Here is a 288358-nt window from a genome sequence, read left to right as displayed (position 1 = left end):
GAACAAGATTCATCCGTTCAAGTAAAGATTTATCTTTCATTAGCCGATTTCAGCGCAGCTGACAAATAGCGATTACCTGGGAGATTTTGCCCTGTTTTCAAGTCGGTGACACGCTGGCTCAGAGAGGACAATTCCCTCAGCCGGGGCGCCCCCAGCAAGGTAATTACTGAGCCAGAAACACCACCCAAGCCTCCTGACTTTGCCGTGGCTTGAATCGGGGATGAAGTACACGCCCAGCTGAGGGGAAGCCGGGGGCATGGAACAGAGGAGCAAGCGAGACGGTAAAGCCTTGGCTTCCGGGACGGGGCCTTTGGACGTGGCCCTGCCACTAGGGACTTGCCCAGGGTCACCTGGCTGGGTGGACTGGGGGTCGCTGCTTGCCTGCGTTTCCGGAAGAAGCAGAAGCGAGAGCGGCTGCAGCCACGTGAATCAGCGCCCGGTCGAGCTCCGTGTCTGCAGCCGGTTCGGGCCGCAGTGCCTCTGGGGGGTGAGCAGGGAGTAGGAGCGGCCGGCCAGATGCGGCAGATGAGGCAGGAAATCTGTTCCTGGGTGGCTCCTGGCAAGCCGGCGGGGTGCTGGCGGAACCGGGGCGAGAGAGGACGGCGAGGGAGGGGCAGAATGCCTCTTTTTCATTTTTGATTTTGCAGGGCCTTCTGAACGAGAATCTTTACTGCCTGCCTGTCTTTGGGAAACGGCGGCTAAAATACAAACGAAGGGAAGAGGGGGCGCTGCTGAAGTCGGAAAAGTGGAATTTTCTGGAATTCAGTGGATTAAAATGATTTCAGACGGAATTCAGTGGTCAGTCTTAATGTCTCATGCTGTCGGCTTGTCTCTGAGAGCCCGGGGATCTAACTCCTAAAAAATAAAAGCAAGCAGGGTTTTTTTTTTCCTCATTAAAAAGTTTACAACTTGTGATCCCTGACGGTAGCTCGTGAGCATTTACCCCGGTACCGGGAGTCTATCCGGGACGTGACTCCCACCACTCAGCCAAATTCACGGGCTGCAAATGAGCCGGGGAGCAAGCTTGCTCCGCTAAAAGGGGCTCTGGCTGCGCCCCAGGGACGAGGCATGACTGGGGCCCGGCTCCGCTGAGCAGCTGCGCGGGGCGGGGGAGGGGGGGATGTCAGCCGGGCTTGCAGAACCTTCTTCTCCTTCCTTGAGCACAGCCATCCGCCTTTGCCTGCGCTCCACTTCACCGGCACTCAGCAGGATAAACGGAGCTCTTAAATAAACGGGAAGCAAGCGGACACTGTCCGGAGGGCAAGATTTATTTTTATTTAGAAAGGTTGAAGAGGAAAAATTTCAATCCGATTTAAATATTTACTCAAAGAGGAGATCCACAGACGGCTGCAACAGTCTAACCCAGACTCCGGACAAGAACCTGAACACCGCTTTTCTGAAGTCAGCCACGGGCACGGGAGAAAGCCCTTGGCTGAACGAAAGCGGCCTGAAGAGTCAGGAGATTCATGGAATGCCCTTAAGGTCACAGATGGTGCAGCCCAGCTCCTCGTCGCCCAGACGCCCGAATGCATTTGCTGGGAGACCGGGCACATGGCTGAGATGCTGTCAGCCTTCTTGTTCTCATCTGTGACAGGGGGGTGGGGAGAAGGGATCTCATGGAATTCTTATGAGATTAAAAAAACAAGGACTGAAAAGTGTTGGCACAGAGGAAGTGCTTAATAAAAGCAAGTTGGACTATGGAAGGACAGTAGGCCTCCTAACCCAGCAGATTCCTGGACCCTCTTACATCAGGACTCCGTGCGTCTGAGATCAGGCCCAGGAGTCTGTATTGCTAACATGCCCCCCAGAGTTTTCTACTGGACCACTAGGTTTGGGAACCAGGGTCCCAGGAGCAGAGCCAAACAGAAGTGGGGTAGGGGGCGGGGGGGAAGCATTCAGATTTAGTCCCTTGGTTTCAAAAGCCAGCAAATGCTTAACACGCATATTAAACTCAGGCTACTACTCCTGCCCGGCCTCACCCTCCCCACATCTTCTGGCGGCATCAGCATCTTACGCCCCCAGAGGCTCAGGCTGCAAGCTGGGATTTCTCTCCCCCCGTCACGGCCATCAGCGGTCCTGTCAACAGCAAGCCAAACCCAGCCCTTCCTCCTGACCTCTGCCCTTACCTGAGCCAGCTTCCCACCCTGCCCTACTGGGGACCGTTTTCCAGGAACAGCCAAAGAGACTGTTATAAAGACTAAGTCAGGGCCCCCCTCCATCTGGGCTCACCTGGCTCCTCACCGCCTTCGCTCTGCCTCAGCCGCCACCGCCTCCGCCCTCCCTCCCTCTCACACATGCTAAGCTTGTGCCTGACTCACGGCCTTGGCACCGGCTCTTCCCTCTGCCTGGAACATTTGCTCGCCCCATCTGCCCTCCAGCCTTCCCATAGCTCCCGCTTTCTCCTCCAAGCCTCTGCCTGCACGCCAGCTCCTCAGGGAGGCGTGCCCTGGCTTCCAGAGCCTGGGGAGTCAGCTCCGTGACCTAAAGCAGCTTACTGGGCTTTTCTGGAGCTCACTTTCCCCGTCTCTAAAATGGAGACTCACCTTGCAGTGCTCTTTAGTGAGTACTAAGATAGTAGTACTCACCTCTTAGGCTTTCTAGGATGATGAGATGAGCTTAAATGCACTTTTTAAAATATTTTAAAAATATTTTTCCAGTTTTATTAAGCTATCATTGACGTACAACGTTGTGTTAAAGCCGTGCACCGTAATGAGTTATGTATGTATTGCAAAGTGATGACCACGGTAGGTTTAGTTAACATCCATCCCCTCACATAACTACCAATTTTTTTCTTATGATTAGAATTTTTAAGATTTATTCTTAGCAACCTTCAAATATACAACACAGTGTTCTTAGCAGTGGCCATCCTGCTGTATGTTACATCCCCAGGACTTACGTATCTCACAAATGGAAGTGTATACCTTTTGACCCCCTTCGCCTATTTCCCCCATCCCCAACCACCTGCCTGTGAAAAACTCAAATTTGTTCTATTTCTGAATTTTTTTTAAGATTCCACATATAAGTGAGGTCATACAGTGTCTGGCCTTCCCCGTCTGACTTATTTCACATAGCATAATGCCCTCAAGTTCCATCCATGTTGTCGCAAATGGCAGGATTTCCTTCTTTTTTATGGCTGACTAATGTTTCCTGGCATGTAAATCCCACATTTTCTCTAGTCATTCATTCATTGATAGAAAATGGACATTGTGCTAGGCCCTTAGTAAGTGCTCAATAAATGTGAACCATTAGCTCATATTCAGGTCAGGGCTTTACAATAATTTCCTTATGTGTCTCCCTCTTCTGCAGACTGTGACATTTGGGGGGGGGGGGCTTACTCATGTTTATATCCAGGCCAACTGGCAGAGTATCTGGCATAAAGAAGACACCTAAACTGGGTTGAACAGTGGCTCCCCCAAATTCGTAGGCACACGGAACCTCAGAATGGGATCTTACTTGGAAGTGGAGTCTTTGCAGTTGCAACTAGTGCAGGTGAGATCGTACTGGGTTAGGACGGGCCCTACATCCGATGACTGGTGTCCTTTAAGAGGCCGCATGAAGATACAGACAGGACACAGAGGGAAGGAGGCTATGGGGTGACAGAGGCAGCGATGGCACAAATACATCTACCACCCAAGGGATGCAGAGACTGCCAGCAAGTGCCCCAAGCTGGGAGAAGCAACCGACGATGGTCCCCTAGAGCTTCCGGAGAGAGCATGGCCCTGCCAGCACCCTGACCTGAGACTTCCAGAACTGTGGGAGAATAAATTCCTGTTGTTCAAGCCACCAGCTTGTACTGTGGTAGGGCAGCCCTGGGAAATAACACGACACCCAGTGACTGGTGGGTGGGTGAGTGAGTGAATAATTCAGACACCTCCTTCCCCCAGACTCTGCCTCCCACGAGAAGGCAACAGCTTCCCTTCTTTCCCCTGTGACGTTGCAGGAGGTTCTTAGCGGCTTCGGCAAACAGCCCCTCCCTTGGGGGGCGCAGCAGGGACCCCGAGCCCTTCCCCCTCTCGCGAAGAGGTGGAAGGCCGGGTAACTGCCCTGCTCAGCCGAGGTCAGCCCAACATAGATGGAGCCCCGCTGTCATCAAGACAATGGCCTCGGTCCAGGAAGGAGGAAGTCATTCAGACCCTCGGTTGGTGGACGATCCTGACCGGGTGGAGGTGCGGGCCGGCTCTGAGCTCCTGCAACCACTGCTCTGCCCTCTCCTGGGAAACCTCTCACTTCCTCTCTCACATCCTGGCTATTTTTAGAGATCGAGCTGCCTCATTTTCCCAAGGGGGTCATTTGGGAAAGATAAAAATGCTTCGGAGAAACCACAGACCAAAATACGTTTCTGATGCGACCCGCCCACCCCTCAACGTGCCACCGGCTCGGCGGGTTCATCGACTCCCACCCGCAGGGAACACCGGGCATTTGTCCGGGACACGAAAGCACCCAGCCCCCATGGGTCTCTCTCCGGGTCCTGGATTCCTGGCCTTTCCAGGTCCAGCCCTACACTCTCTAGGACAGGTCATGGGTGGAAGACATCCTCACCGCTGACCTTCCTGAGGGCTTATTCTGCACCAGGCACCCTGAGCTTCACTTAACGTTCGTTACAGCCCTAGGGGTAAGGATTATTACTGACCCTACTTTGGTGGTGGGGAAACTGAGGCAGCAGGAGCTTGGATAATTCACCTAAGGTTACACAGGGAATAAAGGACCAATGACAAACCGCAGTGGGACGGTGGCAATCTGGTTCCAGAGCCCAGGCTCCCAGCCACAGCTGACGGCGCAGCTCAAGGACACGTCTCTGCAAGAGATAGATCGTGTGTCACTGAGGATCCGGAAAACGATTCCTTACCTTTATTGTGTTTCTAAAAATAGCATTGATTTTCTTAGCCATAATCCACTGGCCGCCTTTACTGAAGCCCAGAAGAATATGGAATTTGGAGTCAACGGGACATAGATGCCATTCCTGGATCTGCCCTACTGGGTGTGTGACCTTGAAGAAGTCCCTCAGCCTCTCTGGGCTGTGGTTTCTCCATCTGTAAGGCGATGGCATTTACAAGTTGTCTGGCACCCAGTAGGCGCTTAGCAAGTTTAGTTCTGTCAGCCTCCCTCGGCCTAAGTAGATTTTCCGTGAAATTCCACAGTTAAAGAGATACCCTGTACCCTCCTACCTTAGCCCCCCTGGGCCGCCATAACAGAATACCACAGCTCAGGGGGCTTATTAACAACAGAAGTGTATCTCTCACAGCTCTGGAGGCTGGGGAGTCCAAGACCAAGGCGCCGGCAGATTCCATGTCCGGTGAGAGCCCACTTCCTCGTTCACGGATGCCTGTCTGCGCCCCGTGTCCTTGGGTGGTGGAAGGGAAAACTCGAGTCTCTGCAGCCCCTTATAAGGGCACTAATCCCACGCTTGAGGGCTCCACCCTCATGACGTAACCCCTCCTAACACTGTCACACTGGAGGTTAGGGTTTCGGTACATGAATTCCAGGGGAAGGGGGCACAAAGGTTCCATCTGTAGCACCGCCTAGGTCATGACTAATTTAAGTCAGATCGTTATCAAACCAAGAAATTGGATGCTGGCCTTCAGAAATTGAGAAGTTCGGTTACGGACTCTGAGCACTGACTGAGCAATTACAAAAGTGTATGGTAAACACTCAGAACGTGGTCCTTGCTGAGCACCGACGACCTTGACTCCCGGGAGGGCATAGCGTACTGGCACGAATGCTGGACTTTGAAGCTGAAGATAAGATCTGGACTCCTGGATCAACAGGGAGTGGTACTAACACCTGCTCTGTCCAGCTGACCGGGCTATTTTGAGGCAAAAGAAGTAGGGGGTCCATGAAATGTAATTGAGATACTGCATGATAATATAAGGAGTTGAGGAGCACAAGGCGGGGTCGGATAAAGCCGCGTTTGCCAGGAAATGAGGGTTTTGGCAGCAGAAACGCCAGTCTGAATCGTGCAGGGTAACGGCTCCACGCGGGTGTGAGACATGAGTTGGGTATTCTTGAGCGGCCCTCCCCACTCGGCGCCCTGGGAGGTGCTGCTCTTGGAATACAGCACATCGCAGGTGCTCCCTGTCCTCCGGCTGGGGCCCCGGCGGGAGAAGGGACGCGGTGCTTTTGCCCTCAGCTTCTCGTCTAACAAGCTGTCCCTGGGCAGGGCTGCAATTCTCTCCCTGAGACCACACTCCCATTGGGTAACCTCTTTTCCTCCATCCCAGCTCTCACCATCTCCCACCAAGAAGGTTAACTGGGTTGGACCTGTTTAGGAGAGTAGGGAAATGGGCCGGGAAAAGGGAGGAGGCCAATACGGGGAGCACCCACGGGGCGTACAGTGAACATGGGGCTCAGACCTCCGGAAAACAATGCTGTAGAACAAGCCTCAGGGCTGTCCCGTCTGAGGGGTGAGAAGGCTGGGGTCTCCCCTTCAGGCTGGGACTCCTGGCACTCGCCTTTCCTTGTGGCTGCCTCGCCTGCCCACACCTCGTCCACTCTGCCTTCACCTGACAGCTCTCTTGTCTTCCCCTTGTGTGAGCCATCTCTTTCCTGCCCTGACTCCCAGACCCACCATGTTTGTCCAGACTCTTCCATCTGGATAACCAGACGTATAGAGGACTCAAGCTGTCTGCACCAGGGGCTTCCTCTTCAAGCGCCTGTGGGTTCTCTCTTCCCACCTCCCTGGGCCCCTAACTGTCCTCGGATCACCTCCCAATTAACCTGCTTGCACTTGAATCTTTGTCTCAGAATCTGCTTCTCTGGGAACTCAACCCGAGACACCAGATAATCGTACCTCGATCTGTGACTTCATGGGGTGGCTTATCGGTCCAGGCCACTCAGAAGCCACCACGGACTAACCTGAATCCCACAGCAGGGTTGATAAGACCCTTCAGCATCAGGCCGCCGCTCACTGCTAGCCTCACTCTCCCCAGGACGGTCTCCACCGCACCCTCCCGCCTGACTTCTGTGTACCAGTTATGCTCGGTGACTTGCAGTTCTTGGAATGTATTTCAATCCTCAGGCCTCTGGCGCCGGGCCATGTTCTCTCTGTGCCAGCAACACCCTTCCCCTCCATTCACTGGTCTACCTCCCACCTGCCTTCGAGGCTTCAACCTTCCTTGACCGCCCCCCCACAAGCATGCACCGCAGCTGCGTCCCTCTTACGTGCTCCCAGACAGCTCTGCTCTCATATGGCCCACCTTCTCCCACCGCACTGTAAGCTCTGTGATGCGGGAAGCCTAGCTTCCTTAACTTCAAAGCCTGAAGCCCAGTCCCCTAGCTACACAGTTTTGAGTAAATGCTTGATGAATTAATGGGAAAAAAGTAGTAAGCGGACAAACCTTTTAATTTTGGAAATGGACTAAAACAATTCCTCTAACACAAAGTAAAATGGACTGAGCATCGTGGGAAAAGTCGAAACCACTCTGCAGGCTTCCAGAATGGAGAGAAGACAGCCATTCCTTCCCGTCCATGAGGTGAGCTTGGGCTCTGAAGGTCATGAAGGACGGTAATAGCTGGGCAGTGGACTAGGGGAGGATGAGATGCAGGGAGAGAAGGTGGCCCAGAGCGTAATATCCTAGGGCCGGACATGTGTGAGTCAGCCTGGGAAATGGGGAATGATCTGGGCCAGCAGAGTGCAGGGGACCTAGAAGAGTGTTGGGGGGCAGCAAGGAAGGCATGGATGGGGGTGCTTCCTCTGACCATGTAGACACAGTCCCAAGGCATGTGACTTTGCTTATTGTTTGCTATTCCGCCCCTCCCCCAGCACTGCCATCTTTCCTTCCTTCCTCAGCTTCCTCTGTTCATGGGTGAGGCTTCCTGTTAAGTCGTTCTGAGAACCTTGTCTTTCAGAGCTTCAGAGACCAGGAATGCCTGCCAACAAAATTACCACTAAAGATCCCCACCGAATTCCCTGAAACCATTCCTCGTGCGGCTAACGTGGGCATTCTAGGGCATTCCAGAGCACGCAAGCGGCCAAGGGGATAGAGGGTGGGAGATGTGCTCTTCACTTTCAGGGGCCCATCCTTGACATAGTACACAATGCCACTCAGAAAAAGAAGTGTGTCACTCCACTTTGTGTCGGCAGAGCCAAATTGTAACGACTGGGGTGCTAGCTGTTTAACGTTGAATCCTGCTGTGAATCATTTCCAGGACAGAGACTCTTCTGCAAAGTGGATTGCCATGTTTTTTTTATTTTTAAATTAATATTTTTTTAAAAGCCTATATGAGGTAAACTTGCATTTTTCTCTAGAATCCAGAAAAATACATATACATAACTAGGTATTGGAAGAAAGACGATCAGCATTCATAATAATGACAACAAAATGCCACAAAATCCTAGGGTGCTTTCTGAACATTAAACTGCTGACAATAATCCATTGTCTGCAATTCCAAAATTCATTTGGTAGCAAAAATTAACCCGCAGTAAGGAGAAGTTGTTTATATTCATTTATCTTACTTACAGCAAATAGTCATACCTTTGGCTGCAGGCATGTGAGTGTGCTTTACGACAGCCTGCTGCCCTAGATTCTGTTTGGGGGGCATTATATGATATATAGTTTATTATTATTTGTCTAGAATACAAAATATTTTGAATTCCAGAATGCATCTGAACCAAAGAGCTTCAGGTAAGGGATTATGGGCCTAAGACTATATAAATTATGTTCAACCTTATTTTACTGGAGGCATTTTGTTTAGGGTATTCCTTTATGAAGTTGGTGTGCTGGCTTTTCCCTTTTCATTGCCTGCCTCCTTCCTGTCCCCTCCTGGATCCATACTCCACCTTCCTGCCCTCTGCCCAGGGAGGCCACTTAAGTAGATGACCTCATTCTGGCTGACTCACTTGATGGCCAGTGCAGGGACTGGCTGGAGAACTGAAGGCCGGGGGAGGGAGGCTGGAGTGTTTCTTCCCACCGCCTCTGGCCTTAGTGTCCGTCACTGGCCCTTCCTGCCCGGCATTCCAATTCACATCCACAGCTCCAACACTACGAACTGGGGAAGACTATATCCTCCCCTTCTCCTTCAGCTCCCCACTCCTGCAGACCCCTGGATGCACTCACTTCATGCTTGTTCTCTGTACCTTGCCCACACCTTGAAGCTCTCCGTTTCAACCATCGGGAGTGAACACTTGCTTCCTACTGCACAGCGACCGATACGTTGACAATCACAGTCCTCGCAGCGCCCTGGAAAATGCACTGATCTGAACTCAAGAGGCCCTAGTTTATGGATTGGCTAATTTAGGGCACTCCCTTCACTTAGTTTTCCCATCTGTAAAAAAAGGCTGATAATGGCAATTTCAGGGTGTGCTGTGATAATAAAGCCAGTCACTGTATGTGAAAAATTCTAGGAAACTCTAAAGAAATACAAAGAGGTCAAGAATTCTTAAGAAACTAGAATATTCAGTTATTCCAAATATTCTAACCACCCCCCCCAACTCTTGTGGATAAAAGAGTGTTTGCTTGGGGCGCCTGGGTGGCTCAGTCGTTAAGCATCTGCCTTCTGCTCAGGGCGTGATCCCAGCGTTCTGGGATTGAGCCCCGCATCAGGCTCCACCGCTAGGAGCTGCTTCTTCCTCTCCCACTCCCCCTGCTTATATTCCCTCTCTCGCTGGCTGTTTCTCTCTCTCTCTGTCAAATAAATAAATAAATTCTTAAAAAAAAAAGAAGTGTTTGCTTTGTCTCTCTGCTCAGGCTGCCATAACAAAAATCCCACAGACTGAATGGCTTAAACCACATTGATTTCTCCCAGTTCTAGAGGCTGTGAAGTTCAAGAGCAAGGTGTCGACAGATTCAGTATCTGGTGAGAGCCCACTTCTTCTTTTTTTTTTTTTTAATAATGATTTTTTATTATATTATGTTAGTCACCATACAGTACATCCCCGGTTTCCGATGTAAGGCTTGATGATTCATTAGTTGTGTATAACACCCAGTGCACCATGCAATATGTGCCCTCCTTACTACCCATCACCGGTCTATCCCATTCCCCCACCCCCCTCCCCTCTGTAGCCCTCAGTTTGTTTCTCATAGTCCATAGTGAGAGCCCACTTCTTTGTTAGCAAATGACCCTCATCTTCTCCTTGCATCCTCACATGGCCCAGCGAGCGAGATCCTGTGTCTCTTCCTCTTTTTATAAAGCCTTTAGTCCCATCAAGAGGGCCCCACCATCAAACCTTATCTAACCTCCCAAAGGCCCCCCTCCTACTACCATCCCATCGGGAGTTAGGGTCTCAACATGCACATATGAATGGGGGGGAGGGGAAGCAAACATGCAATCCATAACAATTTGTTTAAAGCAAAGGATACCTATGCTCTGTTCTGAGACCAGAGGTGGTCACAGGTGACTTGAAAAAGGAAAGCCCACGTCTTCCCCCTCTCTCCCTCCTAGATGTCTATTTCAGGACTCAGCTGTCCTTTGCTGCCCGAGTTTAATTTCTATCATCCGCTTCAGTAAGTGTCTTCTGCAGAAGCTCGTGTGCTTTCATCTTACACTAATCAATCCACGTTTCCTTTCCTATCTTTTGCCGTTTTGTAATTATTGGGGGCTTTAATTTTTATGTTCTTCTATGTCTTCGACATCCTGTCCAGTTTGGGGGCTGCTTTATCTGCTTTAAAGTCACATGCTTCCCTAGAGCATAAAGTAATCATCTTTAGTAAGAACTCTATCAGTCATGAAAATTCTTTTTTTTTTTTTTTTAGATTTTATCTCTACACCCTGCATGGGGTTCAAACTCAGAACCCCGAGACCAAGAGTCACATGCTCTACCAACTGAGCCAGACAGGTGCCCCTAAAATTCTCTTTGCTACCTTATCCCAACACTTTCTCAAGCAAGAATCTTCTATGGATGGTTTTCACCAATAAGAAACTGTTGCTTTGGCTTTAGAAAAATCTAGATCGATGTGTGTGTGTGTGTGTGTGTGTGTGTGTTTAGACAAAATTCACCAGAAAGATATGTAACTCTCTAATCATACAGGCTTGGCCTAAAAATCTGATCTTTTCCTGGAGCTGGTCTTTCCGGCACTGCATGGGTGTTCCCCATAAAAGGGAACAATCAACAAGATTAAGTTACTTTGAGTTCTTAATTGATTTTCCAGAACTTCCTCTTCCTATCACAAAACAGAGCCTTCTGAGCAACACATTCAATTTAGCTTAATCTTGCCTGGAGCTTTAGTAAACAAGATACATTCTGGAAATAAAAGTGATTTCACATGTAAATGACTAATTGATACTTTCCACCTCCCAGTAACCCTTATTATTTATCTTTACCGAATCTAGTGCCAAAACAGATTCTGTCTTCATGTTACACCCTTCTTTTTTTAAAGATTTATTTATTTGAGAGAGAGAGAGAGAGAGAGAGCATGGAGTGGGGGGAGGGACTGAGGGAAAGGGAGAGAAAGAATCTCAGGCAGACTCCCCGCTGAGCACCAACCCTGACTCAGGGCTCCATCTCCTGACCCTGAGATCATGACCCGAGCTGAAATCAGGGGTCTGTCACTTAACCAGCTGAGCCACCCAGGTGCCCCTTATGTTATACACTTTGAGAGTTGTTCAAATTCTTTTAATCCCTGGAGTTCTGTTGTACCAAAGATTTGCTAGAAGTGAAGAGGACATTCTTATACGATTTGGCAATACTATGATATGCAAAGATTTGGGTCAGGCTAATCGTAGTAATTGTATTTAATCACTATGTCTTGGTGTAATTTTCCTTCTTGTTAATTTATAGTTATACTTTAAAAGAAAAACAGTTGATCTCTTTTAAGTAAGACATGGCATGACACCTCTGTAGTATGCGTGGTAACCCACGTGTGGAAGCCTGACACATTACCAGGTTCTAGCGCCGGACCGTCTACTACTTGCTGTTACCCGCGCCTCAGGGCTTCCAGAGCAGATGAATGCTCCCTACGCCTGAGTTAAACAGAACTGAGATTCAATTCAGAGGAAGTCTCCCCCTTTTATCAGGGTCAGCAAACATTTTCTATAAGAACCAGGTAGTAAATATGTTAGGCTTTTCAAGCCACATAGTCTCTGTTACAGCCTCTCAATTGAACCATTGTAGTGTGAAAGTAGTCCTAGACAATAGGGAAGCAGATGGGCATGGCTGTGTTCCAATAAAACTTTATTTACAAAATTGGTGGTGGGCTGGCATTTACCCAGGGGCTTATAGCTTGCCATCCCCTGCTCCACTGTACTGTAATCATCTCTAACTTGTCTCCTCCATAAACCCACGCACTTCTTCCAATGAAGATTCTCCACTGTTGAAATATTCAAAAATAAAGTTCAGTCAGTAGGCAACCATCAAAAATAATTGATGCAGGCAAGAATCATCAATGAATATTAAAGCAAATGGGAGCACCTGATGAGAAACAAGATACTTACATAGTCTCCAAATCTCTCCCTACAACCTACTTATTAACTGCAAAGAGGAAAATAGTGACTTTACAGGTGAGAAACCTGGCAGAAACTCCCCCCCATCAACTGATCAAAGTTAATATACGGGCTGCTGGGATAAATCAACACCAGACGCCTCACTTCTGTGGAATTCCTGCCAAAGTCACATAACCTGAATTTAATTGTGTGAAAACACCAAACAAACCCATGTTGAGGACATTCTAAATAATGTTTGGCCTATACTCTTCACAAATACTAGTGTCACAAAAGACAAAGACTGAGGAACTGGTCCAGACGAAGGAACAGGAAAGAAACATGACAACGAATGCAATGCATGATCTGGGATTTTCTCTTTTACAAAAGACACAACTGGAAAGATTGGCAAAATCTGAAAACTTTATAGTCTGTAGATTGGAGAGGTTTTTGTATCAAAGTTCATTTCCAGGTTTCGATAACCGTACAATAGTAATGTCCTTGTTTTTAGTACATACACGCTTAAGTATTTCCAGGTAAGTGGGCATCATGGCTGTAGTTAGGGTGACCAGTTGTCTCAGTTTGCTTGGGCCTGAAGGAGGCAGGATTTTTAATGTTAAAATCAGGAAGGTCCCAGGCAAAATAGGAGGAGCTGGTCACGCTCACTGCAACGGACTCTCAAAAAGTTCAGGTAAAAATGTGTGTGGGTGGATAAAACAAATGTAGTCAATGTTGACATTGGGGGGATATGCGTGACAAATCTTTGTCATAGTCTCACAATTTTTCTGTGTCTGAAATTATAGGAAAATAAAAAGTTGAAAGGAATAAAAGCCCAACACGGTTTGAAGAAACGCCCTCGAAAGCAGATTCAGATGTGCTCTGTGGGTCACGGCAGTGAGTGGCCTGGTACAGAAGCCACACTGATCAGAGTCTCGGGGTTGTCCAGTGTTCCTCAGATAACCCGCTTATGTCCCTCAGCTTAACCCGCAGCCAGGCAGCCTCCCAGCTGGAACCCTGGGCGCCCGCTGCTGGAAGCAAGGACAAAACAAATCCCCAGCGACTAACTGGTTCCTAAAACAAAAGAAGGGCTGGAATTTTTTCTTTAGTGTTTGTGAGCACCTTGCTCTGACCTTGGGCATCCGTCTCCTCTCCCAGGACAGAGGCCTGGGAAGGTTCTGGGGACCAGAGATGGTGTGCAGACGGCAAGGATGAAATCCCTGTCGTCGAAGATGACTGAATGGCGTGCCGATTCTTCTGGGGTGCTAGAGCACCTGTCCCCCTCTGTTTTGCTTCTGTGTGCCCTGAACAGAGTGGAGGATGGTGGAGCGAGGAGGGAAGTGTCTACACAGAAAAAAAAGGGTAAGAACTGAAAGTCTAACTGGGCCCAGCCTCTTAGCAGTCCTCCTCATCTGTGTCCCATGCTCACACTGGTCCAAGCTGCCCGTGTCTTTCACCTCGCTGACTACAGTAGTGCTAGCCATGTCATAGCGATAGCAGACACTGTGATGGCCTTGCTTCTGCTCTTGTCACTTTCATCTGGGCCAACACGGTAGCCAGGTCGTCTTGTTAATATTTAGATCAGACCGTGCCACACTGTTGCCTCCAACAGCTTCCCATCTCACTCACCCCTAACGATGGCTCCTGAGGCCCTACCCGGTGTGGTTCTCAGCCACCTCTCTGACCTTATCCAATACTAGTCCCAGCCTTGATTTCCTCCTCTATAACTGTTGGTCCCTTGCTCTTTCTCAGGCTCCCCAAACATTTCATGCCTCTGGGTACCTGTACTTGCCTTTCCCTCTGCCAAGAATGCTTTTCCCTCACATAGCAGCCTGACTTTCTTTCTCACCAATTTCAGTTCTCTGCTCAAATAACCCCTTCTCCATGAAGTCTTCTTCTCTTGCCGCTATGTCTAAAACTGCAAACTTCGTATGCTTTCTCTGCTTTACCCTTCTTCTTATCACCACCACCTCACATAGTATACATTTAACTTATCTGGTGAAAGTCCTTGGTCCCATTTGACTGAGAGCTCCAACAGCGCAGAGATTTCCTTGTTTTCGTGGCTGAATTCTTAGTCCCCAGAACACTTCCTGGAATGTACCAGGCGCATAAATATCTGTTGACTGGTTACTAAATGAATGGGAATGTCTCTGCTCAGGTTTCTGCATGCCCTGAGCCCCGTGCTGTTGCATCGGTGTAGGGATGCGTGGGTTCTAATGTGATTCACGGCTGAGAGCATCTTTGGACCTCAGCACGCATGTGCGTGCGCACTCAGCCCGTTCCAGACTCTTGCAAGGGCCTTTGAGTCAAAACTCTCCTTTCTCTTCACCTTACATCCTAGCAAATTAAATGCACCTATCTTCCATTTTTAAAAATAATTTTAGCTGACAATTTTTTAAAGGACTATTACACTTTTGCTTTTGAAATCCTTTGGTTACGAATCGCTCGGCGAATTTACAATCGGCTCTGAATTTCAACAGGTCATCGTGTACACGTAGTAGTTCTTTTGAAGTGACAGCAAATCTACCCTTAAAACGGTTTTCAAGTGCAATGCCAAAACCAATTCAGCAATTAATAAAATCGGGATAATTCTATGCTCCATGGGCATGTATGTGAGCATCGCAGAATTCAGATTTCGAAACGCTCCTTACAAACATTAGAGCTGGTAACTGTTTCCTTGGGGGACTCAGCCATGTTTATGGGCCCCTGGAATCTCATAGGACCCAAGTCTTGGACCCAGAAAATCCAACAGATCAAGCGGTCTTGGCAAGAATCCGGGATTAGAAAAAGGAAGTCTCCCCCTTCGCTGCCTGAGACTGTGGGTCCTTGGTGAGTGGTCCATGCTCCGTGGGCGTGGCTGGAGCCAGGAAGCCGGGGCAGGGCACCCCGCGCTCGTGTCCAACTCTCTGTCCCCGCCTGCCGTTGTGCACCAGCCAGCGGAGGAGCCATCCTTCACGTGTGGCAGACCTCCGGTGGCCAGCACGCCCCTCCCCTTGGTGACCGCCTCTCCCCACTTCCATCATCTGGGCCCTGGTGGCAGGTATGTTTGCACTGACATTTTATGACACTTTTGCAGAATTCCGTTGACTCATGCGAGACAAGATGGGGGATTTTTCTGCAGCAGTTGCCACGTGGGAAAACAGATCAGTGAGTCACATCATATGCCAATCCCTGCTGTTGTCTGCGCAGAGCATTTTTAATCGTGTAACCTTCAAAGCTGTCCCTCATTTGTAATGACATTAGCCTTGGTGATTTCTCTCTCTCTCTCTCTCTCTCTCAAGCTGTCAGTTGCTGAGGTCTTCTTGTTGCTTTCTCTGGCAGAGGCACATTTATTTATCACAGGAGAGGTTGGCCCTGAAAGGATTCATGCAAACTTTCTTCTGGAGATGAAAACATGTCATCCCTCGCCTGTGCCATCTACTGAAAACCCTTCCAAACCAAAAGCTAGTGACCGTCCTGGTGGACAGATGTCATCCCAAGCAGGCATGGATCATTGTGTTTGTTTTTCTTGCTAACCCTGCACGACTTTGAACCCACTCTGTAAATAAAAGAGACAGGAGCACAAAACTCTTTACACTTCCTGCCTTCCTTCCAGTGTGCTGACATTTCAAAGCCCCATATGTTTCCCTCAACAGAATTTCATGAAAATACATATTAAAAATAAAAACAATTTTTTGGTTATTTCAACCCAAGAGAAGAAAGGCTGCCTGGGGCTGTGAGGGGCAGTTTACAGGATGATGTGATCGTCTCTCCCCCTTTTAATGTCAGCAGGCACATCTGAAAGGCTTAAAATGGAGATGTGCTTGAAGATGTGCGACCAGTGTATGCTTCTTCACTTAGCCATGCACGTTAGAAATATTCTGCACGAAGCCACAAGCAGGATATAGTTTTAATGAATATTTCCCATTGAAAAATGAAAACTGGATAGAGTTTAAAACACCTCAGACTCCTTAAGAGTTGGAATAGACATTTGCTCATTACCTCCCCCGCATGGATTCTTCCTCTCCCCACTTTGATTTTTCTTGGGGATACACCCCTCTTCCATTCTCACTCGTGCTCAAGATGGGATTGATCTGGCCCCCAGCTCCAGGAATGGACTATAACTGGCTCAAGCCGATCATGGATCCCATGCCTCAGGCCACAGAGTTTGGTCAGGAATGAGCTCGTGATCCAATTTGGGCCAATGATTAATAGCGATAAACGCCTACATTTGGAAAAAAAGCTCAAATACACGACCTAACTTTACACCTCTAGGAACTAGAAGAAGAAGAAAGGAAGCCCAAAGTCAGCAGAAGGAAGGAAATAACGAAGATCAGAATGGAAATTATAAATGAAGTAGAGTTTAAAAAGACAATAGGGGGAAAAAATCAGTGAAAGGAAGAGCTGCTCTTTGAAAAGATAAGCCAAATCGACAAAACTTTAGCTCGACTTACCAAGAAAAAAAGAAAGGACTCAAAAAAATAAAATCAGAAATGAAACAGGAGACATTACAAATAATACCACAGAAATACAAAGAATCATAAGAGACTAACCAATTGTATGCCAGCAAATTAGACAATCTTGAAGAAATGCACAAATACCTGAAAGCATACGACCAGCCAAGACGGAATCATGAAGAAACAGAAAATCTGAACAGATCTATTGCTAGTAAAGAGATTGAATTAGTAATCAAAAATCTACCAACAAAGAAAAGTCCAGGACAAGGAGGCTTCACTGGTGAATTCTACCAAACATTCGAAGAATTAATACCAAGCCTTCTCACACCCTTCCAATTTGCTCCAGTGACAGAGGTGACAATCACCGGACCTGTATGGAAAGTTCTACAGCTTCTCTGTCCCTGGATCACGCCCATTGTGGGGTGAGGATGTGAGGTGAGGAACAGCCAGGGCAATTTGCTCCCCTGGGGGGAGAGACCCCAGAGTTCCCAGGAGCTTTTGTGTGGAATCTGGGGAGAAAACTGCCACCACTTTGAAAACTGGAGAGACTGTAAGAGCCAGATCTGCAGGTGGCTTAGACTCACCTGAACCAGCCCTACGTCTGGACTTTTCATTTATATAAGTCAGTGACTTCTCTTTGTTGCTTAAGCCAGGTCTAATTGGATTCTCCGTCGTGTGCCAACACAAGAGACCTACATGATTCAAGGCTGCTAACGCTATTCCTGCCCACGCATCGCCAGCATCTAAAGAAACTGAAATCTCGTGGTGAATGTGTTTTTGTTTCTTTGGTACTGTGGTTTCAGTTCAACAGCATCCTCCACTCTTCCTTTTCTACGTGGAACTCCACGGTCTCTTAGGAAACCACCCTTCCCCCACTCTCACTCCCGGACACCCTAGCTGACCCCACCTCCTGGCTCCAGCAGTGGACATGTGACCCGGGCATAACCAATCAGGGCATTCCATTCATGGGCCTGCTTGATTGGATCAGAGATAAGTAAATTACCCCAAGATGGCCAATGAAAATAAGAGCCAGGACTTCTAACTCGCATGAAAAAGGCAGTTGAAGCATTTGCAGAGGGAAGAGGAGATAAACATCTTGGTGGGCATGTTTGCACCACCATATTTGCACCGTGAATGTTTATGGAGAGAGCATTCCTGAAAATGAAGCAATAAAGAAAAGAGAAAGAGATTAAGAGACGGGAGAGAAGGACCAAGTCCTAACAACTTTGAGGCCTGGATTGGGCTATGCCTGAAGCATGAAAAGCAGTAACTTCCTTCTTGACAAGGCAGTTTGATCTGGATTTTCTGTCACTTGTAGTTTAGAATCTTGTATATTTTTTTCACACTGAAATAAATATTTATTTCCATTTATTATAATATTCCTATTTCCCCCTAGCACGGAAGTACAGAAGTACTTAATGCAGAAAGTCTGGAAAACACAGAGAAAATAAAGCAAAATTCACTTTTAGTACTACAACTCTGAAATTATGACTGCTAACCTTTGAGTCTTTTCATATGCATATTTATGGACCTCTGTAACATAATTTCCAAATCATGTAGGCGCTTTGTGACTTAATTCCTTCTTTTTAACAGCTGAAGTCATTTTTTCCCTTTCTTTCTTCTTTCTTTTTTAAATTTACTATTTACTATCATGAACATCTATAATATTGATTGATAAATCTTTGCACCGCGGCCATTTCCTTAGAATAAATTTACATGGCCATATGTATAATAAATTCCTCTTTAGGTTGTTTCCAAATTTTTATTGTAAGTAATGTTTAAATGAACACATTTTTGCATTTCTTTATATGAAATAAGCTCCTAGAAGTGGAATTGCTGGGTAGGGGATATGCTTACTTAAGGCTTTTGCTACACGTCGCCCAACTGCCCCGCAGAAGGCTGTTTGCGTGGGTACCTCTGCTGTTCTGCCCCACGATCACACGCACTGGAAATTACTATTGTCTCAATTACAATCAAAAGGAACATTTTTTTCATATGTTGGTTAGCTATTTGTATTGATATCTTCTTTTTAAAAAATCTGACCTTATGTATTTTTTGAAAATTTCAGTAGAGTTGACACACAACGTTACATTAGTTTCAGGTGTGCACATTAGTAATTTGACGAGTTTATACATTATGGTATATTCACCACAAGTGTAGCTACCATCTGTCCCATTACATCACTACTACAGAATCATTGACTGTTTTCCTTGTACTCTGCCTTTTATCCCATGACTTACTCAGTTCCACTACTGGAGGCCTGTATCTCCCTCTCCCCTTCACCCATTTTGCCCATCCCCCTACTCCCCTCTCCTCTGGCAGCCATCAATTTGTTCTCTGTATTTTAGTTCTGATTCTGCTTTTTGTTTATTCTTTTTTTTTTTAGATTCCTTTTATGAGTGGAATCATATGGTATTTGCTTTTCTCAGTCTGACTTATTTCAGTTAGCAGAATACCCTCAAGTTGCATCCACGTTGTCTCGAATGGAGTGATCTCATCCGTTTTGTGACCGTGTAACATTCCTGTGTGTGTGTGTGCGCACGGACCACATTTTCCGTATGCATTTGTCTATCGATGGACGCTTTGGTTGGCTATTGTCAACGATGCTGCAATAAACATAGGGGTGCATGTATCTTTTCAAGTCAGTGTTTTCATTTTCTCTGGGTGAGCACCCAATAGTGTAATTATTGGCTCATAGGGTAATTCTGTTTTTAATTTTTTGAGGAACCTCCATACTGTTTTCCACAGCGGCTGCACCGATGTACGTTCCCACCAACAGTGCATGAGGGACCCTTTTTCTCCACATCCTCGCCAGCACTTGTTTCTCGTCTCTTTGATTTTAGCCATTTAACAGATGTGAGGTGGTAGCTCATTGTGGTTTCCCTTTGCATGTCCCTGACGATGAGTGATGTTGAGCGTCTTTTCATGTGTCTGCTGGCCGTCTGGATGTCCTCTTGGAAAAAATGACTCTTCAGTTCCTCTTCCTATTTTTTGATTGGACTGGTTTTTTGCTTTTGGTGTGGAGTTGTACAAGTTCTTTATATATTTTTGGTATTAACCCCTTAATGGATATATCATTTGCAAATATGTATTGATACTTTCTTGATTTGCTTCTTCACATCTTTAAGTTTGGACTTCTTTTTCTTTTCTTTCAGGTGTAACTGGATAGATAAAGTAATGCCTCATTATCAGACATTTTAGTTATTTTTCCAATGACATTTCCTATATGTGCAAAAACATCCAGGCCCTAGTGGATGCATTTTGGTTGGAAACACCCATTGCCCATTGCTTTGAATTTTCCCAACAATTTTCTGTATCACTGACCAGCCATAAATTAACTAGAATGACTTAAGAGGTACCATTGGGTAGTTATACTAGTTAATTAAAATGGATTTGGGGTTAGGCTTTCTGGAGTCAAAACCCAGTCTTACCACTTAACAGTGGTATGATATTGGATAAACTGCTGAAAATCTCTGTGCATTTTCCTCATCTGCAAAATGGAGATAATAGTACCTATTTTATAAGGTTCTTACAATATCATTAAGATAAGATGGACCTTCTCATACAAGTTAAGCCCTTAATAAACATTAACGATTAGTAACAGGATATAATAATAACTAAGCCATACAGAATGTTTACTGAGTTACAAAGGATATAAACACCCATGTGATCTTCACCAACTCTCTGAAGCAACTTCTTTTGTTATGTCCATTTTATAAATGAAGAAACTCAGATGCAGAGAGATTAAATAAGTTAGCCATAGTCTCCTTGTTCATGTATGGAACTGGGACTCACACCCATCTGTATTGCCTCTGAGAGAATACAGAGGACAGATTCTTTGCATTCTTTAAAAGACTTTTATTTGAAGACCATATATTTGTCATATAAGGAAAATGTCATTCCCGCTGCAGGTAGAATTTCACATTCTGCCTGTTCAGCACTTAAATCTTTTTTTTTTTTTTAAGATTTTATTTATTTATTTGACAGAGAGAGAGAAGCAGCGTGAGAGAGGGAACACAAGCAGGGGGAGTGGGAGAGGGAGAAGCAGGCTTCCCGCTGAGCAGGGAGCCCCATACTGGGGCTGGATCCCAGAACGCTGGGATTATGACCTGAGCCAAAGGCAGATGCTTAACGACTGCGCCACCCAGTCGCCCTAGCCGTGGCACTTAAATCCTATATTAAAGCAATTTTGTCCAGCAACCTAAGACATAGTTAATGATGACAATAATAATGAAAAGCAGGATATTTAAAACAATTTAAAGCTTATATATATCAGTGCCCTTACTCTCGGCTTATAGTACTTACAGCTAATTTAGAGAAAAAAAACCATGAACGGCATTACTACTGTGTTTTTAATTCTAAATCAGACTATTAAGGTAATAGGCTATTGCAATCATAGGTACTTCCTAATGCTCTTCAATATACCTCACAAAACGCTCACTGTGGAAGTCATTGTTCTAGTTTACGTCCCATGGATTTTGTTAGATAGGGTTCAGCTGGATATTCAACCACCCTAACAACAACATCCAGTAAAGCTTGGCTTAATGACGTTTCAAGGTTTATAACCCCGTTGGTAGGCAAAGAAGACAGTGCTGTTTCTACTTACTGAAGATTAGTGCCGGGTGTTGGGGAGATGTTTATAATGGCTCTAGGTGTGGGTGGGGACGTAGATGGAGAGGACAGAGCGGCGAAAGCAGCTCAGAGAGAAATGTTATTAGCGATAAAAGATAAGCCCTTCGGAGAAATAATACTAGCTATGAAATAGGAATGACCCTCCCGGTCACGCAGTTTGGCCCCCTCCTGAGATGGGGGGTGAGGAAGTCTCCCTCCACCCCAAACTGGTTACGTAATATTTTTTTTTCCTAGAAGGTTTCACAACCTCTTTTATAAACTGTTAATGTGCTTATTCAATCGTATCATGGGGAACGGTAACTAATTTTTAACTTTAACCAGGGTAGCTTGACCTTGCCATCATAGCTCTGGAGAACCAGGACAGACTAAGGCTCGTAAGCATTCTTTCCCCACCACACATTGTCACAATACGTGACCAACAGAAAAACTGGAAACACTTTATTTGTACTTTGGCTTGATTAAAATACTCAGCATTAAATGTACCACTATTCAAAAGATCTCTCATCTTAGTCACCAAATCCACTGTTGGGGTCAAAAACATGAGGCTGGCACCCACCTGCTCACGGCTACATCCGAGCCCGTGTTTTTGAGGCTGGGACCGTTCCCCTGGGCTTGGAGATGGACAGAAGCTACTTAACACATATCTGCAGATTCCTGAAGGGAAGAACTTTGCAACCATTCCTCCCGGATCTGGTTTGGCAGCTACTTTGACGTCTGCGGGTTTAAGGGGTAGGCTGGAAACTGTCCCGTGCTGCAAGTCGGAGTTCCTCAGTCCCCGTTCTCACCAGGTGGGTGGTGCCCCGGAGAATTAGCAAGCACTCCGAGGCTCAGTTTCCTCTTCCGTAAACTGGGCAAAGAGGATCAGCGGTCTACGTGTGTGAATACAAGCGGTGCCCATTATGATCACTGCTCCCAAACTGACTTCATGTGCACCAACCAACGACATTAATTTTAGCCTCCTAAGCTGTAGCCTCGTCTGCCTTAAAGGGAGGCAGCCTGATTTGTGAACTCTGGCTGGGTCTAAAGCACTCTTCTGGCCATTTCTCCAAAAATTCACTATGGGATGAAAAAAGAGCACAGAAACATCCGTGGCTGTTCCACACAATTTTGTGGCTGTTGCTTTTTGGCTGAAATCATTGGAATCAAGTGGGAATCATTTTGTCGTTCCACGTCATCTCTAGATTGACCTTTGCTTAGACAGTGAAATACTTGATGGAACGACATTTTAAAAACTCCTCTTATAAAACATTGTTTCTCGAATCCATAATGCCCAAGTATAAAGCACCAGGGTCAAGTGGTTAAGAGGGTAGATTCTGGAGCCTGACCACCTTCAGATCCTGCTTTTGCCACTTATTAGCTGTGTGACCTTGGACAAGTTACTTAACCTCCCTGTGCTTCAGTTTCCTCATTGGTAAATAGGATAATAAAAATTCCCACCTTATAGGATTGTAGGGAGAATTTGCTTAATTAACAAATGGAAAGGACTTAGAATTTTGTAAGTGCTGTGTTTGGAGTTAGCCCTTAGAACTGTGTTTGGCAATGAGGCACTGAGCAAATCTTAGCTTTTACATCACCGTTTTAAAGATTTTGTTTATTTATTTGAGAGAGTGCATGAGGGAGCACAAGTTGGGATGGGGGGATAGGGAGAAGCAGACAAGCAGACTCCCCGCTCGGCGGGGAGCTTGATTCAGGGCTTGATCCCAGGACCTGGAGACCATGACCTGAGCTGAAGGCAGACACTTAACTGACTGAGCCACCCAGGCGCCCCTACATTACCGTTTCATATGGTGGAGGCTGTGATGCGGGAGAGTGGGAAGAAAGAACAAGACCGGAAGGGAGAATAGGACAAATCCACTTAGTTTATACCCTTTAGTCATTGTACCTACCACTTTTATCAAACCAATTATCTTTAGTCATTGTACCTACCACTTTTGTCAAACCAATTGTCTTTCTGCAGAACTCCGAACATTGCCTGGGCATCTGCAAATGCCCAGAAGTCAAGATTGGAAGGAAACACAAAGCTCAAATAACAGGTAATTAGAAGGAGCTCACTTTGAAGAATATGTTTGCTTTTTAATGGAGCTTTAACTGAGCTCCGGGGAAGGTTATTATAAAGTACGTGCCTGCACCAAATGCTTTAATGGGAAAAGCCTTATTGGGATTCAGTTGTTTAAATAATACGCAGGCCATGTCCCTCCTGAGACTCAGGTCCCGCTGTAGGAGTTAAAGTTCTTTTGAATGTCCCAAGGTATTCCCAAACTTCACACAATCACATTTTAGAGCTGGAAGTTTCTTTAGAAATCATCCCTTCCTAAGTCATCTTTTTATGGCTGAAGAAACAAGCCCAAGAGGAGTTAAAGGATTTGCATGAGGGCACTCAGCAACCTGGGGCTAAAATCAACACGCACTTTCTTAACTTATCAGGTAACGCATTTGCAATCTCACAGAGAGAGGAAGTTGGGGGGTGCTACGTGCAGTTGGGAAATTCTCCAATTTTCCCCGTCCCTCACACAGAAAAAAGGATAAGCTGATCACTTGCCTGAAGAAACAATTATTATTTAGCAGAGAAATTATCTAGGCTCAGCAGTGACTCACCAAACGTTCAAGATAAAGGTTTATTAGAGGCAGGTACGATTTTCTGTTTGTTTATTTTTACGTCATCAGGACTAAAACCTGTTGCTGTGTTGGGTCCAGGCAGCGCATGGTGATGCCTGTGGGCAAAGAAGTGGCTGACTACCCAGTAGGTGGGGTTTCGCGCTCCGGGAATTATTCTAGCCAGTGAGGGAGTCTGACACAGGGCCCGCCCAGGGTTTTCTGTTGTGGCGGGATCTCAGCATGCCTATCGGTGGCTTATCTTTTGGCAATTCCTTCTGCACTCCTTCCACACTCATCAACACTACAGGAAGCATCCAGGAGCTGGACTCGAGGAACAGGGCTTCCGTGATTTGGGGCTCTGTTATGGCTCCCCCCCCAACCCCCACCCCCACCGTGGCCGTGGCCGTGGCCATGAGATTTCTGTAAGAAGCTGACCCTACCAGAGGAGCACTTAATCTCCCATTTGAATTTGGAGGGAAGATTACATAACTGTTTACTCAGCTTGGCAAGTGCTTGCAAATCCTCCAGTCTGTTCCATCTACGAATAAACAGTACTCATATGCAAATGCTAAACTCCCGGGTTTGGCCAGCACTTGGAAGCGCTGCGGGTCAGCAGGCCGGTGGACACTTGGCCGGAGAGTTCTCGGCTCCCGTCTTTAACTTGGCCGGGTTATCCTGTAGTCACTTCGGTTATAGGAAGTGCATGTGACATCTGCCGCGGCAGCACAGATGTTTCTGTAAAACCAACTTCCACTGCGCACTAACGGGTAGACGACACGGAGAGATAAGAGAGAGGTCCTTGCCATGAAGTGTGGGGCCCTCATGGAACTCTCTGAGCTGTGCAGTGTTTGCATATCCCTGGGACGTTCATCCCCTCTGACCTCGGCCGTTGTCTTCTATTCCTGGAGATCCCCTAACCACCAGATGACAGCTTCTGCGAGTCAGACACTGACTCAAGTTCTTGTTTGTATCTGCGACCACAGAGAACCAGGACGCGAATCTGTAGCCTAAACACCCTGTAAGACTTCAGTTTTGAAAAACAAAGTGACTGCCTGTGAGGTGTGATTTCTCACAGCTGCTGGGATCGCCCCGATCCCCTCCACAGCCCCGTCCTCAAAATGCCTGGTGCCTGGAGTTCTGCCTGTAGAGACTCGTCCTTCCAGAAAGAAGTAATTCACCTGGACTGTCCGAGGAGGCTTTAGACCTCGCTGAACTCTTGAAATTACACCCAGGGTGTGGGTATTTGTACATCTGACCATTGCTAACTGTGAAGAAAGGACCTGCAGATGTTTACTGGTACCCCAAAATGTCAATAACCCACCAAGAGCGTAAGAGAGATTGCTTTTTCTGCTAAGATGTTGGAAGTTATTTACCATCAGAGGTGCACGAAAACACATAGACGCACGGGCATAAATTGTATATATCACAAAGGCCAACTGAAAACCTTGCCTAAGATATTTTCTAAGGGAAAAAACCCCAATAATTCAATTAACTTTTCCCCTAGTTTTCATTCAAAATAAAATATCTGTACTAGTGAGAGAGATTATCACAACACAGATGCTACCTTTCCATTCTTAACTTCAAAAATAAGGTCTGAGCACAGGACTGATGAGGATTCTGAAACTGATTCTGGGAAATGCCGTCTCTTAGAGCAGGAGTGGTCGAAATTCTGTAAAGGGTCAGATAGTAAATATTTTTGGCTTTTCAGGCCACGTGATCTCTGCCAAACTATGCAACTCTGCCCTTGTGTGGAAAGCAGCCATAAACAATATGTAAACAAATGGGAATGGTGGTGTTTCAATAAAACTTTATTTACAAAAACAGGTGGCGGGCTAGATTTGGCCCATGGCAGCAGGTTGCTGATGCCTGTCTTCAAGTTTCAAGATGCTATTGAACGAAAATGATAAGGCTCACATATCCCCGGTTTATAATGTATATCAATTTCAAGCTACTTAGCAAAAACAAAATGCCTGATCTTGTTATTCTGTTAGTCGTTGTATTGGAATGCAAGTAATTTCAACAAGTATTTCTACATGCTGGGCAAGCCATGGGTGATGTTAAACACCTAACAGTTAAAATCAAGAATTCCACGTGTCAGATTTTTCCAGGGCATAAGACAAAAATAAAACTGCATTATTTAGAATGTGATTTCTGTTTCTGTGCAACTCAAGGAAATCAGATTTTTGGCAAATGACAATGGTAAATTAATCCTTTTACCCCTAGGGCCTCGCTCTGGGTGGGAAATCCCTCCCTGATCCTCCAAAGGTAGCCTTCTGTTTCTTCTAGAAACCTGATATCTTTTAGAATCACAGGCTTCTGACATTGCAAACACATGCTGGCAGTGGCTGCCAGGCTTCAGGCTGCTGCTTGTCCAACTGGGGAGAATGCTCCAGAAGTTGTCGATTGCCTTCATTTCTCAGGCAAAATGGTGGAAACGCTGCTCCTCTTTTTACTTTCCGCATGTGAAACAATGAGTCATTTTATCTTCTTGTTTGATACCTAGTCGTGCGTGCGTGCTGCCTGGTTAGAACCTTTCGTATCAGTACAGTTGCACATAGGCAGACTTGAGCAAATGAACTAAGAGGAAAGGAAAGGGTGGGAATGGGCGCGGGAGAAGCCAGAGGAAGTCAGTCCAAAGGCTATGGATGAAACCATCAAAACTGAAATCACTTCTCTCTGGCTTGAAATATACTCCCTCAAAATTAGTGAGTGCTACTGCAGGAAAAACAATCAAAATGTAAGGAAGTTCTGCCCGTCCTCCCCGAGGAGCTGAATCATGGTGGCACACACACAGAGACAAGCAAGGGGAGATTTTACTTGCTGGTGAACAGATAGATTTTTTAAATTTTTTAAAATTTAATTTAATTTTATTTAACTTCAATTAATTAACATATAGTGTATTATCAGTTTCAGAGGTAGAGTTCAGTGATTCATCAGTTGCCTATAACACCCAGTGCTCATCACATCACGTGCCCTCCTTAATGCCCATCACTCAGTTACCCCATCCCCCCCCCCGCCCAGCAACCCTCAGTTTGTTTACTATTTGTATGTGGCTTTTGTGATATTGAGGAACATACCTCAATACCATAAAAATCATATATGAAAAGGAGACAGCAAATATCATTCTCAACAGGGAAAAACTGAGAGCTTTTCCCCTCTCAGGCCGGGAACACAGCAGGGATGTCCACTATCACCATTGTAGTTCAACATAGTACTAGAAGTCCTAGCCTCAGCAGTCAGATAACAAAAAGGAATAAAAGGCATCCAAATCATCAAAGAAGATCTCAACTCTCACTCTTCGCAGATGACATGATACTCTATGTGGAAAACCCGAAAGACTCCACCCCCCAAATTGCTAGAACTCATACAGAAATCCAGCAAAGTGGCAGGATATAAAATCAATGCACAGAAATCAGTTGCATTTCTATACACTCACAATGAGACAGAAGAAAGAGAAATTAAGGAACAGACAGATTTAAATTGACACCAGTAATCAATAAGAGTTCCTGGATGGCTCAGTGGGTTAAGCGTCTGACTCTTGATTTTGGCTCAGGTCATGATCTCAGGGCTGTGAGATGGAGCCCCGCACTGGCCTCTGTGCTGGGCATGAAGTCTGCTTCAGATTCTCTCTCACCCTGAGAGAAAGAAAGAAAGAAAGAAAGAAAGAAAGAAAGAAAGAAAGAAAGAAAGAAAGAAAGAAAAGAAAGAAAGAAAAAGGAAGAAAATGAAAGAAAGAAAGAAAGAAAGAAAGAAAGAAAGAAAGAAAAGAAAGAGAAAGAACGAAAGGAAGGAAGAAAAGGAAAGAAAGAGAAAGGAAAGGAAAGGAAAGGAAAAATTGACACCAGTAATCAGACTTCCCAAATGCCGAGGTAGGAGGTGTTGCAGCAGAGAAATCAGGGATGCAGTGCCTGTGCGAGATTCAGTGGGAAGGAAAGATACTCTCTTTTCTTTTAAAGTCAGGCTTTTGAAGCATAATTTACAAGCAGGAAAATCTCCCTTGTCAGTGCAGAGTTCCATGAGTTTTGACACATACAGTCATGAAACACCATTTCCATTGCCACCCAAAACTCCCGGGTGCCCCTTTGTGCTCCACTTCTGTGGCCACTCCCAGCCCCTGGCACCCGCCAACGTGCTTTCTGTCCCTCTAGTTTTGCCTTCTTCAGCATGGCGGATAAGTGAAATCAGACAGTGGGTGGCAGAAAAAAAAATAAGATTTTAATCTCAAGAAAGAGGAGCTTTTCGGAGATCAAATGTCTCCAAAGCCCCTTGAGACAGATGAGGCGGTTGGTAAAGGGAGCTGGTGCTGTGACGGCTTCCACGGACCTTGGACCTTTGGCTGGTAGGTTATTTCCACACAACTTTCCTGAAAGAGTACCTGATCGTGTCGCATCCTTACTGGAAACCTTCAGTGGCTTCCCTGAAGTCCAAACTCTTCCATATGGCTTTCCAGGCCTTGCAGGATGTGACAGCCATTGCCTCCTCCAGCCCCGTCTCTCCCCATCATCTTCATTTCCATTCTCCACTTCTAAATCTGTGTGTTGGCTACCCTGCACTGTCTCACCACCGGGCCTTTGCATATGCTTTTCCATCAAGATCATTTTCCCTTGACCCCTACCTCTTTGGCTTCAGACTGGCTTCCTCTGGAAGCATTTCCTGGCCCTCCCAGTTGGTTTAAATGCCATTCTTGTGGGCTCCGACTCTTGGACCCCCTCGTCTTGGTGCTTAGCAAACGACATTGTAATTGCGTGTTTCATTGTGCGTCTCTCTAGCTAGACTTTAAACTCCGCGAAGCTTTAGGGTGAACAGAAGCCAAGTCCGTCTTACTCACGGTTGTATTTTCAGCACATAGCATAGTGCCTGGGATACGGTGGTTCCTCCATGAATATGCTTTCAATTGAGCCAAAGAGACCAATACAATTCAGACGGAATTTCGAAAAGGGAGAGATTTCTTTTAGCTGTGGGTGGGGTGGGGGAGCCAGGGAAGAGGTGAAAAGAGCAAAGTCAAGAAATACTTTGGGAAACACTTGGCATTGGCATTGGGCCCTCTTCCAGGTTCTCACCTGTTGCTTCGCTGTTCCACCTGCCCTTCCATATTGTGCTTCGGAGAGGCAGGGCCAGGTGTGAGAAAATGACATTTCCAGACTCTCGGGCCATCTGAGTGCAGAGGGGAACCCACAGGCAGTGGGAGAGTCCTGCTTTGGCTCTGGGAGTGAGATGGCTGCTGGAGTCACAACCGCGGAGGGGGGATTCCAGCAGAGGCAGCCCCGGCAAAGCAGCCCCATTTCAGCTGCCGCAGCCGGTCCGGGCAGCAGCCCTCTGGCATATCCAGAACCACAAGCAGCACAAGTGGCAGGTGTGGATTTAGGAGTTTTAGACCAAGGGTGCTTAGCTGTGGCTTCTTTTATGCTCTTTCAGCCCCCTTCCTCCTCCCTTTTGCTCTTCCAACCCTTCCAGCATGGGAGGGTTGAAACAGATTCCCTGTATGGAATTCCCTGTATTTGAAACACTTTGAGTGGTTTCTTTCTTTCTTTCTTTCTTTCTTTCTTTCTTTCTTTCTTTCTTTCTTTCTTTCTTTCTTTCTTTCTTTCTTTCTTTCTTTTCTTTCCAGCTTTTATCCACTTATTTGAGAGAGAGAGACAGAGAGAGCAGGAATGAGGAGAGGGGCAGAGGGAGAGGAAGGCAAGCAGACTCCTTGCTGAGCTCAGAGCGCGACATGGGACTCAATCCCAGGACCCTGAGATCACGACCTGAGCTGAAGTCAGATGTTTAACCGACCGAGCCACCCAGATGTCCCCTTAGAGTGGATTCTATTCTCCCGTCCAAATGCAGGCCAATATTGCCTTGAAGTCAGGAGAAGGGGTAAAGACAGAAAGGCATTCTGTAGGGGAGAACGGCCAGGAGCAGAAGTCCAGAGATAGGAGGGTTTGTCGGGGTATTTGGAGAAATCGTCCAATTTGGCTGGGGCACGGTGATCAAACAGGAGAGGGGTGAGAAGAAAAGCCACGAAGGCATAGCAGGTGTATGTCGTGCAGAAACTCAAATACTGGGGACAGCGTCTGCCCTGGTTTTGATGAACAGAGGAGATTCACTGAGGCCTGCAGTCAGGTGCTGTGACCGGAGCTGTGCATGAGATCGTTCTGTTCAGTGGTCAGTGTGATGAGTTGGAAGGAGGGGAAGGATCCAAACCCTCACAGAAATACAGTATTTAGAGGCTGGGCAGCTGGGTTGGATGAGGTGATTGAGAGAGGAAAAATCAAAGATTGCACCACAATTCCCCCCCCCCCACCGTTTCACTGAGAGAAAGGTGGGGGCATTAGAAATTGGGGAGACAATTAAAGTGGCTTGGAAGCGGTGGGAGCCGAAAAGAATCGGCCTCTACAGCACTCTGACTCTTCACCTGCCATCTCATTTGATTTCAATTCCAATTTTCTATCTCTTCCCACTACACTGCTCATTGGCATTGGTCTACGACTTGGCAAAGATGCTGGGTTTATATAACATGATTTGGTAGTCATCTGCATAGAGGAGAGAACCAAAAACATAATACTGGATGAGATCACTAAGGGTGAGAGGAAGGGAAGCCAGGCCCCCAAGGATGCCTGTGGGCAGGTGGGTAGGAGGACGGAGTGTTGGAGGTGAGAGAAAGGAGGAAGAGAAGTAGCAGGCAAGTAGGCAGCAGGAAGACCAAGACCGTTCTGAGCCTTGGAGGTGCAGGGAGAAGAAGACATCATGAAAAATGGGGCTTGCCACGACAGTCACCTCCTGCAAGGTGTGAAGGAGAATAAATGTTCAAGAAAATTCCATGGGGTTTGCAGACATCAGTTTCAATGATAGAGCAGGGACAGAATCTCAGTTTCTAAGGGCTAAAGAGTAGTTGAGGAATGAGGAAGTGAGAAAGTGAGAATGACCTATTTTTCCATCCTCCTGGCCCTGTTGGCATCCATTTCCTGTGCCTACCGCAGAACTCTTCCCTCCCCACACCCTCAGGGATGCGCCCGTGAGCTCCCCATACCTCTTCATCCAAGTCGGGTCGGAGCAGCTGTTGGCGCTGTGGGTACAAAGCTAGCTCACTGACTTGCAAGCCTGCATTTCCTGCAGACGGTATCGGCTCTCGTACAGGCTAAAGTCACTTATCAGCATCAGAGAGTGATGCTCAAAGTTGTAGAGTAAGGGGGTTTACTGTCAGGCTAGGGGTTTTTCTTAACGATATCAGCAATTGATTACATAAAGTCTAGATACCTTCCATAACTTCATTAAAAACAAATAGAGAGGAATTATACAATCCCCCCTTGGATTTTTTTTTTTAAATAAGTGTAGCCTGTCTCATGTACTTGACATTCACTCAAAGTCACCAAATCACATCAACGCACACAATTAAGCATTGAACGCTGCATCTCTCACATGACCCCGATGAACTCAGCAGACCACGCTCTCAGTCATTGGCAAGAGTAGGCCACGGAGGGAGCCACAGGCTTCCTGTGCTTCGGCGGGCTAGCGGAAGCCACGGTGAAAATCTGATTAGTTTGCAAGGGTTCCAAACCTTGACCTAAATCGCCTTGCAGAAATCCTTTAACAAATCAGAACAGAGCATCTCTCGTAGCACCAAGCACGAGGTGCTCAGCTTTCAAAATTCTGGGAAGTCCCACTTTGGGGATGGGTAGACTTGCCCAGGTTAGACCTTTCATAAACTTCGGAGCCTGCTGTATCTACACCTGACTGTGCTCATGGTAAAATATCAGCTTCTCAATTACATTCTGTATGAACAAGCAAGCCCGTAAAACATCCAGACAGCGGTGCCGTAGGTGGAAACAGATGTCATCGTTTATTTTAAGATTAGTTTATTCAACAGTTGAAAAGAGGAATGTTGCTTATTCTACACAACAGCTTAGGATCTGAATAGTTTACTTGTTATTTAAAAAAATATAGGGCTGTCAAATTAGTTTTTTCGATTTTTAAAGAAGCGCCTCAATGTGTAATTCTGTGTTGTCCTGCCTCACAAACATATCGGGTTTTCCCTGAAACTTGCTGTGAAAAATTATGGTGCCCTAAGATAGAATATTTTGAGTAGCCTAAAAAATAAAACAAAAAAGGGGCGCCTGGGTGGCTCAGTCAGTTAAGCGACTGCCTTCGGCTCAGGTCATGATCCCAGAGTGCTGGGATCGAGCCCCGCATCGCATCGGGCTCCCAGCTCAGTGGGAAGCCAGCTTCTCCCTCTCCCTCTGCCACCACCCCTGCTTGTGCTCTTGCTCTCTCTCTCTTTTTCTCAAATAAATAAATAAAATCTTTAAAAATAAAATTAAAAAAATAACAAAAAAAAACCCTTTGAATTAGTCTGAAACAGCCAAATTTTATTTTTCCTAACCACCAATGCAGACAGCAATAAATACTCATGATTGGGATCTTGGAGTATGACATCCTAACAGGGGACACTAAAATCCCAGTTAATTTCCACTGCTGGTCTTGAACTGGGTTTTTGTTGTTGTTGTTGTTGTTGTTTTCCAGAATGTAAAATTTTCAACAGAGATCTTCCGTCAAGTCCTGTTGCTTTACTTCTTTCTTCTTTTATAAAGCGTGTGGGCAGGAGGATGCGGGAGGAACACGGATGGCGAGGTGGGTTCTAACTGCTTCTCCATCACCCTCCTTTAGGACAAAATAAATCTGAGAAAAATGAGCCTCTCCCCTTGCCGGCTGCACTTCATCACCTCCCATTCACGTCCCAGCCCACTGCCATCTGGCTTGCACGCCAGCTCTCCATTCAGACTGCTCCGATTCAGATGTTACCCATGTTCTCCTCCTTGCCAAATCCAGTAACCTATTTTTAGGCCCCTCTTCCTTGACCTTTCTGCGGCATTGGACACAGCAGCGCAGACCCAGGTTTCTCGACTCGTGTGCCTACGGTAATGGGCAAAACTGGGTCCCGTGAAGGTGCACGTGTAGACCCCTGTCCCATGGGGGGCACGCGCCCCATCTAGGGGACCAGCGCCTGACCATCTCTGGTTCCATTTTGGCCACGGAGACCTGTAGGTCCAGCATTGTTAAATCTCTTGATTTTTTTTTTTTTTTAAAGCTTGGTGTTTGTAGGAATGTTTCCAATTTTTAGATATTGGCTCAGATTTTTGAGATGCTTGTGGGACCAGGAAACATCTCTGTAGGCCTGCCTTCTGGCAGAGGGTCCTCTCGTTCTGTTGGCTTCTTGGCCTCTCTCTCTCTCTCTTCTGCTTATTCATCTCTGCCTTGCTTTTTCTTCCCCCCCCCCACCAACCCCTCTCAACTGGGGCTCCCTAGTCTTCGTCCTTGGCCCTCTGCTATTTTCTCATCCTCTTGTGCGACGTCATGAGCCTAGGGCTGGCACCATGGCTTTGCAACCAGTGCGGTCGCACAGGAGCCCACACGCAGAAAGCCTCCGTGCTAGGGTTTTCATGCCGTGCAGCTGCCGTCTTGACGTGCTTAAAATATCCTTGAGTGTGTGTCTTGTGGGTGAAGTCTGATGGGACAGCAGAGCATGTCCCGGAAGCTTGGCATCTCAGTTCTGTGCTATCTCTCCTCCCTCTGCCTCCCCTGGAAGGGTTCTTGGTCTCCTTCCCTTTGACCTTTGCACCCCTGGGTCCTGCCTGCTCCCCTCGTGCCTCTCCCACCCCTGCCCAGACTGCTGCTCTTCATCCTGGAAGGGATCTGAGCGCAGGTGCGAGGAGAGTTGAGGTCACCCCTGGTGGCATCTTGGGGGGAGGCTGTCCCCCACCCCCAGCTGGTTGCCAGCAGCACCCCTCATTCAGTGGGCCGGTTGGCCAAGGCCAGCCCCTCATCACCCTTGATCCAAATACCTAGCACGTCCTGACACAGAGGTTGTGATACTGTTGGGGTCGCCCATCTGCTGTGGTTTGGGACAGCTGGCCTGTATAAAGGGGAGATGCCTGATTTGACTTCCTGGCTCCCTGCTGAGGTGTGGTACATTGGCCTGGGCGCTAGTGGGAGGGGGAACATGGCAGCTGTCCGGTCCAACTGCAAGAGGATTTACCAGTCCTGGGCTGGAACCCCTGGCTCCTGCAAGGCCCTCAATTCACCCGGCAAGTATCCCCAAATCCTTTGGGCCCACACTGTGCCCCAGGGGAACCTCTTCTTCCTCCTTCTAACTTCCCTGAGTCTGGCTTGTGTTCATTTCTTCTGACCAGCTTGAGTCACCTTCCAGGGTCAAGCCAAGAAATACGTTGCGTAATTTTAGTCATTCCAAATTAAATGTTCTGATGTTTACATTGAGAACCGGCCTTGCACACTATAAAGATTCATGGTAAAATTCATGCCAATAATTTTAAATTTTTATTTATTTAAAACAACGTTAAACAGCAAATAAAAACCTCCATGACATGTTGAGAGACCGTAGAAGAAAGGAAAACACTCTTGTATTTCAGTGCCTTAAGTACATTCCGTGACTTCAATGGCATCTTCTCCTGCTGTTTGAACAAGGGGGCCCACATCTTTATTTTTCATCGGCTCCACAAATTGTGTGTCTGGGCCTGTCCGGGTCCTCCTTTGCTGATGGCTCCTCCCCGTCATCGTCAGCCGGGACCTGCTCCTCCTCTCAACAGCCACGTTACTGAGGGCACGACGGGCCGGCAGAGCTGGAGGCTTCGCAGGAGATGGGCAGTCAACATGTTCACATCTGATCTCATCCCCCAGATCAGCTTCTCTCCTTTTCACCTTATGAAATTTCACCTAGTCACTCTCTTGTCACAGAGTAGGTGCCATATTGAATGAATGAATGAAATTTCGGAAACAGTTTCAATTCTCTCCCTTCCCTCAATTCCCCATGTCCAATGGGTCACCAGATTCCTTCTGTTCTACCAAACGTTCCATGCCCTGCCTTCTCCCCAAGCCCACATAGGGTACGTGCGGCCCGAACTACCTGTTTCATACCTGTTCAAAACCCAGATCATATGTTACCCCCTCCAGGAAGCCTTTTTGTGATTGGCCAGGCAGAATTAGTCACTCTTTCATCCGTGACCCAACAACCTGTTTTTTACAATATTTATTATGCTGTGCTATAATTATTCGCTTGTATGTCTGTTTTCCCCCACTAGGCTGTGAGCAAATCGAAGATAGGGGGGTATATTTACTTATCTGCATATTTTTATGTCTAGAGTAGTATGTTAGAGACTCTCAGTAAATGAATAAATGGTGCAGGAAAAATAAAAAAACTCTTTGCCACTGGCAGAAACATGATATAAAAGAAATAACCGAGTTATAAAATAATTCTTGTATTTAAAAAATTTTTTTGGAAAGTGTTTACATGACCCTTTTCATTTTTAAAAATGTTTCGGCATACAAATAGCTGTACAGGATTAATACATACACCTTGGTGGGCTTGGAAATAAGTATATACCCACGGAAGCATTACCATCACCTATGCTGTGAACTTCTCCATCACCTCCAAAAGTTTGCTCCTGCCCTTTTATGATAATGATGATGATGATGTGATAAAAACACTTAACATAAGGTCTACCTTCTTAGCAAGGCTCTAAGTATATAATACCGTATTGTCAACCACAGCTGCTGTGCTGTACGGGAGATCTCTAGGACTTACTCATCTTGTACAACTGAAAACTTCATATCCTTTGACTAACACCTCCTTGCTTCCCCCTCCCCCAGGCCCTGGCAACCACCATTCTACTCTACTCTCTGCTTCTAAGAGTTTGACTATTTTATATTTATCATGTAAGTGGTATCATGACACTTTTTAAAGTTTCATGCTTATTTAAAAAAATATCAATGCCATGTCCAAGTAGATTCCTGTCTCCCCAAACTTCTTACTCATACATTTGGTTGAAACTCCCCTATATTCATTAACATGTTTTTCCCGGTGTCTTACGAATAACCCACCCTCCATCCAGGTACCAGATGTAGGATTAAATATCTTGAGGAGTTAGAGAATGGTGGTGTGGTGCCGAAACACTCTGGTGAAAAAAAAAAGAAAAAATGTTGTACTGACACCAGAGACCCTTAATAGCATAGATTACATTGTTATCAACATTAAATATGAAATCTGGGATAAGGTCTATTGTCAACCCAAACTTTAAATATTAGTAATAGCAGAGAAGGAGTTCTTTAAGGTTAAAAATGGAATCATAAAAAAATTCACTAAAGTCAGGGCAAGTATGGTCCACAACTCCCTTGAAAATGCAGCAGGTTATTTTAGGTAGGTTAGTACTCTGTTTTAATTTAAGAAGTGAGGCTATCTACTTTTTTTTTTTAAGATTTTATTCATTTATTTGACACAGAGAGAAAGCACAAGAAGGGGGAGGGCCAGGTATAGGGAGAGGAAGAAGCAGGCTCCCCTCTGAACAGGGAGCCCACACTGAGGCTTGATCCCAGGACCCTGGCATCATGACCCAAGCTGAAGGCAGATGTTTAACCGACAGAGCCACCCAGGCGCCCTGAGACTATCTGCCTCTTTTTTGGGCAGAGTAATGCATTGATATGGTCTGAGCTGGAGGCTTGGAACTCTCTAGCAATTCCTAAATTAAGTCTTTGTAGCTTGATTCCACTGTTTTGGAATGTCTGGATCAAGTCATCTGGGGTGTCTGTTAAAAATGCCACTACTTAAGCCCCATTCCAGACCCACTAAAATGGAATCTTTAGAGGAAGGGCAGAGGAAACTACATTTTTAACAAGCCCTCCATCCCATCCCAAGTGATCATTAGGTCTTCCAGATTGTAGGAAAACCCAATTTGCTACATAAATACGATAATTTTAGATTGTCAAATAAAACAACTTTTCATCTCCCTTTAACAACATTAGGAAAATGAGGAGTTCTATCTAAGTGAGTTTTCTAGAAGAATTTCATTTCAGTATACCCCCATAAGTCCTGGAGCTTTTAAATGTTTTAAACATTTTAATGAAAATCCTTCCAAACTGTGTTACATAATGCACCATCCCTTCAATCAGAATACATTGCACAAATGGGGCCTCATTATTGGTGACTCAGGATCATTATTACAAATATCCATTATTATAAGAAGAGCTTAAAAAGTTATAAGCCTGTAAAACTGTCTAATCCTCCACTAAATGGTCTAGCCAGCTGTGTTTTTATGGTACTGCAATAGCTTTTTTGTGTTTTGTTTAAATAATTTTCCTGTTTTCTTCCTTGCTGTCAGGTAACTTTTATTAATTGTACCATTACTTTTTTTACTTTCTGCATTTGTCTTTAATAAGCTCTGGGAAAGCATGAGGAACACTTTATGAGTGAAGTTTTTGTGTGGGTGCAAGGATTAGTTGGGATGCTTTCAGGTGCAATAAAAAGCCACAATTCAGACTGGCTTAAACAATGAGGGAATTCATTATCTCCCATAAAAAGCATCCTTGCTTTACATAGTTGAAATCAAGCTGTATATACAAGTTTTATCCTGCTTTTTAAACTTATTATATCAAGCCACTTCCTATGTCTTGAAACCCTTTATAAATACTCTTACACATAACATTTCACCATATTAATTAATTCAACAGCTATCCATGGGGTATTTTCTCTGTGCCAAGCACAGGAAGGTGATGGAGATGAAGCGGGGAGCAAGAACAGACTGGTACCCAGTATCTGGGAGTTTCTAGTTTAGTAGACATTTGCCATCATTTATTTAACCATTATTCTATTTCCAAAGAGTTGTTTTGCAATGACAAATAACATTCTGATAAACATGTTGCTTAATTTTGGGTTTATTTCCACAGGGATAATTTCTTATTTATTTATTTATTTATTTAGAGCGAGAACAGGGGGAGGAGCAGAGGGAGAGAGAAAGAATCTCCAGCAGACTCCCCACTGAGCAGGGAGGCAGATGCAGGCCTCGATCCCACGACCTCGAGATCATGACCCGAGCTGAAATCAGGAGTCGGATGCCCAACCGACCGAGCTACCCAGGCACCCTACCACAAGAGTAATTTCTGAAAGTGGATTATTGGGTCACTTTAAGGCTCTTGTTATATATATTTTTTGAGGGTTTTTCTTTGTGTGTGGTAAAATACACACAAATTAAATTTACCATTTTAACTGTTTTAAAGTTTATAATTCAGTGGCATTAGATACACTCACAATGTTGTGCAACCATCATCACTAACCCTCTCTGGAGCTTTTCATCATCCCAGATGGAATTTTTACCCAGGAAACAATACCTTCCCACTTCTGCCTCTCCAGACCTTGCCAACTACCGTTCTACTTTCTTCCTCTATGAATTTAATTTTTCTAGATACATCGCGTAAATGGAGTTATACAGCATTTGTCCTTTGTGTCTAGCCTATTTCATGTAGCAAAATGATTTACAGTTTCATCAGGTTGTAGCATGTGTCAAATTTCATTCCTTTTTAAAGCTGAATAATATTCCTTTTACATACATTCCACATGTTTTTTAATCCCTTCCTCTGTTAATGGACATTTGGATTGTTTCTACCTTTTAGCTAATTGTGACTTACTCTAATTTTTCTACTTTATTTATCTTATTTATTTTTCTTTTCTTTTTTTTTAAGATTTTATTTATTTATTTATTTGACAGAGACAGAGACAGCCAGCGAGAGAGGGAACACAAGCAGGGGGAGTGGGAGAGGAAGAAGCAGGCTCCAGCGGAGCAGGGAGCCCAATGTGGGACTCGATCCCAGGACCCCGGGATCACACCCTGAGCCGAAGGCAGATGCTTAATGACTGAGCCACCCAGGTGCCCTATCTTATTTATTTTTCAAGATTTTATTTATTTATTTGAGAGAGAGAGGGAGAAGCAGACTCTCAGTTGAGCAGAGAGCCTTACATAGGGCTCGATCCCAGGACCCCAAGATCATGACCTGAGCCTAAGGCAGACACTTAACTGACTGAGCCACTCAGGTGCCCCATGTTTTTATTTTTTTTTTAAAGATTTTATCTACTTATTTTAGAGAGAGAGAATGGTAGGAGGGAGGAGCAGAGGGAGAGGGTCCAGCCAACTCCACACTGAGCACAGAGCCTGATGGGGAAGTCAACCTCACGGCCCTGAGATAAAGATCTGACCAGAAATCAAAAGTTGGACTCTTGGGATGCTTGGGTGGCTCAGTCGGTTAAGCATCTGCCTTTGGCTCAGGTCATGATCTCAGGGTCTGGGATCGAGTCCCGCATCGGGCTTCCTGCTCAGCAGTGACCCTGCTTCTCCCTCTGCTCCTTGTCCCCTGCTTGTGCTCTCTCTCTCTCTGACAAATAAATAAATAAAATCTTAAAAAAAAAAAAAACGAGTTGGACTCTTAGCTGACTGAGCCACGCAGTCACCCCTTATTGTATTTTTAAATAGATTTCTGAAATGGACTATACCTGGTTAGGTCTACTGACGGTATTTAAGAAATTGTTTTTCACAGTTTACTTGACATATTATATTTTTAAACTGTGTTAATAGTAGGGGGAAAAAATCTCAGCATTGTTTTAACTGGTATTTCTTCTTTTATTAGTCATGTATACCATTTCCAACTGTTTATATTTCCATTTTTACGAAATGTCTGTTCATATTTTCACCCTTTTATATATTAGAATCTGAAGATTTTTCTTACAGTATGAGTTTTTTTTAATAGAAGTAATTTTCCTCTTGTCAAATTTCCTGCACATATGTTCTGCCAGTTTACTTTAGCCTCTTCATTTTGGTTTGGCTTCTTTTTGGATTTAAAGAACATCTTAGATTTAAATAGAGACAAATTTATCAGTGAGTATGTTTGTAAATTATATCATTTATTTTAAGCTTAGAGAATTCTTTCCTCTTAAGAGCATATTTCTTTGCTGATGTTTTGTATTCAACACTTAATTTGTCTGGAGTTAGGTATACGGTGTAAGATGACCAGCAGTTTATTTCCTTCTAAATAGCTAAGCAATTTCTGTGGACGCTTTTTATTGCTAGTCTTGCTTCACCTTTCTGCTATATTTGACAATGCTAACCACTCCTTTTGAAAGTTCGTCTGCCTTTTTTGTTGTTCACTCTCTCCTGGTTCTCCTTGTACATATTTGTTATTGGTTTTCAGGCCCTTTCATTCCACCACCTCTTTCTCTACCTGTTCCTACCAATCTTAAGATTGGTTTCAACTTTTTATCCTTTTCATGTTGCACATTCTCTCTGAATAATCCACCTCTTGGATCTATATGCAAATGAGATCCCGCCATTTAAAAAAAATCTTTGGCAGAAACTCCTACCTGGGTTCTAGATTTATGCGTTCAGTCCCTGAGTCATTCGATATTCACCAAATAGTAATTGAACGTCTGTTCTACCAGGCACTTTTCTGGGCTCAGAAGATAAAATGCCTGCTCTCATGGAACTTACATTCTTGTGGGTGAGACTGGCAATATGGCAAGCATATACGATACATATTTCTTTTTTAGGTAAGATAAGAGCTGTGAGGCAGACGAAAGCAGGCAAGGAAGTTAAAAACTCTGTGGGTGGAGGTGGGGGTTGCAGTTTTAAACTGAGAGGTCAGGGAAAGCCCCACTGAGGCGGGGACATTTATGCAAAGAGCTGAAGGAGACAGATGAGGGAGGAAACATGTGGTTATCTGTCTGAAGAACATTTCAGAAGGAGAAGCAAATGCAAAAGTCTTGAAGTGTTGTTGCATCTGGTTTGTTCCAGGAGTGAGGAGACGCCAGGGCTCCCCCAGATTAAAAGAGAAAGAGAGCAATAAGTTATGAGGTCAGAGATGTAATTGGAGCCCGATAACACAGGACCCTGTCACCATTTTATGGCTTTTACACCAAGAAAGATGGGCTGTTTGAGAAATACCATGGTCTCTGGCAGGTGTGTTGAGAATAGAATTTGGAGGACTTGGACAGAATAGGGAAGCCAGTTGGAGGCAACTGCAATAACCCAGGCAACTCAATTTACTTGGACCAGAGCAGTAGCTGTAGAGGTGGTCAGATTATTTTTCTATTTCAAAGGTAAGGTTAATAGGATTTGCTGGGTGACTTGATGTGGGGATGAGAGGAAAGGTCTCAGTCATTGACTGTGATGGGGACTGTAAAGAGAAGCCGGTTTTGGAGAAAATATCAGGAGCATGGTTTTTGGACATGTGAATTTGAGATGTTAGTTAGATATTCAAGTGGAGATGTCAATATGAGTCCAGAGTTTACAAGATAATTCTGAGCTGGAGAAATGAGTTTTGGAATCATCAAAAGATTATGGCATTGAAGCCATGAGAACAGACGAAATTACCAGAGAATCAGTGTAGGTAGCGATGAGGTCTACACCCTGTTCTCTGGGAGCTCTGTCATAGATTGAAATTATTACTGTATTTTTGCACCTGCATGTACCAAAGACATTTCAAACTAACTCTGTCTCAAATTCAATGGTCTCTACCCTTTCGTTCTCCAGTTCTATGTAGAGAACCACCATTTGGATGGAACAGAAGAATTTGAAAAAGGAGAGGAGAGTAAGCTGTTCTACAGGTTTAAGTCCCCATATAATTATTAAAATCTCACAGCAAATTTCACTTTGAGCTTTCTGGCAACCAAAGAATGAATACCACTTATCAAATTCTCAGAAGCCTTGTTGCCATTGTTACTTCTTTCTCTTACTTGTAGATAATAAGCCACTAGCTTTTCTAAAGATCCCTTCCCACCCATTTTGCTCCTGTATGTGTACACCACTATGGCTTTCTTCCGTCTGTCCAACCACATTGCTCATTAGGTAGAAATCTGCTTTTAGCTTTAGATCTTTCAAATTATAATAGGGTACACTAAGAACTCTTGAAGTGGTTTGATATTAAAATGCACACACACACACACACACACACACCATGAGTTCAATGCCATACAATGCCAAGCTCTATTATTCAATTATTTACATGCTATTGTTGAGCGAAATATGGTTGTTCTTCAAAGAGTTCATGTTTACTCTTCTTTAAGAAAGGTTTTACTTTATCCGTTTAATAAAAGTTCAGAAGATATTATTTCAAGTAGAATGCTTTCTCTTCCTCTTTGTCTAGTCTTTTTTAAGAAAAATTTATTTATTTATTTATTTTAGAGAGAGAGAGAGCACGTGCACAAGCCAGGGGGAGGGACAGAAGGAGAAGCACACTTCCCACTGAGCAGGGAGTCAAACATGGGGCTTAATCCCAGGACCCTGGGATCATGACCTGAGCTGAAGGCAGACACTTAACTGACTGAGCCACCCAGGTGCCCCCCTAGTTAGCCTTTGATTTGGTAACAGCTTCTTCTTCCTTCAAAGCCATTTCAATTATCATTCCTCTAAGGAGTCTTCCCTAGCTCCCTGGCAGGTTCTAGTTAAGGAGCATTCTATTTTCACCTGTATCATCATATTTTTTCTATAAATCTTAATTCATATGTCTCCATCATTAGACAGAAAGCTGCTTGGGAGCAGGCACTCTCTCTTTTTTAACCTTTGATGTCCAGCAAGTAGCACAGTAACCGGCATTAGTAATCAATTAGTAACTGTGATTGATCAGTTGATTGATTAGTAATCACTTAATAATTGTGTTATTGGTAATGCAAAGTGTGTAAACCTTAGCAACTGAATTAATGTCCTCCGCAAACTTTAAATAGCACACGGAATTATTAAGGCTCTTTTTGTTGGATGGACCTCTGAATCTGTATCATGTCAACTCTAAAACCTGGAAATTGATTTAAATCATGTTCCATGTTTTAGGGTCACCCGACACACTTATATCTGCAACCTTTGGTTGGCTCTGAGGGTAAGTCACATATTTCATTATTTTTATAGCCAGTTCATGTCTGGTATCATGTTAATGGAAGGTTCTTTTTGGGATTGTACTCAGATCACTACTGCTTTTTAAACTATATTTTCTGCCACTTTACATTTGATTGCTTATTAGGTGCCGGGACTGTCTCAGATAATGTACTTACTCATTGAAGCTGCAAGAGAATCTTGAAATTTAGCTTTATTATTTTAATAGGCCTTGTCATGGGCTGAAATTGTGCCCCCACCCCCCATTCATAGGTTGAAGTCCTAACCCCCAGTACTCCAGAATGTGATCTTCTTTGGAGATAATCAAGTCAAAGTTTTCAAGAGTGAGGTTGTTCAATATGACTAGTGTCCTTAAAAAATGGGGAAATTTGGAGACAGACATGCATAGAGGGAAGACAATGTGAAGAGACATAGGGAGAAGATATCCATCTACAAGCCGAGGGGAGAGACAGGGAACAAAGCCTTCTTTCACAGCCCTCAGAAAAAACCAACCCTACTTGACATCTTGATCTTGGACTTCTAGCTTCAGAATCGTATGACAAATTTTGTTGTTTAAGCCACCTTGTCTGTCGTACGTTGTTACGGCAGCCCTAGCAAACTGAGATGGGCATATTTGGTTTCTCAATGGCAAAAAAGGTAGACTGATACCAGGGCTGACGGCTTCCAAAGACTTTTGTTTTTATTTTGAAGTACACTCTTTGACATCTCAAGCTTTGGGTGAGGGGTGCAAAGTGTGTAAACCTGAACTACCAAATTTCCCTTAATAAAGTCACTTTGGGTCACGTGATCATCAGTTAAACTAAATTCCTTCTTTGCAGTTGTTCAAATATTTATTTTGTACTACTGCTATGGGTAGTGAAGTCTATACATTTGTTCCTTGCTGTGGTAAGTACTCTTCTTTTATTTGCATCTGTTTAGTGCATGAAGAACAATATAGGAAGGGTACGTTTAGAGAACATGTGAATCATCTAGTGGCCTTAAATGCAATCTATACACTGATGGCTCCTAAATTGAAGTCTCCAGTGTGGGTTTTTCCTCTGGACTCCAGGATCATATATCACACTGCTCACCAATATTTTCACCTGGATGTCTAATGGCATCCCCAGTTGAAACTATCCCCAAATGAGCTTCTAGACCTCTACCACCACCACCACTTGCCTCCAAACCAGTCTCCTCACAGCCTTCCCCATGGGAGGCACCTCTATTCTTCCAGGTGCTTCTGGCAAAAATTTCAGCCTTATCCTTCATTTTGCTCTCAACATTGTACAGCATTGTATTTTGTTGGTCTATGAAGCCTGTTGATTCTTCCTTTAAGATTTACCAAGAATTCAACCACTTTTAACCATCACTTCTGCCACTATTCTGACCCAAACTTCCATCATCTCTTGTCTGGACTGTTGCAGGAGGCTCCTAACTCTTGTTCCTGTTCCTGCTAGGAAGAATCTAGAGTGATGCTGTAACAAAGTATGCCGTGGAGGGGGGTGGGATGGGCTAAATAGGTAATGGGGATCAAGGAGGGCACTTGTGATGAGCACTGGGTGTTGTACGGAAGTGTTGAATCACTATATCGTATACCTGAAACTAATGTTACACTGTATGTGAACTAACTGGAATTTAAATAAGAAGTAAAAAAAAAAAAAAAGAAAGTATGTCCGATGGCATTAACGCTACTCAAATCTTCCACTGGTTTCTGAACTCATTCAGAGGAAAAAGCTAAAGTTCTTCCCATGACCTATAACACCTTGCATTTTCTGGCCCCCATGACTTCTCTTACAGCTTCTACTATTCTCTTCCTTGGTCTACTCTGGCCATGCTTACCTTCTTGCTATTCCTGGAACAAGCCACAAACACCATTGCCCCAAAACCTTTCTGCTTGCAGGGATCCTTTCTCCCCAGATACCTGTAGAACTATTTGACTTTGTTCAAGTCTTTACTCGAAAGTCACCTCCACCCTCCTTGCCTTCTTAACCCCTTTCACACCTCTCAATATTTAACACATGACGTATTTTACTTATTTATCTCACATATCATCCATCAGCTTCTCCAGTGAGAATGTAATAGCATGGGATGTATTTCCTTTTTTTTTTTTTTTAATTGTGGCATGTAGTAAAGGGCCCAATCAATTTTGCCTAAATAGCACAAATTTGTACCAGTTAGAGAGACAACTTCAAAATCTCATCATCTTCTTCCTTCTGGATTGGCAATAATGCTCTGAGAACGTGCTCCTCCATGATTTGAACCCCCACATTTCCTGGCTTTCTGCTTTCTTTCCTTTCCATGTCAGAAGGCTTCTTCCCCCAAAATCTCCTGTAATTATTCCACTTCCCCACTACAAACACATTTTGGAGCACCAACCACTTCCTGACAGCTACATTATGTGAAGTATGAAGTTATTCATAAACTCGCTGGATATTAATTTTTTTTTAGATTTTATTTATTTATTTGACAGAGATAGAGACAGCCAGCGAGAGAGGGAACACAACAGGGGAGTGGGAGAGGAAGAAGCAGGCTCATAGCGGAGGAGCCTGATGTGGGGCTCGATCCCATAACGCCGGGATCACGCCCTGAGCCAAAGGCAGACGCTTAACCACTGTGCCACCTAGGCGCCCCTTGATATTAATTTTTTGAGGCAAGAATTTTTTTGAAAAGAGTTTTTAATTTTTAAGTAATCTCTACACGCGCCGTGGGGCTCCACCTCACAACCCTGAGATCAAGAGTTCCCTGCTCTACCAAATGAGCCAGCCAGTACCCAAGGCAATAACCTTTTGAAACAAAAGGTTTTCTTAATGATTTAACCACATCAGAGGTTGTAGAACCCACATTTACTGGTGACAGAATTATTAAATAAAAAAGCATGAATAAATGAATCAAATAAATGACTACCTTTTTATTACTGCTGTGTGACTGTGAGCTCCTCAGGTCTTGGACAGAGGGATTATTTTATTTATCTTTGATCGTAGCACTCAATACAGTACTTGACCCCAAAATGCATTTAGTATTTGAAAGCATGAAGGGCTTCTCTTAGTTCACAGTGCCTTCTATGCCTTGGCCCTCCCATATTTCTGCCATTATCATTATATTGAACCCAGTTTATGTGTCTCCCTGCATTTGCTTTGCATAGTTTTCTGTTTAAAACTATGATTACCATCTAGAACATGACTGCACTGCAACAGCATCCTTCTAGATTGCAGAAGGAATACTTCAATTTTCACTGAAGGGAGGCTTATTGAACTCTGTGGCAGCCTTGGTGGTAGTGGCCTTGATGTTGTGAGGCTGTTTGCTCCAGGTCACTCATGCTGCTTTGGCATATGACTTATTTTAAGTCTCACTTAATGCCTTGAGTCCGCAGCTTTTGGGGGGGGGGGACTTCCCTGTAGCTCCAGAGGTGGTAGACACTGCTGAGCTGCAGGTGGACAGTTAGGAAGTGCTACTGGCTCCCATTCACTTGCTAGCTCAGCTCATGCATGGATAATGCTGGTGCTGTTGAGGGATCTGGCTTTCCTGGCAGCTGCCTGAAGTAGCAGGAGGCAGGATTCAAAAGTATGGGGGCGGTGGGGTGGGAGTGGTTCATATCTCCTGCAATAACCTTTGATGGATGGGAACTAGGAACCATTGTTCTTCCTTCCTCCGCTCCAAAGCACTATGGTCTCCCAAGTCCTCCGTGGAGACATCAGGTGAGACAGACCATCCGGTACTCTTCCTTGCATAGCTGTGGCCAGCTCAGTACTTCCCTACTTTGTCCCTCCTCCCCTCCCTTGCTTCCCTGGGGTTATACTCTCTAAAGAATTGCTGTCATATAAGCCTTTACCTTGGGTCCTGTTTTCTTGGAAATCTGGATTAAAATATCGTCATTGACTGCCCCTCCCCAGGCATATGATGCTGCAAAAATTTTTATGTGCCTAGCTTTGTCGTATGTGCATTTATATTTTTCACTTTCCTCTTTTGCACAATTTAAATGAAAATAAGCTCTGTCCTTAACACCCTCAAGAGTTCAGATAATAATATCTAACTGTGCACCAGGTACCCTTACAACTGTTTTTACCTCATAACAGCCCTGTGTGGGTACTATTATTACTGCCTATTTACAGAAGGGGAAACTATGGCTAAGATTTTCAGTAGCTTGGGGCGCCTGGGTGGCACAGCGGTTAAGCGTCTGCCTTCGGCTCAGGGCGTGATCCCGGCGTTATGGGATCGAGCCCCACGTCAGGCTCCTCCGCTATGAGCCTGCTTCTTCCTCTCCCACTCCCCCTGCTCGTGTTCCCTCTCTCCCTGGCTGTCTCTATCTCTGTGGAATAAATAAATAAAATCTTAAAAAAAAAAAAAAGATTTTCAGTAGCTTGACCAAAGTCACACAATTGGTAAATGGCTGTGTGAACACCAGAATCTTTTTTGCAGGGCGGGGGAGAGGGGGACAGAGGAAGAGAGAGAATCCCAAGCAGGCTCCACCTTCAGCATGAAACCAGATGCAGGGTTAGATCCCAAAATCCTGAGATCATGACCTGAGCTGAAATCAGGAGTTGGATACTTAATCTGTTGAGCCACCCAGACCCCTCCCCCCCCAATTCTGTATTCTTAAAGACACCATACCTCAAATAAGCCTTCAGTAAGGACATGGCTTTCCTGGAACCAAGATACAGGACCTCCTCCTCTCCTCATGAAGGTTTAAATTCCAAATGGCTGTACTTATGGCCATGTTTATATACATTCAAACTTAATAAGAAGAGGCAGTGTCTGGATGAACTTTCCACAAAAAAAGCGAGGTGGTTAACTCTTTACAACTTTAAAATAAGTCTATCTTTCTCTTCCTGGCTCGTGTATATTCTACGGCATCTTTTCCAAAAATAGACACGTTTGCACACTTTGAAATTGAGGCTAGGTAATTCCCTCTTAGATAATCTCTTCAAGTGTTGTAAGAACCCTTTAGCAACTTCGTGCCTCATAATTCACAGATGTTATAAATATTTGGTTGGTGCTATGGACCCATGGAACCACACTTTGTCCGAAACACATATTTTACCATCCTAAGCTCTAGTTCTAGAACACTTGGTCTTATGTGACTTAAGATAGGTAAGTAGGCATCTGACTTAGAAGTATAGTCTCTTGCATCATACTCAAAGTTTTTCCATTCCATCAATCACTTTTCCAGGCTCTTGCTGTCAAACGTGTAGGCATATCATGTTTTACCTGTTGCACAACTTGCCTTTCGTCTTTAGAATTAACAATACTATCCAAAGACTCATCTCTGTGCAAATGAAGCAGTGCTCATTTTCTCATCACTTTCGGTTATGAACCTCTCTACTTTTACAGGGAACATTTATTACTCCTAGTGCTTCAGCACTTACCAACTATTACGTGATCAATAGCATTCACGCAACACCTCAAATTAAGCAGTAACAGAGCAAACATCCTTTTTAAAAATGAAATGACTCCAGAAGCCTACTGATGAGTTTTGGTGGGCAAAATTGATTTGCTTTTGCTCTGTTGGGTCGCTTTTAAAAAACGATGTTAATATGTTAAAACTCTTAAAAAGAGAGTTTTTGGTTTCGTACCCTGGATGCAGGATACCTTTTAAAAGACTTCCTTCTTCCACACAAGTGATGAAGTAGCAGAAGCCTGGCTGAAGACAAAAGATAAGCTGACACCCTGCAGCCTCCCTCCACCCCCGCTCTTGGGTGGGACAAGTGTGACATTCTTCTAGGAAGCCCCCAACCATCTTAATGCTAATGCCTTGCTGGAGGGAAAAACAACCTTAACTTGACAATGGGAAGGCCTCCGGTCCCCCCGTCCCCCCGAGAGTCTTCTTTAACGTATGAAAGTACTTTCTCAACCTTCCTTTTTCCTTACCTCCCCTAACCCCATAGTATATAATCAGCCACCCCTCACAACCCAGGTGCAGCAGCTCTTTCTGCCCATAGGTCCTGTCCCCTGCTTTAATAAACCACCATTTTGCACCAAAGACGTCTCAAGAGTTCTTTCTTGGTCGTAGGCTCCGGGCTCCACCCCACTGAACCTCACCTGTATTCCAAAACCACACCACGAGAAAGAGGCAATGAGGAAGTTTACCCCTTCACTAAACTAGTTGAGGACTATTCCCTGCCTTATTGGCTTTAGGAGAAAGAATCTTGTTAATGAGTTATTTCCACTGTCACTTTTCTTCTTGGTGCTTTAATTCATTCAACAATTTGAAGACCATGTTAATATGCAGAGTCTTCACTGTTCGGATCCTGGGGCCATCATACATAGTATCGCTCTGGGATGTTTCTAAAGTTCTCTGGACCTCATTTCCCTTGCGAGCCTACGCGGGGAGTTAGTGGGAAAACAAGGTGGTGCGCAACAGGACTTCCACTAAAGGGAGTTCTTTGCATTTCTCCGAGGGGCTTCGCCGTAATTAGCAAAAGAAGCGGAGTTACGGATGACACCCCATCAGGCGCCGATATTCTAGGGTCGCGGAGTCAAAGCCAAGAAAACTGGCACATCTCTCTGTAGGGGAAACGCCGGCCAGAGAAGCTAGGTGCGCGGGCGGGACGCAAGAGGAAGCCCCTCTCACTTAACCGCGGGCCGGAATTCCCCGCTCCTGAGCCTCCACCTCAGCTCCGGCTCCACGCCCACCCAAAGCCTGCCGCGCCCGCCCGCGCGGTGACGTCATCCCGCGGCTGCCGGCCGCCCGGACGCACCGCCCACGGAGTGGGAGCCGGAAGCCAAGCTAGCTGTGGCGCGCGGCGTCCCGGAACCGCGGGAGCCTGAGAGCTCGCGCACCTGGGGAAAAGGCGGTGGGAGACAACGGGCATGCGCGAGGCTGCCTGGCGGCGCAGGCGCGCTGCTGGCTTCGCTCCCGGGACGAGATCCGGTTCTCCGGGTGGGAGCGGGTGGGGAGTCGCGGGCTGTCCTGGCTGCCCTGGAGAAGGGGGAGAAGGAGATGAGGACGGATCCTGACGCTTGGGAAGGGCTGGTTTGCTTCTGGGATGGGAGGGGCCGGGTGGACGGATCTTGCGTCTCTGCTGCCGCGCCCTACGGAGTTAAGGAATTTTTTGTCGGAAGATGAACTCAAACCACCACGCAGGCAAAGAGCGATGAGCTATCCTAAATTAGGAACACGGTCAGAACACACGCCCAGAGCCTGGAGCCAGTTCTCCCTGAGGGATGAAAACGTACCTGTGCGCCAGGCAGCGCGCAAAGGCAGACCTGTTATTTTACTCTCCTGCAGCCACCAGCAGTCCCGTTTTGCGGGCATTATTACGTGGTCCCTAATTTTCCCCTCCGGAAATCCAGGAGGGAGTAATTCTTCTACAGGTTACACAGCTGGAAAATGGTGGAGTTGCAGTTTCCACCAGGTTTGTCTGATTCCAAAGCTCAGTGCTCCCCATCAGATGCTTGAAGTCACGAATGGGTGAAAATCAGACAACACTGACGTTCTATAAGTTAATGGAAAGTCACGAGGTTTGGACGTTAAGAATAGGCTCTAGCAAGGCAGGAGCAAGGAAAAGGGCTCAAAGTAGATTTTCATGTGATTTTGCAAGAGAAAAGAACGTTTTGTGGGATGCGAGGAAAGGGAAGGCAAGGTCTTGGAGGTGGGACAGGAAGTCAAAAGAAAGGGAAGCGATTACTCTAACGGGAACCTGGTATTTCTTTTCTGCTTGCAAATGGACGTATTTCTAATTCTATAGATCCTCTTGTTTTCCAAAGCAATGGACTTTCTCTTTTATGCACTTAGGTTTATGCTAGATGTACAGTGATGCCATACCCCTGTGCAACAAGAGGATGCATTCTGGCCGTTCTAATAGAAACTTTGGCGCCCTTGACAAAGATGGTATGAGATGAAGAATTTAGTGCTGACTCTGGCCTGCTTGAAACAGGTCTCTTCCGGCACCTCCCTATCTCTTTTTTGGCTCCAGCAGTGGGAGGCATAAACAGTTAATCACAGCCTCAAGTCCACTGCCCTCTCAGTGCCAACATCCTTATCTATCAAAGAGAAGGAGGGGTGCCTGGCTGGCTCAGTCAGTGGAGCATGCCAGTCTTCATCTCTGGGTGGTGAGTTCAAGCCCCTGGTCGGGTGCGGAGCCTATTTAAAATAAAAGGAAAAATACCCATATAATCTTTGTTTAAAGGAGTTTGGCCTCGGTGATTTGATAATTTGTTTGTGGTTTTATACTGCAGTTATTGCTATAATACAGCTTGCTCTACCCAATTTAGCAACTAATTAACTACTACCTTGTATTAGTCTCTAATTATTTAATGAGTGTAAATTTTATCTCCTAAGCAAGATCATAAGAGTCCCCAGGCAGGGACTGTGTTGTCTTTTATATCCCTGAGTACTGACTTGGCTTTTTTGTCTCTCTTATTCCTCCCGAATTCCCACTACTCAGTACCCTGCCTGACACATAGGAGGCACTCAGTAAATATTGAATGAATGAAATGTTGGAGAGCAGAAAACAAGCCTGTTATTTATATTTTCATGGTCTTCTAGCAAAGTTCTCTCCTTTTGGTAGGCGCTCAGCAAGTGTGTGACTTCATTGCTGTGCCTTTCGGCAGGGGAAATATAATCTCCCTGTTGCCCTATGAAGAATTGCCACCTAAAACACTGTCCCCAAGAAGTCTGTCAAGAAATTATTGTTGGCCGATTGATTAGCTTCAAAGAAATTCTTGATTCTTTCCTCAAGTGTGCATCTGCTCTTCCACAGTAAATGATAGTAATGGTTATGTTGGCCAGATCGCCTAAGAAATTCTTTGGTAGATTGTGTAATTTAAGTATCTTCTTGACTTGAGAAAACCAGCCAATACAAACCAAAATCAAACCCCTAACCCAACAAGGAAAAACTAATACCAAACAGGACCTTTATGCTTAGGAACCCTATCTGCAAATCTTAAATAACTTTGAGCTCCTGAGAGAGAGAGAGAGAATGCCTATGTATGTGCACACCCGCGGGGGTGTACGTGCTTCATTCTGGGTAGGTAAAGCCAAATCTGAACCATCATTCTGTAAACTTAATAAACTGACAGTGAAGAATCCTTATGCGGGGGTGGTAGAAAGGTGATGAGTTCAGATAATGTTTGAACATAGAAAAGTCAGAGGCAAGAGCAAATCCATTTCAATATTTCCATTCAATGGTGCTAAGTATGTCCCTGTCCCTCATTTATTAGCCGTGGGACGTGGGGGCAAGTTACTTACCATCTCTGGGCCTTTGTTTCCTCATTCGTAAAGTGGGGATGATAGCGATACCACTACCTTGTAACTTTTAGAGTTAAAATGTGTAAATTTGTAAAGGCTTTAGAGCAGTGCCTGACACATGGGCTTGTAGCAAGCGCTTTAAGTAAATACAACACTATGCTAACCTCCACTTCCACATTGCTGGCTTCTTGTAAGCCCCACCTATATTGAAATTCTAGAGACGCTGCTGTTTCTGATTACAAAGTTTTCCTGACCCATGCAATTATTTTTGTTGTCGTCTACACGCCTATAACTTGCCCAAACAATTTGGGAAGTCTGTACTCCTTTGTCCCGCCTCTTTGGTTCCCCCCACCCTCCAGCTGTCTGGGCGGGGCCGTGAATGGGGGAGGGGGACATGCCCGTCTTCCTCCCCACCTTCTAACTTCGCCGCTCAGCGAGAGCGTTAGCTAGCAGCCACCCCGCGGGACTCTAGTCTTCCCGGGAACGCCCTCGGGGGCGGGGCTGTGGCGCCGCGCAGGCGCAATGCAGCAGCGCCGCGCCTGCGCTGTGGAGAGGCTGAAGGAGGCGGGGGATTGGTATGCTGCGTGCGAGTGTGTGAGGGGAGGAGGCGTCGGGGCCGAGCGTGGTACTACGACGGGCGCGGGCCGGAGGGGGCGGGGGGATGCGCCGCGGCGGCGGTGGCGCGGGCGCTGGGGCTGGTGTTCAGAGGCGCCAGAGCAGCGGATCCCCGTCTCGCCGCCGCAGGAGCGCGGGTGTCGCGCGCGGCCTGAAGACGCCGTACCTTTCTGCCCCTCACCTTTTTTTTTTTTTTTTAAATAACCGGAACCAATGAACGCAGCCGAGACCCGAGCTCCGGAGGCCGGCGGTGCCGAGGGGACCAGGCTGGCGCCCGGCAGGAGCTCGCGTCCGAGGCGGCGGGGGCGGCCCGACGAGTGGCCGGCGGCGGCAGCGGCTGCAGCGCCTGGCGGAGCGGACGAGTGGCCAGCGGCCGGGGCGCCGCTGCGCTTTCTCCTCGCTCCTCCTCCGCGCCCTCATCCCGCCGCGGCGTCCGGCCCGGCCTCGGGCTGGCTGCGGCGGTGGCGCTGGGCTGCGCTGCTCGTGCTCGGGCTGCTGGTGGCTGGCGCGGCGGACGGATGCGAGCTGGTGCCCAGGCACCTCCGCGGGCGGCGGGCCTCGGGCTCTGCCGCGGCAGCCGCCTCCTCTCCCCCTGCGGCGGCGGGAGACAGTCCGGCGCTCATGACAGGTGAGGGCCGACGGGGGGGCCGGCGGGCGGGGCAAGGCCGGCTGCTGCGGGACCCCCATCTCTGGGAGGGGCCCATACCCCTGCCGGGCGCCCGCTATACGACTGCCACTGCCAGTGCGCGATGCGGAGCGGGGCGCTCAGACGCCAGCACCCTGGCCGCTTCGTCGCGGTCCCCTACAGTCCGGACGCCTTTCTCTTCTCCCCCCCCCCCACACCCCGCCCTCGACAGAGCCTCTCGACGGCCCTCGCTTCTCCGCCCTAGAGTCGGGCTCCCCTGTATTCCTCGCTGAGCAATGCGGTGGTTTCCCCTCGGTACTGCAGAAGAGCCAGCAGGGTCTGCAGGGTACTGGGCTGATTTTTTTTTTTTTTTAAAGCTGCTACAAAAAGTCAGCAGCAGCACTGCGGTATTTAGTACGCCTGTGGTGCTGCTTTTGCAAAGGCAGCTGGCAGCGAGTCTCACAGGTTCAAAGCCCCGTTGAGCACAATGTCCCAGGGGAGGCTGCTAAAGAGGATTCTTTGAGAGCCACGATACCTAGTGGTATTAGTGGTTCCGTATTAGTGTGCGGAAACCTCTAAGTCTAATGTGTATTTTTGGAGGGGTGGGAGGAAGGTTTTAAAGGAAGGGAAGTATTTGCTGCTGGGAGCATCACTGGGTGACAAAGAGTGCAGAAAGCTCTTCAGGTAACCAGAAATATACCTAAAATTTGTCAGGTGCAGGATATTCATTTCGAGGCTTGTATTTGAGCAGCACAGTTCTAGAATGCACCAGCACCTTTGTTAATATAGAATGTTCTCGAAATTATTGAAAACTTGCGAACATGTTTGGTAAGGTTAGATAGAAAATTGAATCCCTTTAAAGCCTTCCAGTGTCATGTACAACTGATATGTGCGGCTTAAGTAATGATGTAGGGATCTTGAAACGATTTCTTTTGGAGAAGTCGTGGAGCTTAGGTTTATTACTATTATTTTTTTTATACTGTGTTTTTAAAGGTCATCAGTAGGTTTTCTACATTGATTGCAAGACTAAAAAGAAAAAGTAAAGTGGAACAAGATGACCCATCAGTAATTTAACCAAAGTGAGAGTCCAGCGGGCGTCTGAAAGTTACTAACAGCTGCTTTGAGAAGTGCTCAGGAGCTATATTCTTTGGAGCAAAGCAGCTATTCTCTGGGTTCTATAATGGGGTGTTTACTATTTTTAGAGAGGAGGTGGTTGTTGGTAAACTTCCTCAAGCTCTTTCGACGTTGTGTAGAACACAATGACCAGAATATTTAACTTACTTTACCCTGAAATATATCAAGCTCTTTTAAATGAAGCATTAAACCCATCACTGGCTAATTTGGAAAAATAATTACAGAATGATGAGTATTAGGAGCATAGTATAGTTTCAGAGGATAGGTGGAATAACTTTATGCTTGAATAGTCTTTGTACTCCAAATATACCTGTGGTGGATAAAATGAAGAACAGTGATTATTAGGAAAGTAGCAAGATAAAACTAACTGCCAAGGTTAAGGAAAGTAGCAAGATAAAACTGATCCTGAAGTTTTAATGCCTCATACAGGAAGGGAGGGAGCAGAGATATTTGGGCTTCTAGAAGGTATAGGAGCATGACTCTTGGTTTTTTGAGCAGAAGAGTTCGATTAATAAATAATTGGCTAATGTTTTATCAGTATATAACTGGTAGGAGGGCATGTGATTCAGAAAATTTACTATTTTCTAACCAATAACAATACAATGTATAGTATATAGATTATAGCAAGGAAGTTACTTCAGGTGGAATTTTAATTAGCTGTTTATAATCCTTTTTCAAGATTTAAATTTCTCTGAGTTATTTATGGCATCGTGAAAAAGGAAAGGTGATTGTTATTGAATAAAAAGTGTGATCGCACAAAGTGAATTTGTGCTGTAGTGCTTTAAAATAAGTTTACAAAAATATTATTAACTCTGGAATTTATTTTGACTGTTCTTATTCTTTCCCTTTGTTGGAGTATTACTTTTTAACAGGTTAAACATTTCCATTTCAAATTTAAGATAATCAGACTACACAATGTGCAAGTTAAATTGTCATTTTAATAAGTTTATGTAAATACAGTCAATAGCACTAATACCTGGGAAGTGGTAAATTGAAGTCTGTAATAAAGTTGGAGCATATTGAAAATTTCTTTGAGCTGTATATATGCTCTCCTCTATAGGGCTCCTTCCCATTCTTCTGATTGTGTGAGTAGTGCTTTCTTTAATGGTTTCCACTTGTAAATGTTATGCTAAATCCCAAACATAATAAATTATAACTGTTGTACATTTCAGGAAGTAGAACCATAGACTGTCCTTAAAAAATACTGTGTTATCATATTCTGGGCAGTGTTAATGGAAAGAAATAGGGTAGAGAGCATTGGTAATAAAACTAAGCTACATGTGAATTTTGAAAGTGGAAAATTCTTGAAAGAATTCTGAGAGAAGAATTGTACTCTGGCTCTGTATTAAAGTTGTCATTTAACTGTGTGTATTCTTAATAGCTCTGAAAGTGATAGCCAAAATCACATCTCTTTTCCTCTACAGATTGGTATTTTTAATACTTCAGCAACCTCATAAAGAGTTTGCCTCTTACTAATAAAATGTAGAAATCCTTCTTTTCCACTGAATTTTACCTCTCAAGAGTTTTACTTTCGAGGTTTAGTGTATTTTAAGAATAAATTGCTTTTAAGTCATCTGTCGTATGCTTAGTTTTGAGGAAGCAAGTGTTCTTGTAAAGAGACTGAGAAATCGTCAAAACAAACAGCACTCGCTGTCATAATGAATATTGGTTTATATTTTCCTTTTTTATATTACGTTTTCAGGATTGAGTGTGCAGATGTTTTCATAAGGTGAAGCCAATATTTATAATGCTGTGTAGTAAAGGCTTAAATTATATATACACTTATATATATGTATATATATATTTAGGGCTCTTGTTTTGTAAGTGATCAAAATTTAAAGCAAGGTAGGGCTTAGTGACAAAGAGTTTGTTGATTACAATCTAAAGCAGTGCTTTAATAATTTAAGGTATTACTATTATTATTTTTTTCCTAACAGATTTAGAATCAGTTGATCCCAGTAGAGAATGATTGATCTCATCCAGACATGGTCTCTGAGAAATAGTTTATGAAAGGGCAAAGAATACACACAGGCAAATATGTCGTGTGTGTGTGTGTGTGTGTGTGTGTGTCTATATTTAACAGTTCTTTATTCTGGCAAAATGTGCACAATGCAGTTGACCCTTGAACAATGGGGTCAGGGGTGCTGACCTGTGCAGTTAAAAATCTGAGTATATATATATATTTTTAATAATTTTTGACTCCTCCAAACTTAACTATGATAGCCTACTAGTGACCAGAAGCCTAAAGTAAACAATTGATTGACATATATTTCATATTTGTATTATATACTGTATTCTTAAAGTAAGTTAAAGTGAAGACATCATCATTAAGAAAATCATAAGGAAGAGAAAATACATTTACAGTACTGTACTGTATAGAAAAAATATGTATATATATATAAGTGAACCCACGAGTTTAAATCCACAAAGTTGAAACAGACAAAGTTGAAGGGTCAACTGTAATTGAAACATTTAAAACATGTCTTCTTATAGGTAGTTAATTGTTTCAGAATTTTTTAAAACGAATTTTAGCTTCAGAAATATTTGCTTTATTTCAAAAAAATGAATTAATGCAACCTTCTTTAGTGCCTCTGTTAAGGTTTACTATAATACTTTTCATTACTTTGGTATGATATTAGGAATATAAAACATATCTTAAAATATGTCTTTTGGAAATATTAAAATTTCAATGAAAACTTAAAATATTCTTAATTCGAAGGTGTACCATTTAGAAAGAGCCACTCTACTCATTAGTGTTAAACACATATATGCGGTGGGGTTTTTGTTAATTTAGATCAAAATACTTCACATGAGCATGATTATCATTGTAAAAAATCTTAAGGTTCATTTTTAAGTATCTTACCTTGCATGCCTAACATTTACCTAGCAAATGTTGTCACCCCCCCTTTTTTTAATTAGTATTGGCTTGAGTGTAGTTATATATATTTTGCTCTGAGGAGTAATTTATAGTGAATTCATAGTGTTAATGTTTACATTGTGACAATAAACTCACAGTGTAGTTCACATAGTACTAGAAACCATTGTTCCTCTTTTTGTGAAATTGCTCTTTCTGAATTTAGCTTCTGATTTCTTGAAGCCATCTTTTGATGGCTAGGTCTTGTGCTGTATTCTCTTTTGCCTTCCCAGGTAGTTAGGATTACTAGTCCTTTTCTTCATCATTCTTTGGCCGTTGCTATAGGGGTTTTTCTCTTTTCTTTTTTCTTTTCTTTTCTTTTCTTTTCTTTTCTTTTCTTTTCTTTTCTTTTCTTGTTCTCTTGCTAACTACAGGATTAATAATCTACTCAAATCTGTTTTGATCTAGTCTATTTTGAACATTTTAGAATTAGTAATCTTATTGGTCTGGAGACATTGTTTTTCTTGAGAATACCATGGTAGAACTGTTTGGTGACTGTTGGGGATCCCCTTGCATAGGAATAACTTGAGGGCCACTTGGAAAAACGGGTTCGGGATTTGGCTTAACTTTAGCAATAGGAGGATCCACACAGTAATTCTTTACTTTGCTAAGGGCTTGCTTTGTGGTTGAATACATGCTAATGTTTTTAGATTAATTTAGACTTCTGAGTAACTATATCAAGTATTTTGGATATTGGTTTACTCATTGATAATAATGCAATGTAGAATAATCTTAAGATGATGCTTGAGATCTGTATCTCTGTATATCGTAGCTAAAGTATAAACTGGTTAAGCTAATTTTTTTTTTTTTAAGATTTTATTAATTTATTTGACAGAAAGAGACAGCCAACGAGAGAGGGAACACAAGCAGGGGCAGTGGGAAAGGAAGAAGCAGGCTCCTAGCAGAGGAGTCTGATGTGGGGCTCCAACCCAGAATGCCGGGATCACTCCCTGAGCCGAAGGCAGACGCTTAACGACTGCGCCACCCAGGAGCCCCTGGTTAAGCTAATGTTAAGATAAACAGTTAATAATATGAGTAGTAAGCCATTTTTGATATTCACTAGAATTCCGACCTTATCTTATTAGTAACTATCAGATTTTATCAGCCAAACCATTATTATTATTATTATTTTAAGATTTATTTGTTTGAGAGAGGAGAGAAGTAGACTCCCCTCTCAGTGTGGAGCCCAACATGGGGCTCAATCTCATGACCCTGATATCATGACCTGAGCCGAAATCAAGAGTTGGACCCTTAACTGACTGAGCCACCCAGGCGCCCTTCAGTCAAACAATTATGAAACACATGCAGAATACTATATGTATAGTAGGAATTGGAAAGAATACAAAAAAGAGTAAGACAATGAGTGTGCCTATTGGGAATAGTAGGTATAGTTATAAAACTATTACTGTCAGGATTGCGCTTTATATACATCACTGTTTTTGACTCTGAGATTAACACTGTTAGAGATAACCCTACTGTAATCTTCATATAAAAGATGAGGAAACCCATGGGGGATGATCTTAAGTAACTTGTCCAAGGTTATACTTAGTAATTAGAGTCAGAGATTGACCTGAGTTTCTCTGCTTACAAAGCTGTGATTCTTAACCGGTATGTTGTATGCATCTTATACACACAACTAAACATAATGAGACAGACTGTGATTAGTACCATAAAGGACTGCAAAATGTTGGGGAAAGGACAGCTAATAGGGAATAGGATTTGAGTGGGATCTTGATGTACAGATAGGGACTTCTTGTGGAGATGAGTGAAAGCTTTCTGGGAGAAGGCTTATGTAAGAATAAGGAATAAATTCATAGTTTTCTTTAGAGTTAAGTATAGGGTGTATGTAGAATAGTGGGAAATGCAAGGAGAAAGAAGGTTGGGGCCAAATTACCTAGAACTTTAATAGTCCTTAGTTTTTTGCTTTATATTGAAATGTCAACACATCTGACACTGGGGTACTCAGCCATGTGCAGAGGAGTAGGGGAAATTATGATACATTTTCTTGGCATATCCATTTTACTAATTGGGAAACAAGTATTTAATCCATACTAATTTAAAACATGTAACAGTACTGAACGTGCACGTGTTATGGAGAATGCAAATTTACTTTAATTGTTAAGGTAATTGAACAAAAGACTTAAGGAGGTATTTTGATCTTTCAGAGTGTTTTGTTCATAAACTTAAGAGTAGTAAATCTATTTTCCTGCTGGGTTGGGAAGCACCGTGTTTTTTGAACATGGAAGTGACACGATCTCTGTGTTTGAAGTGAAGTCTGGGCAGATGGAAGGGAGGAGATGATAGAGATAAATGAAGAGGCCAGTTAGGAAGCCGTATGGAAGTAAAGGTCTTGAGAATTTCAATCCTGAAATTATGACTGTGAAAATGTTTAGAGGAAATTTTATAAAATTTGCTTTATTGTTAGAAAGGAATCTAGAGGAAGTCTAAGAAACAAAAATTACCTTTTAATTTTAAACACCTAGTGTTTGTAGAGTGACTTAGATTGGTGAAAGTCCTTGAAAATATGCAAGAGGAAACGTTGTATTTTTAGTATTCCTTATTTTATTTTATTTTTTTTAAAGATTGTATCCATTAGCTGCAAGTGGGGGGAGGGGCAGAGGTGGGGAGACAGAGACTCTTAGGCCGACTTAGCACAGAGCGTTGACCTGGACACAGGGCTCCATCCCAGGATCCTGGACCATGACCTGAGCCGAAATCAAGAGTTGGATGCTCAGCCAACTGAGCCACCCAGGCGCCCCTAGTATTCCATATTTTAAATTACATGTTTATTCCTTAACAAAGGATGACTTTCCAGATTGACTTAATACTATATTGCGTCAAAGTTGAACTTTCCCCACTCCCACCCTTTCTTTGAGTAGCAATGTCTTAGAGTACTGGCTGGCACATTATTTGTATCAAAATTAACTTTTGAATTTCACGTGTGAATTTCAAGCTTGATCCTTAGGTAATGATTTCAAATGCCAAATCTAAATGATTTGTTCATTTCCTTACCCTTCTAGATCTTTATATTAGTAGGTATTAGATATTTAGTCCTTCTTGACAGCTTCTAATCCTACCTTCAGTAACTGTTCTCCTTGACTGGTTTTATTGTTGCTGATTTTAAGGGTGGTTCTCTCCTGTCTCTGTCCTTAGTCTTGTGTTCCTCTAGTCTAGCTGAACATTTCCTCCTCAGAGAACTTCATTACTAGGAAAGTTCTAAATTGGGGATAGGGAACCCCAAGCCAATGATTGATTTGACTTTTGGCTTTATTTCATTTGGCCCTTGAGGTGATACTGCACAACTGTCATGGCTGCAGTCCTGAGAGTAATTTCCTTTCTGCCAGGCTGCCTCAGTCATACAGTGTAAAGTGAAACAACTTCAGGATAAAGACTAAGATTAGTTGTAGAATGTTAAATAGTGGCTGTTTTCTTTAGATGGTGGTAATTCCCCTCACCCCAGAACCACAGAATAATACCAGAACAGTTAGTTGGACTAACATTCATCTCAGAACCCAAGCACCTGTATCTGTCCCAGTATTTCTTGCAAAATGAATTTGTCTTTATTTGTGCCTCTGGATCTTGGCCTCTGCTTAACTTACTTTTACCTCTACTTGTTCTCTTTCTTTCTCTACCTCTCTTTTTGATCTTCCTAAACTTGCCAGTATATGGAACTGAAACACTTCAAAAATGATTTTACCAAATTAAGTACTGGGTTTTTAATTTTAAAAATAATTGAAGTGAATCTGATTTATGTGATTTAAGAAAACTAAACAAACTCCTGGAGTAACAAAAATGATTTGTAGTTGTTTGTTAAATGATTTTCAGTAAGTAAAAAAAGTGTTTTTAAACCATCACTTGCAATTTTTATCTGCTATTTAACATACTGGACATTTCACAGGTCCATGTTATTGTGCTCATGGTTTTTTTTTTTTTAATATCTGATGTTGAGTAAATAGATAATCTTAATCCTCTTTCTCTATTCCTATTCTCCAGGAATAAACCTCTGACTTTTCCATTAATGATAAGTATAAAATTTTTCCTTTTTCCTTACTTTCATCTTCAGCAGTTGTGTTACACACATTCAAACTGTATTAATCCTTGGTATTTCTTTCTTCTGTGTTTCTGGATACTAAATTTTAAAAAATGTACTTTAAATCTTTGTTCAACTGGGGGTATAGGTACTCTGCTATTTTTTGAATTTGCTTTTTAGAATATACCCAGTGATGTGCATCCAGTGTTTGGTTCTAGGTCTGTTGAAATAGATTCTAAAAAGAAGTGTGGAGGGTAAAAGTCAGAAAGTCAGACTATGGTGACTCTGTGTGTGTGTGTGTGTGTGTGTGTGTGTGTGTGTGTGTGTGTATACAGCTTTAAACGTTATTAAGTGATTGTTTTGTGCCAGATATGATGCAAGGAACTGGGGATGTAAAGATACTGAAATTGCATCGTTGCAAGAATAATATAAACTTGAAAATTGCTTGAGTGGATTGCATAATCTAAAAAAAAAGTGTTAATATTATATTTGTTTTTTAAAAGGAAGTACTGTGGTAACGAATTTAGTAGCACTTCTAGCATTTACTAAAAATACCTATTAGAATATTTATCAGAAGTTTCTTGTTATACATTTGCAATATTGAAAATGAGCCCCCTTCCCCTTCTTTGGAACAAGGTGTGATATAAATAGATAAATATTTTTTGACTAGAGTGGGATTTCTTGAGCTTGAGTCCCAGTCGGACAGTGGTTTTATAATTTGGGGTAGGTGATTTAATTTATTCATGCCTAAAAAGTGTTTCTGGCCTCAATTCCAGTCTGTGTAGGGAGATTTGCCTATACCAACAAGCAGTTCTCCAACACCAGTGGAGTGTCTGAGAATTCAGCGTGATTCTGACACTATCTACCTGGAGATAGAATCAGATCCCACAGGTAGAGTGCTCAGTCCCACAAGACTACCCTCCACTTAAGAAGCCAGTCACAAGCCCTGATTGTTAGCTGTGCTTCTGACTGACCTTCTGTAAATCAGAGGTTCCCATGAATCCCTCTCCTTGGGTTTGATTAATTCGCTAGAGTGGCTTACAGAACTCAGGAAAACCCAATTACTTACTAGATTACCAGTTTATTACAAAGGATATTAAAAAGTACAGATCAGCAGCCAGATGAAAAGTTACATAGGGCAAAATCCCGAACAAAGGAGCTTCTATTCTCCTGGAGTTTGGGACTCCGCATAATGGCACATGGAAGCTTTCTGGTTCCCCAGTGTGGAAGCTCTCTGAATGCCCTCTTTTTATTTTTTTTTATGGAGGCATGGGTTTTCATTATATAGGCATGATTGATGAACTCATTGGCCATTGAGGATTGATTCAACCTCTAGCCCCTCTCTCTTCCCCAGAAATCAGGGTGGGACTGAAAGTTCCCACCCTACAGTCAAGGTTGGTTCCCCTGGCAACCAGCCCCCATCCCTTAGGTGCTTTGCATAAATCACCTTCATTAACATAAGCCCAGTGGAAAGGGTTTATTATGAATAATAAGGCACTCACTTCATCTATATGGCTTTGAAGCTTTTTCAGGAATTGAGAATTAGAGCCCAAATACAATAAAAGATGCTCCCTTTGCTCTTACCTCTCAGGAAATTCCATGGGTTTTGGGAGCTGTGAGCCAGGAACTGTGGATGAAGACCAAACATACATGAGGTTTTTATTTTGGTCATCTCAGTGACCAAATACATGCATTTCTTATGAATTACAATATGTAGTGCCTAAATTTCCTTAACTCTCAAATGAGTTTGAGGAATACATGAATCAATCTGTGTAAAGTTCTGAGAACAGAGTCTGGCAAATATAAGTATTGTTGACTTATTATTATTTTTAACCTATAGATAAAGATGTAGAATAGTAGAAATGGGCTGTGATGTATTGAGTATTATTGTTAAGATGTTTTATGTTGCATTTAAAAAAGTGTGAAGACATAGTTTGAGTCACTTCTATGATCTAAATAACCATTAATGGTCTAAGATTAGTAAAAACTTTGTAGAAATATGAAACTGAGTAAAGGGATTGAGATTGAGGAGTACTATGGTATTTTTAAAAAGTTATGTCATGAGATTAGGTGATTTTGTGCCTTCATTATTTTATGAGATTAAAAGATTTAAAGCATTTTGCAGTTGAAATATCAGACTTTTAAGTTCCTGATGGAGCTTGCATTTCAGTTGGGAGAATAGGAAACATAAGTTGTTCTTACCTTGTGAGAAATGCTATCAGGGAACAAAAGAGAGATACAAGATAGAAAATAATGTGACTCGTGTGGGGACACCTACTAATTTAGGTAGGCTGGTTAGGAAAGGTTTCTGAGAAGGTGACATTTGACGGGACATCTGAAGGATCAGGAGCCAAATCTATGAAGAGGTGGGTAATAGCATTCCATATGGTGCTAATACCATGGACAAAAGACCATGAGGCAAGAGAGAATTTGAATTATTTAAAGAAGTGAAAGTATCATTTTGAGCATCTTGAGGAAGGGGGAGAGTAGCATTTGATCTGGCTGTGCAAGAGGGAAGGGTCAGATGGTACAGAGCCTCATAGACCATTTTTGGGGTTTATTCAGTGGGTGATAGGAAGCAGTTGAAGCATTTTAAAGAGGGTAGTTATATGATTCCCTTTTGGGGGATAGAGTTTGGTCTAGTGTTTAGGGTTTTTTTTCCCCCTAAATTATTATGGAAGGAACATGTAACACAAAATTTGCCATCTTCATTAGTAATGTTAAGTATATTCACATTGTTGTGAAACAGATCTCCAGAACGTTTTCATGTCACAAAACTGAAACTCTACTAAATTCCAATCAGGAAAAGGAGGCAAACTGAACAAGAAACAAAGGCCTTTTATTTGGGGTCTCAGAATTGGCAATTCAGGGAGTGCTGATTCTAGTAGCAGCCAGGAAGGTGTCCCACTCATGTTGGGGAAAGCGAGGGGTTTTTATGAGAGAGAAGAGGGTAATCACATGACTTAGATAAGGGGGAAAAATGTTCATCGGTGCTAACTGGCTGAGCTGCTTTTGGTTATTCTCTAATAAACTACTTTATTGGTGCTATCAAATGAAACTGTTCTTGGTATGCATTAGTTAATTGTTCTGTCTTCATAAAGTTCATACCGACAGCTTTATGATCCACATGTCAGTTCTGTTGAATTTTACTAGCAACTGCTTGTTAAACAGTTGCCTGTTCTGGCTCAGTTTAAGAGTAAGTTAGAAAGGAAAATGGAGCTTCAAAATGGAGTCTCTCATTCCAGACCATTAGAAGCAGCTCCCCGCAGCCCCTGGGGACCTTCCTTCTTCTTTCTGTTAACATGGATTTGACTACTTTAGATACCTCAGTGTAAGCGGAATCATAGAGTACTTATTTTATTGTGACTTCTTTGACATAGTATAATGTCCTCAATGTTCATCCATGTTGTAGCATATGAGAGGATTTCCTTCTTTCTTAAGACTGAATAATATTCCATTGTATATATATACCACATTTTTTAAATCCATTCATCTGCCAGTTGACACCTGGGGTTGCATCTACCTTTTGCCTATTGTGAATAGCGCTACTATAAACATAGGTGTGCAAATATCTCTTTGAGACTGCTTTCAGTTCTTTTGTATATATATTCAGTGGGATTGCTGGATCATGGTAGTTCTATTTTTAATTTTTTGAGGAACCTCATACTGTTTTCCATGGTGGTTGTCCCCTTTTATAACCCCACCATCAGAGCACAAGGGTTTCAATTGCTCTGTGATTTACATTCAAAAGATATTGTTGGCTGCTGTGTGGAGGATGAATTGTTGGGTGCAAGAGTCACCACAGGGAGATTGCATTGGAAAGTAGTTAGTATTCTCATTGAGAATTAATAATGGCTTCGACTAGGATGATAGGAAGAAGAAGAGTTAACAAGATATTTTGGAATTAGAATTGATCCAGTTTGCTGATGGATTGGGAAACAGTGAAAGAAAGGGAAGAATCAAGGACAGCTCTATGTTGAAGAACTAAGATCTAATGGGAAAAATAGGCTTTACAGTGAGGGATCAATAGGGGCACCTGGTGACTCAGTTAAATGTCTGACTCTTGATTTCGGCTTAGGTCATGATCTCAGGGTTGTAAGATAGAGCGAGCCCTGCATCAGGCTCCATGCTGAATGGAACCTGCCTAAGATTCTGTCCCTCGCCGCCACCCCCCCTCGCCCCGCCAAGCACATGCGTGTGTGCATGCTCTTGTACACTTGCGCATGTGTGCTCTCTCTCTCTTGCTCTCTCTCGCAAAAAAAAAAAAAAAGCGAGGAATCAATAGCTGTATGACAGTCTTTATTATTTATATTTGCTAAAAGAAAATGCCATAGTAAAGAATCATTTGCATGTCGTGAGTTAGTAATTCAGAAAAGTTAATTTCTATTTGTCATCTGGTTATTATAATGAAGGGTTCAGAATTTCCTCTTGCAGTTTGTGAGGTACTTGAAAACCCATTTTAGGTTGTAGTAGGTAGTATGTATACTAAGGAGCATATTCACGTATTACTCAGTATTCAGTCCATCGGGAAGTTAGATATCCTTTTGCTCTTACTTGGACTTGTTGATTCGTATCTCTTAGGGTCCACAGTGGTTCCAGACATGCTGATTAACTTTGATGAATAAAATAGGAAAAACTTTGGGTAAATTTATATAACAATTCTTTGACTATTCCTGCTACTATGGCTCAGACATCTTCAGTAATTCATTAAGATATTGGTAAAATTTGAATTCTTCCTGGAGGAACCTTTTATCAGGAGACATGAGGATTTTGAACATTCTGACTTGCCTGTTTCCTCACCACTTAAGCGGGTCTTTGGATCTCAGCACTTTCCCAGCTTTGAGGCAACAGAAGGATACTCTAAGGTAACTTTACCTAGGTTTCCTTTAACTCAAAAGTCTCAACTCTGGGTCTTCTCTGCTTTATCCTTATCAATCCCTAGATTCCCTTTTTTCCCCAGTCATCTGTAACACAGATTCTCACAATAGTGGACATGATAAACCATAATTAAATTTGTAAAAGAGGGATGCCTGGTTGACTCAGATGGTGGAGTGTGCGACTTGATCTTGAGCCCCACTGGGGTTGGGTGTAGAGATTATTTAAAATATTAAAAGTAAACAAAAATAAATAAATAAATTTGTAAAAGAATTTTTACAAAGTAAAATTATCATCCCCGAGGATTTACTAAACTCATACACAGTAACTGTTTTTACAGCTTATAACTAAATGCCTTTATTTAATGTACTTGCTGAAAATCAACAGGTTTTTCTTTCTTTTTTTTTTTTTTTTGTCAGAGATATAATTTAAATATCTGTATTTGTTTGGTGGCTGTTGGAAGGAAACTATATGTTTATTTGATTATACTTTATAATTCAGGTCTTTTTGCTCTTTTAGCACCTTTTCTTCTGTTTTTTCTATTCCTCTAGTTCCTTTTTATGTGGAGATGAAAATAGTATGTTATTGTATTTTTATAGATAATAGAGAGTATCTTACAGTACCTGCTAACTATTTACTTTCAGTAGTTAATTATTTCAGGATATATCTTTTGTCTGAACCCTTTGCTTTAACTTGCTTGATTTAAGGTAATGATAACTTCACAATTTTAAGAGTTTTCTGAGTTCTTGGATCTGTATTTTGTAGTCTTCCATTAATTTTGGATAATCTCAGCCATTATCTTTTCAGATAATTCTTTTGTCCTGTTTTTCTTCCTTCTCTCTTTGGCACTCCAATTAAGTATATGTTAGACCATTTGATATTGACCCACAGTCATTGGGTGCTTCTCCCCCTTTTTTTAACCCATTTTTATCCTTTTTATTTCAGCTTGGATAAGCTGTTGATCTGTTTTAAGTGCACTGATAGTCCTGTCAAAGGAGTTTTCCAACTTTGAAATTGTTTTTTTTTTTATTTTAGTGTTATCATTTGGTTCTCTTTTAGAGTTTTCATATCTGTTGAGATTACCCAGCTGTTTATATATATTTTCCAGATCCTTTGACATATTAATCCTTTCCTCTAGATCTTTTAACATTAATCATAATTATTTTAGTGACTCTGATAGTTCTAACATCTGGATTATCTCTGTGTTTGCTTCTGTTGTTTGTTGTATCTCTTGACAATGAGGGTTTTTTTTTTGTTTTGTTTTGTTTTTTTTTTTTCTTTTTTTTTCCCTTTTTAAAAATGTGACTCATAGCTTCTTTTTAAATGGCTCATAATGTTTGATTGAATGGTAGCACAGTTGAGACTGAGGTAAATATGGCCTATGTCCAGAAATGGGTGTGCTTCTTCTGTCAGACTATTAGTGTGGTAGGTTGAGTCAGTTTTGTTAATGGTCAAGCTGGATATGGCTCTGCTGTTACTGTTGTTGTCACTTCCAGTCCACCATAGACCAGAAATTCCCCAGTGATGGATTGCTGTTACTTTGTGTTTTGTATGGCAGGAGTGGTGTTCCTTTTGCTTTGGCACCTATCAGCAGCATGCCTGCACTGTGGAGAGGCTCTCTCTGTATGCTAGGTTTGTGGTGGGAGTGGAGGAATTCTTGGTGTTGATCTACTCTAAGTCTTAGGTAGGGCTTATGAGCGTGGGCCTTGGGAGTTGAGCTTTCTCAGTCTTCTTCCTCTTCCCCCAGAGGCAGCCGAACTCTGCCTAGTATTTGGGGGAGTACTTAGGCTAGAGAGTTTCCTGTTCTTTGCCCAGTGGTAGCCTACTTTGTTTGGTGTGGGAACCTGGGTCAGGAGGGGTTCTTGTCCCTCTGCGGAAGTGGTGAGCTCTTACTTCTACCTCTTCCCCAGGAGTGGTGGGTCTTTGTCTGGGCCCTGGGGTTCTGAGAGTTTCCTAAAGCTGTCCTTGTTTCTCTTGGTCTGTGCTTGTTCCTCAGACTGACTAATCATGGTTTTTGGTATATGTCTCTTTGCCAGTGCTTTCCTTCCAGGCTGTGGATTATGTTCTCTTATGCTCTCACTTACTTGTATTTCCTATCTAGCTCTTGAGTTTCTATTGAAAATTCTTTGCTCCTAGACTTCCATGGTCTAACCAAAGTCCTAGTCTTGAGCTCCCTTTGCATTGCTAGCAGGTCGAGTCATCAACCTTATTTATTAAGGTACTTACTGAAAAGTCAATAAGCTTTTTAATTATTTTATGATTCAGAAATTACTAATTATTCTAATTTATCTACACGACTACGTATAATACTGAACCCTCTAGACCTTGGGTTGTTGTGTAATTTATATCAAAAAGTCTAATGAGGATTCAAGGATTTCGTGGTTGTTCTTAGTTGATTTCACAGTCTTAACGGTTCTTAAGTTTTCAGTCTTCCATTGCTCACCTGTGGTGAAGAGTTGCATGGTTTTATAGAAATTGAATCAGATGACCTGGGTATAAATTTATGCTTCATCATTTCTTTTGTCTGCTCATTTATCCATAAAACATTTGTTGACTACCTTTTCTATTCTGGTGTTGGAATCATTACTATGATTTCTGGCAGCTTTCATATATTGAGCACAGTCAAAGCGTTTTTTACATTTTATCCTCCCTTCAACTCTGTGAGAGCTGTAGGTATTATTTATAGTAATTATTTGAGGGATTATTGAGTAATTATTTTAGGAAACTGGAGGCCTGGATACTTAGTATTATGTCCATTACCCCATAGGTAGTAAGAGATGCAAACTTTTAACAGACATTAGTAATGTTCCCTCTGATGGATACTTCGTAGTATATTTACCTGTGCCTTATTATTGGAAACACACTTTAAGTTTTAGTTTTGTAAATAATGATTCATTCAGACTCCTGGGAGCTATACTTGATTGTTCTGGGTCCTTATCTCCCACATCCTGACCATCTGTCATAAATGCTGTTGGTTCAAACCACCCACATATATTTTGAGTTTCTCTACTTTTCTGTTTTCATTGCCATCACTATAGTCCAGGCCACTGTTACCTATCTCACTGGGATTCCTGCGGTGGCTTCCTAACTTCTTGTTATTGCCCTTAACCTTCTACAGTCTGTTTTCTCAGAAACCTGTAAAAATACACGTAAGATCATTTCCTTCCCCCTTCAGTGGCTTCCCTTTTTAATTACAATAAAATAGACATTTCTTCTGGCCTACAAATCCCTGGATGGTCTGGCCCCTGCCTACCTCTCCAGATTTCTCTCTCTTTGTTATTTTCCCCTATACTGAGTTCTTTTCTGCTGCTAGAATATCCTAAACTCTGTCTTTGTTTCTGAATCTTGGCACTTGTGGTTTCTTATGTTTTGACTGTTCCTCTGTTCCGTTTTTGCCTGGCTGACTTTAGTTTTTGGTTTTGTATCTTCCTCAGAAAGACTTATTTTGGTGACTACCTACAGGAGCAGGCTCCTTCCTGCCTCTCCCCAAGAAAACACATAAAACACTTTTTTTTTTTTAAAGATTTTATTTATTTATTCGACAGAGATAGAGACAGCCAGCGAGAGAGGGAACACAAGCAGGGGGAGTGGGAGAGGAAGAAGCAGGCTCATAGCAGAAGAGCCTGATGTGGGGCTTGATCCCAGATCACTGGAATTACGCCCTGAGCCGAAGGCAGATGCTTAACCGCTGTGCCACCCAGGCGCCCCCACATAAAACACTTTTAACACTTACATATACTTCTAACTAGAAGTTATATTTTGATAGATTTATTAACCTGTACTCACCCATAGAAATCTAAGTTCTTTAAGAATTGGACCTTGTCTGGGGCACCTGGGTGACTCAGCCGTTAAGCGTCTGCCTTTGGCTAAGATCATGATCCCAGGGTCCTGGGATCGAGCCCCGCATCGGGCTCCCTGCTTGGCGGGAAACCTGCTTCTCCCTCTCACACTCCCCTTGCTTGTGTTGCCTCTCTTGCTCTCTCTGTAAGAAAAAAAAAAAAAAAAAAAAAAAAAAATCCTTAAAAAAAAAAAAAAAAAAAGAATTGGACCCTGTCTTGCTCATATGTTACCTAAATAGTGTCTAGTATGTCATAACACTAAGGTAATCCATAAAACTTTTTAGACAGCAAATGTCTTGATTTATACTTTTTTTTGTTTCTGAATTTTGATGTTTTTCCCCCTGAGGACAAAAAGTCAAAGAATTAAGCTAAGGGAAATGTCTAGTGTATTTTTTAACCTTATATGCTAATTTGAACATATCAGAAATGATCTCCTTCCTCCCCCTGTTTTTTAGATCTTATGATACTTAAAATAGGTGTTGTGCCATCTTAATTTTCATTCTTCTTTTATAAAAATAGTTTTTTTTAAATTATGAACTTTGACTATACTGACACATGTAGCAAAGAGGAGAAAACAAATTTCACTCCTCAGAACTACTTTGGTATTGTTCTTTTTTATATTCAGTAAGTATTATTTTATATAGTTGAAGTTCTCTTTGATGCAGTTTTGTATCTTGCTTTTTTAAATCTACATATTCCGAGCTTTTTCTTAACTGGTAAATGAAATAGAAGATATAAATTATTTACTTGTTCTTATGGTTGGATAGATTCCCATTGTCGAATAGATGTTTTCAGTTTTTCTGTTAAAAATATTGTTACAAACGTTTATGCACATAAACTGGATTTTAAGGGTACATTCCCAAGAGCATAGTATTAGAGTAAAAGGTATGAATATTTTAAGGTTAAAAAAATATATATATTACTGGCAATAATAATAATTGCATTCCGAAAGGATTATGTTTTTGAGTGCCCATTGGTGTTTTAATTGAAAAAGAATCTTTCTTATTTTGGGTGAAATGCCGTGTTTCATTTCAGAGTTTGAATGTTTCCCCCTTTGTGTATTGTTAAACACATTGTCCTTGTGATCAAAGGTTGTCTTGGTCCTGATAACAGATCTCATTTCTCAAACTAATGAGAGGATCAAGACTGATTTTTCCTGACATTCCATTATGGTGCCTCTTATAAAAATGTGGTATCATTAAAAGGGTTGAGCTTTCCATTAGGTAAATAATGATTCCTTTTTCTCAATTTTCTTAATTCTGGTTTAATTCAGAAGCCTAATTTCTTGACTTTCTTCATTTGACAACTCAGGTTTCTGAGAAGTAAGCTACCATGAATATTAAAGATGTTGGTTGCCTTTATTTTCTATTGCAAGTTTTTATGGAATATTGACCCTTTTCTCAAAATAGTGAGGTCTGTGCTAGATCCCTGATTATATAGTCGGTCTGAAGTTTGTGTCATTTGTCTCTTTAAGGCTGGAACTATATATAGTATGTAAATCCAGGGACTATCCATGTGTCTCTTCCACCATGGGGACTGGTGGCCAGAGAAAACTGCAGAGTGAGAAAGAGGGAGATTGAGAAGGGATAGAGGGAAAACTAGGCAAGGTAACAAACCTACATTTTAATTGTATACCATTTACTAACTCCAAGTTTCTTTGCCTCATTTTCTTCCTTGGGGAATAGGAGCAAATAATCTTTTTCTAGGTCATAGTAGGGATTAAATTATACACACACATACATATACCTGTGCTAGATAGTATATTATTTGGTGTTCAGTAAATTAGGAAATTGTGTTTTTTCCCTAGGGAAATAAAAGGATTGTTGCAATATCTGGGAATACCATATTGTTAAACACAGCTATGAGTTGTAATAGTATAAGTTGGGATATTGCCTGAGGTACTGAATGTATATAGTAAATTCCATTGTGGGCAAAGCAGTTTAACAGATTCATTTGTTGTGACCAAGCTATAGTGGAAGTAGGATTATTTAGTTAATTAATATAAAGTATGAAAAGATTCTTTGAAGATTAATTTAAAATGAAAACGTCCTATTTATTTACTAATTTCATCAAAGAAGACTTAATGATGTATCAGGTTGTGCTGCTTTTGTAATGGAAGACAAAGGCAGCAAGTAAGATATTGGAGTGTTGTGGTAGTACTGAGTGAGGCATGCAGATCTGCAAGATTGTGTCTTTTTTTTTTTTTTTTAAAGATTTTATTTATTTATGTGACAGAGAGACAGCCAGCGAGAGAGGGAACACAGCAGGGGGAGTGGGAGAGGAAGAAGCAGGCTCCCAGCGGAGGAGCCTGATGTGGGACTCGATCCCGGATCGCCAGGATCACGCCCTGAGCCGAAGGCAGGCGCTTAACCACTGCGCTTCCCAGGCGCCCCTGCGCTACCCAGGCGCCCCTGTGTCTTTTGATAGGACACCCTGTTAGATGCTCATGAAAGGGATTCTCAGCATTTATCTTATTCTTGGAAAAGTTGTTGTTAACAACAGGATTATCAGATTGTCACCCAGATTAACACCTGGCAAATAGATGGATCTCAGTAAACTAAGAAAATTATCTCAAGTGAGACTGAAAATGGAATTAGATGATTGAGTTCTTTATGTTCCTCTAAAAAAGAAGGTACTTGCTCTCCAGCTCACTCAGATGCATTTGGACTTAAGAGTTATTACTTCCCATCTTTATAATGAATTAGTCCCTGGTGACCAGTCCTGAGCCCCTTCTGTGTTCCAGCTCTGGGAATGGGGAGTCAAAGCATTTGTAATCTAATGAGGAAGAGCTGGTGTAACTACAAAACATTGCAATAAGAATATATAAATAGTTGTGAGAGAATAAGGTAAAGGAGATAAATAAAATGGGCTCAGAAGTAAAACGGATTGTAGGCCATTTTAGTTAGGGTGAACAATATACCTATTTAGTAGGGTTGTTGCAAACAGTAATGATTAATATAGGAAAATGTTTAGTGCAGTGTTTGCCACATAGTAACTCTTACAAAGGGTTGGCTGTTAGTATTTTAAGTTCCTAAAGTTTCTTTCTGTGGTGATGCAGTGCTCGAAATGGTTTATTTTACTACTTAAAGCTACTACTTCATATAATTCAGCATAAAGAATTGAAAAGAACCAGAGTGGGACTGGAGTGTGACTTATTTTTTATTTTATTTTTTTAAAAGATTCTAATTATTTAGAGAGAGCACGTGCCGAGTGGAGGGAAGGGACAGAGGGAGAAGGAGAGAGAATCTGAAGCAGACCCCACACCGAGTGCGGAGCCTGACGCGGGGCTCGATCTCACAACGCTGAGATCATGACCTGAGCTGAAATCAGGAGTTAGCCACTTTTAACTAACTGAGCTACTCAAGCGTCCCTGAAGTGTGAATTATTGCTACTTCATCAACTGCTTTGGGAAATTAAAATTTGAAGAAAGCTAATACTTTGTGATCCTGCTTTGTAGAAGAAGTACTATACAGATTATTTTAGCAAGGGGCTCTGCTGCCTTTCAATGCCCATCTGTCAGTTGGTTATGGTAGAAACGCTGTTTATTTAGCATCATCGGGAGATTAAATATCCCACGTGAATGAAGAGCCAACATTTGTTGGGTTCTTACTATGTGTTAGGTGCTGTTCTAAATGCTTTACATGAAATGACTCACTTAGTCCTCACAACAAGCTTATGAGGTAGAGCTTCATTTTAGAGGTGAGGTCACAGAGGCCCAGAAAGTTAAGTTTGCACAGCTGGCAAGTGGTAGACACAGGATGGTACCAACAGGACTCACATCCTCAATCAATGTTCTTTTGACTCTTGAATAATTGCAGCTTAATTCCTTTGAATTGTAAACTTGTTTTATTTCAGACTTATTGGAAGCAGATTGTTTTTACAATTTGTTATTTCCCTGCCTCGTACTGAGTGCAGTCTAACAGGCACAGTGTTACAGGTGTGCTTCAGGGCTATTGGTTGTGGTTCATGGCCTTGAGCTGCTATGATGTTTATTTCTTTATAAGCTTTCTACTTAAGTATAATAGTACAGAAAAGGGCACCAAGTCAGTAAGTATATAGCTCATCTGTTTTTCACAAAATGAATCCTTACATATTACCAGCACCCAAATTAAGAAACATAATATTGTCTTCACCCCTGAAGTTCCTTATGCCTCCTTATAATCACTGCCTGTCTCTGCCAAGGTTAACCACTGTCCTTACTTCAGTGTCATAGAGTAGCTTTCCTGTGTGTGTGTGTGTGTGTGTGTGTGTGTGTGTGTGTTTTAAGATTTTATTTATTTGATGAAAAACACAAGCAGGCGGAACAGCAGGCAGAGGCAGAGGAAGAGGGAGAAGGAGGCTCCCCGCTAAGCTGAGAGCCTGACTTGGGGCTCAGTCCTAGGACCCTGGGATCATGACCTGAGCCAAAGGCAGACACTTAACCGACTGAGCTACCCAGGCATCCCTAGCTTTCCTGTTTTTGAATGTATGTAAATGTGGAATCATCAACATATATAGTAATACACAGTTTATTCTTTGGGCATCTGTAATTTAAAAAAAATTTGGTATCTGTTAACGCTGGAAAATGGTATCAAACCTTGAGTTGTTCTAACTCTTGGTAGTGTGAAGGATCCTCCTTTGAGTAAAGTATGTAGAGTTTTAGTGTGGTATTTGTGACTTTTTTTTTCATTTCTGAGTGTTTATTTGATTTTTTTTTTCAGGTTTATTTGTGTTTTGCTTAGGTCAAGTCAGAAGGAGCATTCAGATAAATTGTTTCCTGTGCTTATCAGACAAAAGAGTTTAGGAGCAGAGAAACTTAAAATATAAGGTACAGTGTTATTTGCATTTTGAGAATGAAGCTAAACTTAGCCCCTCAGGCTATAGATAGGGTATACCAGCATGTAATTTATATACCTATACAGTGTGGATTTATCCTGAGTAGTGAGAAACCCTGTGATGGCTTATTGAAAAATTTATACTAAACTTTACTTCAAATCTGATTTTTAAATATTAGATATTTAGAAGCTGATTACCATGGGCCAGTTCCTCTTATTTGACAAATAAAGGAAGTTGGAACTCTGGAAGCTCATAATTTGTGTTTAAGTAGAAAAGAAGAAAAATAGGACAGGTAAAACATTCATTTTTCTTTTATGTTTATTGTAAAACTAAATCAGGGAGAAGAATAGAACTAGGAAAGTATATCAGTTTTCCTCCTTAAAGCTTTTACTGTTTAATAGCGTTATTCACATAATTGAGAAGATTGAAATTTTAACTTTAAGGCTAATGTATTATTAATTCATATATTTACTGAGCACTTACAGACATTGTTGTAGGTACTGGGGCAGTGAATAAAACAATGCAGAGCAACGAGCCTACACGTAAGTGATTAAGGCAGTAAAGAAACAGTAGACAAGGGCGCCTGGGTGGCTCAGTCAGTGGTCAGTTAAGTGTCTGACTCCTGATTTCAGCTCAGGGGCTCAGGTCATGATCTCGTGAGATCTAGCCTGATGTGGGGCTCTGCACTGAGCATGGAGCCTGCTTAAGCTCTCTGTTTCTCTCTCTCTCCCTCTTCCGCTGCCCCTCCCCGGCAAGCTCATGTGTGTGGACACGCTCTCTCTCTCTCTAAAAACAAAACAAAAACAAAACAAGTAGACAAGTAAATATGTAATATGTCAGGAGGTAATTAGTACTATGGAAGAAAATTATATAGGGGAGGGAAGTAGAGAATGTCAGGGCAGAGTGTGTATGCATATTTGCTATTTTGTATAGAGTGGTCAGAGAAAGACTAGGTGAGAAGAGGGAAGGAGGGGACAGAATGATGTGATACCCCTTCAGTGGAGGGAACCTGGCCCTGGGCATCATGTACGGCATCATGATAGGGAGCACGCTCGGATTTTGGAGAAGCTTAAGGAGACCACTAGGCTGATATGGAGTAAACAGTAGCGAGAGGAGTCGGGGATTAAGTCAGAGAGGTAAGCAAGGCCAGAATGTCCAGGGTTTCATAGACTGATGTAAGGACGTTGACATTTCTCTGAGTGAGATGTGGAGCAGGGTTTTGAGAAAGTTGTGACGTGGTCTGACTTGTGTTTTCGAAGGTCATGTTAGTTATTTCATTGAGATTGGATTGTGGAAGGGCTGGTCTCAGGGAGTCCGGGATACCAGTCAGGAGGCTTTCGTCCATGGGCGAGAGAGTGGTAGAGCTCTGGTGTTCTCTGTGGAGATGGTGGGAAGTGGCATAGGTGATTCTACATGCAGATACCAAATACAGTGAAAGGCTTTCTGTTCTGAAAGTTAGGTTTATTATAATATAAACTTCACTGTGATATAAAAACATAAGAGCTTATGCTATGTTATATAATTTAAGGAGTTAAAACATTGGAACAAATGTATTGTAGTTTTCAAATGCTGAATATTATAGGATCGTGTAAATATCACACTAGATAGTTAAACCTTATTTGCTTCTCTCCATGTCCCCAATCCCTTTAAAGCATAGAGTTTATTTTAATATTTTCTTTTTTCTTACTTTTGGTCGATATTGCTTTCATTTTTCTTAACTTTCTTCTGTTTTTTATTTTTAGCCTTCCTCTTATGTGCCGCTGTAATCACAAATATCTGATCTGGTTTCTGTCCATACTTTTCATTAATTTTCCTTTAGTATTTTATTAGGTTTTTAACCTTTTTCCCTGATTTTGTATAATCTGTTACATAATTCTCAAACTTACATCATTGTCACTTAACTTCAAGGCATTTTGCTTTATTACATAATCAGAGCTTATTTCATTTTGCAGAGTCAGTAGAGGGAATGAATTATTATCAGTGTCCAGCAGATAAATACTTAGTAAATGCTTAATTTTTTTGCTTTATTCACTGTGTGTTAATTTCTCGTTACTCTATTCACTTATCTGTTGCGAATTTTATTCATTATGTCATGTATACATTAAAAAATTCATTCATATGCATATCGCAATTATTATAGTCTGGAACTATCCTGGCTTTGCAGGCAGACCCATATGAGTTATCATCTTGGTTCTGCTGTTTGTTAGATTGATAGGGTATTCTAGGCCTCTGTTAGCTTCCTGTAAAGTGGAAAACACAGTGTCTGGCTTTCCAGGTTGTGAAGTGCCTAGTGCAGTGTCTGGCAGTAGTAGTACTTGTCCCTCAAATGGTTATTTTCTCTTTTCCCTTACACGTGATTTCTGAAGGGTCTGGACTGTTAGTAGTCCTGCCTGATTTAGGTTGTTGTAGTTTTCTATTGACTTTAATCATAAGACATGGTAGTACTGAGAGTCACCTTAAGAGGTCCCCAGTATTTCAGACTTACTCTTTCTTTACTGCCATTTTGAAATGGCAGTCCAGTCTCTTGCTAATCAGGTTCAATCACATGAGTGAGTAAAGTAGCTCCCTTCATTGCCTGTTGTTGCAGAGAGAGGAAGAGCACAGAGTGACTGGATGGCGGATTTAACTTGCGGGTTCGATGGAATCATTGTGTCTCCCAGTGGAGGCATTTCTCCCTTTGGAAGTAAGACCTCTAGACCAGTAGGGTATAAGGTCATGGGGATAGGAAGCAAACATTTTTCTATTGGGTTACTAAGGGTAATTTCCACCCTTTGATTTCAGGTTCTGTGAATCCTGGCTAGGGGAGAAACAACATTATTTCTTGGATGCTGATTTAGAGTACATACTGTCTCCTGGAGAACATTGCCCTAGCCCTGCAGGGTCTTGCCATCTTAAGTAGCATTGTAACTGAGTCTTCGAAAGGCCATTCCATTGATCTGTGGGCTGGCCCTTTCAGGATGATGGGGAGCATAGCAAGACCTCTGAATTCCATGAGCATGCATCTGTTGCTGCACTTCATGTGCTGCGTAGTGAGTTTCTTGATTAGAAGCAATACTGTGTAGAATATCATGATGGTGGATGAGCATTCTGTAAGTAAACAGATGGTAGATTTGGCAAGAATATTGGATGCAGTGAAGGATTCTGGATACTAATCTGTATCTAGAAAGTCTGTCCATTAAGAACAAAACTTTTTCCCTTCTGTGATGGAAGCATTCCAGTGTAATCAGCTTGCTGCCATGTAGGCTGACCACCCTGAATAATGGTGCCATACTGGGGACTCAGTGTTGATCTCCACTGCTGGCATGTTGGGCACTCAGCAGTGGCTGTAGCCAGGTCAGCCATCATGGGTGGAAGTTCATGTTGCTGAGCCCATGCGTAACTTTCCTCCCTCCAGTGACCACTTTGTTCAGGAGCCCACGGGGCAATGATAAGAGTGGCTGGGGAAACAGACTGACTGGCATATACAGAACTGGTCATCCTGTCCACTTGATTATTAAAATTCTGTGCTGAGGTCACCCTCTGGTGAACATTGACATGGGACACAGATATTTTCATATTTTTTGTCAATTCATGTATTGTCAAAATTTTTATGTTTTTTTTTGTCTGCTGCTTATCTCTGCAGACTGCCTTATAACCAGTTCCTGACCATCTAGATAAACCATTGGCTACATCCTAATGCAGTGGCCCCTCTGGCCATTTCTTCTTCCATGCAAAATGGACAACCAGGTGTACTGCTCCGAGTTCTGTCCACTGGAAGGATTTCCTTTACCACCATCCTTTGGGGGTGTCCTGGAAGGGACTATAGTGCTGCCGCTATCCACTTTTGGGTGGTGCCTGCATATTGTACAGAATCATCTGTAAATGAGGCCCAACTTTCCCTTTTTCATTCAGCTGGTGGTAGGGAACTTCCCATGTGGTTGTGAGTGTGGGATGGGAGAGCAAAGATAATATAGCAGGAATGGAGGCCGTGGGCATTTGGGCACTTCTTCATGTAACTTACTTGTGCCCTCAGGGCCTGTGCCATCTCCATCTTGTATGTACACCTTCTGTTTCATGATGGAGTACTGGTGTGCACGTCCACATTTATGACTTAGTGGACCAGACGACCAAGGTCATGACAGGCAGCTCAGTTCACATGATAACTTGGTAGCCCATTATTAAGCACCAGTCTCTACTAAGTCCCAGCAGCAAGCTGAAATCTGTTCCTTAGAAAGAGAGTATTAACCACAGAGGATGGCTGGCTTTGCTTCAAAATTTTAAGGATCTGTACTGTGACTAACCTACGTGGGTGTGCCATAGGCTCCAAACAGGATCCCTCTCTGTTCTGACGCTTCAAGTACCACTGGCTATGCTGGATCATATGGCCCAAGTGGCAGAGCAACTTGCAGGGAAGCCTGACTTGATGCAGAGCCTTCTTTTCTTCTGGGTCATCCTCATAACTAGGAGCTTTTTGGATCATGTGGTGTGACGCTTAAGTTTTATGTGTCAGCTTGGCTAGGGTATACTGCCCAGTTGCTTGGTCAAACACTAGTGTAGATGTTGGTGTGAAGGTGATTTGTAGATTTGACTCCCTAAAGGAGATTATTGTGGATATGTGGTTGGGCCTCAAGCCGATCTGTTGAAGGCCTTAAGAGCAAAAACAGATTTCCCAGAAAAGTTGTTCTGCCTCAAGACTGTATCTTAGAAACCTTGCTGGAGTTTCTAGCGTGCTGTCTTGCACTACAGATTTTGGAGTCAAGACTTCAACATTAACTTCTGACTCAGTTTCCTGCCTAGTGGCCTATACTACAGATCTCAGACTTGCTAGCCTGTACAGTTGTATGAGCCAGTTCCTTATAATCTCTTACTCTGTATTTCTCTCTCTCCTTTGCTGCTCCACGTATATGTTATCTGTGTGTGCGTGTGTGTGTATGTGTGTATGTGTGTGTGTATTTGGAAATAGCACACCCAAATAGGGAATATGTTGCCTGTAAAATCTAAAGAGGCCCACTAGGTATTGTTTCTTTTTTGTTTGTAGGAGGGCCCAGATGCAACAACTTATCCTTTACCTTAGAAGGGATATCTTGACATGCCCCACACCACCGGACCCCTAGAAATTTCAGTTAGGTGGAAGGCCTCTGAATATTTGTCCAATTTATTTCCCACCCTGTGACGAGTCTAGAGTAGTTGCTACTTCTTGCTGACTAGATCCAGTTAGTATATTATCATGAATGTAATGGACCAATGTGGTATCTTGTGCAAAGGGAAGCCTATCAAGATCCCTGCAAATTAAATCATGACTGGAATCATAGAGCTGGAGAGTTGATATACCTCTGAGGTGGGACAATGAGTATGTATTGCTGGATTTGCCCCCTGAAAACAAACTGCTTCTGGTAGTTTTTATTAATAGGTATTGAGCAAAAAAGCATTTGCAAGATCTTTATCTTCATACGAGGTATTAGGGGTTTTGTTAATTTATTCAGGTAGTGAAACCACATCTGGTACAGCAGCCTCAGTTGGAGCCATCACTGAGTTAATTTTGTGATAATCCGCTGTTGTTCTCTCTCCATGGAACAGATAGGTGAGTTGACTGTGATATGGTGGGAATCACCAACCCTGCTTTCCTTAGGTCCTTGATGGTGGCACTAATCTGCATTTCCTCCATGAATGCAGTATTGCTTTTGGCTTTTCCTAGACAGAGGCAGTTCTCATCCCCGCCCCGCCCCCCATATGGCCTTTCTTGTCCTAATAGTCCTTACTGCACAGGTCTGGGAATCAATGTGGGGATTCTGTCAGTTGCTGAGTATGTCTGTTCCAATCTTGAATTCTGGAACTGGGAAAATAAACCATAGTATGGATTCAGGGGGTGCACTGGACCCACTGTGATATGGATCTGAGCTAAAACTCCACTGATGACCTGACATTCATAATCCCCTACTCTGACACATGGACCACAGTGACATTTTGGGTCTCCTGAAATTAGTGTCAGTTCAGAACCAGTGTAGTAGTAATTCCTGAAAAGTCTAATTATTTCCTTTTCTTAATGTATTCATCATGGTAAAAGTATGTAGATCTATTTGGAGAAGGCTGGGAGAAAGATTAACTGTATGAATTTTTTGCTCTATCACAGGGTCCTTCCTCAAGAGGATGCATCCTTCCCTTTATTGCAGGGGGTTTTGAGTCTGTAAACTAGCTCAAGTTTGGGAAGTTTTGAGGGGCCTTGATTCTGTTTTGTTCAGGTTCACTGGACCTACGACTCTTTTACCTATATAGATCAAGTAAGAATTTAGTAGATAACCCATCTTTCTCTCTTCTAGAGGCACCATGATCAACTAGTGCATGTCCTGGGTCTCTGAGTTAGACTATTCTGATTATCGTTTTCGTTCTGCTGTCCATTCTGGTAACCATGTGTACCTTGTATTTGGTGATTAAATACTGCCCCTTGGCCCCTTGACTCCCCAGGACTCAATTACCCCTGTTGCATTTAAGGATCTTACTTCAGTGGTAACAGTTCCCACTGTTATTCTGACCTGTGGAGTAGAGCAACCACAGACTCACCACATATGTTTATCACATGTCCTCTGGACCCTCCTGGGGTTGGGGAGCAGGTTTTACATGAGAAAATCATTTTAACATTCCATTCTAATTTTTCCAAATGTTTGGATACTTTCTTCTATGTTTTACCAAGGCAGTTCTGGCATTTAAACTTCTTGAAATGCAGGCCACCTTTTGGTCCATGTTTCAGCCAACCAACCAATCAAAAAGCGAGAGTACAACCCCTTGAGCTATAACATTGAATCTAGAATCTCTGTTTAGTGGCCTTATATTAATAAATTTGGCCTCATTCAATTTTATTTTTTCCGTATTATCCCACATCCTTCATATCAAATCCCACTCCATATTCCCCAGGTTCCTTGTCTGTATATTATAGAGTGGAAACATTTTCAATTATAGTGTATTTCCTGGAGGATAACACTTTATACCTCACCTTTTGGGACCAGCTGGGTCTTGCATCTAATTACAGGTCTAGAAGCAAAGGGTGAGGGTGTTGGTCCTGAGGAAAATCAGCTATGTCTGGCAAGGTAGCTACCTCAGGTGAGGCTATTACAGATTCTTCTTGCAAAGCAGAGTTCACCTCAGTTAAGTATAGACAGTCTGATTCTCCTAGCAGAGAAGACCCTGCAGAATTTAGAGGTCCAGTGTCCCCTGCATCATTGAGATCTGCCCACATGTTTCCATTCTAGTTTTCAGGATCTCATTTCTTCTTAGCCACTACCCTTCTTTAATGGACAAAATCATGTGAAGTTGGGAATTCAGTTTGTGTTGTAGTTGAGCCACACACAGGATGACACTCTGGGTTTGATTTTCAGAAATCTCAGCTCTGAGGCTTTAGTAGATAAAGATTTCTCTCAGGGCAGACAGAAATGCTTTCAGGTCATTTATGTAGCATTTGAACTGGGCATTTGAAGCCCTGAGCTTATCTTTTTAGTTTCCACTTTATCTAACACAGTTAGGAGTCACTACTAATGTCATTTTTTGATAAGTGTTCTAAAGTATCAATTGCATGTTCACGCAGAACCTTGCTCTTTATAAGAATTTGCTTAGGAGCTATCCAATGGTTATATTTTCTATATCTCTATTATTGTCATCCCATGTACTACCAGTGTTTTCTTTACCTTGTTACTGGATATGGAGTCATTAGTGCCTTTAAATATAACCAGAGTAGAGAACCAATTGCAGAAACCCCAGAACCAATTCAGAAAACTCATCAAGATTCTTATCCTCCAGAACTAATCTTGGTTTCACTGTTGGGGTTCTTAAGAGAAATAGAACAAGTATGTATGTATACACACACACACACACAAGACTTCTTTTAAGAAATTACCTTATGAAATTGTGGGGAATAGTAAGTCTAAAATTTGTAGGGCAGGCTGAAAGGTCACCTTGACCCACCATCAGGTCAAGAAATAGAATTCCACTAATACCCGTAGAGACTTCCTTCTCCCATGTCCCTTCTAAATTACAACCTCTCCTCCTGTCAGAGGTAACATTAAATCTTCTGTGGTAATGATTTTTTCTTTTTGCTTTTACCATTTGTATGTGTATGCTTAAACAGTATTATTTATTATTTATTTTTGTCTTGAACTATATATATTAGGCTCATTGTACTTTTTGTCTCTTGCTTTCACTCAAGTGAGAGTTTTGTTCATTTTGTTGTATGTAGATACTGCAGTTCATTCATTTTACAGTAATATTCCAGTTTTAAATACTCCACAGTTTATCAATTTTTCTAATGGACATTTTGTTTGTTTCTAGTTTGGGCCTTTTATGAACAATGCTTCTGTGAATGTCCCAGCATTACACATCTGTGTGAGTTTCTCAAGGGTATGTAACCAAGGAGGTTGCTGGGTCAGATGATATCAACTTTACTTAGTAATGCCTAATTCTTTGCCAAAGGAGACGTATTGGTTTACTTTCCCAGCATCACCAACATTGGTATTTGTACACTTAAAAAAAAAAATTCTGTAGTAGATATGTAATGGTATCTTCTTGTGAGTTTAATTGCTCAATACTATGGAAATTGAGCATCATTTCATACTATTGGTCATTTGGATTTCTTCTTTTGGAGATTGTCTATTTAAGTCTTCTGTCCATTTTTGTATGGGGTTGGTCTTTTTTCTTATAGTGTTATGGAATTCTTTATATTTCTATCCTTTGGTTACAAAATATTTTTGGTATTCTTTATTTCTATCCTTTGGTTATAATTGCAATATATCACCTCAGTTTGTGGCTTGAGTTTTTATTTACTTTATGGTGTGTTAATGAACAGAAGTTCTTAATGTTAGTATTGTCAAATTAACCAGGCTTTTCCTTTATAATTTGAATGCTTTTTATATCTTAGTTAAGAAATTTTTCCCTGCTCTCAGGATATTATCCTACATTATTTTCTCAAAGCTGTATGGTTTGTATTTCAAATTTAAGTTTTTCATTCGATAGGAACTGAATTTTGTGTGTTCTGTAAGAATTGAGGCCGATTTCCTTTTTTCTTCCCCTTAAATGTAGATATCCAGCCAATTCCAGAACCATTTATTTTTTTTTTTAAGATTTATTTATTTATTTATTTATTTATTTGACAGAGATAGAGACAGCCAGCGAGAGAGGGAACACAAGCAGGGGGAGTGGGAGAGGAAGAAGCAGGCTCATAGCGGAGGAGCCCGATGTGGGACTCGATCCCAGAACGCTGGGATCACGCCCTGAGCTGAAGGCAGACGCTTAACCGCTGTGCCACCCAGGCGCCCCCAGAACCATTTATTTTAACAAGTTATAATTTTTCCCACCAGTTTGCATTGCTAATTATGTCATATAGCAAGTGTGTGTATATGTTTGGATCTGTTTCTGGGCTCTTTATTTCTTCCACTGATTTGTCTGTTGCTTTGACAATAGTCACAAAGTTTTTAAGTTACAGATGTCTTCTAAGTCTTGATATTTGGTATAGTAGATTTTCTTATTGTGTTCTTTTTCAAAACTGTCTGGCTGTTCTTTCCCCTTTTTGTATTCATATACATTTTGCAGTCAACTTGTCCAGCACTAGGTGAAAAAGCCTATTGGGAATTTGACTGGAATTGCATAGATTCTTTCATATTGAGTTGAAGATAGTTGACATCCTTATAACACTGAATCTTCCAGTCTAAACCTTGGTATAGATCTCTGTTTGTTTAAGTCTCTTTCAATGGCTCTCATAAAGTTTTGTAATTTTTTTCCCTAGAGGTCAAACATACTGTTGTATTTATTTCTAGGTACTTTATGTTTTGATCCCCTCTTTAAAAAAAATTCAGTCATATTTTTAAAATGGAATTGTGTTCTCTTTAGGATAATAGGCATTACTGTAGATTCATAACTGAGTGTTTTTGTACCTCAGGAAGCATGAAGTTGTAAAAATTCCCTTCCTTTTCCTGCAGATTTTTAATATGGGTAGGAAAAGGCAAACGTTTGGCCTTAAGGTGGGTTTTGAAAACCCAATAGTGATGAGAAATGTAAAAAAACAGAATTTGACCCTAATCAAATTTCAATTTTAAGTGTTTATCTTGCTCTGTCATTTATGCGGGCCAACTAAAGTTGCAATTCTGAAACCATGGCACTCTTTGGATAGTTTGGTTTTTTTTTTTTTTTTTTAAGATTTTATATATTTATTTGACAGAGATAGAGACAGCCAGCAAGAGAGGGAACACAAGCAGGGGGAGTGGGAGAGGAAGAAGCAGGTTTCCAATGGAGGAGCCTGATGTGGGGCTCGATCCCAGAACTCCGGGATCACGCCCTGAGCTGAAGGCAGACGCTTAATGACTGAGTCACCCAGGCACCCCGTGGATAGTTTGTTCTTAAGAAACTTTTAGCCAAAAGATGAGGGCCTAAGATTTAGACAAATTTTGAATTAGTTGAAACAAGTTGAATTTATTTTTGGTTTTATTTATTACTCCAAAGTCATTCTCTTTGTAAGCATATTTAAGAAATAATCACCAGGGGGCGCCTGGGTCGCGCAGTCGTTATGTACGCGTCTGCCTTCGGCTCAGGGCGTGATCCTGGCGTTCTGGGATCGAGCCCCGTGTCGGGCTCCTCTGCTGGGAGCCTGCTTCTTCCTCTCCCACTCCCCCTGCTTGTATTCCCTCTCTCGCTGGCTGTCTCTCTCTCTGTCAAATAAACAAAATCTTTAAAAAAAAAAAAAGAAATAATCACCAAACTCAGTGTATTAGCTATCTGTACTGCTGCATAGTAATACAAACTCAGCTGCTTAAAACAATGTACACTTTTATCTTAGGGTTTCTGTTGGTCAGGTGTCTTGGCATGGCCTAACTGGGTTCTCTGTGCAGAGACTCATAAGGCTGAAATCAAGGTGTGGGTTGGGCTGCATTCTCATTTGGAGCTTGGAGTTTTCTTCCAGGCTTATTCAGATTATGTAACTTTCTGATTTTCATTTAGCGTAATGGCCTTAACATCCATTTAGATTGTTGATTGTATCAGTAGTTTGTTCCTTTTTACTGTTGAGTAGTATTCCATCATATGGATGCACCACAGTTTGTTTAGATATTCACCTAAGGAAGGACATTTGGGTTGTTTTCAGTTGGGCCAATTACAGATAAAATTCTTACATTCACATTCAGAATTTTGTGTGAATATGTTTCCATTTCTCTAGAAGTAATGCCAAGGAACGCAATTGATGGATCATACAGTAAGTGTATGTTTAACTTTCTAAGAAACTGCCAGACTGATTTCCAGAGTGGCTGTACCATTTTACATTCTCATCAGCAAAGTATAAGAGATACAGTTTCTCTGCATCCTTGCTGGTGTCTGGCTGTATTGGTATTTTTTTATTCTGCCCATTTTAATAGATATGTGGTATTATCTCATTGTGATTTTAATTTGCATTTTTCTAATGGCTGGTAATGTTGAGCATCTTTTCATATATTTATCTGTCTTCTCTCTGTCTTCTCACGTCTTTGAATTTTTGAATTGAATTTTGATTGGTTTTTATATGGACATTTGCAAATAAATATAGAAGTTGAGACAGTAGCCTAATGAACCCCTATTATGGAGCTTCAGCTGCATATTTAGCCCTTTTTTTCTTTTGAGTATTTCAAAGCAAATCAGGTACCTAGATTTCATGACATTTCACTTGTAAGAAATTTGTGTAAGAGATGCATTTCTCTTACAAGGATTTTTGAAAACTATAACCACCAGGGCATTACTTAATTTAACAATAATTCCTTGACATCTAATATTAATAACTGATAATATTAGTGTGTAGTTAATATATATTGGTAATGATATGTATTAGTAACTAGTACATACTAAGTATGTATTAGTAATGGATAATAGATAATACTTAGTGAGTATTTACATTTTTTTGTTTCAAAAATGTATTTTTAAAAATGGTATGTTGGAATTAGAATTCAAACAAGATCATTTAGTTATATACTCTTTTTTGACAATATTCCCTCCTTTTTTTCCTTCAGGCAGTTGATTTGTTGGAGAAATTGGGTCGTCTTCTAGAGTAATTTGGATTTGGCCAATTCCTTTCTCTTTGTATCATTTAACTTGTTCTATCCCCTTGTTTTAGTCCCTAAAATGATAGGAAGATTTAGTGTTTTATTTAGATTAGGGTTCAGATTTTTGGAAAAGAATCTTCACAGGGGTACTGTGTACTCCTTTTTGCAGTGCATGCAGGCACATAATGTTTGGTTGTTTCACTTTTCAGACTACAAGGTGAGATCAGTTGGGTCAGGTATTGTCAGTCCTACCCCTACATTTAACAATTCTCCACTCATTTTTTTTACCTAATGGTTATAGCTTCCAGTGATGTATGTTGCCTAGATTCAAATTTTATTTGGGATTGTAGAACGGTGATTTCTTAGTTTAGTTACTCTTGCATTTATTTACCGGACTTTCTTTTTATTTGGTGGACTTTCAAGAACATTTATGACTGTTTTGGTTTTCATAAAATGTGTTCATACAGGAAAAGCAGGAAAAATGCCCAATTCAGTACCGTCCCCTCACCTCTTTATCAGTTCTCAGAGCAGTGACTTGGTACCCAAGCAATCTACAGAAGACACCAGTGAGATATTTTGTCCTCCATCATTTTCTTTGTGTATCATTTTGAATTTGTGGATTTTTAAAAAGGTATTTCATGTTTTTCAATGACATTTTCTTTGAAACTTCACTTTCTATTTGTAAGTGTTTAGAAATACAACTGATTTTTGTACATTGATCTTTTTAATCCAGCAACCATGCTAAATTCTTGTTTATTTAGATTTTATCATCTGCAGATGACAGTTTTTTTATTCTGCTTCTGCTTTTCAAGTCTTTATACCTGTCATTTCTTTTTCTTTCCTTATTGTAGTGGTATAGCACTCCAGTACTATTTTAATAGAAGTGGGATAATGCAGCCCTTTTCTTGTCCCTTACCTGAGAGGCAACGCTTCAGTATCTCACTATTAAGAATGTAGTTTGTTATCAGGTTAAAGATGTTCCCTTATATCACTATACATTTTATCATGCATTAATATCTAATTTTATGGACAGCTTTTCTGCATCTGTTCCCATGATCATGTGAGTTTTCTACCTTTAATCTGTTAATATGAATTACATTAATTGATTTTCTAATGTTAAGCCAGTCTTCCATTCCTGGAATAAACTCAACTTTGTCATGATGCATTATTATCCTTTTTGTAGGTTATGGAATTTAATTTGCTAATATTTTATGATTTTTACATTTATGTTCACAAGTGAGTCTGGCTTTATAATTTTCATTTCTGGTACTGTTTTCTTGGTTTTGGTACTAGTGTTAAGCCATCCTCATAAAACGAGTTTAGGAGAAGTTTCTTCTTTCTGTTCTCTGTAAGAGTTTGTTTTAAGAGTGGAATTCCTTTTTCTTGATTATTTCTAGAACTTACTCATAAAACCATCTGGGCTAGGAATTGTCCTTGTGGGAAAAGTTCCCAGGTGGTTTAGTTTTTAGTTCTTTGAAGAATAGTAAGGTAAAAGTAGTATATTCTTGTGGTAACAGGCTAGTAGCTAAAAGTGAAAAATTCAGTTGCTGATTACTATTTTTTACTGATTGTTTTGAGTTAAACTGTTTTGTCTTCAGTTTTTTGAGGTATAGGTTACATACTTTTTGTTTGTAAATAATTACATTTATTTTGAATATTACTACATTTTGAAAAATAGGTTATTTACTTTATTTCTTTAATACAGTTAAGATTTGTGTTTTAAGCGTCTTAAGTTTGTAAGATTTCTGAATAACGAATCTTTGAGGACTCTTTAGAGGACTTTCAGCCAGTTACCTAAGTTCAACTTCTGGCTCTGCCAGTTACTATCTGGAGTATCTCTCTAACTCTCTGGGCCTCAGATCTCTCATTTGTAAAACAAATAGCTACTTCACATAGTTTTCATGAGCATAAACTGAGAAGTGCTTTATAAACCATAAGCTGTATAAATGAAAGGTTTTGAAGATAGTGAATATAGGTGAAGTGTTAAAAAAAGGGAGTTGGAGGAACCTTTAAGATCTGTTTAAGTCTCTCCATTTGATAGGAAGTAGACGTGACACACGTATGTGCAGAGCTGAGTGCAGAGTTCAGACTTCCTGTTTCCCAAATCACTGAGCTTTTTCTATTTTGTCTTCCTGCAAATTGAATACTGGGTACTTGAGAGAAACTTTACTTCTTTAGGTACGCGGTTGAGTGTATCATTCCTAAGAGGTTGGGGAGAAAAGTACATGTGACATTAGGGAGAAAAAGGAATTTTAAGACTTTAGTTTCTTAAGTTACCCGTAATTAAAAGTGCTGTCAAAGTAGTTATTGATCCCCCCCCCCCGAATTTAGACAAAGAGAGCCTTGTTATACTTTTCAGGGATTAAAATTCATCTAATACAGTAAGAAGTAAGGCCCTGTGTGGTTGCCACATGACTTTGTACTTGAAATTCAGTTGAAATTTTACTTGAAAAACCTTTGCTTTAGTATAATTTTAGTAAAATCTTACCTTACATTTAACGTGAAAACTTTCAAACTAATTGTATTTGTGAAAGGTGGTTCCTTGAAATCTAACTTGACTACTTGATTCCTTATTCTCTCTGTAGGCTCAAAAAAAAGTTTCCTTCAAATTCTTAAGTTGATACTAATAATGAGGAGGTTTGTTATTATTTGAGCTTTGAAAATTCAATATATTTTGTAGTGTTTGTAGTGTCTAATACCCAGGAGGGGACTTTTTTCCCTCCCTTTTTCTCACTGTGGCAGTATATTGGAGATGCCAGGCTGCACCACACTCCTCCCTCCCCAGCCCTCCGTAAGATGCAGTACACCTTTCACTTGGTGACCCTTACCTCCATTTCTGCTGTCTACTCTCATTTAAGAATTTACTCTTCTTCCCTTCTTACCCTTCCTCTCCCAGAAAGTCTCTTCCCTGGGTGAGACACTAGGGACATATTGAAGGGAGTATCCCAGGTTTGATGAGGGACTTCTAAAATCCCAGATGTCTTTGTAGAAAATGTGTTCCATATTTTCATTGAAGTTTTAAATATTTTACTTAAGTCATTTTGATCACATTTGTATTTTTTTTTTTTAGAGGTAATACCATCAAATACTAGATTTGTCAATAGTTGTTTTGAATAAAAAGTTTCTGGGAATTGAGGCAGTGTTCTTTTTGTTTAAATACTAATTTCTATGAGATTCACTGTGCATTTATATGAAACTAAATATACTTTTGTTGTCTTAAAGTTGGAGGTCAGTTTAATGTTAACAGTTTAGTTTTTATAGGCTTGTGACTAGTTTTTTCCTCCTGAAAAACAGGACATTTTCTTTAAATAAAACTCATTACCTATATATCCTTATCACAAAGGTAGAACTTACACCTGACATCGAGGAGGTTTGGTTCCTTTATGTAATAAATGTTAATTTCTTTTTTGGGTTTAATGGATGTTGTTAGCTGCACTATGATTCTACAAGTTGTCTTGAACTGTGTATTATTCTTCATATTTTTTCATTGCTAGTGAATTAGGGTGAATATTTTATGCTAATTTTGCCGCTGAGATAGCAGAGAACCAAAGATGTTAAGAGGTTTTCTAAAGATTACATAGTTAATAAATAGTGGAATTGCGATTTGAGCTCAGGCCTGACTAGAATTGGTGGTGGTGTGATTATTTAGGGAGAATGCTGGTTGATAGGTAGAGTCACTTGCTGTTGTAATAGTTACACATAAACTGCTGTGAGAGGGGAGAATTGGAAATACCTGTTAGGAAGGTCAGGAAGGCTTTACAGAGAGGGTGAATCCCTGGGAAGTGATTCTTCAGAGATCAGATTGTGTCTTGTGTTTCATGCTGTAGAGATTGGACTTTATTCTTTGGGGGATAGGGAGGTCCTGAAGGATTTCAGCAGGAGGGATGATGTGACCAGTGCATATTCTAAAAAGATACGGTGGCTGTAAAACAGGGCACATCTGTAGTGTGGTGGTGCTAAAGGTAGGGACACCATTAGAAGGCTGTGGGGGAGTGATGAGGTTATCTCTGATAGCAGTGGTGGAGAGATGGACGGGGCGACCTGGACTTGAGCTTTTAATAGTCAGACAATATACAGATGTTGTTCCCACTCATTTCTCTTCCCTGTCAAAAATAGAGTGAAAAGTCTATTTTTAGAAGATTGAATCAGTGCTGGTCTGCAAAGAACTTTGCTCTTGTTAAGAGTATAGCCACATTTAGGATAGAAATCATATCTTTTAGTGACAAAATTGTTTCCTTAGATGGAATCTAAATTTATGCCTGGATTATGGTAATAATGTAAGACTTTTCAGTATAGGATCTACACTGTGACGTCATTTCAGGAAGCAAAGCTAGTATTACTTAAAATGATCACCATTTTATGAATGACTTCTTTCATTTCATTCTAGATCATTCTAAATCATTTCTTAGAAATGCCTGATTGAGTTCTGTATGCAGAAAGAATGCAGTGATTGTCCGTCTTTTTGACAACATGTCCTCATTGGCCAATTTCTACCTATTCGATGCCACCCTGCCTCATGTTTTTTCCTCATATCCTAAGGTGGGAGGGAGCTGTTGCAGTGTTCCAATCTGTCATGTGGTAGGTGGAGTTTTCTTGGATTATCTGTAAGAACAGTCTTCCTGTTGTTAATGGGGCCAAATAAATAAATAAATAAATAAAAGGGCTTATAATAATATGAGTTTAGTTTTCAGTATGTAATCATTTATAAATGTATGTATCTGGGTGTATCTTTCTCTAAAATTATAAAATACAAAGGAAAATCGTAGTTACCTTTATGCTTGGTAATGAATAAGATCTTTTCCTGTTGATGACATCTCTATTTAATGGAGGCTGCATACTGTGGTGGAAAGAGTGGAGAGTTCCAGGAGTTAGTAAAATTTACGTTGTAATATTTATGCAATCTGCCTCATTCTATCTCACCTCATTGGTATAGCCTTACAGTTTAGACCTCATTGCTTGAGATAAAATTACTTGATTCCTTGCCTCCAATCCACTGTCCTTAAAGCCACATTCTGCAGGTACTACTTATGTACTGTACAGTATGGCATATTCTGTACAAAACACATACCTGACACTGTCCCAGCCATGTCTCCCTGAGTCTCTTATTGCTAATGAGTTGTGACATAAATATAGTGGCTCCTTGAGCATTTAATTTCCATGAGCTCTTGCTAGCTCAATATTTTACACACATATACCCCTCCCCGCCAACACATAGGTGTTTGATTTTTGTAAAATATTTTAATGAGTTTATTTCTTAATATGCTTCAAGTACCATTTTACTTATTTACTTAATTTCTTGTAATTAGTATTTATTAAAATACCTGATACAGATACATGTTAATTGAGGCAGGGATATAAAATTATGAAAAGATAGAAGATAGCACATATAAGTGATAATGAATAAAGTAGCCCAGATTTCTGTCAACTGTGTTCATAATTTTGAAGGCCAAATTTTGCTGAGGCTTGTAGAGAGTGCTGAGAATGATAAAAGGCATTTTGGAATGTTATGTTTGGAGAAAAAAACAAGGCAGCAATTATTTCTGATCCTGTTATGATAGTAGATGACAATAGAAGGCCAAACGCTTCACCACCCATTGAATTCTCTCTTTTGTTAGAAAGATAATTGATTGAAAATGGTAGATATAAGTTATTGAGAGAGAATATGATGAGAAAGGAACTAACTGTTCTCAATGGTCAGGATATTTTCATTCTAAGGTTTGAAAATAACTAATTATCTTATTTTCATGATCTCTGAGCAATCATGGAGACTAGGAATGGTATGTGAAAACTGACAGGTTTTTTTTTTAAACATTTTTTTTGGAGATATAATTGGCATATAATAAATGGTTCCTATTTAAAGTGTACAATTTGGTAAGTGTTAACATTTGTATACACCCATATAACCGTCACCACTGTCAAGGTAATGGATATAACCATAATCCTCCACAGTTTCCTCATACCCTTTGGAAGAGAAAACTGAGAAGCAGCAGTGAGTGAGGAGGAAAAAAGAATATTATGTTGTCCTGGAAACTGAATAAAGAAGAGAATGATCAACTGTGGCAGATGATTACTGATAGGCCAAGAAACAGGAGCGATGTGAATTGACCATTGGATTTAGTAAGGTAGAGATTATTGGTGATTTTGACCAGTAGTAGTTTTGGTGGTGTGGTGAGCGTGTAAGCCTGATGGGAGCGTATTTTAAGACAGAGAGGGAGGAGAGAAATTGGAGATGGTAAGTTAGCAATGTTTTCAAGATTTTCTGCAAAGGAGAACAAAGAAATGGAGTAGTAATGCAGTGGCGTTGAGAATATTTTGTCCCTCCCCCCCTTTTTTTAAAGGATGAGAGGTGGAAAAAAAACAATGTTTATATTCTGATGGTAGTGATTCATTGAGAGCAAAATGTTAAGTGTGAATTTCTGGCATAGTGCTCTTGAGAGGCCAGATGGGATGAGGTTTAGTTCATGAATGTAGGGATTGTCTTTATGTAGAAACTTGGATAATTCATTTGTGGCTACAGGCAAGAGACCCAGTTTGAAGTGTAGCTGTTGGGAGGTCGTTCAGCGTGTGATGTGAGTTTACAGAAATTCTCTTATGAATGATTTGTGTAATTTTTTTTCTTTTTCTTCTGGTGAAGTACAGAAAGCAGAGTCTTTGCTGTGAATGAGAATGAGGAGAAGGCATTGAGGATCAAGAAGGTGTGAAATAGAGTACGAATGTGAATTGGCCTGGGTGTTAGAGTTTGATTGCCTGGTCAAGTTAAGGGTGCAGTTGAGGTCTGTGATTATGGACCATGCTCAGCTATGTTTAGATGCATGGGTGCAGGGACAGAGTAGGTGGAGAATCAGATTTTTACCATGGTTATGGCTTTGCTAATAACTAAGTGTAACATAGTGAGAAATGGGCCAGGGACTTGAGTGTGTTTGCAGAGGAGTAATTATAATAAGTGACCATGGATTTTGCTATGAAAGGAGGGGAGAGAAGACATTAAAGGGTGAGGAACAGTAGTCCCCACAAGAGATGATGGTGACTCTGAATGGGGCGAAGTCTGGATAATGTTTTGAAGGTAGAACCAACACATTTTCTGTGGTTGGATTTTATGTGTGTGAGGGTTGTAGTCAAGAATGACCTTAGGGGTGCCTGGGTGGCTCAGTTGGTTAAGTGTTGACCCTTGGTTTTGGCTCGAGTCATGATCTCTGGGTTGTGAGATTGAGCCTGGTGCTCAGCAGGGAGTCTGCTTGAGCTTCTTTCTCTTTGCCCCTCCCCCCACTTGTGTGCTCTGGCATGCTAGCTCTCTCTCAAATAAATAGATACATCTTTAAAAAAAAAAAGGGGGGGGGGGGAGCCTGGGTGCGGTTCAGTTGTCTCAGTGTCTGCCTTCAGCTTAGGTCATGATCCCAGGTCCTGGGATCGAGCCCTACATCGGGCTCCCTGCTGGGCAGGGAGTCTGCTTCTCCCTCTTCCCTCTGCCACTACCCCTGCTTATGTTCCCTCTCTCTCTCTCTCTCTCTCTGTCAAATAAATAAATAAAATCTTAAAAAAAAAATGACCGTGGAGTTTTTGGTCTTGAGCGGTTATAAGAATAGCGTTATTGTCAGCCAAAGTGCTTGGTACTTTGTCACATTCAGTGGTTTGGTTATTTTTTGTTGATTTGATTTTTCTATATAAAACGGAAAATTTTCTAGTGTAATTAAGATAGGCAAAAATAAATAAATATAAATCAGCTTAATCCATGATCACTCATTCAGTTTCTGTGTTGATCCACTCATTCAGTAAATACTTGCGTGTTTGCTGTAGGTGATGGGAATATGAACAAGACACATAATTAAAGTAATTATATTGGTTTTAGTTCAAATTGAGAAATGAAAATTCAGAAAATTTGTGAAATAAAAGGAATTAGCATATCTTAATAAATGAAAATTTATATTATCTTTGTACTGAACTGCTAAATGTCTGGCTCAGTTGACTGTATTTAGGCCAGTTTTTTATCTTTTAATACTCTTCCTCCAGGAACTTATATTATCCTGCAGTTATTTTTTAGGTTACAATAATTTAAAATAACTTAAGGTATTAATAGCGTATTCCAAAAAAATATAAAGTAAAAGTAAGTTTGAGGGTTAATGAATTGAAATTTGACCATATGAGAAAATCTTTTTCTTTACTGGCACTTGATACATTGTTTGGAGCAGAAATGACGTTCTTCCAGTTGATTGAGCATTTTCCAAAGTTTAAATCTATACTAAGTGGAAGGAATTGTTCCGTTTTAAAGAATATGCAGAAAAACACTGCACATTCTTTGGGGCTAATTCTTTCAGTTGAGTCATGTGTGCCCTGAGTTTTGGACAGTGGTAGAATTATTGGAGAAAGTGTATATACTTTCCTAAGGGAAACATCTCTGAATAGGAAGGTCAGTATTAATTCGTGTGCATATATTTTGATATATTGATTAAATAATTTCATTACTTTCAGTGTTACCTTCAATGAAATCTGGTGTTTAGAGAGAACCCCTAAAAGTTGATTTGTTGATGACAGGACATCATTACTACCGAAGAGCTGACATAAACACTTTTAGGGAACGGAGGTTCCTCTGGGACGTGTTTCTGTTTGCCATACTGGTTAGGAGCAGTGTTGGCTGCATGTGAGGAATCTCCAGTAACCTCCGTAATTCTGAACTCTACTTTCATATTTCAAAGCAGAAATAGATGTTAGAATTATATGGTGTGAAAAATCATGTGTAAAGATAGATAGAAAAGACTATATTGGAGACTGAAATTAATTAATGATCTTTAGAATTAGCAGCCATTTCGCTCATATACTAACAGATGCTTTGCCTGATTCTGCTTTTTTGCATGAGGCCCTTTACAAGCTTCTTAACAAATGCTGACATCTCCAGTTTCTCTCCGTTGCTTTTGGGTGTCTTTTTTTGGGGGGCGGGGGATAGCTTTTGGATGTCTTAAAAGGAATCGTTTTGTCTGTGAATATCTTAGCATTAGAAAATGTTCACTGGAATTCTTAAGGTATACAAAAGCAGTGAGTGAAATGAAAGGTATGGGGTATGGGCATCTGACATGAAGGAACAAAAGAAACATTGACAAAAACAAAAGCAGTTTTTCTGATAAAATTGACATCCCTTGATGGCCTTTTTATCTATTTTTATCTTTTTAAAGATTTTATTTATTTGAGATAGAGTGAGAGCGAGTGAGAGAGAGAGAGAGAGAGCATGAGCAGGGGGAGGGGCAGAGGGAGGGGGAGAAGCAGGTTCTCCACTGAGCAGGGAGCCCGATGTGGTACGTGATCCCACGGCCCGGGTATCGGGTATCATGACCTGAGCTGAAGGCAGACACTTAACCGACTGAGCCACCCCGATATTGGCCTTTTTAATTGAATTACTCCTAAGTTAGATATAGGTGTAGAATAGATGATGTAGATTAGATCTCCCCAGGGCTTCAGTGGTGAACCAGGAGAGCTGTTACCTTTGGTCTTAAAACTTTTTCAATACCAGGTTTACTTTCTTTTCAAGTTCATGCTTAAAATGTTATTATGTACTCAATTATTTCAGGATTTCTTTACACTGATGTGCTTAATCTTCATGGTTCATCCCTGTAGAACTGGCAGTTCTCACGAATATTATCCACAGCTCTAAGTAGATATGCAGTGCAGGAAAACAGTTAGTGGATCTGACCACATGAATATAAATTTAAAATGCAGACTGTCTTTTGGTGACTTATCTCAATCTCAGTTTGCTTACTTTAAAAATATAAATAGTAATATGTTTCATTATTAATATAAAAATTAGAATTAATATGTTAAGAGAAACGACAACAGAATCTGGTATATGGTAGGTACTCAGTATTTATTAGCAAATAAAAATTCACAAAACGTCAGGGAAAAAACGAGGCTTTAAAAAAATTCTGGGCAGATATTTTCTTCAAAATTCAGAGATACCTTTATAATATTTTCTGCTTTGGTGTTTTAATTACCAGTAAGGATTTCAGTAAGCTTTTTAGCTACACGTTTTTACATAGGAGCCCTGTATGTTGGAAGCTGAGTTTGTAAACCTTTACTGTGTGGAGGGTTTTATGAGACTTCCCCTTCCCAAAACAAAACAAAACAAAACAAAACCAGTGGCTATCTGTTTTGGGAGGTGATTTCCATAAGAGAAAGGCTTAGTTGGTGGTTTCTTTCGACATTGTCAACTTAGAAATATTTGATTTACAAATATCCTAATTATCAAGTCTCTGGTGGTGGCCTCATTTCTCTTCTGTGACTACCATCACAAGTGCACATATGCATGGCACTCACCTCTTTCACTGAGTGAAGTATAACTTTGTAAATCTTTCTTCCATTATTATAGAACAGTACATGGAAGGGGAATTACCCATTTTTTGTTGCTGAAACCAAATTGGTGGGGCAATGAATTCTGCTTCCCAGTTGGAAATGTGAATTTGTTTTCACTTAGAAACAGTAAGAACTTTCTAAAATAATTGTTTGAACAAACTAATCATGTAAGGACAGGGTAAAACTTATACCTAAATGAGTGTTTTTCTTTTTCAGTATAGTAATCTTTGGAGATTAAATACTCATAGTAAGTACTGCTTTTTAATGAACCTGCTTTTAGAATTTTTGTTTTGGAATTTGCTTTCAGAATATTCTTTTGCGGTATTTTTAGAAATAGGAGGTCTTTTTCTTTTGACGTACTATGGGAGATGGGGAAAAATTAAGTTCTTTTGAATTTCAGCAGAATAGTTAACCAGCTCTTTGACTTTGGGCATATTGCTTTGCATATGAGAATTTGGTTTATTCATCATGGAAAGAAGAAGCGTGATCCCAACATGGCATGGTTGTTGAGAGAAGTTGAATTAGATAACCAAGTAAAGCACCTGGCATGTGTTACCCGATAAATGCTCTATTCCCTCTTTATCTTTTCTCCTTGTCTTTTAGTGTCTATTTGGTTTTCGAATCAACCAAAAGATAGAGTTAAGTCTAATTTAGAAAAATGATGTGTTTTTTTTTTTTTTTTTTAGATTTTATTTATTTATTCGACGGAGATAGAGACAGCCAGCGAGAGAGGGAACACAAGCAGGGGGAGTGGGAGAGGAAGAAGCAGGCTCCCAGCAGAAGAGCCTGACGTGGGGCTCGATCCCAGAACTCCGGGATCACGCCCTGAGCCGAAGGCAGACGCTTAACGACTGAGCCACCCAGGCGCCCCTAGAAAAATGATGTTTTTGATGTCTGTTAAAGTAATAGTAATATCATAAAAAGCCTAGACTTAGATTGCAGGAGGCTTGGTGTTGTGCTGTTGATTAGCTAATGCCCTCACTTTTCTGGATAATAGTAATAGGTATCTACTGAGTGTTGTCTGCTGAGTTCCAAACATGTTCCACACACTGTGTTAGGTGTTTTATCTGTAGATGTCTCATTTAATTCTAACATCAACTTGACAAAAGTTGCTGTCTATTCCCATTCTACACATCAGTAAGTTAAGGCAAAGAAGTTAAATGACTTTCCTGAGGTTGTACAGTAAGTGGCAGGATGTGAATGAATTAAAAGTTCTTTTCCTGGGACCTGGGTGGTGAAGTCGGTTGAAAGCTTCCGACTCTTGATTTCGGCTCAGGTCTGATCCTCACGGTCCTGAGATCGAGCCCTGTATTGGGCTCAGCACTGTGTCTGCTTGACTTCCTCACCCCCTCCTTTTCTCTCTCTCTCAAATAAATCTTTAAAAAGAAAGTTATTTTCCTTGTATAGACTCTTCAACCTTTCTTTCTGTAAAATTGGGATACTAATTTTATTTTATGTGGTTGTGGTTAAGTTCTTGCTCTGTGAAAGAAGTGTAACGGTGTCTTGCTCTTGGATCAATGCCAGGCAGTAACAACAATGTTCTCTTTCAAAGTGTTGATACAGATAAGATTAAGATAGTATTAATGATCTTTGCTTTCTATAGCTTGTGTTTGGTTGTAGCTTTTTTCTTTATTGTGTAAAATATACATATAATGGAAAATGTTACCATTTTAATTACACAATTCAGTGTCATTAGGTACATTCATAGTGTTCTGGTTGTCCCTTTGATTTATCATATTCCCTCCAAAACAACACAAAATAAAAATAAGCAAAGTTATTGCACTATTCTGTGCATATAATGCTTCTAACTGAAATGTTAGTGTTTGTGGTGTCCCGGGAAACTAGTAGTCAGTAAATCAGTTCACTCGTTTACTTTTTTTTTCTTTTTTATGTGTAGTCAACGTTATTTTCGCGCATATGATAGATGTAGCTAATGTTATAAACAGATATATTACTACTTTCTAGGAACTTATACTATAAAGCACAATGGAAATAGGCAGCTGCCAGTGAATGCGGAGAGAAATTCAGTTGCAAAAATACTCATTTATTTAAATACATTGAAGGAACATATTGGTTAAACGTGAACATATATGAAGATATTTTTTGGATGAGGGATGTGTTGGTAAGTGAATTTCATATTAAGATAGTTTCAAGGCAGAGGTATTCTCTTCTGTCTCTTACCTTTAGAGAGGCTCTTTGAGATTAGCAGGAACTGTTTGAGGTGGCAAGGACAAGATGCTTTTTGTTGGTGGGGGAATAAGTGGAAATGAAGTAATCAGAAGATGATAAATTGAAAAATGTTCCTGGGAAGTGCGAAGGGACCTCAGTAAGTGAGTTTGTATAGGATGGTCTGTTTAAAACGTTTGGAAGGTATAGTTGAACTAGGCACTTTCTTTAAGGGAAATTTTTAGCCAAAAATCAGGGGAAACTTCTTTCTTTTTATAAGAGTAGAGGCTAATTAATAGGTACTTTTAATACAAAGCTAGTGATTAAAGAGATTCAGAGCTCCAAGAGGCAGTCATTAGTCAGGAGGGGTCTAAAGTAAAGGCCCTTTATTTTCTGTTCAGTGTAACACTTAACGGCATAATTAGGTACATCTGCAGTGGTTTCTCAGCCCTCTATTGGTAAGGTTTGTTTCCTTTAATGGGTGAGTTTAATTATATGAGTAAATATTAGAGATTCTAGAGTCTTCCACCTGCATTTTTATAGCATCCTGGTATAACATTGTGTATGCCAGTTACAACATTTTCTTTCTCATTTGTTGTTCTGGCATGTAATATGCTCTTAATAAATGTTAGCATATTTTGAATATCTACTCTATACCAAATAATATAATAGATAATGGGTTGAAACTAACTTCTCTCTAAAAAAGTATACAGTGGCCTTTATTAATTACTTACTACATTTTTTGAGAAACATCCATTAATCCTACTATATGCTAGGTGTTGGTGGTATGCTAGACTGGAAATATAAGGGGCAAAAGACTCGCCCTCAAGAGGATATCAGAAGAGAGAAGACATTATTTACTTTTATTTTGAATTTGAATCATATCTTTAGTTTGTTGAAACGTGATACCAAGGAATTATTTCTAAAGATTTTAGAGAACATATATTCTCAAAATATTTAGATTGGAGTATTTAATTTGATAAATGCTTGAACTATTAATGGAAGTACTAAATACAGACAACATTTATTTAAAGAATTTCTCTCAGTGGTGGTAATTAAGAAAATCCTGATCACAAGATTAGTTGCCTGTATGGTAAGCCAAGTTCTTGGCAGTATACGATGTTGCACATTGTTAACAGGCTACAGTCATTGGTTTGTGATTAAGAGTTGGCTGGCTCCCCTTCTTAGTTCTCTTCTGCATGAAATTTGCTGACCTTAAGGGTATTATGGGACGGAAATTAGTTCTAAAGACTGGATTTACTTTTTCAGCTTCAGTTATTTCTGAAGCTCTTGTTTTCTCAGGTTTCCAAACCGTATTCCTTACATATATTGATTGAATGGGATGACAAAATAGAGAATATGGCATAAATATTTATTCCCCTTAAATATGGAAGGCTGAATGGAATCCCATTTAACACATTTTTAAACTGTGTTGTTTGGTTGGCTCAGCCCTTTTTTTTTTTTTAACCTAGACTTGTAGGTATGAAATGTCAATCATATTTGTCTCCTTTCTTTGACTGCGCTCAGTTGTCCCTTCAGTATGACCTTTTCTTTCTACACTGCCGTGATTGTGGCTTATATTCTGTTACTTCCTGCCTGGACTGTTGGAACAGACATTCATTGGTAACAAGCATGTAAACTAAAGTTTCTTCTCTAGATGAAAATAAAACCGACTACATGGGAAAGCATATTTTGAACTTGAAAGCACTACACAAAATATAAGTTGTAATTTCTCTCTGTTACATTTGTCATTATGTCACAGTCCTACTTAAAAATCATCGTTGCTTCTTTTAGACGCCTCTTTCAGTGATTCATCGTCCTTCAGTGGCTGATGGCTCCAGGCTGTCTTTCCAGGTTCGTATCCTGCTGCTCCTCCATCCAGCAGTTGCTAGTGTTTTCTTCCTCTCTTTGGGCGACTGTTGGCATAGCCAAGGACAAGGCTGTTTTCTGCTGTGTGGGACTGGCCCAGGCATTCTAGTTGCTTAACATTCTTGGCTTCCACACCCCTCCCCTGTAAGTCCGTAGCAGCAGTGTGTGGAGAGGTGAGTGTGAGGGGGACAGGCAGAGCACTGGGTGGCACTCTCATGGAGAAAACCAGTCGGTTAGCCAAACTACTCTTTGAGCTCATCTTAGTTCCTGAATGTCATATTGTCCCACCATTTTGCACCAATGCAGAGACCCCTGAGACATCTGTGACATGTGGGTAACCTTCCCTTGAGCCCGTTTATCAACCAAGTATATTCACTGTCATACAGCTTGCCTTAGGTTGAGTCAAAGCCTATTCAAATTCTTGCTTTTTTCTTTTTTCTAACCCCACTTATTAAAAAATCCAATTTCTCTTTCCTAATGCCACCAAAAATATAATTGCTTGCATGTAAAATTCAGGCATCATTTTTATTAGGTGTAGTAATGTTATAGTAGTAATATACATTTAATATATATATGTAATAATATATAGTAATAAAACTGGCTTAGTCTTTCCCCCATGAAGTTTCATCTTTACCATGAGTGTAAAGCCTTGAGGAAGACCATCTTAAATATTTTAAAGTTTCCCTTGATTATTTTTGCATAATATGTTCTTTATTTTGTTTAATAAATATTTAAACAGTAGTATTTGACAATGAGTAAATAGACTTTAGATTCTAGGGGTCCATTGATTGTTTTAATAGGAGAAGTGATGTTAATAGATTTTTACTAATTAGGTCGATTTAATATTAGTGTCATAAAGAGGTAAGATGTTTTGTTGTCATTTTCTACATCTTAATTTTCTCATCAGCCATGTAATTTCTTTTTTTTTTTTTTAAGATTTTATTTATTTATTTGACAGAGAGAGAGACAGCCAGAGAGAGAGGGAACACAAGCAGGGGGAGTGGGAGAGGAAGAAGCAGGCTCCCAGCGGAAGAGCCTGATGTGGGGCTTGATCCCAGAACTCCGGGATCACGCCCTGAGCCGAAGGCAGACGCTTAACGACTGAGCCACCCAGGCGCCCCAGCCATGTAATTTCTTGAAAAGTTTTCCTTTTTCAAACATTTATATTGAAAAACCGATTAGGTTAGTTATTCAATAAACAAATGTTTTTTGAGCACTTGCTGTGAGCCAGGCACTGTTCTAGGCACTCAGGAAAGAACAATGATCAAAACAGAAGCCTGTAATCTCATGATTACATTACAGTGGGGGAATTGGGCGGTAAGCATATATATAAATACATAGTATAGTGCTCTGTGATACAGTACTATGAAGAACATACAGCACATAGAGTCAAAGTGAAGCTATTTTAGGGGGCGCCTGGGTGGCACAGCGGTTAAGCGTCTGCCTTTGGCTCAGGGCGTGATCCCGGCATCATGGGATCGAGCCCCACATCAGGCTCCTCCACTATGAGCCTGCTTCTTCCTCTCCCACTCCCCCTGCTTGTGTTCCCTCTCTCACTGGCTGTCTCTATCTCTGTCAAATAAATAAATAAAATCTTTAAAAAAATAAAAAAAAAAAAACAAAAAAAAAGTGAAGCTATTTTAGATAGGGAAATAAGATGGCCTTTGAGGAGGAACATTTGAGTTTGAATGAAGGTAGTAGTTACCCAACCATGGGTGGATTTGGGAGAAAGAGCTTTGCATGCCAAGGAAACTATAGGAGCTTTCAGTGAGTAATTTAATATTTATTATTAAATATTTATTAATATTTTTTCTCCTTTATATTCACTTTAGAGTAATTCCTCCGTAATCTGGCCCTCATGATATTGTCAGTCTTTTGGTTATCCAATTAAATGAGAATAATAGTACCTACTTTCTAGGAAAGTGAAATGTATAATATATAATTCATATATAGTTAGGTATAATAGACATTCTATAATTAGTAGTTATTGTCATCATTGTTTTGTTAGCATAATAACTATTAGCAGATTATGTTCCTGCCTACGGACATCTTCCTAGAGAACACTTGCTCATTTTTTTTTTTTAAGATTTTATTTATTTATTTGACAGAGAGATACAACCAGCGAGAGAGGGAATACAAGCAGGGGGAGTGGGAGAGGAAGAAGCAGGCTCCTAGCAGAGAAGCCCCATGCAGGGCTTGATCCCAGAACGCCGGGATCACGCCCTGAGCCGAAGGCAGACGCTTAACGACTGTGCCACCCAGGTGCCCCTTGCTCATTTTTTAAGAATAAATGTAAAGATCACTTCTTGAATTTTTTTCTTGCTCTTCATGTAGACAGGATTACTCCCTTAGTTTTGCTACCATTATGTATTTATTATATGTCTGTCATTGCATTTGCCATATTTAACTTTATTTACTTGTTTTCTTTTTTGTGTACCTGGCTTCTAACCTAGAGTCTGGCATCTATATATTTGCTAGATAAATAACTTGTATTCAGAAGTTCATTTATTTGACTTCTAATATTTATGTATATTTAAATCATTCAACAAATATATCAATCATATCAATTGCTGTGGTAATAAACTTACTATCAAGGTTTGTTCAAGGGGAGTGTTGAGGTGAGGATGTTATGAAAAAGAAAGGTAATGGAGAAAGTGTAGGTATATATTCTAGATTGTCAGTATCATTCATGGACTGTCTAGTGATCCCCTTCTGTGGGACACATTTATGCTTCTTGGTGTTCTCAGCTCCTCAGGTCCTGGTAGTATGTGTGGTAGCAAAACTTTATTCTCCTCTGATGTTGGGTACTCTGATCCATTTACGTTCATTATACTGACACTGGAGCGTGGATCGGAATCCTGAAGACTTCATTTGATGCCTAGCTCTGCCGTTTCTGGGGATGTGATCTTGAGCAAGTTACTCATGAATCTCCTTTCCTCATCTGAAAAATGTGTCTCACACCAGGTTGTAGGGATTAAGTTATGTACAGAAAATAGCATTGGTTTCTAGAATGTAATAGATGTTTCATTTTAGGTGAAATCATTAAAAATATTTTTTTAAAGATTTTATTTTTTTAAGAGAGAGAGGGAGAGAGAATCTCAGGCAAACTCCACATAGAGCACAGAGCCCATTGCAGGGCTTGATTTCATGACCCTGAGATCATGACCTGAGCCTAAATCAAGAGTTGGACATTAACCAACTGAAACCCACAGGTGCCCCTGGGTGAAGTCATTTTAATTCATTAAACTGTATTTCTGCAGAATCAGACTGAGCATTTGTTTGAGTAGAGGGAAACAAGTTGGAATTTAACAGTGGTGTTGGTTGCTGACTTTGGTTAAGTTTTATTCTGTTTCAGCTGATTTCTTTTTCCTCAGTAGAAAGTGCTGTTCTTGATTCAGAGAAAAGAAAGGAATACTCATTGTATAATGCAAAAAAGATTTATCACATAGTACAAAGTGAGGGCACGGAGCAGAGGAAATTCGTTTTAATTGTTATGTGGATGTCCAGCACCAAGCACAGGGTGTGGCACATTGCAGGCACTCCGTATCATGTTTAATTGAACAAATGAATTTGGTTTAAGTATCTGAGAAGCATGTTTCTGGCTATGGAATACGTGATACACGCTGGTGCATTTCGGATAGCTAATGTAGACGTCAATGAGATACTGGCAAAGGAGAAGCATTTCGGCATTTTAGCAGTTGTCTTTGAAACCCTTATACCAGATTCATTATATGCACAGATCTTTTGTAACAGTTTGTGTATTTGAAAAGAAATTTAGGTCCGCTAATTTGAGTTAAAATGATCATTTGTGCTGAATTAACCTAGAAGGGAAACAATTGAGAAAGAAATGAAAAAGACTTTAGAACAGGTAATGGAATTCAGGATTCTCAACTATTCTAAGTTAGATTTCTAGTCCTTAAGTCACTGTACCAAAAGGAGATAAAAATTTTTTTTAAAGATTTTATTTATTTATTTGACAGAGAGAGATAGCCAGCGAGAGAGGGAACACAAGCAGGGGGAGTGGGAGAGGAAGAAGCAGGCTCCCAGCAGAGGAGCCCAATGTGGGACTTGATCCCAGAATGCCGGGATCACGCCCTGAGCTGAAGGCAGACGCTTAACGACTGCGCCACCCAGGAGCCCCAAAAGAAGATAAAATTTTATGTGGGGAAATGGATCACTCCTTGCCATACCCTCAGCTCCTGTTTTTCCTTTCCTTCTGCTGCTCCAGCTTGGCAAAACACCAAATCCTAGAGCAATATTCATCATTTCCCTCCTCCATTCCTTGGACGCATGGAGTATTGCAAGCTGCTAGGATTACAGTAGCACTTCCTGACAGCTGTGCCTCCCAGCCTTGCCACCATTCTGTCTGTTTTCCACTGTCACCAGAATGATCTATCTTAAGGAATCTGATTGTGTTAGGCTTCTCCTTGAAAATCCCCTATGGGCTTCTTATAGTTTTCAGGATAAAAATCCAGATTCCTTAGTTTGGAAAATGACTCTTAGAGATCTGGCCCCTTCTTTCCAATCTCTTACCTGATCTCTTTTCTTTTTTCCATATATTCTCTGTATTCTGGACATATTAACTAGTGGCATTTCTCTGAATGTTCGTTTTCTTTTCATGTCACTGAACATATGATGTTTCTTTTTCTAGGCATGCATTTCTCTCCTTTCCTATAGTCATCAACTATAGGACATTTAAAAATTCCCAAGGTTACCTCTAGAAAACATCTGACTTTTCTTTTCCAGTCTGTATTGGTGCCCTTCCTCCATGCTCTCCTAGCACCCTACAAGTGGTGTTTTCAGTGGTCCCTAACCTAATGTAGTATTCCAAATGCTTCTTTTCTCACTAGACTGTGAGTTTTTTTCAAGTACAAGATACTTTTTTTTTTTTTTAAAGATTTTATTTATTTATTTGACAGGGAGACAGCCAGTGAGAGAGGGAATACAAGCGGGGGGAGTGGGAGAGGAAGAAGCAGGCTCTTAGCAGAGAAGCCTGATGCGGGGCTCGATCCCAGAACGCTGGGATCACGCCCTGAGCCGAAGGCAGACACTTAACGACTGCGCCACCCAGCGGCCCCAAGTACAAGATACTTTTTGTTAGCCCTTTAATTCCTCATGCCTGTCACTGGTTTGCACAGTATAGAAGCCTAGAAGTTTATGATTTAGTTTGTATATGAAGTAACAGAATTTATCAGAGACACAAAATTGCCTAGCTAAGTCCTAGTATTATGATCGTGAGAAATAGAACATGGTTCCTGCCTTGTTCATAAGCTCAGTCGTGTGGGCAAAATGACCCATGAAGCAGTTAGAGATTAATAAAGTACAACATCAAATGAGGACTTAGGTTGAATGATTTGAGAATAAAATATAATTGAATTTCAAATTCCTTGGCATTTCATATCTGTTCTTTATTTTTCTCCTTAATACTTACGCTGCTAACATGCTCTGCCTTTTGCATATTTATCTTGTTACACTCACCTTCTCCACTTTGCTGCAAGTTTCATGAGGAATTTTAACTTCTTTTTTCAGTATGGTATTTCCAGTGCCTGACACATGGTATATGCTCAGTAGACATTTGCTGAATGGATGGAATAGTGTTCAGGGAAGGAGCTAATCCCTAGAAGATAATACAGATATAGTACAGAAACACTTCCTGTAGAAGTTAATCCTGAAACAGACCTTGAAAGATAATGTTTTATTAAATAAGTTAATTTAAGTAAAAATATACCAATTTTATTTTTACATGAATTTTTTTCAAATCAGATGTTCCTCCTAATTTTCTTTTAAAGCTTTATAAGGTTTTTAGAGCCCTCATCATTCATTTCTTTTTGAGTTTGACAGGGTTGACAACAAAGCCTATTTAATCAGTGAGTGATGCTAACTACCCCTTGTATACTTATTGCAGTAACACCTTCACTTCACATATTTATTAGCAAAATAAAATATGTAAAAAAAATAGCTCTGCTGGAGGCAATATCACATTGTATTCGGATCCTCTCTATTTCCATATGTTAGGATACCTGGGAGTTTATCTTTTACTTTACATCCATTCAAAATAAGTACAAATGAGTTGGAACTTGTAGGCATATCAGGGTTCTGGTTGTTTTGTGATTGTAATTGTAATTTGTGATTTGTAATTGACCACTGTACCTGCAAGTTCTTAGATTTTAACAAACCGTGATCAGAGTTTTAAATACACACACACACACACACATCATATAACTTAGGAGCATTTCCCCTTTTTATAGTTTCCTTTTCTGTTTGCTTCTCTTCCAAGACTAAAGGAATTAAAATTACGTGTTGAATTAAAACTATTAGAAATGTTAAGTCCTCCAAAGGGTTACACCTGGAACGTGCGTGTAATACAGATTTGCATTATTCTTTTACCAAAAAAGAAAAAAAAAAGTAATTGGTTTCTAGTAGTGGCTTCTTGGAATTTTTTCCTAAGCACAGAATTAGGTTATTTCTTAGACCATTATAGCTGCAGTAGATCTTAGTAAACATCTAGACTACTTTATTTTAAAATACAGGCATGGTATCTAAGACACAAGGACAAATGACTTGAACAAAATCAGACACTTAATTTATAACAGGGGCAGAATGATGAACTAAATTTTTAACTGTTGTTGAGAAGACCAAACTGTGGCTAACCCTTCTGTTATGCTAGTAACCACTTTAAACTTTTAGGCCATTCCTATTTCTAGAAATACATGTGGTTCTGATGATGTTTTCAAAGGGTATTTTAGTGACCTGGTAAAACGGTAGAAGTAAGTCCTTGGACTTTGTCAGTCTGCCAGTCAGCCAGATTGGGTGTGAATGAAGTTTTGGCCGTATGTTTTCATTTTAGTGTATAGGCTGTTTACTATTTGAGTCAACAGGTAACTTTTACTAATCTGATTTTTAAGCTTTGAAAAGCCTTAAATTGCCTCTAAATTGTTAGTTTTTGACAACCTGAATATGGAAATTTACACATTTTCCATAGGAAGAGGTTTAACCAATAAATATATATTAAAGAAAACATGAGGAATACGATTTTTGAAAATTCAGTATTCTTTCCCCCAGTTTCTCCTTGTTAAATTTACAAAGTGGTGTATTTTAAAAGGTATTCATATGGGTGGATTCTGATTCTTAAAAGTGAAAAAAAAGTCTCTATCATATGACTCTTCTGTATATCCTTTTCTTGTGTTCTCTTCTATATTTTCTTGGATTCATATTTTAGTTAAGCTGGATTCTTCGAAACTAACATCTTGTATTCTATGATTTTTAGGGTTTTCTTTCTTAAGTGGTTCTATTTTTGGGGGGAGAAATAATTAGTAAACATGATGGGTTGGAAAAGAAGAAAGTGGTTCAATATATGTAAGAATATAGACAACTTGAAGTCAGTACTGGAGTTACTCCTGGTGGTAGTTGCCTAATATCCATTAAATTGAGTTATTTATTTTTAGTGAGTTGTGTTCATATTTTATACTTTCAATGACTCTACTAGACTTTTAAAAACCCGTTGGTTTGACTTAGTCTGAAATTTAATATGTTGTTTTTCTTTTAATTATATTCTCAACTATATAGTCTATGTTTTGGTACAGCAAGTTAGTGATTGCCCTTTATTCTTTTTCAGATCCCTGCCTATCACTGAGTCCACCATGCTTCACAGAAGAAGACAGATACAGTCTGGAAGCTCTTCAAACAATACATAAACAAATGGATGATGACAAAGATGGTGGAATTGAAGTAGATGAAAGCGATGAAGTAGGTGGAAAGCTTTCCCTGTTATTCTCTTAAATTTTCCGATTATTCATCATGTGAGTCAGCTTCATCTTCAGTATCTTTAGTTTTTCTCTTTGCATTCTAATTTTACCCTTTGTATTTACACGCTTTTCCTTTTTTCTTTTTTCCTCATGCGTATACAAGTCTTCCCAGTTTTATAAGAATCTTCAGTCTCATGTTCTCGCATTTCTCAAACATATATCCTGTTCAGACTATATCAGTTATTATCTATTGCTGCTTTATAAACCGCCACAAAGCTTGGTGGCTTAGGACAACAACGGTTTATCATTTCTCCTGAATCTCTGGGTTGACTGGGCTCAGCTGGGTACGTTTTCTGTTCCCTTTGGTATAGGTTGAGGTCACTGTGATGCAATGTGGTTGCATTCAGCTGGGAGCTCTGCTGGGGCTGAAATGATGACCTCTTAGTTTTCGCAATCTCTTTCCATGTGGTCTCTCATCATTCAGAATCTGGCTCAGGCTTCCTTACAGCATGGCAGCTGGCTTCCAGGGGACAGTGTTCCAGGAAAACAAGTTCCTATGTGAAAGTGCTTATCATGCTTCTGCTTGCCTTGCCAGTGCCTGTTAATAATCAAATTGGTTAAAGCAGGTTATTTGGCTAAGCTCACAGTCTGTGTGGAAGAGGATTATATAAGGGCATGAATGCTAGGAGATGTGGTTTATTGGGGGTCACTGATGTAATGATCTACTGTACCCACTGTACAAATAAATCATGTTTTATTTCTTAAACATTGTCATCTTCCCCTTGGCATCCCTTTGGCATCCCTCTTAGTTTCTCCATAGAAGTTTTTCTTTATTTGGTTGGAGCCTTACTCTAGCCAAGTCCCCTGGTTGTTTTCAGGCCTCTTCAATCTCTTTCTTATATTTGTCATGATTGAGATGCTTCTCTTTTAGTTTATACGATACTAAATTACGTTTTTTCTGCATTATCATCTAATGTTATATAATAGTGACATTTTCTAATCACATTGTTACCTAATAGTAACATTCTCTAAAGATTAATTCTTTTTTTTTTTTTAAAAGATTTTATTTATTTATTTGACAGAGACAGCCAGGGAGAGAGGGAACACAAGCAGGGGGAGTGGGAGAGGAAGAAGCGGGCTCCTAGTGGAGAAGCCTGATGTAGGGCTCGATCCCAGAACACTGGGATCACGCCCTGAGCTGAAGGCAGACGCTTAACGATTAATTCTTGACCTGCTCTGTAACACATTTACCTTGCGAATGCTCATCCTTTTGTAGGCTACACTTGATTCCTCCATCTCTAAGCCAAGTAGATTCGTGACCTGCATATATTGCTTTCTGCCTGACATCTTTTGAGGGTTCTTACTTTTGCTTTCAAGTTAGTTTGTCTAAAATAAAATCCCAGCTGTCTTTGAAGTCCCTCACTGTTCAGTGGCCCTTCTGGACCTACTTCTCCTTAGTTTTAATTCTTCGAAATCAGGTATTGGTGGACATCTTTGTAAAGGCCCAACTTATGGGTTGAAATGTGTCCCCCACAAAAAAACATATTTTGAAGTCTTAACTTCCAGTACCTCAGAATATGACCTTATTTAGAAGTAGGGTAATTTCAGATATAAATAGTTATGATAAGGATATACTGGAGTAGTGTGGGCCCTTAGTCCAATAGGACTGGTGTCTGTATAAGACAGGAGAGTACCACATGGTGACACAGACACTGGGGAAAAGATGACCCTATGGAGGCAGAGATTGGAGTTACGGAGCCACGAGTCAAGGACTGACAGACAAGGATTGCTGGTGACTCCAGAAGCTAAGAGAAAGGCATGGAACAGATTTCTCTGTTATTATAGAGTTCAGTTCCCTCACTGGTCAGGTGGGTGGGACTGAAAGTCCCATCTCTCTAATCGCCTGGTCTTCCTGCTGAGCAGCCCCATCCCAAGGTGATCTAGAGGCCCCATTCTAAGTCCTCTCTTCGCATGAACTCAGATGTGATCAAAAGGGGCAAAATGCACTCCTATCACTCAGGAAATTCCAAGGGTTTTAAGAGCTCTGTGCCAGGAACCAAGGACAAAGACCAAATATATTGCTTCTTAGATCACAATTACAGAAATATTTAAATCTGGAAAGATAGCAAAAATTCATATTTTTCAATCATTAAAAATACCCGCCCAAGGAACGATCTGTTAAACTTGCACATAATATATAGACAGAGAGGGATTAAGCAAGCTTATGCAGGTATTTGACAGCCTATTTAAATGTATCTGATTGCATAATAGTTCCTCGAATTACAAGTTATTTTAATCTTTTTAACCTCATCATCAGATAATGCTCAAATGTGTGAAGTGTTATCATTTATCACTCTGCCAAACAAAGTAAGCATGCATGGCTATATAATTTATACTTCAGTGGAATTCTTCTTGAGTCTTTTAAATTTCAGTGGAATTCCAAACGTTTTGTAATAAAGGTTAGAACTAAAAACTTTATGTTAAAATGTAAAGCTTATGTTAAAAGAACCTATAACTCTGTGAGTATGACAGGTGAGCTTTAATGTTTAGAAACAGGAGATGTTATTCTTCTCTTGGTATTTCTTCTAATATTAATATTCAAAAGTAAATAAGGTATGTCTCCATATTTTATTTGTACCTTACAGAATCTAGAAGTCCACTGTCCAGAATGGTAGCTACTAGCTACACTGGCTGTTGGGCACTTAAAAATGAGATGTGTTATAAGTGTAAAACACACATCAAATTTTGAATATGAGAAAAATAATGTAAAATACTTAAACTTTAAAATATTGATTACCTGTTGGAAATGATAATATTATGGGCATACTGGATTCATCAAATATAAAATGAATGCCAAATGTTTCTTTTTACTTTTTAATGTGACTTCTAGAAAATGTCACATCACATGTGTAGATCAGGTTAGTTTGTATTGGAAGCACTGATCTAGAGACTGTGGCGTGTTGTAGGCTTTAAGGAATGAGTTGTTAATTCTGTGGTTCTTGGACTATTTCAGTGCCTTCTGATCAGCATAGCTACATCTTGATTTATATTTCTTGTTGAAATGTCTCTTTTTTAAAGAAGTAAATGGTAATATCATTATGGGTTTCTAGCAGTCATCATCAGGAAACTTCATGAGTTTAATAGGAAACCTTAGTCAAAAAAATTAAATTCTTAATTTCTTGTGATCTTGGTTTAAAATGTTACTTTTTTAAAATTTAGAAAAATATTTAGCATTTTAAAATGGTACTTGAAAACAATTTTTCTCTCTTTTTTTTTTTTTTTAAAGATTTTATTTATTTATATGACAGAGATAGAGACAGCCAGCGAGTGAGGGAACACAAGCAGGGGAGTGGGAGAGGAAGAAGCAGGCTCATAGCTGAAGAGCCTGATGTGGGGCTCGATCCCATAACACCGGGATCACGCCCTGAGCCGAAGGCAGGCGCTTAACCGCTGTGCCACCCAGGCGCCCCAATTTTTTTCTCTTTAGTGCTTCTGCTTCTGTTTTTTGTTTTTGGTCATATGAGAAAGCATTTACTCTTCTAATTTATTCATGCATTTAATATTGAGCTAATATTTGAAGATCTGTTTATGCCAGATACTCAAATAGATCTTGGAATATATCTGGGACAAAACAGACAGAATCTCACATAAATCTTTAAGCCCTTAAGTGGACATTTTGTTGGATGCTTGTGAAAAGGCAGACTAAACAAAAAACAAAATAAGCAGGAAAAAGGGGGTTGAGGACAGGTAAATGATGGGTAGCTGTAATTTTAAATAGGGTGCCCTCGGCAGGCCTCATTGGGAAGGTGATATTTAAAGTGTATACTGCATGCAATACTTGGACAAGTAGAGTAAGTGGCAATTTTTCAGAGCTATTCTCAAATTGAAAATAGAGGACATGAGTGTTTTAGATTAGGAACAGGATGTAAAGATGTAAAGCTTTTGCTCTCCAGGTCATTGTCTTCTGGCCCAAGATCAAAAAGATTAGAGTCAGTGTATGCTCAATCTGTGACCTGTTTAGATTGAGTTTTTGATTACAGTCATCTATTCTGCCAATATTGAAGATATTTTAGAAAGTGTAGGTATTTGATTAAGAAATACTTTTATTAAATAAGAGAAATGAATGGTTTTGTTGCCTTGAACACAGTGTAGGAGGCAATGAGAATTCACATTGTTATTGCCTGCTTTGTTACTGAAAACTTTATGATAGTTTCTAATGTGTATGAACTTTGTTTTTACTTTTTCTCTTTCTTAAAGTTTAAAAATCCCTTTTTCCCCCTAATTTTTCTTCCTTTTTATATCCACACTTACCTTTTACTGATGTCATTTGGAATAAATAGTTTTAGAGTTTATGTTCTTATCAGTTGTTTGATTTTTATAATTAACTTTAAAACCAATTTATATAAAAAAACTGTACCTGGTATTTCAGTTTTTCTTACATTTAGCTGTTCTGCCTGAAAAGCACCTCTGTCATCATTTGTCTATATACTTCTTAGAAAATTTAGTTAACAGCACAGATATATGTGTGTCTGAAACAAGGAGAGTCATGAAAGTAGGAAACAAAAGTAGGGTTAGAAAAAACTACTAGAAAATACATTTTAAAATAGGATCAGTGACTTTTGAATTATGTGGAGTACTGTTTCCAAAGGAATAGGTGCATGTATTTTTAAGTTAAAATTTTAACTTATGTAATATCTCTTGCTGTGTAACAGATTCCTCCCCCCCACCCCCAAATTTGGTGGCTTACAACAATGTACATTTATCATCTCACAGTTTCTTTGGGTCTGAAATCTAGGTGTAGCTTAGCTGGGTCTTCTGGCTGTGGGTATTTCATGCAGCTGCTATTAAGATGTCAGCTGGTATTATAGACCTCTCGAGGCCTGATGCATGGCAGATCCACTGCAGGGCCTACTCATGTGGCCCTTGGCCCCCCAGGTCTTCACTGGTTGTTGGTTTGAGACAACAGTTAACTGCCACATGGCTCCTTCCATAGGGCAGCTTGTAACATGGCAGTGGGCTTCCCTTAGAGAGAGTGGGAGGGAGCCCTGAGAGAGAGAGAGCAAGAGAAGGGCAACAACATGGGAGTTACAAGTCTTTTTGTAAGCTAATCTTGGAATTGGAATCCTTTTACTCTTTTGCTATATTCTGTTTGTTAGAAGGAAGTCACTTGGTCCAGCTGATACCCAAAGGGAGACTGTTAGACAAGGTATGGATGTGAGGATGTTGGGGTCATTGGGAGCCATTTTTAGAGGCTGCTTAGCACAGTTTCTGTACTCTGCTAACTACAGATATTTGATGGAAAATTCTCAAGCCACGAAATTAATAAAGTATAAAAATGATAAAGTTATACAACTTCCTTCTAAAGGCTTTATATTGGAGGGGACCCACAGTAAGACTTTTCATATTGATCTTAGTCATAGAATATGTCTAGAATTTTAAAACATTGATATGTCTGATTAAAATTATCTATGAAGTAGTATTTTGTTGCTAGTAATTATATGTAATAATATGCACAAATGGTCCGGTACAACTTATTTGACGGAAGGATCACTTAGCATTCACCTGAAAGGACAAGCAGAGCAAAGGTAAGGTAAAGAGAGATTAGGTGCTAAAGAGTCCTTGATGTCTGTTAAGTTATAATTATTGAGGCATTTTCCTGCATACTAGAATTTTTATAGTTTCATAGTTCAGTAAACATGCTATCATAAAAATAGACTTTAATTCTTTCTGGAAAATAATAGCAATAACCATATAATTAGAGTAGCAGAGACTGTTAATAGGTATTCAGTAGAAAAAAAGGGTTAAATGGCCAAAATTGGGAAATGATGGGTTCTTTTAGTTTTGTTACTGTAGGAATTATCAAACTTACGTTTATGGATTTATATACTAAAATAATAGAAAACATTTATTAGTGTTTGCTATTTGTTTCACACTCTAAGCACTTCGCATGGACTATGGTATGTACTCCTCATAGAAACCCTATGAGCTGAGAGTATACTCCTCATCTTATTTGCAGAAGGAGGTGAAACAGTGTACACGTGGTCACCAGCTCGTGAGTGATATGGGTGGGGTTTGAGGCCAGACTGAATGATGTTCTTGTTTTCCAGTATGTGTTGCTTTCTTATGTTAATGTGTATCATCAGTCTCCATCGTTATGCCCTCCCTAGTACAATTTACAAATAAATAGCTATATATAAGTAGCGTACAGATACAGGAGATATACCTATATCTGTATATACAATAGTATATTAGACATGTAAATACATACTATTATACTGTTACGCTTTTTAAAAATGTTCACAAATATAAATGAAAACTGAGATAGAATTAAATAGAAGTTCTCATATTTTCTCCCTCATGAGTGGATTAGATTGTGTATCCCTATGGGGTCTGGGCAACTGAAATTGGAGACGACTACACTAATGAATTATGAAGCAAGATCTGTTATAAGTCACATAGACTTCATTCCATTTTTATAAGAACAGGTAACTGAGAATTTTTCTAAAACGCATATTCCAGGGACACCTGGGTGGCTCAGTCAGTTAAGCGTCTATGTTTGGCTCAGGTCATGGTCCTAGGGTCAAGCCCCGCATTGGGCTTTCTGCTCAGCGGGGAGCCTGCTGCTCCTCCCGCCTGCTGCTCCCCCTGCTTGTGTGCACTCTCTCTCTGTGTCAAATAAATAAAATCTTTAAAAAAACAAAAAAACGAGTCCCAGAGACACTGCTAATGTTATTATTTATTCTTCTTTAACTTTCATTGTTCACTGTATAGAGGTCTCTTAACTGTATAGCACATCAGCTCCTGATAGACTTATGGTGACCTCTCTGCTTTTCAAGATTGGAATTAGCTCTGATACCTATGACACCTGGAAGAAATGGTACTGTAAGAATGAAGCAAAACTCACACATTTATACTAATTCAGAAAAAAAGGCAGGGAATTACTGAGGTAGAACATTTAGTTATCATTTTGATAAGGGAAGACATGGTTAAAATCTACATTTTATTTCCTTTGTTTCAAAAATACTTTTTCTGTAAATTTGTCGCTATGACCATTGTACCTACAAATTCTATTAATTTTTAATTTAATTTTTATTTGTAGGGTGTTTATTGATCTGTAGAGATCCTAGAAGAGAAGTAGTGATTTTGAACACCTGTGAGTAGGGATCTATGGAAGAAACACCCTTCTTTATCTACAAAGGAGTCATCTCTTGGAATGTGTGTATAGTTTTTTCGATATTCTGCAACGTACCAAAATCTTCTAAGCATCAAATATCTGTTTGTCGTTTTGCTTACCTCTTCTCTTTAAACATTTTTTTTCAACTGCAGTTTGGGCAATTCAAAATTATATGGAGGCTGTCTGTGTATTTTGGAAGCAAGGTAGAAAAAAGGTTGGGGCACTCTTCTTTGCATATAGCCTATAACGAGGAAGGAAAGGTGATAAATCCATAGGACAGAGTGGGTCAGCACAGCCAGATCTTTGGGCCTAAGGGAGAGAAGTGGATGAAGAGGAGTTGGTATAATTCTAAAAGATTGCTCTAAAAATCAAAGTATGTTCCCTGGACAAAGCAGCAACTTTCGGAAATGCAAATTCTCAGGACCCATCCCAGGCCTACTGAATCAGAAATGTGGGAGTGGGGCCCAGAAATCTGTATTTTAGCAAGTCCTTTGGTGATTCTGATGCCCACGTTATCCTTTAATAAATCTTATAGTTGTTTTTGCATTTTGTAACAACTTTTATAATAGTTTTTATAATCTCGGGCACAGTATTTATATTTGGCTACCCTGATGGTCTTGCAAAAGATATTGTTTCCTGCCCCTGTGCTTTGTGATTTTACTTTGCCCAAGTTCTGTAAAATTTTTTTAATATGTTCTACTGAAAGTCATAAACATGTGTAACACGGTAATTATTATAGTAATAATTGTTACTGGAAAGCAGGGTGTGCATGTATATTGCTGGGGAGAGGATTCTTTGCTTTTAAAGTAAGATGGTCCTGTAACCTAGAATGGTTAAGAACCATTGTATAAGTTATTGAGATAGATCTTAAGAAGTGTCTTTATTATTTCATAATTGTATTTAAGATATTTCTTAAGTTCTAAGCTTGCTGTCTTTCCTCAGCATTTTTTAGTTGAGTACCCAGGTTTTTTATGCCTTGTCTGGACATCTGTAGTACCTCTTTACTGGGCTTCCTTCTCTATCTCTTGCTTTTCCAATTAATTTACCTACTGCTTTTATCTTTCTGTTTATGTTATTTGATAAGAATGAATTCTCCCAGACTATTTTCTTTTTCTTTCTTTCTTTCTTTCTTTCTTTCTTTCTTTCTTTCTTTCTTTCTTTCATTCTTCATTCATTCATTCATTCATTCATTCATTCATTCATTCATGTTTTACAGTTTTTTAAGTTGGCTCCATGCCCAGCGTGGAGCCCAGTTTAGGGCCTGAATTTGCAACCCTGAGATCGAGATCTGAGCTGAGATCAGCCTAACCGACTGGGCTACCCAGGCACCCCTCTCCTAGACTGTTTCTTTCTTTCTTTTTTTCTTTTATTAAAGATTTTATTTATTTATTTGACAGAGCGAGAGACAGCCAGCGAGAGAGGGAACACAAGCAGGGGGAGTGGGAAATGAAGAAGCAGGCTCCCAGCAGAGGAGCCTGATGTGGGGCTCGATCCCAGAACACCGGGATCACGCCCTGAGCCGAAGGCAGACGCTTAAGGACTAAGCCACCCAGGTGCCCCTCCTAGACTGTTTCTATTCATACGTCTTCTTGTCCCTCAAAGCAACCACCGCAGAAACCAGAAGACTTTCTCTTACCTTACCATGGCTTGCCAACCAGACAGTCTTGCCTCTGCCTCCTCTGAGTCTGATGTATTATAATGGGTACCTTCTTCTTGATACGTCCTTAGTTGTATGTCATTTGAGAAACACCATTGGTACTATCTAGTTCGGTACCTATGGATTAAGTGGGCTTTTGTGCTGCAGTAGGTAGGTGCTTAAATATCATAACAGTTTCTGTGGAAAGATGTGTTTCAAATGGCAAATACACAATCTTAAATACAACAATTTATAAACTGGGAATGAATGGTCTATATTATGAGATCTGTCTATAAAGAGCCAAAAACTTCTGAAATCATTTTATGGCCTTGAAACATTCAACCCAGTGCCTTTGGCCTCTTTCTAGGAAGTTACCACAACCCCTGCTTCAACTAGTAAATCTTTTAGCCCCCTTCCTCCAAATGATTTCCACTTTCTTTAGTCAGAGTATCTGGCAATTATATATTTTCATTAAAAAAATCCTTTCCCATTGCTGTTCCATTAGTTTTTCATTTCCCTTTATAGGAGTTTCATATTAAATACTGTTACACACTGGAAGGGGGCAGAGCAGCAGGGGTGTGAATCAGGATCTGTGTCTATACTGCTTCAGTTCCAGCCTGACTGTACAGCCAGTCCTGCTCCTCTCCGCCCCTCCTCCCCCAGGCATTTTCAGGATCACAGCATGGCATTGCATTTATGTAATACATTTTTTTGAGAGTTTAGCACACTTCACATATCTCCTCTTCTAAAACATCTGAGTTTCAGTATACAAAAACTATTTATTCCCACTTCACAAATGAATTAAATAAAATTGTACCTTTACTGTAACATTAACTCTATCTACTTTATAATTGTTGCTGTTGTGGATATGGTGACATATAATTCATCATCCAAACTGAAATACTTTTGAGAGTAAAAGAGGGTACTATTAATAATTACACCAGGATGACAGGTGCAAATGAGGACTGTCCTAGGCAAATGGGGCCATATAATTAACTCACTATATGTCTTACCACAGTCTGCTTTCCAGTGTAATTACCTTTGTGTCTTGCTCACTTTACTAAATTGTTATTAAATTGATCCAAGTATTGTGTGAATGTTTGTGCTATTAGTAAAGCTTGGATCTATTCCAATTCGGTTTATCACGCTAAGTCTGTATGTATGGGCACCTTGTTTTCTAGTAACATGACAGACTTTGACATAATTCTGGTTTTCCTAGAGCTAAGTGATTTTTTTTTCTTTTTATTCTCTAGAAATAAAACAGTTTAACAATATTTTCTGTATTAACATAAAATAAAACTCATTGACTTTCACAGATTTCTAGAATTTATTTTTAAAATTTATTTATTTAGAGAAAGAGCATGAGTGGGGTGAGGGGCAGAGGGAGAGGGAGAGAGAGAATCTCAAGCAGACTCCACACTGAGCACGGAGCCCAGTGTGGGGCTTGATCCCACAACCCTGAGATCGTGATCTGAGTAGAAGTCAAGAGTTGGAGCTTAACTAACTCAGCCACCCAGGTCTCCCTGTTTTTGTTTTGTTTTGTTTTTCTTTTTCTTTTTTTTTGTTGTGAATTCCTGGCTTTCCCTATTATTCATATCTGAAGAATTGTATATAATAGTCTAAATTTTCCTGTTCACCTATCCATTGTTTGGCTTGCGAGAATTTCTCTCAGAAGTAAATGTTGCAGTCACTAACCCCATGGTCTTCAGAAGACTATTTTGCTCTAGAAAGCTGTTCTTGTGGCCTTAAGGTTGTAAGGTGCTATGCTACATCAGGGATATATAAGGTAAATTGTTCTTATCCTCTGGGTAACCCCACCATATGTTGATTATAACATCATGGTTCATAAAGCATTTATGGTGTCTCACATTATCTTCAGCAGTGTTGTTTCGGGATAGGCAAGACAGGTGGTATCCCTGCTTTATAGATGAGTCTGCGCTTTGATTAGATTACTTAGGTCATACAGCTTAGGGGACTGGGCCAGAGCCCAACCATGCCAAGTCCTGTTCACTCCTGAACACGTTTAGGCACACTTCCAAGTTGTTGTTTTTTGAACTTTTGTTTAGTTTTGAGCCCTGGACTATGAAAGAACATCCTTGGTTACATTTTTGAACTGTATTTCTATTAATGACTTCAGTTTAAGTTGGAAACTTTAGGCATTGAGATCAGCTGTTTCACTAGGACCTCATACCTGCTTCTTCCCTGTATTTGGTCTGAATCATGTTCAGTTGTGTCTTGAGTGTTATCTTAAGCATGGCTGGAGATTCTACCTTATCTCACCCTAAAGACTACCTTTCACCCCTGTATTTCCTTGCTGGGTCTGACCTGGCTTGACTTTGCTCATGGCATTGACAAAGTACTAGTATTACCAAGAAGTGTTGATGACTTGCTTTTTATTACCTCTCATACCCACTGGCCTTTTTACAGGGTTATTAGGCCTGGAGGGCTAAAAGTATAAGGCTATTAAACTCAGTTGATAAAGAGAACCTTTTTAAGATGAAGGAATATTTTGTCTTGATCCTGAAAATGTTTCAAAAAATTTGATAAAAAATATTTGAGAGCCTTTCACTTTAAGTGCTAATCCTTGCCCACTGACCTTCATTTTTATATCTCCTAAGTTCCTAAAATTTCTTTGAAGTCTTAATTAGGGAGGTATAGGATTTTTATGGAATTTAAAAACTATTTTTAAAATTAGCTGCTTTTTTTGTTTTCATTTTTCTTTTCTTTTCTTTTACTTGGTTCCTTCAAGGGCTTGGGAAATATGCCTGGGCTCCTGACTGAGGGCGTTGTTGAGTATTCATTTTAAAAACAAAACACACCTAATGTTTTAAAGTTCCTATTTATATGTACAGCACTGTACTGAATATGGAGCAGAGCGAAAAAACAGGCATAGACTTCCATAAGCTTGCCATCTAGTAGGGCGTATGAGGCTCTGTGTGTCTAATAAAAGGCATGTCATGGCGTATTGTGTCCTGGCATATTATGTACTAGGAATACACATGAATCGTGGAAGTGCTCTCATGTCTCAGAAGAGAGGGTGCACATTTGTTTGAGGAGCATCTAGAAAAGCATGGAGTAGGTGTCCTTGAGATGGGCCTCTGGAAGTAGGCATGGTTTTTACAGGTGTAGATGATGGGCTGGACGCTCCAAGAGGAAGGGTCAGGGGAGGGAAAAAGCATTACAGCAAGAATATGAGGTACGAATTTATGCAATAGCCAATAATAATTCAGTATGACTGGAGTATGGTGGCATGAGGGATAGCATTGAAAAGAACTTGCTTGGTTTTTTCTCTTCCTGCTTCTGGTTACTTCTCCGCTGATTTCTTCATTGTTCTTACTTTTCTTGCACCCTGAAGTGTACGCATTCCATTATATTTTAAAAAAAAGTTTTTTAAAGCAGTTTGGTTTACAAGATTGATAAGGCACAGTGATTTCCCATATACCCCTTTCCCCCACACATGGGGTATATTCTCTCTTATTGTTAACATCACCACCAGACTGGTACATTTTTTTACCAAGGAGTAACCTACACTGACATGTCGTAATCACCCAAAGTCCGTAGTCGTCATTAGGGTTTGGTCTTGGTGTTGTGCATTCTCTGGGTTTGGATGGATGTAAGATGACATGCACTCACCAATATAATATCATACAGGGTGACTTCACTGCCCTAGACCTTCTCAGTCTGTATTGTTTGAGGCATTTCTTCTGTTCTTTCTCTGTTTCTTCTCCTGGCACTCCCATTACACATATGTTATACCTTTTGGAGTTGTCTCACAGTCCTTGGATACTCTCTTCTGGCCTTTTTTTTTTTTTTCAGTTCTCTCTTTGCTTTTTGTTTCTGCAGGTTTCTATTGATACATCTGTCCTCTGGAGCAGAGTGTTTTTCTCAGCTGTGCCCTGTCTACTAATAGGCCCATCAAAGGAATTCTTAATTTGTGTTCCATTCCTCTTGATCGGTAGCATCTCTTTCTGCTTCTTTCTTAGGATATCCATCTCTGCTTATATTGCTTATCTGTCCTTCCATATGTCTACTTTATCCACTAGTATCTCCAGTGTATTAGTCTTGGTTGATTTAAATCCCTCATCTGATCAGTCCCTACTATATCTGGTTCTGATGCTTGTTCTGTCTCTTCATATGGTGTTTTTTGCCTTCTGGTATGCCTTGTCATTTTCTCTTGAGAGCTAGATATGGTATATGGTATAAAAGAAACGGCTGTAAATAGGTCTGTAGTAATATGGTGGGGAGGGGAGGTGTTCTGTAGACCTACGATTAGGTCCCAGTCTTTTAGTGAACCAGTGATTCTGGACTGCGACCTTCACAAGTGTTTCTCAGTTTTGGTTTTTTCTTTTCCCTTTGGTGGAATAGGATGGCTAGAGTGAGTTGGAATTGGGTATTTCTCTTCTCCCACTGGAAGGCTAGAGACTGATAGGGTTGAATTGAGCCTTGTCAGTTAGGCTCTGATAATACCCCTGCAGGTTAGGCTCTGGTTAACTAGTTGCCCTTGAGGGTAGACCTCGTTAAGAGGAACAGAGTGCTCTGGAGTACACATCTTTTTCTCAACTTAAAATAGGATTATATCTCAATGAACCCATCATAAGTTGAAAATACCGTAAGTCAAACATACATTTAATATACTTAACCTACTTTAAATGTGTTCAGAACACTGACATTAGAGTTGATCACACTTTGAGAACTACCACTGTTGTCTACCATATATAGCCTAGACTTCTTAATTTGGCATTTAAGACCTTTTATAGTTTGGTCATAATTTATCCTTCTAGCCATTATCATTTACTCTGCAGCTTCTTGATGCACTCTTACCCTCCCCAAAGTGAACTGCTGACAGACTGCTCTTTGGACACATCTGTATTCTCATGCCAGGAGAGGCCTTTCACTCAGGATTTTTCTCATTCTTTTCCTGTTCCATTTTGCATGTTAAACTATATCTTATAAGATTAATTTTAAGTATTAGCTGAAATGGAACTTCATCCATATAAAGCTTCCCTGTTTATTGTGTTTTCTTCCGTTATTCTTCTAAGCCAGAGAAATCCCTTGGATTGCACTATGATACGTATTTGTTGCTTTCTAGTTTAGCTTGACCCTATTTCCATTTCATTTCCTGTTAGCCAACTCTGTGTTTTACCTGTCTCACATTAGTTACATAGCTTATGTGTGTGGTGATAGAGGGAAATTGAACTCCTTCTGTAGGCTATAATGAGGAGGCCCAGCAAGCCAGCATTTCTGGGATACCGGTATAGGATTGTCATATTCAGAGAAATGGGTTACAGGGGTTCCAGCAGCTAGGGGGCAGGAGTGATGGCAGCTCGGCAGTCCAGGTTTGTGAAGGCTTTTGGGACACCAGGGGCTGCCTGCACATGGCCCACACCTGCCCCGCCATCGTGAGGCCCAAGAGGAAGATAGCTCTGCTGAGGGGGCAGTAAAGGAGGAGCCAAGAGGAGGATCAGGTTGTCCCCTAAACCTGCTTCTGTAGAAGTGGAAATGAATCAAAAAATGGCAGCAGGAAAGGATAAATCTTCAGATAAAAAAGTGCAAATAAAAGGGAAAAGGGGTGCAAAGGGAACACAGGCTGAAACAAGGGAAGACTTACCTACAGAAAACAGAGAAACTAGAAATGAGGAGAGTCTGCCTCTGATACCACAGGAGAGAAAGAAGCCCAGTCTGATTAATACCATATACCAAGTCTTTATCAGTGGTCTCTGTCTCCTTTTGTAAACAATCCAGAGGAATACTTTTATCAACTGTTTCATAAATGCAAGTTTTTTTAGTAGCTCCAGAAACATTTTTAAGGAGAGAATCCCACTGTATCCCATTTTTTACGTGTAAATGCTTTTTTAAGAAGTGAAGTCATTTGCTTGGTATAGCCAGAAAATAGTGGGTTATTGCGTATGGGAGGCTTTGGTTGTCTTGGGTGTCAGCCTGACATTCCATAGATGGGGTAGTTTCTATATCCTATAACACAAAGCATCCTAAAGGGCAATTTGAAGTCAGTCATGCATTTAATACATCTTGAACATTTTAAATTACTTCTGTTCCTGTGTTGCTTTTGGTAAAATTGTTTCCTCAAGAAAACCACTCCTTGATCTTGGCTCTCCCTGTCAGAATTTTTTTTTTTTTTTAAGATTTTATTTATTTATTTGACAGAGATAGAGACAGCCAGTGAGAGAGGGAACACAAGCAGGGGGAGTGGGAGAGGAAGAAGCAGGCCCATAGCGGAAGAGCCTGATGTGGGGCTCGATCCCACAATGCCGGGATCACGCCCTGAGCCCAAGGCAGATGCTTAACTGCTGTGCCACCCAGGCGCCCCTCCCTGTCAGAATTTTTACACTCTGTAACATCTTTAGTTGTAGTAGTCCAGTTTTCCTAGTAACTTTGTTAATGTGCTGTGACAGATTAGAATTTGAGTATGTAGTGTATATGATACTAAATTGTGAATTAATGGGACTTAACAGTGTAACACCGTACAACACTTGAAGATAATAGTACTTGATAATCTTGTTAAGGAAAATTTACCTCCAGATATTAAGCTGGAAAGTCACTGGAATAACTGCTTAAAAAAGAATCACAAGTACATGATTTTTTAGGTCTTTGGTCCATACATGAAGAATTGTGTACAAATTGAAATGTCTGTGTACTAATCCCTAGAATAAGCAATAAAATCTCACTTATGACAAAACGAAACAACCAAAAAAACACAAAGAAATGGGTTGTAGTTACAACCCTGAGTGTCACCGATGGTAGTGTTTTAAACTCTTCTATCCTGAAAAACCAAAAAATGATAAAAAGACATTTACAAAGTATAATATATGGCAAGTTAATATAATCTCTTAGAGGTTGGCTTAATGATCATGGGAGATGAGCAGTACATTTAGAATAAATAATATCTTTTTTAATGAATAAAATTGTGTCCATAAAAGATAATGAGTTTCTTGAAATTCTTGATGGTTTAAATATTTGAGGTGTATTTTACATTTGATTCAGTGCAGAAGTTTTAGCTGTACAGTTTCATGAATTTTGACGAATGTATATACCCATGTATCTACCACCCCAATTATGATACAGAACATTTTGATCCTCAAATTTTGGAACTGTTAACTTTCTTTTGTAGAAGACAGTGAAGAGAAATCTTTGTGTTGCTATAAAATCTATTAAGTATAATTGGTTAGTAATTTTCCTTTACCTTCCCATTGCTAGTCTATTTCCTATGCTTTGTGGTGTGTTTAAAATCATATCCTAATGATGTGATAACTAACCAGAGATCTTAGGATTGGGGTACGGAAGTTTTTCCTCTCTCCTTGTCAGAGGCCATATGAGGCCACTGGGGTTGCTCATCCACCTTCATTTATGGCTATAAACTATATATTCTCTCCTCTTACTGTCGATTCATTGTTTATGCCCCTCGCAGAAGTGAATTCTTCCACCTGAGCACTCTACTCCCCTTGGCAACTCTAGGACAATGTTTTCAGCAATTTTCCATTTTCTGTTGGATCTTTCCCATCTGATGCAAACCTGCCGTTGTTTTCACACCTCATAAACACAACAGTATAAAAACTTCTCCTGAATCTATTTCTCCCTTTGGTTATTGCCCAATTCCTTTGTCCTTCTCTTCCAACAAGCTCCCTCAAAAGGATTTGTGTACTGTTTTTCTTCTCTCGTTCTTTCTTGAATTCACTTAAGCTTTTGCCTCTGTTATTCCTTCACAACTGTTCTTACTATGCTCAGATTTCCATCTGGTATTAGTTTCCTTCTGCTTACAGGGCTTTTAAAAACATTTCTGGCAGTACAGGACTTCCTGTGATAAACTCTTACTGTTTGTATGTATGAAAAATTTTTTATTTTGCCTTCATTTTGAAAGATGTTTTTGTTGGGTAACAATTGTAGGTTAACAGTTTTTTCTTTCATACTTTAAATATGCTTCCTAAGTGGTCTCTGGATTGTGTTTTTTGTCTGACAGAAATTCTGCTATCCCTCTTATCTCTGTTCCTCCGTACCTATTGTGTCTCTTATCTCCCCTCTCCTACCCAGTTGCTTTTAGATTACGCTCTTTATTAAACCCTTGTTTTAAGCTATTTGATTATGATGTGTATTGGTGTAGTTTTTTTTGTGTTTCTTGTCTTGAGGCATATTGATCTTCTGGGATCTGTGGGTTTATAGTTTTAATAAAATTTGAAAAATTATGGCCATTATTTTTTCAAGTATATTTTTTTGTCACTCCCTTTTGGCTCCTTATGGACTCCAATTACACTTATGTTAGGCTGCTTGAAGTTGTCCCACAGCTGACTATCTGATTTGGATAGTTTCTCATGCTTATTATATTTAAGTTTGCTGATATTTTAGTCTGTCATATTTATTATTAATCTCATTTAATGTATTTTTCATCTCAGTCATTGTAGTTTTAATGTTTAGAATTTTGATTTGGGTCTTTTAAAAAAAACACTTCAGTCTTACATGTCTCCATTAACATGTTCAGTATTAACTCTGGTTTCTGGAATATATAGAATATAGCTATAATAACTATTTTAATGTCTTTGTTTATAATTCTCTCATCTTTGCCGTTTTTGGATTGGTTTGATTGACTTTTCTCCTAGTTGTGGGTTGTTTTTTTCTGTATCTTAGAGTACCTGGTAATTTTTCATTAGATGTGAGACATTGTGGATTTTACCTTGTTGGGTGCTGAGTATTTTATATACATAAAAGTGTTCTTAAGCTTTATTCTAGTGCAGGGTTAAGTTACATAGAAACAGTTTAATCCCCTTGGCTTGTATTTATAAGCTTTTTGGGGGGCAGAATCAATGTAGTTTAGTCTGAGGTTAGTATTCCTCAGTACTAGGGCAAAACCCTTTTTAGTATTCTACCTGATGACCTACATATTAGGAGATTTTCCATTCTGTCTTGTTGGAACAAGCACTATCTCTTGTCCTTTGTAATCTTCAAAGACTATTTCCTCTAAATTTTTTGTGTGTCTTTTTTCCTTGGCTTGCTGTGGCTTCCTTGCATGCATGGGGTGATCAGTAGTCACTAAAGACTCAAGGTACCCTTTCTAGATAATCCAGCTTCTCTCTCTGTGGCTCATTCTTCTCTGGTACTTACACTATAATCCCTACCCTCCTTAGTTCTCCCCCACTTCCCTCTTTTCAACTCAGAGGACTGTCTCTGCTTGGGTTCCCTCCTCCTGTGCTTTATCCTGGAAGTTCTCTTCAGGAATTAATTGAGGGCAGTCACAGGGCATACTTTGTTTTTGGTCTCCAGGGATCATTGTACTTTATTGTCTTGATGTTCAATGTCTTGAAAATCATCATTCCATGTATTTTATTTGGTTTCTTAGGTTTTTGGGGGGAGGGTGGTAAATCTTGTGTCCGTAACCTCTTCTTAACTGGAAATACAAGTTCTGACTTACTAAATTTTAGCCAGTAAAAAAACAGGACATTTTTGGTTACATCTTGAATGCTTACTTCTACTTAAAGTAAAATTCACATATTAATGTTAAATCTGAATGACTCATCTTATATGTTACTATTGTTATGCTTGATGGATATAATTTTGACTTTTGTGTGATCTCGTGAGTATTGTTCACACACAAGTTCATGGATGGCAGGAAGACATTTAAGTGGGTATGTGTGTGTTCAGAGTTCTAGAAACTGAGACCAAAGCCTAATGGTAGATTTTGGCCAGAAACTAGGGCCAAAACTAGACTATGGTATATCTCTACTTGCCACAATACCTACTTATTTTAATAATAATAATAAACAATAAATAACAGATAAACAATCAATGCAACAGATTTTCACCATATATTTGTAAAACTGTGCTCTTTTTTTATATTTATAATTTTTAAAGGTATTTTTTTTACCTTTTATTTTCCAAATAAGAACACAGAAGATGAGTCATTTGCCTCTGTCTTTGGATTCTTATTTTAGTGTTCTTAAGGATAGTATAGTACTTTATTTATTTATTTATTTTTATTTTGAAATTTACTATTGGATAGACTGATGGAATCATAGATAATTTTGTTAGAGATTTTTGGATTATAATCAACAGTAATCTTGAAGAGTAGTCATGATATATAGGTCATGTATTGATTCCTATAAAACAAATGACTGGTATACTTCAGCTCATAAATATATTGTGTTTTACAGGTCTTTGTAAACTCGTTGTTTGACTGTCATCTGTCATCTCTATTAACTGATCATTCAGTTGAATTAGTGTAATAAATAATGGTTCAGTTCTCTGCCTAGCTCATAAAAGGCTACAGTGTAGCTTAGATGGTGTTGAGAGTCATTGTGAGGCCAGTTGAACTCTGAGCTGTTGTGAGAACAGAACAGAATCCTAAGGAGGTCATTGGTGCATTTACTGTGGGTAAACTGGGTTTGACTGATGGGTTTTTGATGTTGGGAGCTTAAGGAATGGGACTTACGGCTGATAACATACTGTAGCAACTGGGCAAAAGTGTAAAGTTATGCTTGTGTTAAGGTATAGAAACTGTCCAGATCAGCTTGAAGTTTTCTTTAGTATAGAATTTTAATGTTTGAAAAAAAATATTTGAATTTAGGTTCTGAAGAATTTTTTCTTAGATGTTAAGTGATTTACCTTTCTCATTCTTAATTCCATGAAAACATATTCTAGATTGCCTGCGTTCTCTTATGTTTTCGTATAGGTGTCATCATCCATCTTAGATGATAGGATCAAAGTTATTAAGGCAAATATCTTAGTACTAGCCTGTATCTCTGCATTGTTACAGGATTTTGTGTGCCAGGTATCAAGCAAGATTTTATATTACTACACTTAGATCAGTGATTATTAATGGTGTTTTGTAGTATCTCAAGAGTTATCTTCTGCCACTTCAGGAATGAAAGAGTGTGCATATCAAGGCAAAGATTTAACTTGTTATTTTAAAAAATAAGTGATTTACATGAAATAGCTGACGTTGTTGAGTGTTTGCTACAAACCAAGCACTGTTTTTTACACTTCACGTGAAATAAGTCACTTTTGATATATGACTGTTATTACCATTTTGCTGATGAGAAAACTGAAGCACAGAGAGGAAAGTAGCTTACTAAGGTCAGTAGCAAATAGTACATTTGAGATATTCATAGTCTGAAGATTGAGTCTATGCTTTCCACCAAAGCACAGTTTGTGGGATGCTCAGTTGTGGGATGAAGAAACAGGGGCAATTCATGCTTTATTAGCATGGTATCATTTCTAAGAATTTGGGAATCAGTGCGTTTTCCAGAATATCCAAGGTTAGGATAGCGGTGTGAATAGTGGTGAAGGACTTAAACTTTGGAATTCTTTAAAATTTACTTCCAGTATTTGGTTTTCTTAAATAACTCTATCAAATCGAATAAATTGTCAACCCTCCCTTTGCCTTACCTTTTTCATCTGTACAAGTGCGGTTAATAGTAGTCCCTTCTGGTTATGCATTCTTTCCCCTGAGACATTATACTGAGCTATTTTAGTATTATTTTCAAGACAGGAAGACCCTGCAGTTTTTTGCAGGAACCCATTTGCTTTAACTGACTCACATATCAGACCTTGGACACTTGTTTTGATGACAGGTGTCCTTTGGGAAAATCTCTGCTTACATTGTCAGTGAAAAGGTTGTGGTTGTCCTTTTCATTTCTGTGTTATGTATTTTGTTTCAGAATGTCTGAAATGGTAGTTTTAAGAGTATTGGGAAATTGTAGCTTTATAAATGTCTGATATTTTCCAAGATGTATATTAACCTACCAATCTAGTCAGGGCGAAACTAATTTATTCAGGCTTTAAACTTCAACAGCAGTAACAACTCAAATTATTTTTATTGCCTAACACTTCTGTGTACTAAGAATGAATTTTTAATTTAATCTTTTTCATAACCATATGTGGTGGGTAATTTTATTTTCCTCACTGTACAAAGGAGAAATATGAGGCTAAAAAGAATACAAGTAGTAGAGTCAGATTTTGAATATAGTCTGTCACACTCCAGAGTCTGAGTGCTTAAATGTGTTGATAAATCACCTCTCCTTGGGTATCGAGATCTTAAAATTGTATATTTAAAAATAAAAGGGGAAATACCTATGTATCATTGTTATGTCATGGAAATCAGGACAAGAATTGTGTACTCCAGGGGGTGCCTGGGTGGCACAGCGGTTAAGCATCTGCCTTTGGCTCAGGGCGTGATCCCAGTGTTATGGGATCGAGCCCCACATCAGGCTCCTCCACTGTGAGCCTGCTTCTTCCTCTCCCACTCCCCCTGCTTGTGTTCCCTCTCTCGCTGGCTGTCTCTATCTCTGTTAAATAAATAAATAAAATCTTTAAAAAAAAAAAAAAAAAAGAATTGTGTACTCCAGGCCTCCTGAGGAACTGAAAGGGGGAAGTCTTCAAGAATCAAGGCAGTTCCTGGTGCCATTTCTTTCTCTCTCTGTTCTCTTTCATTATTTTCTGTCTGTACGTTTTGGCTTCCTCTGTACGTGGTTCATCTTGTCTATTCATAAAATGGTACCTTCAACACCAGTTTCCTTATCATCTTAAAAATCCAGAACCATCACCAAGTGACCCAGCCTTTTATGGTCTGAATTGCATTTCCTTGTGAAATAGAATCCTTTCATCCTGGTTGTACTCTGAATTGTTTTCTTCTGGGTCAGGTGTCCATCCTTTAGTCACGTAGCTTTGGCAATGGGTGATAGGTTGAGGAGGGATGACTGAACTCATTCAGAGATCTACACTTGTGTTGGTAGGGAAGGAGGTATAGGCTGAAAAGAGCCCTCAATGTGTCTATACTAGCATGTATCAGATTTTATTAAGCACTGTCATAAAAATAATGCAAATACGAAATACAAGTATAAATGCAGATATAAGAAAAAATATATAGCATCAAAAATAAAGAGTATAAATACTAAATACAAATAATATATGTGTTAGAGATACAAGGAACTGAAATCAGCTTATCATCTAAAAGCTAACTTCCTGAAACTGGATATGTAAATTCCATAATGGGTTTAGAAAAATGTATTTAAAAAAATCATCTGTGTGAATGTTTTTGGGAAGAATATTCAGTAGTCATCTATTTGAGTACTTCTGTATTTGTAATATCGATGCAGCCTTTCCTATAGTAGGTATAATTAGATACATCATTGGACATGTTTACCACCTTATTTGCAGTACATTATTTGAAGATTTACCTCATAGAATTTTAGATTCCATTTTCCTATTTAATTCACAGATTTCAACAAATAATAAGTATTTGTCATTTTCTCATGCATTTTCAGTTATTGGTGACTGCTTTTAAAATTTCTGTAGTTAGCCTGCCTCAGTTCTATAATTTGCAGTTTTCTGTGAAGTTTTAGAAAAATCTGAACAGTCAAAATGTGATCTGTAGGAAACATAACGGAGATAAGGTTTAATGGAAGCTGGTGAGTTTTAGTGTATTTGGTTCAGTCAAAATTTTTCCAACTTAGTTTCAACATACAGTAATTCTAGTGCTTTCTAGTCACATTTGTGATCAAAATGTTGAAGATGTATGAGATATATAGAGTACACTTCAATGTGGTTTTTATGAATTGTGTTATCTTGGGGTCATATTTTAAAACAGAAGCATATATTAATTTTTAAATGATAATTTCAGGGAAAATGCAATTCTGTGCATTTTTCAGTTTTGACCCAACATTTTGGGGAGCCAGATAGTTCTTTTACATTAAGTGAACTATAGATAATATTCCTGAGCTTTTTTTTTAATTGCCTTTTTTTTGATATCTTAATTCTTTTATTTTTTTAAACACATACTTTGGCAGTTATCTATACATTCATCCTAGGCTTACTAACATATAAAATATTCAGTGGCTAGAATGCCTCATCTAGTCTATATATGGAAATTAGCTTTGTTTTCTTCAATACATTGATCCTAAAGCCACAGAACTCTACTTTTAGGTTCTTTGTGTTCATGTGGTGAAGAGAATTTCCTTGGACTTCCCTCCACCCCTGTGTATCACAAATATGAAACAGGTGCCATTTGTTCCAGCTGACTGGACCATTTCCAAGGCAAGCTTCCTCCCTGCTTTTTTCATCATCATGCTTCTCATTCTAGAATTTCTCTCTAGCTCTTGAACCTTTTCCAAGCTAGGGGCAGTTTCTGAACATCTCAATGTCAGTGATTTTTCCAGGTAAATCTACTGGATTCTGAAGGTATCAGGAAAAACAAAGAGGAATGGGCAGAAATAGGAAATTAGAAAAATATGAAATAGGAGGAGTTGGAGCAAATTATTTTACTTCTTTGGGTCTTGGTTTTGTCATCTATTAAATGGGGATACATAATATAGAATTATCATGAGGTTAAATGAGTCTGTGTGTGTATGTGTGTATAGACATACTGTAATATAGGATAGTACCTGGTAAATAATGAGCATTAAATGAATACTTTCATTGTTGTTGTTATGATTAGTAGTAGAAAACATTTTATTAAATATATTTTACAAACATGTAAGAATAATGTGAGTATAAAATACCAAAAATGTACCAGTTGTTATCTGAAAATTGCCACCTACTGAATTTCAAAATTTTGTTTCTGAGTTTACAGAGATGATAAAATAGTGAATTTAAGTTTACTTAACTTAGTGTTTTCTCTTTTATAGTTTATCAGAGAAGATATGAAATATAAAGATGCTACTAATAAACACAGCCATCTGCACAGAGAAGATAAGCATATAACTGTTGAGGATTTATGGAAACGGTGGAAAACATCAGAAGGTAAGACTGTTTTAATGAATTGAATCCTTCATCTGCTCTTCTGCCCTGCTTAGCCATGGTTAACTCACTAATTGCAAATGATTTTGTGAAAAAAATCAAAATAACATTTTGTGTGAGGATATTTATATATTAGTAAATACTTTTTCTATGTTCGATTTTGAAAAATGATTTTTATCTTAGGATTCATTAAGGGTCAGCTTGTTTTCAGATAATTTGATGTCTTATACTAGAATAAATAAGATCATGCATGTCTGAGAGCTTAAAGTTATGGATTATTGCTTCAGCTGTTAAATGATGTTATTATAAAAGGTTTATCAAATAAACATGGATTCCAAAGTTGTTTTTTTGGTGATTGTGAACAGTTCCTAAAGTCTTCGGAAGGCACAGAACTTTTAAGCTTTTCCTGAAATAAATTCTTTATGAAGTCTTCTAAGAGTTGTATGATAAAGTTCTGTGATTTATATTTTACTGCTTTTCTGCCCTTCAAGCTGTCTCATGGACAGTAATTGTTTAAGGCAGGAAAAGTGTATGACCTAAAACCTCAACTTGATCCCTAATATTAGAAAGCTACTAAAATGTAGGGGGGGGGGGAGGAAGTCCATTAAGCTTATTTTTCTTATTATTTTTATTTTTGATTGATAAAAACCAAAATGTCATTTTCCTAATGCTTTTATGTTTCTGTTCTTTTACCAAACATTTATGTTATATATATTTTCCTCTGCAAGTTTGAATAATGAAAGGAAAGGAGGAGGAAGGTGGGACAGACTACTGCATAGGAGGATAAAGACATAATAAAGTTTACTAGACTGGCTGTGGTAACATTTGGAAATGGGAAGATATAGAAAACAATCCCATCAGTGCTCAATATTTTTTGTTAATGTACAAGAAGGTTTATAGCTTGCTTACATTTTTGTTTTCACGTTTTAAAAGAGGCATCTGAGAAGAAGAAAAAGAAGGAAAAAATATCATTGACTCCAAGAAAGATATACACACTTAAATATCTATCTCTCCATTTCCCTGCCCCACACCATTTTTAAGAATAGGAATTTGGGTAGTACTAGGAATGAAAAAATGTAAATTTCCTGAGGGAGAAAGTGCTAGAATGGTGGAAAACTCAGAAAACCTTAATCTGCTTACAGTATGCCTGAGAGATACTGTACGCACGACCACAATAAACCAAAAATTGCAGTAAAGAGAGTCAGATGAGTTTTTGGTTTCCCAGTGTGTATAAAAGTTTATGCTATAGTGTATTCTATGAAGTGTGCAATAGCATTACTTCTAAAAAAAAAAAACAATGTACATACCTTATTTGTAAAATACTTTATTGCTAAAAAATGCTAATCATCCTCTGAGCTTTCAGCAAGTTGTAATTTGTCTGCTGGTGGAGGTCTTGCCTCAGTGTTAGTGCTGCTGGCTGAACAGTGTGCTGCTTGCTGAAGGTTGGGGTGGCTATGGCAAGTTCTTAAACTAGGACAACAATGACGTTTGTCACATTGATTGACTCTTCATTTCATGAACGGTTTCTCTGTAGCATGCAATGCTGTTTGATAGCATTTTACACAAAGGAGAACTTTTTTCATAATTGCAAAACCCTGCCCCTACTTTATCATCCAGGTTTATGTAATATTCTAAATCCTTTGTTGTCATTTCAACAATCTTTGCAGCGTTTTTACCAAGAGTAGATTCCATCTCAGGAAACCACTTTCTTTTGGTCATCTGTTTAAGTTTTATCATAAGATTGAAGCAGTTCAGTCCCATCTTCATGCTGCACATCTCATTCTAGTTCTCTTGCTGTTTCCACCACATCTGTAGTCACTTCCTCCACTGAAGCCTTGAATCCCTCAACACCATCCATGAAGGTTGGAATCACCTTCTTCCACACTCCTGTTAATGTTGATATCTAGCCTTCTTCCCATGAATCACAAATGTTCTTAGTGGCATTTAGAATGGTGAATCCTTTCCAGAAGGTTTTTAATTTACTTCCCCAGATGCATCAGAGGAATCACTATCTATGGCAGCTATAGCCTTATAAAATGTATTTCTTTAAATAATAAAACTTGGGAGTAGAGTTATTCCTTGATTCATGGACTGTCGAATAGATGTTGTGTTAGCAGGAGTGAAAACAACATTAATCTTGTTGTACGTCTCCATCAGAGCTCTTGGGTGACCAGGTACATCACTAGTGAGCAGTAATATTTTGAAAGGAATCTTGTTTTCTGAGCAGCAGGTCTCAAAGTGGGCTTAAAATATTCAGTAAACTATGTTGTAAACAGATGTGTGGTCATCAAGGCTGTGTTGTTCCCTTTATAGAGCACATACAGAGTAGATTTAGCATCATTCTTCAGGGCCCTAGGATTTTCATAATGGTAAGTGAACATTGCTTCAACTTAAAGTCGCCAGCTTCATTAGCCCCTAACAAAAGAGTCAGCCTGTTCTTTGGAGCTTTGAAGCCAGGCATTGATTTCTCTTCTCTAGCTGCAAAAGTCCCAGATGGCATCTTCCAATATAAGGCTGTGTTGTCCACATTGAGTATCTGTTGTTCAGTGTAGCCACCTCTGTTACTTCTCTTCTGGAGAACTTGCTGCAGCTTCTGCATCAGCACTTGCTGCTTCACCTTGCACTCTTCCCTTATGGAGATGGCTTCTCTTCTTAAACTTCATGAACCAACCTCTGTTAGCTTCAGACTTTCCTTCTGCAGCTTCCTCACCTCTCAGTCTTTTTTTGTTTTAAAATATTTCATTTATTTATTTAATAGAGCGTGAGAGGGAACACAAGCAAGGGGAGTAGGAGAGGGAGAAGCAGGCTTCCCACGGAGCAGGGAGCCTGATGCGGGACCTGAGCTGAAGCAGACACTTAAAGGCTGAGCCACCCAGGCGCTCGACTCACCTCTCAGTCTTCATAGCATTGAAGAGAGTTAGGGTCTTACTCTAGATTAGCCTTTGGCTTAAGGGAAGCTGGTGGCTGGTTTGATTTTCTATCCAGACCACTAAAACTTTCTCTGTATCAATAATGAGACTGTTTCGCTTTCTTATTATTTGTGTGTTCACTGGAGTAGCACTTTTAATTTCTTTCAAGAACTTTCCTTTCCATAGACAACTTGGCTAACTGGTGCAAGAAACCTAAGCTTTCAGCCTGTCTTGGCTTTTGACATGCCTTCCTCACTAGGCTTAATAATTTCTAGCTTTTGGTTTAAAGTGAGAGACATGTGCTTCTTCCTTTCACTTGAACACTTAGAGGCTATATGGTAGGGTTATTAATTGGCCTAATTTCAGTATTGTTGAATCTCAGGGAGTAGGCCCCGGGGTGGGGGGGCGGGGGCGGATAGCCAGTTGATGGAGCAGTCAGAACACACAACAATTATCAACTAAGTTTGCCATCTTAAAAAGATTGGCGGTTGCCAGGGCTTAGGGTGGAGGGAGGGATGAACAGGCAGAGCACAGAGGATTTTTAGGGCAGTGAAACTATTCTGTATGAAACTATTATGGTGGATCCATGTCATTATATATTTGTCCAAACCATAGAATGTACAACGCGGAGTGAACCCTAATGTAAACTATGGACTTTGGGTGATAATGATGTGTCAGCATAGGTTCATCAGCTGTAAGAAATGTACCGCTCTGGTGCAGGCTATTAATAATTAAGGAGGTCACCTGTGTGTGGGGTAGGGGGTGTGTGGGAAATCTCTGTACTTTCCACTCAGTTTTGCTGTGAACTTAAAACTGCTTTCAAAAACAAAATCTAATAAAAAATATTTTAAAATCATAAAGTAAAAGTAAAAAAATTAAGTTTGCCATCTTACACGGGTGCTCTTTGTGGCACCCCCAAAATAGTGACAATAGTTGACATAAAGATCACTGATCATGGATCATCATAACAAACACAATAATCATGAAAAACTTTGAAACATTGTGAGAAGTATGAAAATGTGACACAGAGACATGAAGTGAACAAATGCTGTTGGAAAATGGCGCTGATTGACTTGCCTGATGCGGGGCTGCCACAAACCTTCAGTTTTTAGAAGGCAGTGTCTGCGTAGAATTTGTGAAGTGCTGTATATAGAAGTGCAATCAGACAAGGCCTGCCTGTTTATGAGCTCTCCCTGCAGTATGGAGACATTACTAAAGGAATTAGAGACCCATTATACTGTCTGTTGCTACTAGTGTATTTTAGATTTTGGATATGTGATAAGTTGAGTGGAACCCACTTAACTGGGCTTGAATGAAGGAACAAGGACGTGACCACTCATTACCACCTGGGGTGCTTCCACGCTACTGGTTCAGCTCCCATTTCTTGCCTGGGTAACTGCAGCAGCTGCCTCATGGTCTCCCTGTGTATGCTTGTGCACCGTTGCATTCTGGACTTCACTTAGCAGAGTAATCTGTTTAAAGTATAAATCAGATTTGCTCCCTGCCCTGTCGTGGCTCAGAGTAAAAGCTGAAGTCTTTACAAAGACCTGGAAGCCTCTCCATGATCTGCCCACCCCTCCTGCCTCTTCTGCTCCCTGTCATGTGCTGCCTGTCTTGTCTCACTCATGGGACTCTCTCCCAGCTGGACTCCTTGCTTTTCCACAACTGCAGGACTGCAGATGTCCTCTTGGACCCTCAGGGAGGCCCACCCTCCATTTAAGATCACAGATCACACTCCTCTCTTCTCACTTTTACATTTGTTTTTTTGGCACTCCTCTTTCTCTTAGTCGGCTTCACATTTTCTTTTCCCATATCATGTGTCATCTTCTAAGATATCATATAATTGACTTATTCATTATGTTGGTCTCCTTTCCCTCTCCTGCCTCTGAGAATGTCAGCCTCAGACAGCAGAGGTTCTTTGTTTATTTTGTTTATTAATGTACCCCAAATCTATCTGGACTCTGTCCTTAAACCCGGTTTTGGTTTCTGACCCTGGGGAGTTCGGTGGAATCTTTTGTGATCTGTGAGCATGTTTTGTTTTGTTTTGACTTAAGGCCTTTCCAAATTGGGTAGCCTCTTAAATCTCTTTTTTCCCTGGGCTTTCGCCTTAATTTCCACCCCCTAAGATTTTGCCATTATGATGGTAAGATTTCCCCGAGTCACCAAAGAGTTGGCCTAAATTATAAACCATATGCTTCTTTTTCTCCAAATCCCAGTCTCTCACATCACCTCCTAGGGGAGTAGTATGTGGGAGGAGTAGTCTTAAGGCTCCTACTAACACAGCTGCATGGGAGGAGAGAGAAACGAGCCTTGAGCCTCAAGTGAAACCTCCCCTAGATGCTTTATAGTGACCTAATTGATTTTCTCAATACGTGTGAGACATTTTTAATGGTCACATAAGGATGGGGTTTTGTTGCTCGATCAGTGGTTTTTACATCATAGCCTGACAAACCCCAGGTATCCTGGAGATATCTCAGGGATAGGGCATGCTGAATGTGCAGGGTTCTCCTTTTATCTGGGTATTGTGTTTCTGTTTAAGATTTTTGGGAGGAAACAAAAAGTGATTCCTCTGAAAAGGTTTGGAGATTAGAATGTACTTTTAGCAATAATATGTAATTCAAGGTTGTTTAGTTGATTGTAATACACACACACACACCGGATGTGCATGCATGCCTGCATACACATAAAACATACACAGTCATACCGTGCCCATTGTCACTGTGTTGCCATTGCTTAGAGCTGTGCCCTATTTACTTTGATATTCAATAAATATCTGTTGAATGAATGAATGTATCATACTTGATGAACACTGGCTACTCAATAATTCAGTTCATCCAGTACTTTTGAGTACAGGCATTTCTGTTACAATGAGTTACATGATTCTTGAAAAGGTTATGTTTTGTAAAATTATGAACTTAAAAATTACAGAGTTTATGAGAAAAATGTGGTTGAAGCAGGCTACTCAAAACCTATGCAGCTTTGTAACCAGTGCACTAATAGTACTAATAAAAATACTAGCCTGAGTTCAAAAGCTGTGTTAAATTCCTAATCTGTTAATACAGTAGTGAGTATGGGCCTTTACCTTAAACAAGTAGGTCAGGATAACTTCATGGAAGGAGGTGTTAGGGTTGAGGTTGCTAAATTATGCAGAGAAAGGCAGAGCACATAAATTTGAGAAGTGAGCCACAAACTTTGCTGAGACAAGCGGTGGCCAAATTGGGCTGAGAGGAAGGAGTGTGAGCAGACAGCATGTTCCTAGCCTGCTGTTTTGCCGTTCTGGATACTTTGTATCCATTTGTTCTTGCTTGGTGGTATAAAATGATAACATGAGGAAAAGTCACATATGAAACTATGAGGAAAAGTCACACTTGAAATGATAGACTTATATTTTATTGACTTGATCCTTGTTTACCAGTTGCACGTAAGCGAATTCATGACACAGAAGCATCTATAGCAGAACAGGTTGTATCTGTGACCTGCTAACTAGGCTTTGGATGCCAGGTATTCATGATGAATGAAATGTATTTCTGGGATATGAGGTGTAAATAGCTGAGTAGGAAAGACAAACAAATAATTGCAATAAATGGTAATGTGTATCATAGTAGGAGTAAATGTAGGATATGGAGGTAGCTCACTGGAAGGAGTAATTAACTCTCTGGTAGGATTATACATGGAAGGTGGTGTTTGTGATAGGCTGTGAGGGTTGACCAGGAGTTCTGTGAAGGTATGAGGAGGTGGACCATAAATGGTGGCCCGTCATGACTCTTTCAGGTACCTGAAATTTGCCGGAAGTGGAAGTGGCGTGCTATAGGAAGTATGTGGGCTTTCGAGCCATACAAATTTAAATCCCAGTTCTTCTGTTTATGAGCATGAAGACATTGGGCACATTTTAAAATTCACTTATAAAATGCAGTTTATATGTGATATGAATGAGTAATGTAGTAAAAGTGCTTGGCATAATTCCTGGCATCATCTGGTAGGCACTTAGTAAATGTTGACTTGTCCTTGTAATGATGCTGAGTAAACTAAAATGTTCTGCTGTACTGAAAGTTTTATAAGATTTTTGATTCAGTCTCATAATATTCATAAATAAACAGAGCAGATATACCAGGCTAAATACTTACCATTGTAGTATATGGTATACAGTTCTCTGGAGGGTGAAATGGACCTAAAATCTTTATGGAGTTGTCAACTGGGGAAAAGTAAAATTGTATTATGCAGAAATTGATTCTGATCTCACAGAGAAAAATTTCAGTGTCACCTGAATGTACTTTTTTTTTTTTTTTTTTGCTTGTGTGGAGAATGCTTGGTCAGTTTGCACATGGCAGCAGTCCAATGCAAATGAAAGCCATTTTAAAAATGAGTATTAGATTTCAGATAGATTCTGATAAACTGGATAAGTTACTAGAATTACTGAATGTGGTTAAAGAGTAGCCAGATACCCGAAGAAGGAAAGTGTAGGTAGAAAACTATTGGTTATATAAATTTTAAGCACTGTAATAGATAAAAAAACTGATTAAGTAATGTACTGTTTTTAAAAATGGTAGCTCATTGGGTTAAATAGTTATTAGAACATGTGACAACCATGAGGTAATCTTTCCATCCTGTTCAGCATGGGTCTTATCTTACCTAAGGTCACTGTGTAATTTTAGGCTTTACAAATTGAATAGACATTTGGAAATTTTGCAGAAGGTTTAATTTAATTAAAAAATTTTTTTTGGATTAGAAATTTAGAGGAACTGAAACTGGGAGAAGAGAGATGTAGTCATTTAAATAATGGTTGTTTTCAAGTGTATATAAATCCTCTCTAGAGAGAAGTGATCGAGAGTATTTTCTCTCTGTTTAGGAAAACAAAAATGTAAATGTGACATAAAAGGATTTGTAAAGGAAAAAGATTCCTTACCTAGGATGTTAAAGTTCTAAAAGTAAGGAGGATTATAAATATTTCCTTTATATACCTTGATATTCATAAGGATATTCTTCTGGGTATGGAAGTATAAGTGGATCTCTACATGCTGATAAAAATTGACCAGTTTTTTAGGTGTATGCTGTTGGTGACAATGAGATTGGAATGAAAAAATGTGAAGGTATCTGTGCATATTGTTTAGCATTATCAGAAGAGTAACTGAAGATGCAGACCTTGCACATAAGAAGGTATCATTATCTTTGTGGCATCCATTCACACAATATTCATTTGTATATTTACAGTATGCATAGGGGTCACTGTGGTAGAGCACAAAGTATAAGAGAAGGTCTTTCTCCTCAAGAGGCTTTTGGTATTGTTACATGTGCACACATGAAATAGTAAATAACAATTTAAGAAGGTGTGATTAAATACTAGGTAAGTAGTACTATTATAAGAATTTAAGGAAATGGGGGATGCCTGGGTGGCTCAGTCATTAGGCGTCTGCCTTCGGCTCAGGTCATGATCCCAGGGTCCTGGGACTGAGCCCCGCATGGGGCTCCCTGCTCAGCGGGAAGCCCGCTTCTCCCTCTCACACTCCCCTTGCTTGTGTTCCCTCTCCCGCTGTCTCTCTCTGTCAAATAAATAAATAAAATCTTAAAAAAAAAAAAGTTTTAAGGAAATGGACAGATTTGTTATGAGGAAGTCTTCATTAGGGGATGACTCTTCAGGATTTCAAAAGACATAAAATGTTCTTAGAACTGGTAAAGATAGAGAGCAATATACAAGTTAGCACAGTAAAATGAGTAAATGAATATGTGTAATTCCAGACTTAAATTCTAAATCCCTCAAATAAGTACCATTTATAAATCAGAAATATAATAATTTTTTAGTCTATAAGAATAAATCACCATTTTAATATTTGTCTTTTGCTGTTACATGTAATATTAACCTTTCTGTGTCTTAGTTTTGTTATCTGCTAAATGGGGGTGAAAGTTGTGTATCGTATCAAATTGTTGAGGATGAAATGAATTAGTACATCTAAAGTGTTTAGAACAGTGCCTAGCACATAGCAAGTGCTTAATGACCATCCCTTGTTACCACTGGTTTTCTAAGATGGGTGTGAACATGGTACACGTGGGGATTTGGAGACTGATGCAGTTGGAAGAGGCATCTGAGTTGGGGAATAGTAGAAAATAGGTCAGTCAGAGGGAGACCAGACTGGTAAGCTTTGATGTTCAAACCTGATGAGCTTCTCCAGGAGTGGTAAGTAAGATTCCACTCATAAACCAGTGCTTACCAGTTGGTGGTGGTGCCTATAGCCGTCTATTAAGGAAGCTTGCTCTGTCCGGTCTCAGTAGCAAAGAATGATGTTATTGTAGACATTAGTGTTTAACAACATTTACTGTGTCTGTGGGAGGTGGTAGTGTATTTTAGCGTTTTTTATCATTATCACTAAATATTAGGAGCTATTACAACTTCTTGTTTTGAAAACCCTTATGATGTAGAACAGTTAAGGAAGATGAATTTACTTAGGAAGGCTAGCTTTGAGTTTAATATAATGTGTAATTCTGAGAACTGTTTTAAAGGAAGACTCGAATCAACTTTTTCCTTTTGTTCAGAATGCCGTTTTCCTTTTCTTACGATTTTAGACTCACTGGGCTTGAGGAGAATCATTTAACAGATTCGTACAGTACACTTATTTTAGTAAATGTATTTATTATGAACAAGGCATTGTCCTAGTTATGGAAGATACACAGATGAAGAATATGTTTTCTGTCCTCCACCTGTCTATAGTCTGTTACTGGAGAAAGGTCTATTAACACGTAATTAAAGGGTGTTATCTGATCTAGCGTCAAGGTATGTAGTAGGCACTGTGACTAAGAGACTAAGAAGTATGTTGGTCTACCAGAGGGCAGGTGAAGCCAGAGGAGTTAGTTGCACGGAGGGACATTTATTTACCTTTTATCTCTTGCCACCCCTTCACTGGGAGGCACTCTGCTGGAGTAATTGCTTTCAAGATATTTGTAGTTAATATAGCACATTTTAAAGACACAGGGCTCTTAATATGCCTCAAATGCTTGTGCTATTTTATTAACTCAGGTTTTCAACACTTTTCAACTTTTATATGATACTTTTGGTTTCAAGAGAAGCTGTAGTTAGCCATCTGTAGAGGTACTGGGTTTTCATTGTCTATAGAAAGCAGTTTTTACAAGGGAAGGCCTGTTCTTGAGGTAGAGTCTAGTTTCAAAATGACAAATGCCATTATTTGTACTACTAACAAAGGTCTTTTGTAGTCATAGTTTCTTGAAGGTGGAGAATAGGCAGCATGAATATATTGCCCATTTACTCTACCAACCAACTTTTAAGTGTGCTTAACATGGATTTTTGTTAGACGACTAGCATCAGTATTACTTGATCAGTTTGCAAAACACTATTCTGTATTAATCAGAATTGATTTTTGTACTTTGCATAAAGGCGTGTCCTTTTTAAAATAATCAGATAGCTTTCTTCTTTGATAAAATTATTTACATGAATTCAGAGCACTCACAATAAGTTTCTGATCTTATTTAATCATTATCTTATGTCAGCATTTCAGGCTCCCTATTTCCTTCATTACATACCTATTTATTGGGGCTAACTGCTTTGGTGTTTATTATTTTCATTTTCTTCTTTCCTGTTTCTCTTTCTCTTTTATTGTTGACCCTCTTTCCTCATTTTTACTTCAGGATCCTTGACTTTTAGAGATTTAGGGTCATTGTGTATACTGATTTGCGAGGATTAGTTATGCCTTTTTAATCTGTGGCAGATATTTCACTTTGAGACAGCTGTGTCTTTTATACTTTTTTGATTTTATTCTGAAATAGAGACCACCTCTCAGAATTAGGATGCAGAGACCAGTTGCCTATCACATCTCTGTACTTTGGGTTCTGGAAATTGGACAATTTCTATTCTTTGGGAACTCATGATATAGATATGTTGCAAGCCTCATTTTTTCTCAGATAACAAATTTTCCAGTATGTAATTCATCATATGATGAAAGTTTTCTTATAATTTAAGGAAGTACAATTCTAAAATTGTTTGTAAATTTGCCTTATTATGGTTTTCTGTGCACCTGAATTATTCTACATTTCTCCTCTGCTATGTTCACAGACTCAAGGGATACCTCAAGTTTGGAGTACAGTAACAGAACCTTCTGCAGAAGGTAAAAATGAGGGCTGTCCACTTTTCGCTGTGATGGACTATTTAGAAAACAGTAGCTTTTGTAAACATCTTACTGTTCTTTCTTCCTTTTCCCCAACAGTTGGGAATCAATTTTATATAGATTTGTATTAAGTTTTGCTTTACCATTCTTTGTTTTGGGAAGTGGGTGGGTAGGATGGACTCTGGTTACAGTTCTGTATCTTAAAATGTGTATTATTACAGGAGATTCACTGTATTAAATTCTACTTTAGGTGAAACAAAATTTTATTCTTGTTCTTTTGGATAAGGGACTTGTTTGTTGATAGTAGTTTTCTCTTCAAAGATGATCAGTTGTACAAACATCTTTTTTCTTTTCAAACAAGTCTGTGTTTACTTGGGTCTTTCTTGCTATTCCACTGAATGTTACTTAGCAGTTTAAAAGTAATTATAATAGAAATAATGCAAACTACAGATACGATGAAAATAAAATTTTCAAAGATATTAACCGTTTCAATTGCAATATGAACATGACTTATTTCTGAAAACTAAACATTTTTGCAATTCTGGATCATACATGTATATATACGCTATATTGCATATATAAATATATGGCTCAGAATGAATGATAAAAAACAGGGTAAATCACAGTATATGTGTCATACTTAAATACTTTTCACTCTGTGGATGGTTACTCTATCTAAATAGAGTACTGAGTACAAGTAAAACTTACTTTCTAACTTTTTTTTCGTCTGGTTAAGGTGCTCTTCAATATGAGATCCTTAATGAGCATTCTTCTAACATTTGGCCAGTCTTCTGTTTCTCTTTCTGTGTCAGTGTGAATTCTTCCAGTATGTTGAAAATGGTGGACCATTTAGATACTTTGGATTTTAGAGTGTTTAAAGTCAACTGCTTACTTAAGTTATTAGTTTAAAAACAAAGAGTCTAAATCAGTCTGACAAATGAAATAGTAAATGTCAGTTCCATTGAAGTAAATTAAGTTTTTACTTCCATCATCAATTCTTTTCCTTATCATATAATCAGGTAGAAAGAAAGTATAAAACAAGTGTTTATCACTAGGAGCTTATGGTTGCTTAAGGGCTATGTTCTTGAACAAAATTAACAACAGAGTTGTTATTCACTCACATAAAGGTATAATAATGTGACGTGAGAGTTCGGTAAGAGTAGGGAAAGAGAATAGCCCCCTGAGAATACTGCTAATAAGGCAAAAGCAGAGGATTAGCTAATGAAATAAGTAATGGCCATCAGAAACATGGGAGATGAATCAGGAAGGTACAATGTCTTGAAAGTCTAGAGAGGAAAGTTTGCAGGAGATAAGGGATGGTTGTGTGATTGAGGGTGTAGTCTACCATATTGCAAGGTATCTGTTGAAAGCCCTCACAAAGAATTTTTTTTTTTTTTAAGTTCTCTTTAGGAACAGATGTATTCCTGAGGAGATGATTTATGCTTATTTTGGTAACCCTGTGACTGATCTTGTTTCCTTTGTCTACTTTTTGTAGCTGTTTTTAGGGAGCTCATGTATATTTTGTGCACGTTCTAACTTAGTTTCATTTTATTTCCCTGTTCCATTGCCATCTTTTATGTTATTCTGTTTACATTATGTGAATCTTTGTAAATTATTTCTCCTTCCCTCCCTCCTCACCTTAGTGGGGGATAGAGAGAGAAGAGATGAAAAGTGGCTAGTAGTTCTGATACACAGAAATACAGTGTATTGGGAAAAACTATTAGACTTGGCAAGAAGAAAATCATTAACCCTCAAGGATCAATTTAAACATTTGTATGAGGAATTGAGTCCCATACACACACAAAATAAGTGTTGAAAAAGATTTAAGTGGAAGCCACCTGATGTACTTCGGTGGGTAAATGGATAAAGAAAATGTGGCATATACATACAATGGAGTATTCTTCAGCCTTAAAAAGAAGGAAATTCTGACACATGTTCCAACATGAATGAACTTTGAGGACGTTATGCTGAGTTAAATAAGCCTGTCACAAAAGGACAAATACTGTATGATTCCATTTATATGAGGTACCTAGAGTGACAGTCAAGATCATAAGGACAGAAATTAGAATGCAGGAGCTAGGGAGAGGTGAATGGGGAGTTATTGGTCAGTGAGTACAGAAGTTTCAGTTTTGTAAGATGAAAAGAGTTCTGGAATTGAATGGTGGTGATGGTTCCATGACAATATGAATACTTAGTACTATTGAACTGTACACTTAAAAATGGTTAAGGTGGTAGCTTTTATGTTATATGTATTTTAGTCTCAATAAAAAATGATCTAAGAGAGTGAGTAGATAAGTAGAGAAATGGTGGGCAACCCTCTATTTAAGGTATAGGTAAGAAAATGGAGGGAAATTGAATGGCAGTTACAAATGGCTAGTATCAAATGAAAGGTTTTCTTAAGAACTGGTAGATTTGACTATGCTTAAAGGAACAGGGAAGCACTCTACTGACATTTTGAAAAGTTGAACATTTAAAAAAGTTTTAATTCAGGAAATACTTTGTTCAAAAAGTACTTTGTATAAGGGTTGGTAATTGGGATTATGCCTTATTACATCATTTAATGTCAGCATTTATTTTCTTCATGAATATTTGTGTGGGTTTATGGATTGAAAAGCTATCGTTAGCTAATAAAAGATGAATTTAAACTAAGACAGTCTTGTTGACAGAATTGCTAGCTGGCGTTCACTCACAGGCATGTCACTAAACGTTTTCAAATCCGTCATAGAATTTATTTCCTATGAAGAATTTGAATGACAATTTAAAAACAATATCTTGAACTTTTGGGAAAGGGTTGGGGTGGGCTGGGAAAAGGGGAATTGGGAAGTTGAGTACTTAGAAAGTTGAGGCCCCAGGAAAGACCTTACGTTTTAAATTTGCTTATGCATTTTTTGGTTTCTGAATTATATGTTGTAAGAATATAGAATTCTAATGTCATTATTTTCCATGTTTTGACCAGTACCAAATATTTTGTGGCAGAATTTTAATGATAGTGCTACAGCTCTACTACTACACTGAATAATAATAGGTTTCTGTGTACTAGCTGCATACCCACTGATCCAGAGCCTGTGACCTTAGCAAAGGTAAGCATGCCCCAGATTGCAGTGTGAGATAGTAGAAGATTGATCTGCTTTGGTCTTTGTCTAAATTTTTCTCATCTGTTTTTAATGAGCATGCTTAGTTGCATGAATCTGACCATGACAGTAGACTGCATTCTCTTTTAGATGTGTAATTGGAAGCTTTTGGGTGTGTAATTGAAAAAAGGGGAGGCCAAGATTTAAGTTAGTGGATATGTTTTAGGGCTGTCTCCAGATTCTTTGAATGGTTTTCAGGAATGCCCAAAAAAGTAATCATTCTAGTTTCTAATGGAACCTGCACTATATTATGTAATGGAGGCTGAATTTATCATAGAACTAAACGCTTAATAAATTCCTGTGCATAACTGATTGTTCAACATGCTTTGTTGAGTGGCTTGAAATAATAGTATACTGTGTCTTCTTTTTTACTACAGAGCTTCATTTTCAAGTTTGAGCCGTTTATGTGTTTTAGTAAGTCTTACTTAAGCGGCAGGAGATAAAGAGAGACTCAGATTACCTCAAGTATTGGGAAATTTGTTGTAAGGATACTTTATCATCAATGATTTTATTAATCACAAGTGATAAAAATCACACACATCTCCGTTCATTAAGTTATCAAACATGTATTTAGTTCTTCTTGTGAGACGGCATTATTCTGGGTTTGGGGGATGGAGCATTGAGCAAATTAAATATCCTACCCTCAGGAAGCTAATACTCTTTTAGGGAGAAAGATAGTAAACGAGTTTGCATGTGTGCATGTAGGTATATACACTCATAAGACTGCTGGAACAGATAAGTGATGGGATAAAAGTAAAGCAGGGTAACACATAGTGACCAGGTAGGGCAGAGGCTTTTTAAGTAACGTCGTATAGGAAGAACTCCCCAGAGAAGTGATATTAGGTTATAGATGTGAGTGTTGAGAGTGAGCCAAAGGGAGGTCTAAGTGAAGTACATTCCACATTTAGGGATCAGCCAAGCTAAGACCGTGAGGCTGGTGTGACCTTATTGAGAGGCTTATGAGAAGGCTAGTATAGCTAGAAGGTCATAAGGAATGGGGAGAGTAATAGGAGACAGATAAGATCCGTTGAGATAGACAGGGGCCAGATCTTGCAGGACCTTGTAGGGCCTAATAAAGATTTTGGGATTTGTTGTAAGCGTAATGTAGTTTGGTATACGTCTAGCTTCATTTGGGAGTTTTGAGCAAAGTAGTGATGTGATTTCTCTTTTGAAAAGATTACTGTAGTAACTGTGTGGGTATTAGACTCTTGAAGAAAAGGGGCAGGAGTAGAAGTGGAAGGCCATGAGGCCTTGAAGCTGTTGTAGTGACCTGGTAAGAGGGAGGTAGCAGAGAGGTCTGACTGATAATGTCGTTTGAAGGAATAGCTGACAGGATTTGCCACTGGATTGGATTCAGGAAGTTGATGGGGGGTGAGGACAGGAATTAAGGATGGCTTCTAGGTGTTATGTACCTGTGGTATTAAAATTTCTTGGAGATGGAGGCAATTAGGAGAAAAGAAAGTCTGACCAGGCCCAGTTAGGGGACTAATAACGGGAAAAGAAAGTTGATAAACACTGAGACCATGATGCAGAGAGGTCAAGGACTGAGTGCCAGGAGGTCAAGAAGCAGGAGGAGGAGCCAGGAAAGAAGAGCAGTGGGATGCAATACGAGGGGAACTGGGGGAACATAGGGTCCTGGAAGCCTAGGGAGGAAATTTTTTTTTTTAAAGATTTTATTTATTTATATGACAGAGAGACAGCCAGAGAGGGAACACAAGCAGGGGGAATGGGAGAGGAAGAAGCAGGCTTCCAGCGGAGGAGCCTGATAATGGGGCTGGATCCCATAACACCAGGATCACGCCCTGAGCCGAAGGCAGACGCTTAACGACTGCACTACCCAGGCACCCTTAGGGAGGAAATGTTTTAAGAAATGGGGGCACAGTCCATGTCGGATGCTCTAGAAGTTCAAATGAGAAGGTGACAGAGATTGGATTGGCAAAGCGGTAGTTGGTGATCTTGACAAAAGCAGTTAGCTGCTTGGTGAAAGTGAAAGTCTGATTGGAGTGGGTGAAGGAGGAAGTGAAGAGAGTAAATACTGTTGACTTTCAAATTAGACTTTGAGAAGAGAAAGTAGCAGAAAAGCTTAAACGGGGGGGGGGGGGTGGGGGGGGGGTGGGTAGGGTTTGGCAGCATGTGTCTCATGATATAAAGTATAGCTACCCCTTTCAGAAATATCTGGTATGCTCTTGATATTTGCAGTCTAAAACTTGGACTATAAATGGATTTTCTTAGGGGCCTTTTTTGGTCTTATTCTGAATCTTAAGATAATTAAGTGTGTCATTTCCCAAATACAGATGCTTTATTAAATCCCATTTTGGTGTTTTAATGAAATGAGCCAGTGTAACTCTCAACACTGAGAGTTATATCAGTAATTTTTACTCCATCTCTCCCCTTTCTAGAATCTTACTGGCTATTACAGATTTTCCCTACTGCACAGCACTTCTTACTTTGACAAGGTGAAACCCTTGTCACTGTGTTTACTTAGGATCACTAGACATGTCTGTACCATATAAGAGGAAATATAGGTGTTTTTAAAAGCACCATTGGAGGAGAAGAAAAGTGAATTCGAGGTGGCAGAAACCAGGCACTGTCCGTTCTGAGTTACTTTGGAAATCTTGAGAAAGGGCTGCTCTCCAAATACCTGTAAATACAGGGAGTAGATGATTCTTGGTACATGACCTAAACACCCCCAAAAGGCAAATAGTATTCATCAACTTAAGAAATACATGAGAATATCAACTACTATTCACAACTGCTGTTTATTTATAAAGAGAAAGAATGTGAAAGGTTTTTGCAGTGTTGTGTCTTCATGATGTCCTGGAGTTCTTATTTAAGTTACTCATGAATTTTTGCCAAATGAGGCCTTCTCAATAGGGAAAAAGAACAAATGTAACATCAGACAACCAATGAATATAAAGTTCATTAAGGCATCCAGAGAATTAATTGTCTTGGAGGATATGCCTTTATGAAATTACAAAAAGAGCTTTATTAGATTATAAGTAGTTATGGGTAATACCTTCTTATCAATTCTAGGAAAAGCAATACTTCTTTGTGACTTAGGCTACTATAAGAAATGGTAGTTTTGTAGTTTACAGTGCTGTCTTCATTTTCCATATCTTTTTAAATTTAATTTTGTTTAAATTCAATTAATTAACATGGTGTATTATTAGTTTCAGAGGTAGAGTTCAGTGATGATTCATCAGTTGCATATAACACCCAGTGCTCATCCCAACAAGTGCCCCCCCTTTAAAGATTTTATTTACTTACTTGAGATAGAGTGGGAGAGAGAGAGCACAAGCAGGGTGGAGGGGCAGAGTGAGAAGCAGGCTCCCCGTTGAGCCGGGAGTCCGATGCCGGGCTCAGTCCTAGGACCGTGAGATCATGACCTGAGCTGAAGGCAGATGTCTAACCGACTGAGCCACCTAGGTCCCCCAACAAGTGCTCGTCTTAATGCTCATCACCTAGTTACCCCCTCGCCCCCACCCACTTCCCCTCCAGCAACCCTCAGTTTGTTTCCTATAGTTAAGAGTCTCTGTGTCTGTGGCTTGCCTGCCTTTCTGATTTCATCCTATTTTGTTTTTCCCTCCCTTCCCTTATGATCCTTGTTTTTTAATGAAATATTTGTGTGATATTTTCTCAAAAATGAATTTCATGTCATTGTGAATGTCTTTGCTTTTTCTGTATATTAATAGGAAGCAAGGAGCATTGTTCTCTGAAATTCAGTTCTTTATATAACACTTAGCTAGATTTGTGACCTTGGACAAGTACCTTAATCTGTGTGTTTCCTAACTTTCCCCATTTGTAAATGTAGCTAATCATAGAGTACTACCACCATAGAGGATTGTGTTGAGGATTAAATGAGTTAATGAATTATAGAGTTTAGAACAATACTTGATAGCTATTAAGGGCCTAGTGTTTGCAGTTATCATTGTTAGGGTTAAAAGATTACTATACTTTATTGAAGAAAAACACAAGCTACAAAGTGCTAGAGAAAATCGGCAATTATTAGAACTCTACCTACATAACTGATCAAGAATTAGAAAGATTCCTTTTTAAAATTGTAATGTCTTAACTGAAAACAGTTTCAAATTTTGTGAAAAGTTGCAGGACCAGAACAAATTCTCACATACACTTTGTCCAGAGGCCCTCATTCCAATTTTGCCATTTGTCCTAATAATGACCTTTATAGCCAAAGGATCCAAGTTATATCCAGTTGTCCTGTCTTCTTTAATTCGGAACAATTCCATAGTATTTCCTGGAATTTTTGTGTCTTAGGCTTGAAATTTACAAGAGTGACATTTCACAGATTGTATCTAAATTAGGATTTGTTTGAGGTTTTCATATGATTAGATCCAGGTAATGGATTTTGGGTCTTACTGTTAACAGAAATGATCCTTTTCATTAAATCTTTTTAAGTAGCAGATGGCATTAATTTATTCGGTTATTGATGGTATTATCTTTGATCACTTGATTAAGGTGGTGTCTGCTATATTTTTTAACTGTAAAGTTACTTTTTTGTAATTAGTAAATATTTTTTTGTGGAGAGAAACTTGGAGACTTTGTAAAAGCATTTTCCTCATATCACTTGCACCCACTAGTTTTAGCGTCTGTGGATATTTCTTGCCTGAATTAATTAACTCTGATGATTGCCAAGTGGTAATTTTTTTAGTTACATCATTCCTTCTATTTATTAGTTGCATTCTACTGTAAGGAAGAGATTTAAACAGTGTCTTATCAACGTCTTGTCCTGTGAAGATGGTAGGGGAGATGACAGCTGTATCTTGAAAGTGGAAATTAGAGAAATAGTGAATCTCAGAATCTTATGATCTGAAGATTGATCTTCTGCACATACTCATTTATATCCGTGTGGACTCTTGGATTTCTACTTTATTCAGTGGGTTATAGTTTGTTGCTCTCCTTATTTTGATGCTCAGATTATTCCGTATTTGGCTAGTGGAAAGCCTTTCAAGCTGGCTGACTTCTATATTCTTTTGTATGTATTTCTCCATCGTCTTTTGAGCTCCTCCTTACTTTCTGGCACAAAAAAGATGTTCCAGGCTCATTTTATTTCTCAGCCCTAGCCCTGGAAACAACCATTTCTTTAAGGACTCCTGGTTACAACTAGTTGAGATTGTATTTAGAAACTGTGATTTGTGCACTAGGTATGCTCATTGCTACTGAGGTGTTCACTTCTCAGTGAACAGGTAAGAAACACACACTTTATATTTATTTCTCTCTATATATTAAAAAGTCTTGAGTATCACTGATATCTGATACCAGTTCATACTGCTACCAGTATAACACTACTGGGTTAATTCTAGCTTAAACCCTTTCCCTACTTGTACCTGCTTTTACTCATTATGAAAAACTTGTTATCTTCAGTATATTTTCTTATTTGCCAGTCCCCCTGTACATAGCCACTCTCTTGGCTCTGTTGGGCTGCTACCTTACCCAGGAGCCTGCCATGTATAGACCTCTGCCCTCACAGAGCTGCCACCCCACCGTGTCCCTGTTATGTAGACTCTGATCACCACTGGCCTATCTTCCCATCCTCTTATAGAATTTAGCCACTGCCAGGCAATTGAAAGATTTCGAAATGAATTTGAGAATTAGAAGAAACTTTGGAGATGAGTCTGAGCGCTCTCCAGTGACACTCTGTCAGTGAGTCTGTATTTTTATTACTGAAGCACATTATTCACATTTTTCCTTCTTCTTATAACTCTATTGACAAGGGTCCTTGCGAATGGGGAAGTTATTTAGTATTTTAAAGTTTTAACCATTGTATCAGTACTCACAAAACGAGAACTTTTCTTAAAAGTCGTTTTGTCAGTAGTAACTAGTTAAACCACAACTGTATGTAGTAAATGAAACCTATAGTTGGAAAATGTTATCTACCAAGTAAATGCAGCTAATAGTATTTGTGAACTGTTAGATTTCTAACTGCCAAATGTACTAGAAAAAGGCTTATGTAGTTGCAGATCAGATAGAAACTGCTTGAGTCTTGAAAATGCTTCTGTCACTGAAGTTGGTGAATTTTTCTATCTAGAAGAAACTAGGATTAATAAGTTTCGAATGTAGTATCTTTTCCTACCTGGAGGTTGTGTGACAAGCTGTGAAAACTCAATTTTTAGCTGGCCTTTAGTTTAATACCCTTTAGAAAGAAAGTATTTATTAACTCAGCTTTTGTGTTAATTTTTTGTTGAACTCCCTCTTAAAATCAGTACATTTTCTTACTTCGAGCTTTCCGATAGTCTTGGTGATAATTTCTTGACTCTGATGTTTTGCATTTATTTTTATCCAGTGCCCAGCCGTAATTACTGTGAACTCGGTAAATATTTGCTGAATAAAAGAATCCCAAGTTGCATGTAGAGAAAATCTTTTGAAGAAACTTTCAAGTTCCAAGAGAAAAAAAATTGATCATTTTTAATAATTTTAATAGCAGAAAATTAAAGCAAATGTTTGTAAAGCTGTCATTTAAAAGTAGAATTTCTGTTGTTGTTAAACATATTCTTTGAAAAGCAATATCCGCTCCATTTTATGAAACTTAGTCATACTTCTGAAAATGTTTGTTGCTGTATCTAGAAACGCCACTAAAAGGAGCGAATGAAGGTGACATTTTCCTGGCAGCCTTGGTTGATGGAATCACTTTGTCATCTATTCACTCATCCAACAAGCATTAATTGAGTTCCTAAGACATATCTGCCATTCCACATTTATTTAGTGCTGGCTGTGTTTTTGACATTGTACAAAATGTTGGGAATATAAAAGTGAATAAGAAGTATTGTCTGCTCTTAAAGAACTTACCTTCATTTGATGTGAAATGCTCCTTTTATTCTCAGTTCAGCGTTTAAAAACAAATAAATAAAAGAAGAAGGAGAAGGGCAGCTGAGGGCTGAGTGTAACATGAAAGAATGCAAAACCAGAGATACAGCCACTCTGTCCCTAAGGTGATACCTCTAATGACACAATAATGAGGTATTTAGGAAAACTCGATTAAACATTTAGTTTTTTTATGGCCCTTCAGTCCACTGGTTTGTTGACTCCAAGTGCATTCCTTGCATTTCCTTAATTACAAAAAATTTCTGATACATTCTTATTTTATTGTGATAATAATTTACAGTTTGTAAAGTAGTTTCACCATTGCTTAGAGTCCTTTCCACATGCATTTTTATTAATCTTCAGAAGAGTCCCATAATTTTAGGACTCAGTGTTTCTCCAGTTTTATTTTTAAGATATGTCTTTGTTATTCCTCATCATCTTTGTGACATTAGGGGTTGATACTACACCCTGTGTAATTACAATAAGATTGCAGTTTGCAAGAGAAAAAGTAATAAAGTCTTCCCTTAGCGTCCATTGTACCACTCTTGGGAAGCGAATACCCTGGTAATTTTTATGTTCTGAACGTTCAGGCGTTTGCCAACATTTATGAAGTGTGCCTAAAAGTTACATGTAATTCTTGCATGGTGAAAGGTAAGGAACTCATGAGACAAAGTGTGTGTATTTATTCCTCTTTGGTACAACTACTAATATCTGGACTTCCCAAGTTCGGGTGTGGCTTTTAGGTGTCCAAATATAGCATGTTGTAGGAATTTAGTCCATGCTACAGAGACATGCCCCGCCGAGCACCGTGCAAATGAGGAGCTCACATTCTGGCACTGTTCTAAAGATAAGCCCGTCTGGACCTTGCAGAGCAGCTGATCATCTAGCCCCACTCAGAAGTCACACCACAGAGTCTCTAAACCAGCTGAGTTAAGACGAAATGTGGAAGTCTTTACACTTTTTCAACTTTTGTATTCTAAAAAGTAATTTTTAAATGTTTCTAGGCATTTAATTGAAGTTGCTTTTCATCAAAGCCCTGCTGTATTGTACCTTAGATTAACTTCATTTTCCTGTGACAAGTTACGTCTGTCTGTAAAGAGGCCTTCTGAGGCTTTAGTTACTTGAAATTTCATAGGGAAATTGAATTTAGAGAAGTGGTCAATACTGCTGTGCACCTATATTTTAGAATATAGTACTTCATATAAGTATGCCACTAATTTAGATTTTTTTTTTTAAAAGATTTTATTTATTTATTTGACAGAGAGAGAGCCAGCCAGCGAGAGAGGGAACACAAGCAGGGGGAGTGGGAGAGGAAGAAGCAGGCTCCTAGCGGAGGAGCCTGATGCGGGGCTCAATCCCAGAATGCCGGGATCACGCCCTGAGCCGAAGGCAGACGCTTAACAACTGAGCCACCCAGGCACCCCTAATTCAGATTTTTTTTAAACCACAAATAGTTTTTAGCTTCTTTGTCAGAGAAGGTGCAAAATGTAGAACTTCTTTCAATAACCATTTTATATGGCCAACTTTAAATGTAGTTGCTTTCTTAAATAACGTTTATTCTTTCTCCTCCTTGACCTTTTTACCAAACCTTTTGGTACTTGGAAAGATGTTTTCATGCTTTAATAGAAGGTAGTGAGTGTGTATTGAACTGTACTGTATTTAACTCTACAGTACTATATTATGGTATTAGAAGTTGATTTTTCTAAAATACATTAGTTTGCCAAAAGAAACTGTTATTCCGTTGGCTTTCTTAACATTAAGAACATTACAAGTGTATGTGTGTGTGTGTATGTGTGTGGGTTTTGTGTTGTTTTTTTTTTTAAGTGTGTGTGTGTGTTTTGTTTTTAGAGTAGGAGAGAGGCGGGGGGGGAGAGGGAGAGAGAATCTCAGGCAGGCTCCACTCCCAGCATGGAGCCTGATGGGGCCTCCACTTCATGAACCTGAGATCATGACCTGAGCCAAAATCACAAGTCAGATGCTCAACCCAACTGAGCCACCCAGGTGCCCCAACAAGTGTGTGTGTGTTTGTTTATTAGAGAGAGAGAGAGAGAGCGCACACACACAGAGGGAGAGGGAGAAGCAGATTCCCCGCTGAGCAGGGAGCCCAAGACCCTGGGATCATGACCTGATACAAAGGCAGATGCTTAACCAGCTGAGCCACTAAGGGCGACCCTCAACAAGTTTTTTTTACCATAAATTTAGTAGGATATAGCAGTTTTTAAAAAATAGTAGGAGAGCTATTAAGACATGGCATAAAGAATAAATATAATGCGTATATTATATCCAAGTTCTGACATGGCTGATGGTGACTTTGGCTGTATTTTGAAATGTTTTCATCATGCAGAGGAGGGGGAGGAGGGAGGAGTGTAATGGTTAGAATTTGGGGCTTTGAAGTCAACAGACATAGTTTTGAATCCTATCTTCATTACTTGTGTGAATTTAGGCAAGTTACTCACACTCTCTGAGCCTCAACTTCCTGATCTGTGGACCAGGATTATAATATTACTTGTAAAACCTACTTCATACGGTTTTGAAAGAATTTCATGAAATAATTCATGTAAAGCCTTTAGCCTAGTTACTGGAAATTGCCATGTGCTCACATAATGTTAGCTACTGCTATTATAAACATATTCTGTGTGCACACTAATGCCTTATAATTAGAAATCAGTTTTTTATCATAGTATTTAGGTGATTTTACAAATCATCTTTGAAGGTTTTTAGGACAGCATGTACTTACATTAAATATAACAGATGAAAACTTATATGGTGGTACTTCACTAAGCTGTTTTGTATTTTTAGGCCTGTAACTTAATACAAGTATATGGCTAAGTACACTGGGTGCATTGGTTTTATAAGATTGCCTTTTATAGATGAAAGGAGCAAGTAAATATGTATATCTTAATCTTCTGACATGTATCTTTCACACTGGTTTGTGTATATCATATTTGCTTAAGGCAGGGGTGGACAGGAAGCACACAAATTCTCATCTCATCCTACTGTCAAACACATAGCTGTCAAGTAGCACCTTCTAACTTCCAGGATGTTGTAGGTCTCTGTAATTCGGATTTGCGGTCAAGGATTCTCCAGTGCTGCTTTGAAATGTGATCTCATGAAAACAGTATTTTTTGTCTTTTATACAACTATAGGTATGGTATAACCAGTAGACCCAATTAAAAACAACAAAACATCTTTAGGGAAGAAAAACATCAGTTATACTTACAGCTAATATTTAAATGGCAACTTTATCTTGGGCTCCATAGTTCCTGCCTTATAGAAGATTACAGTATAGTAAGGACAGAAGATGTAGTTAGGAAATAAGGCAGCACGTATAATGTGCTATTTGGTAGAAATACTAAGTATTACAGAAATGGAGGGGGGAGATCACTTTCAGTTGCAGTGTTTCTTCTACTTATAACCAGTTTGTACATGAGGACGCACCTATGCATGATTCATGTTGTTTCTTTTAGAAGGCTGTTTCAGCTGGGTGGCCACAGGAACGCTAGCTTCTCTCTCAGTTGCTGGCTATTTCTAGCCCTTCCTATCTTGTCATTCTCCCCATTACTACAAATCCTCCTGCTGTCTAAAAGCTTTTCTCCCCTTAGGTCCAGTTATCATTTTTCCTCTTTTTCAAGTGCTGATCCAAAATAATTACATGGTGGTGGGACTGACACTTCCAAGGAGGAAGGGGAAGAGAGGGAAGCTGTTTTGGTGTGGAATCAGGAACTTCATTCCCTATGACAGAAATAGCCCTGTTGAGAGCAGCAAGGGGGAGGGATAATGAAAAGGAGAATCCTTATCTTGCCTCTGTTCCTGTGAAAATCCTTAAACGTGTGCCCCCACACATCCTACATCTCCACACCCACTCATCTCCTGAAGATTTGGTTCTACTCACCATCCCATCCCTGCTCTTTCCTGTTCCCCACCACCTCCTTTGTGCCAGAGCCCTGCCCCAGCTCTGAGTCCCCTGGCTCTTAGAAATCTTGTCATTTAGGCTTTTCTAAGTCCCAGGAGTCACCCCATGTTGAAGAACTGGCATAGCTCTATTGAGCTATTGTGTTACTACTTCCAGGCCCTTGGTAGGCCACAATGTGTCCTTGATTCTGTAGTGGAATCCCAAGTCCATTAATGCAATTACCTATAGCAGATTGCTCGTATATAAACAACTCTTGTATTACTGTTAGTACTATGTGTCTAGAAGGTTAGTTTCTAAGAGAAAATGTGTTTTAAGTTTTAAACAGTGAGTTGTTCTAAATCAGGAGGCATGGAGAAGTTTAATGAGAATGTAAGTGAAAGAGTCTAATAAAATGTAAAATCCTGTATCAAAGGAATGTGGCTTTTTGGTGTTAACAGCCACTGTTGTTAGGTGAAAAAAACCCACAAATTCCTGCCTTCTAGGAACTCCTCACCCAGAGAGGAAGATAGGTATGGGCAACTACATGAGAGTATGTGACCCATCCTGTGGCATATAGATGTACATGTGATCGGGGGCACAGAGGAAAATGGATGGATAGGGGAAACTTTGTGGACGAGGGACTTCCTGATCTAAGTCTTAAAGGCCAAGGAAGAAACATGCCCGGCAGAGAAGGAAGAAGAAGAGAAAGCCATTCCAGGTTGAAGGAGTGGCGTGGGGGAATGTGGTACATTCAGAAAGCTGCGGATATGGCTGGAGGTATGACCGGAGCATAAACTGTCTACTTGTATTGCTTAATTTGATTATTGGGACCACTTACCTAACTAAAAAGGTAATTTATTGCACAGTGGTTCACAAGTCTAGAAATAAACTTGGTCTGAAACCTGGTGTATCATTTGCTAATCTGTTATGTCTAATTAAGAACTTCATCTTCGTAGACTTTTAAGTTCAGTGGTGATAATCAAGGTACCTACTTCAATGGGTTGTTGTGATGAGTATTTGAAATAATGTTTGCAAATCTCTTGGTGTTCAATACACACGTAATAAACATTAGCAGCAGTTTTTGTTTCTGTCCTGAAAGTTTTCAGAGTTACTTCTCCTTCATCAGTATTTTATAATCTACTTTCTAGGCTAGCAGTGTAGCAATATTTTAAACACCAACTTTTGTTTGTTATATGGAATCAGACTTTGAATGAATTTTTAAAGATGGTCTAGATCAGTTTTATCTTTCTCTGTGTTAAGAAACTGAGTCACAGTTAATCACCTGGCTGTCGTGTCCTAGTGAATCCATGGCACAGCTGGGACAAGAATCAGGTCTCTTTCTATGCCAGAGTTCTTTCTGTTGGCCTTGGAATAAATGTCAAAAATCACTCAGACACAATTTCCAGCAGGAAGAATATAAGTTAGCAGTACAGAAATTTGCATTCCTATAGCTTTGCAGATGGGAAATCTAGGTTTTGAAGAAATACAATATCCTTCTCTGGCTGCCCTCTGGTGGAAGTGCTGTTTAGCAATAGTACATGTGAAAGAGCCACGAGAGGCAGGTGATGAGGAACCAGGTAATTCTTAAATGAGTGATTCCATTGCCATCAAGGATTTCTTATATGGACAGGTTCCTATTTCTGTTTATTTGGGTCTCCTCACTAAAGTGTGAAAATAGCTTTTCACAGTACCTGCCAATTAAACATGTTCTATTTCATTTATTCAAGAGGATCCAACAGATAATTTGTTGAGCATCTTTTGTGTACCATATATTAGGAATAGAGGCAAGAAGCATGTGCATTGGTGAAGTAAACAGATGTTGAAATAATAATCATACAATAAATCATATGAATAATTATAATGAGTTAAATGCTATGCCTAAGAAGTACAGAGTGATTTGTGACTGTTAGCAATATTTGGGAAGCCTCCCTTGAGGAATTAAAGTTAACTGAGATAGGGGAATCTCAGTAAAGTAAATAGACAAAGATGAGTCAGAACAATGGAGAAAAGAATCTCATACTGAGGAAATAGCATGTGCAAAGGCCCTGAGGAAGGACACAGTATGATCTTTCCTAAGAATTGAAAGATAACTAGTATATTTGGAGCAGAGAAAGCTAATATAAAATACACGTTCTGCTCATGAGAAGTGAAGGTATTTACTAGGCATCACCAAAGAAACAAAAAGGCACAGGAAGAAGTGAACCTCCTCCCGAAGTAAGCTGTGTGCTCTTTGTTAGAATTTTGTTGTTTTAAAGATTCATTGTAAAGAAAATTACTTTAGAACCATTGTAATGTTCTGTTTACAGAGTAGAGGAATATTAGGACTTGGGCGCTTTAAATATGTATTTTTTCATTTGATTTTTCTTCCTTTCTATCCTGGCTCATTGGGAGTTGAGGGAATATTTTGATGTGCTGGAGTGTTGAGATCAGGGACTTTTGTTGTTGATCAGTTGAACAGCCATAGAAATGCCAGAGAGAATCTTATCCTGTTTTCTTGGCTGAGATTTTTATGTGGGTGTGTGAGGTGCAGCTGCACTGTTGGTTTCTTGGCAATCAAGACAAGCAATTCTCAGTGCAGTTCATGCTGAATGGGAAGAAACTTAAGAGAAAAAAAGGCTACTTTGAATATATTAAATTCAGTGGAAAGCACCGAGGGCCTGAACCTTTGGCTGGTATTCTAAGTTACTTGGCTAAATGGATACAGCAGCCTCGGGCACATGTCCAAGCTTATGGCAGAAACACATGAAGGAGAGAAGATTTTTAAAATAGAGCTTTGTCTCAATAGAAAATTATCAATTACCATGTATAATTTTTAAATGAATTTTTGCTAATTTTTCATTTGTGATTTAAGCTTTTTTCTCTAGTGATTTAAGGTTTTTCTCTAACGAGCACTTAACGAAAAAGGCAGATTGTGAAAAATTAGCTTTGCTTGCTAAAGCGAACTCTTAATTTTCTGTAGTTTATCAAAAAGATATTTCTCAGATTTATATATACACAGATGGATTCCCAGGTCTGCTTTTATTGCTCACTTGTTTTCTTCACTCTTCTTTGACCTTTCTGTGGCCTATAAGCACTTTGTGCTCCCAAACCCTCAAATTAAATACAGACAATATGGAGCTCTTAATTTTAAGGACACTTGCAGCCTTCCCTTTGGTTAATCTCAACATTGTCCTTCATACTCTTGCAGCAGGAATGTCTGAGTCGCTCCCAGTCTTAATGGTTTATATTTCTACTGCTATCTAATACTAGTTTTCTCGCAGTAGCATAGTCAGATCCTACAGTCAGTTGGTCTGGGTTCCTATCCAGTCCTGCTACTATCTTGGTCCCCTAACTTCATGTTAGTGCTTCATGAGGTGTGTTTGTTCGTTTGTTTATTTTTAAATAAGGCTTAAAGGAAAAAATGATTATAACGAGTTTAATTCAAAATAAGAGAAGAGATGGTATAACTGGTCATTTTCTTCATGATTTAGGGCCAGTCTCCCAGAATCCACTGTCCTGGGTGATCTCATTCAGTCTAAAGACTATTTGAATACTGATGACTCTCAATTTTTATATCTTTGTTTCTAATCTCACTCTTCCTGAAGTTACTGTATATCTACACTTAAATATCTAATACATACTTCAAATATAACATGTCTAAAAACAACTTTTGATCTCTGTCACCCACTCCTACTTCCCTCCCCAGTCTGTTCTTCCCCAGTCTTTCCTATCACAGTTAATGGTACCACCCTCTGTTCTTCTTTCTTCTTTCTTCTTTCTTAACACTTTCCTGTAGCTACCAACCTTCATCCATTTCATGAGCACATCTAACAGGATTATCCCCGGAATATACCCTAAATTTGACCACTTGTCACCATATCCTTTGCTAACACCATAGTCCAAGGCAATAACCTTGCGTTTGGACAGCTATGTAAAGGAATGGCCTTATTGCTCTTTGTTTTCCTTCTTGTCTCTTACAATCTGTTCTCTACATTGGGGGGTAAACATGGATTTTAAAACATTGATTATTTACTCCTCCCCCCTCCCCCCCAACACATCTAATCATTCCAGTCGTAAGGCCTTTACACTAGCTTTTCCTTCTGTTTGGGATATTTTTCTCCCAGATCATCACAGCGTTGGCTTCTTGCAAGTTTTGGTTCTCAGTTCAGGTAATAGCTCCTCAGAGGCTATCCTGACATCTTTCCTTTCTTACTTAATAGCTCGCTGTCTGAAATTTCCCTCACTTTTCTTCCTTGTCTTGTAAATTGCTCCTCCCCTCTCCCATGAGGGCAAGGACTTTATGCATCTTGTTTACTACCATATTCCCAGTGCTCCGGATGGAACCTGATACTCAGAAGGTTTATAGTATTATATGGATGGATGACAAAATACAAGAATGATTAGATACAAGTCTTAGTAAGTGTTTCTACAGCCAGAGAAATGATGAATTATTTCATCCTGAATTTACATAGATGCTTATTTTAGAAATAACCCTGTCAATTTTTCTTTTTCTTTCATGTTTTCTCTGTCATAGATTATAAGTTAAGTGTAGGAGGTATGTCTCCATTGTTTTCAGCTTCTCATAGAATGCCACATATCATTTTATACTTCATTGTCAATTGAATTAAAAATTCAGTTAACATCCTCTGAAATTATAGTCATTTTATACATGTGCAAATGTATACACATATAAATATATATGTAAATGATATAAGTTTTGAAAGCAGATGTGTTTAAAATAGGTCTTCCCCTTTTATCTCTTGCAGTTCATAATTGGACCCTTGAGGACACACTTCAGTGGTTGATAGAATTTGTTGAACTGCCCCAATATGAGAAGAATTTTAGAGATAATAATGTCAAAGGAACAACGCTTCCCAGGTGAGTCTTTATTATCTAAATGTATTTTTTTTTCACTCAAGGAGAATTACATGCGAGATGTTATTTTCAGTGCCAAATTTATAAATTACCTCTGTGGCTAAGGGCTCAAAGGAAATATAAATATATCAATTCTTTAATTTTTTTTAAGGTGTGAATTTGCAAGTTCTAATCAATTTTTCTTGTCTAAATAATCAAGCTCTTTTTAAAATTTATTCCCAAGGAAAGTAATTTTGGGAATTAGAAGATAGGCCAACTACATCTTTTTTAGTAACATCGAAGGGCCAACCTCTGACCATGTGGTAAATATGACGAAAACATATTCATTGAATATGAATCGACTTTTATGAAAAACCTATTTGAATGGGTTAATGTACAGATCCTTCTTAATTGTATTCTTTTAATAACAACAATAACCACTCAGTATTGGTGGCCGTAAGTTAAACCTCAAAAAAAAAATGAGGTTTAATAAACAAAATGTAAATAATAACAGCCATTTTAAAATGTATATTACATAGAGGTACTCTACATTATCTCATTTAAGCTTCATGGTTAAAGTTAAGCATGTATTATCCCCATTTTACAGATAAAAAAATCATAGAGAAGTTAAATATTTTGCCCATTTCAACATTTGAACTCAGATAGATCTTACACCAAAGTCTAAGATGCCAGTTTATCCCTTAGATATCTGGAATTATTTGTTAATAGTTTTCTAAATTTTATTTCCTAAATCTCCATTAGTTAACTTAATTTTTTAAGATTTTTTTTAAAAGATTTTATTTATTTGAGAGAGAGAGAGAGAAGGAGCACGGGGAGGGGCAGACAGAGAGGGAGAAGCGGACTCCCCACTGAGCAGGGTGCCCTACATGGGGCTCGGGGCTTCATCCCAGGAACCCGGGATCATGACCTGAACCGAAGGCAGATGCTTAACCCACTGAGCCACCCAGGCGCCCCATTAATTTTTAAAGATTTAAATGTTAAAATTTGCACTGGTTCTACCAAAACCTGGCTCTTAAAAGATTATTTTCCATTCTTCTCTCAAATGTTTCTTGTATCAAAAAAGACTAATCCCTTATTATTGTCATACTGTTATATGTGATGAAGTGTGCAGTTGTATTTCTAATCAATTTGCTTACATACTGTATTTAAATAAGTGGCTGTTGTTGCTTTGGACTTTGGATTTTGGATCTAGTTGAAAATTTTCATATCTCCTGTAAATATTTTCTGAACATTGACATCAGTATTTCTGAATTTACTGTGTACATGACTATAATGATGAAATTATGGGAATAGGAGTCAGCTCAACAGTGTGTATTGAGTATCTTTTATGTTGTTCATGGTGTAACTAGATGCTGGAAAGAAGACAAAAGTAAGATACAGTTTTTGCTTTTATTTTTATTTATTTATTTATTTTTGAGAGAAAAAGGAGGGTGTGTGGGGAAAGGGGCAGAGAGAGACTCTTAAGCAGGCTCCACACTTAGCACAGAGCCCGATGCAGGGTTCGATATCACAACCCTGAGATTATGACTTGAGCCAAAATCAAGAGTTCAATGCTTTAACCGACTGAGCCATGCAGGCGCCCCCAATTTTTGCTTTTAAATAAGACAAGTTTCTTAGTTAAAACAGGATAGTAGAGCATTAAAATGGGTTTTTATTTTGAGTTCTATGTTATCCTGGTTATGAGGAACTCATAGTATTTTTCTTATGTTGTCTTTTTGGAAGTTTCTTTGTACAACGACAACAGGAAACAAAATAGGTTGGTGTTTGGGCAATGAATGTTATAGCCATTTTCTTTTCTTTTCTTTTCTTTTCTTTTCTTTTCTTTTCTTTTCTTTTCTTTTCTTTTTTTTAAAGATTTTGTTTATTTATTCGACAGAAATAGAGACAGCCAGCGAGAGAGGGAACACAAGCAGGGGGAGTGGGAGAGGAAGAAGCAGGCTCATAGCAGAGGAGCCTGATGTGGGGCTCGATCCCATAACACCGGGATCACGCCCTGAGCCGAAGGCAGACGCTTAACCGCTGTGCCACCCAGGGGCCCCTAGCCACTTTTTTCTTTTTGTTAAGTAGAGGTTATCAGCAATAAGTCAAATTCTAGGAGAATTGTTGAAATAACATCACACTTAATCAAGATCAATGTTTTTAAATAGTGAACATGTTACTAGGAAAGACAAGTTATAAATACAGAAGTTCAGCTTCCAGGTAAGCCCATTGGAGCCTTTTGGAGTGGAGGAGAAAGGAAAACTGGAATGCCCTTCATCAAGACCCTTTTATATGGTAATGGCACTTAGATGAGTCCACTTAAAGGACCAGTCTCAATTAACTTAAACAACGATGTGAGTTACAGAACTTTTTGTAGGGTAACTGTAGATAAACAAGAGCAATTTATAAGAAGGTATAAGAAAATGTGTTACACATTACAGATGTACACGTGCCTACAACAATTCATTATGTTTCCTTTCTGTGACATTAAAATATTGTCACATCTGCAGTAAGTAGCCAAAATTATGTTAGTTTTATGTTAGTTATCATGGTTATCATAAGCTTTTTACTGATTTTCTATACTCTGAAATTCTTATTACCAGAGCTTATACTAAGGCTCTCTTCGCCTGACACATGCCTCCTCATTCCTTTCAGACCTGTGTGAACTTCCCTGACATCCTCACCCACTCAGGTAGAATCACTTCCACCTCTGGGTTCATACCGAACTTTGTATAAAACTGTTATTTGGTATCCTTTTTACTACATCTCATTGTCTTTCTTAAATTTAGTCTGTTGATATTGTTGCTATTAATTCATTCATGCATCCATCCATGCATTCATTCATGTATTATACAAACATTTATCAAGCATCTACTTTTGCCAAGCATAATGCTAGGTGTGGGGAAACCGAGACAAGACAGCTTTGGCTTCAAGCAGTTTGTTAACTATCGTATTAAAGGTATAACAGGAGCATACACAGAAGGGACCTGCTGAGAAGAAGGAAGGCATTTTGTAAAGGGAATATTAGAGTTCTTTACTCTGTAAAGTTTTATAGAAGCCTATAGCAGTTATAGGAGGCTTTGTAACTTCTCCATCCTTAGAGGTTTTGATACCTTCCAAAATAAAACGTAGTGGTTCAGAGTACAGTCGTTGGAATCACATACATTTGGATGTGAATCCCTGCCCTACCTCTTACTAATTATGCAGCCTTGGGCAAGTTACTTAATCTCTCCCTACCTTAGTTTCCTCATTTATAAAATGGGAATTTTATATATATGTTAGAGGTTTTCTTGAATTTTGACTAAGCTCTTGATACAGGACCCGGCATATAGTACATGCTTGTTTTTATTGTCATTGGTATTAACAATTTTATTATTATTATTAGACTTGGTGTTACAAGATCTTTATTGGCATCATATTTGGTTGTTAAGAAATCTTAGTTGGTGACTGGGCTACCTGGGCTACTTAGATTTGAAGTTCAAAACAAAGTGATTTTATTTCCTTATTTCACCTGTGCCTCTTGGCCCCTTACGTGGTTTCTTTCTTCATTGCTGGTGAAATGGTTCAGTACTTTTTATTACATAAATCCCTCCCTTTTCTTCCCCAGCTGTGAGGACTTCTTACTCTCATTTATGACTTCAGTGGACTTTGTTTAATTTTTAAACAGTTTATGTATTAGAATGTAAAGGTATAGGTTTTTTAGATACTTTTAAAGAAAAGTGATACAATCTAAATTGAGAGCTATACTCTGAAGTCTGCTATTGATGTTAAGTAAATCACTTGTAATTTTCTTGTTCTCTGTGAAATGATAGTAAAATGCCGGAGGTAATTAATTGTTGTAAAATACTTCTGCAGTTGATAAATTTCTATGCCCTAGTGAACTATAGCATAAGGGAACCTTAGAAACAAAGGAACCTTAGAAAACAAAAACATCAACATAACAAATGAATAATTGACGTACAGCTGAGTTTGCACTGGAAAGGTTTTGATACATGTTAATAAAGTATTACATCACATGGATGAGCTCCTCCAGCAGTCATCACTAAAATGCAAAGTATTACATGTTAACGTATTTAAGTTTACATACTAGAAATATTTTTATTTAATATGTACGTATTTTTTTTTTTTTTTAAATAAACAGGATAGCAGTGCATGAACCTTCATTTATGAGCTCCCAGTTGAAAATCAGCGATCGGAGTCACAGGCAAAAACTTCAGCTCAAGGCACTGGATGTGGTTTTGTTTGGACCTCTGACACGTTAGTATTCTCTTTCAGAGTCTGATGCAAAGGAATAATCAGATCATATATTTGTTATTTAAAGAAGAAAAAAGTAAGAAAGATAAAAACACTAAGAAAACCATTTATTAGCTATAAAGGAAATGTCATATATCTTAAAAAGATTAATAGGGTGAGATTTTCTGTCATTGAAATGTGGAGTGTGAAATTTCCAAGCAGGTTACTGATGTAAAAAGTTGTAAAAAAAACTGTGTTGATAATTTAGAATTAAATTTCTAGGTTTAGAAATTTAGATCTTTGTAACAGTTTTAATGTTGATATTATTATAGTTGGATATTCACTGAAGGATTCCTTTAAAAAATGATACAGTGTAGCCATATCCTTGGCACAGAGTAATACATCCTAACTTGATTTCATTTATCACCAAGAAAAGGATTTTCTAGATACAGATCAAAAGCAGAGATCCACTTGCAATTTTACATGGTAATAGACTGTCCTGGCTAAAGCCCAAGGTGGAGAATGTTATTTGATTATGATGAAGAAAAACATTTAAGAAATTATTATGTCATAATTGTAAGGAAAATAAGCCTTGTATTTCTTTACTTTTGACAGGAATACTTTTTTCAGAAAGGAAGTTTAATATATTTAATTTCAAATTCTAAAAAGCTTTGGGGGAAGTGTTTGAAGAGTACACATTTTAGAGGAATTATGTTCTATTTTTCAGAAGCCAAAAAGGAATAACAAAATCAATACAAGAAAGATGGCTTCCACAGATGATAAGTAGGAAATTAATGTTTATTTTACCTCAATTTTTGGAGCTAGGAGACTTACAGGTTTCTGCGATATGGTTTTGGGGGTGGCCTGCTGAAAAAGGGTTCCTGGAGCTGTTGGATGGATTCCATGACTGTACTGGTGGTTTTTTTTTGGCTCAGGCTGAGAGCAGCTGGTGAAACAGCTGGAACTCCACTTTGTGAGAGGTGGTGGAAATGCACTGTTGTTGGAAATTACAAACCCTAGGAAGCAGAACCCTCCTGAAATGCCGGGCATTCCACACAGATGACACCCTGAGTTTCCTACTGAATCTCTTGGGGGTTGTCCTCCGTGAGATTCTAATTTTTTTCATGGGGATGATTGGTGAAAATAGGAATTAAGCTCTAAAACTTGCCTCTCTATACAACTTGGTCAGGGATATTTATATTTTATTAATCTGGGAACAAATCACCCTCTCAGCCAAAACGGTATTATATTATTTGAAAAGAAACCAAACTAGTCTCAAAGAATGTTGAAAACAAATGTTTTAATAAACAAACAGTGAAGTTAATGGTGCATTACCTTTTTAATGTGTTTGTCTTAGAATTATTATTTGAGTGCATGAGCCCTGCAGTTGGAACACGGGAATTAAATTTATAACAAACTAACATTGTAAAATGAACAGAGATATATTTTAAAGGAGTTTTCACTGAAATCTGTTTCAGTTTGTGGTCATTAGTATAGAGTTTGGGACTTATCCGTCTAGTTATTGTCATTTCTGGTGATTCTGTTTTGGCCTGAACAGGACTCATATTTAAACGAGAACTCAAGCTGAGCTTCTCAGTCTGATGCAGAAAAAAGATAGATCCTTTCGAGACTTTAGCCTTCTGCAGTGCCCCTGTCTCACTGCAGGTGTGCGCTCTGGAGATACGCAGCCCCGGGGGTCTCTGGCCTGGAGCGTGCTGTCCATCACACTGTGCAAGCGTACACGAACCCGAGGAAGCGCAGGAACTTGTCGCGTCTAGAGAGCTCCTTATTTCATCACTCATGCGACCTGTCTTCCTGCTGGAGGCCTGGGCAGTTAGGTCGTTTTCCACTGTGAACTATAGCTCTTTGGAGCAACAAATACGTTATATCCTATTAGTTATCTTTGTGTACCCTTCCAGAGAGCCCTCTGAAAATTAGTGTGTCTTAAGAGTCAGGGATAAATTAGGAAATTATTTGACTAGTGATTTCCGTGTTTTGTATCACTGAAGACAGTAGGCCCCTGGCTCCTTACTCCTTACCTTGGAAACAGTGCTGGAAATTACGTAGGGGCAAAGAAGGTGATCTGTTCTTTACTTCTAGTAATCCAGATCTCTCTGGCAAATAGGCACCTAAAGCATGACTTGTTATGACCATTTAACTTCTGCTTTCTCAACCTCTGCACTTCACGTTTGGGGCTGGATAATTCCTGGATAATTCTCTGTTATTGGCAGAGCGTGGCCGGAAGGTTACTGTCTTGTGCGTGATTAGATATTTAGCAGCACCCCTAGCCTGTTCCCACGGGACACCGGTAACACCGTCCCCATCCGCTGTACACCCTCCCAACTGTGACCAGCAAAACTTGTTACTGTCCACTGTCGGGGGGATGTCACCCTCAGTTGAGAATCGTTGACTAATTTAGTTACATGACTCCTTGCTTGGAGAAGATGCTCTTCTGGTGAACGAGTAGGCTTCCAGTGTATGTATCAAAGCATGACAGCTCCCTAACTCCACTGAAAGAAAGCAGTTGGGATGATGGTGGTAGTACTCTTTATGCCTCCTTTCACCCCGCAGAGGACATGATTGGAGGTGTTGTTGCTTTTTTCACGGCTTCCCAGGACTTTTGTTATTATCTCCTGCACCAGCAGGGGCGGGCACATGCATGTGGGTTTATCTGTGCCCTCTGGTAGTTCTAGCGTATCAGAGTGTTATAATAAGCACTTTGATTATTTGAAGAAATAATTTTTAAAAGGCTAGAGCTTGCTTATGGGAGGGACATTTTCACATTTGTTTGTTTTTAGATGCATACTACTTTAAAAAATGCTTCTATGTTTTAAGATTCTGTTATTAAAGATGAATTTTATCATCTGTAATTTTCTTCATAGGCCCGCCTCATAACTGGATGAAGGATTTTATTCTCACAGTTTCTATAGTAATTGGTGTTGGAGGGTGCTGGTTTGCTTACACACAGAATAAGACATCAAAAGAACATGTTGCAAAAATGATGAAAGACTTAGAGAGTCTACAAACTGCAGAGCAAAGCCTAATGGACTTACAAGAGAGGTGAGTAAGTTTTAAAAAGCTACGAGTCTTATTTATGTAGGCAAATACAGTTTGTGAAAATGTAATATGGGCATGGGCTTACACACTTATATTTAGTTTGTTACATCAGTAATGTCTGTACACTTCATTTCGTGTTTTTAGAAAAGTTGTCCTAATTACAGATTTATATTAAAGAAATGCACTAGGGAATAAATGAACAGATCAGTGGAAATAAATATAGGTGGAATAATATGTGTAGTTAAGTTTTATTTTTAATATGATTTAGATAATAATTTCTTAAAAGTCTCTGCTGAGGAGTGATTCCCTGCTACCACTGTATTTTGAGCTCAGGATTACCCATATAGCTGTATAGTGGGCTACCTGCTATTTTTGGTATTCACATGTAAGATTAATAGAAAGTACTGTGATTTTATGGAAACACGGATTCTGCTGCTTGATATGTATTTATTCTTCGTGAAAAAATGAAACTTTGGAAACTTTGGTGAGGAATTTTCATTTTTATTCTGTAAGGCTTGAAAAGGCACAGGAAGAAAACAGAAATGTTGCTGTAGAAAAGCAAAATCTAGAGCGCAAAATGATGGATGAAATCAATTATGCAAAGGAGGAGGCCTGTCGGCTGAGAGAGCTAAGGGAAGGAGCCGAATGTGAACTGAGTAGACGGCAATACGCAGAACAGGAATTGGAGCAGGTATTTACATCCCACGAAAAGTATTTGTTAGGGCAGTTGTAGTGCCACTCTGAGGAGTTGTTTTGTTTTTGTTTAGTGCTTAGTGTCATTGTATATTCTTCCTTAGTTAATAAAAGAATTATCTGTTCATATTGTTGGCATTGATCCAAGCCCATATAGCAAAATGACAAACTAATAATTTTAAATAAAGTTACCATCATGCTCACTCACTCATGAAATCTTATCTCGTGCCATATTAATTCTCTCCAGTGAATTTAAGGTGTTTATTTAACATCTGTGATATGTTTCAGTTTCCAGCTGTAACCTAGTCAAGCATATCTAATGTTAACTTCTCTGCAAGGTAAAAAATCTCTATTATATGTCCTGTTACAGGGCTTTAGAACATAATCTGCTTAAAAATTCTGGAGTTGTCTACAGATAACCTTTCCAGTATCTCCTGCTACCGTGCAGTTACTCAGGGTGGAATGAAAGCCTTCAGGCGTAGATAGTCCTTCAGGAAAGGGGGGCAGAATTTAGTTGTAGGCAGATCTTTTGGTTTTCTGTTCTTGCTATAAAAAATTACCACTGACTTCGTGGCTTGAAACAACACACATTTATTATCTTACAGTTCTTAAGACAGAGTTTAAAATAGGTTCACAGGGCTGCATTCCTCTGGAGGCTCTAGGGAGGATCTGTTTCCTTGCCTTTTCCAGCTTCCAGAGGCTGCCTGCATTTCTTGGCTCATGGCCCCTTCCTTCATCTTCAAAACACGTCACTCCAGTCTCTGTATCTGTCTCGTCTCCTTCTTCTAACTTCGACCCTTTCTTTACTGCTAAAGAAACTGCAGGCGAGAAGGCTTGCCCAAGATCCGAGGGCCTCGCTTGTAAAGCGGGGCAAGAACCTTGGTGTCCTGCCTCTGCTGTGCTTTGTGCACTGTTGCCTTCTCAGCCAGGTGCTAAATAAGGAATAAGAATTATGTGATGAATGAGTTTCAGTTTCAACTTATGAGAAAACGTTCAGTGTGCATTACTGTTTTCAGGATTGTCATTTTTGGTAGGATTGTCTGCCTGAACGCGACCATCTCTTCTATTCGTGGCTAGCTCTCGTTTCCCTCATACCCCTGGCATCTGTTTGTTGGATCTTTCCCCTGTAAGGAGTTTGTTCTCTTAAGTTAACTCCTACATGTATTTTATGTTCAGGTCCTATTTACCTGACAAACCTTATCTGTACAGAATGTACTAAAGAACCAGGGAGTTAACAACAACAACAAAAGAAGAAAGAAAAAGTCTTAGCCAAAATTATAGTGTGTCCAAGAATTCGATGTTATGCCTTTTATTCCTGTGAGAACTCACTGCCTTTTCCCACCAAGACTTCTAACTCTTGGTTTGTTCCCAGTACTAAACTAAACAGCTTGCTAGCTATTTTTCTGCACTTTATAGGTAAGAAGGAACAAATCAGAAAGCAGTAGTGGTCATTTGTCTACAGAGACACAAAGTGACAGCAGAATTTTATAGGTGATTGTCTCACAGTGAGGGGGAGAAGACACCCTACAAAAAGGATTCGCAAATCACAAACATTCTAATTTGAAGTTTTTGGCAGAAAGACATTGCACACCTCAGTAGCCCTTAGGATCACCATGATACGTCCTAGTACAAACGTAATAATCCTAATGAGATCCTGGGTCAGTAAGGGCTGGTTTAAAGGAGTTAAGTCGGTATTTAAGAAGAACTCTGTCCAACATGATTACAGTAATAAGAAACACAGTTTTAACGGTTATGTACTGTGTGCCAGAAGTTTATGCTATTCAGATTACAGCTGGTTTGCTCATAAATTTTAATCCTCGCAATAAATAGATACTATCCTCATTTATAGATGAGACGTGCAGAGAGGTTAAATAAGTTGCCTGAATTCACACAGCTCTTACATGGCAAAGACAAGATTTTGTGTATCTTATTCCAAAGTCCACATTTTCCCATACTGCTATTAAAAGTTTTGTTTATAGAAGTAAATTTCACTGGGAAGTTAATTTATATATCATGTCATATAATCTACAGTTCCACATAGTTTGAAGTATTACTATAGCTGGTGTGGGACGTAATCAGCTTCTCAGAATTACAGATCAGGAGTGTCTGGCACATACACTGTATAGTGGTGCCATTTTCCCCTAAAACAAAAACTTTGGGGTGAATAATAGTACCGCTTCATATTTTGTTCTTAAAGTTTCAGGAAGACCACAGCAGGACAATCATAGTTTATGCCTATTCTACATGAGACAGTAAACCTCAGATCAGAAAGTGAGGAACTTGTGAAGGTCACAAGGATAATAATCATAAAGTTGGGTCTAGAACCAGGTTTTCCGATATTTAGGGTGTTTCTTTCTGTGATGCCATGTTTTTACTTATTGCTGTTTTATTCCTAGGACACAAACATTGTGTAAATAATTATATTTGTAAACAATTTAAGGATTCCTCATTTGTAAAAGCTTTTAATTACTCATTTTTTTCTACATCCATTCCTCTATAAATAACAGTGTAATTCAAACTAAGGATTGGAATTTAGGTCAAATGATAAACTTACAAATAATAGCAGAGAAAATAGTTAAAACAATTACTGTAATTGGAAGGTCAGGATTTCCAAAATTTTGAAACATTATTTGACAGTGAAAACATTGTTCAGCCTCAGTTAATGCTAGAAATATACTAATTCTGTGTTAAATGTGTTATTGAGTTCTTCTAGGGGAAATAAATATATCAACATAATAAGGAAAATCTTAATGATTAAAGAGGAAAACTTGAGTGAAATTTGAAATAGATTCTCTATTTAGTTTCTCACCAATGAAAATTGTGTAGAAATTTTAGCTTTAAGATCATGTGAGAAAGAGGGCCTGCTGACCTACACTTAATAGTGTTGTATGGAGCTCCATGTCACAGGACCTGACCTCAGATTCTCTCTTCCTGAAAGATTAGGAGGGACTCCACACAGCTTAGCCAGACATTTTATTAAACACAGTATTGTCCCAAGTGCTTTGCACAGTGAAATGTGTCAGGCACACGTTGCTTAGGATTTGTTTTTAGTGAGTAAGTGGAGGAAGTGCTATCTTGCCCTTACTTTTTAATGTCTGTACTTAGTGTCCCACTGTGATTTTTTTTTTCTAATTTTGGAGATTTAAAAAATGCTTCTCAAACATAATTTTCTTCCTACAGTATCTGACAGCTGTTCTATTTATCAGAAGAAACTTGTGTATAGTACCCTTATTAGTTAATTAATTAAATTTATATTATTTAATTTAATAAATAAATAAGATTTATTTAAATAAGTTGTGTTTGTTCAGATCAAACATTCTCCTGCACGTGAGTTTAAGAGTGGCGTTTTTAGTTGCCTTACTTAGCTTTGAGAAAGATAATTTGCAGGTAGGGTGCTCCGGAAGCAGAATGCTCCACAGTGCATTCATGGCTTTGTCCGAAGGTGTTGAGTGTGTGTTCATAATTCCGTCACGTATCTTTACACATCTTTAGCTTGAGAGGTCTTGCTAGTTTTTAAGTGAGTCATATCTAGAATGGATTGTTTCTTCTTTCTGTGTTCTTTTCTTAGGCTTTCATTAAGAGTTCTTTCCTTACATTTAATACCAACTGATACACTAAGCATTTTAGTTTTCTAACTATTTATTGTCTGGCTCCCCTAAAGGGCAGCTCATAGGAAGACTTTGACACTGAAGCCTATGCATAGTTTCTCTTGGCAAAATCAAGTAGAGTCTCACTCAGAATCTGTTTTCTTGAAAGTTACACATGGTCTGCAAATGCTGATTTATCTACTTGTATGTTAGAAGCAGTGAATTAAGTAGAAGTGGGTGAAACAGACTGTAACAGACAGATGTGCTTATAACAGTGAGCAGTAACTAACCATAAAGAAGACGTCATGAAAACCTTCCAAAAAATGGTATCATTACTTTAAAAAGTGAATGTATAGTTAAATGGCATACAGTAGTGCCTCCTGGAAACAGTAGAAGGGGTAGTAGGGCAGGTAGTCACCGTATTTTTGATACTTATAGTCTACTCCATAAACACAAAATGCATTATGAGAAGAATGTAAACTGTTTTAGTGTGTATGTGTCTGGAATTTTCTTCTTTCCATTGAGTCTGGCTGTTATAAAATATAAAAAATAATTAATGCAACCTAAGATATATGCCCCTTCTATCCTTTGGCTTTACAGCTTTGCTTAGTGGGTTAAGATGTACTTAAAAACTTCAGCTCTAGTTTTAATGTTAGAAATACATTGTTTTATCCTTTGTGATTTTAAAAAGATGTTTGTAAGGAGCACAATTAAAATTGCTTTTTCTCTTAATTTTGGTGAAATCTTAATTTCTTAAGATGTATCTTAATTTAGATATCTTTTTTAAAAAAACAAATTTCTCTCTCTTTCTCTCTCCATCTCCATCTTCCCCAACCCTTCTCTTCGTCTCTCCATCCCTTCTGTTCCCTCTCTCCCCTTCTCTTTTCCTTCCTCCCTCCCTTCCAGGTTCGAATGGCTCTAAAAAAGGCTGAAAAAGAATTTGAACTCCGAAGCAGCTGGTCTGTTCCAGATGCACTTCAAAAATGGCTTCAGTTAACACATGAAGTAGAAGTACAGTACTACAATATTAAAAGACAAAATGCCGAAATGCAGTTAGCTATTGCTAAGGATGAGGTACTCTATTATATTTCAAAACCTAACAAATTCTAAAGAGATTAACCAATTGGGATACAAAGATCTGAATAAAACTTGTATTATTATAGCTTCTTTTTGTGAATTGGAACTTACTGTGTAAATTGACTCTTGTAGTCATAGGCCACGGAGTAAAATTACCTTACTTGGAGAAGTTTATACCTTTCAGAATGACCTCGGTGTCATTTAAAAATCATCCCAATTATCATTATCATGAATGTTTTATACAGAGCTTTTCTCCTCTAGGTTTCTGCTTCATATCTGATTCAGGTTAGTAGTTACTAGAAATTAATGTCTGACTCTTATTAAATTGTGTGAAATGAGATTAAGTTTTAATCTGATTTCTAGCAAAAAAAAAAGCTCAGTTCACTCACTAACACCTCATTGCAGTAGGATATGATTAATGCTATTTTGTTAGTTTTAATAGAAGATTACGTCTTTTTGAACCATCAAAATAAGAGAAAAATTCTCCAGAACAAAGTTTTGAATTCTATTGATTAGCTTAGGAAAGCATGCTTTCTCCCTCATCTGTTTTCTTTTTTTGGAAATAGGGCTTTATTTTGGCTAATATAATTCTCCACTGATTTTATGATTATTAATATATTCAAAACAAACTTCATTAGTATGTGTGTGTGTTTTTCCAAACCTACCCTTATTTTTTCTCTCCTTGGGTTTCTAGGCAGAGAAAATTAAAAAGAAAAGAAGCACAGTTTTTGGGACTCTGCATGTTGCACATAGCTCCTCCCTAGATGAAGTAGATCACAAAATTCTGGAAGCAAAGTAAGAATGCTGTTTCAGCCGTCAGTTTGTCTGGATTGTGTTGAACTGTGTGATTTATGAACAGTTTGTATCTTAATTTGTCATTTAAGCATGTGTAATTACATAACCTATACTAATTTGAAGAATAGGTAATTCATTCTTGAAATTAGTTTATTGCCACAGTCTGTTCATGTAGTTGCCCTGTTTTAGTGCCATAGTAAAGATTTTTGGACGCAACAAGTAATTCCTACATTGGCTTTTTCAGGAAAGCTCTCTCTGAGTTGACAACTTGTTTACGAGAACGACTTTTTCGCTGGCAACAGATTGAGAAGATCTGTGGCTTTCAGATAGCCCATAACTCGGGCCTGCCCAGCTTGACCTCTTCCCTGTATTCTGATCACAGCTGGGTGGTGATGCCCAGAGTCTCCATTCCACCCTATCCCATTGCTGGAGGAGTTGATGATTTAGATGAAGATACACCCCCAATAGTGTCACAGTTTCCTGGTAAGTGGTGAGTTCAAAAAAGAGAGTTGGTACAGTTTTTAAAGTAACTTTCTGCTGTGCCTTTTGTGAGTCATTGACTTTGAAACCTATGATGAAAGCTTTATTCATTCGTCATTTTCTCTTTTTTCCTTTTGTAGTTAATAATTAGTCTTTACTATGTGAGAATACTATAGCAGGTGTGTGTCTGTATACACAGATAGTAACGCATCATACGTGCTAAATATTCTATGAACGAAGTGCTGAGCTTTGAGGGTAAATATTCTTTCAAATGGCAGCTTAGTCTATAGTAAAAAGTAAAAATTAGGGGAAGATCTTTGTGCCACTAACTAACCAACTCTGTGACTTTGAGCCAGTCTGTGATTTATTTGAAATTGAGTTACCATTCTTAATGGGCATGGGGTTTTTTGTTTTGCTTTTCCAGTTCTCTATCCTTTTATTGAAAAAATTTATCCTGCTGTATTTTAACTCAGAAAGCACTGGCTCAGTTTACTTTTAAACAGAATTAAACTGTGTTTATGTTTAGAAAAACATTTTTTTGTTGTTGTTGCTAGAAGGTGGAGCTCCTCCCAAAGGTGGTTTTAAAATGATAATTTTCATATGTTGCCTTGTTTATGCTGTATTCTTTGAATTTTTATGTTTTGGTAGAAAGGTAAAATTTAAATATTTTATTTTATTTTTATTTTTACTTTTTTTTTTTAAAGATTTTATTTATTTATTCGACAGAGATAGAGACAGCCAGCGAGAGAGGGAACACAAGCAGGGGGAGTGGGAGAGGGAGAAGCAGGCTCATAGCGGAGGAGCCTGATGTGGGGCTCGATCCCATAACACCGGGATCACATCCTGAGCCGAAGGCAGACGCTTAACCGCTGTGCCACCCAGGCGTCCCGTAAATTTAAATATTTTAGAGTTTGTTAACTATTTTTAGAATTTATTAATAAGTATGTGGATTTTTTTCAAAGTTATAGAGAGTTTGCATTTAAAACAGTATATTTTTATATTAGAAATCCTTTGAAAAACGCTTCATCCTTGTTATTCCCTGGCTGTTTCACTTTCCCAATCTTTGTGACCTTTTTGAAACTGTAGATAGAACAAGATTCCAAAGAATGGAAAGCAGAATTTAATCATTGATCGGTTGAAAACTTAGATAGAAATTTGAGTTTTAAGACAAAACAGTCATGATATATAAACATTTTCCAGTTTGAATTTTTTTATCCAATTGTTACATTTTTCCTGATGTTATGATTTACAAAGGATTCTAATTTTTAGAACAATTTTATGAAATAAAGCCCTAGATTTGCAAATAAGTAGGGAATGACTATGTGTTTGTGTTTATTTCTGTTGCTTTTAACTCTCTGGTTTAATGGCAGAGAGATAACATAAGTCAGCTGGGGAGGCGCTAAACTCTTAACGAAGTAGGGAAGACAGGACAGATGATAAATGCAGTGAGTCCTGGAACGTGTGACCTCGCTCAGCTCACTTGTCCTGTGCTGCAAGGTAGTTACAGGGCAAAGTTAGACTTCGATCTGGGCTAGCTCTGCTCTTAGAATATTGTCAGCTTGTGTTTATTTGAATTACATGCCCTTAAGCTCGCCAAATGCAACACTGATTCATAAGTATATGATTTTGTTTGAAAACTATAGCTTTTTAAAGTCACAGTTCCTCCTTAGAATCCATAATTATTCAGTATCAGAAGTATGCATGAAGATATACTCCCTAAGTTAACTAGTTGTTTTTTTTTTCCCTTTCCTTTCTTTAAAGTTCTTTTTGATGGGGCAAAATATCTATATGTGAATGATTATCTTAAGTTTTCAGTGATTGTGATATACAGAGAGATTTGAAATATGAAAAAAGTGAAAGAGTTGATTTTAATTTAGTATGATGATTTAGAAGTTCTGTGATCAAATATATTATCTGTGAAAGAAACTCTTGCCAAAGATTACACTTTGAGAGCTCTGCCTCCACCCAGTGGCACAGCAGTGACACTCCACTCTGCTTCGTTATGAAAGCATAATTTCTAGAGCTGATCAATAAGAAACTCCTGGCAGTCAGACTAGAGCTAGGGTAGGATGAAGACCTCTTTATTATTGTACCCTCTGAGAAATTTTAAATTTGTAGCGTGGGTATGTGTAAATTGTATAAGTGTGAAATAGTGGCAAGGAAACATGCCTGTGCTATGTTAAGAGCAAAGTAAAAGATTGTAGAACTATACACAGAATAATATTGTCTGTGTGAGGAAAAAAGACAGGGAAAATATTACAAAGTTTAGCTCTTTGTGGGTAGGAGAAGAGATGATAGTTTTTTCCTGTTACTTTTATAGTATCTGCTAAATATTCATAGTGGGAATGTGGTAGCAATTTATTTAAAATTTCTTATTATGAAGTCCTTCAGATGTGCTTAAAATGAAAATTAAATGCTCACCTACTACAAAGATAAGCAGGTTTTAACATTTTGCTCTATTCATCCCTTTTTCTGAGGTCAACTATTATACATATAGCTAAACCACATGGCCTCCCCTTCCTACTCTTGTGAAGTTGTATATCATTCTAAAGCCTGTTGTACTTTTATTACTTGCAGATGTATCTATAAACAATAGATAAAATTGTTTAAAAAATTACATAAATGTTATCAAACTCTAGGTAATGTTTTGCAACTCTTCCTGCTCACAAGTATGTTGTAGAGATTTTCCATGTTCATATACAGCTTCATTACGTTCACTGTAACTGTTTAATATGAGTTAACCACAGTGTATCTGTTTATTCATTATAATCATAAACCACAGTTTATTAATCCATTTTTCTACTGAGATAGGCTCTTTGTACTTTTATTTGCCTTCACAGACAATACTGCAGTGAGGATCCTTACCTTACCTTTATCTCTTTGTGCATAACTTTGAGAGTTTTTCTGAGTAGACCCCTAGAAAACAGATCGCTTTTAGTTTTGGGGAGGGCAGCTATTCCTAGTCATTGCCAGGTTGCTCTCAAAATGATTGTTCATTTATACACCGACCCTTTATAAGAGTGCTTGTCTGCTCATATCCTCACCAATACTTGGAACGATCTGATTTGTTTTGTAACTTGAATGGGTGTGATATGATACTGGAGTGTGATTAAAATTTTTATTTCCTTGATGACTGCTGAGATTGAGTTCCAGTTCATTTATTGGTGTTTGTCATTCAGATTTCTTCCTCTCTTGAGTTGCTTATTCCTACTATGGAATCTCTCCCAAGACTGCTTACTGATCCGGGAGAGTTTGTTTTAATATTTCCTGGTTATTTGATGATTGCAGATAGCTTTCAGGCTTTGGCTTTTCTTTTTTACTGAACTGTGTTATTTGTTGTCTTTTTTAATCATATGGGTTTTTAAAAAACGTTTCTAATGACAAATTTATGAAACTGGTTTGTGCTTTTTATGTCTTTTTCAGAAGATGATAGATTGTTGTTTGCTCTCCTAAAAGTGTTTTAGATTTGCTTTAATCCCTTAGTCTTTTAATCTACCTGGAAGTTATTTTTGTTCCTGTTGTGAGATAGGAATCTAAATATATCTCCTGATGTATGGACAGACAGTTGTCCCAGCCTCATTCCTGCTCTGTCCCTGCCGGTTTGTAATCCACTTCTCTCCATTGGTGCACACATGCGTCCAGGCTCTCTGTTCTGTTCCATTGGTTCCATTCTGCTTTAGTTGCTATTTGTAGTTTTATAGTCAGCATTGAGGTTTGATAGGTCTAAATCTTCCTTTATTATTCAAATTCAGAATTGCTGTTCTTAGCCAATATGAATTTTAGGATTAGCTTATCAAATTCCATGAGAAGTTCCATTATTGGAATCTCTTTGAATTTATTGATGTATTTGGGGAAAGTTATTATTCATAAGTTTCATTTATTGGGATCTGTTTTTATGTTTTTAAAATTTAAGAATTTTCTCTACCGTTCTTGCACATCTTTTTAAAAAAAGATTAATTTCTGGATACCCCATAGTTTTGTTTTTTGGGGTTTTTTTGTAGTTACACATTACCTCTCTTTAAAAAATTATACTTCAAATTGCTTGTTGCAGTGTAAAGGGCTGCTGTTGACTTTGCTAAGCTGATCTTACATACAGAAATACTGAATTCTCGCAGGACTCTTTTGGATTTTTGTGTGTGTGCGATAATAATAATAATAAGTTGTTTTTTTCTTTTCAGTCCTAATGCCTTCTGCCCCCCTTTTTCTTCCAGTCTAAGACTTTCAGTAAAATGTTGAGTAAAAGTGGTGATTGCAGGCAGTAACGATTGCCATTTCTGACTTTAAAGAGAATACTCCCAATATTTTATTGTGAAATGTGATTTTATTTATTTATTTTTTGCTCTGTGTTTTTGGTAGATTGCTTTTAAGTTAAGGAAATTAATTTTATTCCTATTTTGCTAAGAATGATTTTTCTTTTAAATCAGTGGCTGTAAATTTTACTAAATTCTTCCTTGCCTAATTTGAGGATATCACTTATATTATTTTTCTTTATTCTGTTGTATAAAAGCAGCACAGTTTGTGAATGTGTGTAGAGAAGTCAAGGGAAGGACAAAGTAATAATCAGTGTCAGGTGCTGGCCCAATGTCAGGGAAGGATTGAGCTATCTGTTGAATTTAGCGACAACGGAATAGATCATGACTTTGTTGAGAACAGTTGCACCAAAATTGTATGTGAGCACTTTACACTTTCTTTGATGAATGAGTTAAGGTGAATTGTGGAGAAAGTAACAGAAAAAGTCCTTCATAAAAGGGAAGAGAGGTTATGTCTGTTGAAAAACAGTCTGAAGACAGAGGAGGGTTTTTTGTTACTGCTGTTGTTTATCAGTTTGTTTGGGTTTATTGTTTCAGCATTGATTTTCAAATGCTGTTGGGAAATAGAAGTTGAATATAAAGGCAACAGAAGGGCTATTCAGTAGAGTAAGGTTCTTGAACTTGGGGTAGAGAATGAGACAGACAAGTGGAAGGAACAGAATGTGTGTGAACTAGAAAGGTAGAAATGTCAGAATCTCAGTTATCTGTCTTGATTTGTAATATCAAAAATGGAGCAGTGCTGAATGACAGCAAGACAAATTTGGAGAGTGAGTAGCGGCATCAGTGTCTTAAGAGCGGAAACCCTGATTGGTTAGTGTTGGAAGGTCTTATTTATAATTGAGATTGCTTAAGTGTGATGATATGTTGGGTCGATTGGTAAGGGAATGACTGGGAAGTGACGAGAGCAGTAGAGGTGTAGAGTCATATGGCTTAATAGTGTGAGCTTCAGAAGGAATATATTTTTATAAAAGGGTGTAGGAATGAGGGTTTACAGAGTGTTGTGTATGAGAAGGCCACCAACACGATATTCTGGTTCTGCAGCCAAAGTTTTTTACCTGCATGGGTCTAGACTGGGACTGGTAGCAGAAACAAGATGATCTGAGACTTCTGGTTAGTTCCATAGTGATCAGTGTTCAGGAAACAGGTTTTGGTCTGATTTTTGCCTAACTGGCTGAGAGACAGTATTTTAATGAATTGATTTAAAATTTCTTAGAGGCAGGCAAACCATAAGAGACCTTTAATGATAGAGAACAAGCCAAGGGCTGATGGAGGGAGGTGGGTAGGGGATGGACTAAATGGGTGATGGCATTAAGGAGCGCACTTGTGATGAGCACTGGGTGGTGTATGTAAGTGATGAATCACTAAATTCTACTCCTGAAACCAATATTACACTGTATGTTAACTAACTAGAATTTAAATTAAAACTTGAAACATGAAAAAAATAAAACTTCAAGTTCAGACAAGTCATGCTACCTCAAGAGATACCTGTTGAAAAATTCAACCTATTTTTTTTCTGATAGTTTTCTTTTAATGGTAAAATTCACAGAAAGTTTTATTACAAAGTACAGATTCCTTAAAACTATGCTATATTGATTTTTAAATGTAAGGATTTATCATCTTGGGCAAATTTTGAAGCCTGTGTGGTTAGTAATGTCAAATTTGATGTTAGAGCCTCATGGGTTTATGTTCTCTTCTGTTTATTTTCTAGACCTGTTTTCATTTTTATTCCATTTTAATTTTGTAGCTCTTCACTTTGCTGGGAAGCAGTCCAGATGGAGGGTGGTGATGACAGTGCAGTTACTCCAGTGAAGGCCGGTTCCGTGGTGACGCGTTAGTAGCGTCAGGTCCCCGACATGTGTATCTGTGCTGCGCCTAGAAGCGACACTGGTCTCACGGGCACGTGTGTGCGTTTCTGCTTGGTTTCAGGGACCATGGCCAAGCCTGCGGGGTCGCTCGCCCGAAGCAGCAGCCTGTGCCGCTCCCGTCGCAGCATCGTGCCGGCCTCGCCGCAGTGTCCGCGTGCCCAGCTCCCTCCTCACACGCCGCTCCAGGCCCACGCCCGGCACCCCCACCATCCCCAGCACCCGCAGCACTCCTTGCCTTCCCCTGACCCCGATATCCTCTCAGTGTCAAGTTGTCCTGTCCTGTATCGAAACGAGGAGGAGGAGGAGGCCATTTACTTCTCTGCTGAAAAGCAATGGTATTGGCAGCAAACGAACTGCAGTATATGTTGGGCTGGGTGGGTGGGAGGGGGCGTGGGGTGGGGAGGAGCGACACGGTGGGTTTAGTTTCTGTTGCTGCAGAGTGTGTTACCACAAACTTGGTGGCTTCAAGCAACACCCCTTCATTAGCTCTCAGTTCTGGATGCCACAGTCCAAGCTTGGTGTGGCCGGCTTTTCTGCATAGGGTCTCACAGGCTGACATCAAGGTGTTTGCCAGGCTTTGTTCTTCTCCGGATCTTGAGGGCCATTCCATAGCTCATTCGGTTGTGACAGAGTTCAGTTCCTGTGGTTACAGCACTGAGGTCCCAGTTTCCATGCTTGCTGTCAGCCAGGGGCCCCTCCCAGGTACTAGTGGCTGCACAATAATCCTTGCTGGATGAGGCCACCATCTTTAAAGCCCGCAATAGGAAGTACCCCTTCTGTCAGGTCCCTTCTTTGGAATCTGACTTGCCCCATCTCTAATCTCTGGACCCAACTTAAAAGGCTCCCTTGGCTAATAATCTCTGTATATTAAGATAGACTAATTTGGGGGCCTAATTACATCTGCAGAGTGCCTTCATAGCAGCACCTCTATTAGCATTTGATGGAATACCTGGGAGGATATATGTGTGTACACCAAGGCGAGAAATTTAGGGACCGTCTTAGAATTCTGCCCACCACAGAGAGCAGTGGGTACTTTGCCGTAGAACTGCTCAGAGACTACAGCACACAACTGACTCAAGTCCAGAACACAAACTTGTCTTATGAATCGTTTTATATGTAAAATACAAAGGCATGAACGTAAATATACACAAAAAACATTAAATATGAATTTTTAAATATTTGTTGCCACTTAATGATTTTTTTGTTACGTGCTAGTACTTACTAGCAAACAGGAAATACCAAATGCCAAAGGTGTAAGAAAATGTAAGAATTTGTATAAAATGGATAGCAGCAGTGTGTTCTAGTCCAGCTGGAGGACCACTGTGCCCCGTGAGACCCACCGCAACTCAGGATCCTCTTTAGGAGCAGTGGGATAGTAAGTGACAGGAAAACCGATGCCGGTTTCCGACTTTGCTCACACATCATCGCCGTGCATCCCTGAAGTCCTGTCCTCACATGAGAAACAAAACCAAAGGGAGGGGCTCAGTGCTCTCAGTGACCTTTGTGGCTCTTGTCTATCATGTGATTCTTTAGTGGGCATCATCATCAAATAATAATTTTCATACATGATTGTTTTCTCTGCTAGTGAAAGTAGATTGTATGAATAGCCACGACCATTAGAGCATATCCCCGAGAAGGTAGTCCGAGGTTTGTGTCCTCGTTGCGCTTGGACAGTTGGCTGCGGCTTTGCTTGGGCAGCACTTGCTGATTAGCTTTTTTGTAAAACCTTTGTGATACTGCTGTAGTCACCTGCAAGACGGCTTTAGTGACAGAACTAATTTTGCGTGGCTTATGGAAATTAATAGGAAAAGTCTAGAGCTCTGCCGTCCGATAGAATTTTTGCATTTGTGGAAATGTTTAGTCTTCATTTCAAATAACAGTGTCAGAAATTCACAGCTAGCTCATAAATATGAGAATTTCGATTCAAAACACTTTCCTCCTCTTTATTTAGTCTCTTACATGATGAACCACTAGAATCCTTACAAAGCAGTGATAGCAATAACATTTACTGTTTACTGATCTTTTATGTTCTATGCATTATGTACATACATGCTCATTTAAATCTTACACCGAGTCCTGTTATATAGGCATTATACTGACATGAGTTCACTTGTACCTCACAGTGAGAAAAAAAGAAATAGAAAAATAACATGAATAGTACACATAATTAAGTTCAACATTCCAAAGAATATATGCTCTAGAAAAAATGGGACATTTTAAGAGTCAGAGATTATACTATACCTACACCCAAGTCTGACTAGTTCTGTGGAAGAAGCAACACTTCAGATTATTATTTGTTTTGGAGTTAGGATGTTAGAACGAGAAGTAATTTTAGGGATTAATCGAATTCTCTTACTTTGACAGGGAAATTGAGACCTGGTTAATTTAAGTGATTTGCCCAAGGTTGTGCCCCGGATTCATGTCAGGACCAGGACAGGAATCTAGGTCTTCTAACTTAGATCAGGATTCTTTTCACATATTATTTAGATTTTAGAGACCAGTTTTTGAAATATTTTTAAGCTAGCTTAGAATTTCACACACACAGCAGCCAAACCACATAGCTGAGTAGAAAGTAAATTTATAGAATTGTAACTAAATCAGCTTCACAGTGATATATGCTGTGTAATTAATGGATATCCACTCCAAAAAGAAACTAATAGAAAAGTCCCTACCAGTGACTGATTTCTGAGTCATTTCTTCTTATCTGAACTTCCTCTTGCCCTCTGTTAGCACTCCCCATTATCATACTGTAAAAGCACTTAAAAATTATGCAGCACATGTAACTATTATATGAAATCATCATTTAAGTCTATTTTTGCCCAGGGGATTTTGTACGTTCTGAGAGCTTGTAGTGTAATAGAAACAGTCTGCACATACATGTGTGAGGGAGGTACACAGAAATGATTAAATACGTTAAATGAGATATAGATCTAAAATGCAGTATTAACATGAAATTCATGTCAGAAGTAATATCACTATGTGAATAATGATAGTAATCACAGGTCGTCCAAGGTGAGCGATCATTCAGTTCATTTACTCTGTAAATATGAACTTAGTTCCTCGCTGTATGCTGTGCACTTGCTAATAACTTGAGCTGCCAAGACAAGTGAGACAAGGTTCTGGCCTCCTTCTAGCTGGTGGATTATGATCGTATGTGTCCTTGCCTTTCTCTTTTGTCTTCAGCTCTCTTCCTTCTCCCACCTTATTTCTTCTGCCAGTTACTTTTTATCTTGACTCTACTTTTTATTTCTTAATCATTTCTTTTATAGAGTGAGCAATATTTATATCCCATGTAGTACATACAAAAATAAGACGTGCTCTCTATTATCCAAGATCTTTTCTTTTTCTTTCATCTGTTTCCCATTCACGCATTCGTTCATTCATCATATATTTATTAAATAGCCACAGTAAACTTGCCACTCACTATTCCAGTGCAGAGAATACAGAAGTTAGTAAGACTCCCTGTCCTCATTAAGTTTTCTTCTGGAGAAACTGACTATAGAAAATTAATATAAAATACCGTTTTAGGTAGTGGGATGTTCTGGGATGCTAAGTAAAGTCAGGTAAAAAGGAAGAGAATACTGTTCTGGACAGAGTGCTCAGGGAAGCATCTCTGGAGAGAGAGCAGTTGAGCAGTGACCTGAATGACCTGGAGCAGTAAGCCCTGTCGAGATGGAGGGAAGGAGAATAGGCAGAGAGGACAGCAGGTGCACAGCCCTGAGGGAGTCACGGGATTGGCGTGTCAGGGGGAATGAAGAGGGGGCCATAGTGTGATAAGATGGAAAGTGGTGGGGCCTGCAGCTGGAGCCATAGCCCTGGTCCTGATCCTGCTGGGCTCCATGGACTTTGGCAAGGTCTTTGGGTTTTAGGGGAGGAAGCATTGGAAAGTTTTGAGCAAGTAAATGATGCACTCTAAGTTTTTAAAACCGCTTTGCATCTGTGTAGAGAAGTAGCTAGGAGGGAGGAACAAGAAGGGAAGCAGGGAGATCAGGTAGGAAGCCCTTGCAGTCATTGAGGTGGCTTCGCGGTAGTTCAGGAAGAGGGACGGTAGCAGTGGGGGAGTGGCAAGTGTTGGATTTGAGGGATATTTTGCAGGAATGGCTGATAGCATCAATTGTTTGTTGGCCTCGAGGTTGTGAACTTGATTTTTCTTACCCTTTTTTTCTCTTCTCTCTTTACTGTGGAGAAGGGGGGATCACAAAGGAATAAACCTGTGAGAATTTACTGCCTGTCTGGTTCTTAAAAAATGGCATATCACTGACTTTCGCCTCCCATCCCCACCCCCCACCCCACACAATCGTACCTCAGCTTCCTTCTGTTTCTAAACTTGGGAGAACTTACATTTTAGCTTAATATATTCCTTTCTTCCTTCCTTAGGAAGCTGAATTTCATCAATTTAATAACTAAAAAATAAAGGGAGAGACAGTGACTGAAGTTCATCTTTTAAAATATATAATGTCAACTATGTGATTTAGAAAGAAAAATAGTATTTTTCTTTCAACAAAACACCAAAGTAGCTGGGATGAAAAAAAATCTGCAAACTTTAAACATTTTCATTTCTCTGACAATTGAAGAAAAATGTGACATGAATTATGTTTCTTAGATTGGAAGATTTCTTTATTATAGTGTATGTTAAATATTAAGCATTGCGTTTTGGTAAGTTATTTAAAATAGTGATCTTCTAATTTGTCAGAATGTGTGTAGAATTTTAGTATTTCTCCCTTTTACATTTTGATAGATTAAAAACTAGAAGTTGTTTTAGTTAGAGTCAGTTAGCATGTCTGCCGGTAGTATTAGAAAATATTGATTTAAAATTTTACCTTTGTCTGTGTCTCATCCAGGGAAGTGCCAGACACGGCCTCAGAATGTGACTCCTTAAATTCTTCCATTGGAAGGAAGCAGTCTCCTCCTTCAAGCCTTGAGATATACCAAACCTTGTCTCCTCGAAAGATATCAAGAGATGAGCTGTCTCTAGAGGATTCATCCCGAGGAGACTCACCCATAACTGTAGATACCTCTCGGGGTTCTCCTGATTGTGTGGGTCTGACAGAAACGAAGAGTATGATCTTCAGTCCTGCCAGCAAAGTGTACAATGGCATCTTGGAGAAATCCTGTAGCATGAACCAGCTTTCTAGTGGCATCCCGGTGCCTAAACCTCGCCACACATCCTGTTCCTCTGCCGGCAACGACAGTAAAGCAGTTCAGGAATCCGCACACGTTACCAGGATAAGCAGCATCCCGCACGATCTTTGTCATAATGGAGAGAAAAGCAAAAAGCCATCAAAAATTAAAAGCCTTTTTAAGAAGAAATCTAAGTGAACTGGCTGACTTGATGGAGTTTATTCAAGTGGCATCTTTAAACTTTTATCTCCCGTCCTCCACTCCCCCTTTTTTTTGTTTTAATTTTAGGAATGTAACTCCATTGGGGCTTTCCAGACTGGATGCCATAGTGGAATGTCCCAAGGGCAACTGTCTACTGTCTGCTTATTTAAATGACTATATAATCAATTCGTCAAGCCAGTTATTACTGAAAAATCATTAAGAGATGAGACAGTTTACAGTCATTTCTGCCTATTTATTTCTGCTTTGTTATTAGTGATGTATATACAACATTTTGTTGAAAGCCACTATGGACTTACAAGCTTTAATGGACTAGTAAGCCAGCATGGGCTTGCAAAACTTTCTTGTTTACCACACCATCTTCTTATCTTTCCACAGAGCTATTTACATCCTGGACTAAGTGACTTAAACGACGTAAAACTAATTGCACTACCGTTTTCCAGACTGGAAAAAAAACTCCGCAAGTGAAACTGTATAGAGTTTATAAAATGACTATGGATAGGGGACTGTTTTCACTTTTAGATCAAAATGGGTTTTTAAGTAGAACCTAGGGTTTCTAATTGACTTGATTTCTGGAAATGAAAACCCACGCTTTTATTATGGGAAGCTTCTTTAAATGCATTTAATATTATAAAGTTTCAAGTCCTGCTGTAAAGATCATGTTGTTTTGTTTTTCCCAGGGCTTTCACTGTGATTTACTGCATTGCAGGCTGTATGATAAAATATAAATAATTTAAGGAAAGAAGGCTCTTGATTCCTTGCGCACGCGAAAGAGTTAAAACTTGATTGAAGGACTTATATTCACAAACTTAAACTGAGGTTGGGGACGTGGGGATTCAGGCACTTGTTTACAGACTTTGAATAACAGCAAAGAAGTTACGGTTTGTGAAGAATTTGTACTGTGGAAAAGATAATAAATTGGAGACATTATTGTGTGGGACTGTGTTGATTTTTGTTGATAACACTCCACTAAAAAAACACTATACATTTTCTGGAGAGCTACGTGAGCTGTTTTGTTGCTTAATTGCACTATAAGAAATAGTGATGTTCTGGAAGTTGTCAACAAATTTCTTTCCATTTTATATTGTTTGTCATATTTTTATGTAGTTTGAAATGTTTAAATGTTCTAATATCAAGATTAACAAATATAAATTTATGGTGCATTTAGATTGTGTTGTATTAATTTGTAAAGCTTGGGGTTCGTTAAACCTCCAGGTTATTTACTGGGAAGATTGTCGCGTAGAGACATCTGGGAGTTTTCACCTAAACTATTTATAAAAATTCAGTCATAAATGATGTGGTTAATGCAGTGTGGATGCACTTTTGGGTGAACAGTGGATACATATTAGCTAGAATGGGTTTTCAGCAGCATGGCTAAAACACATAGTGTCCAACCCAGTCCGGCTTCGATGAAAATGCTGATTGATAGGAGGTTAACGGGAGATCTCCTAAGAATTACTTTTATCAAGAATATGAACAGTTTCCTGAAGTCTCCAAAAGTTGTGGTGGTTTATTCTCTTTAGTACTGTTGTTAAAAACTGTTAAGGTCTTGAATGATATTTATATACACAGATATTTATATATTTAAGAGACAGTGCTATAAAGGCAAAAATGGATTAACTGAAACACACAGTGTTTTGGTCTAATCAGTAGGTAAGATCACCTGAAAGGTCAAGAGTTGAGGAACAATGGCACTGAAACTTTGGGAAGTGGGGGTTATGTGCATAAAGCATTGAAAAGCATTCAGGAAAGTTTCTGCAGAGTGAAAGGAATACCTTTATTTTCTTTCTCCTTCTTAGGATCAGACAGGATCTCTTTCCTTTGAAAATTGCGCAAGGAATGAGAACTTGATAGTTTGATAGGTAGAAAAGGTAAAAGCCAAGTGGGGTGGGAGGAGAAGGGCTCTAGGGGCTCCCAGCAATACCCTCTGCCTGTTGAGGGTTAGAAGGTAATTCTGGGTCAGAACCACTGGACATGGGCACGTGGGGGTTGGAGTGGAAGAGGCCGGCCTGCTAAGTGCAGTGTGGGCGGTCTTAGGGAATGCATGGCTTGTGCTAGATTTCATGTTCTTGTGTATAAACAAATTCAACCAAGGGATTTTTACTGCTTTATGTTGCTGGTAGTACTTGGTGTTAGTACAGTGCTCTATATTTGTAAACTCAACAGAGAATAATTAAGCTGTAGAAAGCCACAGTAATTTCTGTATTACTTCATTTACATGGGGAGAGTTGGGCATTAATATGTTTTTTTAAATTACCCGTTTGTTACCTTACTAATCTTATAAAACTATGGTGTTTTTCTGATTTTAAAAGTAATACTCTCCTTATTGTATAAAATGATTCATGATAGAAAAGTATAAAGAAGAAAAACAACAGCAAGTGGGTTAAATTCTGCCCAGAATAATTATTTTTAATATTTTGGTTCATTTTCTGCCAGATCAATCTCTCTATATCAATATATATTTTACATAATTGAAAATAATATTTTTCAAAAATATGTATATTTTTACATGAGGCTTTTCTCTTAATATAAGCATTTCTCTGACATCACTAAAAACTCTTAATAACATTTAGTGACTATAATATGCCATTGTATGGATTTACCATAATCTTTTTAATCATTCTTTTATTAATCATTAGGCTGTTTCTGGTTTCTGATATGTGAAATACTAGGATTTAACATTTATTGAGCACTGTCTGTACTAGGCGCAGTTCTAAACTCGAATATATATTGTCATATAATCTTTACACCCACCTTGTAAGGTAGGTACTTTTTTGTTTTTTGGTTTTTTTTAAGCATTTTACTGATGAGGAAACTGAGCCCAGAAAATTAATAATTTGCTGAAGGTCACATAGCTAGTAAGTGGTAGTGTCAACTTCTAAGTCATACATGCTGCATAAATTCTAATCAACATTTTGATTCCTTAGAATATATATTTTGAGAAGTAATATAGGAAAGCCTAAAAATAATTTGTATGTATGTATATGAACACACCCATAGTTTTACATATATACCTTGAGTATAACTCTATTTAAGGTTTTTTATCCATATAGCCATGTTTATAACCCCCCAATACTGGAGTGTTTCACACTGTCACTTCTGAATTACCATTTGGTTAAAACTTTGCTAATTTAATTGGTAAATAATGTCTAGTATGGTTGGAAAGTTTTTTCATGTTACATATTTTTCATTTCAGTGAATTGTCTGTTCATGTCTTTTGCCCAGTAAGTTCCTGGGGTCCTAGTGTTTTTTTGTCTTTCAAATGTAGCTATTCTTGTATTCTTCAACTACCAACTAAAACAGTGATTTTTTTAAAAGCATATTTGTATTTTCCATGTTTATTTTTAAAAGTAAGCAAAAGAAAACCTACATATGTTTTAGTCTTATTGATCTTCTGTTTATAGGTCTTGAATGGTTTTTCCCAAAAAATTATAGGTAAGAGACAATATTAGAATCTTGTTCAACAAATATTTAATCACCTGTACCAAGCATCACGGTCATCAGCTCTGCAGGTATAGAGACTAATGTGACCAGTACCTCCCCTAAAGGAACTCCTCAATATCTATTAGGGGAGACAGATCCAACAAAATTCCTTGTAATAAGGCAGTGATAGAAATATAAAGCAAATGTTGGGGAGATGGTTGCTAACGGGGAGAGGAGTTCTATATAGCTCAGAAGTATTCAGTCAAGGGCAATTTAATGGTGCTAATCTGCTGAGGACTTGCAGAGATTCACTGTGGGTGAAGCATACAGGCCCCGGGGCAAGTTAGTTTTAGGGCTTCTACTAACTACTAGTCTAGTTTCAGCAAACAAGCTTCCAGTTACTGAGGTCCAGCAGAACCCCTTGTAATAGCCCGGAGGGTGTGCATTGTAGGGCAAGTTGCTTATCAGAGAAACACAGCATTTGAGCAATCTCATCTAAGCCCTGGTAGCACGGGTAAGACTGTTACCTTCCGCACATCCCAGCCCTAAAACAAGGCAGTCTTTGTTGAAAAATCTCTCCTTCAGATTTACCCAGGTAGGCCTGATCCTATCTTGAAACCCTTGGCTTCACGCCAGCCTTCGGGATTCTACCTTGGTCCCATGATTGAGCTTTCCTGAGGTTATCTGCAAGTCTCTGCAGTGGCCCTCAAAGGAACCTGTCCCTGGCAATGTGCATTGTAGGCCCAGATAGGACATGGCAGGGAGGCCTCAGTCCAGATCTTGATCTTACCGGTGTGAAGGGAGTGAGACAATGCCCAGGGTCCTTGCATGAGTTGAAGAATTTTATCTGCCAGATTCTCCATTGTCCTGATGTTCCGGTTTTTACCGGCTATGCTGCGATGTTCGTCGGCCTCCAAGAGTGACAGCGAGCAAGGAGTTGAGGGTACGGCACACAGTTTGCATTTGTGTCCCAGGGAGACGCAGTTGCCCAGCCGTTCCAGATCTCCAGTCCTCAAAGCCGCGGCGCAGCGTCTGTTTCTGTGTCCCACACTCTTCCAGCTTTGCCCTGGCAGATTCCAGTTCCCTATAAAAGTCAGACGCTAGGGAGTCCTAACTGTCTTAACTGGGTCAAAATGGTTCCTTGTCTCTAGCTTCAGACTGCAACATTTTAGTGTCTATTTTTTTTTCATGGAAGTATAATTGTCATACAATATCCTATTTCAGGTGTATGTGATAGTGATTCAGTATTTTTCTACATTACAAAACGAGCCCCATGATAAACGCAGTTGCCATCTGTCATCATATGAAGTTATTACAGTATTATTGACTATTTTCTCTATGCTATCCATTACATCCCATGACTGACTTTATAACTAGAAGTTTTTACCTCTTAATCCCCTTCACCAATTTGGCCCACCCCCTGAATCCTCTTTACTATGATAAGGGACAGTTTGTTTCCTGTATCTGTGAGTCTGTTTCTGTTCTGTTTGTTTTGGTTTTTAGATGCCACATATAAGTGAAATCGTGTGTTACTTGTCTTTCTGGCTTATTGCACTTAAGCATAATACCCTCTGGGTTCATCCATGTTGCAAATAGATTTCATTCTTTTTTTTTATGACTGAGTAATATTTCACTATATATATATATATATATATATATATATATATATATATATATATATATATATATATATATATCGTATCTTCTTTTTTCATCTTTCAATGGACACTTGGGCTGCTTCCATATATTGGCTATTGTGAATAATGCTGCAGTGACCATAGGCGTGCATATATCCTTTTGAATTAGTGTTTTGTTTTGTTTGGAAATACCCAGAAGTGGAATTGCTGGCTTGAATGATCTAATTTTAATTTTTTTGAGGAATTTTCACCAATTTCCATTCCCACCAACAGAGTTGTGGGGATTCCCTTTTTTCCAAATCCTTGCCAACACTTGTTATTTCTTGTCTCTTTGATAATATTTAACCTGACAGGTATGAGGTGATAGTTCTTTGCAGTTTTAATTTGCGTTTCTCTGACGATTTAGCGGAGCGTCTTTTCGTATACTTCTTGGCCATCTGTGTGTCGTCTGTGGAAAAAATGTCTATTCGGCCCATTTTTTAATCGGGTTGTTTGTTTACTATTATGTTGCATAAGTTCCTGACGTAGTTTGTAGATTAACCCCTTATGGGACATATGATTGGCAAATATCTTCTCCCACGTAGGTTGCCTTTCCATTTTGCTCGTGGCTTCCTTCGCTGTGGTAGAGTTTTCACATTGTAGTTGCAGGGAGTTGTGTGACATAGCCATCCTACTGTTGCAGTTCCGTTAGGAATATCGTGTTTATTTTTAAAAGTACAACTTCTTTAACTGAAGCATCGTGGTTCTAAAATACCCACGTGAGCTCATTCCCTCCGGGTGAGAATGTGAACTGCTGAAATACTCCGAAGACCTCTGGTCCCTGAAATGCGGTCGCACCAGATTCTGGGGAGATTGAAGGACACCACCACGTAGGAACTGGAGAAGGGTTCTAGGGGAAGAATGTGACTTGTTGTTTTGTTTTTGAAATACCAGCTCTTCAAGTTTGATTCTCCTTGAAAAGGCTTTCTATTAACACTCGAGATGTACATCTGTAGCCCAAAAGGAGAATGATAAGAAATTACAAGAAAGGGGGATTGGATTGGAGAGGATAAAATGAAGCCTGGGTGCAACCAGAGGTTACATTTGAGCTTTAAAGGTCAGAAAACAAACCTGGGAATAGGACTGAGCATAGGACCTTGGGAAAGGAGGGGAAGTGGGGAGGGAAAGGATGTATTTATTGTCAAATCACCAAATCTTGTTCATTTAATCCCTATCTCTGCTAACGCCCCTGCCTCCCGCCCTGGGGCTTTGCCTTCTTCCTTTCTCTTGTTAACTTCCACAGGCTAACTGAACCAGCCTCACCCCCTTTCAGCCTCCTGTTGGTGAGCTAAGCCACACGGTGGATTTTCTCTTATTAGAATCTTTCTATGCCTTTCCATTGCCCGTAGGATAAAATACAAACTTAACAGACACTAGCAAAAGACCTTGATGTTCTGGGCCTGGCTTATTCTGCCAGCCTCAGGGCTCGCCATCCTGGGCACAACCTCGCCAGTGACGCAGAACTGCATGCAGCTTCCCCACCCGCCTCCCTTATGGTGCACCGGCTGCTGCTTTTGCCTGAATGTCCTCTCCTTAGGCCACTCACTCTGAACCCTTGACTCAGCTCGGGTATCTCCGGGGAGGCTTCCATACATGTCCTCAGTCTGGAGGACACACCACTTCTGCGAATGTCCAGAGCTTTACTGTAGCACTTGTCACGTCATCTTGCAACCACCTCTTAACTGCTTTGCCCGATAAACCAAACTGCCGAAGTGCAGGGAGTCGGCCTTCTCCAGCTTTGACCTCCCAGGGACTGGCCCTGTAGGCCCTGAATACATCACACGCCTGATGGATGAGTAGATGACAGGCATTATGGCTGCCTTCAAGCTTCAGACTGCTAAGGGTATTCGTAAGTCTAATGATTAGAAAAACAGTGCCAGACCACTTCCCAACACAAATCAGCGTTGTGTGCTCTGTTTCCATTGTCTTACATGGAGATTCCAAGGAAGGAAGAGATCAGAAATGGCATGGAATAACCAGTACGCTCCCTTTGCAAAACATATTTATACAGCTGGGCCCTGAATGATGAGTGAGGTCTGAAGAAGCCTAATAGGAGAAACAGATGTTTCTCCTTCCAGGCTCGGTGTAGGTGTGGGCTTTGTACAGTTAGCTCTCGTCCTCTTTGGAGCTCGGCGCCTCTCCTGAGCCCAGCATGTAATGGTTATGCTGCCTCACTGGTAATGAACGTGATTTCATGTATTGTTAGGTCTTCCTCTTTCAATAATTGTAGAGTGAGCGTCTATTATGTGCTGAGTGCTGGGCATATGGCAATAACTAAGACAAACATAGTCCTTACTTACCTTGTTGAACAAACCCATAAGTAATTGTTTACATTACTGCGTTTGTTATTAGTGCTGTGAAGGAACAGTTCACGGGGCTATTTAATTATTTAATGAAGGTCTAACTTGAAGGTCAGGAAGGGCAGCGCTGAGGAAGTGATATTTGCACTTAACCCTGCAGATTTGATAGGAAACAGGCAAGGCGGAGAACGGGTTTCTGAGTGGCCCAGTGGTGGTGGTAGCAGCGTATGTGTAGAAAGACTCCAGGAGGGAAAGAATGGGGTGTGTTCAGGAAGCAGAAATATTAGCGTGGCTGGATTGTATCAAGGGAGCAAGAGAAACGGGCAAGATCGTGAAGGGCCTTCCAAGGGGTATTTAAGATTTTAGGCTTAATCCTGAGATCAGTGGGAAGTCATTGAAAGGGTTAAGCATGGGAAAAAAGCAATCTCTTGTGTTTATTTTATTTCGGTTGCTTCCAGATAGTTTGAAGGGTAAACACACTGGTTTATATAGACTTAAATTCCCTCTGAGCACCTGCCACTAAATTAGATACTCAGTAAATATTTAGCAATTTGGTTTCCAAATGGAGGGAGACAAGTACAAGGGTGAGAGTGAGCAGGGACTTCAGGAGACGAGTAAGGACTCTTGACAGGCCATGGGGAGCAGTGGGAAGTGAGGTTCGCAAGGTGGTCACCCCCTCCAGGGAGAGGCTCTGTATGAGCTGGCCGCGGTGGCTGAAGCAGCAGCTTATTTTCTCAGTTGTGGAGGCTAGAAGTCCAAGATCAATGTGCCAGAAAGGTTAGTTCTTTTTCTTTTTTTTTTTTTTAATAATAATGATTTTTTATTATATTATGTTAGTCACCATACAGTACATCCCCGGTTTCCGATGTAAGGCTCGATGATTCATTAGCTGTGTATAACACCCAGTGCACCATGCAATATGTGCCCTCCTTACTACCCATCACCGGCCTATCCCATCAGAAAGGTTAGTTCTGATAAGAGTCCTCTTCTTGGTCTGCGGACAGCTGCCTTCTTGCCGTGTCTTCACACGGGCACACGCGTGCACGTACATACCCACGCACTCCCAGAAGACGTGCCCATCCCCTGGGGTTAGTATCCTACCCTTATGATCTAACTTATGCTTGATTACCTCCTGGTCGGTTCTGTATTCTGTCAGATACAGTGACATTAGGAGTCAGACCTGCAACATATGACTTTGGGGGGGACGCAATTCAGTGTGTGACAGATGCTGCTCTGTGAGACAACCGAAGCGGGGTTCTCAGCCAGGGTGTCAGTCAGGAGGACTAGGGAGCCTTCTCACACTTGAGTTATTTAAGGGACCAGTCTCGGGAGTGTGTTTGTTCAACACGAGGCCAGAGACTCAGAACCGACATTTTTTGAAAATCTCCCTGGGCTGATTCTGATTGTATCAGGGAACACTTACTCCATCTCTGCATTTTATTCCTGGCCTGTAAACCGAGGGACTGCTCTCATCTCCTCCACATTTGGGGAATACCCCATTCCCTCCTTCCACTTTCTCTGGGACTTTTTTCTTCCCCCCATTGGAGAAATTCAAGAGAACCCCACATTTTCTGACTTTCACTCCCTCCTACTCCACACTGTTGGCCCTGCTGTGACGGGCAGCACTGCTGAGCAAGCCGCCAGCTTCCGTGTAGTTGCTGGATGGGTGCCAAGCCCGTCTCCCTGGCCCACAAGTGGATCGCAAGGCCCAGATTTGAAGGGGAGGAAAGTGGGAGGCACAGTTTTGACCTCAGACGTTCGAAGAGGATTGCATTCGGTTCTAAGTGACAGAAAACACAACTAACCAGTGGCTCAAAAAATTCGCGGTTTAGTTTTCCTCAGATGCCTGGCTGGCCCAAGGTAGCACGGTGGCTCTGTGATGCCAGCAGAGACGGGCTCCTCCCCTCCCCACTCACCTGCCCTGCATCATCTCCGGCATCACTTCACGTGCCAGGCAAGAAGGGCAAGGGCAACATGGTGGCACCCGTTGACCCTACTCCCTGTGAATAGGTTTGCAGGAAGCCTTCCCCAGCAACCGCCTTGTTCAGCTCCTTGACCAGAGCTATGCCACGTGGGCATCCTCAGCTGGAGAGGCTGGGAAATAGAATGATTTTGCATTTATGTGTGTAATGATGCTTCATGCATGTGTGTCCATATGGATGCATGTATGCTGCTGCCCTCAAACACAACCAGGTTCTACTGATAAGAAAGAAGGATGAAACGGACTTCGAGTAAGTAATTAGAAACACCTGCCACAGGGACAAGGTGAATTCTCATGCCTACCTCTCCCGGGCAACTCTGTTCTCCAGGGCAGAGGTGTGGGTGGAGGCAGGGGCGTCACTGGGCACTTGCTTGACCCTGAGATAAATCTTAAAATCTTTTGAGTTTCTACCATGTGCCAGAAACCATTCCAGATGCTGAGAATACAGTAGTAAACAAAACAGACAAAAGACCCGCCCTCAAGGGGGTTCCATTCTAGTGGGGGATACAGTCAACAAAGGAAATCTGTAGCATGTTAGAGGAAGGTAATAAGGAGTGTCCAGGTGGTGGTGGTTGAGGGGGCGGGCGGCAATTTTCCAGTGAGTACTCAGGGAAGACCACAGTGAGCAAGCTGGCCTTAGGGTAACAACATGAAGGAAGTGAGGGATAGAGTCGTACAAGCACCCCGAAAGCAGCATCACATCAGAGCAATTGGGCACAGCATGTGCAAAGGCCCTGGGTTCTTCGTTGTATTTCTGATGTTTGTTTGTTTTATGGATTCTAGTATTTGTATCTTAATTTCTTCATATGGACATTGGTACGTGCAGTTTTGCTGCCTAAAAAAGGGCAACTCTGTTCGGGTACCAGGTGCTTCCCCCCACCTTTGGAAAAAAAAAACAAGATGCCTGAATGTACATCTTGAGAAATTTAGTGCCTTTTCCCACATCTCTCCACCTCCTGAGTCCTGTTTGATTTCTTTACACTTTGGGAGACTATATACTGTTGTAATTAAGAAAATGGACTTTGGAGTCTTGATAGCTCTGAGTATGAGCCCTCATGTTTCCTCTCTCTGATATTGCATAAATAACTTATTCCGGGAGCCTGTTAGCTCATCTGTGAAGTCCAGATGTGAATGCCTCCTTCATTCTGTTGTGAGAATTAGACGATGTGTGTGGAGCGCCCACCGCAGCGCCAGGCACCTCTCGGTGTCTCCACCCTCGCCCCCTTCCTTGTGATCTTCAGCCCTCAGGCGCACATGGCATATCTGGGGTAGGTCAAGCCTGTCCTGATGAGAAAGAACTTACTCAACCAGCATGTGAGAGCCTGGTGTCACATTTCTCTTCCTCCATGAAGTCACACTTAGCAGCCTGTCCTGAGCCCCACCCCAAAGTCTTTTGAGAGGTAGAAGTGAGACTCCTAATTACCTGGATGTCAGACAGCAGTGCTGCTCACACTGTGAAATCTGGTCATCATCAGGGACTGTGCCCTTGTAGACTCCATCCTTGTCCTCTCCCTGTGCCTCTCTGGGGCTGGCTCCTTGTCACGGAGCCTCGTCTCTGGTACCATCTCCTTTATGGTCATCAATCACATCCTGCCTTTCTTCTTGTGTTCTCCTCCCAGAATTTCACAACACATCTCGACAATCGCCTGGAACCTGCTCCCACATGTCCCCGGTTTCCCCACCAGAAGTCCCACATAGAGATTAGCAGAGCCGCCTAACTCCCTTTTCAGCTCTGACTTCCAGGTTTTCCAAACAGGCCCCCTTTCCCACGTCTACCTGTGACCACTCAAGTCCTTACGTTGCCTTCACACCATCCACCACGCCACCAAGCCCTCAGGCTCAGTAACGCACGGCCTATTTAACTTCTTGTCCCTGGACCTACAAAATTATGTATGTGTACAACTATCCTTTCCTCCTTTCTCCACCATCAGAGGAAAAGTTGGTTATTTTTCTAACCAAGAGTCATCCAGCCATTTCTGTTTTTGAATTTTGTGCTTTCCTGCCTTTCTTGGGACTTGACTCATTGCTTCCTCTTTAAGTATCTTTACCATCTCTCTTGCTGTGGCATTTTTAAAAATTGTGAAACAGGCTCAAATCTTTGTTATCTTAAGAGAAAAAAAAATCCCATAACTCTCTCTAGCTTTCATACATATCTTACCAAAGCATCTAGGAAGGTAGTCAATGATTATATACTTAATTTTTTAAATGGGTTTATGTCAAAGGTTTATTAAACTAATTAATGAAGGATTCGGTAGAAGGGTAAAGCTAGTTCAAAGAAAATTGAAAAGGCTAGGTATACAAAATCATTAAAAGCATGCTAGAAGGAGATTGCTAAATTATGTAAAAATAAACTGTAACATATGGGTGATGATATTTTCATTAGTGTCTCTCCAGGAACAAATGTCATCTTCATTCACACTGAACAAAAATAACGTACATGTGTATCTGTCAGTGTTTCATGAGTTAGCATGTATCCTTACTCAGTTGAAAAATATCCCAAATAGTAAATAAAGGTGCACAATCCTAGAGAATGAGAATAACTCTGGACAGGCCTACTGGTCACTGTTCACACAACACGGAAATGACAGGCAGAAATCTCTTTGCCCACTTCCAGGTTTTGGACACTTTTTCTATAACAGCCATTCCTTGTGATCATAAATAATCCCTGAGGATTATTCTGGATCACTAAAGCTGGTCTCATTTTATTTTGTTCTGATTCATTAACTCATTAACATTGGTGCAGCAAGAAGTTTAATATACACATACATTTCCTTGAAGTATGGTCAACAAATCTAGTGCTGTGTGGTATTAAAGTACTGTGGCCAGAAAAAAATTACCCTCTGTTGGAGTCCACGGAATCCAGTGTTATATTTTCAATTGGCTCTATTATTCCAGAGAAATTTTATTGCTCTTATTTGCACTCATGTTCTGTGGCTTGAAAACCAAACCCAAGGAATTTATTTCTACCAGTTTTGCCTGGAGTGAGTACCTGCAGTCTGCTTTTACAAGGTTGATGCTTCTGGACTCAGAGAGTCCTGGAAATCATGACTCAGGCCCCTGCCATATTCAGCAGTTGTCCAAGGGGTGGCCACTTGGAAGTCTGTACCTATGAATCCATTATCAACAGGTAAGAGTAACTTGCCCTTTTCATTGAGGTTCTGAGGATGTGCATCTTTGTTGAACACTTACTTTTAGCCTGTAGCTTATAGCAAAGTCTTCAGGTAAGCATGACAGGAAAGCCAGAAGTTGATGGCAACATTGAGTGATGGTGGCTTTTTTTTTTTTTTTTTACAGGAGTCAACAATATTAGAACGGAGGAGAGCAAAGTCATCTGTACGGGTGATGTTATGAATAAATATTTTATAAGATTTGGATCAGTGAGGATAGGAACTATTATAGACAGTGAGGACATTGACTCTTCGGGACATTCCTGAAGTGTATAATTCAGAAGCAAAAATTAGCTTAGGGAGGGCTGAGCTGCTCCTTTCACTTGACAGATCTTCATTTTAGCTAGGTAGTTGTCACCTCGATTTTTTCCCCTTGACTCAATCCTTTGCCCTTTTATCCATTGTATGTGTTCTCTGAGAAATTCCTCTCTCTTGATTTGAGATCAAGTGTCCTATAGCAGCAAATCGTATTTTTGTAAATCTGGCCCGTTCTCATCATCTGCCCTGGACATCTCCACCCGTAGGGCTCAGAATCATTGAAAAGGGAACTCAATCTGTTTACACTGCAGCTTATTGGGACTTCCATCCTGACCCTGATGGAGTGACTTATCTGCCATCAGCAATGTAAAGCAGGTCAATATATATGAAGTTCGTTTCAAGGAATGTCAGACTATTCTTTGAGAGAAGGGGAGAACACCAAGCGAACCACACAGCCAGCCAGCTCTCTTCCTGGGGCACTTTTTGGACTATAGTCTGGTGTGATGACTCATAGGGACTTCTTGTGGGTCCTTAGGTGAGAGCTGGGTGGTACATACACAGGGTGAGGCTTTTTAAGGCTTAGGAAAGGATGGCTACTGATGGGCCAGCAGTTGTGCAGTGCTGTGAGACATTGAATTTTGGCCAATCCAGAATGGAATGTGTTCATTAGCTGAGATCTCATAAAGCACATCTGGGAGCAGGAAGCATGCCCCAGATCAGGGGTTGGGAAACTACGGCCAAATCTGGCTTGTGGCCTGTTTCTGTGTAGCGCATGAGCTAAGAATGGTTTGTTTTGTTTTTTACATTTTCTAAAAGGTTGTTAAAAAGCAGCAGTAGCAGCAGCAGGAAGAGGTAGAGGGTGAGGAGAAGGAGGAAGAAAAGAAAGAGAGGAAAAGGGAGACAGACACCGTATATTCTCACAAGGCTAAAATATTTATTGCCTGGTCTTTTACAGACATTTTCCACCCCCCTATAATAAAGGCTTCATCCTGTGATGAAGAATAAATTTGAAATAGAACCACCCTAACAAGAAAAACAAAAAAATCCAGAGTAAGGAAATTTGCCAATAATTAGCTGCTTTGCAGAACAAAACTAGCCTTTTTCAAAGAAAACAACATAATCCAGACTCCTTATATCACTCACAATGTTTAGCATACAATGAAACATTGCCAGACACATGAGAAATTTCCTTGACCTAGGTCAAGGAAACAATGACCGGTCAATAGAAGTAGACGTTGATAGAATCCAGATGTTGTTAAAACCGCCGTTGTATGTATGTTCAGAAACTAAAAGGAAAAGATGTACACAATAAGTCAACAGATGGGAAATTTCAGTGGAGAAATGGGCACTATAAAAAGGAACCGAGTGGAAATTCTAAAACTAAGTTATGATATTGGAAATGAAAAGTTTACTGGATGAGTTTAACAGTAAAGTGGAGACTTCAAAATACTAGGATAGTAAGCTTCAAGAGAGAGCAAAAGAATTGTCCTATCCAAGGAAGAAAGATAAAAAAGATGGAAACAAGGAACAGACGCCTCAGTGGCCTGTGGGAGATTGTTAGACTGTCTATGAAGAGTCCAAGAAAGAGAAGGAATAAGGTAGAAAAATATTTGAGGAAATAATATCTGACAATTTCCCAAGTTTGGTAGAAAAATAATTACTCATCTAAGAGCTCCATAATCCTAAATGAGTACAAAGAAAACCACACTTAGACACATCATAGTAATCCTTCCGAAAACCAAGATAATCTTAAAGACAGCCAGGGAAAAAAGACCAATATTTACAGAGGAACAGTCATGCATCTGACAAATAATTCTCACAAGAAACAATGAAGACCAGAAGACAATGGAGCAACAGCTTTAACATTTTGGAAGAAGGGGGGAAAAGCCTGCCAACCAAGAGTTCTCTATCTCGCATGAATATCCTTCCAAAATTACAATGAAAGAAAGATTGTCAGATAAATAAAAACGGAAAATTTATGGCAAGCAGACCTGCACTACAAGAAATGCTAAAGGAGTTTCTTTTTAGCCTAAAGAGTGATGATATCAGTGGAAACTCAGATATACATCAGGCAATGAAACGCACTGGAAATGGTGAATAAATGGATAAATATAAAATGCTTTTTTTAAATATAAAATACCTTAAAGGAAAGGTAACATTATGTTTTGGCATTAAAATCTATGACACTAGTAACACAGAGGACAAGAATGGAACTACACTCCTGAAAGCATCTTACCCGCCACACGAAGTGGCTGGTTGTTAGCTCTCTGTGGTACGCGAGAAGTAAGGACGAATACCGCAATCCCTAGAGCAGCCATTCCGAGGAACAAGACAGAGCTCAAACCTCAATGGAAGTAACAAATAATATACATGGGATCTGATTGATTTAAGATAAAATAAGCAAAGAGCAATGGAGGAACAATGAAAACAAACAAGAGAGATGGGAAAAACAGAAAACAAATACTAAGAGAGTAGAATTACACACAATCATGTTAATTCCTTAATGTGAATTGACTGAAATCTTCATTTAAGAGGCAGAGAATGTCTGGATAAAAATGTAAGACTCAATAATATGCTATTTATAAACGAGGCAATTTAAGTGCATGTAAATGTATGTATACATGTGTTTTGAATGACAGGAGGGAAACTGAGGTACGGTGAAATAGTAAAGCGTAAGAAAGCTGCTGCACCTCTCTCAATTCACACAGAGGGGACGTCAAGACACGGGTTGTTATTACATATAAATAGGGACATGTCATGATGATGACTTAATTCACCAAGAAGGCTCGGAAGCCCTAATGATGTGTGGATGCCCATGATAACGGAGCTTTAAAATACATGCAACAGAGGGCACCTGGCTGACTCAGTCACAAGAGCATGCGACTCCTGATCTCAGGGCCATGAGTTCAAGTCCCATGTTGGGTGTAGACATTACCAATATATATATATATATATATATATATATATATATATATATATACACACACACACATAATAAATAAAGTAAAATGTATACACACATATGTACACCCACAATACATGAAACAAAAACACAATTAAGAACTAGACAAATCCACAATTACAATTGATTTTAATACCTTGTTTTCATAAGTTGGTGGAGTAAGAAGACAAAAACAGATCAGTAAAGAAAGGAAAATTGGAAAGGGACGCACTCCCTTCGCCTGCACTGATCACTTCCGCTGCCGTCTCCTGTACACATAGTTGAGATGTCTGTCCCTTACTTCTCTATCAAAAGTACGTGAGATCAGCTACATACATTTTGCAACATATGTCATGGTTCTCTTTGTTCTGGGATAGTGTAGGTCTGCGATGATTTCATCAAGAGGGGAAGCACAGAACATTCAGGTACACGTCAGCTGAAGAGTGCAAATCAGGACAGCGTCCCAACCCGCCTGGTATCGTGCTCGCTACCTGCAAACATGTGTTTGCTCCACAGAGACACACAGAGCTGGGGTTTTCTTGTTTGTTTGTTTTACTCTCTTCTGCGATGTGACATTGTGGCCACATGGCTTATTGTTAGCTTCTTTATTGCAATTATTTAAAAACAATATCGGAACAAAAGCTCCTGCTTTCTTTGGCAGTTTCTGCCTTTGGCACCTTTTACCCTAAGTGCTCTTCCTTTCTTTCCCATTGTGTCTTCCATTCCCTGGCTCACAATTCCTGGGGGAGATTTCTCAGCTGTAACCCAGGCTAGGAGAAAAGACGGGCCTAACACACTCATGGGTCAACATTACGGACACTTTTAGCTGCATGAGGGGCCGGGAAAGTAGCTCATTGCATTTGTACATGGAAGACTGTGCATATTTCATTAAGTTCTATATCACAGAAGACTACGAATTACAGAGCTGGAAAGCTGAAGCGAATGTTATGCTAGAATCTTGTATTCCTACTTGACGGGAATTTCTGGGTAGAGCGCAAAATTTCACTGTATACATCTCCAAGCTGTTAACACCCCTGAAACCTCTCTCTTCCTTTCTCATTTGGTCAGTAGTCACACTCAACAGTATTTTCTCTTCCATTCCAAGCGCCACACACCGGCTGCCCTTTGAGCCAGAGTTGGCCCTCAGACATGTTTTATTCAGACGGCAAGATAATTTTCTAAAAGTTGCCCAAACAAAGTATCTGGAGATCTCACAAACAAATGCCAATTTTCAGCTTTCCTCAAACAACCAAGAACCAAAAAGGAAGGCCAGGCGTGAACGAGCCCAGGCCTTCTCACTCATTCCGGCAGCCCTCAGAGCCCACGACTCATCTTTCTGGTCAGCAGTCCCACACCCCTCTTCAACCTCACCATTCCCCTAGGGTTTGGAGAAGTAAAAACAAGTTTGGAGAGCTCTGATTTAAGGCATAGAAGTAAAGGGGTTCAGAGCAAGTCTCCCCAAAATCACTTTGGTGTATGGACGATCTTGAACTGAAGGCAATTGAGACCCAGTGAGCTATGAGAAATGTTTGCCCCTCCTTTATCTGCCTAGAAGAATCTAAACTGGGGTCTTTCCCAGCATGAGCGTTCCTAGCAGAGATAAATTTTATTTGAGCGACCCATCTGTATGGCAGGGCAAATACCGAATTATGAAGCGTCTTCTCTTACTGTCCCAGCGTGAAGTATCCTCCTCCACTTTGAAGCCCCAGACCCCGATCCCATTTCTTACCTCAGGGTGGCATATAGACATTATTTTACCTTTCTATCTTTGAAACTCTCATGTACCTACAACAATATATTTGATTTTCTTCTGCTCATCTGTCTCATGCCAATTCAATTCTTAGACCAGCCAGAAGAACCTTTGAAAGGTAAATAAAAATTGCTCCTCACCAACAGTTTTGGCAAACCAGCCAGGAGACCTCACTTGGAGGCTCGCAGCTCACCCCAAAGCTGATGCGCTAGAAAGTTCCTGGGACCTGTGAGAAGAGCTCCAAAAGTAAGAATTCTCATCACGTCAGACTCTAGAATCTCTATCTGCCGATGACAGGGGCAGCAGCGGTGAAAGTCCTCTTTTTCTTTTCGAAGTTTCGATTAGCAGGAGAAAGTGTTTGTGGAACTACTTCCTTCTCTCTTGGTGACCAGCCGATCCTTTTTCTCCCAGAGATGGTCACTGTATTTCCTTGTCCCTGTCTCTTGTATTGTTTGTCATAAGCAAGGAAACCATAGGGCAGGACACAGGCATAGGCCCCATAAGACTGCTGTTCGAGCTCGCCTCACGGACTGGTGAGTTCAGGGTCCCCACAGGGCATCTATTTAGACAAAATTTGCTACAGGTTAACGTGAACATGAGGTAAAGGCTGTTGCTAAGGAACGTCTTCCAAGCCAAAGCTGCAAAATCCGGGGGCACAGGTTGAGAGGTATTAGTTTGGTTCTGAGAGACTGAAGGCTAGGTCAAAGCTCTTATGTACATATCAGAAAACCAAAGGAGGTTTTCTTTCATCTTGTTCTATGACCTGAGAGCTTGGTTTTGTGATCAGTGAAAATAGTCTCTATTTACTAGACTGGAGTTCCAAGCAGCATTGTCTTTGGCCATGCCTGTTCTCTGAGGAGTTTGTCATGAGGGGTCCCTGTCCATAAGGGGCCCTTGTTGTTTCAACCTTCCTTGCTTTGCTATTGCTGGAAAACTCCAATTCCCGTAGCTCCTGCTTGGTATCCCAGACCCGCGGGTCTGTGACTGGAGGCATCTCTCGTCATGGGAAACTACACTACACCATCCTTACCACCTGTGCAACGAAGGCCTTTGTTTTCTTAGACTGTTTTTTTTTTTTAAAGATTTTATTTATTTATTTGACAGAGATAGAGACAGCCAGCGAGAGAGGGAACACAACAGGGGGAGTGGGAGAGGAAGAAGCAGGCTCCCAGCAGAGGAGCCTGATGTGGGGCTCGAACCCGTAACTCCAGGATCACGCCCTGAGCTGAAGGCAGACGCTTAACGACTGAGCCACCCCGGCTCTTAGACTGTTTTTGAGAGTGAACTTTCTAGATCTAGGGAAGGCTGCGCATTTTGCTTTCTTTTATGGGATGCCTCTTGTGTTTTTTGGCTAAGCCATAAAAAGGCCTACTGGTTTGAGTCACTATTGAGAGATCCTACTTGGCAGTGGCCGCAGGATGGATCCTTTGAATTGGCTATATTTGAGAGGAAAATAAATTTAGAGAACCCTCATCCTAAATGATTTATTGGCACCTGTGGAGAGACCAAATTAAAAAGAGGACACAAAGAAATATAATGACAAGCCTTAGGGACTCCTGTAGATGAAAAAACAGAAATTAGAATAAAAATTAAATCCAAAGTAAATTCCCCTTCCCAAAATCTGGCCCCATTTGCCTATTTTAACTTCCAGTTTTTCCTATAAGATTTACAGAGAACATTCTAGACTAATCTCTTAGGCCTAAAGTATACTGGTTGCCCCTATAAATACTGAAAGTCAGGAAGTGAATTTTGCAGAGAAGCCTGGGACAGGCTGTGGAGCTCACTTTGCTGGGCTCTGTAATTGGGCCCTGCCAGCTACAAGCCTTCCTATACAATGTCCTTTGCAGGCATATCCTACACTCTCGTCAAAGGAACTCACGTCCCGTGGACAGCAGCAGAACTTTTCAGAAGATTCTACCATATTTAGAGATGAATTAGATCAGTGGCCATTCATAAATCAGGCACCATCCTCCCACCCCACAGAGGAAACAGATGACCAGAATTCCCACTAAGCCTTCCTGCAAACGATTAGCTGAAAGCCAGTGTTCAGGGACTGATAGGAAAGGAAAATAAAATTTCATGATGCCCTTTCCTTTTCAAATCCAGACCCATTGGTTACTGATCTGTTCTGTCCTGGGATAGCTATGGCCTTCCCGCTGGTCTCACTTTGCCTGCCCAGGACGTGCAGGCTATCAGCTCTTTCTTTTGGCTATCTTTGGGAGTGACTGGATCTTGGAAAGGTAGTATCCTTTGTACCCTCTGGGAGGACCCCTCTTAAGGTGGGGGTTATTTAATACTGCCAGAAATATTTAGCGTTTGTCCTAGCTGGAAACTGAGAAGATACTTAAAAGATTTTTTTTTTTTTAGAGTAAGTCTGTAATCAAAAGTTGGCCATATTGGAAGCTAATATTTAGAGCATAATAGAAATATTTAATTTTTTAAAAAAGATTTTATTTATTTAAGAGAGAGAAAGAGAGCATGAGTGTGGGGGGCAGAGGGACAGGGAGAGAGAATCCCAAGCAGACTCCACTCCAGAGTGGAGCCCGACACAGGGCTCGATCCCACAACCCTGAGATCATGACCTGAGTCAAAATCAAGAGTCGGATGATGCTTAACTGACTGAGCTACCCAGACCCCCTAAGCATAACAGAATTTTTAAAAGCCTTTTCCCCCTAGGTTAGAATAAACCTATGTACCCAGAAGGAAAGAAACACATCCCTAATTCCTTGAGTATTAAAAATAATTGTCCTTATTTTACAAATCTTTGCAGAACTAGAAATATGGCCCTGAAAAAATTCAGTGTCAATCCCAAAACCTCCCTTCTTTATCTTAAGAGGCTTATAAGTATTGTCCTTAGGAAACCAAAGTCCTTCTCAGAGAAACTTGCAGACTTTCTCTGTGACTTTGTGATAAAGATTTTCTATCCGCATCTTCTTTGGGACCTAAGAGCCATTATTTGAAATGCCAACTATAGGGAGAGGTTTCTTATCAGAAGGGGAAAAAAATAAGAGAGGAAGTAATGGGAATTTGGACAAAAGAAAAAGCTCCACAAATATTAGGAACTGTAAGACCTCTGCATCTGTTCATCTATGTCTATATATATACGTGGCGGGTGTGTGATATTTTTCTACCTCCAGATGGTATTGCCAAAATTAATTTGTAAAGACTTCTATTTAGTTGGTTTGAAAGAAAGTACTTATAAGGATTGGCTATTCGAAAACTCTCAGAAATATGAAAACTAACCAAAGTGTTTTTCAGGTTCATGTAATCTAGGATTAATCTTTGATAAATAAAGGCTAATTGAAGTCTGTTGGTTTAATTAAAATAGGCATGTCTTTAGAGTTATCAGCATTAAATCGAATACCTTTATTTATATAGATTTACTAAAAGTCAAATAAGCTCCTGTTATCTCTGTTACAGACTTTGCCAGCAAGAACGAGAACCTGAAGTTGATGGTCAGCTATTTAATATCTTATGAAATTTTCGTGACTAATCCAAGCGTAATTATTAAAAACAAATGAACTAAGCAGATGTAAGATAAAAGTTTATAAGTGAACTTTTGGGTGGTATTTATGTTTTATGGATGGTATTGCCAAAATTAATTTGTAAAGACTTTTATTCAGTTGGTTTGAAAGCAAGTACTTATAAGGATTGGCTATTCGAAAACTCTAAGAAATATGAAAATGAACCAAAATGTTTTTCAGGTCTGCTTAATAATTCCTCAAATCTCTTTGGTAACTTCTATCCTCAATGATGAAAATCCTTTGTATGTCTAGGTCATTCCCAAATAAGAAAAAATACTGAAACATTAATTGCTAAAGAAATCTAAGTTTGCCAACTTTTGTCTTCTTATGACGGGGAAGCTGAAGGTAAATTTGGTCTATTGGAAAATATGTATTGTGCTTTATTGAAAGTACTATGAGAAAGCACACCTTTTTAGAAATTGTGAAATGTATTCATAAATTTGCCAATCTAAAGAATGCTGGTGTAAGAGTTCACAATTGCTTACTTGTTAGTTTCCACTAGAAATAAAAGTTTTTAGAAGTTAAGAATTCTAATTAATATTTGTAATTAAAGCTACTAGAAAATAATAAGGGAAACAACCCTACAGGGTGGAAAACTAAGTCGTGGATTTTTTGTACAAAAAGAGGTGAGGAATGGAGATGCATTTTTGTTTAGGGAAACAAAAGTAATTTTGTCTTAGTTGGTTATTTCAAAATGGCAAAGAGAACCAAGGATGAACCAGAATCATAGAAGGTTTATGAAAAAGGAGTCTTGGGAAAGGAATTTGACGTGTGATCAGACTGGGTAAGAATGAGTGAGTCTGTTATAAGGGTGTTACAAGGGTTTTAAAAATAAGCTCGGAGTTCGTTTTTTTTTTAAGTTTTCATTTATTTGTCATTTATTCATTTATTTATGAGTGAGAGAGAGAGCACAAGCAGGGGGAGCAGCAGGCGGAAGGAGAAGCAGGCTCCCTGCTGAGCAAGGAGCCTGATAGGGGACTTGATTCCAGGACACTGGGATCATGACCTGAGTCGAAAGCAGATGCTTAACCTACTGAGCCACCCAGGCGCCCCAGGAGTCAGTTTTCTTTCACGTGTTAAGAGGACAATCTGCTCTTGATACAATTGTAAAGGCCTTTCTGCCTTTTAAAGCTATCCACCTAAAACACAAAGATTCTGTGTTTTGCTAAAATAATTTCCTGTGTTTATCAGGTTTTTGTTTACTTAACAAAACTGAATCCTCTCAGTATTAGAAGAGCTAAGTTTTGCTAACAACTATGTAACCTTATTTCCTTTTAAAATCTCTCATTGTCGCTTTGGTTAAATAGATAACTAAGTGTTATTTCACAATGACCTATAATCCTATGGGACCAAGTGCTTTAAAACCTTTAAAAAAAATTTTTTTTACAAACTTCCCCAAATCTAATTCTAAATAAAGGCTTTTGACCTACAAGAAACATTTAAGATTTTTCCAGAAGGGTGCCTGGAACATTCCAAAGGATTTGTTAAACTAATTAGGTGTATCAGATATGTTAAATTACATGGGAAACGTTGTCAAGTAAGAAATAATACTAAGCCTTCTTTAGATTGTATTTGTGTAGGTATACATTGTAAGTATTCTAGAAATTGTATAAGATTCTTGAACTTCTGATATGTCCTGGTATTTTATCTATGATTGTAATAAAAACAATTAAAATGTGTGTTTCACAGAAATAACCAAATTTCCTAGTCAGTTCCATTATAACGACTTCTCATCAGACTTCTAACGATGGACATTTTTTAAAAAGTCTTTTGTCATGTACGGTTGCTGTTTTAACGCAGGTGATTTTACACGTGTCCCCGCAGAATTTCTTCCTCTTCACAGAGATTGATGGAAAGAACTTTTGACAAATACAGCTTTCTGATAACCTTAAGATCACAAAACTGAACTGGGTAGGAATTTCTAGAATTAGTAAGAAAACTGGATTTAAGCAGAACTGGAATTAATAACATGGGACTGAATGAATGGAGGAGGGTGATTATAATTCTTATGACTCTTGTTTGAAATATTGCTCGTTCTCTAATGTTTACTTTTCCGGATTTAAGGAAACTTCTCTTGAGCTGTCTGTGACTTAGAACAATTGATGAAATATACCTTTGTAAGCAAATATGAAACATTTATCTTTTTCTTCCTACCTGATCCCTCCAGAATTCAAAAACTCTCAGTGAGTATTCTTATTTTCATGGCAATATAGTTATTTCAATAAGTTCGATAGTTCAGTAAGAATCTGTTTTTCTTGTAACAAGGCGTAATTAGAAACATTGTTTATATTACCAAGGCTTTGATTGGAACGTCATATTTGAGAGACGTGTGTAGACTCAGAAAAGACCAGAGAGCTTTATTATTATTATTTTTTAAGATTTTATATATTTGAAAGAGAGTGAGAGAGGGAAAGAGAGCACAGAGGGAGAGACTCTGGGGAAGCAGACTCCCTGCTGAGCAGGGAACCCAATATGGGACTCAATCCCAAGACCTCAGGATCACAACCTGAGCTGAAGGCAGACGCTTAACCGACTGAGCCACCCAGGTACCCCAAGACCAGAGCTTTAAAGAACTAAGGTCGACTCCATGGAGTCAATGGATCCCCTTAGAAAAACAGCCTGGTACCTTGTTATTAGGGTTCCCGGCAGCCTATGTAAGGAAAGTGCAGGAAACTCAGGATATTTGGGGGTCCTCAAGAAGAGAGGAATTCACCCAAAATATAGGGTATTGCAGGTGAAATCTGACGGCAATTCCTTGACTTGGCTTTCCTGCCCTGAGGGGCCTTTAAATGTTCAATCTCAAATTCCTTAGGAAGAACGGTAACAAAGCAGATTCAAAGGAGCAGGTATGGCTCATTGCTATTCTTGCAGCACTCCTATAATCAGGCTACTAAAATGACTTATTTTACAAACAAATTAGTCTTCACTTGGCTCTCTTTGGTGGAAATGAGAGTGATTTTAGAGAGAAACATTATGTTTTAGCCACACTTTTGTGGACCCTACTTCTCATGAACTTTCCTCGAGAATTTGTCGTTTACCTACAACCTGGACTGGATCCGGAAATCTTCTGGTTGCCTTGAACACCTGCCTATATGACTGTCCAGACTAATGTGTCTCATTTTCCCTCACCTGACTTGGAATCATCAAGAAGTAAGGCTGTCCTTTTTCCTGAAGCCATGCAAGTTGAAACTGGACAACTTGATAGAAACTTCAGAGAAGTTGGCCCGACAGCCTGTCTCTTTACACAGTCTTTGTGCCTATTTCTGTATCGTCCCCTCAGAAAGGTCACCAGATATTCAGACTGCAAACCAGGAACCGCCCTCTCTGCCCTCTTTCGTCTGAAGGCACTTCAAGCCTCACGTCTAGAAATCTTCTCGTTGGCAGCGCCCAGGATTTAGACGCTGGGTTTATAATTTGCTCCAACCATCGACCTTTGTTTTTCTTTCATTTCCATAAAACGTGCCTCTTATTAATGACCTGATTGCTGGCACGACATAGACCTCACTTTGGGAGCCTATCTGCAGGACCCCCTCCTGAAAGGAGACAGCTCTTTCACTGAACTGACCTCTTCTTGAGACCGGTTCCTTGAGATACGGAGCAATCCACCAACTTAGCTTCCAGATTGTGAAACCTCTAAAAAGCTTCAAAGGTGGGACAAAAGGGGTTCTGACTACATGTCCCCAAACTGTGCCACTTTGGCGTGTGAGTATTCATGAGCTGAAGGCGACTGAGACCCGACAGTCTCAAAGAGAAGCTGTGCCCCTCCCTGAACTGCCTACAGGAGTCTAAATTGGGGGCCTTTCCAGAATGAGCGTTATCAGCAGAGATAAGTTTTATTTGAGCGACCCATTTGTATGGCAGAGCAAATATCTAATTATGAAGCGTCTTCTCCTCTTCTTGTCCCACGAAGTATCCTCCTCCACTTTGAAGCCCCAGACCCCGATCCCATGGCATATATCCGTCATTTTACCTTTCTGTCTTTGAACGTCTCCTGTGTGTAGGATTCCGGTACATACAGCATTTAAATCTGATTTTCTCTTACTCTGTCTCACGCCAATTTAATTCTTAGACCAGCTGGAAGAGCTTATGAAGGATAGATAAACATTTTTCCTCCCCCATGTAAGAATAGTAAGGATCTCATTATTTAACAAACCGAGCCTCCTTTTCCTGTCATTATCAGACCCTCAAACCCCTTTATTTTGTTAATTTTACATGCTTGGAAAAAAAATGATCAGAAAAATAAAAAGGCTGTAGCTTTGCATAGTTTCCTCTAGATGGCAGTATCGTACCGGTATTGTCGCCAATACCGTTCGTTCTTGATGCCTTCAAAATGCTACTTACATAATTTTTCAGGGGGAATAATTTTTGTTTCTAAATTTATTACAGTATTTTTTCAATAATGTCAAATTTATCAGGAAGCAGGTAGAGTCCATAAGCTGAAATATTTTAAAAGAACAAAACGACAATCTTTTTTTTTTTTCTCCCCCTTTCCAGAGCTTCCTGACTTGATTATTTGAAACAGAACATATTGCAACGGATAATTGTCACGCTGACGTGGGCTGTTCATTTCGAGTTTGCATGTGCACATGCATTCAGCTGCCACATCTGCAGTGCATGCTGGAGAAATCGCCCCTTCTCCGTGCACTTTGCAACAGCAAATGTTTCTCATTTCTGGAGCAATTTCTTCATTTTGTTTTGTGGATAATGAATGTTACCCACAAACACGGGAGGCAGGGGGGCAGAAAAGAGTCTGTACTGTAAGGGGAGGCTCTTGGTGATACAATATACATAAGGAGACAAATGTGAGCTGTGTGTTGGCCTCATACATAAACAAGGCAAGTGCTGCAAAAGGGAAGTTGTGTGTGTTAATTAGATTAATGGTTTGAGAACAAATCCATTTCAGAGCAGCTAATTAAATATTTCATTTTGAGTTATTTTGTGTAATTTGCTTTGGTGTGCGACAGACAAATATTAAGCGTTCGATTTTACCTTCAGGCACAACCCACTAATATTTCGCTGATTTAATTCCTTGGGTTTTGAAAGTGCTGCCTTTTTAGTCCTGGTGAATCCACTTGACAGCTGAGGCTGAAGGAGGGACCCCGCAGTTCCCTCTCCTACAGTCTTGGTCTGATGTCTTGGAGCAACCTAAGTAGGACTGAAGGGTTCTCATTATCACCTTGATTATGTCCTAAAATGTAGGTTTGGACCAGTTCCATGAGGACCTCTGCCGCCCAGTGTTCAAGGGGTACAATTTCCCTGACCGATGGGTCCTCCGGTCCCTGTCTGAGTGTCTCAGGGCTGGAACGCCAGGGTTGGCATTGCCTCAGTAATGGCTCCAATAAGGGACAGAGCTAACTGTGACGTGTTTCCTCTCACCAAACCAAGGGGCGAGCAGGGGCAGGGAGGAATCATAGGCAGATAGTTGAGCAGGAGTCCTGCCTGGAGAGCTCTGTAGGTGACAGCGAGGAGTTGGGGTCCTCGACACAGCCCTCCAGGCAGTTACTATGATGCTGTAGGAAATGGCACATGGCGTGGAACCCGTCTGCCTTTCCAGGCTTATCCAAACCTCAGGATGTAGCACATAGCATCCTCTGTGACCCGGCCCCGCTATGATGAGAGACACAGCTTGACTTCTGTGGTCCAGACTCCTCCCCACCCCTGAACCGCATGCCTTCAATCTTAAATCCAAGTCATGGATTTTACCAATGGTTTTTGCTATTGTTTCTGTAACTGTCATGCCCCTTTTCCACATCCTGTTTGGAGTCTGGCCTTAGGGTCAAGCTTTGCAGCACCATGTAAGATGTCTAGAAAAATTTCATCAGTAGCCTTTGCGCTCGGGCATTGCCCCTGTTCGCACGAGTGGGGCGCTACCTGCAAAATCAGAGTATCTGCCCAGCCACCTCTCATGCAGCTCTTACCCCCGCCTGACCAGGGATCTATCCTGATTTATGCTATTCCGTGCTCTTCCAAACACTGTTCCTGCCTCCTCTCCACCTCTTCCTCCTTTGTTGGTCAGGACCTGTGTGAGGACCACACATCTTCCTGGGCTCACACCTGTCTACACAACAGACTCTTCCCTCTCTAAATGCCTCAGATCCTCAATCCAGCCACTTCCAGGTAATTTGAAAGACTCCCCCAGACATGTATGGTGCCTGACTATCTCTATGCCCGGGTTGTCAGCAGCCCTAACCTCTGGGTAAATGAAATCTGAATTAGGGAGAATAAATAGCCACCTTCTCCAGAGCACCTGAAATTCTGACAGTCTTTCTAGTTTCAAGAAAACTTTCAAGACAAGTCACCTTTTATACACAGCATGTGTTTTCAACATGATAGCCTTCGGCTAATGGGACCTTGTTCTAGGAAGTGTGAGGTCTGCATTTCCACCTTGGGACCGGCTCGTCTCGCCTGGGGTCTGGAAGTCCCGTGTGAAACCCAGCTCTCCTGTCAAAGTGCTCGTGTGTAACTGACAGCATTTGCGGAGGCCGAAGGGCTTGAAGGAGCGGGAAGCGAAGAGCTGGGCAGACACCCTGACTTCTGACTTAGTCTTAAAGGAAGAGCAGGTGTTTTCGGAGCGGATGAAATGCAGGGGGCGAGTGTCTGCAGAGGCACGGAGATCCGAGAGGGCTCTTACAGACTCCCTTTGCTCCGAGGCTTGGCTAACTGCCTGCCTTCTTCCGAAAGGATCATCTCAGGCCACCGTGCCAATCACTGTTGTTGCCCGTCTCATCCTTTTTTTTTTTTTTTTTTTAAGATTTTATTTATTCGACAGAGATAGAGACAGCCAGCGAGACAGAGAACACAAACAGGGGGAGTGGGAGAGGAAGAAGCAGGCTCACAGCGGAGGAGCCTGATGTGGGGCTCGATCCCATAACGCCGGGATCACGCCCTGAGCCGAAGACAGACGCCCAACCGCTGTGCCACCCAGGCGCCCCTACCCGTCTCATCCTTACAGAGCGAGCCTGGGAGTCCCAGGAGACCACTTCCATCCTTTTCTATCCCCACCCGGTCCCCAGGACTGTGCTCTGTCACCGCCCCAGAGACTGACAGCCTGCAGGGGGAATCTGGGTGGACGAAATAAAAACTTCCAGTTGCCAGCTTCTCACTGATCCCGCAGCCAAGGAAAAGATCCTCCTTCATGGAATGGGAAAGGTGCAAAAAATGCTGGGGTTTGTCTTGGTGGAAACCCCGGGGCCGTGTGTGGAGATGGGACTCTCTCTGCATTGGCAGCATGGGAAGTGTTGTTTCTCCGCAAGGGAAGTTTTTCACATCTGGTAGGTTTTTGAGAACCGTGCATGGTAGCAACTCCGGATTTGGGGCTCAGTTCAAAGGCTTGTAGAGATATTTCTAACAGAGAGCCCCATGAAAGCGCCCAATTCCCCGACTGGTGCATTGACATGATTTACACATAAATCTCGGTAGAGTTCCTCTTCTCACCCTGCATTCTTCCAGGCCCTTTTACAGACCAGAAATCCGGCCAGTCTGTACTCCTCTAGTAGCAACAACATTAAAGCTACCGTCATTCCTGAGTAAAATCTGAAACCATCTCCCCATCACGCAGTTGGTGCGGATGTTTGCCTTACTCCGTCGTAACCAGAGATGGATGGCGGGGGCGGTGCACCCTGTCTGGGGGTGTCGACCCCGGGCATGCTGAGTAGAGCTGCAACCATGCCACCACCTATCATTTTGGGGACCATGAAGGTCCACCAACCTGAAGCTGGCACGCTGCTAAATGGGACGAGGTTTGCTCGGATTCGTCCTATGATGCCTTCCGGGCAGAAGGCTGGAGAGGTTTGAATTTGCTGAGAAAAATCATAGCTTTTCATTTGTGGACAATTCTTTTTTTTTTTTTTTAAGATTTTATTTATTTAAGACACAGAGAGAGAGAGAGACAGAGACAGAGACAGAGACAGAGAGAGCGAGAATGCATAAGCCAAGGGAGTGAAAGGCATAGGGATAAACAGACTCCCCGCTGAGAAGGGAGCCTGACGTGGGGCTCGATCCCAGGACCCTGAGAGCAGGACCTGAGCCGAAGGCAGCTGCTTAACCGACTGAGCCACCCAGGCACCTCCTGTGGACAGTTCTCAAAAGAAAATACTTCTGATGTGTCTGTGTGTGTGTGAGGGCCCGTCGCTTACCGCCGCGGTATCGTCATCGTGGTTCACACCGTTCCCACGCGTGCCGCTCGTGTGAGCACAACTTCAGTCTGTTTAGCTCCGTCTCCCCGGTCAGACGTGAGCACAGCTGCTGCTTCCTGCTTTCTCCGCCTCTCTTTTTCACATTGGAGAGGAGTCACCTTCCTCTGGTGCGGTGACCTTCTGGCTGGTCTTGCTCACTGTTTTCCCCGATTCCGGCTTGGTGAGGAGCCGTGCTAGGCTGGGGCTGGCTTAGAATTCTAACATGCTTTCTGTCCCCACAGTCACGTCTGCCTTTATTTAAGCCATACCACGTTGCTGAGGGAGGGGAGACCCTGAATAATTATTTCTCTTGATTTGCCCAAAGTGTACTTGGCTTACAATAAAATGTGGTTGAAGGGACATTTCCTTTCTCCGAGGGCATGGAAGTTTGGAAATATTCTGCTGAGCCATGGGGTGATGGATGACTTACGTGCCGGCTCGGCCTTCCCTGGTACGTCTGTGGATTGCGTGCCTGGTGGTGATACAGACCAGGTAATAGACTATTTTGGTAAAGAGCTAGAATTTCTCTCTGCTTCTTGTAGAATCTTCTCTTTTAGCCTTCATTTCCAAATAGGTCAGGAAAAATGGGGCTGCCGCCAGTGTACGTGTTAACTCATTATCTGCCAGTTGCAATTTCTCAGAGGTCTGCCAAACTTCACACTTCATGGGGTAAGTATTTTATTAATTTACACGTAAACTGACGTTGGCCGTCACTCAACAATCTACCCAAAGCAGGCAAATCCTTTACCAGCGTGCCCCGTTTCCTCTCTCTTAGGTACTTTCTCGTCGTATTTAGGCCCCCTTTGGTAGCAGCAACTCGTTATATTGCCATTTATCATCCTTTGATCTCTTTAAACGTAGAGTGAGTTTCTTGCGTGGTAAACTTCTGGAAGAGTACCCTTTAAAATGGGGTTGGGGGGAGTTGATAAATGCTTTGTAAATATTTGAAATGATAGGATTTGGTAGTAAACCACTGGTCTCTAACTCCCTGGTGAGTAAGCATATGCAAATACATTACGATTCCCGTCTTATCGCCCACTCTCCTGGTCCCCCAAGGCGGTGCCTCTTATTTCTATCTTTGTTACTTTGTCAGTCCATATAGATCTGCTTCTCTCTCTCTCTCTCTCTCTCTCTCTCTCTCTTTTAAGTATTCATCATCAATTTAAAGGGCTAGTTGTCCCTAATTTTTAGACAAAGCAGCCTATCACCCACGTCAAATATAGTTGTCTGAGCAAGTTGGGAACACAGGGGAGAAAGTTGGAAGGGGGATAAAAAGAATTAACATTTACTGACAGTGGACTTTGTGCTGAGTGGGTTACATAGGTTATTTCATTTCTTTTATATGATGACCCTGTGAAACAGATTAACCGATGCCAGTGATGAGACTCAGAAGTTAAATTTTTCAGTCAGGGCCATGTAGGGGTAGAGAGGAGATGGGAACCCGCCAAATATGGCTTTGGAATGTAATGAAGAGGATTTAGTAGGTGAGGACAGATGGGAGGGAGAAGGATGGGTGGAAGATAATAAATTTCACTCAGTAATGAGCACTTCGTTAAAACACATGTAAGGCCATATATTCACCTGTCATATACAGATCTCCAAGATAAGTCTCAGGACCCAAAAACAAAAAAGGAAGTACTGTAGCCCACGATGTGAGAAAGTACAAAGGTATGCTGTTGTGCTTCCCCAGGAACCTCTCCATTGGAGCCAGGAACCTGCAGTCCCCAGGTACAATGTCACACTCCCTCCCCACTGTGACCTACTCTGCCCGTGACCCATGATCTGGACACATGGGGAATGGCACTTCTGTCCCACAAAAGGCAACTCCGCCGTCATGGCCTCATTTCTTGGGTGACCTGGGGTATCTGAGTCTTCCAGGGAATCTTACTAGATTGTTCCCTAGGACAGAGTTCTGCTTTGCAGCCTAATCTTCCAGCGAGAGGACTAATACCATACTCAGGCAGAGCCAACATGGCGCCCAAGCCTGAAGGAAGAGGAGAGAGTCCAGGAAAATCAGTTCATTGGATGTTCCATTGGAGGCTTTCTGCTCTGGGTACCTCCTTCCAGAGCCTTAGAATGGGGACTTCATGAAGTGAGTGCTCAATAAACACTTGATGAAAGACAGAGGGAAGGGAGGGAGGGAGGGAGGGAGGGAGGGAGGGAGGGAGAGAGGGAGGAAGGAAAAGTTAGTATAACATTCACTGTATGATACCCAAAGAGTATTTCTCATAGTTCCAAACAATACAAAACTTTCTTCTGTTACATTGACCTTGGAAGTCATCACGCTTAAGCACTCCTTAGTGGCTCCTGTTTTTTTATGTCTTCCAAAGTGTCTATTCTCATTTGCCAGCAGCGCCCGCAGCTGGGGTGCTATGGCTTCGAAGGCTGGCCTTGGCTCTTGTTGCCTCATCACTGGGGTATTTATTTCACAGTTTCGGAGGAGTTTTGAATGTACAATAGAGCTCTTCTTTTGATGTGACAGGTTGTAGCTTCCCCATACAAAGCCAAACCCACTCTGCTGGGTTGTGTTGCGTGTGTGCAAAGACACAGACGTAGGGAAGAGACGCTTTTGAAAATAAATTGGAAAGGATGCCTAAAGTAATCTCAAAGACTCTTCTGTTGTTTGTAACTTTTTCTGAGAATTTGCTCGGCTGCTAAGGGAAGTGGACTCCAGTTTACTGAGTGTTGGTATAAGTGCCTTCTGTGTAGAAAAGCAAATTTGCATTTAACTCCTAACTGGATGTTGCCGTGAAATACAAGGGCTGGGAGAGGCAGCACACGCTCTCCTCCCCCTGCCCCGGCCCAGGTGCACGCTCCAGGTTCTAGCCTCCTCTTTCGGCTGGGAGAGCCCATGCCTCCCCAGGGTAAGCAACCGAGTCTGAACAAGTGCGGAAGTCATGCAATTAGAACCCCCCCCCCTTCTGGGACACCTGCGTGCTAGAGTCTAAAACTACGCTCCGTAACATCCAAACCGAAAACAGAACAGCAAACACGGAAACCATGACACGGACCAGCAAGATCCTCACATTTGATCCGAAAAACTCAGCCTTTTCTGAACCGGCCAGAGCCCCAGCCGGAGGAGCCGGCAAAGGGCTGCGGGAGAGGCAGGCACGCTGGCCGGGGAGGCCGCGGGAGCTGGGAGTGTGTCCAGTGAGGTTGACAACGTGGTGACCTTGGGCGGAAGCTTAATGTCACTTTGTCTCCCTTCGCCCAATTCACACATCTGTCAAAGACGCGTAATAACCCGGCCTCAACTCATGTGGGGGCTGAGGATTAATTAATAAGCGGTTGTAAATTACTTGGCACTCCTCCGAGGAAAGGCATTCTGGAAGCTCCAAGCGTTGTAATTATCAAGCAATCCGCTGGCTCTCAAGCCGGAATGGCCTCAGTGAGGCTGCAGGGACCAGCGCCGTGGCCCCTCCGGATTGGAAACCGAAGGCGGAGGGACCAGAGAGCACTTTGTGTCCCCTGTCTGCCCTCACATAAAACAGGGCGCTCTCCCCCACAGCAAGGGCTGCCGCCTCGGTGGCATTTTGTCCCCCGCATGCTGAAACCCCTACCTCCCTTGATCCTGGCTGGGAAATCACAACGGGGCAGAGTGGTGTTTCCCAAGGACGATTCCCGGAGCACCTGCCCGGTGTGTTGCACGAACCCCAAAGGGCTTTGTGGGGGGACACCACATGTTACATCTTCCTCCTGGAGGTGAACAATCCACTTGAATGTGTCGAAGTCCTGCAAGGGGGTCTTAAGAACGTGTTTAAATTTGATTTACCTCACTCGTTCCCCAAATTATTTGATGTTTTGTGGATGTTTGTAGAAACTGCACATTCTGCGCTCTGGATGGACCCCCCCCCGCCCCCCACTGGAATGTGATTTCATTTGCTCCTCTGCTCGTAGATGGTCTCTTTCTTGACACAGTAAATCTGGACAGCCCTCGCGACTTGCTTTGGCCGATCGAAAGTGGCCGGAATGACCTTGTACCAGTTCTGAGCCTGGGCAGAAGTCTGCAGCCTCTGCTCACACTCTGGGAACCCTGCAGCCTCTAGAGGAACAGCCTGGGCTAATCTGCCGGCGGGTGAGACAAACGTGGCTCCATTTGCTCCACCGCCCAGCGGATAACCCGCCTACCCCCCGCCCCCCAACTGCGCCCCCTGACTTGTTGGAAGGAAGTCAACCACAAATGGCCGCACGAGACCAGACTCGTGCGTAGCCCAGATTGTTGACCCAGAGAATTATAAGCCCTGTAAGTGGTTATCCTTTTAAACTGCTAAGTTTTGGGGTTTGTTTTGCAGCAGTAGATTACTAATACAAGGATGACATTTATTTAAACAATTCTTTTTCATTGTCCGAAGTATGTCAACTGGGCTTAGAAATTGGCAACGCATCGACTATTTGGCATTTTGGCCGGATTGGCTGTGGTCAGCGCAGCACCTCTGCTGTGTCTTTGTCCCTTCTCTCTGGACCGCGGGAGGAAGCAGGAACGCACGTGCATGCCCCACGGTTCCTGTTCTCACATGGTTCTGGCTTCTATTCATCCAGAGGCACTCGAGTGAGACTGGGAAGGTAGAACAGAAGGCGAAATGACCGTCCGTCAGGGTAATCGTGGGTGGAAGCGTGGACAGACGCTGGCCTAAAGTCTGTAGAAGCTTCTGGGCGAACTCTTAGAAATCACCCTCCTTGGGGCTGCCCATAGCCTTCCCACGACCTTGGCCTTGGCACCTGCTGGGTTTCTGAACCTTTGCCTCCCCAGGCCTTCCAAGGGTATACAAACCTCTGTGGAGGGCGAGTTCCAATTCCATCAGAAACCTGAATGTGATGCATGTTATAATAAGGGAATGTGGCTGCTGGCTCTTAGACTTCAGTTGGGAGCTTCACTTGGCTACCTTTTTTTTTTTTTTTTAATGTTTTCTGATGTATTGTAAGGGCTACTATCCAGCAACAGCCAAGCCGGAGGGACGTGTAAGGCCAGGTGTGGGAGCAGGTGCGGGGCTTCCACGGCTTCCCTGGTTGGGGCACCCTCTCAGCACCCGGATGTGCCCCCCTCCCCCATCTGCAAGCCCTGCCTTACTACTTTTTAGCCCCATGACTTAGGGAAGTTCCTTGCCTCAGTTTGCTTGTGTGTAAAATGGGAACAACAGGTCTCACCCCAAACGGGTGACGAATGGGTGAGTGCCACAGGTGCAGAGTTTGTCCCACATCATCCCTGTATGTGGCATCTATTAGTTCAGGCTGTGTCCGAATTTCCAGTGACTGGCACCCGGATGATTGAGTTGTACTCTTTCAAATGGCCCCGCTTTGCTCCCATCGCTTTCTCTCAAATATGTCACATTAGTGCCTCTCGAGAAATGATCGATAACTTTCCCAGGGCTCTGTTTGGTTCCTCTCCTCTCCGATTTCCACATCTTGTGCACACCTTGTTGCAAAGGCTGCTTTCTAATAAGCAAAAACATTTTATTCAGGTGAATGTGAACACAATTGCAGTGGTATTTCCCAGGGATTGCCTTGGAAATCAACAAACAAATCAAAATGCCTCATTCCCCTGTAAGGATCTCGGTAGGATTATATCAGAATTCAAAGGTTGGGGGGGGACAGGGATAAAAAAACCAATCATCCTCCTTCACTTCCACGGTAGTTGCTGTGTTGCGGGAGTCCCACAAGGAATCAAGAGTGTATTAAAAACAAAAAATCAAAAAGCTTTGTCTAATTCGTGTTCTTAGCTTGTTTGCTTATTCGTGGGAAGGCAGGGGGTGGGTGTTGGGCTTCTTGAGGTATTTTTATGGGAGAATCTTCTACTGCCACGAAGAGGAAACCCATCTTCCCAGAGCTCTCCCCAGACCAAAAGCAAGGCCTTCACTTGATCAGAACAATGCATGTTCATTTTTCCTATCCATCTTCATGTTTATTTTAATATGGAAAATGATAGTTCCCCTAAATGTTTCTGGATTACAGGAGCTCCAGGAAGACGTGCGCACAGCTTTATTCCTTGAACAGTAATATTATAAGGAGAAGGGGCTCAGGACTCGAATTCTGACATCCCCATTTTATAGCTGTGTGACTTTGGGCCATGAATTAATTTCTCCAAGCCCGTTATCTCATCTGAAAAAAAAAAAAAAAAAGAAAGGTACTATTTTCCCGGCAGGGTTGTCGTGAAGATGATCATTCAATGAGATAATGTATGTTACGTGCCTAACAAAGAGATAATAGTACCCAGGAAACAGTCGCTGTGAGTTATAGTGCCCCTTATTCTGAGAAGGAGAAAAGTGAAGGAATGTTTTGAACCTTCCAGATGCTGGAAAACTACTCCTCCTTATGCAGTCCTAACCCAGGTTGAGACCTCCGAGTGGCCACTGGGAAACTTGTGCTGATGTGGGATTGAGCGAAGAGCCTGGAAGAGCCACAGAGAAGATACATGGGTACGAAGAACGGGCTCCATGTAAGCAGAGACCTTGGTTTTCTTCAGCTAGGGTCTTCCAGTGATCTGTTCCCGAAAGACTTGCTCCCTAACACGTTTATGTGGATTCAAATGTTTACTCAGATGGTCCTGTGCTCAGAGCTGTGACGTGTGGAGGGCTCATCGCTCTGGCTCCCCTCATTTATCTGGTTCATCCTGTCTGCTTGATTCCTTTGCCCGAAAAGATGGATTTCAGACATCCAAGATGCTTTGTCGACTACATGTGGTAGGCTAAAATTAGAAGGTAATAACCAAGGTTGGTTTTCTTTTTTTTCTGTTTCCTCTTCTTTTGTTTGTTTCTGTTGTTTTTTTGCCCCTATATAGTCATGGCCTCCTGGGGAGGAGTGAGATGAAGGGGAGCATTGAAGACATCTCTGAACAGGTTTCAAACCAGTTTTGGAACGGAATTTGAGAGAGAGTAGTAGACACTCTTTTCTCAGGAGCCCAGGCTTTCTCCTGCAAGAGCTTTGTTTTTTTTTTGTTTTTGTTTTTGACAAAAGGTATTTTGAGGCCAGAATTTGCCTTAGAGGGATGTGGTGGTTTTAAGGCCATGTTCTTAAATGGAGTGTGGCAAATCAGAGATGGTAGGACAGAATCTGGCAGAAATGATGACGTGTCACTCTGAGAACAGAGGATAGAAAGACTGGCTTTCTTCATGGGAGCCATCTCTCTGTCTTGGACTGCGGGCCCTGGAGACATCAGCTGCCATGTTATGAAGCCGCTCTGTGGAGGGGCCCACATGGTGGAGCTGGGGAGTTGGTCTTTTGAGGCCTGCCACATCCACATGAGGGAGCTTGGAAGTGGATCCGCCCCTGTCCAGCCTTGAGATGACCGCAGTCTGGGAGTCACAGGTGGACTGCCATCTCAGGAGAGGTCTTGAGGCAGAGACGCCCAGCTAGTCACATCCGGTTTCTGCCCCATCAAAACTCAGACAATAAATGTTCGTTTTGCTGAGCTGCTGAGTGTTGGGATGATCTGTTATTCACCAAGAGATAATTAATGCACGTGGCCAAGGCATGGTGTTATCAAATCAGTCCGAAGAGGTGATAAGGAGCTGGTGGCCTATTAGAGATAGAGAACAAGCAGAGAGAACATCGTCGGGGCCAGGACAGTGATGGATCTCCATCTTGGTACATGGACAAATGCCCCACCTTCCTAGAGGGGTAGATGGGAAGCCCAGGTAAGTTTGGGAGCCTCTGCCTTGTATCTTGAGGAGGAAGCAAACTTCCTGAAGAAGAGACTATTGACTGCACTGAAATCACAGGAAGTAGAAGTAACAGCCAGTTTGTCTGGCTGGCAACCTTCTGTAAAAAGTCAGATAATAAGTATTTTTGTTTGCGGGCCCTACAGTGCCTGTCACAGCTACTGACTCTGCCCTTGCGTAGAGAAAACAACCACAGACAAAACGTAGATGAAAGGGCATGGACATGTTTCAACAAAACTTGATTTGTAGAAACAGGCAGCGGGCCAGATTCGGCTCCTGGGACATAGTTTGCCAATCCCCGGTCCAGGCCCAGAGGACTTGAGTCAAACCCCTGCGTCTCCAGCAGATCTAGGAGAGCTGAAGAGGCTGAGGCCGTCTCCTGACCTGAAAGGGCTTCCTGGCAGGCATGAAGAAGTTGCAGAAGGAGCTGTGAGGACTGGAACATTTCAGCTCTGTCTGTTGGGGCTTAAGGACAGAAGACTGAAGAATATAGGAAATTTTATGTTGTCAACGAGTCGGCATTGCTTCCTGGATTTTAATGCCTCCTGGGGAACTGTGTGTATGTGTATGTGTGTGTGTGTGTGTGTGTGTGCGTGTGTGTGTGTGTGTGTGTGCATGTGTGTGTGTGTGTGTGTGTGTGCGCGCCTGTGGGGGGTGGTGGCAAGGGAGTTAGCAGGGACAGTGCCCTGAATTGACTGAGTTCAACCCCAAGTCACAAGAGTTTTCTTGAATTGGGAAAATTTTTATCCTCCATCAGTGGTAAATGGACTCCTGAGACCTATTTCTATCAGTTCTAGAGTAATAAAAAAGGTGACATTTTTGCACCTCTGGGCACTATGATTATGTAACATTTGTGTTTGCTTTATTGATACATGCATAATAGTTATAAGAAATAATATCAGGGAGATCCAGATTTTGGAGCTGGGAGAAAGCCAAAAATTCAGGATACCTGAGTAGAAATATCATTTCCTGCAACTCTTGGCTGATTCTAAAACTGGGCCAGCTACGTGATTTGCAGGGCCCAGTGCAAAACACAAATGCCGATCTTTCCTTTAGAAAAAGGAGAAAAAAAAGTGCTCTCAAAAGTAGTGCAGCACAAGGCTTTTTCCTTTCTCCCATGGTCTCTTCTTTGATTTGTCATGGAGTTTCCTATTTGCTCTTTAGTGTTGTTTAAAGTAAAGAAAAATAAAAAATTTAATTATTAATATGAATGTTACTGTTCATCTTTCTATTGTGCAAGGCCTCTTTTGAAGGCAAATATAAGAACATTTAACCCAGGCAATCCGCAAAACCACACAACTCCTGTTTTGTAGCTTGTATACACTTTGCTCTCAGGGGAGCAGCAGAAACGTGACAGTAAACTCGGCTGTTTTAAATTTCACCTCTCGATGGGCGCCCATCCTACTGACATGTCTCTCCCTTTAGGCTTCTGCTGAGCGCGGAAGGACAGAAAGGAAAAGGAACCATGAGCTGCACTATGTTTCTTTCCCCCCTCTGTCCTCATTCTGCCTGCAGGTGGAGCGGCAAAGGGAGGCAGTATTCAGGAGGGGGTGACGGGGCTTGCTGGGGCCGCTGGGACACGGCACCGCCTACCCAGGGGCTGAGACAGTGGAAAGGGCTCATCTCACAGTTGTGGATGGAGAAGGCTGAGATCATGGCGTTGGCAGGGCCATACGGGCTCTGATGAAGGCTCTGGGGCAAGATCTTCTAGGCCTTTCTTCTGGCTTCTGGGCGTTCCTTGGCTTGGTGCAGCCAGACTGCGATTCCCACATGCTGTTCCCCCTATGTGCACACTTAGTGTCCAAATTTCCCCTGTTCGTAAAGATACCGGTCCTTTGGATGAGGGGCCCACTCTACTCCAGTAGGACCTCGTTTTAACTAATTACAACTCCGACAATCCTATTTCCAAAGAAGGTCACAGTCTGAGGTGCTGGGCGTGAGAACTTTAACATAGGAATTGGGGGGCCCAGAAGAGCACAACTTCACCCGTGACAGTTTCCTTGATCATGTTGCTTGGAAGTCATTGCTTTCTTTCTGCAGTTGAAATGGGTTCTGGTTTGAACAGAAGGTAGGACCCCTGGGGCTGTCAGTGTCCCCTTATGCAGCTGTAGATGTGAGTCTTGCTCAAGTCCCCACATTGCGGGTCCACTGGCATCGTGTGCTCCTGGGGAACCACGAACACTATATGTGAACATGGCAGCAAGGAACAGAGGGATCGTGTGCATCTCAGCTCATGTGCGTGCTCCTTTGTGCCACTGGACGTCACCTCAAAACCCAAGTTCAAAGATAAAATTATTGGGGCGCTTGGCTGGCTCAGTGGATTGAGTGTCCGACTCTTGGTTTCAGTTCAGGTCAGGATCTCAGGGTCGTGGGATCGAGCCCCCCATTGGGCTCCTCACTCAGTGGGGAGTCTGAGTGGGCTTCTCTCTCCCCCTCTCCCTCTGCCCCTCCTGCTCGTGCTCTCTCTCTCTCAAAATAAATAAATAAATCTTTAAAAAAGAAGATGAAATTACTAAGAATGTCAAGATGGGAACAGCTGGCATGAAGCACACGTGGGACTCTCCCGAGCCTGGAGTCCTGTGCGGTGGCCTGGGTCACATACCCACAAGGTCGGGTCCCTCCAGAATTGAGGCCTCCTCTCGTACCCGAGCTTCATACCCTGTACTACAGATCCCTAGGAACCTACTGGCGATCCAGTCCAACCACCGTAGGCCAGGCGTCCAGGGAGGTTATGAGTCTATCCCAAGATTCCCAATGGGAAGAGGCAGGACGGGAGCCCTGGTTGCCAGACTCCTGGTCCATCCACTGTGTTCTGTACCCCATCACCTTGCCACTGGCTCCCTCAGCTGCCCCGTTTGCTAAGAGCTGGCTCAGTGCAAATGCCCAGGGCACAGAGGCTTCTTTATGGCCAATTATCCGCAAGGTGTTGTGGGACCCTCCTTAGGTGTGTGGGGGGGGACTGACCTGCCTTGCCTTCTCGGATGGCAGCTGAGGCAAGCGGTCCCATGGCAGCTGTTTCCCATCTAAACTGAATCTTAGGATTAAGTTCAGGGTGATGGGACAGGGAGCAAGGCTGTGATGTTAGAAGGATCAGCGTTTTCCTGTTCACAACTCAGTGAAAAGATGGGGGTGAGGGCAAGGAGAGGGTTGGAGAAGCCGGAGGTAACCTTATCACACAGTAGGGCCACGATACCTAGATCTGACCTGAGGCAAAACGTTCCAAAGATGGGATTGGTTTTCAGGATTCTCCTGACATTTCTGGCCTCCTTCCGGTCTCAGCTAACTTTTGTTATGTAACAAACCACCCCAAAACATAGTGGCTTCAAATAACAGTCCATCCTCCCCTCTGCCCCCCCAACCCCCTGATTTAGCTCATGATTCTGTGGGTAATGAGGAGGGGGCTCAGCGGGACCGTTCTGCTCTGGCCCATCTTGCTCAGGCACTTGGGGTCCCTGGGTGCAGCTGGCTGGCTTAGGAAGGATTCGAGGGGCTCTCGACTGGGGCTTCTTCCTGTGGTCCCTCATCTGCCAGCAGGCTAGCTGGACTCCTTCTCAGGGTGACAGCAGGGTTCCAAGAACAGCAAAAATGGAAGCCGTCAGGCCTGTGGAGACCTCGGATTAGAACTTGTACACTGTCTCTTCGGCTACGGTCTCTGGATCACCCCAGGTCCCAGGCCAGCTCAGCTTCAAGAGGTGGAGAGTTTTCCCTTCTTTTGGGAAGCACTCTGGCCCCTGTGTGATCCGTGACCTTACCTCTGGGCATGGCTTGGCATCTCATGCCTTTCATCCAGCGCTACTGAAATTTTCCCGTCCTGGTCTCATCCCTTTTCTATCTTCCCCTTTGTTATTCCAGGGCTCTCCAGTTGGGATTCCCATATGAGGCGGAGCCAGCTTATTTTAGAATAATTTGTGCCAGATGACAGATACCGGACGTGGCAGAGACATCATCATAATAGGCAGTACTCAGGGGTCACTCTGAGCTTCCTGGTAGTAGAAGTTCTGGGCTTTTTGAAAAAACCATGCCTTACGTCAGGTCTGCCTCAACATTCAGGATCAGAAGAATTGTCGGGGGAGTTTGTTGAAAATAACAATTCCCGAATCCGTGATGGAGGCGCTGGTTTGGTGTTTTTCTGGAAGGAACCTGGGTGTATGTGCTTTGTCAAGCTTCCTGGGTGGTCCCCTGGGTTCACGGGGTGTGGACGCCACCACTGGATCTTGCAAGCATTAAGAAGCATCTTGGCCGGAGGCAGGGAAAGGCCCAGGGGGGACAGACTGTGTCTTCTTTCTTTCCCTGTGCCCCCCATGCCCGGTGCCCGCAGGTGTCTGGGATTCTTACCATGTTTAACTGAGTTGCGTGGAGCCATGGTTGTCTCGTGTGGTTTGTGTTTCACCGGCGGCTCTTTCCTGGGATCACTTGAGGAAGGCAAAGGCCTGGGCCCCACTGCAAGCCCACCTGAAGCTGACTCTGGGCTGCGAGCCACAATCTGCTCGACCGAGCCTTCCAGGTGAATCTGACGCCTGCTCACCCGCGTGAGAGCCGCTCGGTCAGAGCTGCGCACACCTGGGCGGAGGGACCCCTGCGCATCGGCCGCGGGAGGGAGGGAGGAAGGTGGGCCCCCCGGCCCCGGGGGGCGTTGTCGGGCTCAAACCCCTACCCTTTAGCAGGGTCTTCCTGGGGCTCCGGCTGTCTGAGCATGCTCCTCGTTGGCCTCTCCCCACCAGGACTACACACTCGCCATTTGTGGCAGCTCTTTCTTCTGCATTTTGGGTTGGCAAGGTTTCCAGGCTGATCACAAAATGACGGTTCCTGCTGGGTGAATCAAGCTTTTAAATTGGTGTCAAGATCTTTCCCCCTTTCCTGGGTGGCTTTTAAAACCCCGTGCCTTAGGTGGAGAACTGAGGATTGAGGAATTAAAAAGGAACAGGCATGAGGGGGGCCCACTGTTCCTGCGGAGTTTCAGATGCACACTTCATCATTAAAGTGGGTATACACAGCGCACGCGTAGACACACACACACACACACACACACACACATACACACACAGTGGTCAGGGAACCAAGTATCTTGAGGTCATGTTGTGTTTTTGCTGCGGTTGCCTGAACAGCGCTGGGCAAGGAGTGTGTGAGTCCTCCCCAGCCACACTGTCCCCGGGAGATCAAGTTCCCTGGGCCAGAAGGCCCCTGAGCAAAGAAGGAGCCTTAAGAAGCGAGATGACTTTGGCCCCGATGTCACAAGTCCGGCATTCTAGCCTCAGATACACCGCAAATTCTTGGACCCATTGCTTCGGGTCCCTGAGGCTTAGCTCCTTATGTGCAAATGGCACATATCTTTTTTTTTTTTTTTAAGATTTTATTTATTTGACAGAGAGAGACACAGCGAGAGAGGGAACACAAGCAGGGGGAGTGGGAGAGGGAGAAGCAGGCTTCCTGCTGAGCAAGGTGCCAGATGCAGGGCTCGATCCCAGGACCCTGGGATCATGTCCTGAGCCAAAGGCAAACGCTTAACGACTGAGCCACCCAGGTGCCCCCAAATGGCACATATGTTGAGATGCTTTTCCCTTCCCTAAAACATTTTTGAAGATACTTATGACTGCATGCAAAACAACAGTTAGTAAGACATACACGGAAATTAGGAATTCCACAGAGGAATTGAACAGACATTAGTGGAATCTAGAATCTGAGAATCCGAACATTGAATCAGATTTCGAGAGCTTGGAGAGCCAGGGGAGGCCTGGAAGAGGTAGGGTTGAAAGTTTTTCTGGCCGTATCAGGTAAGAGAAGGAAGCGGATGGGCATGGAGGGCACGGGGTGGGCAGGTGGGGCTTGGGGTTGCCCAGGAGACGAGGAAGCAGGAGCCAAGTGACAACTCCTCCCCTCCAGCCCCCATCCCTGCTGGCGGTTCACCAGACATCTGAGGTTACCTGCGGTCACGAGCTCCGTGGCTTTCCTTGGCTTTGTGCGGCTTTTGTTACGGGGGGCGTGCCGCCGTTACGCAGACCCTTCCTCCCTTTCACACCCTGGTGCTCACCAATGCGGTCAGGCGATGTTTAATTACAACGGTGCAGTTGTCCTGGGAATGCCATTCTGCTAATGGGGGTCTGATTTCAGATGAGGCTTCAAACGGGCAGCGGATCTCTCAGCCTGAAGAAGTACCAAACATCCCACCCTTTGCTGAACATGCAGATGAAAAGGTGAAGGATGCTTTTAGTGGGTTAGAGTAAAACAAGGAGCCAGTGTTGTGAGGACTGGGTGGCAGGACCCACATGGGAGGGGCGTCTCCACATTTGATGCTTCGCTGTTAGACAAGTCTGAAGGGGATAAAGAAGGCTGGGGACTCTCCCTACCAGCTCCCAAGACAGACCACGAAGCTGTAAAAAAGACAATATGGTACTGACACAGGCAAACAGATCCCTGGAAAAGGATTGAGAACCCGGGCCACTGCATCCGTTTTGCTTAGGATGTGGACTAATGGGACTTTTTATCCAGTGCTGTTGGAAATAAAAATAGGTACAACCACTTAGGAGAAAAATTTGGTAACATCCAGTAAGATGAAGATAAAGATACACGATTAGTCAGAATTACATTTCTAGATACATGTGCCAGATGAATTCATATGCACACATATGCGCGTGCTACATATATGCTCCTCTCCATCTCTACGTGCACACACGTGGCTGTCAGGAGTCATGGCGATGGCGACCATAGAAGTACCGCTTATAAGTAACATACTGGAAACTTCCCAAAGTCCATTCGGAGGAGAAATGGATTGTTATATCTGTAATGGAATTCCACACAGCAGGGAAAAAAAATCAACTAGAAATACATGAATCAATATGGATTAATTCCACAAATACAATATTGATCAAAAGAAAGCAGTTTGCTGATGAATATTTGCAGTTTGATATCTACATGCAACAGTTCTATAAATTGAATAGGGATCGATATGTGGAGAGGAAAAAGAAATGCAAATAAAGGAAAAACCTCTCAGATCAGGACAGAGATTCCTCCTGGGTAGAATGAAGGGGAAGGGAGGAGTCTCGGAGGTCCTAGAAGGGGGATTTCAGTATGTTGGTAATTACTTATTTTTCAAGCTGGCAAGAGTCATCATTCTTCATGCTATTTTATGTATCTCAAATGTTAATAAAAAGAAGTTGCAGCACTATTTGTTACAGACCCAACCATGTATCTTTCCTCAGGGGGTGGATCAGGATTGATCCAATCCAAGCATGGAGGTCCCATTTCCCTTTGCCAGAAGATCACTTTCCCCACCTCCCTTATAAATGGCAGTGGGCACATAACCTGTTTTCCTAAGACCTAAGAGGAAGTCAGCTGGTGGTGCATGGTTCTGGGAAGTTTTTATTTTCTGCTAAAGAATCCCTTAGGCCCCTGACTCTTTTCCTTCTTGAGACTGTAGATGGCGATGTGATGCCTGTACCTTTGGCAGCCATCACCACGAGGTGACAAGCACCAGGGCAGAAGGCCAGTGCTCTGAAGATGCCGAAGGAGGGACATGGTCAGAGCTGGAGTACCCGTGGACAAAACTGAGCTACATGAACTCTGGAACCATCGAGAACCCACAGATTGTTTGTTAAGTAAACAATAGTTGTCTTAATGGCTCAAGCTACAGGTGGTCTGCCTTTCTGTTACTTTGTGGGAAAACCTGCCTGATACAAAACTCAACAAATCGTGTTTCTTTTAACCTTATAGTTGGGCTTGCCATTCCATGAAAACACTAAGCACTTTCTCTACTTTAAATCTCTACTCTTCCCTCCAGGTATATTTCCTCCTCTACTCTTTCCTTCTGTCTTGGCGAACTCCTTGGCCCTAATAGCTTTCCTGCAATGGGTCCTCTGTAACACCTTCCCAGAGATCTTCCTTCTCTGGGGCTCCCAACACCCTCTCTCTCTCCATTACAGCCCTGCCCACTTGTAGCAGCACATCCCACCATGAGTCCCTTTGAGGCAGGACCACGGCGTCTTCATTTCTGTGTCTCCTGGGGTTGACACAGCTCCAGGTACATCAGAGGGACCCAAGAGAAGCCGGGTAGAATGAAAGATGCCTGCCTCATATCTATACCTCAGACAGAAAGCAAATCAAGTACTGAACTGGCTAACTGAGGAGGAGAGGTGTGGAGGAAGAGAAATTTGGATGACCATAAAAGCACACTGCAAAGCGAACCTTTTTCTTAACAGCTCTTGATGCAATATTCCATCAGTCACTTCACATTTGCTAATGATCTTGTGTGTTGGACAGAATCACATTTAAGCTCACTGGCCTATTAAAATCCTGGTTTCCTTTCCTTTCCCCATCATAATCAGGTTTAAGTGACAATTGCTTAAGGACTTATTTTCTAGGAGATAAATGAATGCACAGGGGATGATGGGCACTTACAAAGTGATTGCTTTCCCAGGACTTGAACTACGAAAAGTGTGGGCAACCTTTATTATTAGACAGAGAGCCCTGTGTGGTTGGGAATACAGAGACATGGGCAATGCGCTATTCAATTTTAATGGGCTTGAACATTTGCTCCAGAGCACTTCTCTGTATCAGTAATCATGAGACTAGAACAGGGCTTACATTAAATATTTTTTCTGTCTTCTGAAAGCCTTGTTTTTAATTTTTAAAGTAGGTGGTGTGTGTGTGTGTGTGTGTGTGTGTGTGGAGGGGAGTCAGAGATAAATGAAAGACAAGGAACATCAACATGTAGAATAACGTTGAGACAGAAATTCATCGAAACATTGGCAGCAGCTCTTCATGCAGTCAGGGCCCTGGACCATGAGCTGGTGCGTACGTAGAGGAGAGCAGGCTTTAGTTGAGAGAAGATTCCAGCTGCAACAGGAGTAGACTGAGAGAGAGTTTGAAGCAGATCTTCATTCTGCAGAAGGTCGTTTCAAGAAACCTTGTTTATGCAAATGTAGGTGAATGATCCCTTCCGTGTGTGACCTCATTTACATTCACAAAGTCCTATGAGGTTATAGTATTGTTATTTTTATTTTGTAGAAGACAGACTTAGAAAACCTGTCCAGGGATCACAGAACCAGTAAGGCAAAGAGGTTCCCATTTTCCTGGGAATAGGGTGTATGGTGTTGTTGTGTGGGTTTGGCAAATGTTGTCTCTCTCTTCGAGTTCTTAGAAGGTGGGGACCCGTCTGGATTAGGAGCCCAGGAGCATTTAGGGCATAAAAGACCCCATGCCTCAATTTATGAAGCACAAAAGTTGACATCCGGGCAGGGTGATTCCAATGAGTGCCTGAGTCAGTGAGTCCTTGGAAGACTTGCCATCAGACTGGAGTTATGGGACAAATGGACTGGCCTGGTACATGGTCAGAAAGGAAGAAGTTTCTGTCATGGTCCTAGATTGTGGCTGCTGGAACCTGGCCTAGAGTTTTTATGGCACTTCCAAGCATCTTCTATCTTCTCACTGGGTTGGCAAGAGAGTAATTTTTCCCCCTCAAAAAACAGAAATTTGGCCACATGCAATCAATGAAATTGCGAACTATAAAGCTCTTCTGACACCATCCTCATTCTCTGGAGTGGGGGCAGCAGTAGCCCCACTTACTGGGTTTCAGGGAGAACAGAATGAGGTGATGTATGGACATCAGCAAGCAGCATCAGCTACTGCCCTGCTTCCTTGTCACGGAGATGCTGTGCAGATCCCATAGGCTAAGGGCTCAGTCCGACAAGACTTCCGCCCCTGCCCCCACCCCCAACTCCAGATGCCAGTCTCAAGTCCAGGTTGTCACCGATGCTGCTGCTTCTTCTTCTTCTTCTTTTTTTTAAATGTGCTGGTTCTGTATTAAGAAAGTCAAAATCAATATCAGAGCCGTTTCTCTTGAGCTCCTCTAATGTGTAACTTTTAAAAAAAAGTGACTTGTAAAATTGAAGCTTGTGTTTATTTTTATTTTTATTTTTTTATTTTTAATTCTTGGTTTATTATTTATTTTTATTTATTTTTAATTTTTTATTATATTATGTTAGTCACCATACAGTACATCCCTGGTTTTTGATGTAAAGTTCGATGATTCATTAGTTGCGTATAACACCCAGTGCACCATGCAATACGTGCCCTCCCCACCACCCATCACCAGCCTATCCCATTCCCCTACCCTCCTCTCCTCTGAAGCCCTCAGTTTGTTTCTGAGAGTCCATAGTCTCTCATGCTTCATTCCCCCTTCTGATTATGCCCCCTTTCTTTATCCCTTTCTTCTCCTACCGATCTTCCTAGTTCTTATGTTTCATAGATGAGAGAAACCATATGATAATTGTCTTTCTCTGCTTGACTTATTTCACTTAGCATTATCTCCTCCAGTGCCGTCCATGTTGCAGCAAATGTTGAGAACTCGTTCTTTCCGATAGCTGAGTAATATTCCATTGTGTATATGGACCACAACTTCTTAATCCAGTCATCTGTTGAAGGGCATCTCGGCTCCTTCCATGATTTAGCTATTGTGGACAAAGCTGCTATGAACATTGGGTCACCGGTGCTCCTGACCCACCTGCTAGAGACTGGAGATGCTGATGATCCCCTCCTAGGGTTCAATTAACTTGCTAGAGTGGCTCACAGAATTGAGAGAAACCGTTTACTTAGCAGATTAACAGGTTATCAGATCATTATAAAAGGATCTAACTGAGGAACAGCCAGATGGAAGAGCTGCACTGGATAAGGTATGGGGAGAGGGTGGAGCTTCCGCACCCTCTCTGAGCACACCACTCTCCCTAGTCTCCACGTGTTCACTAACCCAGAAGCTTTTGAACACCATCTTTGTGTGTTTTTATGGAGGCTTTAGTACCTACGCATGATTGATGAAATCATTGGCTGTTGGCAATTGATTCCACTTCCAGCTCTTGTCTCCTTCCTGGAGGTCAGGAGTGGGACTGAAAATTCCAAATCGCATGGTTGGTGTGGCTACCAGCTCCCCTGTTGGTTCTTTCTAAAGTCCCCTTGTGAACATAACAAAAACACCTTCCTGGTTCTCAGCATTCCTGTTGCCAGGAGTTTCAGAAGCTCTGTACCAGGGATGAGACAAAGAAATATATATTTCTAGGGGCGACTGGGTGGCGCAGACGTTAAGCGTCTGCCTTTGGGTCGGGGCGTGATCCCAGCGTTCTGTGATCGAGCCCCACATCAGGTTCCTCTGCTAGGAGCCTGCTTCTTCCTCTCCCACTCCCCCTGCTTGTGTTCCCTCTCTCCCTGACTGTCTCTGTCAAATAAATAAATAAAATCTTTAAAAAAAAAAGAAATATATATTTCTAATACATCACAATATCACAGTCACCAACATTCAAGATTTGGAATCCCAGGAGGAGAACTTGGGCATTCTTCTCCACTGGCCATCAGGGCTGGGAGACTGAGACATTGGCAAAGAGATCATAAACCTCTCACAGTAGTTTTGCTACATCACCGGGCATTTCAGAATGGTATGAGGATTAGGATTAGAAGTCTCATCCAGCTCCCCATGAAGGGTTTGTTCATTTTTGTCTTTATACACAAAAGAACACAATTGTTCTGTGAAAGAAGTAATGAGAAAATAGCCTCATGAATTTCTCTTGTAACCTGCTCTTGTTCTTTCAAGAGAGATGTTACCATTTGTAAATGATGAGTCTTACTTTATACTAGCAATTAACAATTGTTTAAATGCTGTTCCCTGAGCACCTACTATATCCCAGGCTGGTTTCAGAGGGAATGACTATGTTATTCTTTCCCTACTACATTCTGTCTTGTTTGGATGAGTTTGTTTGCCTTTCCCTGGACCCCTCTGCCTTTTCCTTGACTCTCTGTAATTAGCCCCTCTCTTGGTTTTACTTACTGGTGCATCAGAAGAGGGTACAAATGAGAGCACTGAAGGGGAGCAGAATTTGCCACCCAAAATATGCCTCTTTGGCCTATGGATTATTTTAGGCTGATTATTTTTAAGAAATAGCAGACATAGAAAAAACTCTGAAAACTGAGTATAAGTTATCCTTTTTGTAAGAGATCTTTCCATATATAAGGGAAACCTCCATTTGTAAGAATGTCTCTCTGTCTGTATCAGGAAGACTAGGGTAACTACAAATCTCTAGAAGCTCTTAAGCAAGGACTTAAATCTGCATAACAACCTTACCCTTGTTTGCTGTGCTTTCCCCAGTAACCTCCCATAACTGGCCTCTCCATCCCTCTAACATCTTTTGTCTTTAGCTGGAGGTATTATTTAAGGTGGTGGTTTAGGTCATTTTGGAGAGTTAAACAGCTTTTCCTGTTTTTTCCCCCATGTATACAGGAGGTATACATGTTATTAAACTTCTGTTTGTTGTTTTCCTGTCAGTCTGTCTTTTATTACAGAGGGATCCCACCCATGCATCTAGAAAGACAAAGGGAAAATTACTTTTCCTCTCCCACAACACTACCAGGGACTTGGGAGAGCTAACTTCTAACCTGAATTTTCTTGCTGGCTTATAGTGAGATGAGGCATACCCTGGAGGCTGGTTTACCATCAGTCAAGTGGGGCCATTGACTTAGATTACTGTTACTGTTGGGGAAGAAAACGTTTTACTCTACTCTTCAAGATTCTTCTAGCTGGCCTAAGAATTAAATTGACATGAGACAGACTAATAGGGGAAAAATCCAAAGTTTAATTAAATGCACATGGAGGCCCTAAAATAAATTTCAGACCTAAAGAAATGACCAAGTTATGCAGCTTTTATACATTTTACACAAAGAGACATAAATCTATGAGGAATTGACAGGACAAAGAAAACATGTTCAGGAGCTTTAATTAGTAAGGAATTCTAAGCAGAATTTGGGCTGGGGTAGTAAATTAGTCAAAGTAGCAAGGGTTGTTCACACAGTGTTCTTAGTCCTGAAGTCCCTGTCTCTTGTGATAAGGGATGTCTCTTTCCCTCCTGGATTTGTCCAGGCAGAAGCAGAGAAACCTCCACCACACGAGAGAAGGAAGAAGCAGCTGTGGGAGCAGCTGTATGTGTGTGCCTGAGATGAGAGGTGGAGCAATGATGCCGATGACTTCCCAGTTCCTCTTTCTGGGCCCTCTGAGGCCTGGCCACATTTCTGTCCTCCAGACACTGCCACACAGCTCTGGCAAGTTTGCATCACTTCCAACCAAAGGGCCATTTCCAGGAGACTACTTAGGTACAGGCTGAAGGCCTATACTGAAAAATAACATTTCTTCCTATATTACTTCACCACTCACCTGTTCGTTCGTTCATTCATTCATTCATTCATTCATTCATTTATTCAATAAGCATATATTGAGCTCTACCATGTGCTGGGCACTGTGGTTCACTCTCTGGTGAGATGGCTGAGTAATGCAGATGCAGGGCCTGATCTCATGGAGTTTATGGTCTGTTCCTGTGGCTGCCATCACCAAGTACCACAAACTCGCTGGCTTGAAGCAACATTAATTTATTCTTTCACAGTTCTGGAGGCCCTACATTTGAAATCAAAGTGTCAGCAAGTTGTACTCTCTCCAAAGGCTCTAGGGAAAAATCCTTTCTTGCTTCTTCCAACTTGTGAAGCTTCCAGATGTTCCTTGACTTGTGGCTGTGTCACCCAGATCTCTGCCTCAGACTTTACCATGGCCTTCTCTTCTCCCTGTGTCTCTCCTCTGGATGTCTCTTATAAGGACACTTGTCAATAGAGTTTAGGGTCCACCTGGGTGATCCAGGACCTCATCTCAAGTTCCTTAACTTAATTATATCTGCAGAGATCCTTCTTCCAAATCAGGTCCTGTGCATAGATTCTGGAGGTTGGGACATGACCATATCCTTTTAGGGACCACCATTCAACCTACTCAGATGGTGAGTGATTGTTAGCAATGTGGAGAGGGGCTACAAAGGGGACTGGTGGGGTGCTCAAGCAAATGGTGCAACAACCTCTTTTTGGGAGTTAGGGTAGGCTTGTTGGCGGAAGTCACGTCATCTGAAACCAGAAGGAAGAGCATTACAGAGGTAGGGGAAGGAAAGAAGGAAGGAAGACCAAGATTGAAGGGAGGAGGCACCTGCCAGGGAAAGAAGAGGCAAGCAGGACTGGAACAGCCAGTGTGTGGAGGGGGCAGGGACAGAAATGGAGCAATGGTCTGGCGAGACAGGTGGGTTCCTCACATCCATGCATTTTAAAAAGCTCTTTTTAGCCGTCCTTCCCCTGCCCCCCAAGCCTCCAACTCCATAATTTTCTGATGCTTGCCAACAATATTGTCAGTGGGAAATCCCTGACAATCCCTGGAGGCTCGGGTGAGGCAAGGTACATACATTGGAACGTGTCAAAAGCCCCTTTATTAGCATCTAATATGCACCCCCCCGCCCCACATCTGCCTTCATTTTGCTTTTGCAAATTGTAAATCAGTAAAATATTACCTTAAGGCCTTAAGATACCAAAGGCAATTTAATATTGTGAAAAATAAGAGGCGTCTTTGCTGTTCTGACATTTATTCTTGCCGGGCTCGTTACTTTTCCTAATGAACGTTTCTTTCTCTCCTTCCGCTTATCGGTTTTAACACATGCCATTTACCACCTCCGACCTGCTGATTAGGGGGCCGGGCGCGGGCTTACATCACTGTCAGAGAAGGAGAGGAAAAATTGCAAAGTAAATGGCAAGATGTGGCCGCGATAGCGAGCAGGGAAATCTGCAGTGCTCGGGAGAATGCGGGACCCAAATGAAATCCCCCGGCTCAGGGGGTGTGTGGGTGCGGCCAAGCCACTAGCGAGCGCTGGGCGCCACGTGACTGATTATTCAAATGCGCCGGTGATTAACCCCGTTTATATTGATGGAAATAATCCTGCTGGAGCCGGCAACGGCTAATGCATTTTGGAACTGTGGTTTTCCATTGATAGCACAAAATAGTGTAGAGGAAAGCCATTTTCATAATATTAATAATGGAATTACAGAATCAGGTCACTTAAAGGAAAGGGCGCTGAGTCAGCGAAAGTAGCGTGGACTTGAATGCGAAGATTAATACCGAGCTAGTGAAGGAAACACAAACCTTCTGCAGCGATCTCATGGCATAAAACACATACCTCCTTGCCGTTTTCTTTTGAAAAGAGAGAGAGCTTTAAAAATGACTTGAGCTAAGTACGATTCTAGATGAATTTATTGCAGAGGAAAACACTGTCCAGCGTGCCAAGAGAGCCCCTATTCGGGTGTTTCTCCTCTTTGTCTTTGATTAACTGTCAGGCTTACCTTCCTTACCCATGCCCCGGTTTCATGTCCAAGTCCAAGAACAATGTCTGTAAATGCCTTCTGAGCCAATGGTTCGAATTCCAGGTGAAAATCAAAGAGGAACGAATGCATTGGCCAGTGCAGGCACGCAGGTGTGGAGATCCACGGGTCTTCTGCTCTGCATCCCCCCCCCCCCCCCCCCCCGCCCCGCCTCCCCAAGCCTCATGGGTAAGTTCCTTTGCTCCTTACACCCGCCACCTACCACTCTGGAGTGGCCTGCCTCTTTCTTTGGTCTCTCCCCGCCCTCTGTGCACACGGCCAGTTCAGATTTCACCCCAAGTTTCAAACCAACATGGAGTGGGCTGCTTTCTCCCCTCTGTGAATGGGGCCATGATACCCACCTTTCTTCACTCCCTCAACAAATCTTCACTGAGTATCTCCTAGAGGCCAGGCCTCATGTTAGGGGCGGTACTCCAGCCAGACGTGGAGGTGAAGAGGAGAATGTATTCATGCCTGGCTGGAATTCTCTTGTAAGGATGTGCCTTCAAGCAGAGGAAGTGGAGAACCCCATACCCTCCCACACTGTCTGATGGGCAGAGGGAATGGAGTAGGTGAGGGAATCATCGGAAGGTTAAAAGAGAGGTTCGACCTCCTGGAAATATTTGTTTTACCCAGAGGGACAGTTTTACCTGAGGGATGCTTTAATTTTTTAAAAAACCACCAGTATCTTTCTTCCCCCTTCATTTTCAGGATCTGTGGTTGCTTTGTGTTTGTTAAGGTGCCTGTCGGGGGCCCCGAAGAAACATTTCTCCTGGGGGTGCTCCTGGTACACCCTTGGATGCTACTCAATCCCCTAGTAGCTTTGCCAACACAAGCCTGACCACCTTCCCGATAATGGGAACACTGGGCTCCTTATTTTCAGCAACCAGAGCGGAATGCAGTAAGCAAAGGGTGAAGAAATCTCCTTTTACACCGATGTTTCACAATAATGAAAAAGCAACCTCTGTCTTAAAATGGCCATTGTTTTCACTGTAATTTTTTTTTCCCCAGGCAGACAAATTGGCTAAGTTGGGGTGGGCAGACATAGCTTTCATCAGCCCTGGAGAGATTTCACGGGGCTCGCCCAACGGGGCGTGCAGAATCTCTGGCGGTGGTCTTCTGGACGCATTTATCAGGAAGCAGCGTGGGCAATGTGGCCGGCGGCAAGCAGCTCGGAAGAAGGTATTCACCTTTGTGAAGAAATCATTCCCAGCCCCAGGAACAGGTGGGTTGTAATACCAAAGGCCCCTCCAGTGATCTCCACGGCTGCTTTATCCACACTTGAGTATGGGCGATTAGGGGGAACAGCACCTCTCATTGTGATTAAGGGGGGGGGCCAGGTTAGGATCTCAGGTGGCTCTGCGCTGGAGATTTTGCGAGCTGGGCTGGTGGCCTGGTTACTGGCCATCACGCTAGGGCCTGGGGGCGGGGGGCTGGAGGGGCGGGCACACATGTGTGTTTGCTTAGGTGGGCTTTATTCTTCTGTGCAGGGATGATTGTATTTGCCTGGCTGACATTTTAACGGATTCTTATTCTAATGGGTAAGGCCACTATTTTGGTTCCAAGGGAATTTCAGGACCAGTGCCTTTTTTTTTTTTTTCATAGACTTATTTCTCAGAGCAGTGTTAGGTTTAGAGAAAAATTGCAAAGAAAGTACAGAGAGTTCTCCCAGACTTACTCACCCTCTCCCCCAGCACTTCCCCTTGCACTTGCATTCATGGGGTACATTTGTTGATAAACTGATACTGGTGTGTTGTTAGCAGCTGATGTTTATAGTCTACCTTGGGGTTCACTGTGTTCCGTTCTAGAGGTTTGGTCAAATGCATGATGTCCTTTATCCACCGTCAGCATATCACAGCGGTGTGAGCTCCCTTTTTCAGTGTGACGGTGCCCTCCTGGGGTGCCCAGCACCTCCTCCAAGCTGCGCCCAGGCTCCGGCTGGAGCCTTTGTGGGTTAGGGGAAAGGAACGGGAAGCCAAGCTGTCTGAGAACAGCGTCGTTGTTGTCTGTCCAACGGGGAAAGAAGAGCTGGTCTTAGAAAGAGAAGTGTCACTGAGACAGTAAGTGATGGAAGACGGGTCACTCAGACAGGTGTTAGGTTCCTTCTGACGCAGGGGAGGGGGCTTCCTGCACCCCCGTCTCTCTGGTAGATGTCACTGCCCATCAACCTTTGGGGTCACATCTTTTTGGGCTATTGGGAGGGGTGTATGTATTCACACGGGGCACTTGGGGGGTGTCAGACATCCTGTGGCATGGCCAGGGGTCACGCTGGCTGGACAGTCGGTGGCTGAGTCTCTGGTCCTCTCCTGCACTGGCCAGAACCACAGGTCCTGTAGATGCAATGGTCATCATGAGTGGTGAGGATGGAGCCTCCACGTGGCCATTGGGCCTTTGACACTGGGCCTTCCTCTGTTGTGGTGCTTCTCTGAGTCCCTTCACTCAGTCGGCGGCCCCTCTTTCTTCTTGGGCAACGTTCTCAGCATCAGCTTTCAAAGCACGCTGTCTGCTGGATCACTGCCACACCACCTAGAGCTCTCGGGGAGCCTGTCCTTGCATCCTCCTTGTCCGTTTGTCCTTCAGGAAGCTCTATCCCCTTTGCTATCTCAGTGGAGCCCCCAAGAAGGCCAGTGGACTTTGGGAGTGAAGACGTTTGATAGTCCGTTTGCAGCTGTCCTTCTTAATACTGAGCCTTCTAGATGTTTAGTTCAGGCCTTCAGTCAAGACCCACCAAGCACCATGGCCTGTATGTTACCTGCGCTTGGTGGAAAAGTAGGAAGGGCTGTTTCCCGGGCTTGGAGCACTGCAGAAAGGACAGAGGAAAGTGGTTTGAAGAAAGTTACAGCAGGACAGCAAGCGGGGAGCGGAAGAGATAGCGACCCAGCAGTCAGAAGTGAGGGCTGACAGGCAGCACGTGGAAAGCTCCAGATGGCTCTTGGAAATACAAAGAGATGAGAATCCCATAAAAGTCCCAGCATAGGGGCTCCAACGGCTTCAGATGCGTATCAAGGTGTTATCCCCGAAATCTACAGAGCACGTACGTGCCCGCTTTACTGATGGGAAAACTGGGTTTCAGAGATGCTAAGAAAACAAGTAAGGACACATACTGCCAAGGCCAGGGGTTGAGATTTGAACCCAGGTCTACTGACTTCCAAGCCTCTGGTGATTCCACTGCATTGTGATGGCTTCTCGTGGCTGGCTGGCTGAGGGGGGCTGGCAGAGGGGGGCTGGCTGAGGGGGACTGGGTGCGCCTCAGGCTTTAAAGAAGAGGTGAATCAAATGAGCCGAGGTACGCGTGCGGGACATAATAAAAAGAGCCCACATGTGCTGAGCACTTATGTGCTCGGAGAGTTCCAAGAGATGTCCTCTCCTTGAATTGACTTTTATAAATTTATTTATTCAAGATTTTACTTATTTGCCAGAGAGAGAGTGAGCGTGCAGAAGCAGGGGGAGAGGCAGGCAGATGGAGAAGCGGGCTCCCTGCCAAGCAAGAAGCCCAATGCGGGACTCGATCCCAGAACCCTGGGATCATGACCTGAGCCGAAGGCAGAGTCTTCACCAACTAAGCCACGCAGGCGTCCCGAATTGACTCATTTAATCCTTAAAATGACTATATTGTTTATTATTGTTATTATCCCTATTTTAAGATGAAATGATTGAGCTTCAGAGAAGTTAAGTAGCTTGCCCAAGTGAGTGGCTTGAGAGCCTGACCCTGAGCTCCTGGAAGTCTGGTCTGGGCTGAAGGTTACAACACAAGTTCATGTGCATTGGGCCCTGGTGCACGTGGGGCTCGGTGCCAGACACCTGCAAACACTCTGACATGTAAGTCTCTCCCTGTCTGTGGGAGAGAAGGCATACGTATTTCAGTTCTGCAGGTAAAGTCTCCGGAGGTCTCGGCAGGTGGCACAGCGAATGCTCGAGCACGCAGCTGATAGTAGCAGAGCTGGGGCTTGAGCCCAGATCGGTGTGAGTCAAAAGGTTGAACTCGTCCTCCTGTGTTGGTGGCTTTCATACCCGAAGCCACATCTGAATAACCCGGGAGCATTGGTAAAATACAGATTCCTGAGCCCCCCTCCTGGAGACTGATTCAGAAGCCTGGGGCAGGCCTGGGAATGTGTATTTTATACAATCCTCGCTGTGCGGTGCTGCTGCAAGCCCCCGGCTGTCCCTGGCCACGACTCAGCTGGTCAAGTGCAATCCCCCGGGGGGACACACTGCCCCCCCATAGCCTTGTGCTCTGGCTGGGCTGCGGGCACCCTGCACTATTGCTCTGTAGCCCGTTTCAGTTTATGAGATGACCCTGATAATTCGAGGCGACGTGGAGATCTGAATCCCTTTGTGAACCGCTTTCCTGGGAAGCCAATCCAGAATCAGAAGCCATTTATTGACTTACCACAGGGGTCCCGGGGACAGGGCCATCTTGACACCTGTATGCCCATCCCTTCTGCATGGCTAGTGTCTGCTGTCCCCCGGCCCGGAGAACCCCGAGGGAGGGAACCTGTCACCATGCAGAGAGGGTCTTGTCGGAGCTGGAGTCTGGGCAAGGGCTGCTCTCTCGGTCAGCATTCCTCAACACTGGTGCACTGGTGTTTTGGCTGACTAATGCCAGCTCCACTCCTAATCAGTCAGGCGGGGACCTCGGGAGGCAGAGAGGAAATGGCCACTGAAGACCAGCTCCGTAGGTGATTCTGATGCTGGCGTCAGGTGGCAAACGGGATGAAGCTGAGGTTTACTTGCGCCCCTTGCCCCGGTACTTATAGCTCCTCTGGGTTTTCTTTGATTTACCAAATGCTGTGGGTTAAAAAAAATTTTTTTTTATTAATAAACTTCATGTTTTGGTACCAAGCGCTCCCCCTTCCTCCGCGCGTACACAGCATCCCCCATCAAATGCTGTTTTCATACCAATTTGTGTGACTTGAAATGACCAAAGGTTGATTCTCAGATTTCCTCTCCTGGAAAGATGCTCCCTAAAGTTGCTCACGCACAAACCCAGTGTTGGCAAGTTTCCCGGCACCTGCGTGAGCGACTGGCTGAATCCCTGGCTTCTCTGTGCCCCCAGCTTCTGGCTGCGCCAGCTGCTTCCTCTGCTTGGCTGCGAGCAGGCTGGTGGGATGTCTCTGGTGGGTGCTCTGGGGGTAAAACCTTCCTGCCTTGGGGACCAGTCTGCAAGGCACTCGTGTGTGTGAGCATAGAGAGAAGGGCTTAGAGATAGATTTTAAAAGAATCAAGTTCAAGGGGCACCTGGGTGGCTCAGTCGTTAAGCGTCTGCCTTTGGCTCAGGGCGTGATCCCAGGGTCCTGGGATCGAGCCCCGCATCGGACTCCCTGATCCACTGGGAGCCTGCTTCTCCCTCTCCCACTCCCCCTGCTTGTGTTCCCTCTCTCACTGGCTGTCTCTCCCTCTGTTGAATAAATAAATAAAATCTTAAAAAAAAAAAAGAATCAAGTTCAGATCCCCTCGAAACCAAAGAACAATCCCCTCCACCCCTAATTTTGTCCCCATTTCTTTCTAAAATCCCAGCTCTCGAAAAATCTTGTTTTCAGCTCTTCTCAGCTTCTTCAATATAAAAACATTTCACTAGGGGGCACTTTAAGACTGAGTAAGAAAAAAGACACCCAGCAGCTTGGTGACAATAGGCTGCACTTCATCATTAACTAGGTAAACAGCTCTGTACAAAACAAAATATAAAAAATACATAAGGAAATAAAGATGTATTTAGTTGAAACTGTGATTCAATTTCCGTGGGTTGTTTTCTTGAAACTGGACATGGGAGCAAAGTAGCATCCTTGGATAAACTGGCAATTTTGACTTGAGATTTAATAATAATAATGATAATGGTAATAATAGTAGTGTTTTCATCTGGTTTAAGATGGACACTTTGCTTACTTCAGTGTTTTAGTGCAAGTGGGTGTTTGGAGCTTTTACTAAAATTTATGTTGAAGAAACGTCTTCTTTTGTGACATTAATGACAGCACTAATGTCCCTGCTGCACGATTAATGGAGGATTTTCTAGGGAGGCAAGGAGAGGCTCTGCAGGGGCACCGGGACCTGAGTTCCAGACCTGGTCTGTTTTCATCTAGTGGCATGATCTTGGGCAAGCCATTGTCCCTCTTTGGACACAGTATTCTCATTTGCAAAATGATAGTGTATGGACCAGGAGACATTTATGACCTTCTTCCAACCTAACAGGCGACAAGAACCTCTCCAGCTGTCATCTCTCTTGGACTTTGGCATGAAGAGTTACACCGAAGGCTACTCAGGGGACAGAAAGACAGAGGATGGGAGCGTGAGTCTGGTTCTGTACTTGCTGGCTACCTTTGGGAGATGAATGGGTTAAACAGCATTTCTCCAAAAGAGGTTGAAGTCCCCCAGCACCTGTGAATGTGACCTTATTTGGAAATAGGGTCTGTGCAGGAGATCAAGTAAAGATGGCACCTTTTGGTTGGGTTTTAATCCAACATGACTGTTGTCTTTATGAGAAGGGGAAATCTGAACACGTAGGCAGACGCAGACAGGAGAATGCCATGTGATGACGCAGGCAGCGAAGGGGTTGATGCTTGTTCCAGACAGGGAACACTAAAGAATCCTAGCAAACCACCAGAAGCTGGAGGAGAGGCCTCCCTCACAGCCTCAGAAGGAACTGACCCAGCCACCACCTTGATCTCGGATCTCTTCCCTCCAGAATTGTATTTAATTGCAATACTGTTAAAGCGTATTTAACAGTCAGTACATTTCTGTTGAAGCCAACCAGTTTGCGATCCTTCGTTACGGCAGCGGCCCTAGCGAACTAATACAGAAGGACGTGTCATCAGTAAGGACGAGACGAAAGGAGATGATGTGGGGCCTCGCATCTCCTGGGTGCTCCCCAGATGCTAGTTATTATAAAGGAGGGAGGGAAGGAAGGATGGCGGGAGGTGGAAGGAAACTGCAGGTGTAAAGCACCTGTTAGGTGCTGGGAACTTTACATATTTTTCCTTAGCTCTTGCTAACACCATCTTGGGGCTGAGAGAATGGGGGCTCCCAGATGTGAAGTCATTTGCTGATGGCCACAGGCTAGGAAGCGGTGGACAGCCCAACCTGTTCTCTTGATGCCCTGCTATGCTCCTTGTTAGGATCAAGTGGGAAACCCCATTCATTCGTTTGTTCATTCATTCATTCACTGATCTGCTTAGAAGACAGAGGGAGCTGGAGCTGGGTCCATTCCAGTGAGCTGATGCGAGACTCAGCTCCGGGAAGGCATGTGTTTTCTGGAATGATTGAAGTTCATTGCCCAGAAGATTATTCCCTGCAGCAGGCCAGAGCGAGGCTGTTTGGGAGGAAAAGCACATCTCAGGAGCCGAAGCATGAATCCATGGGAGTGAAGTACTCGTATTCACATTTGTCCAGCTTCTTCCCTAAATAAACGAGCCTGCACTGTTCTAAAGGCTTTGACAGATGACTCAGAACCAGCCTCATTCCAGACAAAATCCCTGATGAGCCCAAACCCACCCTGATTCCATATTTTCCCTTGTTGGGTCCTCCTCATTCCCATCCTTATCCTTCTCTCCTTGCCCAACCTATTCCATCCCTACCCTTGTTCAGTTAAAACACTGAACTAGGATTTATCTTCTGCCAGGCCCTGGGGATATAGAAGTGGCTGGAGAGGGGGCCTCGCAGCTCTGCTGACCATTGCAATGTCGGGGATATGCCTAAGATGACAAAGGGTGTGAAGCAAGACACTCGGATGGAGGCTGTCTGGGAACGCTTGCTAGAGGAGATGACAAGCAGTGTTCTTGAAGAATGACGAAAGGACAGGCGTCCCAGGCTCAGGGAAATCATGTGCAGAGGTCTGGAGGCCTGAGATATAAGGCAAGTGGAGACAACTGGAAGTGTGAAAGGGGGGGAGTGAGATGAGGCTGGAGGGCTGGCAGAGGCCAGGTCACCAAGTCCTGCTGGTGTTTCGGAGCTATCTTAAGAGGTGCCCATTCAGCCCACCATTTCCAGAAGACCTATTCCAGAAGTTTCCTCAATCATGCTCCCCATTGCCCCCTGATTCCCCTCAGGTTCACTCTCTGGGATCCAGGTGGGCTCCTCTCTTCCCTCCGTGGGTGTGAGGCATGCTTTCCTTCGGTTGTTGCGTCCATCCACACATACCTATGGCGTTCCTACTCTCTACTGGGTCCTGCTCCAGCCACCGGGATCCGGTGGTAAACAATCGGAGCAGCAATGGGGACTGCTTTAGGTCTTCCTTCTCAGGTGAGGCATTTAAAAAAATAAGCCAAGGATTTTGGTAGACCGGGGATGGGGGGACTCTTTGGGGATAGTCCGCCATCCTTCCCCTCGGAGCCAACCACGATGTGATACGGCTGCCCAGGCACAGCGCGGCTCTGCTCTTGCAGACAGAGACTCCCCCTTCTTGTCATCGTCTCTCTGTTGCCTTGATGAGGCTCTTGCATGTGCCTTGTTATAGGTGACCCTGCCTAGACATTTCAGAGGGACAGGTGTGCCCTGACCGCATCCCGACCAGGTGGGATTTTGTTGACTTCAGTGCTTCCGTGTCTGGAAGCCTCTTTGGGACCAGTTGCGAATATCTCCGTCCTTGCCGTGGGGCGTTTCTCTTTCTCATTCCTGAGCTCCCCCCCCCCCCCCCGTGTCTTTGGCACAAGCGCTGCTGCACACGTTACCATGAAGTGAGTGAATTAAAACAACAGAAATACATGTTCTCCTAGTTCTGGAGGCTAGGAGTCTGGAATCAAGGTGTGGGCAGCCCTGATGTCTCTGAAGGCTCCAGGCGAAAATCTCTCCTTGTCTCTTCTGGCTTCTGGTAGCTTCCACCATCCCTGGTCTTCTCTGGCTTCTCTGGCTTCTCTGGCTGGTGGTAGTGTAATGGCAACTCTGCTTTGCTCTTCACATGGCCTTTTCCCCCATGTGTCCTGCAGCAACAAATCTTTCTGTCCTTGTAAGGACACCAGTCATAGGATTAAGGCCTAGGCCAACTCAGGAGGACTGCATCTTAACCTGATGACATGGGCAAAGATTCTACTTCCAAATGAGGTCACGTTCCAAGTACCAGGGGTCAGGAATGCGACATATGTTTTTGGGGGACCCAAGTCAACCTCTAACCCTGGGTGTGAGGGTCAGAGAGAGCACGAGAGAGTATAAGCGGCAGAACTTCAGAGGTCTCCAGGCCTCGATGGAGCTCTGAGTTCTCTCCAAGAATGAGAGAGAGCAGGAGTCCAGGCAGGAGCGGAGACGGGCCTGCGGAATTCCTGGAGGTGGCCAGAGGGGAGCGGGGGAGAGCGGGTCTGTCTCTCTCTGGTGCTCGAGCTGCTGGTGTGCAGGCTTTCTGCTAAGTTTGCTTGGCAGCTAGTGGGTGAGGTGGGCGCCTGGTGCTGGGTTTACGTACACAGTCCCGTTCCTGAGTGTGCAGCTCTGCTCTCCGCACCGGCCCCTTCTCACTTCCCCTCTTTGTTTTCAAGTGGCCCCGCAGGATGAAAAGTAAGCAAGAGGCCCGCAGTCAGGTGGTCATGTTTGCTGGCGGGTCTGGGGGTGGCAGGCGTTTCCAGACTGCAAATCAGCAGAGGCAAAAGCGAGAGTTCTCAGCGCTGACTTGGGACCCAGAGCCGACCTCACAGCGAGCGAGGGCAGCCTCTCTGACTCCCCGCCCTGCCCTTCGGCCTAGGAAAGCCCTGACTCACATTGATCGGTGCCCTCCTTCTAGAAATGTCTAGGAGAAGGCTGGGGGTGTATGGGAGGTATGAAGTAAAAAAAAAAAGTACTTTTGCTTCTCTGAGTTGTTTCTCAGATTTTTTTCCCCCATAAAGCGAACCTTGTTTATTCTGATGCGGTTATCTTTCGGGTGCCCTGCTCTTTAAACAGGCCTCCAGTCGTTCTGCGTTCAGTTCTGCAAACAGCAGCCCCTGCCCGCGGGTCTCCGGAGCGCGGCGAGCCCCCGCAAGGTGAAGGCGGACAGGAGGGGAAACTTGGACTCTAACTCGGCACAGCAGCCCGGGAGCACGCTTCCTCTTAGTGAAGCGACTTTCGAGTGCGGCCCGGACGCCGCGGGCCCGGGGCTCCGCCACCCCTCCTTCCCCGCCGGCCCGCGGGTTCCCGCCACCGCCGCGCTTGGGCTGCGTGCTGAGATGTGAAGTTCCGCGGGTTGCAGGACATTTTTGTTGCTGTGCTCGGCAAAGCCGACTGCTTTTTACAAACACATTAAACATTAATATCTACAGAATGGGCAGTTTTATAGTGCACAAGCCCGAGTTTCCTGGACACAGATTTATTTATTTTTTATTAACGTAACCTTAGCATGCCACATATTTCTCGCGGAGCTCCTGATCTGAAAGGCCTTGGCTGGGACCAATGAATACTTTATGATTCCATTTAAGACCGAGGGAGCCAATAAACTCACCCCAATTTACATTTCAGTGGAGTCTTATAAGTAATGCATGCCGCGGGCCTCTCAGCCGGCTCCCCCACCGCCTTGAACACCCCATCACATGCGTGGCCTTTTCGCGAGGCCGAGAACGGAGAAGTTTGCTCTTCGAGCTGTTCTCTTTTTCTTTCTTCCCCTACCTGACCCCCTCTCCGTGTCCAATAGATCATGGCGAGGGGCTGGCCGCGGGAGTGTACTGTGGTCTCTGTCTTCCCTCTGCCTTGGTGCGTGCCTCTGAGCCCTGCCTTCCAGAATGGTGCCCAGCCCCCAGCCCGCCCGCCAGCCCTGGCCCTGAGTTTCCTACTGTTTGGCTTTTAGGGGGCTGAACGGTTTTCCTTTCAGGCCTGACTTTCCTGATCCTGGGAGCTGCTGACTCTGGGCGCCCTTCCCCCGCCTCCACTCCCTCCCGCGGCTGCTGGTGCTGTCTTTACAGGGCCGGAGTCCCATCACACCACCCTGCTGGAATCTTCCAGTGCTTTCCAGGCTTTTCACTCCTGCTTGAGTTTCCAGCTCCTGGCTGCCCTGTGGATTTCGGACTTGGCACCTCCCCCAACGGCACATGCCAATCCTTGAAAGAAATATCCCCTTGTATATATGTAGGTGTGTGTATACATACATATGTGTGTGTAGACATGTATATGCATATGCCATATATATATATATATATATATATATATATATATATATATATATATATATATATATATATATATATATATAAAATTATCTTGGTTCTGTCCTCTGGAGGACTCTGATTTTGGAGTGCTCTTTAATAACCATCAGGGATAAAATGCTGTCCTCCCACATGACTCAGCTGTGATGTTTACACATTCTCTGACTTTCCTCCCATAGAAAGGCGGAGACTAATCCCCCCCCATATGGGCGGGATTTAGCAGCTCACTTCTGTGAATAGAATGCAGTGGAAGACAGGCTGGGTGACCTCTCTCAAGGCTGGATTAGAAAAGGCCATAGGGTGTCAGCCTGAATCTCTCTCTCTCTCTTTCTCTCTTTCTTGCTCCTTCTCTCTCTTTCTCAGTACCACCTGCTCTTGGAACTTTCCCATCCTATTGTGAGGAAGCCCATGCCACAGGGAGAGGCCACATGAAGATGTTGCAGCCAATTGCCACAGCCAAGGTCCCATCGGCCAGGCAGCATCAACACCAGATAGGTGACAGGTGGAGCCTCCAGATGATTTCAGCCTCCCAGGGACACTGAGCTGCCCCAGGGACACTGAGTGGAACAGATTTAGGCTGTCCCAGTGTGCCCTGCCCAGGCTGGGGAGTCATGAGCAAAACCAAATTATTATTATTTAAAGCCACTCTTTGGTGGTTGGCTGTTTACAGCAAAGTAACTGGAACTTTCTCTAAACCCCTTATGCTGCTAACTTTTGATTTAAAAAAAATATTTTATTTATCCATTTGAGAGAGAGAGAGAGTGTGTGTGAGCACGAGTGCATGAGCAGGGGCGAGGGGCAGAGGGAGAGGGAGAAGCAGACTTCCCACTGAGCAGGGAGTCCAATATGGGACTCGATCCCAGGACCCTGGGATCATGACCTGAGCCGAAGGCAGATGCTTAACCAACTGAGCCACCCGGGCGCCCTTAAAATTTTTTTTTTTTAATTATCACTATTTGGAATATCATTATTTATTAACTTGTTTATTTTCTGTCTTTTCCATTAAATACAAGTTCCATGAGGAAAGGAATCTTTTTAAATCTTACCTTTTTTTTAAAAAAAATCTTAGTGCCTATAAGAGCACATAGCAGGCACCCAGTAAATATTTCTTAATTCTGAATCTACCGAATTCTATTTTTTCTTATTTGCTTCCTTCCCTCTCTTCCTCCGATCCTTTTCTACCTTGGTATTTCTCTTTCTTTCATTTTCATTCTTTTTTTCTCTTTCTCTCTTGCTTCTTCCTTCTTTCCTTCCCTTCAAATAATTTCATTACTTTCTAGTCACTCAAGTACCACATAAAAACATTTCCTTGTAAAAAATGAAAACATTTCAGATAAAGCTCAGTTCCTGTGCTCATCCTCCAGCCCCAAGCCTGGCCCTCTTCATCCCTCACTTCATCTTTGCTTTGCTTTGTCTCTGAACCCCCGGGTCATTTGGGGGAGTGGGGAGGCCCTTCTCCCGCACTCCAAATGTTGCAGCTTCCTAACTCCTCTGCCTTCACAGTCTCCCCCTTCCAGAACATTCTATCCCATTTTCAGGGTGCTTGTCCCCAATCTCTGCTTTGAGGGGATCTTAGAGGCGAACTTTCAGAGAGTCCCTGTTACCTAGCAGCCAGGGTTCAAATTCCCTAGCTTGGAGCTTCAACTTTCATAATCTGAGCTCTTCCTAGGACTTTGGTTCTTGTTCCTTCATGAATCTTTGCTCCTCCCTGCCCCTGACGGTCCCTCGCTTTCCCACTTCTGCCTTTTTTTCTGACTCTGTTCTTTAGTCTTCAACACCTTCCTAAATTTATTCATCTGCTCAGACGCTACTTGTTCTCTAGTCCTCGGGGGGATCGTCCCTGCTCCCCCTCGGAAGAATCTTGTCTCCTGTGGCTTCAAGCTCTCACTGCCTTCTCTCAGCTGTTGTCTTGTAGGGCTGACCCTGGGCTTTCTGTGGTGTTGGTTTCCTCCGCTGGAGTTTAGACTCATGGGGAATAAGGACCGTGCTGCATTCCGTTTCATGTATTTGGAGAGCCAGGATATCTGAGAACCTTCTAGAAGGCCCTGCTGTTGTCTCTGCGGTCACTCCGCTGTCCTAGGGAGGGGCATGTTTGATGTCCACGTGTATGTTTCTGGGACATTGTAACAGTGGCCAGGTAGATCGTGGGAGTCAGCAAATTGGTGGGTTTCTTCTCAGGAGTCCTCTTCTCCCAGCCTCTCTCGCCTGAGGTTGGGATCTTTGACCTCCGGGGGCGGCTGTTCTGCTTCCTGGAGTCCACCAACAGGGTGCACGGTAAGAGTTACTTTTTGCTGGCAGAACCATGGCTGCAGGCTCTTTCTACCTGCCTCTGATGGGGAGCAGCGCGAGGGCATGGGGCTGAGGAGAGAGAGGACCCATCTGGAGTGGTTAGACTGGGGACGCGTAGGCTTTGAGTGGTTTTTACAGAGCCTTATTCATTCAATCCTTATTCAACACATTCAGCAAATATTTCTTGGGCCCCACCTACGGGACAGGCACTGCACGTGGTATTGGGGACCCAGTGTGAATGAAACAGATGCAGCCTTGTCCTGAGTGTATAGACTAGTGGGAGAGACAGGCAGAGAAGTGGCAAGTAAATAGTTCGAATTCAACATGATCAGGGAAATCAGCCAGGAAATCATGGTCACATAAAGGGGACAAGGATCGGGCCTTGAGAGGCTAGGGGAAGGCTCCCCAGAAAATGGAACATGACAGGTGACATCTAACAGGTAGGGAGGAGCTTGCCAGGTGAGGATGGGAGGTGGGTAGGAAGGAAGAACGAGGGAGGCCTTGCACAACCGCTCGGAGGTGGAAAGGAAGGACAGAGAGAGAGAGAGAGAGACAGAGAGAGAGAGAGAGATAGAGAGAGGGAGAGAATATAGCCTCAGGCCAGAAAAACCAGCAGAGTAACCGGAAGTTGGGACCTGTTTGCAAGGGCTAGACTTAACAGATGAAACTGCTGTTACAACTTTGACTTGCATTCCCACCAAAAACCAGGGATGTACTGTATGGTGACTAACATAATATAATAAAAAAATATTATTATAAAAAAAATAACTTTGACTTGTTCCTCCCAGAGGCAGGGAGGGGAGGCCGGCTGTCTTCAGGTGGATACCAGCGATGGTGCCCCACCTGCGCTCCCAGTGGGTGTGGACTCAGGCCTGACTCGGGGGGTCATTTTCACATTTGGGCATTGGGAACCTCAGCCAAGTGTTTTGCCTTTGCTCACGTGGTCAGAATCTTCCTCTGACTCTGACACAAAATCTCTGCCCGCCTCAGGCTTCTCAGCAAAGGCCACCCCTGCGAGTGAATGGGTATGGCTGTTTTATAAAGGGTGCATGGGGTCATGGGGAGGGCTCACACAGCGGAGCCCAGAGCACTTCACCCCATTAAATACGAATCCATTCTTTTCCCAGGCTCCTTTGGGTGTTCCATTGACTTGGACTCTTTTCTCTCTGCTCTTTCACCTCCCTCCTCCCCTCTCACCTCCCCTCCTTTTTCTCCTCCTCCTCCCTTCCATTTCTTTTCCTTCCTCCCTCCCTCTTCTTCCCTTCCTCCCCTGCCTTCCTCCTTTCCCTCTTCTCCCTCTCCCCCTTCCTACTTCCTTCTCTCCTTTCCTGACTTCTCTCCTCCTCCCTTCCCTCCTCCCCTCTGTTTTCCCCCTCCCTCTTCCCCTCTGTCCAAGGAGCAGAACAGTCGGTTTGCTTATCTCACGCAGAGCAGCCCCACCTGCTTCTCTAATCTCAGCACCCGCTGACCCCAGCCGCTGAGCGGGTTTATCAAGGCATTTGCCTTTGAAAGTGGGTCTCTTTCTAGAGGAGGCATTTCCATTTCAGCTGTTAAAGGAAAAAAAAAAAAAAATATATATATATAGAGAGAGAGAGAGAGAGAGAGGGAGAGAGAGAGAGAGAAAGAGAGTGAGTTAGGGTGAAGGTGTCCTTACTTCTAAATAACACATGAGTGACTCTCCCTTGGGCTCCCAATAATCCCTTTTAGGGAGGAAGCTCCCCTTCAGGGAAGAGATGTCACTTTGGACCCTGGAGTCACCGCCCGCTGTGACCCTTCATCTATTCTGCTCATTTCCCTTTCATTTACTTCCTTTTTTCTATCCTTGACATTCAGTAACTGTTTACTGAAGGCCAGCTATGTGCTACTAATTAGACTAGGCATTCGCTAAGGAAATATATTCTAGATGGACTTAGAGAACTTTAAAGGGACTGTTGCCCACCGTCCCTTCTCTCCCGGAGACTGCTCACCTCCCTCCTCCATGACTACCACTGGCGTGCAGTGTCCACCATGAACTGGCTTCTCCCTGGGATTTTTTATCTTAAGGTAAGAACCATCCATCGGTTAGCCCCTCTCCTGAACTAGAAGCTATATAATGTCAAGGTCAAGTGCTTTAAGGAGGGCCATGTTTCCCCCCAAATGTGGAGAAAGGCAGGTTGCATTGAAAAAAAGTGCACCACCTGGAGAAAAAGAGAGATACATTTTAGGAAGGGCATGCTGATGATATTCGATCCCCCGTCTCCAGTGGTTGTCAAAACTGAGCTGCGTCCCTTGCCCTTCACACGGTCTGGCTTCTCAGTTTCTCTTTGGAGTCGAGCTAATCAGGCTCTATTTTGCCAAAACTGGCTTGAATTGAGATTCTGTCACTTGCATCCAAACTAATAAAAGAGTAATTAAAATTGGACACATAAGGTACTTGGCAGTGAATGGGGTTCTCTGCAAAGAAAGAAAAAGGCAAGAGGCTGGATGATTTCGAATCATCATGACCTAGATGAAACGTGCAGTTCTGTGAGGTGCCTGGTGTAGCGTCTGACACAGCAGACCCCCATCAGTGTTAATTTTCTCCTTCCCTCCCATCCCCTTATCTTTTCTTCCTGGAAGCCTATTTCAAGTTAGATGCTGGAAAGCAAAAGACATTTTATAGCAGGGTTTGTGTGCCTTTTGAGATTACTAATCTTCTAAGTGGTATGAAGTAGCCGAGGAGATCTAATGCTTCTCTGATGGCCTACTTTTCCACGGGCTCTGGCCGAATGTGTACTTAATCTATAGCCAAAAATATGTTGAAAAAATCAGAATCACGGAGGCATAGAAATGGGGAGCTCTATTACTGGGGAATCATAGCTTTTAAAAGAATAGCTTTTATGGAGGATCCCAATTCTGGGGAATATATCGTCTTAGTTTGATTGCTCAATCAGCAACTGCTGGATTTAACCGGCATGAACTTCACGGGTACTTTCTCCAAAGCCGTTCCTTGGCCAGTTTCTAGGATATCCTAGCCGCCTACCTTTTAAAGATGCCTTCTTTGTTCCTATTTGGTGTGCCATCTGTTGATTCCTGACTCCTGCTAACACTGCATGTTTAGAATACGTCTTTACGTATGACTGAGGTTTGTCTTTGAACTAGATCTCCATCTTGCTAGGTGGTTGCTAAGTTACGGACCTCACCAAGTAACTGTTTACATTTGAAATATAAGAATGTGTAACAGAAGGGTTAATTGGTAGAGGAGTCAAGAATACTTGATTGTGCAGTAAGAAATAACATGAAAGGATACATATGCTTGTGTCATATATGCAAAATGCAAAATCTAGGCCCTTGCTTTTTTTTTTTTTAAAGACTTATTTATTTACTTGACAGAGAGAGATAGCCAGCGAGAGAGGGAACACAAGCAGGGGGAGTGGGAGAGGAAGAAGCAGGCTCCCAGCAGAGGAGCCTGACGTGGGGCTCGATCCCAGAACGCCAGGATCACGCCCTGAGCGGAAGGCAGAGGCTTAACGACTGAGCCACCCAGGCACCTCTAGGCCCTTGGTTTTGATTCTGAGTGACAACTGTCATCAGATTCAAGGACTCTGATGTCTGCATTGAAATCCCAACACATATCCTGGGTTAAGCTGCTAGCAGTGCCAATTGTTCTGCATGGCTTGCACATAACAGAAATGGTTGTAACCTTTCTGCAAAGTGCTAAGTCAGGAAATGTGAATCCATAGAGAAGCCACGCCTAGGCCATGGCTCCAACCCGATCGGTAACTCCTGTTCTTGTTCTCTAATTCAGAGAGAGAGAGAGAGAGAGATTCCTGTCTCTACAGTAGCCCAACCTCTATTATGCTGTGTGTGCATTAGTAAAATTGATCTCCATAAGAGTTCTTCAAGCTGAATTACTTAACAGCATCATTTAGGGCTGCTGCCAAGGGAGGAAAGTCAGCAGGGCGAGGACTTAAGGAAGTTGCTAACGCCGAGGCTGATTAAGGCTTCCACACTTTGCAAAACATGCCTGGCCATTGCTTCGTGGAAAGCTGCTGCACTTTACACCTGGAAAACAGGCCCTTGGAGCACAGGCTCTTCGCAAAAATTGCATTAAGACTACTCATTTGGAGGTGATGTGAATTTTATGTATTCGCTTTAATTCACTCCTCTGGTTCCTCAGGGTAATGACACAATTCAGGCTGATTTTCTTGTGGAGAGCTCTCAGCCGTCCAATTCTCAAGTTTTTTTAAAAAAATTCTTTTATTTTATAAAATTCGTAATAGGGCAGGCAAAAAGAAAAAGAAAAAAAGAAGACAGGCTAAGGGAAGCATGTAGGACCAATCCAGGAGCTGTTTGGTTTGGTCGTGGGGGCCTCATGGGCCTTCCGCTCAGGCGAGGGGGCCCTGGAAAGGAAGGCCTGAAAGTAAAGGCCAGGGCCCACAGGGGTTGCTGAAGTGGGTGTTCAGAGCATGGGGGGGGGGGGGCGTGGGGAGGGGAGGGGAAAGGGTGACAGGAACGAGGCATTTTGCCTTGGGCACCAAATTTAAGGTGGTGCTCAAAAGCTCAGGCGTCAAGATACATAATGCATTAATGAACTGATCTATAAAGAACTTATCAAACTCAACACCCCAAAAACAAGAAGTTCAGTCAAGAAATGGGCAGAAGACATGAACAGACATCTCTCCAAAGAAGACATCCAGATGGCCAACAGACACATGAAAAAATTCTCAACATCACTCAGCATTGGGGAAATACAAATCAAAACCACAATGAGATACCACCTCACACAGGTCAGAATGGCTAAAAATAACAACTTAGGACACAACAGTTGTTGGCCAGGATGTGGAGAAAGGGGAACCCTCTTACACTGTTGGTGGGAATGCAAGCTGGTGCAGCCACTTGGAAACAGTATGGAGGGTCCTCAAAAGAGTTAAAAATAGAGCTACCCTATGACTCAGCAATTTCACTACTAGGTATTTACCCAAAGGATACAAAAATACTGATTCAAAAGGATACATGCCCCCTGATGTTTACAGCAGCATCACCAACAATAGCCAAAATATGGAAAGAGCCCAGATGTCCTTTGACAAATGAATGGATAAAGAAGAGGTGGTGTGTATATATATATGTGTGTGTGTGTGTGTGTGTGTGTGTGTGTAATGGAATGTTACTCAGCCATCAAAAAGAATGAAATCTTGCCATTTGCAATGACATGGATGGAACTAGAGGGTATTATGCTAAGTGAAATAAATCAGTCAGAGAAAGATAAATACCATATGATTTCACTCATATGTGGAATGTAGGAAATGAAACAATTAACAGCTTGTAGTCAAGAAGAGCCAGGGTTCTAAAGCCTGCCTGTCTGATTCCAAGGCCCTCGTATCCACACTGCTCCACACTCCAACTGCAGTGTGAGCTGACTTGAGTCAGGAACACCTTAGGGACCTCCAAGGAGTATAGCCAGCATTTACCACGACTGTTCTCTTGTCGATGTACGGTTGTCTGTATTCCACTCAGACCTTTCTAGCAATGGAGAATTTCTTGCTTTCAGGGGCAGTGTTTAATTTTGGGGCATGTATCCTTTTATTGAGCCAAATCTGCTACCTCATCACGTCCATGTATAGTTGCATATTTGTCTCTTGGAAAAACGATTTCTTCGCCTGTAATACCTTTTCTTGCCATCGTCTGCTGTGTGAACTCCTAATCATCCCTCAAAACCCAGATCAAATATCCCCATATTTACGTGTCTTTGACAGATTCTCTGGATTAATTGTTAATCCCCTGTTTTTGACCTGACAGTGTCTTACACTTGTTCATGTTCTCACTCTTACTATATTTTGGGGGGTATAGTTATTTGTTTGCACATTTATCTCCCTACTAGACTGTGGCCTCTTCAAGAGTGAGAAATATATCTTATTTATTCTTAGGTCCCAAACACCCTGCTCATTTTCTGGCACACACTAAGGGCTATTAAAAATGCTTTGGGGAAAATCAATATAACTAAACAGATCGACTGGCAGTTCTCCTTACAAGAATGCTCTTCTGCGGCTGGGAGCACCTGTGACACCTCTCCAAGCCTAGTGTAAAAGAAGGAATTTGGATTTACAGCCAAATGAAACCAGCTTTGAGCCTCAGCCCTGTCTCTCTGCGTACTAGATGAGTGACCATGGACCAATCATTTAAAGCTTCACTTTATCCCCATCTGTCCTCCATCCTTGCCTCCCCCATATCCCTTCTCTCTTTCTCTTTCTCTTTGCTTCTTGCCTGTCCAAAGGCAGCCCGGAGCAGGGCTGTCACGGAACCCAGCACGTCTTACAGACAGCTCTCTGGTCATCTATGTCAAGTGCTGTTCCTGAAGGCTGAGGGTGACTTGGCAAAAAGGAAACCAGATTTTAAGGTGCTGCTGCTTAGTTTATCAGAGGCACAGAAGCAGAGCTGCAAACCCCTTCCTAGAACCCAGCCTTGATCTTTGATTTTAATGATGCAAATCGCAGAAAACAGAAATCCTGCAATGGAGGGAGGAGCTCCCCCATTGGGGACATGCCTTCACGGAGGATGGGGAAAAGCCAGCAGCAAGGGACAACCTCTGGGTGCTTGGAACTTTGGGGGCCACGCTTGCTTGATGCTGCCACTCCCAGGAGCGTGGGACCTGGAAGCAGAAAGATCTTCATGCATCAGCCCTCCCTCAGCTAGAGGATGTCCATTCTAGCAGGACGTTTGCCTCCTTCGATAAGAGGAAGGTTTACTGTGACATTTTCTCCCCCCAGATTCTATCACGTTGAGAAAAAATACTTTAAACACTGGCTACATTTAGAGATTTTGTCAGATAATACTTGATTGTGTTTGTGATAGGAAGCCTGAGGCAAAGCCCTGAATGAGATGCCCGAGAAACAAATACGTGAAAAACTTTAACGAATCTTTGCGATAGGTGCACCTGCACGTCTGCGGGCTTTAACTGTGCTGAAGAAACAGACACCCAGATCTTTGGGGAAAACACAGAGCAGCCCAAATCCTTTAGAAGATTCTGAGCTTGAGTCCTGTTATTTCCAAGGTCAGCATTTTAAGAATTCTTCATTTTCAAAACTTGCAGCCCAGGTGATGGAGGGCATGAAATTCAAATCTCTTGTTCTACCGTCTCCTGCTGCTTTTGAGCTCAGTGCGAATTTCAGAATCCCGTTCTTTTTATGCCTCCAGTTTATTCGGCACCACAACCCGAGGCAGTACCGACATGGAAAGGATGATTCTAGAGGTTGTAGCCACCACGCTGTTTCCCGTGTCTGACAAGCCAAGGGCAGCAAGAAGCTGGGGTGGGGGCATCCAGACGAAAGAGAAGGCAAGACTCCAAAGGGGCCAGAGGCAGGTTAGGGGAAACGAGACTCTCTTTTGTGTCAGTCTGTATGTACAGTGGAAATAGGTTGCTTTTGTTTGTCAAGTGTCGCTTTGGTAAATCTTCTCTGCTGCTATATGGTTTTGATGGTGGGGATGACACCAGGCCGGGGGCAACTTCACCCTCCGCCACCCTCTCTGCCAGGGAGGCTGAGCGGCAGGACCCTCGTCACCCGGACTCCCTGCCCTGGAGATTCTGGTTGGAATCATCCAGAAAGAGGCACCGAGAGGAGAACAGAGCTGGGAGAATGAGGTTATTCCTCGGGGTCCCTCCCTCCCGGGTTCCTGCAGGTTGGATTCATTCTTCACGAAAGCTCCAGGCTCTCAACTGCCTCGGGGGTTCTGGGAACTGTCTCCACTTAATGCCCTTTGTGCCTGGGGAAATAGCAGCTGCTGGCTGTTCTTGGCCCAGGGGCACTGTGACCACAATGTCCCCATCTCTGTAAACAGCCCTTTTGCTGAACTCTCTTCAGTTGTCCCACTCGGTGCGCTGTCTCTTGTCATCTTGACCCATACACATTATACCCTGTTCTCCCTTAGTATTGCTCTGAAATTAAAACCAGGGGCGCCTGGGGAGCTCTGTCAGTTAAGTATTCGACTCTTGATTTTGACTCAGGTCATGATCTCAGGGTTGTGAGATCAAGCCCCACATCGGGCTTCGTGCTCAGTGGGGAGTCTGCTTGAGATTCTCTCTTCTTCTCCCTCTCCCCCCCCACATAAATAAATATATCTTCAAAATTAAAACCAAATGCCGTGGATAGGCAGATGACCCAGGCTGGCCCCTTCATTCATTCAGAGATGTTTACTGACTATGTCTTCTAAGCCCGTGCTGCCTTGGGCATTAGGAATACAGGGGTGAATGGCACACCCCATGCCCCTATCCTGAAGGCGTTTACATGCCCTTGGGAGAGGCTAAAGAGAGACAAGTCAAGCATACATACCCGAGATCATCTCACACTATTAAAAAAAAAAAAAGGGAAGAAAGGAATGAAGCAGAGAGGAACTGGGTGGGTGCGGGTGGGCAGGCAACATCAGACTGCGTGGCTGGGGAAAGTGTCTCTGGGAAGATGACAGGGCAGAGCAGCCCTGGATGACAAGACAAACAGTGACAAGTGCACATTAGAGGCGCCTGGGTAGCTCAGTCGGTTAAGCAGCTGCCTTCGGCTCAGGTCATGATCTCAGAATCCTGAGATCGAGCCCTGCATCAGGCTCCCTGTCCAGCAGGGAGGCTGCTTCTCCCTCTCCCTCTGCTGCTCCCCTTGCTTGTGCTCTCTCATTCGTGTTCTCTCTCTCAAATAAATAAATAAAATCTTAAAAAAATAAAGCGCTCATTATGTGGTGAGGACAGCAAAGCGCAAGTGTCTGGGAGCACGAACGAGCTTGGTAAAGGTGAGAAGGAGGCCAGGGTAGCTAAGATCAGTGAGCTGGGGGTAGGCACTGAGGTCAGAGAGGTGCGGCGCTGGTTTTGTGGGTAAGGGAATCAGGGGCTTGAATCATTTTTGCAGTGGGATAGGAGCTGCTGTAGGATTGTAAAAGGAGAATGATGTCATCTTATTCTTTTATTAAAAAATGCCTCTGGCTGACATCTCTCGAGGTGTGTGTGGCTGGGTAAGCTCTTGCCCCCTCTGTGTATGCCCTCGGCTGTCATCCTTCCAGTCTGGCTGCCTGGTTTGGGGAGTGACGACCCGTCCACCATGTGATGGAGTAGAAACCTGACTGTCCCACCTCCTTTGTCTTCTCTATTCGGCTGCCCCGTGCACCATGTCTCCCTCTTCTGTAGTTTCCCCCTTTGCTCCCATCTCCTCTGTCTCTGCTTAGCTTGGGAGCCTTGGCATGGCTCATCGCGCACCAGCTTCCCTGTTTCCATCCTCGTGCCCCTCTGGCCCACTTCTCCCTCCACTCCAAGAGGGATTTTACCAAACGGCGCTCCCAGTTTTGTGTCTCTCCGCGGGACCTCACTGCGACCCAGGCCCGCCAACACTTAGCCCCTACTCAACCTCTGCCCACTTTTCCAGTCTCCTTGCCCAGAAGGCTGGCAAACGCCCCGTGGTCTTGCTTTTTCTCGGAGGATGCACTTTCCTGCTGATGTCCCCGCTGCCTGGGATGCCATTCCTCTGCTGGTCCCTGTCATGCCTGGTCACAGCCATCACCGTTTTGGTAAAGCTGGTTTTGACGTCCCATCCACGAGGTGGTGTCGGCCCTGTGCACCTCATTCCTCTGAGTACCATTATGTCGGCTCTTGTCACACTGTTTGGCAATTCCCTGTTAACTCCGATGTTCTTCACTGAACTGTGGAGGGTGCACACAGACGTGCTTTCCAAACATTACCAACCGCCGGGACAAAGGGTACCAGTCCTTCAGAATGGGAGCCCCGGAGTGGGTCCTGAGGTCCTGGAGACCCTCCCTCTACCACATGAAGCCCCTTTGGTATCTAGATGGGGGGATGTCCCTGGATTCTGCGGAAGCCCCAGAGCAGGGGTGTAGGGGCGCGTGGCTGGGTTCTTGGGAGAGTAGCTTACTAGGTGCTCTCGAGCTCGTGAAATGCTCGGGATCCTGCCCTGTGGCAGCTGCGGGATGAGGCTTCGGCGAATGACTTGATGAATGCGTCGTATTCTGCCTCCGCCCTGCGCTCTTCTCCAGCCTGTCTTGCTAACGGCGCTCTTCTCCGGTGAGGATGCAAGGCTTCCCAAGAACAGCTTCGATTCCCCGGTATTCTCACGCCCCCTCGCCCGCTGCGGGGGCAGGGGGAGGACATCGTAACAGCTGCTACTTCTGGAGCATTTGCCGTGTCCATAAGGCACAACGCTGAATGCATTCTCTCCTGTAAACATCATAGCCCTTTAATGAGGTAGTAATAGCAGCACTGAACACTTACTATCTACCAGACCCTGTTTTAAACGTATTCTGACTTACCTGTTCCTTACATCAACTCTAACGGGTGGGTATTATTATTGTTGTCCATTGACGGATGTTAAGTGGAGACACAGAGAAGCTAAGCAGGTTGCTTAAAAGTCACACAGCGGGTTGGTAGGAACACTGGGGTTTAAGCGCACATCTGATCCCGAAGCGCACGCCCCTGACCCCTGATTTATTCTGCCCCTGTCTGATCTTGGTGATTGACGGATGGGGTCAAATGTGCTGGTGCCCCTGTGGCTTAAGAATCCTAGACACCCTGGGGTGCCTGGGTGGCTCAGGCAGTTAAGCATCAGACTCTTGGTTTCGGCTCAGGTCGTGATCTCAGGGTCCTGAGATCGAGTCCCACATCAGGCTCCGGGCTCAGGGGAGGGTCTGCTTGAGCCTCTCTTTCCCTCTGCCCCTCCTGCTCGTGCTCTCTCTCTCTCTCTCTCTCTCTAAAATAAATAAACTTTAAAAAAAAGAATCTTGGGCTTCCTGCTCACCCCAGTTGTACACCTCACATTTCCCTGAGACAGGCTGGCACAGAATAAAAGAATGAAGGAAGGGAGAGGCAGAGGAAGACGCTGCTCGGTTCCCTGTCAGTTCTAGGGTTTCTGCTTTGCCTGCACTCTTCCCCGAGGACTCTTGTCCTTCACTTTGGATTTTTGCTCACAGAAATATTTAGAGGTACTGAATTAGAAGAGGCCACATCTGTTGGGCAAATTTCTGAGCAGTTAGATAGCTCCAAATGTGTCCCAGACATTGTCCCCCCTGTTTCACGTATAGTAGTAACTCAGTTAATCCTCACGACTGCTCTGTGATGTAAGTGTATTCTTACCCCCATTCTACAGAACATGAAGCGGGGGCACAGAGAGGTAAATGCCCCAGGACGCTCAGCTGGTAAGTGCTAGAGTTGGGATTCTAGCCCGGGGCAGGCTGGCCCCAGAGTCGACGCACCTGTCAGCCAAGACTGCAGGGCAGGGGGGCGCCTCCAACCCCGGCCCCGCAGCTTTCAGGGCAGTTTGGGGAAAGTTAATACTCAAAGTGGCATTTGCTTTTGTCTTCTGCATCTTTTTTTTTTTTTTAAAGTAAGTTGAGATCTTTTAAAGACAGTGCAGGTGACTAGACCCAGGGAGGGTGACCTGGGCAAGCTACCTAACATGTTTGTGCCTCAATGTTTCTATCTATCAAATGGGGATAAGAACAGCATATGTTTTGGGGTGCCTTGGTGGCTCAGTCGGTTAAGCATCTGACTCTTTGTTTCAGCTCAGGTCATGATCTCAGGGTCATGAGATTGAGCCCCGAGACGGGCCCTTGCTCAGTGGGGAGTCTGCTTGAGATTCTCTCTCCCTCTCCATCTCCCTCTGCCCCTCCCCCTGCTCATGCATGCACGCTCTCTCTCTAAAATAAATAAATAAAATCTTAAAAAAAAAACAGAACAGTGCCTGTTTTTATAGAGTTGTAAAGACGAAATGAGGTGATTTAGGCTAAAAGTTTCTCCTCCTCCTCCTTTTTATTTTATTTCCTCAGGGAGGCTCTCCTTAAACCCCAGGCCCCATCGGGTCTTGGTGATAAGTCATTTCTTCGTGGGATCCCTCCCATTTCTGACTCTGTCCGGACTTGTGGGTGTGTATTTAAAAACTATCTTTAAGTCACTCTGCTAATGCGAGGTCTGGGGCTGCCTTGTTCCTGCCTGCACCCCAGCGCCCTTCCCAGGCTCAGCATAGCGCAGACACGCAGTAAGTGTTTCGAGAACAAATACTGTGTGAGAAGTGTCACCACCACCTAGGAAACATGCCAGCCTGGCCCTCGAGTCCCCCATCTGGTTCTCTTTGTGCTACAGCACGACAGCCACGACCACGGCCCCCCAGCAGCCTCCTCCAGAGGAAGCTGGAGAGATGGCATGTGCCTTGGGGGGGCTTTGGGCCTGGGCCTTCTCCAAACAGCTTCCTCTGGAGACTTGGGCTCAGTCCCCTTGGGCCAGCCTCCTCAGCTTATGGAACTTTCTGATCTTGCCTTGTTCCCTGTGTCCACTCTCTGTTATCCTTTCTAGTTTCATCTATCACTTCTTCACTTTTTTTTTTTTAAGATTTTACTTATTTATTTGACAGAGTGAGAGAGAGATTGAGCACAAGCAGGGGGAGCAGCAGACAGAGGGAGAGGGAGAAGCAGGCTCCTCGCTGAGCAGGGAGCCCAATGCGGGCTCGATTCCAGGACCCTGGGATCATGACCTGAGCCGAAGGCAGACGCTTCACCGACTGAGCCACCCAGGTGCTGTACTTCTCCACTTTTAGCTTTTTCTTTCTGCCTTGTATCTCAGGCACATTTTTCAGGTAAGTTCCTGATGTTTTTATTGTCACAGGGGCTGAAGATAAAACGCCTTTCTACATGCTTTGGAAATCTGAAAATGGATCTTCGGTTCTCATCCTTCGGCCTTCCTCAGCTGGAGGCCCCCCCTGGCCTTCCTCCGGTGTCTTCAGCGCGTATTCAACGAGTACGTGCATTTGACAGGAACTGCAGCTGGGACCTCAGAGCCCCAAGCAGCAACCAGCGAGGCTGGGGATGCTCCCTGAAGGCAACTCCGGAGCAAGTGGACTTAAAGCTTTGCAAGTTCCCCGTTCCTGTGACTCCCCCTGTTTCAAGAGAGTTCTATGCTCACAGTACACCCTTGGTAAGAAATAATATTTGAACACATCCAGTTTCACTTTTTGATACATTGCTTTGAAAACCTCCAGCATTCCCACAACCTTCCCTTCTCTCTGTTGTCCCAAAATTTCATTTTTCCCTCCTTAGCAGAGACCGATGTGCTCAGGTCTGTATGAGCTCTCAAGGGACAGGACAGCAGGTGGATTTATGCAGTAGTAAGAGGTAGGAATAAAAGGGCATTTCTTTTGCTTGTGAAGACTCTCTTACACCTGCCTCTCGAGAGACCAGCCGAGCTTCTGGAACCCCAGAGCCAAGTCCTTGGTCACACTGGACAGAGATGAAGGGACAAAGCAGGTGCGCCTCCTGGCCTGACTTGGCCTGACTTCCCGGCAGCCGTCAGGATGCTCAGGGCTGCTGCGGGCCCCTTTCTGGGGTGCACCCAGACTTACCCTTCCCATCCTAACCCTGTGAGGACAGCAGAATTTGAGACAAGAAGAAAAAGGAAACTCTTGAGAAAGAAGATACAGGCTTCACGGGGCACTCAGGTTTGATTCTGAACCCCAAGACATCCCCGCTTTGGGCTCTTTCCTCTTATCTGTTCCATCTACCGCCCGCAGCCCTTGAAAACACTTCACTCGTGCTCTGTTTATTCAGATGCGGTCTCGGGGCTGCTTACACAATCCGATCCAGGGGGCTGGTGGAACATATGGGGTGTTGTCTTCAGTCCCAGACAGGCGGAAAAGAGCAGGTGCCAAACCCACTCCAGCTTTCATATTTCCTCTAGATCCAGTCCCTTTCTCTTACTCCTTTTTTCCCCCGTCCACATTTAAGAACAAATCACAAAAACATTCTTGTGACTTTGAGTATTGGAGCCGTGGGCACAGGTTACGTTTTGGAGAAGCGTGGGCATGCTTGGTTTTGTACTTACTCTGGAACAATTTTCAGAAGGCCAGGCCCTTTCTGCACTTTTACCTTCTTTCAAATGAAAATAGCTTTCTGGTTTTCACTGATCATAAAGGCAAGCAATCTGTCTGGTTTACTTGTTTAGAATTCAGACCGAGGTCAAATCTGTTTTTCTATTTAAATAAAATGGCCCAGAAGCCCGCTTGCTACTGCAGGAAAGCATCGACCTTCCCAGAGTCTACTTTTCTTTTCTGCGTCAAGTTCAAGAACTCCAGGACCTTACTCGGTTGGAGCAGTCAGTCCTGGTTATAGTGGCCTTGCCCAGGGACAACCGGGCAGGGACTGCAGTCAGTCTGTGGACTGCGGCCCCCCACACTGGGGCTGTGAGCAGGGTGCTGTCCTCAGTCTCCCGCTGCAATGACAGTGCGTGGCGAGGCTCCTAACGGCGCCAAGGACTCTCTTGTCCACGGCTGTTTTTTGAATCTCAGCCTAGGCAACCTGCCCACTGTTAGCATGTCCCCTAAGACTAGAGCTTTCTATTTCTCACTTGTCGCATTCCTACTGAATCACAAACTGATCCCTACTGAGAGCAAAGCACGAGCACACGTGTGTGCACCCTACACACTCCCACACCCCCACAAATGCACCTTCCAGTAGCTTCCAGTTTCCCCCATAGAATCTCACTTGCTAACCATGGGTCCCACCTTATTATTCCAAGTCTGGTCATGTGCCAAGCAGCCTCCGGATCCTCTGAGTGGTTGGAGATGCAGACTCAGGCCTCAGCCCAGGCCAGCTGACTCCGGAAGGATTTTTTCGCGTGGCTCTGGCTGATTCGCACGCGCTGCTGGGAAGTCTTCCCTTTCCCACCTGTGGGCCTCTCGAGTGTTGCTTTCTCTGCCTCCAGCTCAACACCCAGGCTCCGGACCGGCAGTCTCCACAGTTGCTCTTGGTTCCACCTCTGACGGCCTTTTGGACCCTGGAGGGGGATCAAGGAGGATACCCAAGTTCTTAGCGAGGTGACATGGACAGTGGGTGGCTCTGTTGACTGAAGGGGTCACAGAGTAGAAGTAGTTGGTTTAAGATCTAATGAGATAAGCTGCTTGTCATTTTATGGGCGCCTTCTCGAGGTCTCCTGCTCCTCGGAATGGGGGTGTTAGGAGGGGCGGTGGCCTCGGCTGTGTGCCCTACTTGCTTTCCCGTTTCCTCGGGCACCTTGGCCAAATCACTTCTTTCCTTTCTTGTTGTCTCTGTAGCCCTCCCCTCCGTGCTGGGCTCCTTCTGCCTGGTGACACTTCACCCGGCCTCTTCTGGCTTCTTTTGTAATAGATCTATGGGCCATATGTTTCTAGATTCTACAGAAGTAAAATCGGGAATGATTTTTTCCCTCCAGTTGTGAATTCTGGTGAGACAGAATTGCTTCTGTAGCCAAAAAGAAAGAGCGCTGGTGTAGGAATGAAAACCCCCGCCTGCTGCTGAAAGCTTAACCTTCTATCCACATGGAATTCTCCAGGCTTTCTAGGCTACATTTAATTAACCTCTTAGGGCTCTGAAAAGTCAGAGGAGAGCACAAACTACTGGTCCTCGTATTACAGATGGAGAAACTGAGGCTGTGCTTATTCTTGCAAAGAAGTCAGTGAAGCAAAGCCAAGCCCAACTCCTTACCCTGGGCTGATGGTCGGGAAGGAGAGCGGGGCATAGTGGAGGACTTGCAGAGCACCCCCTTAGGGATGTGTGGGCTGGGTCTGTGATCTTCCCCCCCCCCCCCCGCCTCCCCCGTTACTTCACAACAGCACGCCCAGGCCAGGCCAGCCTGTGGAAACGAGCCAAAGCCTTAACTGAGGTGCCTGGCTCGGCCGGTTTTTATAGGCACAGCTGATCACAAACAGCACCTCTGGGTGAGATGCCTGTGTTGGAAGACAGTTCAAATTCAACAAAGACGAGGCGAACAAGCTGGAGCCTTCACGGGTGGGAAGCTGGTGGCGCAGATCCCAAATTGCTTGGTGGCTGGGTATTTCTAACTTTCAGGAGCTCCCAGAATGAAACATTGCTTTTTCCTGGCTTCGTTCTCTGCCTGCATCTGCCCTGGCTAGGATGCTCTCCTTCTCTGTTTCTATCTCGTAGCTCGTTCATTCTCCCAGTCAGCTCGTGCTTTGTCTTCCTGAAACTGGCCTTGGGTGCTAGCGGGAGGGAAATGCACGTTTCGTTGCAAGGTTTGCGCACTTACTGTGCACTCTGCCTGGAAGCTGTCACCCACGTATTTGCCTGGCATGCTCCCTCACTGCCGGCTCTTGGCTCCAGTGGCATCTCGCCGGAGAGGCTTTCCCTGATCACCTTTGATACTAGGACCTCCCCTAGGTGCAAGGTGCTAGGTGCTGGAGATCAGCTCATCTCTCTGCCTGCTTCCTTTTTCCTTAGAGCCATTAATATACTTGACTCTATCTATCTATCCATCCATCCATCCATCCATCCACTCATCCAACTACCTACCTATCGTCTACCTCATCCTGCATCATCAATACAATTCTTTTGTCTGTCTCCTCCATGAATGCATGAGCTTCAGGGGTAGAATGTAAGCTTACTGGTTTTGAACACAGCTGAGCTCCGGCACCTAGCCCAGTGCCTGGGACACAGTTTCTTCGATGTTCAAGTATTTGTCAAGAGGTGAACTTAAAAACTCTTGAACTCTGTGCACTCATGGCACCTTCTTCTTACCGCTGCTGGGACACTTCCATATACTGTAGTTTTTCTCTCTGTCTCCCCTTGAGACTCTTAAGTTCCTTAGGAGCAGGGATCACTCCTTTCCTTCTTATAACTCAATTGCTTAGTCCCTTAGCTCAGAATCCGGCACAATGCAGTGCTCCAGATATGATGGATTAGTGACCACCTGGCTGGCTGAGTGTCCTGGTGGGAGAGAAAGAGGGATCGTGGTCAGACAAGAAGGTCAAGGCCATGAGGAGCCAGATTCTGGGGCAGACTCAGGAGTGACTGATGACAACTTCTACAGGAAGGGAAAGAGCAGGAGAGGTTGTTTGACTCGGAGAATTTTAGCCAGAGGGGTGGTGTGGGTGGTGATGGTGTTAACTAAGGAATAAACACAGGAGAGGGTGCAGGTGCTGGGGAAGAGGGGGCATAACAGGACCTAAGTCATTTGTAATATATAACCTCAAAGAAGAGACAGTATCTGCGTGCTCTTCTCTTCCTACCTGTGAAATAAAAATGATTTTTCTCCTACCTATCTCACAAAGATGTCATTTTAAAAATTAAATGAGTAAGCTATTTTGTCAAACAAATGTAGGGTGCCTATGATGTAGTGAACTTTCTGCCGAGACAATGGATGGAAAAATGCTTATGTGTTTTGCATTCTCTGTCTCTATCTGAGTATTATTTCCTGTGTCTTTATCTCATTTCACAAAGAGAAGCTATCACTTTCAGGGTACCACTGAGCATGTCCTCTTGTATAGACTAGTCCAAGGGTTTCTTCTAAGCCCCCGTGGGGTTGGTAGGAATTTGGGCTCAGAGAGTCTGACTCAGTATGTAAACCTGCAGTTATCTGAAGTGGGCCACTCTGGAGTTGAAATGAGATGAAAATAGAACTCTTGCTTTCTCAATAAGAGGAAATGTACATTTCCCTAGAGGAAATGTGCATGGTTACTTTCTTTCCCAACCAGTAATTCTACAGCAATGGTAAAACTTCCCTTTGGGGATCCTATTGAGGGAGTCAGTCTTTTTTCTTTCTCTGAATTCATTTTTTAGCAAAGGGTATATTCAGATTTGGAGGCCAAGTGAATGTCATTGGGTGACTGGCTTAGGGTCAAGTGCATTCCATATTCTAATGTCGTTAGTCATTTTTACTAAGAAGCCTGCACTCAGGTTTCTTTTGCCGGTGAAATGCTCCATTTAGATTCCCTTGGGGAAAGTCCCGTCATAGAAAATGCAGAGGACGAGAAGTTGTTTGACTTGGTGCTTTGATAACCTTGGAGAATTTATTATTCCTTGTTCACACTCAAATCTTTGCTTTATTTGCTTTCCCTGGACTCTTTCAAAAGGGAACAATAGGTAGAACTGAAATGTAAGAGCCTGGAAAGGATAGTAAGGAAATATGATATGAATGTGGGCTCAATAATTATAGTGACTAAGCACCTGATTTGTCTTAGAGCTTCCTGGTCACCAGAGCAAAAAGGGAAAAGAGCAAATGCGTACCTCCTGTTATCAATTTTTCTTGGCATAAAATTCTTAGAGAAAAAAAGATCTTGGGATAGAATTTATATGAATGATAAGAGTTGTATGATGAATTTAGACGTAGTTTTAAAAGAAGGGGCACATGCACCCCAGTGTTCATAGCAACAATCTCCATAATAGCCAAACTGTGGAAGGAGCCAACATGCCTTTCAACAGATGAATGAATAAAAAAGATGTGGTCCATATATACAATGGAATATTATTCAGCCATCAGAAACGATGAATACCCACCATTTGCATCGCAAGTGGATGGAACTGGAGGGGATTATGCTAAGTGAAGTAAGTCAAGCAGAGAAAGACAATTATCATACGGTTTCATTCATATGTGGACCATAAGCAATAGCAGGGAGGACCATAGGGGAAGGGAGGGAAATCCAAAGGGGGAGAAATTAGAGGGGGAGATGAATCATGAGAGACTATGGACCCGGGGAAACAAACTCAGGGTTTCAGAGGGGAGGGGTGTGTGTGTGGGGGGGGGTAAGAGAGTGATAGGTATTAAGGAGGGCATGTGTTGTGATGAGCACTGGGTGTTATACATAACCAATGAATCATTGAACACTACATCAAAAACTATTGATGAACTATACAGTGGCTAACTGACCATAAAAAAAAAAAAGAAGTAGTTTTAAGTAGATGTTTCCCTTGTAGTGATCAAGGGTGTCACATTAAACTCCAACTCAGCAAAATGCTTGTGCTGCAGAAGAAGCAATATGGGGTAATCCTGTTCACTGAGGTTGTTCTAACTGGCTTCAGGGATAGAACTTGGGATCTCTGACACAGTCTGGTTCTAGGCGTAATCCATGAAACACTTCTGTCCCAATGACGGGGAAGCTTGTTAAAATGCCGATACCCAGGCCCCAGTCCAGAACTATTTATTAGTTTAGAAGCTCCCAAAGTAGAGCCTGAGGCAAGAACGTCAGTGAAGTAGGAGTGGGGAAGGAAGTGTCGTGAAGGAGTGGGAGAGGCAACAGGGAAGACAAGACAGCCAATAATGGGTGTGTTATTAGGCAACTGAAGGTTAACAAAGGTGAAGAAAGGGGTTAGAATTACGGAGAAACTGGAAAAACTCAGTGGCCAGGGTGCACTTACCACTCCCAATGAGCAAGGGATCTGTGGTATTTACACACCAATTTCCATCACTCCTTAGTTGACGATAGCTTTTGGAAGCATTCATGCCCCAGGAGGCGTGCCCTGATACACGGGCAGGCAAAGCAAACTTTGGCAGTCTAGAAAGCTAATGAAGACAAAGCCAGGCAAGGAAATGCAGGACTGGAGGCTGGACCTCTGATGGCAACACCTGTGGTGGTGGGAAGAGGAGTGTATTTGTCCCCTAGGGCCGCCGTAACAAAGTGCCACAGACCAGGTGGCCAAAACAACAGAAATTTATTGTCTTACAGTTCTGGAGGTTAGAAGTCTAAGATTAAGGTATTGATAGGGTTGGTTCCTCCCGCAGCTGTGAGGGAGAATCTCTTCCATGCCTCTCTCCTGGCTTTTGGTGGTTCGCTGACAGTCTTCGGTATCCTTGACTTTGGTTGTGTTACTCGGTCTCTGCCTTCATCACTATTCATCTCTACATAGTGTTGTCCCTGTGTGCCTCTGTGTCCAAATCACTCCTTACTATAAGGTGCTATGGGGTGGATTTTGTTTCCCCCAAATCAATATGTTGAAGCCTTAGTCTTTGGTACCTCAGAATGTGACTGTTTTTGGAGCTAGGGCTTTTAAAAGGGTGATTAAGTTAAAATGAAGTTAGTAGAGTGGGCCCCAATCCAATCTGACTGGTGTCCTTATAAGAAGAAGGAATTTAGACAATAGAGAAATACCAAGGATATGTGTGGCAGAGGGAAGGGCATGTGAGAACATAGTGAGTAGACAGCCATCTGTAAGCCAAAGAAGTCTAAAGAGAAACCAAACCTGCTGAAACCTTGATCTTGGATTTCTAGCTTTAGAACTATAAAAAAATAAATTTCTGTTGTTTCAGCCCCTCAGTCTGTGGTATTTTGTTATGGCGGTCCGAGAAGACTAATATATAAGGATAACAGTCTCATTGGGTTAGGGGCCCAACCTATTCCAGTACGCTCTCAACTGATAAATAATTATATGTTCAATGACCCTATTTCTAAATAAGATCATGTACTGAGATACTGGGGGTTAGGATTTTTAATATATATATATATAATATATATATATATATTATATATATATATTTTTTTGAGGTGGAAAGGTACAATAAAACCTACAAACGGAGACTACATGGGTGAGTCTTTGATAACATGAGTCGTACCAACTGGATTACAATGTTTGAGGATAGGCCCTGGGTATCTGCATTACTGACAAGTTTTCTAGGTAATTCTGTTACATAAAAAAATTTGAGAATCAACTACCCAGGAAAAGGCCATTACTTCATCTTACCCAGATATCTATTTTCTCTACTTTTGGTAGGAGTGGGGGGCAAGACAATCTGAGGCTTTTTGTGGATCCAGAAAGTCAGTTTTGCTACTAATAGAAAATTCCTGACCTTCAAACATCACCATTGCACTACAGGTGGTTAATCACATGACCACCCCTCTCCACTGGTCTGGGCACTCCTTTCAGGGAACAGATCGGATTGAATTCATCTTTATATTCCCTGTTTCTAGGACGTTGTAGGTGCTAATACATATTTGTAGGACTCAACCTGTCAAATAATAGACTGCCAGTTAGTGTTTGTTAAATGAGTGAAAAAGTTCTGTACTATTGGCCAATAACTGTTTGTTGAATGAAGAAATAGATATTAAGAATGACACTGAATGTCTGCCTCTTAACCCTGTATACCAAATGATACTGTGGGCCACAATAGCCCCAGAGTTATCATCATTGTCAGCTCCAGCAGAGGAACCCAGAATTCTCCCTCTGGAATTCATTTTACTAGAATTTCTTTAGGGAAATAAATCGAATGATGACTAGACTTTAATACATTTCACAGATAGCTTTTTCTGTATTTACTTGTTAGGCAGCCTTCTGAAAACTGACATATGTATTTAGCTCTCCATAGTCCTTGTAAATTGAGAATGATAAGGATTAAAGAATAAAGTGATAAGGGGCGCCTGGGTGGCACAGCGGTTAAGCATCTGCCTTCGGCTCAGGGCGTGATCCTGGCGTTAAGGGATCGAGCCCCACATCAGGCTCCTCCGCTATGAGCCTGCTTCTTCCTCTCCCACTTCCTCTGCTTGTGTTCCTTCTCTCGCTGGCTGTCTCTATCTTTGTCGAATAAATAAATAAAATCTTAAAAAAAAAAGAATAAAGTGATAAGACCCATTACAGTAGACGTTCTAGCTGTTCACAACTATTTTACCTCTTCTCTCCTTTGTGTTCCGTGGTAAGACTGTACCATTCTAATTCCTTTAGTTAGGCATGGATGTGTAACCTGTTTTAGCCAATGAAATCCAAGGACAAGTGATATTGCTAATGGCCAGAAGTTTCAAGAGCCAATGGAAGATCTACTTTCCCATGGGGTGTTGATCATGAGATCACCTGTCAAAATAAAGCCTCCATCAAAGTGGATCTCTGGGTGTTGGCCAGAGATTCCTTTCACCCAACTTGCCCCACTACTGGATATGTAGTGTGAGATATAAAACTTTAAGGTTAAGCCATTGAGATTTTGTTTTTATAATGCTATTGTAATAAAATATCTCTTACTGACTGATAGAATCATATCTGGCCATATTTGAAAATCACAAAAATAATTTTGGTGCATTATCTGTGGAATGTGATGTTAGGCACTACCTAAATATTTGGTCCATCAGTAGAGATTAAAAAATTAGAAATGTTAAAGTACACGAATAATGGCAACCGTGACTATTTCTTTCTATTATATTTTGTTATATTATATACTTTCTTGTTATTTTTTGATTCAATTATACGTTATATATTTCTACAGTTTGATTTTCAACTTAAAAGAAACTTGCTAATGATAAGGGTGTACTATGTTTCACTTTGGCAATGGCAGAGTAAGGGCCTCTGAAAATTCGCTCTTCATAAACACAATGAGAACACTGGCATATTTTAAAAATCAACTTTTTCAGAACTCTGGAAATTAACTAAGGGCTTGCAACAATCTAAGGCATGTCTGTTCAAGAAAAACAGCCGAGTCTTTGTAAAAGCAGTGAGCCTTGTGCTGTTTTAACTTACCTTAATTCTATCCCCTTTCCTCATCTTTGTGATAACTTTGAAAACAAATAGCCTTGTAGTTACGATAGCTATGAAAACCAGCAGCTTAGCAGCCACTGGATGAGACAGAATGGAATTAGAGTTCTCCAAAAGCCTCGTTGTCAGAATTTGACCTATTTGTTTGCTTGCTGAAATGCTCTGTTCTCAGAGTATCACTTGTCTTGACTCAGAATTCACTCTGGAAACAGCTGTACCTGCCAAAGCATCTGTTGAAAACAATCACTGGCAATTGTTTAATATCACAGTTGTCTAAAGTGATGTTACCAGTTGGGGCTGACAGGAGGCTGACTGCAAAACTTAAAAAAAACCAAAAAAACAAAAAAACAAAAACTGGGAAATCAAATGTCCATAGGGGACTTTGGAAAGCTCTGAAATATTCCTGAGAGTCTAGAAGGCGTGGTAAGGGAAGTCCTGAGGAAACTCTACACTGGTTTCATTTATGGCTGAGCTTGAGATGCTGCACAAGCAAAATATGAAGGTTGAGGCAGAATTGCAAACTGTCTTCAGGACCATCGACTATGTGTCTACACAGAAAGCCCTTAGGCAAAGACTGGGCGACTTATTAGTTCCAAGAAGTTAGGGAAATCTCTGTCCAGTAAGTAGCTGACCGCTAAGCAACTAAGCAAAGACATTAGTGACTGCATAGGAGAAGGAGTACAGACTTTACGGAATTAGTTCGGGAAAGTCACCAAACCAACAGCAGCAGCAGGAGCAGCAGCTGCTACAACAACAAACCCTGGAGAGGGGAATCTGATTACTTGAGCTGTGACATTATATTACTTAAAATTTCTAATTGTCAACAAAAAATTATGGGACACATGAAGAAACAGGAAAGTATGGCCCATACACAGAAAATAAGCAGTAAATAGAAACTGTCACCAGGTGTTTAACCTACTAGAGAAAGACTTTAAGTCAGCCACAACATATTTGTTCAAGGAGCAAAGGAACTCTTATCTAAAGAACTGAAAGAGAGTATGAGAATGAAATTGCACTAAGCATCGAGAGTATCGATAAAGTGATAGAAATGATAAAAAAGGAACCAAATAGAAATTCTAGAGTTGGGAAGTAGAATAACTGAATGGAAAATTTATTAGAGGGACTATATTTGAACTGGATAAAGAAAGAATGAGTAAAGTCGGAAAACAAGTGAGCTGAGATTTTCCATCCTGAAAAACAATAAGAAAAAGGAAAAGTGAGCACGGCCTGAGAGAACTGTGGGACATCACAAGTGTGTCAACATATATGTAAGGGGAGCGCTAGAAGAAGAGGAGACAGAGAGGAGAAAGAGAAAGGGTATTTGAATAAATAATGGTTTAACCTTCCCAAATTTGACAAAAACATTAATCTGCACATCTAAGAAGTTCAATGAGTTTCAAGAAGATACGCTCAAAGAGATCCACACCGAACATATGATAGTCAAGTTGTCAAAAGACAAAGACAAAGGATCTTAAAAGCACCAAGAGAAAAATGACTTATCATGTACAAAGTATCCCCAATAAGATTAACAGAATTTTCACTAAAGAGGTCAGATGGGATGTGATATTTGAAACACTGAAAGAAAAAAACTTGTCGGGGCACCTGGGTGGCACAGCAGTTAAGCGTTTGCCTTCGGCTCAGGGCGTGATCCCGGCGTTATGGGATCGAGCCCCACATCAGGCTCCTCCGCTATGAACCTGCTTCTTCCTCTCCCACTCCCCCTGCTTGTGTTCCCTCTCTCGCTGGCTGTCTCTATCTCTGTCGAATAAATAAATTAAAAAAATCTTTAAAAAAAAGAAAAGAAAAAACCTTGTCAACCAAGAATTCTATATCCAACATAACCATCTTTCACAAATGAAGGCGATATTAAGACATAGCGAGAAAAGGAAAAACTGAGAGAATTGATCACCAGCAGACCTACTCTCCTCTGCAAGAAATAGTAAAGGAGATCCATTGAACTGAGATGAAAGGATATTATACATTAACTTGAATCCACATGAAGAATACAAAGCACCAGTAAAAGTAACCATTTAGGTAAATATAAGACAGTTCAAGTGTATTTTTGTTTTTAACTATTTTCTTCTATCTGTTTTAAAAGACAAATGCATAAAACAATAATTACAAAACTGTGTTGTTGGCTTATAATGTACAAAGATGTAATTTGTATGACAATAATAGTATAAAGGAGGGCAGAGGGAGTGGAACTATACTGGAGCAAAGTTTTTGTATACTATTGAAATTGGTATTAATGCAACTGGATTGTATCAAGTTAAGATGTTAATTGTAATCAAGGAAACTATTAAGTAAATAACTCAAAACATATAGTAAAAGAAACAAATGAATTAAAATATAAACAAGAAAATATCTATTTAACAAAAAATGGCAACAGTGGACAAAAAAGACATAAGATATACAGAAAACATTCCCAGCAAAGTCCCAGAAGACATAAATTCTACCTTATCAGTACTTATATTAAGTGTAAATGGATTAAGCACTCCAATTAAAAGACAGATATTTTCAGAAAGAAAAAGAAAAACTGTGATCCAAGTAGATGGCATCACAAGAGACGTACTTTAGGTTCAAAGACACAAACAGGTTGAAAGTAAAAGGATGGAAAATATACATAATCACACAGTACTTAAAAGAGAGCTAGAGTAGCTGTATTATCAGACAAAATAGACTTCAAGACAAAAATGGTTACTAGAGACCTGGAAGGACATTTTATGATGATAGAAGGATAAATCCATCAGGAAAACATAGAAATTATAAACATATATTTACCTAAGATCAACACCCCAAAACACATGAAGCAAACACTGACAGAATTAAAAAGAGAATTGACAATCTAACAATAATAGATGGAGGCTTTAATAACCCACTCTCAATAATGGATAGAACAACCTGACCTAAGATCAACAAGGAAGTGGAAGACTTGAGAAACACTATAAATCAATCAGACTTAACAGACATTATAAAATGCTGCACTTAGCAACAGCAGAATATACATTCATTTAAGTGTACATGGAATGGTCTCCAGAATAGACTATGTGTTTAGCCACAAAACAAGACTAATATGTTTTTTTAGAATATTTTATTTATTTATTTGAGAGAGGACACACACACACACACACACACACACACACACACACACATACACACAGAGCACAAGTGAGGAAAGCGGCAGAAGGAAAAGGAGAAGCAGACTCCCCGCTGAGCAGGGAGCCCTACTGGATCCCAGGACCTGGAGATCATGACCTGAGCTGAAGGCAGACACATAACCAACTGAGCCACCAGGTGCCCCTCAATAAATTTAGAAAGGTGGAAATCATATAAAATACGTGCTCTGACCACGATGGAATGGAATTAGAAATCCATAATGGAAGGAAATTGGGGAGGTTTACAAATATGTGGAAATTAGACCACAATCCTAAGTAACCAATGGGCCAAAGAAGAAATCACAAGGGAAATCAGAAAATACTTTGATATGAAGGAAAATTAAAACACAGGCAAACTTATGAGGTGCAGCTAAATCAATGTTTAGAAGGAACTTCATAGCTTTAACCATCTATATTAAAAGTGAAGAAAGATCTCAAATCAATATCCCAACCTTCTATCTTAAGAAACTACAAGAATGGGGTGCCTGGGTGGCTCTGTTGGCTAAGTGTCTGCCTTCGGCTCAGGTTATGACCCCAGAGTCCTGGGATAGAACCCCACATCAGGCTCCCTCCTCAGCAGGGATCCTGCTTCTCCTTCCTCCTCTGCGGTTCCCCTGCTTGTGCTCTCTCTCTCTCTCCCTCTCTCTCTCTGTCAAATAAATAAATAAATAGTGAAAAAAAGAAAAAAGAAAAACTACAAGAGCAACCAAACCCAAAGCAAACAGAAGGATAGGGCAATAGCAAATGAAATAAAGAAAATAAGAACAACAGGAAAAAAAATATGTATGAAACAAAAAAAATTTTCTTGTAAAAGATCAGGCAAATTGGCAAACGTGAAGCTAAGCTGACCGAGTAAAGACAGAAAGGCCAAGTAGAGGCATGACCTATTAAAATCAGGATCAATAGAGGGGACAGCATTACTGACTTAGAGAAATTTAGAGAAAGTTTGTAGGGAATACCACGAGCAGTTGCATGCCAACACAGTAGGTAAACCAAATGAATTAGACCAATTACTGGTCTCCTTGCAGATTTTCTTGAGGCAGTTTCAGTAGTCTGTGAACACACTATAAACCTTTGAGTTATGAACTTTACAAGGAAATTTTAGTCCCATGTGGATTGTATCTCAACAAAGCTGTTATTAAAAAAAAGTCTGATCACTTTTTTCTTGCTTTCTTAAATGCCACAAAGGGTACGTGGTAACCTGGATATTTTATCAGACACATGTAACTGCCCTTTGAACATCTGTATTATGGGTCCTTTTAATCTCTTTTTTGAGGGGAAAGTAGAGGAAGAAAACGGAGAAAGCTTTAGAGGGATGGCAAAGTCAATTCATTTACATCTGTACCTTGCATTGACTGAATTATGTTTTATAAATATCTCTTCTGATCCTCTATTTCTGCTTGAGCCATGTTCTGCCTGTCAAACTCTGAAGAGTAACATGACTTCCATGTAGTTTTATATTTTTTTCTGAAGTACAACATCAAAACTCTGATGACTTTTCAAAATGTTGTGTAGTTTTTATCTTATTAGTTAATATGTCAATTTTCTAAATCCATAAAACATAAAAGAAATGACTCCATGAAAAACATTTGAGCTTTTAGTGTGAAGATTCATTTCAACATGGTTTAGAAAAATAAGTACAAGGCATTATCCCACTGAGGCAGAGTGATCCAGACATAAAATTTCTATTTCCATCTCTAGATTAATCATAACACATTAGAAACACAGAGCTTAACTCCCCAATTTTTCCTCTCTTAGGTAGTACGATTTGTTTCAAAGATTTTCTAGCTTCAATTTGAAATATTATGTTCATAAAACTCCGAGGAGCGCCATTTCTTTGTGACGCCTTTCCTCTCGTCACTGCTGCCGCGTGTAATTTATACAGCCTCGCTGACATCCTTTGTGCTTCGTGGGGATGAGATTCTAGTGTCAGGTCGTTACCCCGAAGAGCTTAGAATAAGAATCTAAAGCTCCATGCACTGTGAACAAGAAAGCAAGAAATGATGGTAGTGGATGGAGGTTTCAAGGTCTCTAAACCTGCTCTAACAAGACTCTCAAATCATCATTGGAATGGGTCCTTTTTGTACTTATTGCCAGAATTAAAAATGGGACCTTGAGTAACCCCAGTTTCTTTCCCCATGGAAGTATAATAACTTGTCAGTCTGGATTTTCCTAATTTTCATGAAAAATTATCAGAGTGCCAGACTGTTTAATTCATAACCGTGAATGTTTACCCCTGGGTTTTGTAATATGTGCTATTTTATCTAGCATGTAAATTTCTTATGGGACTAGTCTATGTGTTTTGTATTTTAAAGTTACTTTCACATTGTTAGAAACATAAATGTGTAAGTCTGATTATGCAGTGTAGAGTAACAAAAAATCCCTAGCCAAACATATTTAAACAACAACCCAAAAAATTGAAATGCATTGACTTAAGCAACTGAAACATTTAGGGGTTGCCACCTTCAGGCATGGATGGAATCAGGTTCAAAGGATGTCCCAAATGATTGTCAGGTCCTGGGAATCCTTCATCCTTCAGTTCTACTTTTCGTGGTGCTTAGCTCCTGCCTCTCCCTCTTGGTGGCAATCCCGCTCTGACTACCCCAGGCCAGAAGATAAGAAGGTAAGAGCATCATTTCTTCTCTTCTCTCTTTTTTCTGTGTTCCCAGCAAAAGTCATTTTTTGTTTTGTTTTGTTTTGTTTTGTTTTTCATGGTGGCTGAAGGATGTAATGTCCCCATTAGGCTGGCCAAGTTGGGGTTAATATAATCTACACATCATCGAAATGAGAGTGAAGGAAGGAGTATCCCATTGAGCAAAACTGGGCTATTGTTTCTATGTAAGAGTGAAGAATGCTGAAAAGTCTATCAAAATAGACAGTTGGTAATCATTTGGTAGTTGAATCTGAATCATTTAAATTGGGACTGTCATTTGGGTTTACGAAGCCCTCATCAGAATCTGCAGAGAAGACAAAGGAACACATTTATTTCCACTAAGCCAATATAGACTAAGAAGGTTGGATAAGGCAGGACTCTTCAGAACTACCCACAGCCTTGTTTTCAAGTCTAAATTTACCATCAGAAAGTTACCCACTGGGGCGCCTGGGTGGCGCAGCGGCTAAGCGTCTGCCTTCGGCTCAGGGCGTGATCCTGGCGTTCTGGGATCGAGCCCCACATCAGGCTCTTCCACTATGAGCCTGCTTCTTCCTCTCCCACTCCCCCTGCTTGTGTTCCCTCTCTCACTGGCTGTCTCTATCTCTGTCAAATAAATAAATAAAATCTTTAAAAAAAAAAAAAAGTTACCCACTGATTAACGCAGTACTCATGTTTCTCTTTAATCTCTCTAGGTCAGTGTCACCCGTCTGCTAGTCCTTTGGGGGGCAGCATCTGCTCTGTGCGACAATATTTGAGACCTCAATCATGGTGGTGTCCGATAATGCCCTTGAATGAAGGTGGTAAGTAGAGGGCTCTAGCCTCCCTGCTTTCGATGGGTAATGGCACAGTGCAAGGCTGGTGACAGGACATGACATTTCTTCTGAGTTCCACCACTTGGCTGGTTGGCTGTACGTTAAGTGAGCTCTCCTTTGCTCTTCCTTCAGGCCAATTCCCTTGCAAGGTAAGACACTTATTTCTGACCTTAAGGCGTCATTACAAGGAGCTGACAGTGCCTTCTGGGAGAGACCAGCCTTCTTCCTTTGTGCAGCAGCCTCTCAGGTCCCAATTCCCCATTCACCGGTTAAATCCCAACTCCAGGTTAACCGCGCCTATTAATTTGTAACAAAAATAACAGTTAAGCAGCGCGGAGGGAGCATGCCCTTGAGGGAATACCCGAACGCGGTACTGGAGTCTCACCAGGACCACCTGCATCCATTTAAAAACAGTTTTTACCAGCACAGGAAGAATTTTCTGCAAACGTTTGTGTTTGCAAAGCTTGTTTACCTCAGCTGGAAATTGCAGCAGATCGCAATTTGAAGAGTGTTTACTTTTTTTCCCCTAAATCATACTCAGTGGTAATTATCGGGATCCAGATTTTGTTGTTGTTGTTTGAAAATGGTGGGAAGTAAATTTGGATTGGATTCAGGCTCCCGAGACCTGGATGAAATAGGATAGGCATGACTCCAAATGATTTCTGGAAGGAGAGAACAGATCTGGAGGAGTTCCACGGTTTGAGCCCCTCAGGGTGAAATTCTTCCCTCTTGCTTCGGGAGGAGGAATCTTCCTCTGAGGTGTGTCTTGTTAAGAATGATGACCCTCGGGTGCTACGGGACTTTATTAAAGATTCTTTCATGTTTGACTCCACTTAGCAAGTCACAGTGGTCTACGGATATCTCAGGAAGAATTTGTAATGAATATTTGGCATAAAAATTTTCTTGGCCTTGGTCCCGCAATTGACAAGAATTTCAGTGTCCAGGGATACCTTCTTTCTCGAGAATCCTGGGGAATCAGAATTTTATAGTACCTCACAGGAAGGGGGATGGGTTGGCTTGCGCATATGCGCCACAGTGCCAGAAGCTCTAGAATGTCTGAAATTGAATGCTCCACGTGGGATAGATCTTGGGGAGCTTCTTCAGTATTTTTGTGCTGTAGAAGCAAAAAATAATTTAAAAATGTTTTCTTTGCACATAGTACTGAAGTAGTAGCATGGTACGTGGCCCAGAGAAAGCCACCTGGCATACTGATAAGAAGCGCAAGAGAAGTTTGCCAAAGTTTAAGGGCTAATCTTCAATCTCATAAACGCAGTAATTTTTCTTTTTGAGTCTACTAAGACAAGAGTCTTTTTTTTTACCCGTGTGGATTCACATTAACAAAGTGTGGCAGTAAAAGTAACATTCAGAGAACATTTTGTTTATTCTCAGATATTTGCCATGGCCTTTTCAGTAAGGCAAAACCATGTGACTAGTGTTTGTTGGTAGGTTCTGAACAGAAGTTGTATTATTCTCTTCTAGGCTAAGACATAGAGGAATTGGTATGAAATTTCTACGTCCTCTGGCTCCCGCTACTCAGAAGGCCTTGTGCTCTGCGTGGTCCAGCTACAACATGGCGGATTATCAGTCATTGAGTGACGATGTAGGGCACTATCCCCTACCAGCCTTTGATGAGTGTGTAGCTTGCTATTACAGATTTGGGGATTATCACTGCAACATAACCTAATATCCTGACTGATTCCCCAAGTGCATGGCATTGCTGTATAGAAATAGAATGCTAATTTAAAAATGTACAAGGGTAAATGTAACGGCTTCAGGGCTAGACATTTAAATCTTCAGGTCACTGCATTCTTTTCCTTAAAGCAAGCTATGTATTAGTTTCCTATGGCTGCTACAACAAAAATCAATTGCTTAGAACAACAGAAATTTCCTGTCTCACAATTCTGGAGGTCCAAAGTCCAAAATAACATTCCCTCTGAAGGCTCTAGAGGAGATCCTGCCTTGTCTCTTCCAGTTTATGGTGGCTGCTTACATTCTTCGGTTCATGGCAGCATAATTCCATGCTCTGCTCCCATCTCCATATGGCCTTCTTTTCTGTGTCTCAACGTCTCAGACTTCTTTCTCCCTCCTATTTAAATCCAATAACACTATTCATTGGATTTAGGGCCCACTGTAAATCCAGGATGATCTCATCTTGAGATCCTTAATTTAATTACATCTGTAAAGAACTTACTTCCAAAAAGGTCACATTCACAGGTACTGGCTGTTAGGATTTGGACATATTTTCTTGGGGACACAATCTTACCCATGACTGACCACATGGGAAATAAAATCACAGTCAAAGTTCGCTTGTTCAACATAGAATTCGAGTTAAAGGAGTTAGTTGCATGTGTTATTCTATTTCCTTAAGCTGACTTTGCTTAACTCTTCTCTGATCCTTTTATGTTGGTCTTAAAGTCACAACTCCAATCTTCTTTTTCTTAGTTCAATATTTTTTGATGGTGTCTTACCAGAACCCCAAGTACTAATAATATCAAAAATTTCCCTCAATAGTGAAGCAAACTTCCTCAACTCTGTAGCTGCTTGCCCATCACTTTGTCCCCAGTTCACACCTAGATTTCTTCTACCACACAGGTTTAATGAGAATGCGGTGGTTTTTTCCACATCCCGAAAATCTTGTCATTCTTAGAAGAATCTTAACAAGGTATTAACTAAGTAGAAGTACTGGAGAAAAAAAAGCCCTTTCTTTCTTCATATTTTTCATATTCCCTGTTGTGATTGCTACCTTAGAGATTTAACAAAATCTATGGTAACTTTTTGCCTTCTTCTCTCTGCTGCTAATTTCCCCCCTTATTTCTTATAGTCTTGTTGATACGGTTTCCTCTTGTATAAAATATACAAAGATGACTGTTTACTCCTGCTTCAGGTTAGGAGCAGGACCCTGCAGCGGCTGTCGGGTCCTTGGCTTTTATGTTACAGTCATTGTGGGAATGTTTATATTTAAAATCGTGGATATTTGTTGGTAGAGTGAAATCGTGTGCCTTTAAAAATTTATTTATTTATAAATAAAGATTTTATTTATTTATTTGACAGACACAGAGAGAGCATAAGTATGCAGAGCAGCAGGCAGAGGGAGAGGGAGAAGCAGACTCCCACTGAGCAGAGAGCCTGATGCGGGGCTCAGTCCCAGGATCCTGGGATCATGACCTAAGCCAAAGGCAGATGCTTAACAGACTGAGCCACCCAGGTGCTCCACCTTTTTTTAAGAAACAACAAAATTGTGATCAGTTTGGGTCTTGGGACACATACATTTTCATTCAGGAAAAGGTTAATTTGTGGTGGGCTCCATTGGTTTTGCATTCCAATTACCTTGCTGAATTTTATTCAGAAGATGGAGGGCTTGATGGCCGAGGAAGCTGCCTGGTACCAGCATTTGTGGCCTGATTATGTTAAAGGAAGCTTGTCACCACGGCATTCCCAACATATCCCTGCAACAGAAGACAAATATAAGCATCATGTAAACAAATACGAGTTTTCTTAAAGAGGGTCTCCTTTTTGGCTGCAGGTAGAATAGGGGTGGTGGGAAAGGCCTGAAACTAATTAGAAATGTGGATTGACCATCACTCTAGAAACCTAGTATTATCCTTTTCTCTGGTTGCTGTGGTTGCTTTCTCATTCAGACTGAGTAAATACTTCTTGGCCCAGCCAACCAGGAAAGGAGAGCCCTTTTCTTAATTGCTAACTCTAGATTGGTGTTGTGGTTATTATCCAATTAGAGTTGGGTTGCTACATAGGTCTGTGGCTAATGTTGATGGACTTCCCACACCAATGGCCGACATTGCTAACTGATCTTTGTACTCTTGCCCACTGAACCTGGATCAGCCTCAGATCAGGGCTAGAGCCCCACTTGCCAAGCTGTGGTGAAGAGTTAGAATATATTAAAACTCAAGTGGGTGGACTTTTGTAAGACAGTTCCTTCATGCGTTATAGATGGGGAGATAGGGATGAATCAATAAAATTTTTCCAGAATGCCCTGAAAACAGAGCAATATTCTTCATTCGATCTCAGTGGGTGCCAGTTACGGTTGCCTTGAAAATTTTTTGGAAACAGGTGTGTGACTAAGATCTGAAATTGAGGAGGGAGCTCCTAGGTGGGAGGGCGGAAGTGGGAAAAAGAGTGTTGGAATTTGTCCTTAGATTAGATCCCAGGGGTCAGGATGACAAAAGTCACCTGAAGGTCACTCTCTGAATGATGAGAAAGGAGCCGACAAAGGTCCCTGTTCATTTTGGTAGTCCGTGCAGGATTGGATGCCTTTTAATTGAGAGTGAGGGATTTTGAAGCTCTTTTTTTATAATTGTGATTTACTGGTATGGTTAGGATCACACACCTATGTTCTGGAAACCCAACTATTTTTATACCATTTGTATTTGTTATTTTTCCCCCTCTTAGATTTTCAAGCTTTTGTATGAAAATGTCAGGCTGTCTCAAGATGACGAGCTTGTTCATTGTCAGGTCACAATTTTAAGGGAGAGCCTCGGATGCCTCTTTTGTGGAGTAGATTCAAAGTGAGAAAACTTGAAGAAAAAATGAAAAAAAAACCAAAAAACCCATCTTGGAAATTAAGCATGTTTGTTTGTTCAGTTTCACCTTGTACCTGCCTTTGATTTCAGGCATTATCACACCAAACATATATGGGGGAAGATCAGATCCTGAGGAGTTCCAAGTGTTTTTTTGGTGGGCCAGAAGAAAGAAAAGAGAAGTGTTTGCCTCCTTCCTGGAGGTGATAGGAGGGCTATCACGGCGAACCCCCCAGGTACCTGGGGCCTCAGTGGCCTGCTCCTGAGACCTTGTCTTTGTCTGCAGGACCTGAAGGGAACTTTGACCATGGGAAGCAGTAGGAAGGGGCAGCAGTCTTTTCCTATCTGGTAGAGTCCTGATCTAAAATACTACACGGGCAAAGAAAACATCTGGAAAACACGCTGCCACCCCCCTATTCCATCCTGGCAGACATTGCTAATTAGTCCTGGCACTTTCTGACCAACCTTAGATCAAGCTTTATGATTCTCAGCATAGCACTCGGCGCAGCCACCATCAATCAGTAAGATTTGACATGCAGGGGAAATGTAATTACCATTCCTGAAATAGACTATTTCCCGTCTCATTTCCAGAAGGCAGAATCCAAATCTTGCCCTTATTTGTGTCTGCCATAGCACTTAGCTCCATTCACGACCCAGGCTGGGGCTCCCGGAATTGTTGTAAATGGCATCGGTTGGGAGACGCTGGGGATGACTGCCTTATTGCCAAGTCCAGCCAATCACAACCAGCTCACAGAGTGCTGTGAGAAGATCTCTCCAGATCCAGATGGTATGATTTGGGTTGATTTCCAGTAGAAGAGATCATGTCTATACTCTTGGGAGATTCATTGTTGAAGAGAAACTGTGGAGTATCAAGAAATACTGTTGAAAACATTGGTATACTTTGTTATTATTAACAAATAATTTTCTACTTTCCAACACATACTCCCACTTGTCCACCTTTCTACTCCCAGTGCTAAGTAGAGGGTCAGTATTATATGTGGTACTCAGTTAATTTATGCATCGGGTCTCTACATTTTCTGAAGGCTCTTGAACTTAGGATACTGGTGGCCGAATATCTCTTATTTCCCTGAGGACAAAATGAGAGGAAAGTGAATTACCAGCAAGAGCACATACTTAAGTTAAACGAAAGCAGGATTCCTTACAAGGGACAGTAGATGAAAATTGAGAAGAGTTACCAAGTAAAGCTCAGATTCCTATTTCTTTGGGACAGCTTTTAAGTGCATTCCAACCCGAAGGCCAGAAGAGACTAAACGACCTCTCTAAGTCCCTCCGATCCTGGAGACACAATCTTTCTAGGGAATAAAGAAACCCCGGAGGGCAATGACTCTTACAAGCAATTACTTATATCACAGAGCATTGTTAGCCCATGACCAACGGCTAAATGGGAACAGAGTGAGGACTCTCAGGGGCATCTTGAAAAATATAAGTAAAATCTTAAAGGTCAGGGAGTTCTATCCATTAAGCGTGGTCTCCTGGAGATGAGTGAGTGTACTTACAGCACTGCTAATATTTTATCAAGAGTTAAGGACCCATTAGCATTTCCATTTGCAAGAGCAAGTTTGTCTAGATCTTGGTACACAAATGTGGTCTCCTTGGCTAATACTGTGTGTGTGTGTGTGTGTGTGTGTGTGTGTGTGTGTGTGTGTGATGGCCTTTTATTTTCCTTTCTCATTCTTAGCCTCAATTTGTTAGGATATAGTGACAGATTTTTTTAAAAATATAGCCATTATATTAGCTTAATTGAATGTGACTCCTTCAGTGAGATAGCCTACCCAGGATAGAGGATTGACAAGGAGAAAGATTTGTAATTTCAATTTATAAATCTCTCTCTTTTGATTGCCCGGTTCTTTGGTTGTCTGGACCAGAAGTTAGTAATTAAAAAAAAAAAAAAAAGGCATATGGAAGAGAATGTCCAGCTGTCCATCAAACCCATTTCTTTTTCTTTCTTAGCATACGTTTAGCCCATTTTTACCAGACTCTTTCACAGTTAAGTGTAGCCACATGACTGAGTTCTAGCTGATAAAATGTCAGCA

The 288358-nt window shown here is 41.6% G+C and overlaps 1 protein-coding gene and 1 pseudogene across 4 annotated transcripts; both read left to right on the top strand.

Annotated features, from left to right (window-relative positions):
- Window positions 1–52384: 52384 nt before the first annotated feature.
- On the top strand, window positions 52385–190842 carry STIM2 (stromal interaction molecule 2). 4 transcript variants are annotated; one of them, XM_087864240.1, is made up of 13 exons: window positions 52385–52447; window positions 108725–108855; window positions 132289–132403; window positions 162005–162116; window positions 166234–166349; window positions 169208–169385; window positions 169896–170073; window positions 174569–174736; window positions 175001–175024; window positions 175434–175534; window positions 175779–176017; window positions 182251–182524; window positions 187031–190842. In XM_087864240.1, the coding sequence occupies exons 2-13, from the start codon at window positions 108808–108810 to the stop codon at window positions 187506–187508; spliced, it is 2031 nt and encodes a 676-aa protein (XP_087720366.1). In that variant the 5' UTR covers window positions 52385–52447; window positions 108725–108807; the 3' UTR covers window positions 187509–190842. The 4 variants fall into 4 exon arrangements, with proteins under 4 accessions (XP_087720366.1, XP_045655231.1, XP_045655232.1 ...); XM_045799275.2 differs by lacking the exon at window positions 52385–52447 and adding an exon at window positions 52464–53115; XM_045799277.2 differs by lacking the exon at window positions 52385–52447 and adding an exon at window positions 98740–101094.
- Window positions 120775–126158, top strand: LOC148109599 (non-histone chromosomal protein HMG-14 pseudogene; annotated as a pseudogene).
- Window positions 190843–288358: the final 97516 nt, after the last annotated feature.

This window comes from Ursus americanus, chromosome 8, assembly GCF_024610735.1.
Source record: "Ursus americanus isolate L20-20 chromosome 8, mUrsAme1.1.p, whole genome shotgun sequence".
NCBI classification, from domain to species: Eukaryota; Metazoa; Chordata; class Mammalia; order Carnivora; family Ursidae; genus Ursus; species Ursus americanus.
The sequence above is the reverse complement of the archived record's forward strand: the minus strand, read 5'-3'. Positions and strand labels throughout refer to the sequence as shown.

Coding starts and splice junctions, on each gene's coding strand:
- STIM2 (XM_045799275.2), top strand. CDS start 52,701: ATGAACGCAGCCGAGACCCGAGCTCCGGAGGCCGGCGGTGCCGAGGGG. Junction 175,535..175,778: donor CACAAAATTCTGGAAGCAAA/GTAAGAATGCTG, acceptor TGGCTTTTTCAG/GAAAGCTCTCTCTGAGTTGA. Junction 176,018..182,250: donor AATAGTGTCACAGTTTCCTG/GTAAGTGGTGAG, acceptor GCTTGGTTTCAG/GGACCATGGCCAAGCCTGCG.